The sequence below is a fragment of the Lissotriton vulgaris genome, chromosome 7 (assembly GCF_964263255.1).
Source record: "Lissotriton vulgaris chromosome 7, aLisVul1.2, whole genome shotgun sequence".
NCBI classification, from domain to species: domain Eukaryota; kingdom Metazoa; phylum Chordata; class Amphibia; order Caudata; family Salamandridae; genus Lissotriton; species Lissotriton vulgaris.
The window spans coordinates 1,701,030,720-1,701,292,686 of record NC_141695.1 but is presented as its reverse complement, the minus strand read 5'-3'; the positions used below and the strand labels follow the sequence as shown (position 1 = coordinate 1,701,292,686).

General features: G+C 45.0%; 1 protein-coding gene across 1 annotated transcript; it reads left to right on the top strand.

Annotated features, from left to right (window-relative positions):
* The first annotated feature begins 19,179 nt into the window (after window positions 1-19,179).
* On the top strand, window positions 19,180-203,883 carry LOC147706352 (solute carrier organic anion transporter family member 4A1-like). The gene is made up of 11 exons (XM_086932844.1): window positions 19,180-20,129; window positions 33,279-33,369; window positions 43,800-43,921; window positions 63,804-63,915; window positions 99,107-99,261; window positions 115,636-115,831; window positions 130,714-130,879; window positions 141,824-141,996; window positions 181,068-181,132; window positions 187,679-187,827; window positions 202,953-203,883. The coding sequence occupies exons 1-11, from the start codon at window positions 19,304-19,306 to the stop codon at window positions 203,082-203,084; spliced, it is 2,187 nt and encodes a 728-aa protein (XP_086788970.1). The 5' UTR covers window positions 19,180-19,303; the 3' UTR covers window positions 203,085-203,883.
* Window positions 203,884-261,967: the final 58,084 nt, after the last annotated feature.

The window sequence follows — 261,967 nt, the reverse complement described above, 5'->3', positions numbered from 1 at the left end:
TACTGAGTCCAGATAAGTCAATACTAACTGTGGCCCTCGCAGCCGGCGGGGCTGTGCGCTGCGGTATGTGGAGAGTGCTGCCCCGCTCGCGCCCTGCAGCGCTGTATTCTTGGGCCTCTGGCGACGGGGCGGAACAAGCGCCGGGAAGAAAAGTAAACAATCGCAGGCGAGATCGGACCCATTGGACCCGACTGCTGTACATACTCCCCGGTGAGCGGCGCTGCGAGAATTGTTGCTACGTGCAGCGGAGGCACCCGGTGTGCCTGCCCGAGAGAGACCCGGATCCCCTGCTGTGTTGGGCGATGGGGTTGGTGCTTCCACTGAAGCTACTCTGCCTGTTGGGCCCGTCCTGAAGCCTGCGTTGATATCGGCCTAGCCGGGGGGCAGGTGTGGCTCACACTCGGCCTACTGTAGTCCTGATTGCTAAAACTGTGGCGGCGCGGCCCGCTGCTGAGAGACATTGCTCAAGAGCTGCGTCAAACTGAACTGAGCCCCGCGAACCTCCAGAAGGTAGGCCCATCATAGAAACCCTTGGAGAACCCCTATACGGAGAGAGGAGCTGCCATTTTAGCACTGTTTGGTGTGCGCTGAGTTTCCAGAGGCGGTCACAGCAGTGCAAATCGCGAAACCGCAGGCGCCCTGGCCCTGAACTGTCTGTGTTATCTATTTGGGAGTAGACACAATCTATGTACCACTCGGCTTCCAACGTAGTGAAGAGCCTGAAACACCCTGAGGATCGTGACTGTTGTATTGCCCTATAGTGCCCTGTGCCTTACATCCTCCACTCGTCCTATACTTACCTGAGTCTGCACCGGCCCCGCTCACCCATCACTACCGATGTGCAAATCCTGGGTCATTTAACCTGTGAAGTGTAAATAACCCTAATACCGCTGTAACCGAGAACATATTGACCGTGCCGCATGTCCTGAAGCTCACAGGTGAGAGCCTGCTACTGTCTGTCAGCAGCCCACCCTGACGCTGGATCCGTGTGTTGACCTTGATAAAGCGGGGAGCTGGTAGATGCCCCGTGCCGCAGAATCCTGGGCCTGTGCCATCGCTGCCGTGAGGAGCACCCAGCGCTCAGCTGAACCTTCACCGTCCACAGTGAGTACCTGTTACACCTTTGGATTCCTGGCCCAACGACCTGCTACACCTTGGTAGTTTCTTGTGTGTGTGTGGTGCTCTGTGTGTGTGTGGCACTCTGTGTGTGTGTGGCGCTCTTTGTGTGTGTGGCGCTCTTTGTGTGTGTGGTGCTCGGTGTGTGTGGCGCTCTGTGTGTGTGTGGTGCTCTATGCGTGTGGCGCTCTTTGTGGGTGGCGCTCTGTGCATGTGGTGCTCTGTGTGTGTGGCGCTCTGTGTGTGTGTCGCTCTGTGTGTGTGGCACTCTGTGTGTGTGGCGCTCTGTGTGTGTGTGTGTGGCTCTCTGTGTGTGTGGCACTCTGTGTGTGTGTGTGTGGCACTCTGTGTGTGTGTGGTGCTCTGTGTGTGAGTGTGTGGCACTCTGTGTGTGTGGCGCTCTGTGTGTGTGGTGCTCTGTGTGTGTGGCACTCTGTGTGGCGCTCTGTGTGTGTGTGTGGCGCTGTGTGTGTGTGGCACTCTGTGTGTGTGTGGTGCTCTGTGTGCGAGTGGCGCTCTGTGTGTGTGTGGCACTCTGTGTGTGTGTGGCACTCTGTGTGTGTGGCACTCTGTGTGTGTGTGTGTGGCGCTCTGTGTGTGTGTGGCGCTGTGTGTGTGGGGTGCTCTGTGTGTGTGTGTGTGGTGCTCTGTGTGTGTGTGGCACTCTGTGTGTGTGGCGCTCTGTGTATGTGTGTGTGTGGCGCTCTGTGTGTGTGGAGCTCTGTGTGTGTGGTGCGCTGTGTGTGTGTGGCTGTGTGTGTGTGGCTCTGTCTGTGTGTGTGGCTCTGTCTGTGTGTGTGGCTCTGTCTGTGTGTGTGGCTGTGTGTGTGTGGCTGTGTGTGTGGCTCTGTGTGTGGGTGTTAATGCAATAGGTCTGACATTTGCGAGAGATTAAGCTATTGGCATTGTAAATGACAATGCCATTTATTTATATGTTTTGAAAACAAAAATAATGTCATGAGCAATGTCAATAGCTCTAACTTTCACAAAGACGAGACCATTGCATTGTAAATGCTTGTCTGAGAAGACTTGTTTTGTTTATTTTTCATAAGTATTCTTGAAATGATCCACCACAGAGGTTACATCCTTATTTCTGTACGATATTGTTTCAAAATCACATTGATAAGAACTAACAGCCGACACTTGTTTCGCCCACAAGGTTGAGTAGACCAGGGCTTTTTCGAAGCTTATGTTTTAAAATAGTAGCGCATCACAGGTATTTTTCTCAAGATTTGAGTTTGGTCTGTCTTCGCATGTACAAATGATGTGAATATTTGTGGTTTACGTCAAATGGTCATGGCCCAGGGTCAATCCAGCGTCAGTGCTTCCCACTGATCAAATGTCAGGCTGAGCCTTCTGATAAGTTGCTGCTTATTCTTATATTACGGGATCGGTGTTTACTTTTCTTTCTCTGACTGTAAAGTGAGAGGAGTTTTTAAAGTGAATCGCGTGACAGTCTCAGGTTGTAGTTTGTTTGCGACACACAACATGTAAATGCCAGTAAATGAACAAATGAACATGCATTCAACAGTTAGGAAAGCAAGAAGGAAGTGCATGTCTTTTTGTAATTCGCATTTCCACTTTAGAAAGCTGCTTAAAACATGGCTATTCCAGCAAGCCTACTCCTCCTAAGCCTCCAATCCATAGAGCTCCATCCCAGAAGCGCCAAGAAACCAACCTGTTGAACGTTGCGCTATATAAATATTTTAACATTAACATTAACATTATATGCTGGAAACAGGAATTTTAATAGGATCAAAACAAATAAAGCCCCTTTAATCGGTGAAGTGCAAATGATAAATATTCCCAGAAACCCCATTTCCACACATTTTCATTTGAACGCTGTATGCTATATAGTTAATCATTGGTCCATGTTATTTCATTTGGGTCTACTTCCCATTTGCCAACTCTGGCTATACTCACGCTGCATTACGCAGAGTTTGTCATACATTTATCTTCACCTGGAGCTGGCCCGTTTGTCATTTTCAATATAACTTTATTGAGCTGCTCCTACTGACACTCACGCGGGAATGCACACTAATGGTGATGTAATTTACCTCCGCTCCCGCTGTCTCTGATATGTCCCTTATATTTTCTTTGTTGGGTGTACCTTTCATGATTCATTTACAGCTATTGACTGTTGGAATGCATTTTTGGACATCAGCAGTAAATTGAGGCACATGTTATTTCAGACGTATTTATATTTATGAATACTCGTGTACAGACTGATTATTTGTCTCAACATTTGTCATATTTATGATTAAGCAAGAACGTCTTGATGAATGTAGTCATGATGTTAACATGCTATAACCCTCTTTTTGCATTTTGAAAAGATGAGTCTTATTTCTATGCTTATGCTACCATGCCGTATTTACGTGGTGATTGGTGGGTGATACTTTCACGTGATCAAGCCATTCTCTATGGAGAAGCGCGTTGTGAATTAAACAACACAGACACTTATCGAGTTGCTGTTTTTCTCTTTCCTGAGAGCACACTGATTCAAGAAATTGTGGGACATTAGATTGCCGGTTGACTCCGCCGGTGTGTTTGCCACTCTTCGAGGGTCCAGTGGGGTCCAGAAAGAGTGCTGCTATTTTTGGACACACACACACATATATATATATATATATATATATATATATATATATATATATATATATATATATATATATATATATATATATATATATTCATTCAACAGTATCGAACTACAAATTAAACATTATAAATAAAAAATAAATCGGTGTTTACTGTAGGAGGACATAACTGATAAAAAAATTGAAACCAAAACTAAACAAACAAATAAAATTAAACTATAAACACACTTAACCACTAAACTCACATTAATAATTAACCCCTTCAGTGCTGATGACGAGCCCAGGCTCGTCATGCAGCACGGTGCTCGTGTGCTCATGCCTGGGCTCGTCATGAGCCGTGGAACGCTCACACGCGGGGCTAATTCCCCTGCTGTGCTGAGCGTTCCATTGCGCGGGCGGGTTCATGACGAGCCCAGGCTCGTCATGAGCACACGAGCACCGTGCTGCATGACGAGCCTGGGCTCGTCATCAGCACAGCGGCGCCGTGCGCGGCCCCCCTCCCCCCCACACCGCGGGGAAATTAGCCCCGCAGCGAAGGGGTTAAATCAACAATATAAAAGGCACACAAATGTTATCAACTTAATGCTGCAAAAACAACAAAAGCTGCAAGACGAGGAAACTCTGCCGGATTATCTGACCAGAACCTGAAAAAAGAAATATGTACATCATGACCAATAACTTGCAATTAATGAATACTTATATTTAAACTAAAACTTACTTTTAATTAAAAGTAAAATTGTAAAACAACTAACAAAACACTCTCCAACTTATATCTCTTTACATGTACTTACTAAAAGAAAATACTACAACTTTGAGAAAGTGTTAACTTTGCGAAAAACAATGGCAATCAAAAACTACTAAAAGGTAAGTGTGAGAAGTTGGCCTGATATGCAGTGCTCACTATTCTAGTGATCACTATGTATCAGTCCAAACAACCCTTATTGATGATTGGTTGTAAGTCAACCGATAGACCAGCTATCCTAGTAGCATGGACAAGAGCAGTCTTCGGGCTAAACTCTAGAGGGCGTGTTAAGCCAGCTGTTATACCATCACATATACCCCTTGAACACCAAGTGAAAGGACACCACACAAGTGTTATGAAAATAAACAGTGTATTTATTTAGATCACAACAGCCCTGTACTCTTTATGAGGACAGGGTACTAAGCACACAACAAAACTCTTACGAAAATACTTTAAGTTGCACAATTTACACAAATGTCCGAGGGGCACGAAAAACCATATACTATGAAAGTGGAATGCGAAATTACTAGCAGGTAAGTACTGGACTAATAGGCTTTGGAATCGCTAGGACTACGTTACTGAACCTTCAGATTACTAGTAGGAGGCCTAGGGGACTCGGGTGCAGAGTGTGCACTCTCACGCGGGATGCGGGACAAAGTCTATTGAGGCTAGTAAAAGCAAAGTTAGTGTTCTCGGGCGAACCCGACTAGGTAGGTCAAAAACAAAAGTGGATCTGGACCCTTGGATAGTGAGGCTATGCTGGGGCACCGAAATGCCGAAGTTACCTAGCCCAGGGGCTGCGGCTGCATAGGTCTGAGAAGACATCGGGAATCGTCGTTGACGAACCAGGAGCCTGAAAGAAGGAGTTGCTGGCAGGCGACCAGTGAAGATTGTTCGATGGATCCAAGCCTGGATCGAAGATGGAAGACACCTGTAAGCAGAGGGGACCAAGTCCTGAATCACTAGCCAGTGATCAGATGGGCACCAGGATGGCACCGGATGGAGTCACCTCGACCAGGTGAGTGGGCGACGCTGGGCTCTGCAGTCTCACGGACCAGGAGGCGTTGTCGGCGACCAGGATGGAGGTGCGAGCTGTCCCACGATGGTTGATGCTGTCGACGTCGCTGGACCCAGGATTGGGGCAACAAGTCTTGGCAAATTCAAGCCCACACGGTGGACCTAAACTGGCGTCTGGAGTGGACCAGGAGGGTCCGGGGTGCTCCTCTTTTGGAAGGGAGCAAGGGCCAGTCTGGAGCAACCAGACCAGCAGTGTTGTTGTCGTCGGTCGTCGTCGGGAAGGCCACACAACGCGGTGAGCAGCAAAAAGCAGAAGGGCCCCACGCAGATCTCGTGGATGCTGGGGGGCTGGACTTCGGTGCTGGAGCTGCTCAGGGTCGGGGCTTCTTGGACCCCAAAGCACTCACCAGAGGATCCCTCGGCGGTCGTGCTGGATAGAAGTCGTGCAGTTCTGATGATGGCCGGTCCCTCGAGGTCTCGTCGCACCTACGGTTCTCAGCTTAGCTGTAGAGGTAGGTAGAGGTCAGAGGTGCCAGGGAAGCCGGGTCTCGTCGTGCTGGTCAGTCGGATTCCGGAGGAAGGACGTGTAGCAAACCGCAGTGTTCTTAGATGGTGCCTGCGGATGCAGGGTGACTACTCCTTAGTCACAAGGGAGAAATCTTGAGAAGAAGTCGAGAGTTCCTTTCGTAGAAAGTAGTTTCTTGATTCAAAGATGATCTAATTTGGAAGGGTCCCCGCTCCTGCCTTTATCCTAAAGAAAGGGGTGGGTACGCGACTAGGTCCTGCCCTAGGGGTGGGACCAGGAAGGGGGGTGGTTACACCCCTCTCCCAGGCCGGACTTTCCCCAGCTCAGGGGCTGGTGTGCCCCTAGAACTGGTTCTAGCCGGCAGATGCGTAGTGAGCACCGGAGTGCCACTTGCAGTCACCTTCCTGTAAAGCCCTGCCTACCCAGGATACACAAAACCCTGTCTGGGATGGTGCTAGCACCGCCCCTGACAGGAAACCCTTTGTCCAAGCTCCCCTCGCTGGAAGGACTCCCAGCTGCAGGGGGTCAGACTTGTGTCTGTGGTGGCAGCATCCATTTTGTGATGCTGAGGCTTGAGTTAACTTTAACCGGGGTTCACAGTTACATACATGCCGTGTCCCTCTAGAAGGGTGGAATGCTAACCCCGTCGTCAGAATTGGCGAGGGGTTAGTATTCCAATTTGTATGACACCTTACTCGACATGTTTTGATAAAGCGATACCAAAGATAGCATTTAACCGCGAGGATTATAATGCACTTAAGAGTATATGGTATGCGTTATCATGGAACAGCTATTAGGACTTGGTTCCGCAAGCTGCAAACGGGCTCAGCTCATGCCAGAGCACCATCTCACACGATTCCAAGCACTCTGCTTTCAGGATTGTCAAGGCCTGCCATAGGAGTGACTGATAGGAATCTGTGTGTCCATTTTAGGGTTAGATATAGGTATACTATATCTACAGCAAAAGGTGATTACACCACCTTGCCCCAGCTGTCGTGCAGCCAGTTGTGTCAGATTTAGATGGCCAGCCAGGGGTGGCATAATACATGCTTCAGCCCCTGGTAGGCCCTGGGTACACCTATGCCCTGAGTTACAGGGTCTGATAAGGTGGCCCAGTGCCAATTGGATATGTACCTAGGGTACATGGAATCCATTTTAGAGAGAGAGCAGTAGGCCTGGGGCCCTGAATAGCAGGGTCCCAGGTCAACTAAGTCGGAAAACCAGCAAAACGCCAGGCAAAAAGTTGGGGGCAACCATAGTCCGGTATCCACCTTCCTACACAACCCCCCCCCCCCCAAACGAAAGGAGATAAGGCTATCCTTGGCCAGGTAAGCCTATATTGCCTGAGTGGCCATATGAGGTGGTACATGCACTGGCATGGTTACCCCCTGTATCATGGTCCACTAAGCAACCCCTCACCCTAAGGGTATCTGAGGGTCTCCACCATAGGGAATCACTACCTGTGGTGTGCTTTGGCAAAGTAAAAGGCTGGTGTGGGAATGGAGTACTGAAGTGAGACTCCACTACTGTTGGGCTCAACATCCTCCAATCACTATCCACCATATGTGCCTTTCTTTCCAGTACTGAGTTGCTATGAGCTCTCAGGGTCAACCTCTGGCTACCTAAAGCTGGAGGCTGAGTCCCTCTTTTTGGCTTACTGGAGGGACAGGTCAGGTTTGGGGTTTTTAGGCCCCAGGTTTGGCTGTGCCCAGCAGTGTCCAGCTGTGGGAGGTCCCTAACTACTTTTAAGGGGGATCCCTCAGGAGTCTGTTTTGTTTTCACTTGGTTAGGTCTACTAGCTTCAGTGATCCTAATCTGTTGATTGGGGAGTTCTTTTGGACAGGGGGCCCTTTGGGGTCCACCACTGGCCTCCCTGACCTCTACAGCCCTGGGCTGACTGAGGCAGGGTAGAGAGGTGCAGGCTACCTGCTCCAGACAGGGTCCCACCTGGGAAGGGTCCACTGTCATCAGGGGCTCTGCCAGGCTAGGCCTGACTACCTCTGGGGCAGTTCCTTCACCAGGGGTAGAGTCAGTTCCCTGAGGAGGCTGGCTCTCACCTAGTGTCTGGGAGGGGGGAGACTTTTCTTCCTCCTCAAAGCTCTCAGTTTGGGTGGAGTGATCCATTGTTTCAGGCTTCACAACCCCACTATCTGTTTGAGTAGAGGCTGAGACCATTTCAACCTTGCCAACCTTTTCAGGAGGGCACTCAGTCTGTGTTTGGGCTGTGACTGTCACAGCCCTCCTATCCTATCCTGTTCAGGAAAGTCTGTCTGAGCCTGGGCAGTGGCTACCACTGCTCTTCCAACCTTTTCAGGGAGGAATGGTGCTGGGACTGGGGCTGTAGCTATTACTGCCCCACTAACCTTTCTGGGTAGGCCTATCATCCTGGAGTGAGTTTCTTGCTCCACCTCAGCCCATGCTGAGAGTTCCAGGTCATTCCCCAGTAAGCAATCTACAGGTAGGTTATCTGTCACTGCCACTCTCATGGGCCCTGTGACATTACCCCAACTGAGCTCGACTACTGCCATGGGATGCCTTCTTTTCACTCCATGAACGCCTGTCACCTGATAAAGGAAACCAGGGGTCAGTTGAGCAGAGGGGACCAGATGGTCAATCACCATGGTGATGCTGGCCCCTGTGTCTCTGTATGCCTCAACTTTCTGACCATTGATAAAGGGCTCTTGTCTATACTTTCCCAAAATGTGGGAACCAGTAGTGAAGTTGGCAAACCCCATGCCAGTCTCACAGACAAGAGTGTTGTTAGGGGACCTGGCTAGGCCATAGTCCACCTGGTTTCCCAAAGTAATGCCCACCACATTCTTGGGGGCACTCCCACCACCTGGGGGATTACCACTAGTGGTAACAGGAGGTCTGGGAGTATTACCTGGGGGTATGTTCTCCTTATTGTTGTTGGCCTTGGGACAACTGCTGTCACTTTTATAGTGGCCTACCTGTTTGCAGGTATGACAATAAGGTTTCTTTTGGGTTTTGGGAGAAGTTTGAGACCCACCCTTTTCAGAGGAATTTTGGGGCCCTGTGGTTTGATCAGAAGATTTATTCCCACCCTTCTCTTGAGGCTTGGTTGATTCCTTCTTTTGGTCACCACCCTGGTTCTTAGGCCTGACCCTGGTTCTGACCCATTTGTCTGCCCTCTTACCATTTCTTGTGGAGAGGTCAGATCAGAGTCTGCCAGGTGTTGGTGTAATAACTGGTTCTGACAATTACTTAAGATTTGCTCTCCCATAATTAGATTGTACAATCCTTTAAAATCAGTAACCTTACTTCCCAGTAGCCAGCCTTCAAAAGCCTTAGTGGCACAATCAACAAAGTCAGCCCAATCCTGAGACTGAGTTTTCTGGGTGTCTCTGAACATCAACCTGTACTGTTCAGTGGTTAAACCAAACCCATCAACCAGTGTATTCTTCAGGACTTGGTAATTATTATCATCCTCAGCTCTAGTAGTGAGGAGCTTGTCTCTACCTTTACCTTCAAAGGAGAGCCACAAGATAGCTGCCCACTGACTCTGGGGGACACACTGTACAGTGCAGGCCCTCTCCAAAGCAGTCATCCATTTGTGGATATCATCCCCTTGTTTAAAGGGGGGCACTATCTTACTCAGGTGTCTAGTGTCTAAACTCCTGTCTTTTTCTCTTGGGAGAATGCTGCCACCAGTGAGATCTAACCCACTTAACTTTTGCTCTCTAGCAAAGGCAAGCCTCTCTTTGGCCAGGGCAAGTTCTTCCCTTTCAATCCTCAGAGTGGCTTCCCTCATCTTAGCTTCATGCTCCCTTCTCTTAGGGGATGACATCCCTCTACGAGAAGAGGTCTGAGAGCCATTGGTTCGAATGGATCTGTTAGAGCCTCTAGATAGAGACCTAACTCGTCCATTCCCAATGTTAAGTCTGCCTGAGAGTGGCCCTGGGAGTCCCCCAAATCCATTCTCATGCCTACTTAAGTTGGTCCTAGTGAGTCTACTGACTTCTACCTGACCTTTGTCTGCCTCATCCCCTGACAACTCATCCTCATCCTCCTCCTCAGCATCATCTGCCTCCTGGAGGGGGTGATCATGGTTATCAATGGGACCCTGTAAGGGGGGCATATTCCCATCTGGATGAGTAGGATCTGTGTTGGCAGACCTCCTGGCATCATAAGTCTCTAAGAGACCAATCAGAAAAGGAATGGTAGGGTTTGCACCCTGTTTTAGCTTCCTGGATGTACAGATTTGTCTCATCTCCTGGAAGCTAAGAGCAGCATATCTGGAAGTGACCTGTGGAGGGTCCACAACCACAAGAGGGGTCTCTGAAGACTCTCCGTGGTTAGACATGCTTCTAGTGTGGTGTAAGTGATGCACCTACCTACACTATTTGTTTGCCTACTGATCCCTTGCTAAGAGTTGTAGTAAAGGTGTGCTAAGCCTTGTTAAACTACAACAGCTGGTTCAGTAGAACTCAGAGTATTCTAAGCTAAGTTATATGTACCTTACCTTATGTGATCTTTCACAAAGATATTCTTAGGATACGTGTGGTAAAACAACAGCAAGCTCAAATCCCAACCGCTGCTCACCAATGTGAGAAGTTGGCCTGATAAGCAGTGCTCACTATTCTAGTGATCACTATGTATCAGTCCAAACAACCCTTATTGATGATTGGTTGTAAGTCAACCGATAGACCAGCTATCCTAGTAGCATGGACAAGAGCAGTCTTCGGGCTAAACTCTAGAGGGCGTGTTAAGCCAGCTGTTATACCATCACATATACCCCTTGAACACCAAGTGAAAGGACACCACACAAGTGTTATGAAAATAAACAGTGTATTTATTTAGATCACAACAGCCCTGTACTCTTTATGAGGACAGGGTACTAAGCACACAACAAAACTCTTACGAAAATACTTTAAGTTGCACAATTTACACAAATGCCCGAGGGGCACGAAAAACCATATACTATGAAAGTGGAATGCGAAATTACTAGCAGGTAAGTACTGGACTAATAGGCTTTGGAATCGCTAGGACTACGTTACTGAACCTTCAGATTACTAGTAGGAGGCCTAGGGGACTCGGGTGCAGAGTGTGCACTCTCACGCGGGATGCGGGACAAAGTCTACGGAGGCTAGTAAAAGCAAAAGTTAGTGTTCTCGGGCGAACCCGACTAGGTAGGTCAAAAACGAAAGTGGATCTGGACCCTTGGATAGTGAGGCTATGCTGGGGCACCGAAATGCCGAAGTTACCTAGCCCAGGGGCTGCGGCTGCATAGGTCTGAAAAGACGTCGGGAATCCTCGTTGACGAACCAGGAGCCTGAAAGAAGGAGTTGCTGGCAGGCGACCAGTGAAGATTGTTCGATGGATCCAAGCCTGGATCGAAGATGGAAGACACCTGTAAGCAGAGGGGACCAAGTCCTGAATCACTAGCCAGTGATCAGATGGGCACCAGGATGGCACCGGATGGAGTCACCTCGACCAGGTGAGTGGGCGACGCTGGGCTCTGCAGTCTCACGGACCAGGAGGCGTTGTCGGCGACCAGGATGGAGGTGCGAGCTGTCCCACGATGGTTGATGCTGTCGACGTCGCTGGACCCAGGATTGGGGCAACAAGTCTTGGCAAATTCAAGCCCACGCGGTGGACCTAAAATGGCGTCTGGAGTGGACCAGGAGGGTCCGGGGTGCTCCTCTTTTGGAAGGGAGCAAGGGCCAGTCTAGAGCAACCAGACCAGCAGTGTTGTTGTCATCGGTCGTCGTCGGGAAGGCCACAAGCCAGCGGGCTAGTAGCCAGACAACGCGGTGAGCAGCAAAAAGCAGAAGGGCCCCACGCAGATCTCGTGGATGCTGGGGGGCTGGACTTCGGTGCTGGAGCTGCTCAGGGTCGGGCTTCTCGGACCCCAAAGCACTCACCAGAGGATCCCTCGGCAGTCGTGCTGGATAGAAGTCGTGGAGTTCTGATGATGGCCGGTCCCTCGAGGTCTCGTCGCACCTACGGTTCTCAGCTTAGCTGTAGAGGTAGGTAGAGGTCAGAGGTGCCAGGGAAGCCGGGTCTCGTCGTGCTGGTCAGTCGGATTCCGGAGGAAGGACGTGCAGCAAACCGCAGTGTTCTTAGATGGTGCCTGCGGATGCAGGGTGACTACTCCTTAGTCACAAGGGAGAAATCTTGAGAAGAAGTCGAGAGTTCCTTTCGTAGAAAGTAGTTTCTTGATTCAAAGATGATCTAATTTGGAAGGGTCCCCGCTCCTGCCTTTATCCTAAAGAAAGGGGTGGGTACGCGACTAGGTCCTGCCCTAGGGGTGGGACCAGGAAGGGGGGTGGTTACACCCCTCTCCCAGGCCGGACTTTCCCCAGCTCAGGGGCTGGTGTGCCCCTGGAACTGGTTCTAGCCGGCAGATGCGTAGTGAGCACCGGGGTGCCACTTGCAGTCACCTTCCTGTAAAGCCCTGCCTACCCAGGATACACAAAACCCTGTCTGGGATGGTGCTAGCACCGCCCCTGACAGGAAACCCTTTGTCCAAGCTCCCCTCGCTGGAAGGACTCCCAGCTGCAGGGGGTCAGACTTGTGTCTGTGGTGGCAGCATCCATTTTGTGATGCTGAGGCTTGAGTTAACTTTAACCGGGGTTCACAGTTACATACATGTCGTGTCCCTCTAGAAGGGTGGAATGCTAACCCCGTCACCAGAATTGGCAAAGGGTTAGTATTCCAATTCGTATGACACCTTACTCGACATGTTTTGATAAAGCGATACCAAAGATAGCATTTAACCGCGAGGATTATAATGCACTTAAGAGTATATGGTATGCGTTATCATGGAACAGCTATTAGGACTTGGTTCCGCAAGCTGCAAACGGGCTCAGCTCATGCCAGAGCACCATCTCACACGATTCCAAGCACTCTGCCTTCAGGATTGTCAAGGCCTGCCATAGGAGTGACTGATAGGAATCTGTGTGTCCCTTTTAGGGTTAGATATAGGTATACTATATCTACAGCAAAGGGTGATTACACCACCTTGCCCCAGCTGTCGTGCAGCCAGTTGTGTCAGATTTAGATGGCCAGCCAGGGGTGGCATAATACATGCTTCAGCCCCTGGTAGGCCCTGGGTACACCTGTGCCCTGAGTTACAGGGTCTGATAAGGTGGCCCAGTACCAATTGGATATGTACCTAGGGTACATGGAATCCATTTCAGAGAGAGAGCAGTAGGCCTGGGGCCCTGAATAGCAGGGTCCCAGGTCAACTAAGTCGGAAAACCAGCAAAACGCCAGGCAAAAAGTTGGGGGCAACCATAGTCAGGTATCCACCTTCCTACAGTAAGTATATGTAAATTATTATAAAATAGAAACTTACCCCAAAACTGAATAAAATAAAACTTATCAACCTCAACTTCTACAAACGATCACCAAATAAACATTTAAATTGAGACATTTTGTTTTTTCTTCCCAGAAAAGAAAGCACCTCCATATTACAACAATCCTAACAAAAAAGCTGCAAAAAAGTGTAAAACATCTAAGAAGAATGTACAAGAATAAATAATAAAAGTAGTTGCAAATTTAATAACAAACATATAAACATTTTGTAATTCTTATATAATTCCACAGTGACAGGAAGAGCAAGGTACATAGCATCCAAGTAAGCCAAGCATTTGCTAAATTACATGGGCCAAACCTACAGCCAAGAAAATACATCAATGGAAAATGTGAATTGGAAACGGACCAAATATTATTCTAATGCATTCTACAGGAGGGTCACTTCAAAATATGATGATGTAATTAATGTAAAGGAGCACTATCACCCCCCAAATGTGACAGAAATAGAAGTAAGGGAGGTATTGCGAGATATGGAAGTGAGGCAAGCACTAGCTCCTAGGAGCTGACACCAAAAAGTCTAAAAGTTATATTCCCTAAAGTCCCTGAACCCATCACAAGCAAAACAACTACCTATACCCACTTTAAAATGTTTAATGGCATGAACTAAAAAAGCTAACAGCGACACCCCTCCTGCCTCTAGAAAATACCAAGATATTTAAATACCCGAACACTTAAAAATGTCACATAATGAGGAAACCTTTATATGACAATCTAAACAACTAAAACGAAGCCTCTGTCAAATTTGGGTGATGGGTGGGACCTTCAAAATGTGTCCCAAATCATTCACCCAGATATACATCATAAATAGTGAATATCAAAACCCAAATATCCCTTTTATATATGCCCTATTACCAAATAAACAAAGTAGCACTTACTACAAACTCTTAAACCAAATTAAACATAAAAGAAATAAACTGCTACTCAAAAAGAATAATCATGGACTATAATCCAAACCATTTAAAAAGTTTATCCACACAATCAGAGCATACAAAGATACCTCCAACAGTCTGCGCTAAAGGGCTAATTAAGAGAACTGCGGTCCTGCGACAGCCATACTCTCAGTGGCAGTCTGACTGCTGCTACCCTGGCAGTCCGACTGCCTGATTTGGATGGAGGCGGTGGGACAGCCACAAGACCAACGCCTCCGCTGGGATCTTTGATCCCGCCGTGGCGGTGGTGGGCAAATCTGCGGTCTATGACGGCAGTGCACAGTAACTCGACAGCACAGTTGTTACAACAACCGCGTTGTTTCCACCCCTGCCATTACATCGCAAGTCGTATCAACGACTTGCTTTAGAGGGCTTGCAACACCAGGGAATGTATTGGATTTTTAAATGCAAAAACAACAGTTGATGGACAGAATGCAGAATAATGTCATACGTTCACCCCAGTACAGAGATCTGGGCCTAAATCCATCGATTTTTTGCTCACCATGCCATTCCAGTTTGAACCCAGCCATGGCTTGGCAGTTTGCTTTGTTCACCCTAAGCTGTCAGGGTATGCCCAGATGTAGGTCCCTTGCTCACTTTGCCACTGGATTCAAGATAGCCTGGCTGATGAGGGCTGTGAGCCCGAAACCGGTCCCAGGATGCTTGTTTCCGGTCCAGGGAAGACATAGCTTGGCAGTTCAGGCTGGACTGTTCCCATGAGGCACAGGGTCAGACCGATTTGCATATGGCCATGTCTGAACTGGGGTGGCGGAGTGAGCTAAAGCATGATGATGGATTAAAACCAGATCAGTTGACTGGGGGTGAGTGCTTGCAATGTTCAACACTCTGTCCATCTTCCCCTTTGGTTTTACTTGGATTTTGAATCCAACACCTTCCCTGCTGTTGCACAAACTAGAGTAGGAATAGTAATTAAAACTATTTCTAAGTCCAGTGCGCCACCCACAGCAAGTCGTTGATATGACTTGCGATGTATTGGCACGCGTGGTAACAACCCGATCGTTGTAACCGCTGCGTTGTAAAGGCAAGCGTTGTAAACACATGTGTTGCAACCTCACATTTTCATTAGAAGCCCATCAAAGTCTTTATAGACATCCCTAAGACTCTTTCGGTTTGGTTCTTAAATATTTTGGCACATGCTCATTATTATAAGTTGCAGCGTGCCCTCATGAAGTGTTCGATTTTCTCCTTCCATGTTGCAGCTGGTTTAGGCATCAAGTTTAGTGATCATTAAGGCGCATGGGTCTTTGTAGTGCTGGAGATGTTTTCAATACTGTGTGCTTGGTTTTTCAATTTTTACGTTTTCTCCTGAGGAGAAGCTTTGTTATCCACTTTTAATGGATCCCCACTGCTGGTCCATTTTATTTTGGAGGCTCCATGCACTTCCCCAACAGGTCTTGTCAGAAGATCCAGAACAGCAGCCTGTCTCCATGAATGTGATGGCTCTGGCAGCCCACTTCCTACCTGGAATCTCCCTTATGCATCCAATGCTGATCTCTTCCATCTCAGACAGCCCGCCACCTATAGTTTTATTATTTTCTCCATTGATTATTTGGCTTTTTTCTCTATTTTTGATTCGCCACCAAAAGCCACTCCTATTCTGGCTGGTATAACTCCACATGGAAACGTTCCCAGTCCATGAGCTGCCTCCAATGAGTAAGACCAAGGCAGCATTACACTATGAACTCTACATCAGAGAGCACACACCAATCGGCCAAGCTAGTTTGTAACATATGTCAATAAACACTGCTCATATTCGGCAGAGAAAATCAATTCCGGCATTTAACCAAACATTAAATAGATCGTATAAATGTGATTCTAGTAAATCAATGTATCTCTCTCTGCAGCAATTTCCAAATGTGTGCAATGCGCAATGTGTGCCTGATATTGTAAAACAACAGTACATTGTGCTGTGCCAATTACATATTCATGCTCCCGCGCCTATTCAGAGCGTTTTTTTAATGTAGTTTCAAATGGACTCAACATGTTATGGAGGCATAGAAACTACTACGAGCAATCCTTTCTGTTGTACACACAGAAGAAGTTCCTGTACAACGTGCTTTTTGTGTGTTTTTATGTGTGCTTGTAAAAATTGTGAAAATTATTTATTTTAAAAATATTCTAATTAAGTGTTGGCTGCATGAGCAGAAAAATGCTAAATATTTGTAATAATATTCCTTTGCAGCAGCATGTTGGGTACCTCTTGAGTACAGACAGCCATGCGTTTTGCATGCCCAGCGCTTAATTTGTGGGGAAAAAACGAAAACTGTGTAAGTGTTTACTGTGTTTCTTAGAAGGGTGCCTCCCACTGGCACTCCAGGGGCAGCCCACTGGTGCTGCCACTTGTACAGTGGCACCACCCACTGTATTTGGTATTAACATCAGACCCGTCTGCAAGTAAGCACTGTTGGTGAACTTTTATAGTGGTAGTGCATGACTACCTGCCTCTAATAGGATCATGTGAGCAAGTGAAAATACTGTAGAGGGAGGTTCTCCTCCTTAAAAATTAATGACAATTGAATGCACAATTTTCATATGCATACACTAAAAATGCAGAAGATCTGTAGGTTCACTCATGAAATGTTCCAGTACATTTGTGGTGTGCCAGCCAAGCCTAACTCTCCACAGAAGTTATTGGGGTTCAGCAAAATTCCCTTAACTAATGCTTGATCTCACACAGGCTGAAACAATTATTTTTTTAATATATGCAGATCTTCTACTTTATCAGAAATGAGATAAGTGGTCTGCTTAATGCTCCTAATGCTACACTAACAGCCCTGTATGGAGGAAAGAACAAAGGTATCGGATATTGGTACAAGATGCTTCATTGCTCAGGTCAAAATGTATTAGTAGATAGACATCTTGAGAAAATAAGTCTTTCTACACAATGCAATTTTTCCACAGAGGATTGGGAGGTCCTATGTCTGCTGGGAAATAAATCTTTATGTGCTGCCAACTATAAAAGGATGTCCTTTCTATCTCGCTGGTTAGCATATTATACACCGGAGGCTTTGGAAAAGATGTATCCTGAAGTTGAGAATAAATGCTTCAGATGGATGGCTAGTAGCCAGGGAGGATGGCATCATATTTTCTTTACTTGCCCGCAGTTAGAAACTTTCTGGAAGGGAATATTTGCCGATATCGAACAGGCTATTGGGAAATCTTTTCTAGCAGCAGCAGAAGTAGCCCTGTTCGGTATATGCAAAGATAGGAGCGGGCTTAATAAAGCAGAAGAAGTATTTATATTTATATCTTGTGCAGTTGCTCGTTCCTTAATACTTCAAAATTGGAAGTCCAGCGAGATTCCATCTCTTATCAAATGGTTTAATAAAATGAGGAGAACATGTGTTTTTGATAAAGCTTATGCTGGCAGAGTGGGAGCCATTGAGAGATTTGAGAGGAACTGGAAATATTTTGGGAATCTAGAAGAAATGAAGGGAGGATGATTCGTGAAGAAAAACGTGATTAGATGATTGTTAATAACAGCCTTTTCATCTATAAATGTGATAGCTTTGTTTATTTTTTTCTAGGACATTTGCACTTCATTAGCACTTTTTTCCTACATTAGCTTGCACTATGCACTTTTTAAGACTGTACTTTTTTGTACTCTTTGCACTTTTGCAGTAGCACTTTATTGCAGTTTTGCACGTTTTTTGCAGATGCACTTTATAAATTGCATATTTTGTACATAATGTCCTGAAAATTTTAATGATGTCATTGGCTGTTTCTTCTATCTCGATGAACCTCCCTTTTATCTTTTTTTTTTTAATCTCTTCTCTGTTATTTAAGAAATTTATTGGAAATGTATTGCTATTGAAATCTAAAGTGTAACATGTTTTGTACCTTTGGTTACCCATTGCTCTATTCAATAAAAAAAAAGACATTTCACACGGCCTATCATTTCTCAGACCATATAATACCATGTTTCTTCACTTAATTTCTATAAGTCCCTTTGGTGAGGCAGGGTGGGCAGAAGTTATACAAATCTCACAGTCACATGCCATGTACACCAATGATACATGCTAAGGTCCCTGACAACAGTAATTGGTGATGTACACTCCTGCCCACCGGGTAGTAGCTTACCAAGCTCATGGTTCTGGAACACTGTGAGGGCTCTCATGGGAAGATGTTGCCTCCATTTTGGACACAGGAGAGATATAGGGTGCAATGCTTAGTCATTCTAGACATTTAGACCACACAACAACAGCTTGCCTGCCCCGATCTGCAAGCTCCATTATGTATTTTAGTTTCTGTATCTCAATGTGCAATTGACAAGGATTACAAAGTTAATTTATGTAATACCTTCATGTTTAATGGATAGTGAATTCATTAGCTTCATTAGATTTAGGCTATGATGTAGAGTTCATGTGGTTACTAGTACATAGTTTGAGTTTGTGGTCACATATTTGAATTCCAAAGAGATGGGATTTTCCTTGGTGCATAACCCAATGACCACTCACATGTAAGTAAAAATACAGAGCTTTGCTAAGTAACATATATACGTTTGTTAAAAACAAAATATTCAGAAGGAATTACACAGGTTGTCCTCTGGGTTACTGGAAGTCCTAGAGACTACCATTCAAAAGTTCTAGTGTAGGTGCAGCAACTCTCAGTTCACTGCTTGTGCTGAAACAGACTGTTTGGTCTTTGTCTGTAGCTTGCAGGTTTGATATAAGGAGTAGCCTGGCTTTTCCTACTGATTGTGTTAATCCAACAGCAGAACATTGGCATTTATTCTAGAGAAATAGCAATTGCTGTTATTTCAGTAATGCTAGATGACCAAGGTTGGTTCTTTCAGGCCTAAACTTTTCAGCTTCTTGAAAAACACTTTTCAGCCTATGATTTATAATTTTATATTTTTATGTTTTTTGCAGAATTAATGAAATACATCGTCTCTGAAGATTTTGATTCAGGTCTGCTCCACAAATCTTAAAAGACTGGTGAACGAACACTCCGTGACCGTCACACCTTCTCCAGTAACAAAATCAAGCAGTTTTCAGCCTAGAACTTTCTGTTGATGGCAATGCCACACAATTTGACAATAGAAAATTCTCATCAATCCAAAAAGGATCTTCTGTGTTTCAATGGCTCCTCTCATGGCAATGTGTTTGATTCAGACTCGCCGAGCTTGAACGAAGCGTACAGCACGTCATTGTACAATGAGAGCTTACATTCCAGCTCTTGCAGCCCTTCAGACTCCAATAGTAAACCCCTCTGTCATGGAACACCCAAAAAGAAGGCAGTGTACCACAGTGATGAACCATGTGGAATTGAATCTGTCCCATCTGAGAAGGAGTACTTGTGTGGATGGGGCGCCTTTACTCCTAGTTTCTTACAGTATTTTAATACACCAAAAGGAGTGCTGTTTTTCCTCTGTGTTGCTTCCTTTCTGCAGGGTATGATCGTCAACGGCTTTATCAACACTGTCATCACCTCCATAGAAAGGCGATTTGACCTTCGCAGCTATCACAGTGGGCTGATCGCCAGTTCCTACGACATTGCCGGATGTGTTTGCTTGACATTCGTCAGCTACTTTGGGGGCAACGGACACAAACCTCAGTGGTTAGGTTGGGGGGCTCTGATCATGGGAATTGGCTCTGTAGTCTTTGCACTACCCCATTTTATGACTAGCCAATACGAGGTGCACTCCTCCGAACAGACAGGCATGTGCCATTCCAACCAGACTTTGCCCTGTACGGAGAGTGTGTCCACTCTATCTAACTACAGGTTTCTCTTCATGTTTGGACAGTTCCTTCATGGTGTTGGGTCTACACCACTCTACACTCTCGGAGTGACATATTTAGATGAAAATGTGAAGTCCAACTATTCTCCGGTTTACATTGGTAAGACACATGGTCCTTGGGGGAGGGAAACAGTTTGGATTTGGTAACTGTGATGTTCATTAACACCTTGGCTGCTAGGTGTTTTCCCCCTCCTGTGCTGAAAATTGCCATTTTGCTGGTGTCATGACGAGCTCAGCTCGTCATCAGCACAGCTCAACTGTGCATCATGACGAGCTGAAAGCCAGTGATTGCACACCAGCTGATCAATGCGGCAGGATATTATTACCCTGTAGTTTTTGTGGGATTATAGACAGCAGCGGCTCCTCCGTTATGGGGAAGGAGCGTCGCCCCACGGCCTCAGCCAGTAGATAAAAACATGTGAAATAAAATTATAATAAAGCAGTTTTATTATCATTTGATTTTCCATACTGAGCCGGAACTGAGTCTTAAGGGCGGGGCCATGCTCTGACAGTAGCAGGAGGAGTCGTGGGCACAGGGCACTCCAAGTGCGCATGACGGTTTGCCTGGCTGCCTTAGAACGGCCAAACCGTCATTTACACTTAGATATCTCCAGGCTAGAGCATGGAGAACAGCAGGCACAGGCTCCCAGTCCCTCTGGGAACGTAAAGCCAGCCCGCTCTGTTCAATCCCAGTGCTACTCTCATGCCAGATAATAGTATTACCAGCATGAGAGCAGCATCTGGATTGGCGCAGTGAAGTCATGGAGCCTGTGATGAGGAGCAGAAGAGCACAGAGGCAGCAGATAAGTTTTCATTTTATTGTATTTTTTTATTGCTGCCTCACCACTTTTCCCTGCTGTCAGCCACCACTGATTAGAGATGTGGTCAAAATAACATGGATATGTTGCATGTTTCAACATTTTGATTTTAAAACGTCACCTTCATATAATATAACATTTGAGACATAGTTGTTTATTTTTGTACTTTTACTGGTTTTGCCTATGTGAGGTAGTTCATTCAGAAAATCGGTGTGACTCCTAAGTACGATTCAAATACTTAACACCCTCCTTTAGATTGTAAAGAATGTTTCTGTAGCCATAGAAGAGCAAATTACATTTGTGGATTATTGGACTTCATCTAAAGTCTTCAGTCGACTAAAAGCAGACAGATCTGGATTCCAGTGGTTGTGGACATAATAAGAACCTTTTCATGTGTATCTTCTAAAGGTGGAAATGCAAACATTAGTAGTTTTACAGTGAAGTACACAAGTAGGTACATTTCAAGAGGACGGATGTGCAGTTCAGTTACGGTTCACTATTTTCTAAGCCTGGGCGGAGTTCGCAAAAGTGTAAAAAAACCTCCACCGCTCTAAGCGGAGCTCCGCAAGCGGCGGAGTGCGTTAGAAAGATGCTATTCGCAGTAATTTTAAGCCCTGGATGTTTGTCCTCGCTGTGAAATTATCACGAACAGCACCATGCGCAGCGCAAGTGGACACTGCTTCCTTTCTACCGGTCGAGTAGATTTTCTGCTCGAGCGGCAGCTTTCTCAACACAAACAGATGGTTTCTCAACGCGAGCAGTCATGAGCATATGTGGCCACTCGCATTGAGAAATCTGACCACTCGCATTGAGAAATCATCTTGCCGGGAGGTTGATTTCCCTCTCTCCCGCTCGCAACTTGACGTTGACGAGCGCGAATGAGGAAAAATCTTGCCGGGAGGATGTTGATGATTGCGAGCAAGGAAAAAGCCTAGCGGAGCAGAGTTTTTCGGAACTCCGCGAGCTTTGCGTAACGCGGAGCATGGAAAACTCCGCAAACTCCACGAGTGGAGCAGAGTTCCCCACCCAGGCGTACTATTTTCTTCACCATGGCATATGTCAGGTGTCAATAAACTATAATCTCTGCCGAATTTATAAATAATTTTTTATAATGTTTAACACTTGTTAATTTTGATAGAGCTTAGGGATTAAAATACTTCAAGTGCTGTGCCAAAATAAACTCTGAGGCAGGGACTCGGTAGGTCGGTGATCTCTAAACAATTACTGTACTTAAATATAAATGTGCACAAACATGAGATGAGTTAGTAGAATCAAATTAGTCCTGCAGCTGTATCACGGAGAATATATGTGTGCGCAGGGCTGTAGGTATGCGACTTGTCTATCTCTGCAGCATATCTATGCATATAAAATCTCTATAAAAGATCTGATACCTTCTAAATAAATGATTCCTGATTTTCTTATATGCACCAGAGGCAGAAAGCTGTGTCGTTCAGGGGAGCCACTCTTCGAAGCCCTAACTCTACCTGCAGTCGTTCACAAGTAGATTCGATTTCTCAAAAAGTCTTATGGGCTTATTTACAAGGCCCTTGCTCCACTTTTGCGTCATTTTTAACATGGGAAAAGTGACGCAAAAGTGGCGCAAGGGGCTTGTAAATCTGCCCCTTAATTCATATTCACTCTGTCGCTTTTTAGGCATTTTCTGTTGCGTGCTTTTGTGCAAACTTGCCAGTCCACACCCACAGTCAGATGGAAAGTTTGAACACCAGAGCTATAAAAATACTACTATAGTTACACACAGCAGGAGCGGTGACATTCAGGCCTCTTTTATCATTTGTCCAAGTATCCCACTCAAAGAAAGACGGATTTTGCAAACAGATAGCCTTCTGTTGCCCTGAAGAAAACTCAAGTACGGCCACCAAATGCTGAGCGGAGGAAGTGGGTCGTTATCCACAGAAGCGACTTGTTGTTCATTTCTCGATAATTATCTAAGTCAAATGTCCCTGAGGGGGCTACAATTGTTGTTCCTGCCATCCTCTCATATTGTACTGATATATCCCACATGTTTTGGGAGTCTGTGTTGATTGCTATCTCAAGGCAGCAAAATCCCTGTAGACTCTCATTAAAAGTCTGCTGAGGTTCAGACTTGAGAGAGGAGACATGCTGGCTATAACCCTTCCAAAGATTGCCTCCTATGTTATTCTCATGCCATGCACAGAGAACCAAATAAGGATAAGAGCTACAGCTCCTAGCTTGGAAAGAAGAATATAAATATAAGCATTGATCCAGTTAAGTCCATAAAGCCATTTAATATTACATGAAAAAATTAGGGGTATCATACTTCCAGTGGTACTTCTTCTTTTCAGAACTTTCTGATATATCTAGTACGTATTTCAGAGAGACTAAACGTTAATTAGTATTACCTATTAATTAATATCATTGGCACAGACCTTTAACATGCCATTGGTTTATTTTAAAAAAATGTGGATCTTGAGTTAATGAATAATAAATACAGATTCCGACATGTGCCTTTGCTTATAAAACTAGATGGTGCCGCAGCACTAGAAACTGAATTCACTCGTTACGTAGTAACCATTACCCAGGCAGTTTATCAAATTGATTAGAAAAAGTGTCCATGGAGGCTGGTACTGCTTATCCTTGAGGATAACGATGACAAGAGGTCAGTGAGCCACGCTCGTGTCTCCATCAGAGCTTGAGGCAGATCTTACCAAGTTGGATACCAACTTCCAACCCTCAGGATTTGTGTATTTCACATAAGCATCACCTAGATGATATCACTGGTCCTCTGGTTGCTGCTCAGTAGATAATTGCAGCAGAAAATGAGGTCTACCCTGTGTCACTTGGGATTTCCATTTTCCTAGATGTAGAAAAGGCGTCCTAATACGTTAAGGAAGTCCGCGCTGCTGCAAGAAATCTGTGGAATGGTCGTGTTCCTCACACTATCTGGTAACCTGGCTTAAGAGAAACTTCAAAAATTAGTAGAAAGACGAACCCTGCATGTCTGCACTAATGCATTGGCAAACAGTGAACACAAAAGCGATATTTTTTTCCAAAAAATGCTCATGTTCTTTTGAAACATACTAGTTTACAAGGGTAAAAGGTAGCTATTGGAATGAAGCTTGTAACACTGAAAAGTGATCGTGCGGTACCGGACCACATTCCATACAGCGAGCAATGACTTCCAGAAATTAGCAAGAGACAATAAAGAGCATAGCACTGAGAGTGGGTCCAGGAAGGCACAACCCTTGCCAGTGAGTGACAACTGCAGAAAGACAGCTCACACCAGTGAGAGATGAGTTCACTTGGGCAACTCATGACAATGATAGATGAGTACAGAAAGACTGCCTTTATCGGCCACTGCTGAATACATGGAGGCAAATCAAACCAGTGAAAGATGATAGCCCGAAGGCATGTCATCACAGTGAGGGATTAGTGCTGGACGACAGCTCAAATCAGAGAGAGATTAGTACAGGACGTCAAGTGATGTTAGGGAGAGAGGAAGACAGCTCATAGAAGTGGCACAGATACAGGCATACAACCCATTCAGTAATCGATGAATACCAGAAGGTACTACAATCTAGTAAGAGGAAAACAACAGACAAAGATCATGCAAGTGAGTGGTAAGTGCAGAAGACCCCTTAGACCAGTGTCACATGAGTATAGGAAGACCACTCATGCCATTGAAAGATGAGTACACAATGCCAGCATACCCAAGTGAAAGGTGGGTCCAGGAATGCAGCTCACGCCACTGAGAGATGGACTCTACAATGGAGCGTATATCACTGAGAGATGGACTCTACAATGGAGCGTGTATCACTGAGAGATGTTTACAAGAAGTCAGCTCGCAAACGAAAGAGATGAGTACAAAAAAAGACATTCAAGCCTGTGAAAGATTGATACAGGGACGCAGCAGACACTAGTGAAAGAGGAGTGGAGCAAGCAGTGAGAGATGAGTAAAACAACTAAGCCAACGAAGATGGGCGCAGAAGGAAAGTTCACATCAATGTAGCAAGAGGACGGAATGGCAGCGGAGGCCAGTGAGAGGTGAACACGGGGCGTCAGAGCATGCAAATGAAAGTTGCAAAGAAATCCAGCCCATACAGAAAGCAGTGAATACCGAAAAGTCACAAACTAGAATGACAAGTGGATATTCCAGACACAGATCCTACCAATGAGCAACACCTTAAGGAATAAAGTGCATACTGGATGACAAATGAGCACAGGAAGACAGCTCATGCTACTGAAAGGTGAACATAGAAAGGAGGTGTATCTAATTAAAAGACATGGAGAACACTCTTTTCAGGTGGGAGATGAATAAGGAAAGGCAGTTCATGCCAGTGAAAGATGGGTAAAGAAAGGCAACTCACACATATGAGATGAGTACAGAAAGCTGATTCGTGCCAAGGAAAGTAGGTGCACAAGACAGCTCAAACCAAGAGAGGAGAGTAGAGAAAGATAGCTCTTACCAGTGGATGGTTAATACAGCCAGACAGCTCATGCCAGTGAAAGATGAGTACAAGAAGGTATCTCTAACTAGAGAGAGGTGGGTGGAGGAAACAGGTCACATGAGTGAAACAGGATTGCATGAAAACAGCTCATGTCAGTGAGAGAGGGCTAGGTGAAGGTGGTACATTCCACAGAGGAATGAGCACGGGAACCAACTCATTACAACGAAAGCAGCCAATAACAGTGACATACTAGTTCAGGAAGGCACCTGTAACCAGTGACGAATGAGTAAAAAAAAAGGGCTGATCACACTAGTAAATGTTGACTAAGGGAAGGGCAGCTTAAACCAGTTGAGAATGTGCAGAGGAATAAATAGAATACAGCATGAGACAGTGTGAAGAGTATAGATCTTCCCTAGGACCACCAGAGCCTTACCTTAGAGACTTAGGGGCAGATTTACAAGCCCCTTGCACCACTTTTGCGCCACTTTCCCCTTGTTAAAGTGACGCAAAAGTGGCGCAAGGGGCTTGTAAATCTGCCCCATAAAGACTGCAATATCGCATCTAGAGCCCACGACAAAGATTACAATAACTTCAGCTAGTACCAAACTGTTTCACTAATCATGGTACTATAGAGCTTAGGTTAAGGTTTTTTATTTGGATGCATGGAGGAATATGGAACGGGCAGTACATTCCAAATACCGATATAGATAAATGATGAAGTTTATTCACCTTTTACATAGTAATATAAGTAACCTGTCTCCCCTTTCATGGAGATGCGTGGCTGCAGGGTGAAAGAAAGAAAGAGGGGAAAGCTTGTGGGAAAAATCACTTGTTTTCAAAAGCAGGAAGCACTTCCACAAAGACCAAAGCACTTGTGCCCTGAAAGTAAAGTTTTGTTTTTTTCTGAAAACGTTACTGGCTTGAGTCAGATATCATGTATGTTAAAGAAAAGCTTAAAAAAATACTCCCCTCTGGAATCTATTGCAACGGTGCAAACAAGTAATGATTAGTGAAAATTAAAAAAATGAATGTCTGGTTTCTCCACAGAGCCCTAATTTTAGAACAACAATTGGAAACCTGGGTGTTGATGGCTGGTAAGCTGGTGAAGTCTCGCAGCCAATAGATCGGAATGGGAGACAGCGTTTACAACGCTGGTAATACCATGCGGGTTGATAACAACACGTACGTTACATTGTCCGCTTTGTTATCACGCATGGCATTACATCGCAAGTTGTTGAAACGACTTGTGATGTAATGTCATGCGTGGTAACAATGCGGAAGATGTAACGACTGCGTTGTTAACCTACCGCTTGGTAACACCATGCGTTGTAACATCACATATTCAATAGGAATTCTCCTTACATTTGTGCTGAGGCTAAGTCAGCAGTAATGCCAAGGGCGCGTCAAAGTTCAGATGAAGCCTGATGGGCCCTCCCTCCTATGCTTGAACAGCTTCTTTCAGGAGGAAATACTGCTTTAAGAAAAGGAAACTAATACAAAAATCCAGTGCCTTTGTGAGCCACCACTCATTTCTACAACCATTATGCTAACCATGGTGTCACCCTGTAAATCCTGTGGAGTTGGAGAGGATATCTCACCTATGAGTCAATGCGTCTGTGGCTCGTGTCCAGTGGAGCTGGAAAGAAGTAATTCACAAGCTGTCCAGGAAATCATCTTCTTGATGGAGTGAGCCTCAATCTTTACTCATTTCAAGACCCATGCTCAATCTTACCAGCCCTCCCTGTGACTTATTTATTTTAGGTGGTTAAGAACTCTAGATATCACCTAGATCGGGAGAAGGGTTCTGTAAGATGTATTTCTGTGAACAAGCAATGCCTCTTAAACTACCAGTCCCAGTAGCCATCTTTAAGATCCGCAGGGAATACAGGTAAAGAACAAATTAAGAAAAATGAGGTCAATAATAATTTCCAAGGGCATGAAAGAGAAAGAAGATACACACAAACCACATCATTGTGCCACTTCCTGTCTTTCAAAATCATACTGTCATTAAGATGCTTAGAAATACAGTTCCAGGTTGCAAAGAATGTTAATAGGACACCCAGACTCTAGAAAACTAAGAGGAACTAAAATAGATGCATTCAATATTTCCTCACATTTTTTGAACACGTGTTTTCGATACAAAAGCAAAAATTACGCTGTTACACAGCGACCGGTGACTGATTATTCACAGTTTGACTAAAAATGGCTGAAGCCTACAAGCTCCCCTTTCTTCCAAGCCATTTCTAAGTTGGCTAACTGAGAGATTACATCCTCAATGGCCTACTTGCTCTTTCCATCAGTCATGATCAATTCCCGGTGCCAATCCAAGAGAATCTCATGAAGAAGTCAGACGAAGAATGTCCACATGACCAACAGGTAAAGATCCTGTGCTTTACGATATTAGAGGCTGCCTTCTTCAGTCCATATGGAGCCAGAAGTTGTCATGTGCTCTCTCTAGTCCTAGTCCTCTAGGCATAACCATCTTCCCGCAGTCTCTGAAATGATTATTTCTATTATTTTCTGTTTGTCTGTACCTCGGTGGGCTAAGTGTTCAGCCTAGGTTTGAGAGTGGCCTTCATGTTTCAGTGCCTTCCGAGAAGGGACAGAAATCCTGGCAGTTCATGGAGGCAACATAGAATGCCCTGTGTGTCATAGTAAAAAGGGTCGATCTTCCAAGATAGAAAGAAGTTCATGTTGTTAAATTAAAAAACCTTATAGTTAGGAAATAGAGTAAAAAACCAAACCTTAGACATTCACTGAAAAAACAAAGGTTACAGGGACGTTGTAGTTATATTCATATTTTACACACACAAACCATAGAAATTCAGCAGTTATAGTTATCTCAAGTAACTACGACTCGTGCCCTAAGGTAACTAACTCGCACCCCGCAATGCAGTTTAATCATCAATAATTTCACTGCAAATGTTGCAGTGCTATTATTGATGATGTCATAGAAGATGTCATGAGAGATGTATTATGTGGAATAACCAGTAGTGCATGGCGAGGGCGCACGTTTTAGTTACTTTAGGACCCTCACAGACCCCTTCAGCAGTCCTATGGGGTCAGGGTACCTCTACCATGACCCCTTCTATCACTTTTACATTTTATTTTCTTCCCTTGGAACCATGTACTGATTATCAAAATGGCCAACTTTTCTTTCAAGTTGCGGCCAGCCAGTCACAGCATTGCTGTTGGAGCGTGGATCCACAAATCCTTTGCTGCTGGAGCATGGATCTACAAATCTGCCAAGATCCGCAGAGGATCTGCAGTGGATCCTTGTCTCTAGATATACAGCAATCTCTTAACTTTAATAACTCTAAAACTAGGTTTACACCAAATTACAAAAAGCCAGTGCTTAATTTGTAAAATATGAAGTGCAGGTGCTCAAATCTTTGTCGGAGGCCACACCTACTTTTCTCTGGCTCCACCCACTTCCTCCATTGGCTCCACCCACATCATTAAATGGCTTGATTCCCGATTAGTCTTGACTTGATAGGAATCGAATTTATCAAAACATCAGTTACTCTTTGTACAGAACTCTGGTACTTGTAAACAGAAGTGGTAGGCACTATAACAAAACTAGTAAGTTGCAATACATTGTCACAAACCCTCCATGTTTTATATGGAATGTCAATTTTTTATTTTTCTGTATGGGTTTATAATTCCTAAACTTCAGCCTCAGTGTGGTGATGTCTCCCTGCCCTACATGCCCCAGGCCAGCACCCACTAATTTACTGTATTTGAACTCAACGTTCCAAAGCATAGCAAGACTATAAAAGACATCCCTCGCCCTCCACACCTACACAGGTCTGGGGTCTCATGCGGTGCTGTCGACCCCGGGCCACCCATGTTCTCGCAGTCGCCCCTGTGAGCTATGTTTGGGTCTGGAGCGAGCTGGGGCTGTTGAGGTGGGTGTCCGGTTTGCAATGTTGTTGTGAGGTCAGGTGACAGCAGAACAAAGGTCTGAGACTCTGAGTGAAAAATTAGTTTTACGTGAAGAGTGAGGCCTCCGTATGGATACGTACTATAGGGGTGGAAGGACAGTAAAGAGAGCTAGCTTCAGGCAGGGGCCCGACAACCTATGACCCTGCGGACCTGGGGAAGGGTCAGCTGTTCCCTCACCCCTCACGAGCCGGGCTCCTCCAGACCCTCTCCGGCCTCCTGCCCCTCACTGTGTGTGCTGCTGAGTGACAGGCAGCTGACTGAGAGTGTTACCCGGGCCGGGGTTACCATTACTCAGAGAGCAGGGCCGTTACTATCTCCTTCACTGGGCAAAAGTAAACCGATCAAAAAAGTGTGCGTCGTGCAAGCAATTGTAAAACAATTCATTTCTAGGCTAGCCACAGTAAAACTATACATGCCGCAGCTCAGTACATTGAATTAGACATTTATTTTTACCCAAGCTAAAGATGGACTCCATAACACCCTAGTATCACCCCACCACATGACTCAGAATCCGGTCTGTAATAATGCAAACCTTGCAAATGAGGGCAGGTAACTGTGATGGCCCAGGTTTACAGAGCATTAACTTCATTCCATCAACAGGCGCTCGGCTTTTCACTCTACATATGTCAACAACTACACAACACATACCACAAGATAGAACAAGAACAATGATGAGCCCTCAACGTGCGTGAATCAATTAAAAAAGTAATAGATTGCATTGCATCACACTATCCGTTGCGACAACAACACCACACCAAACCCAAAAAAGAAAGTGAAACCATTACCGGCATCGGGATTGGGTGCCCGCACCAGCCACCATGTTTGGACAAGCAGTCAGCATCAGCGAGCGGCTGGGCGGGTTGGCTACGGCAGCAGGATGAGCAGGGCCTATTTAGTTTCATCTTCTTAACCCGCAGCCTGCGCACTGTGCGCAGCCTCACCGTTTGTCAATACTTCCTTGCACGATTTAATATGGTGTGTGTGCCCGCCGCCCGGAATGGTTCTTCGGCGGAGATGAGATGAGGTGACCCTGCTCTTGGCACCACCTGCCATGCTGGCCTTGTGTGCACTTAGTGGTTTCTTTAACTCAGAGGAAGGTGTAACAAGGAGCCGCGCTAGTTGGCTAATACTGCATGCAATTATAGTGCCCGGTGCCGGTCAATACAGCGATATATTTCTAGCAGAACGTGGCCGTCCCACCCACCTTAACAGTGCTATAAGGTTACAAGGGAAGTGCCCTTCAATTTCAGATGATCTGCGGCAGTTTTAAAATATTTTTCTAGTTGCTTAAATGCATGTAAATTCTGGTATTTATATCATGTTTCCCTCTTCTGCGATGCTTTATTTTGCTTATGCGAGTGTCACTCATGGTCGTTGAAATAAATGTCACTCATATTTGCTGTAATAATGAAAATGTCACACAGCAATCTAAAACCTTAGCAGCCATGTAATGATTGTGTAAGATTAGAACATTTGTGCACGTGACGCTGCTTGCCTGGCACAGCCCCAACCCCCACTGACAGATTTTATGAGCGTGCCTGCCCGGCTTGGCCTGAAAACGAAACTGAATCCTGCCCTGGCTGGGCCTTGCTGCATCCTGTAGTACTGATTCCAGCCCAGGCAGTCCGGCCCGCAACTGCGCAAAAAATAGCCAGTGCAGTCACAGAGTGCTGGCAACAAAACATGATCGTGCCCTGACATGGTGATGATCAAACTAGGGCATTTGAACATTTAAGCAGTGACGTGACCATGATGAACATTAAAAAGTAAATCTGTAGGCCTCACCTGCGCTGATGCGCAGATTTATTACTTAATTGAATTCATGATATGTCTGCCGGCCTACGCCGCCTATCCCAGGCCCCAATCATCATGTCACTTGATAATAATGATAGATAAAAGTAAAACTAAGATAACCAATCACAATGATAATTTAAAAAAAACGTAATCCTGCGCCTGCGGCCCCCGCCGCCCCCAGGCCCTGCCCTCATGATGTGGGAAACAAAGAACAGGAACTGAGTAAATGCGAAAGGAAGAAACAGCGCTCGTCTCATGAATGGAGTTCACCTTGAATTTCTTGACCTCTCATTTCGTACAGTTTCCGAGATTAAAAGCAAGCACTTGCTTCTTTATGCATTATAAATTGCTTGCTACAATGCACCACTGCCAGTGACGACGGCCCGGCTGCCACCACGAGCGAGCTCCTCCATTGTGCATTACACATATGTTGCACAGTGTAATTTGCTTTTTGCTTTCCGCAATGTTTAAGTATTTGGCAGTAAATCCACCGTTAAAGCAGCCTGCCCCTTAATCTGCCCTAATCGTATTCTGGGCATGTAGTAGGAAAGCAGATGCTCCGTCAGGCATTCCCCTCTGCCCACAAATCACATTTATTTCGCCATGCTCAGCCTAATCTATAATTCACGGCAGTGCCCTGCCTCGCCCTCGCCTCACCTGCCTGCCAGCCAGTGCAGCTCATGATGATAATTTCGGCCGCCGGAGACGGCCTACCCGCCCCCGGCCATCTTGTCCAGGCCGCAGCGCTGCTGGTAGACCAATCAGGATCATGATGATTTTAAATACATGACTGACACCAGTAAATTATTCACTAACGCCATGGCCCCTGCCTCGCCCTCACCTGCTGAGCGCTCCCAAGTCCCAACTCCTCCAGCAACTTTGAAAGGCCGGCCCGGCCGGCAGAATCTCCTCGATGCTCGGCGAGGCCAGGGCGAGGGGAGAGGTGCGGGTATGCTGGGGCGGGCAGAGAAAATGCGCGTTACGTGCATTCAAATGCATGCAATCTGCGCACGCGTCGCTTCCTCTGGCGCGCATAGCCCCCAACCCACTGCCCAACCCCCGCAGCAAAGCCCTGCCCAGTGCCTGGCCTGGCCCCTGCAACATGACACAAACAGTGTCCCGCCCACTGGGGCCCTGATCCGCGCCGCGGCCGGGCCGGGAACTCTTGCCTTGAGAGAGTAGGTCGGAAATGGGAGCAGGCACGCGCACGTGACGTCACCACACCGACAGCAGTAAGTAGTACACTGCATGCATTATCGACGACCGGACCTGATCAGTGACAGTGAGCAGTGAGTCTAGCACAGCCACACTCACCAGTGACACACACGCACGAGTCACGACTTCAAAAATAAAATTCTAAGGCAGGAGCACAGGTGCACTTAATGCCGCGTGATAGACCCGGCCCCCATAATTAAGTGCCGGTGCTGAGCACCGGCAAGCTCCGGCTCAAATTAAGCCCTGGCTCTTTCTGAACCAAGATCTAGCTTTCTGCCAAATTTGTTCTTATTACAGATGGGAAGACAGCTGATAGCAGTGAGCAGTGTGGTTAGTGAAAGGCACTTTAACCACTCTAAAATGGGTAGAAGAAAAAAGAACAGACCTATTAGCTTTTCTCGCGGTGTAGTGGAAGGCAGCTCAAGCCAGTGAGGGATTATAGTAAAAGAATAGTCCAGTCAAACGGGAAGGGAAATGCAGCCCTTGAAGTTGAATCTCATTGTAAAGAAAATGGGCCCGATTCACATAACTAATCTGAGATAAAAACTTAAACTTACTACTTTTGATATTCACAGAAGGCATTTAGTAGTAGTAAAATTAGGGCTCCTAACTTTACTACTACTAATTGCCTCCTGTGAATACCAAAAGTAGTAAGTTTAGGATTTTTTTTTCAGTTTAGTAGATGTAAAGTTAGGAGTCCTAACTTTACTACTACTAAATGCCTTCTGTGAATACCAAAAGTAGTAAGTTTAGGATTTATCTCAGATTAGTTCTGTGAATCGGCCCCAATGACTTCGATAGAAAAAATAAGAAAGAAAAACTGTAATATTTTTAATAAGAATAGCTGTAGCGAGTCATTAGGAAGCATCTGTAGCTAACAGGTCAGTGAGCAAGGCAAAAACGTGTAAATGGCCGACTAGGAAAGTCGAAAATAAGATGAAGAGCAGCAAAATAGACGCTGCATTTTTAAGACCAGAATCATTCGCATGATTAGCAATGTGTCTATACGCTAAGAATGTTCTAAAGCATGTTGCTTTTCTTTGCTTTCAGCGATGTTCTTCACTGCAGCCATCATTGGTCCTGCTGCTGGCTACCTGCTTGGAGGGATTTTTCTGAACATGTACACAGAAATTGGCACAGAGTAAGTTACTAGAAATTCATATGAACCCTGTTTTACTACATTCCTGTAATTGTGATTGTTTCTGCCCCCTCTAGATTATCAGGAGTGGGGCTGGGGGAATAAAGGGCAGAAAATCACCGGACTTGTAATGGGCCCCTCAGGCAGATCTATTGTACACAGTGCATCAGGCTTAGGCCTGTCAATGCAGAAGACAGGTAGGACCATCACCAGAGACATATACCTTAGTAACACTTGAAATGGTGGTGTTTTTCTAAGCAGCTATATTAGTAAATTAAACCTGGTATTTTTGCAGTAGTGATGCAGCAACTTCTACAGTGATATGAAAGAGAAAGTACTCTATCCTTCCTATATTTAGTCCTCATCTATTCCAGACAGTAGATAAATTCAACCTGATATAACAATAGCATTTACAATTTTTATTTTGGCATCAATTAACCAGATAATTCAACGAACATTTAAAAGGCATCTGTGAACAAAAATAAGTTCATACAGAGATTCAGTACAGTGTGGAATAAAATGAAGTAAAAGGATCATGTTAGAGTTTTATCAGTTTCAAACATCACTTTGAGGAATTGTGCTCCACTGCCCTTTACAGAACTGCTTATGCTCGGTGATGTCTTAGGCATTTGTTTATGTACAGCTCTCCCTAGGACCCCCCACAGCATTTTAGAAGGGTTGATGTCTGGACCTAGACTTGGCTAGTCCAACATCCCAATTCTTTCCTTTTTCAGCCATTCATTCTTAGGTTTAATAGTGTACTTTGAATCACTGTTCTTTTGCATGATCCACCCTTGGCTAAGCTTTAGCAGTTGTGCAGATGGCCTCATCTTTTCACTAGAATGTACTGGTATAGAGCAGTATTAATGTGGCCTCAAATCCTCACTAATCCACCACCATGGGGTGTGAAGTTTTTGTGGTAATACACAGTAATTGGTGCTCCCCAAAGATGTTATTATTCATTATAACCAAACAACTCCACTTTGGTCTCGTGTCAAGAGGGCACTGTTGCAAATGTATTGTGGTTTATTCAGGCACTGCTTTGCAAACCTAAGCTGCCCTGCAATGTTATTTTTGCAGAGAATGTGTTTTCGTCTGATTACCGTTCTATGAAAGTCTTACATTTTCAGCCTTTTCCTAGTGCTTTACATGAGTACCAGTTACATTACACAAGGACAAATTCATTTTTGGTAGGCACAGGGAGATTAAGTGATTTGCCCAGAATCACAGGATGTTGAGCCAACGCCGAGACTCAAACCTAGTTCCCCAGTTCCAAAGACCAGTCACTCACCAGGAGGGCCAGGCTCTTCTCCTGGGCGTTGGCTTCCAATCTGGCCCCCACTCAGTTCCCGCACACCACGGGCACTCTCTTTACATCCACAGCCATCTGGGGAGCTCCCTAGCTCCTGCAGTGTTTTCCGCTTTATGAGCTGTCTAAGGTCAGGCTGCACGCCTCTAGAAACCACCTTGCCACTGCAGCACCAACCTCCCCAGAGCCGCTTCTCTTTCACTCATTGCTGCCGCCTGAGCTGTGGCACCCCTGTGGGTGGCTCTTATTGAGTTTATAGTGTCTGAACGCTGCAGTTTAACAGGATTCTCTTGTAGGGAATTTCCATGTATAGTCATAAGCATTTGAATAGTTCCACCCACCTGTATCTTCTTAAGTTGTCATCTTTCATCTTTCTTCAGGAAGGCCTGTGTAGACACTTAAGCGATAGAAAGACAATAATGCAGCCTAACTAACTAGGCTACACTGGCCATTATTTCATCTTGACGTGAAAAAGGGTAGCCAATACTTTAAAATTTTTGCAATTTATGGAGTTTAATACCTGTAGAAATCTCCCTTTCACAAAACCCCTTTTTTCATGATTGAGATGAAAAGGTTGGAAAGAGAAGCCACCCATAGGCTGCCATTATATGTCTGAACATGGATACCGTGCCTTTAAGAATCTCCAGAGACCACCAGTATCCCATGATGCACAGCTAGTGGCAGTTACTTCAGTTCTTTTTTCCGGCTTCTGTTAACAGGACCCTGGAGCATTGATCTCTACCTCATTTTGTGTTTTTCATCAAAAATCACTTCAGAATTTACTTTTTTACAACTTCACTGGACGTTTTTAGTTTTTCTCTACTTTTTGCTGTCTTTTTCTGACAGATTTTCCACAGTCTATTAGTCAAAATGCCTTCCCTTTTTTCCTGACTGTGGAAGAAAAAAGGCCAAATCTGATTCACACAGAGTGTGTATTTTGTGTTTACCTGTTTCTCATGTTCCTGAGACATGTTCCATCTATAAATCCTTCTCCAAGCGCACCCTGCGTGACAGGGAGAAGATTTGACTTCAAGGGGCAGAGGAGTGAATGAAAACAGCAAGCAGCATCCACAGGTGAGACCTCTTGGGTAAGGAGAGGGTCAGTCCTCTACCAAAACCCTGTCTTCATCCTCTGGGGGCTCCCCAAGCGAAGAAGAGTGGAAGAACGACGCCGGTCCCGGTCGACGTAGAGGACGAGGTCGTTGAGGGCAGATATGGCGACGATATGTTCACCATCGACTCAGGGCTCTGGGTCGAAGCAGCGTTGACGCTCCACGTAGAGAAGAGTGGCGAGACCTTCTTGTTCTCCCTCACGGCAGAGATCGCTGTCGAAGACGTTGTGTCCTCGGTCAACGTCGACACATCAGCGCTGATCGAAGTTGACTAGCCACCGACGATTGGTGTCGGCACGACACCGCCGATCATCGCCGAAGAGGCACCGACGATCACCGTCGAAGAGGCACCGGCGATCGCCGTCAAAGAGGCACCGACGATCGCCGTCGAAAATCAACCGATGATCGCCATTGAGGAGTCACCGACGGTCGATGTCGAAGAGTCACTGGCATTCTACGCCGAGACGGCACCAATCGCAGATTCGATCAACCATGAGCCTGTCGATGTCGAGGAGGAGTTCCCGGTCAAGACGACGTCAAAGATCGCTGTCGACCAGGGCGAGATCTTGTAATGAATCTTTGGCTCCTCTTCTCTTCAGGCAGCTCGAAAAAGGAGGAGATTGATTTATTCATCAGATTCTGAGTGCTCACGTACATATTCACCTACGAGGACTCCACCCCAGTCTGATCCTCCTGGACCAGCGGATCATCCACCTCCTACGCCTCCTCCTCCGCCTCCTCTGCCACTACCTCCTCCACCTCCACTGCCTCCACCTCCACCTCCTCCGGGGCCTGCTGCTCCTCGGCCCATGACTCCTGCTATGCCTAGAAGACAGAGGTCTAGGTCTCGTGCGAGGGATCGATTTCGCAGCCACCAACGTTCATCCACACGCTCTCATCACAGACATCGTTATGAGAGATCTCGCTCCCGGCACTCCAGAAACACTTCCTCCACAAGTACTGGGAGATAATTGCCCACACTTTCGGGCTCTCCTCCTCAAAGGGTGTCTCCTATTGACGACATTACCACCTTCCAAGAGGTACTACTATGAGGGGTGTCCAAACTAAATATTCCATTGTCCACCCCTGTGCCATCAACTTCAGGCATCTTCGAAACTCTCCAGCAGAGGCAAGCTTCTCGTCCCTTGCTCCCTCTGGTGCCAGGCTTATTGGAATCAACAATGGAAATATTCTTCACACCTTCTTCCATCAAATCCGCTCCTTCCAGGCTTTAGAAAAAATACCGCCTGCCTGAGCAAGATCCCACATTCCTCTGGACGAACCACACACCAGACTCTGTCATTGTTGTGGCAGCTAAGAAACAACAAGCGTCGGCTCCAAGGTCAACCGTACCTCCTGATAAGATAAGCTGTAAATAGACTTAGTAGGGAGGAAGGTATGTAACACGGCAGCCATTACAATGAAGGCAGCTAGTGCTACAGCCCTGCTGGGCAGTTATGACTGTTTCCTTTGGGAATCCCTTCAACAGTTCGCAGACCTCCTGCCAAGGGACAAGAGGGAGGACTTTACAGAGATATTTACTGAAGGACTTATGGTGTCCAACCAAATAATAAGTGCAGCGACAAACACATCTCTCCTGTCGGCACATGGCTATTGTCACATAGTGGCACTCCGAAGACATTCCTGGCCACACCTCACCTCGCTTAAACCCGAGGTTCAACAGCCGATCATGAATTTACCCTTTTCTGGCACTACTCTATTTGGCTCTCATGCGGATGAGGAGATGGTTCGTATGAAGGCGAAAATGGAGACCTTGAAGCCAGGGTCATCAGACAAATCAGCAGCAATCATAGCAGCGATCGTTCCAACCGTTTCAGAAACGTCAACCTAAGGAACGGGGAGGCCAGCAACCTACATAAGGGAATAAGGCGCCTGCTGGTTCTAAGCCCTGAATCCTTTCTTCCCCTGCTTCTGTTACCCACTCCAGTAGAGGAAAGCATTCAAAATTTCCTGGCAGAGTGGCAAAAAATAACTCAGGACAATTGGGTGCTGAATATTGTTCGAAATGTGTACTCGCTACGTTTCACCAGCCCTCCTCCATCGGTCCCTCCAACACACTCACAGTACCAACTACATCAGTTGCAATTTGAGGCCAACATTCTCTTACAAAAAAGGGCAATAGAACCCGTTCCTCTTGTACAGCGGGGAACAGGACTGTATTCCAGGTTCTTTCTGGTCCAAAAGAAAGACAAGAACGAGTTCAGAATCATTCTTGATTTACGACACGCCAACAAGTGGGTTCGGAGAAAGAAATTCCGAATGTTAACGTTGCATCAAATCTACCCTCAAATTCATCAGGGGGATTGGTTATGCGCAATAGATCTGCAAGACGCATACTTTCACGTCCCCATAGTAAAGAAGCATCGCAAGTTCCTGAGATTCATAGTGGGAAACAACCACTATCAATACTGTGGGCTTCCATTTGGCATGAAGTCAGCTCCCAGGACATTCTCAAAATGAATGGCAGTAGTGGCTGCCCATCTGAGGAAGCACAAGGTGTTTGTCTACCCTTACCTAGATGACTGGCTGATCAAGGCGTTCACTTATCAGGGAGCTCGACTACATTTCACTTGGATCTCTGATCTTCTCCTTCATTTGGTTCTCCACATCAACCACCTGAAGTCCGTCTCGGCACCTGTCCAGTGTCTTCAATATCGGGGAGCGACTATCGATACTCGCACGGCAAACGTATATCCTTTGAGGATAGACGCTTATCGATCCTTCGGAAGGCTCAAGTTCCACCACAACAGTGAGGAAGGTCTCCTCTCTTCTGAGCTCCATGGCATCCTGTATCTTTCTCACTCCAAATGCATGACTCCACATGGGACCCTTGTAGGAATACTTGGAGGATCAATGGGATCAGAGAATTGGGGATTTGGAAGACAGGATCCAGCTGTCACAGCATGCCCTTCAGTCTCTCAGATGGTGATGTTCTCCTGGCAATCTCCTGTGGGGGATCCCCTTCCACAAGTAGATACCGAAATAAGCCATAGTAAAGGTTGCGTCTCTCCTCGCCTGGGGTGCACATACAGACCACCTGCAGATACAGGGCAAGTGGTCCACGAAGGAATCCACATACCACAGCAATCTACTGGCGCTAGGAGCAGTCCATTTGGCTCTGAAAGCCTTTCAACCATCACTCCACTCCAGCTCCCTACTTGTTCAGACCGACAATACAACAACAATGTTCTACCTCAACAAGCAGGGTGGCTCGAGGTCACAACCGTTATCTCAGGAAACCCAGATGATCTGGAGATGGCTCTTGGCCAGAAACCTGACCATCACATCAACTCACCTCCCAGGTGTTCAAAATGCTGAGGCCGACGCTCAAGCAGACTCCTTCAGGAAAACCATGAATGGGTCTTAAACGACCAGCAGATGGGGTACTCCAGAGGTTGATTTGTTCGCCACCGCAGAAAACAACAAATGCCAAAATTTCGACTCCAGGTTCTACCAACCGGGAACTCGGGGGAACGCCCTGTGGATGAACTGGTCTGGCAGATTTCTCTACGCCTTTCCTCCGATACCCCTGATCCCGGCAGTCCTCATCAAGCTTTCGCAGTCACGGGGCAAGATGATCCTCATTGCTCCGGAATGGCCACGTCAGTGGTGGTCCACGGACCTTCTCCACCGGTCTCTCCTGCCGCATCTCCGGCTCACATGTCAGCTGGACCTTCTCACGAAGTTCGGAGGACAGATGGTGCACCCCAACCTCTCGTCATTGAATTAGGTGGAATGGGTCCTGAGTTAGTGCAGTGTGGACATTTGAATTTGCATCAGGACTGCATGACGATACTTAAAGAAGCTAAAAGACCACCTACACGCACTTCTTATGCATATAAATGGAAAAGATTCTGCATTTGGTGCGTTTCAAAGAATGCAGATCCTACTTCCTGCCAGGAAGAAGTGATATTCCCATATTTGCTACATTTGGCACAATTGGGCCTTCAATTTACTTCCATTGAAGTGCACTTTGCAGCTCTGACTGCTTATAGGTAATGCCCTCCACAAACTTCCTTTTTCAAAATCCCTGTCATTATGGATTTTCTAGAAGGTTTGAGGAAAGTTTTTCCTCCCTTCAGACGTCCTTCTCCTCCTTGGGAGCTTAGTGTGGTTCTTTCTCGACTGATGCGGGAGCCTTTTGAACCTATTCATAGGGCTTCTCTTAGCATCTGCCTTGGAAGGCAGCTTTCCTTGTAGCCATTACTTCTGCCCGCAGGGTTAGCGAACTCCAAGCACTATGTTGTCAAGAACCATACACAGTTTTTCATTCCTCGAAGGTGGTGATGAGGGCACATCCAAAATTCCTCCCTAAAGTTATTTCGGATTTCCACGTAAATCAAACTATTTCACTACCTACCTTTTTTCAGGGTCCCTCTTCTCCTGCTGACAGGTCACTTCATTCCCTAGATATCAGGAGGTTTTTGAAGTTTTATTTGGACAAAACTAAGGATATTAGCCAAGCAGATCAGTTATTTGTAAACTAGGGCTCTATTCGTGCTTCTCTAGCTACCTCCAAACAATCCATCTCCCGATGGACTGTGTTATGTATTCAGATTTGTTTCCAGAAAGCCAACAAGACTCTTGCTAGTAAGCCTAGGGCTCACTCTACCAGAGGAAAAGTGGCTACTGCGGCTTTACTCCGTAATAAACTTATTACAGAAATCTATAAGGCTGCCACCTAGAAATCAGTCCATACATTCACAAAACACTACTGCGTGGACACTGATGAGAAGGCAGATACTCAGGTTGGACAAGCTTCCCTTCTGAATCTGTTTGCATAAAGGGAAATGTCACTTCTCTGTTTTCTTCCACCGCTTAGAGGGTTTTGGGATGGGCTTGCTAGTCTATTTAAATGCTTATGACTATCAACGGAGTTCCCCTACAAAAGAAGGAATAGTTTCTTACCTGTAACTCCAGTTCTCTTGTAGGGGTATTTCCGTGATAAGTCAGAAGCAACCCTCCATCCTCCCCGGTGAAAGAAGCAGACGTCTCCAGGATCCAGCCTAGGTGGTCATGTCTCTACGCCTTCAAAAAGAACTGAAGTAACTGCCACTAGCTGTGCATCATGGGATACTGGTGGTCTCTGGAGACTCTTAAGGAACTGTATCCATTTTCAGACATATAATGGCAGCCTACGGGGCGCTTTTCTGTCCAACCTTTTCATTTCTGTCATGAAAAAAGGGGTTTTGTGAAGTGGAGTTTTCTATAGGTATTAAGCTCCATAAATTGCAACCTTTTAAAAGTATTGGCTACCTTTTTTCGCTTCAAGATGAAGTAATGGCCAGTGTAGCCTAGTAAGTTAGGCTGCATTATTGTCTTTCCATCTCTTAAGTGTCTACACAGGCCTTCCTGAAGAAAGGCGAAAACTGACAACTTAAGAAGATGCATCTAATTAAGTGCTCCGTGGTCCCCGCACATGGGCGGGACTATTCAAATGCTTATGACTCATCACAGAAATACCCCTACAAGAGGGGTCTTGCAAAGAACTCAGATAGATGTGTATTGCGCGGTCGCCATCTTGGCCTACCACTGATTTACATAATAATAGCACCAACTATTTACAGCGCTAATAAACAAGAAGACGGTGGTAAGAAGAGCTAACTACATTTATAAAAGGAAGTACATATGGGGATATGTTTGCAACAATGTGTGTATGAATTATGTTTGAAAAGGGTGCTGTAAAGGAGTGTGACACTACACATGAAAGGTGCTTAGTGCCCAGATTGTGCTACAAAGAGGAAGGGAAACATGCTGACATGCGAATTCTGACTCCAGTGCTCCACCTCTGGCCCTATTTATATCACTGGCCCCTAGGTAATGTGTGGGGGGGGGGGGGGGTTGATAAAGCTGGATTGTGGAAGGGTTGGGAGAGGGATTTTAGAAATCTCGAGTGACACGTTCACCCTTCTCCTTCGCTCATATTGGTGCCTGTGGATAGCAGCCAAGTGGGGAATAATTGTGTTTTGAGGGTGGGGAGATGTGCATTTTTGAAGAAAAACAAGTATTATACTCCTTTGGCGAACCCAACCAGCTTTGTACACCCCTTTTCAATGCACCTGTCATTTGGAAGCTCGGGTCAGCATCGCAGTCTCATTGAACTGCATAGATAATTTGAAAATTTACAATAGTAAAACGTAATTATTTTTATGAAAACATAACCTGACCAGCATTTTGCGCTTCGTTTTTAAAATGGCCATTTTTACTGCTATGACCCTCCAAGTTATTACTTCAGTTGATTGCGTTTCAGCGTAAGGTTCAATTTCCAGTCCATTAACATCAGAGGAGGAGACTAAAAAAAAAACGGAAAATTTGAGGTCTATAGGGCAGGCAGACTCAGCAGCGGCTCCTCCGCTATGGTGGAGGAGCGTCAGCCCCCCCCAAAAATCGTTCAAAAAGGAAAAAGAAAACAACACTCGTTTTATTTCTCCTTTCCTGTCATCTATGGGGCGGGGCCTGGGGGTTGACAACACTGCACATGATGGTTTGGCCAGCCATCTCCGGCCGGTGAAACGTCATGCTCAGTGAAGTTCTTAGGGCCCGATTCACAGAACTAACTTAAGACAAAATCCTAAACTTACTACTTTTGGTATTCACAGAAGTTAGGATTTTGTCTTAAGTTTATTTTAAGACAGACTTAAGACAAAATCCTAACTTAAGTCTGTCTTAAGTCTGTCTTAAGACAAACTTAAGACAAAATCCTAACTTCTGTGAATACCAAAGGTAGTAAGTTTAGGATTTTGTCTTACGTTAGTTCTGTGAATCAGGCCCTAAGAGAGCAGGCACAGACTCCCAATCTGTCCTGGAGCGCTAATCGGGAGAGCTCAGGCCAATCCTGAAGCTACTTTCATGCAAGGGCAGTTTCAGGATTTGCCGCAGGGAAAGCTGGGAGCCTGTGCCTAAAGAAGAGGAAGGAGCAGAGGAGCGGGACGCGGCCGGCTATAGTAAGGTTTTTATTTTAATTATTCTTTTTTATTTTCCCCCTTCCCTTCACGACCCCTATGCCCCCATCACCCCACCTGCCCTGCCACTCGAATCAAACATCGGCCGCTACTTCAGGCAGTGACGTATGTTATAGGTCAAAGTAAGACATTGTTAGCATACTTTGGTTTGAGTTGCTGTTTTAGTTGATGTTGGCAGGGAGCCTGGCTTATGGGAAAGGTTGTTACCTTGTCCTTGAGATATGTTTGCTATTAAAGAACTAAACATGTAATATTGTTGATTACTTCATTTCAGTTATATTCTGTATATAAGAAGGCTGTGTTTCAACAAATGTTGCTCCATATCTGCTAAATCATTGACAGCTACATAAGGCCATAACTCATATTACAGCTCCATAGTTACTTATTCATCAAAAGGCCATTGACACTAGATCACTTAAATCTTACTTTGTCATTCTCTTGGATCTCCACGTTATCCAAAATTTAAATTGTTTAAAGAAGTTACCTGGAACCGGAAAGGGGTGGTAGAAATCAGAAGAATGATAGAAGTAAAAAAGCATGAATCTACAATATCATAAAAGTACTCACAAAAAATACAACTGAAAAAAAATGTGTTTGGCAGAACTAGTGTCTTCCTGAAGAAAAACATATTAATAAACATTTAACTGCTTGAGTGCTCATGATGGATCCCGGCCGTCATGAGTCACAGTAGGCGTGTGCTCATGACAGCCGGGAGCCATCCGAACATTGCCGCTCCGTCCACGCGGGATTAATTCCCCGCCTGTGCGAGAGAATTAATCAGTGGGCGGAGTTCGGACGGCTTCCAGCCGTCATGAGCACATGCCCAGCGTGATTTATGACGACCGGAAGCCGTCCTTAGTATGCGAGCGCCACGCCCGACCCCGCCCCCCTTCGCACCGCGGTGGAATTTGCCCCGCAGCCAAAGGGGTTCAATTTCAGTCCACCACTAAAGCATCTGTTTGGATTAATGACACTGTTGTAACCTTTTCACACTTTTATGTAAAGGGTGTATTCTCTCATTTCTTTCAGCACTGACCTTACCCCTGAGAATCCCCTCTGGGTAGGGGCCTGGTGGATGGGCTTCCTAGGAGCCGGTGCAGCTGCTTTTCTGATCTCTGTTCCACTCCTGGGGTACCCTCAACAGCTTCCAGGTATGGACTTATGCATCCGCTTTCAATTTTTGAAGGTCTACTGGACAAAAGATGTGTATTTTTTGGTTGGGCTCCAGCATTTTCAGTCCAATTGTGAGCAGCAATTGAGGAATCTGTTTAAGTGAACTACTTGATGGTACGTATGCTGATAAAAAACACAGGATGAGCCACTTAAGGCAAATTTAATACCTACTATAAATTAAAAGAAAGCATCTTTAGAGTTCACCATTTTTGGATTTGTTATCCTCTGGATAATGTCATAGTGTTGGCACAGAAGTGCAGCTCTTCCTTAAAGAAACAAACACACAATTGTGTGACAAGAAAGAGGCACATTTTGCTTAACTATGCAATTACAAAACAACTCCTAATAACACATTTCTGCTTCTGTAAATTAATTTGTGAAGGGCATGGTTTTCTAATTGACTTTACATGCCACCAATCCAGGGCCTAATTTACAAAAACATTCTCACTACACATTGATGGCTTGTACAGTGCTTGTGAAAAGTCATTAAGAGTGTATGTATGTATGTATGTGGTAGAGTGAGACCAGAATATAATTGTCAGAATATCAGCGTCCATAAATATTTTGTTGTAAATAATGTTTACAAAAGTATCTTTCTGTTGGAGCTAATAATACAAAATCTACACCCAGTGGGATAATATTTTGATAAACGCTATTTAGGACAAATCATGTATCTCAGACAATATTTCTGTATACTATATTCTGACATATGACCATATGTTTTTTGCATAGCTCAAAGGCAGGAAAGTGCTTTAAAGAGCGAAAGACAAAGATACAATCAGAGATTGAGTCTAGGCAATGGGCACATGGAAGGGTTCCCAGGGGGGCACAAATGCCTCTGCAAATACATGTAAAGGAAGAAGGTCTGAAAGTGCGGCAATGTTTATTTGCCACATTTCCAGGCTGTCTTCATGTGCTTGAAACTCTTGTAGTGAGAACTGTGATAGGAGTGCTTGGGGGCGGGAGTCAGTGAGTGTGCTGGCAGGGTCAGAGAGGTTGATTAAAAAAAAGTCTTTAAGTGTTTTGTGTTTTCATAGTTATGTTAGTGCATATGAAATAATGCACTAACAGCTTAATTGAAAAATTAATGCAGGTCAAACTAATGGGTGATAAATGTGCTCTTTTAAATTATGAAACCTCAGTTAGTAACTACCATCACTGCAGATGTCTTTATGTGTTAAAGCTCAGTGATAAATAATTGAACCCTAGTCGATGTAGGGTAATAGTGACATTTGTATAATAGTCAAGGCTTCTGGAATTATGCAATTGTGGGGTTGAGGCGTTTCTCGCATAAGTATGGATTTCATAAGCACTGAATAGTCCCGCCCATTCGCGGGGATCCTTGAGCATATACAATAATATATACCAATATATATATGATGACATCTCAAATGTCATCAGTGATGTCATCAGTGATGTCATTTGAGATGTCATCAGTGATGTCATGAGTGAATTCACTGACCATGTCATGAGTGATGTAATATGTGACGTCATCAGCAGTGCATTGCGGGCGCGCGAGTTATAGTTAGCTGAACTAACTATAACGGGGGAATTTCAATGGTTTTGTATGAGTGAACTTTCCAGCTAACTATAACATGTGTGAAACCTATGGTTTTTTCAATGAATTTGCAAGGTTTTTTAAATGCTAATTCTAACTATAACGTGGCTGAAACCTATGTTTCTTTTAGTGAATTTCTAAGGTTTTTTAAATGCTAATTCCTAACTATAACGTGGCTGAAACCTATGGTTTTTTCAGTGAATTTCAAAGGTTTTGTAACTGATAATATTTTAATGTATTAATTGTTATATTTTGTTTATACTGATTTACTACATTGTTTTAAAGTATTTATTTTTAGACATTTTATTTTTTTAATTACATTACATATTTTTAATATAAATTGAAAAAAAAGTTTTTAAAAATATTAAAATTGTAATAATTTTTTCTTTTATATTTTTTTTATTTATATATATTTTATATAGCAAGCAATGATATCCTATGGAAGGAAATTCAAGTTACTGGTAAGTACGGTTAAAATTACTTTTCAGGGACAGTAGTGAGCTGAAAGATGCAGCACTGAGGTCTCTCCTGATAACAGGTGAGTACATCGGAATTCGTTGTTCGACTGATTTAAAAATAATTTTTTTAAATTCCAAAACCCCACACTTAGAAGACTTTCCAAGTGAAACCAGTCAATTTTAGCCTATGGAAGGAAATTCAAGTTACTGTAAGTATGGTTAGAATTACTTTTCAGGATCAGTAGTGAGCTGAAATATGCAGCAGTGAAGTCTCTCCTGATAACAGGTGAGTAAATCGGAATTCGTAGTTCGGCTGATTTTAGAGGAATTTTTTAAAGTTCCAAAACTCCACACTTAAAAGAATTTCCAAGTGAAACCAGTCAACAGGTGTGACGCTCACGCATTTCAGTGCGGTGATCCGCGTCACCGCACTGAAATGCATTGTCACGCATTTTCGACCTGTGCCAGGCGCGGCAGCGGCGCTCCTGTGCCCGGGCTCTCTCTGCTGTTCTGAGAGAGCCGGAGTGCCTAACAGTTAACTGAGACTGCAGCTCTCAGCTCTGTGTAGCTGAGAGCGGCGCGCTACAATGTATCTTAGTCTCTGCCAGGAGCTGCCTGCTGTCCGACTCCTGTTGCCAATGCCATGGAAACAGAATGCGCGAAATCAATGGTGTGGCGCCGGCGGGGCTACTCCCAGACTCCTCACAGTGTCTGCAGGGGGGGGGGGGCTGCTCTCTCGATACTGCAGGCAGCAGCTCAGAGCTGTCAATCATTGTGTGGCACACCAGGGGGGCGGGATTATATCCGGAGGTGCCGGCTGCGGTAGTGGCGTCACGTCCGGAACTAGGAAGTGCAGAAAAGCGGCGGAGGATTAGAAAGTGTAGGCTGAGGTCGGGAGGACAAAAGCTATTGTACAGCAATATCACATTGCGCATATTGGAGCCCTCCTGCTGAAGCCGTGCTGTTTATTGATACTTGGCTGGAAGAGCACGTGGCAGGAGCACGCACCCCCCAAAGCTAGGTTTCGAGACACCACTTATCCCGCACCGCCCCAGGCCTGCAGGGCATCTGCATCACTTCACCAGCAATTAGGCCGCAGCTGTAAAGAGCGCGGCCGCACTCACCTGCCCTCGCAGTCACCAGAGTGAAATGTAATTTCACTCACCGATATGCATCCCGCTCTGGATCGTCACAGTCATCGCCCTCGGCCTCCTTGCTCATTTGTGGGAAATCAGAGCCCAGGCGATAGCTGTGGTCAGCAGCCCCACTCTAGAAACCCTGAGGCTGCAGAGACACAGTCATTCAGTCCCAGGAGGGTGCAGGGGGCAGTAAAACGTAGCACCGCCGGGCCTGCATGGACAGAGTTGGACCCTGGGGAGAAGTCTATAGAGGACACTGGGATTGTAAGCGAGGGACTGCCTGCCAAGTACACTACACTGGCCCAAACCATGTGCCAAGGACGCACAGTGTCATTAACCGTTTCAACGCCACTTTCCAGTCAGGTAAGCCAGAAATCTGACTGCAATAAGATTTACGATTCTCTTTATAAAGTTTTGGGTTATTTCACTGCAGATTACGATATGTACATAAAATAAACAAAGCACACCGAATAGTACTTTTTCAAATTATTGTTATGTGCCCAATTTGTAGTAAGAAGGCTTGCTAGTAAAATTAGTTTGAATGTGATTTCTCCATTTAAAGTCACATTACAGGTTTACTTCTTTATAGATTTTATTGTGAGGAGGAAAGTCGCGCCTCCTTCACCAAATTGCACCTGCTTCACCAAATTGCTCCTCTCGCCTCGCTGCTAAGAACTGTTGCCCACATGCATCAAACTCCCGTTTTGCGTTTCCAAATTTGCGATTTTTACCGAATCGCAAATAAGGAATCGCAAAACGGGATGCATTATTGAAAGTGCATAATATTTGCGATTCGTTAAAAATCGCAATTTTTACCGAATCGCAAATATTATGCGAATTCAAATTTGCGATTTCGCAATTCCCATTGATTCCTATGAGCCAAAAGGCCCATCGGAATCAATGGTAATTGCGAATTCGCAAATTGGAATTTGCAAATGTTGATGCATTCCATGGGTGCAGGGGGGGGTCCAAAGGACCCCCCCCTGCACCCCTGAAATGTATTTTAAAATGGATGTTTCACACACGCATGTCCTAAGGACATGTGTGTCTGTAACATGACAGTGTTTAAAATGCAAATGAGTGCATTTTAAACATTTTTCGCAAATTACCACGAGGTTCTACCTCGTGGTAATTTGCACTTGCAATCTTCAAGATCGCAATTTTTTAAAGAATGATGCATTGCATTTAAGGAATCGCAAAATTGTGATTCCTTAAATGCAATCGCATTTTAGAAAATCGCAAAATTAGCGATTTTCAACTAAAACCAATGATGCATCTCAAAAAACATTTTTGGAATCGCAAACGGCCGATTTTAAGGAATCGCACCGTTTGCGACTCCAAAAATGCTTGATGCATGTGGGCATTTGTGTCTTGCGAGTGTCAACGACTTTTAGTGTCAGTTTCTGCTGGTTATTAATTAATGCATTTGCGCCCGTCACTAAAGTTTAGCAGAGGCGAGCAAGTGGCTGGCTGCTGGTGGCACTGTGCAGCTTGTGTGATCTGGTGCAGTTTAGGCCGGGCCTCTGTGTCTGGCTGACCGCCTGAGCCGTGCAGCCATGAGCTGTAAAACAGGAAACAACTTCGGAGTTTTTGAAATACAGCCAGCCTAAGCTGTGACCTATAATGTAATTTAGTGACGGTGTGTCTTAACCTCGTTGACACGGGCTCTCCGATACTTAATGTCAGGTGCCTTATGCAGCGCTGGGCGGCTCGAGTTACTCATTTGACTTAGTCTGACTCTAATTAGACAGCAGCTGATGATTAGATCAGACCGTGTTCATAGCTGCCAAGGTTCCAGATTGCTGTGTGACATTTTCATAATTTCAGTTTACTTGGGGCCTTTAACATCTTCTTGCAGTGGAAACTCGATTGTCAAGAGAGCGGCCTCGAGTTCAAAGTGCTGTAATGAATTATCATGCCATTATTATTGATTGCCAATGCAAGGGTAGGAGCCAGGGGACCCAGTTGGCGCGGGGTGGCTTCAAGGAAGGATGGTCTGATGCACCGTTATGAATGATCAGATTAATAAAATCATATTCAGACCAGCTGCAGTGCCAACCTGCCCTCTTTAATTTATAACAGCAGTCTGTCTCCAGGCAGTGCACTTCCATTTCTGGTGCTTTTCAGCAGTTTTAAGTTCTTCTTAGACTTTCTAGTTGCTCAAATGGATGCAATTTCTGCTATTTATATGTAACCCTTGTCTTTCTTGCTTGATTTTGCTTGCGATAAAGTGTCACTCATAGTCGTTGAAATGTCACTCATAATTACACTGAAATTATGAAAATGTCACTCACAGCAATCTGAAACCTTGGCAGCTATGGCACTGAGGTCTCTCCTGATAACAGGTGAGTAAATCGGAATTCGTAGTTTGGCTGATTTGAGAGGAAATTTTTTAAGTTCCAAAACTCCACACTTAGAAGAATTTCCAAGTGAAACCAGTCAATGTTAGCCTATGGGTGGACATTCAAGTTACTGTAAGTATGGTTAGAATTACTTTTCAGGATCAGTAGTGGGCTCAAAGATGCAGCACTGACGTCTCTCATGATAACAGGTGAGTAAATCGGAATTCGTGGTTCTGCTGATTTTAGAGGAATATTGTGCTCAATAGTAAAGGAAGGGGGCCTGATGTGACATGTGTGCAAACACGCCCTTTGGCATGTTTTAGATTGGGGAATTAAATACTCTTTAATCCTGAGGTTTAAGTGATGACATTGCACTTTGCTATGGCTTGGCGGGAGCATTACAGCTCCCGCCAAGCCGTAGCAAACTCTGCTCTGCTTCAAGTAAGCAAGAGCATGTAGCATGCTCTCTATTACTCGAAGCAGAGTAGAATTGCTTTTGGACAGATGGAGCTACATTTTTAGCAGCTCCCTCTTTCCAAAAGCATTGCCAGCTCCCAAAGGATGCGGGGTTTCAGCAGGGATGCGGGGGTCTTCAGAAAAGATGTTCTGTTTTAAAAGCCCGCCAACTAGTATACCCCCTCCCCTTTCTCCATCACTCTGCACACACGCCTCCTGGCACGCTAGTGGTTGGGGATGGAGTGCCCTTGGCTCTAGAGGGTCCTTGGGGGCCAACTAGCCCTCTAGTTACCTCCACTAAGTTCCGTACAGGGGGATTGCTGAGAGGGCTTTTGAGGCCATGCCCCCTTTCTCCACCACTCTGCAAACGTGCCTCCTTGCACACTACTCGTTGGGGAATGAATTCCACTTTACTCCTGAGGGTCTCAGGACTAAAGTAGACTTATTCGCTAGAGCATACTCACGCAGGTGAGACCTAAAGATTATCCCCAACCATTTACCACCTGCTTCATGCAAGTGGTAGGCAGTTGCAGATTTTTTCCCATTGTTTCCTCTTAAAGGAGGGAAAACATTCAGAATTTGACTGTGTATTGCTGATTTCACATGTTATTCTCCATTCTGAGGGTAACAACTTTGATCCCCTTTATCGCACTTCGCAATACCAACCGTATCAGAAATTCTGGCCCCAGTATCTCCCCGTGGAAATAATGGTGAACTTGTAATGAAGCCCAGAGTAATCAACCTCCTGTCACCACCAGCAAAGGAAATGGGATTGAGAACATAAAAAACAATTGTCAACAAATAAAGGGATGTTCAGAGCTAGTCAATGGTATCAGCATTACACAAACGACAAAATGCGCTGCTGTCTCTCACACTTCCTTATCCATCACACTGCCAAGCACCATATCCTATAACATGATTACTTCACCTCGGTGGTCATCACTCAAGACATGCACTCAAAGAAACAAGTGTGTTGTGTGCTATCGATGCGGATCAGCACTTCAGTGTCCTACATATGGATAGTAAGGAGTATACAGATGCTTCAATGCAATTACACTACTTCTTTCAACATGCAGTTCTGGATCCTCATTTTGCATGTTAAGAAAACCTAAACTCACAGTATTCTTAAAACCCTACCTAAAAGATTTCCCTTAACTTAAAACAATTGTTTCCCTCTCCTTTCTATCAAATGACCCTCTCCTCACTTTTCATCCTCTCCATGCCTCCTCTCTCTGAGTATAGCCTACTATAGCCTTATAGCCCACCGTAGCACGCTATACTGGCCATTAAAGACCCGCTTCACCGTTAGAAGCCCGAGCCGAAGTCCTTTACCACTACTGGGGCTCTAAGGCTATTAAACATTACGCCACTAGAGAGCAGAATGTTCTAACAAATTAAATAAAGGCCTTGTGGAGTCCAAGGGGACTGAAATCCCATCGGCTCCTCAAGGCCTTTCTTTACAGCAATGGAATGTTGCAGTTCCAGGGTTCTACCGGCCATTAGAAGCACGGAGCACTCCATTGTTTTCAGTCATATTCTTCTTCTTCTCTCTGCCACTTTCTCTCCTCTCCCCTTTCTGTCTCCTACCTCTGATCATCTTTCGTCTGTTCCTTTTTTCCACCTATCTCCCAACTGCATCAGTGCAGTCTCTTTCTCATTTGTATATATCTTCAACAGAAATCTCCCTATCTTTCCAAGGTATCTCGTTCTCTCACCTCTCTCTTTATATCTCATCTGTTTCTCTGTAATGTCCTTTTACTCTGTTCCGCTGGTCAACATCTCTTGCTTGTCTGTCACTCTCTACTCTCTCGGTATCTCACACACACAGTTGTCTCTTTGTTACTTTTGTTTGCATCACACTCATTGGTTGGTCTGTGTTGTCCTCTCATTCTCTTAAGCTCGTCTTTCCGCTTGTTTTCTTTACCCTTTTGCTTTCTCCTCTTTTTCCCACATCTCTGCTTTCTTTCTCTCACTTTCTGTCAGCTCTCACTCTCTCTCTGTCGGTCAGATATTTTGTACTCACCTGGATCTTTCATGCTTGCTTGTCTCTTTTCCGGTATCTCCTTTCCCTGGTATCTCTCTCTTTTGTCTCTGGTCTCTCTTGCTTACCTTTACTCACCTTTCTCTTTTTTTCTACACTCTCCTTCCACTCTGTCTTAGCTGTTCTTTGCTCCCCTTATAGATACTTTATAGCCTGCAACTTTCTCACTTTCTCCCCTCCCTCTACTCTTGACTCTTTGTAGTGTCCTTTTTCTCTTCTGGTACTTTCCCTCTATTTCTCTCTATTCTTTTTACCCCTCACACACTCAGTTACAGGGAGAGACACATGGAGCCTCCACATAGCCAAATCGTAAGTTAATAAATGTAATTTTGTTTCTTTCTGCTCACCGCCTAGCACATCCCACAAAGCAGGCTGTGGCCAGGTGGCAGCAGTTGTTTTCCTTTATTTTGTCAAATACAACTGACTTTGCGTGGGTTGTAACAGTTAATCCAGTATTGGAACTTCCATAGATTCACATGCTTGAATCATTCCCCGTCGTTGAGATGGGAGCCCCCTGTATTATTAAAAGTAATGTCCTATTAGACTTAGAAATATAAGGGCCAATTATTATTTAGTCACATATCACTGTCCTTACTTAAAAAATTACTAAAATTAGAAAACAGCCAATCAGATGACACCACCCTGTCGAACCTTCATGAGAGAAGCTCCAGTCCCTCAGCTTTTCTGCCGCACGTCGTGCTAGGGAGTCTCCATTGAACTCTGCTTAGCTTTTTCCTCACAACTCCTGATAGAAGATTTTCTTCAGGTTTTATCCTTTTCCTTATCTCACAGAAATACTACCTGACCTGTAATCTGTGTTGAGGTGGAGTAAACTGACTCCTATAAAAGGCCTCCTCAGACCCTGTGGCACTTGAAGGCAGAAGAGATTGCATATCGACAATCCTCACTAGGACTGCCTTTACTGCCTTTATCCTTACCACAAACCTAAGGATTATAAGGTATGTTGTAAGTTTTCAATAAAGACTTTGAAAGATCGGAAAGGGAGGCTTCTCTTGTGGCCTCAGAGGCTTAACAGGCACACCGTGGTCTCTGATGAGGAAAGTGATGCCTCTTCCAAAACGCCTCAAATAAGACCTTTGGATGACCCTGCAGGTCCATCTGCACAGCCACCCAAAAAATTATCTAAGAAGTCATCTCAGACCTCCCACAAGCATAGTTTGTCTGTTAAGCCACCTTCCCAGATACAGCAAGAAAAAAGATCATTGTCTTCCAGAAAATCACAAAAACCAGCCTCAGAGCCTTCTACTCCACCTCCGAAGCTTAAACATACTTTTAAGAAGCCTACCTCAGCTCCGCCGATGTAGAGCACATCAACGGCATCCCTGACGACGAGAAAATGCCCTTCAAGTATGGATTCAGTGAGGCTGACGATGTCTATAGCCACCATTGTCACTGTATCATTGTCAACGATTTCCTCGTCGACGACGTCATCATCGAAAGGTCAGATTCCTTTATTGTCTACGATGCAGATCATTTAATCCTCTAAACCGGTGTCGAAAAGCCATCTCTCAATGACAACCCACCCGTCAACGACACAACTCTTGATGACGACGATTTCTCTGACGGCTACCATGTCTTCTTCCTCGTTGACGGTCCTGTCGACGGGGCAAACCTCGTCGACAACGGAGGCAGCATCTATGATTGTGTGTCGACAACACCAACAATATTGTCCTTGCTGAGGAAGCTTCTTTTCACCCACGATTCATTTTTGACGACAGTATTCCATTGACGGATCAGGCATTTCTGGCTGTGAAACGACAAAGAGAGAAAACCTGTTTCACATTACAGTATTAAGCAAAAGACCTTGGGCCAGATGTACGGCCATTTTTGCATGCGCAAACGGGTTTGAGGACCTGTTTGCGCATGCAGAAACAGCATGGGGGAATGTACAAACCCTATTTTGCGAGTTGCAATTTTCTGCAACTCGCAAAATAAGGATTTGCAACTCGCTATTGCGGGCCAAAACACTCGCAAATTACCACGCTCTTCAAGAGGGTGGTAATGCACTCGCAAATGTAGGGAAAAATATTTTTTAAGGGCAGGCAGTGATCCCAAGGACCACTGCCTGCCCTTAAAAAATGAAACAAAATCGTTTCATTATTTTCTTTTTTAAATGCATCCCGTTTTCCTTTAAGGAAAACGGGCTGCATTAAAAAAAACTGCTTTATTGAGCCCAGCAGGCCACCATATCTGGGAGTGCCTGCCATTCCAAATGGCGTCGCAAATTTGCGACCCCATTGGGAATCGCAAACAGTGTGAATACACACTGTTGTACATCCAAAATAGGGCCTTGCAAATTGCGAGTCGCAAAAACTCGCAATTAGCGAGGCGCTATTTTGAGCGTCGTATGTCTGGCTCCCTTGACTCCCGTGTTTAAAGTTTGCCCACTCAAGTGCAATTACTCTTACCCTCACACTTATTGGATGATGATGACGAGGAGGACTCTGAGGATGATAGACTCTTTGAGGAAGCACTGAGTCCATCAGAGCTTAATGTTAAATATTAGGAGAACCGTGATGATGAGGAGGACTATCATGATCAACAATGTTATTATTCACACCAACATCACCAGCAACAGTATTAACAGGATATGGTGTGGCTTCCTTAGTTCCTTCCAATCTCGTAACGGACCTGCTTGAGAGCTGCATGACCAAGTAGGTTATCTCACACTGTGCTGGTAAGAAACACGCTGGGCACACTCTAACCACTGGGCAATTGTGGGAGCATTCCCCTCCAGGGAACCCAAGCACCTTCTTTACACCCCTGCCCATTGGCCCTCCAACAGGCCTTACCGGCTTAGCAGCAAATGCATAGGGATCTCTGAGGCTGGCGCCTAGCCATAGCATCAATAGAAGCTGGTGAAAGCAATCCGGGGCCGGGAACATAGGAGGTTGGTGGGACACAGGAGTGGCTCCCAGCTGATCCGAATCTGCTATGGCAACTGCTGATGAATCCTGTCATAGTCCACTAGAGCCTGAGAGTTGATGAGTCAAGTGACCGTCGTTCGAATGCTTTTTGGCTGCAATTGACCATCAATTCCACTTCGGTCAATACAAAGTAAAAGCTTTACATACAACACCAGTGCTGGTAAACCAATACAGCACCATAAACGTTTCTATCTGTTATAATTGCTGAATTTGTTTCTGTATTTATTTACTGTTTTATATGTTGTTGACTCCACCCAGCTGGGTTTTAGGGTGCTGTCCGACCAAAAAATCGAAAACGGTCTGGCAAATAGTGGTGAACAGGCAACTTAATATATTTACAAAGCACATAGGATAAACAATACAACAAGAAGCATTTACAATGAGACTTCAGGGTAGCAATACTAACATTTGATAATGCCCAGCTTACTTACTGGCAATCTTCATTACTCCAAGTCCAAGGCTTCCTCGCCACCTTCTTTACATATTGAGCTTTAGCTCCCTCCACAGATCCCGCCAAGCAAAACAAACCGTTTTAAGTATTCCTATCCCTCCCCAATATGGCCGACTTCCTCTTCCTTTGCCAATATTCACAAAAGGAAGTCACATCCTTCCCACTTCCTGTCCCTTCCCAAGCCTCAAAGATAAATGAAGCCACCAAAGAAAAGGAAGGCAGGATGGGAAAATAACTGTGGCGAGGAAGACTTGGACTCAAAGTAATCAAGATTACCGGTAAGTAACCCGAGCATTCCCTCCTAGCCAGTCTTCCCCACACCTTCATTACAGAATGAGCTAATACCAAAGCCCTTATCGGCTTCAGAAACACGTATCTCCGCTATAGATTACCTTTTAAAGGATGCCCATGAGACAGAAACCTTCCTTGTTGATCTTCCCTGCATATGACTGTCCAACTCTGCTCCTTGAGACTCACAAGCCAGAAGAATAGTCTGTTTAATTCATCTACTTAAGGTGGAATTAGATCGCTTATGGCCACCCTTCACTGAGCTGAATGTTACAAACAAGCTTTCTGCCTTCAGAAGCGTCTCTGTCCTCTCCAAATTCACCAGCACTTTTCGCTTGACATCCAAAAGATGCAAAGATTGCGCCTCCTCTGATTGAGGATCTATGTGAAACGGCGGTCGCCCCACTTCCCTAGACCTTTTCCACAGAGAATCCATTTTGAGCAAAAACTTTGTATCTGACCTTAAAATTAGCCTGCACAGCAAAATCCTTGGAAATGCTCAGCCCTTAGAAAATACCCACATTTTTCTATTTTTCTTGCTGACACAATTGCTACTAGAAAGGCCACTTTAAAATTTAGAAACTTAAGGCCCACCTAAGCTAAAGGCTCAGAAGGTGGTGCTTATAGAGCTTGTCATACTAGCGGAAGGTTCCAAGATGGAGCCTGACATATCGTTCTTGGTCTATGTAAGAAAAACCAAAGCTTATTGTGTACCGGAGGTGGCGAGGAAGACTGGCAAGGAGGTAATGAAAATAAGCATGTATTCATGGAATTATATAATTTTAGGTGAAAGAAACACATAGAACAGCAACAGAAATGGTAAATGTGGATGCAAACGGATGAGAACAGAAAAGGCTACAGCACAGCTTTCCAAACTTTTCATGTCGGTCGCACGCTTTCTAGACATGCATCATTTCGCGACACGGTAAAGCAGTGTAGCGAGAGTAGCGAACGAGCGTGAAACACCTAAGGGGGTTGGGGGGAGGATTCTCAAAGTACAGATGTTACAGGTGAGGTACAGTCTAGTAAGGACTAAATCAGGTTACCCTTTTAGTCTTCTTTTTTCTAATGCTAACATTTCAGGTAAAAAGCACCAGCCTCCAAGATCAGCACAGACTTCTAGCTGTGCCTCTTACTCTTTTTTGCTTCCAGACATTTCATTTGCATTTTATAAAGGAGAGCCAAAAGTCTAGTACAGAAACGTTAAACAAGTACTGCAGAGGTAAATGGCCAGCAAATTTGCAGAGGCTGCTGAAATGAGACCAACCAGCATACCGACTGGTAAGGCCTCAGACAAGCACGTGTGACGCCACAGCCAGACATAGAAGGAGAAAACAAAAGGTGGGGGAGCCAGAGGTCTATGGACTTGGCAAACGGGACTCGGGCTGCAGACTCTGGGAATTGCCTCCTGCTGTTTAATGACAGCCCTGTAGGTATTTAAACGTCCCGTATTAGCATTTCTAAAGACGAAAAACACGTCTTTAGAAATGCATTTGGAAGCGCAGCAGCATCACCATCAGCCGCACTTCAGAGGCTCCACTGAAGTATTTACTGAATGCAGTGGAATCCTTTGTAGTGCGCGCTGATTGTAGAGGGAACCATGTCGGCAATCTGAAACCTTGGCAGCTATGCATCAGCGCTGGACACACCCACACATGGCAGGCGACACAGTACTGTGTCCCGACACAGAGTTTGGAAAGCTCTGAGCTACAGGATTGTTGAACAGTGAGGGCACAACGCAGTAAAATTTAACGTGCAGGTGATCAGTAGTAGGGACGTTACATTACGTTACGTTACGTTACGTTACGTTAAACGTTACGTTACGTTACGTTACGTTACGTTAAGCACATGCTGGCAATAACAAATATTTGCGAACTGAACAAGCGTAGGAAGAACCTATTTTGGTTAAATGTAAAGTAGATAAGAAAGGAATTTTAATTCATTATAAGACAAACAACACATCTTTGAAGGCAAAAGAATAAATATAGAGTGAGAAAGGAGACAGAGAAGGTGAGAAGAGAGTCAAAAGGCCAGGCACACCAAGAAGTAAGAACAGAGAGGCAGGAGTTGCACTAAGATATTTCGATTAGGGGCCTGATTTACAGTTCGATGGATGGATTGCTCCATCACGAACATTACGGATATCCCGTCCACCATATTACAAGTTCCATTGGTTATAATGCCCTTGAAAATCGGTAGGCAGGATATCCGTTATGTTTGTGACGGAGTAACCCGTCAGCCTAACTCTATATTAAGCCATAAATCTTGGGATTACACTGCACATGCAAATGTTTCTGAAAGAGAATGTTTTTACAAAGGGTAATTTATATGATTTGGTAACCAACAGACAATATGGGCGCTCAACAAGGGGAAAAACAGTAATGATATTAATCAAAGTAAAATGCGGTGCTACCAGAAGAGAGAATGTGGTTACCATACACACCCCCTAGAACCACAGTGTGGGTCCTAGCATGAAAAGATCTCCCCGAGCACTCTCAAATCGCAATATTTCTTGCTGTATATGCAAATATAATCTTCTTGAATGCTCCCAATACCAGTTGGCATAGTTGCAAGAAGTACATAAAGTTCAAATATCAGTCCATAAATCTTGGTGTTTCCAAAGACCTAAAATATCTTGCATAGATTACAGGTTCAAGCAGCCGGAACAGATGTATCCATACAATAGTCCATTTCTCCAATATCAATTTATTGTTCACTCCAGCAAATATATTCATATAGCAGCCAACACGTGTTTCGTCGCGCTTAAGTATGGCAAAGCGACTTCATTAGGGCTGTGTTCCTAAGAGTTCAAAATCCAATATAATGTTCAACCATCACAGTACGTTCGGTATAAATCAACCACAGACAGGGTAAAATCTTCCACTGTCCGAATATTCAAAATTCCTCAAGATCCATTATATTAATCCATTGTATCAATTCATATGCTGGGACATGTATATACAACCTCCACACGGTAGCCGGCGTGTCTTTCGTTTTTACAAAGGGATTGTGAGGAAGCGCGTAACTCCAACGTGGCTGACATCCTCGACCAAGCCCTGGCAATGGAGAGTGCTCCAGCCTTCCCTGGAAAAGGGGTGGATGAGTGACCGTGCCCCTGGGAAGGTTGAAAGAAGCGCGAGGAGGAGGGGAAGCCTCGGAAGCAGGAACCGTGTGAAAACGGCTTCGAGACTGACACACGGAAAAGCGGAGACGCGAACGTTTGGAAGCAGGAGGAAGCGGGCACGATCCCTGCAGGCGAGGTGGCGGAGGAATTCCCAATTGGAGCCCACCCCCATACTGTGAAACTACCTGCTGGAGTATCTGAGTCCCCCGGAGAGGCAGAAGCGAAGAAGAGCTGTTTTGCTTCACCAACTACGGTCCCAGTGGTTCGAGTGACGAAACAGACGCCTCAGCTTCCAGCATCACAACCCAGGAGAAGGGTTGTGGTCAGGGGCACGTATCGAAGAATACACAGTGCTTTTGGTGGAGCACGTGGGATGCCACCAAATAGCGGGCACGTGGGTAGAGAGAGACGCATGTGGGAGGTACATGTGGGTGTTAGGGTGGCCTTATGACCATAAGCTTAGCACCACCAAACATCCTACTGCTCATAAACACCCCTGCATGGTAAAGGTGGCACTTAGGTGAGCGTCCCATAAAGGAATGATCCTTTCTAATCCCTTGTTATGGATTTCTTTTCCTGTTCTGTTTTGTTTTTGGGGTACCCTGAGAGACATAATGCTTCCTGAAGAAAAGGAGACCTGTCACTGTCATCTGAAGCCCTCAAAGGCTAATCTTGAATTTACTCCCATCCTTATTTCATTGTTTTTTTCTGTATCCAATAAATATATACTCACCACGAGACCAAAACAGTGTGTGTAGCGGCTCCATACACTACCACAGGGATTTAAAAACTTGGTGAAGAAAGGGACATTGGTATGACGAATGAGGGCATTTAAAATTCTCAGAACATTGACAGAGAATGATCTGCAAAGCATGGCCTGCTTAAAACAGGGAGTGGAGAGAGTTCTCATGTTTTTGTACTGATGCAGCGCTACTCCGGGAATATTTTCTAAAACCATATCACCTTTCCCTGAAGTACCAAATCATACATTTACTCATCAGTGGGGCCCATAACACTGCGAGTTACTCACAAAACACTTCCATCCTACTTCATGGATCGGTGAGATTCAAAGGGGAGCGCCTGGATCATAGCGGATTTTCTAAATCAAAATTGAATATTCATACTATTTACACCTGCAGTTCAAATGAGTTTTACCATGGTTTTTATTAACAAGACATTTTATTCAGACACACCACCATCATAGCAGATGAATCTGCTAGTAAAAAATTAGGCTTAGGAAAATACAAGACCAGCTTAATTCTCCATTTATCTAATTTTTATTAAAAGTAAAGTTTAGCATGTCTAACAGTTTATTCACTTTATTCATTTCTTTATTAAAAAATAACTTTAAAGGAGTAAAAGTTTTATCTCAAACAGTTATATTCATGTATTTCACAGATTCAGAAACAGACATTATTATTTAGATTTCAGAACACAAATATTAGCAAAGGACAGATAGTTCCTAAAATTCATTTTCTCCTAATTTCCCTAACTAATAACCTCATCTAAAGCTCAGTTCTCACTCAAAGAAATAAAACATGTATTCAAGAATTCTTACATCTCAGGAAAATCAGCATTCCAACAGCATCTCAGGAGGAAATCGAAAAGAGAGTTTTTTCTTAAGAAAAGTCAAGACTTTTTATACCCTTTTCCACTAACTTTATCTATCTGCAAAAGTAACTATCAGTACATACTCAAGTCCTGATTGGAGAATTTGAGGGTGGATGAGCATGAATTTTAAAGAGTCCTTTGTTTGGAAAAGTCGTTGGCCTAGTCACATCCTCCACTAGTTACTACAGGTTCCTTTCCCACGATTAGTAACTCAAATGTTCATTCTTTTTGGCAGTCATCAGGACTTCCAGGGTAAGCCGTCCTTGAACCGCTCTTGCTCAGGCACAGGCAACTCACATTCAATCTTGGCTTTAGCCGCGCGTGCGCAGTATCTTTCTCTGTCACAGTAATCGAAAACCTCAATTTTTAGGTAGGCCTCACAAGCCAGATTGGGAACTATCATAGAAACAAACACAAATAAATGTTAATTGTTGAAATGTAGCCCTTCTGTTTACCTTCCCCCCCATACTAAGGGTGTCCCTGTTAGTTGTTACCTAGCAAATAAGCAACACATGTGCATGATATACTCACCTAACTCCATGTTTAGTTGGCAGACCTCGAGGCGCTCCAGCTGAATCAGCTGGTGGCACAGCCCACCCATTCAGGGGGTCATACCCTTGATCCGTTTTTCACTAATCTTACGGAAGCCTGCGTCACCAGCTACACACCTCTGGCAAGGACTGATCATTATTTGATACAGATCCACTGCCCTATTGTGGCTAGTCAACCTAAGCCAGTGGTGTGCTCGGTTCCAAGACGACGCTGGAACAAACTTAAGCTGGATGAGTTTTTCCACCTCCTATCGGCTGACCCGCTTGACATCTTGGGATCGCCTGATCAGGTCTACGACAGGTTTTGCAACTGGGTCTCCAGGGCTTTGGACACCCTTATTCCCTTGGTAACCTGTAAAACTGGAGCTGGTAAGGCCAGCCCCTGGTACGACGACTCACTGCGGGCTCTGAAGGTCTCTTGCAGGCGCGCAGAGCGGGCGTGGCGTAAAGCCTATAACAACACGAAGAAAGTTCTATATCTGTCGACTGTGAAAGTGTACCATCGGGCGGTATGTAGAACTCGTGCCGCATTCTATGCTGCACAATTCAGGAATAGCTCGAACCCGTCTAAGGCTATTTTCAAGGTACTGAAAGACCTCACTGCCAAAAAAGTCACTACGTCACACCAGAGCTCTGTTGAGCGTTGTGAAAAATTGGCAGAGTTTTTCTTGGAAAAGGTGAATGCCATCTATCGGGCCTTTCCTTCGGTCACTCCCTCGGCTAATCCATCTTCTAAGCCGTTACCATCTGAGGGACTACACTCCTTACCTATGCTAACATCTGATAGCCTAGACACATTGGCCCGCAGAGTGAAGTCTGGGTCCCCAGAGGATCCACTTTGCCCTGATGTGTTCAAGGACCTAGCGGTACACGATATCTCACCGCTATGCGCCTTGATCAATTTGTCACTAACATCTGGCAAAGTCCCACTGAAGTGGAAGCGAGCCATGGTTCGGCCTATTCTTAAGAAACCCAGCCTGGACGGGAGCAAGCCGGAGAGCTATCGGCCGATTTCACTCCTGCCGTGGCCGGCTAAGGTTATGGAGGCGCACGTAAATGCCGTCCTCTCGGAACATCTTTGCCGCGCAGATATCCTCGACGCTACGCAGAATGGGTTTAGGGCTGGTCACAGCACGGAGACGGCTCTGCTTTACATGGTGGAGCATCTGCGCTCCGTGCTTGACGCGGGACAAACGGCAGCGCTTGTGTTATTAGATCTAAGCGCTGCCTTTGACACCGTCTCGCACCCTATCCTTCTGCGGCGCCTAGAGGAGGCTGGTGTCACTGGCACCGCTCTCGAGTGGTTCCGGTCGTTCTTAACCAACCGGGCCTTTAGCGTGACCGTCCCACCTTATCAGTCCAAATTCCATCCGTTAAACCTGGGGGTCCCCCAAGGCTCCTCGCTGAGCCCTACGTTGTTTAATCTGTACGTAAGGCCGCTAGCTGAGGTTGTCAAACAATGGGGTATGACCATGGTGTCATATGCCGATGACACCCAGCTGGCGGTCACGATCAGCGGGGATGCCGAAGTCGATGCCCCCAGGTTTCAACAAGGACTGCGGGCGGTCGCCAGCTGGATGACGTCCAACTGTCTCCAGCTGAACGCTAGCAAGACCGAGGTCATGGTTTTTGGCAGACAGCCGGAACTGTGGGGAGAGAGATGGTGGCCGGGGGATTTGGGTCCTGCTCCCATCCCAGTCGCCGAGCTTAAGAACCTCGGGGTCTGGCTGGACCCCTCCCTCACGTTTGTGTGCCATACCAAACGCACGGCTGCATGCTGCTTTGGCATCCTGCGCGGGCTCCGTCCTGTGCTTAAGTTCTTCGATGCCCCTACCAGGCAACTCATGATCCAAGCTACTGTCATATCCAGGCTGGATTATGCGAGTTCCTTGTTGGCCAGTCTGAATCTGGCAGAGATCGGGCGCTTACAGAGGATTCAGAACGCCGCAGCTAGAGCGGTGGTAGGCCTCCCAAGATTCTGTCCTACTTCCAGTACCCTGCGGTCACTGCATTGGCTTCCGGTGGCCCAGCGGATCCAGTTTAAGGTCCTCTGCGTCGCCTATAAAATTCTGAAGGGGTCCCCAGCAACGATCCTTACGGCCCTCCTGGCCAATTACATCCCAGCGCGACCCTTAAGATCTGCAGACCTTGAACTGGCCGTTGTGCCGCGCTTCAAGCGGAGTAGGGCCGGTGGACGCTCGTTTCGAGTGCGCGCAGCTGCTCTGTGGAACTCCTTGCCCCCGGCAATTCGCGCTATGAGCGATTTGCTTTCCTTTCGCCGTGCGGTGAAAACCTTTTTATTTCCTTAGTCTGTATACATATGTTTGTTTTTTATTGTTTAGTTGTGTTGTGCAGCTGCCTTGTCGGGCGCCAGGACGCTCCTTAGCTGGAGCATCTGTGCGCCAAATAAAAACGCATAACATAACATAACATAACATAACATGTTTTTGCCACAAAATACATAATCAGAAAGCACATTTATGCTGCTTTTGATTAAATGAAAGCCTTGCATTAATAAACAATATGACGACATTACCAAATTAGTCAGTTATAGTTTCCCATGCAAGTAGATTAGTATTCCCACGTGTATTTGTGTGTGCATTCAATACTATACATTGATTAGTTTTTCCAAACCACACAATTAATAAAGGTTACAGTTAGGAGGAAATGACTTTACGAGGGGTATACAACATTTTGTTTCTTCACCTCGCTACATCAGTACCAAAGGGAGCAAGAGACATCAGCTGTAGATTGTTCTTCGGAGGAATAAGAGTGCCCAATATAAAATCCTGATATTACATTTTAGGATCCCATGTACTGATTTGTACGTGGTAGTTCTATCTTTTCCGCTTTGCTCTCTGTGCTCTTATTTCTTATTGGTTTGTCACTGCAGGGTCTCAGCGCTATGTGGTTACGCGGGTGTCTGAAGCCCATCAGTTTAAAGATGGAAGTCACAAAACTGCTTCTGACCCAGACTTTGGAATGACAGTCAAAGACTTACCACGGTAAGTGCCAATGAAAATATAAATTGAGGAAATGTCTAAATCTAATGATGTAGAAACGTATTCATCAGAATCATTAATTCATCTGACTCTTTGCTCATGAGCTCATTGTTACTAACATATTTATTACTTTGGCTTAGGAAGAAATATTTGAAAATACTTCCACATTAAAATCCCTTCCTCATATGAATTCCTAGAGTCAATAAAATTGCTTGGGAGTTCCAGAAGGACAAAATGCTTGTGTCTGCAGGCACATAGTCACCCGAGCTTCTTCAGACTACCATCTATAAAGTAATGTTTTCTGCTAACTTATATTGTGCTTTATTCCTCCTCCTGAAAAAAGGGTGCTGGAAACAGGGAGAATCGAAAGGAGTAGTCATGCCAAAGGAAGGGAGAGAGTTGCTTTGTGGGTTGAGTGGCTTCCTAAAAATGACAGTGTCTTACTGGATACAGCAGTGTTTACCTTGTTACTGTCATGAGTGATGAGAGTGGTGGAGTTAATGGGGAGCAGCAGAAGGTAGGAAGGAGCATCAGAGAGATGAGGGTTAAAATTGGGTTGTACATCAGGGCCTAAAAAAGAGTTAAAGATCATAGAGCACTACTGGAGAGATTCTGAGGCAAACCCTAGAGAGCGCGTGGGAGGCAGTGGCCCCCTTTACAACAGTGTCTGTAAACAGAATCACATACAGCCTCTCCCTATTGGATACATTTATTTGCATACCTTCAGATGAAAAGGGAATCAAATAGAGGAAGAGCTGCAGGGTTACTCCTTTCACTTGATGCTCTTACTTTGAAAAGGACAAACGCATCAGGGTACATGGATGAGACTTCCACAGGATGTTTGAGCCCTGACACTTTCCTTTCCATGTGTGACTTGAACATGGTAAGAGGTGAAAGCCTCCGTGCCCAATTGAAATAACTGCATGCTTTGAGAATAGTTATCAGTGATGTGACCATGAATTTGTGATAATTGTGAAAAAAAATATGATCAAGGTGTTATTCGATCCACTTGGTTTGAATTACATTTAAGTATATAAGATTGTTGTTTCCTGGTGCAAGAAAAAGCCCTTGCCCCATTCCCTCAAATTGGGATGTTCACACTCTGTGCTTGATTCTGATCTCGTAAGGAAAGCATCCCGACGGAATCGGATCTGTGATGCTTTCCGTATGATTCGGAGTGCTGGAGTCCGAGCAAGCGGGTACAATGCAGCTTCATGCTTACGGACTCGGTTTGCTCGGACTCTCATATAATTCTATGAGAGCCTATATACAGGACTCGTACACAGGCGCCCATAACAAAGAGGGGTGGGTGGGGAAAAGCGTACACCCTGTGACTGGCACCCCATGGTGTCCTCCACACTGGGCATGCTTCGATCAGGGAGACCCATGGGCATCCCCACGGGACCGATTAGGAGGGCTCCAGTGATGGGGGGCCTGCTACAGGCCCCCAAAGAACAAATCCGCCAGCCTTTTCGATCCGGATATACCGTATCGTAAAGGCTGTCCGAATCGTTCATCGTACCTGCTCCCTTGTAAACAGAGTCCATTGAACTGTACAAATCTTCTCCATGCAAGTCATACAGACTGAATCGGGTTCATAAACGATTCGCTCAACGTGGACATGATCTACGCATCGTACTTGGTCGTTCCGACCTGTATATGAATCGGTCGTAAAAAAGGGCTACGAATCGGATCCGTTAAAGCCAAATCCAGTTCGGAGGCTTTCCTTACTGGATCGGAATCGGGCCCTATGTTGAAATCATTGTCACATCATTAAATGGATAATGAAAAATGTCCTAGTTATCGTAACGAAAGTTGCAATTTTATTAAGGATGCGGAGATGACGATTATGCTCATCTTTCTTCACTTTAATGAATAGCCACCATTTTAAAACTAACTTCAACAAACTACAATTACACTGAGGCCATGGGAATTTCAACAACAAAAAACAATAGAGGCCAACAAGATGATCGTCTCCTCCTACAACTAATCAGGAGGCTCCAATCAGGGTTATAGTCCATCAGCACTGTCCACCCATCCTCTTTCGGGAGATCTGCCACAGCTGTCCATTCATGCATCCTGTTTATTCGCATCCATCCCTGCAACAAAAGGGCAAAGTAGATCCCTTTCAAGGCATATGTTTAAGCCTGCAATGGAACACAACACAGCACATGTATAGAAACAACCGCCTCAATATTGCAAATAAGCAAAATAAGAAAAACATGTTACTTACTAAGAGTAGGGAGGGTTCCAACCACTTGTGCCTTGGAATTCCTGGGTGGGATAATCCTTGCCTCCGCATCCTTAATAGAATGAAACTTTCTGTTACAATAGCAGGAAATCTTTCATTCTATGTCAGGACAGGAGGCGAGGATTATGCTAATCTAAAGCTTACTTACCACCAGTTGGGCCATGTGTAACACAAGTTTGAAGAAAAAACGTTTAAACATCAAGCTTGAGGGCCAATCTGCAGAGTTAAGAATATCTTCCAATCGAGCCCCCAGCGCGAAACTCTTTGAAGCCTTCCCCTCACGTGTGGAGTGGACTCCAAACAGACCTAGATCAATGCCTGCCTCTGGCATCACCTACCTCACCCAGCGGACGATTGTGGGGGAGGATACTTCTCTGTGCGGTTTGCACAGGGCAATAAGAAGCTGTCTCTGTCAGGTTTGTGTACTCCTCGGGTCCGATTGATGCTTTAAGCGGTCCACCCCTTGACATCCCCAAACTCCAACTGAAAGTTACAGAGTTGTGGGGCGATCAAGTGAGGGAAAGGAAAGGATGGGAACAGCAGGGAGGAGAACCTGTAATACAGAGACACACAGAGTAAATACACATTCACAATATCCTACTTTCAATACGTCTCACTAAATCTGCATAAATACCTTATCCACCGTAGTACTATAGCCAGCCTGTATAGCCAATGAGAACAACCAGTCTCCAGGGGTGGATAAGTCTACAAAACAGAACACAATCACATGAGGTATACACATTTCTCATTTATACTCATGCTTGGTAATGGACCCAGTGCCTAGCACACCCCGTACCGGTTTCTCTTGTGCTCTTGTGCTTGTTTCAAGGAAGTCCACTTGAACACACTAGGACCTTATGCCAGAATTCCAATCCGTGCACCCAATGTCCAAAACCAAAAGGATCTGAATTCCAGAAAAAAATGTCAAAATAAAGAAACTGTTCCCAACTAAAATATCACGAAGTTCGAGTTTCCAGGGAATAAGCCTTGCTGCCAAGCACTGTACTGCAATTGCCACTAGTCCAGCAATACCTTATATCTATACATAGTCCTCTTGGTTAACTCACCGGGGTCTACGATGCAGACTGGCTCCAGGACACAACTGAGCGTCGCGGTAAACTTCATTAGAGCCCCGCCTAGTGCAGCAAAGTCTAAAAATGCGCTCCCTCCGAGCGCTAAGGTACCGGTACACTCACCGGGGTCTTCGATCCTGAAATGACACAAGACCGCAGGTGAGCGTCACGGTTACTTCACCGCCGTCAAACCCAGCGCTGCTATATCCAGATTAGGCTGACGGCCAAGCACTCCAGTTAATACCCGCTTCTTCTTTGACCATTGATTCAGCCATAATCTAGCTTCATCTCACAATATCTCTGAGATGTTAAGCAAGGGAAATCCTTCGAAAGAGGCTCTGATGTCCCTTTGAGTCTAAACAAGTTCGAAATGCAACAGTATTACGCACACTCATCAGCATGCGTCGCGTCTACTTGTAGATGCTGACTCCGCCCCTCCTGCTGCTGGGAAATGTAGTCTTTTCATCAAGGCAGACGCAAAACCCCACAAATCCTGATTGTAGGCTCCTCCCCCTAGCAGCTCCGAGATCCAGGCTTGGAGGGATGTCTTCGGTTGAAAGACCTCACCGCCGTGGGGGCATGCACGTTGTAACACGGATCCCAAGAATCATCTTCCGGGGTATATCCCTTCCATGAGATGAGGTACCACAGCTTGCCCTTCCGATACTGTGAATCCCTGATTCTCTTCCCCTTGTACTCCAAGCCCTGTTGCAAGATATCGGAGGGGGAGTATGCCGACCTGCTCCCAACGCAGGTTTCAGGAGACTGTAATGGAATACCGGATGAATGCGGAGACTGCCCGGCAACCTCAGCTTGTAAGCCACTGGATTGACCTGTTTCACCACTGCGTAAGGACCTATGAATCTGGGGTGGAACACGCTGCGTAGTTTGAACTTGATGTTCCTGGTGGACAACCATACCAGGTCCCCAACCTGATACTGAGGACTGACAGTCCTGTGGCGATCCTCCAATCGTTTGTACTCCTTTTTAGCTAATCACAAATGTTGTCTAGCTTCTCTATGGACGGAGCGTGGGGACTTAAGGTGTGCCTGCACCGAAGGCTGATTTCCCAAATTCACTGGTAAGATGATGGGCAACGTCCTTGCACAGTACCCGTAGTTCGCCAAGAAAGGGGACACCCCGATAGAACAGTGTACAGCATTGTTATACGATAGTTCTGCCATCCATAACAGAGACACCCATGACTCCTGAGCCTCCTGAGCATAACAACTGAGATATTTTTTCAGCGTCTGGTTCACTCTTTCGGTCTGTCCATCAGTTTTTGGGTGAAAACTGGTGGAGACAGCTGACTCGATCTTCAAAGCTCTACACCATGTTTTCCAGAAACTTGCTATGAACTGTGGGTCTCTATCGGACATTATGACCTGCGGTAATCCATGCAATCATATAACATTTTCCATCAGTAGTTGTGCTGTCTGCCCTGCCATGGGTAGATTCTTACACGAAATGAAGAGGCCCATTTTCGTAAGGCTATCTACTACTACCAAAATAGCGGAAAAGCCCTGGTCCACAGGTAACCCTGTGATGAAATCGAGACCGATATTCTGCCATGGCTGTTGAGGAGTCGGCATGGGTATGAGCATTCCTTTTCTCCTGGTATTTTCTCCCTTCCCTTTAGCAAAGTCTTCACATTGCGCAACACATGAGCATACGTCCTTACTTAACGAGTTCCACCAAAAGTAATGTTGGACCAACTGAATAGTTTTACGTATTCCCAGATGACCAGCCAAGGGAGATACATGACACCAGCGGTATGCCTTTTTCCGTAGTTCTTTTGTAGGGAGATACAGCTTATCATTCCGAAATGGCAGGCCTTGTTTGAGGTGGCGATCCACTTCCTCTCCTGCCCAGGCCTCCCACTGACCGACTGATTTATTCTTGATCACTTCTTTGAGGAAATTGTCAGCCCGTAAGACACAAATGACCTTAGCTGGATCGATAATGGCCTCAGAGGCTTGACTAGGGGTTTCGCCTGCTGGTTCCTGCCGGGATAAAGCATCCGCCTTGTAATTTTCCGTACCTGGTCAGAAGGTGATGGTGAAATCGTATTCAGAAAACAACAATGTCCACCTTATCTGTCTCTGTGTGAGATGCCGCTCTGTCTTTAGGTATTGCAGATTTCTGTGATCGGAATACACTGTGATAGTAGGCCAGGCCACCCATAAGTAATGCCACCTTTACTGAAAAGCCTTTTTGATGGACAAAAGTAATTTTTCGGCGATTGTCTAGTTCTTTTCCGCCGTGTTCAATTTTTGGGAGAGATAAGCTACGGAATTTAATTGTCCTGTATCCTTGTCTCTCTGGGAGAGAATGGCTCCAATAGCCTCGTCCGAAGCGTCGGCTTCCACGATTAAAGGTACCTCCAACTGGGGATGTCTGAGCACTGGAGGGGTGGTGAATGCCTGTTTCAAGCAGGCAGAAGCCTTGGATGCCTCCTTGGTCTATTAAAAAGGAACCCCTTTTCGAAGCAGTCTGGTGATGGGGACTGCTTTCTGTGAGAAATTCAGGATAAACCTGCGGTAATAGTTTGCGAACCCCAGAAATCACTGGACGTCCCTCGTGCTCCTTGGTATGGGCCAGTCCTGTACTGCCTTTACCTTGCGTTCTACCATGTTGAAACCTTCAGGACACAGCAAAACCTCTAGAAAGTCATCTTCTCTCACCCCAAATTCTTTGCGCAATTTACAAAACAAATGATACTCTCTCAGTTTCTCCAGTACTGAGATGACATGGTTGTTATGTTCCTCCATTGACACAGAATAAACTAATATATTGTCTATATATACGACCACAAAAGGGTCCACATAGTCTTTCAAAATTTCATTCATGAAATACTGAAATGCTGCCAGGGCGTAGCACAGCCCAAACGGCATCACAGTATATTCGTACAATCGTACAGTCTTAAAAGCAGTTTTCCACTCATCCCCCTCTCTGATGCGTACCAAATGGTACGCTCCTCTCAAGTCTAATATGGTGTAAATCCTGGCTTCTCATACTTGATCCAACAAGACTGAGTTAAGCGGCAAAGGATATCGGTTCCGCACTATATTCTTGTTTAGCATTCTGTAATCACAACACGCTCTGAGCTCGCGACTAGCCTTAGCTATAAAAAAAAGAGGAGAGGCTGCTGGAGAACGCGAGGGCCTGATAAAACCAATTTCCAGAAAATGATCCAGATACTACCTGAGATGGCGAGTCTCAGGTTCTGACAAGGCGTAAACCCTACAAACTGGAATGGTCGCTCCCTCAATCAAATCAATCTGACAATGCATCCTGAAACTGATCATACACTTCAGGCAACACTACTTCCTTTTCTGCTGCTGTTGCTACAGAAAACGGGAAAGCGAGAGCTGTAGCTTGTGACTTATGGTCCTGCATACAGTGCTCTTTGCATTCCTTTGACAGGAACTGTACTGTCTTGGTCTTCCAGTCTATGGTGGGATTGTGGTGCCAGAACCATGGCATTCCCAGCATCACCTCATACTGTGGGGCATCTATGATGTTCAAGGCTATCACTTCTAGATGCTGTTTTGTCCCATCTTCTATAGACTGCCTGACGTATTGCGTTTGCTCAGTGATGAGACCTGACTTTAAGGGTTTACCATCCACAGCCAGAACCTCTTTGGGGGTGTCTCTAGGTACACTACCTACTGCTATTTGTCTTACCAACCCGCTATCAATGAAATTCCCTGTTGCTCCGGAATTCAACATTGCTAGTACTTGATACACTTGGTGTTTGTACTCCAACCCCACTGCCAACACTATCTGTGTTTCAGTATCTTTTACCCTGTTGGTGGACAAGGAGGGTATTTGCCACTCCTTCTCTCCCACTAGTGCCGAAGGAGTGGTACCTGAAGTTCCTGCGTCTATACCCACCACTTACACTGCAGCGTTCTTATTCCTGTAGGAATAACCTTGTGACTTGGGTTTCGATGGACAGTCATGTACAAAATGCCCTCGCTTACCACAGTACATACACAGCTTGTAGTGTAGTTACTATTTTCCCAATAGGCTCTGCGCATTGGAATAACATAAACAGCAGTGTAGACGTAGGACTGAGGTCATCTAGGTCTCTACTGACTATGTTAAACTTAATTTAGGTTTGCGCCAGCTAGCTCAGAGGTCACTGGAAACTTTCTTGAATGAATAGGGGGGGGCAAGCTCCCCTGGTTCAGACAAGAAGGGATTCAGTTTCCGACAACCGCATAAACATGACAACTTTGCTCCCTCAGAATAAGAGTATATCTCTAGAGTCGTGTGAAAACAATAGACAGCTATTTCACTCAGTCAGAAGTGCATACTTAGTTTCACCAGAGTGCAGAGAAATAGAGAGACGGGCGCTTTCAATAAAAAGGTGTTATTTATTGAGCAGTCTTCTTTCTCATGCAAGAGAAATGAATTGCCAAAATTGCAATACTTAAAGTTAAGTAAAGTGCGTACAGTAAAAGTAGTATTATGAAATAATACTGTAAAACCATTGATATGGTTTCTTAGCCATATGATACTTTAAAAAGGATAAAATATATATACATACATAAATACATTGACTAACGTACTCAACTGGTGCTTCTAACTAAGCCTACCCCGGTGTACCTGACCTAAGCCTAATACGTGGGAAGGGATAAGTAAGTAGCAGTTTAAGTTAAGTTTGTTAAGATTATTTTGCCAAGAATCTGCATCAAGAATTCTCTCTATGGTTTAGTCAGCTCCGTACCTTGGTAATAGAATGTGGGAGGTCTGGTATCTCTTTCCTCAGGACTCTATATCCCAGCAACCCGCAAGGGTAGGCTGGAAACACCGGAGCTGAATTTTCTCGGCTGGAGAAAAAGACAGCGTCTCTCTCAGTGCGTCAATCGGGAGGGGCGGCTTCTGTGGGCTCTCGCATCAGCTGGGCTCTCGCATCAGCTGGGCTCTCGAGCAAGTAGATGGCCGCTCTGCTCCAAACCACCGTGTGTTTTCTTAAGGCAACGTTGGTATATTTATACCTGAAAGGTGCCGGGTTTGACGTAAGGTTGGACATAAGACGTCACTAAGAACTAACAGTTCCTTCTGGACTCCAGGAGTTCTTGTTCAAATCAAAACAAAAGCAGGGAGGATTTCCCGGGCTGTTGAAGGCTTGGTTTGTTTAAAGAACGCGTTGTACTTTCTAGGAGTCTAAGGGGAGTAGCCTTGCCGTATTCGGACTGCATGGGCTATTACTAAATAGGGATATGATTCTTATGCCTTTATAAGGATACAGTTTATTATAACCACATAAGGGCATAAATCGGGAATATCGAATTAGGGTCCTAGATAGAAACACAACAAGCTCTTGTGTACGCCGACTCTCTCACTCAGCTCGCGAGAAGGGTGCCCTAATAGCCCCTATCTCCATGGGTTCACTCCCCGTATCAGTGGACCCTGTCTTCTTCCTGACAAACTTGTCCGACCTATAGAATGACCTGTCACGTTTATGTTTTCCTCCACCTCTCTCAGACATGTGACCATCCATTCTCAATGTCAGACTAATTAAATCAGAGCAGGTAGCAGGTTGTGGATCGATCCGAGCTATCACATCCTTCAACACATCGCACAATCCCTTATAATACAGAGACATCCTCTTTTCCTCAGGCCATGCCGCTTCTGCTACCAACCGATTACACTTAGTTAGGTATGTTACTAGTTCCTGTTTCCCATGTCGTAGTTCCAGCAGCTCTCTATCGGCACTATAGGTAGTGGTCCTCCTATCAAACACTCTCTCAAAAGTGGCCCGAAAAGCATCCCAATCAGATAACATAGGGTCATGGTTCCTAATCAATGGAACCGCCCAATTGATGGCATTCCCTATCAATTATGAAATCGCAAAAGCCACGGGAGAGTTTATTCGGAAAAGACGAGGGTTTACAGAAGTGAATCATGATCTGGGTTAAAAACACCTGAATCTTTAAGGGGTCACCCGCATACCTTTCTAGGCGGCCAACAGTATAGGATGAGGGACCGTGACCTGTAGCTGAGGTGTGCTGGAGGCTGATACATCAAAAGGATTTCTATGCAACCTGTCTACCCTTTCACGCAAAGCTGCAGTTTCAAGCCTAGAGGCCGCCAGCTCCTGTTGAACTGCGGCCAATGCTTGAACCACATCATCCATGGACGCCATGTATTGCTGCACCCGGACCAGAAGGAGTAACCTATCTTGGGTGCGTAATTCTGTCAGGTTTGTGTACTCGGGGTCCGGTTGATGCAATGAGGTGTCCACCCCTTGACATCCCCAAACTCCAACTGAAAGTTACGGAGTTGTAGGGCAATAAAGTGATGGAAAGGAAAGGATGGGAACAGCAGGAAGGAGAACCTGTAATACAAAGACACACAGTGTAAATACACATTCACAATATCCTACTTTCAATACGTCTCACTAAATCTGCATAAATACCTTATCCACCTTAGTACTATAGCCAGCCTGTATAGCCAATGAGAACAACCAGTCTCCAGGGGTGGATAAGTCTACAAAACAGAACACAATCAAATGAGGTATACACATTTCTCATTCATACTCATGCTTGGTAATGGACCCTGTGCCTAGCACACCCCAAACCGGTTTCTCTTGCGCTCACCATAACTAAAAAGAATATTGAAAGCTGAACACGACATAAGAACAGTGTCTTGTTTCAAGTCAGTCCACTTGAACACACTAGGACCTTATGCCAGAATACCAATCCGTGCACCCAATGTCCAAAACCAAAAGGATCTGAATTCCAGAAAAAAATTCAAAATAAAGAAACTGTTTCCAACTAAAATATCACGAAGTTCAAGTTTCCAGGGAATAAGCCTTGCTGCCAAGCACTGTACTGCAATTGCCACTAGTCCAGCAATACCGTACATCTATACATAGTCCTCTTGGTTAACTCACCGGGATCTACGATCCAGACTGGCTCCAGGACACAACTGAGCGTCGCAGTAAACTTCACTGGTGCCCCGCCCAGTGCAGCAAAGTCCAAAAATGCCCTCCCTCCGAGCGCTAACGTAGCGGTACACTCACCGGGGTCTTCGATCCCAAAATGACACCAGGACGCAGCTGAGCGTCATGGTTACATCACCGCCGTCAAACCCAGCTCTGCTATTTCCAGATTGCGCTCACGGCCGAGTGCTCCAGTTAATACCCGCTTCTTCTTTGACCATTGATTCAGCAGTAATCTCGCTTTGTCTCACAACATCACTGAGACGTTAAGCAAGGGAAATCCTTCAAAAGAGGCTCTGACGTCTGGTCAAGACTAAATAAGTCCAAAATGCAACAGTATTAGGCACGCTCGTAAACATGCGTTGCATCTGCTTGTAGACGCTGGCTCTGCCCCTCCTGCTGCTGGGAAATGTAGTCTTTTCATCTATGCAGGCGCGAAACCCCACAAATCTTGACAGCCTCTCCCCAGGGGGATGAAACTCCTCCGTCATCTCCTCATTGGCTCTTAAGGCAAGAGACTACGCACAACTTTAGAGATTCCGGGAACGTCGGGTATGAGATTACCCTCGTGCTGCACTTGGTCCATCTCCGGACTGTGAAGGTCCCCCCTGAAGGAGTAAAAATCTAATCATTGATGTCCAGGGCTCTGACATCCAAAACTAGCCTGCAAGATACCAGACAGAGGAGCATGGCTAACTTTGCTGAAAGTTCCTTCCTGGATAGGAATCTACTGGGTTGCCAGGAGAGAAAAAGGTTCAATATCTGGTTCACATCCTAGAGTGCTGAGTACCTGGGCTCTGGGGGAAGGGAAAGCCGGATCCCCCATAAAAGACGACACACACAGGGATGTTCCCCCACCGGGGAGCCGTTCACCACTGTGTGTCCCGCGGAGATAGTGGAGTGGAAGGTATTTATAGATCTATAAGCCAAGCCTTCTTTGACTAGGGAGGCCAGAAAATGCAAAACATGGGTCACATCTGCTGCTACGGGATCAAGGCTCCATTACAGACTCCAACGGGACCATCTTCTCCAAGTAAATTTGTAGCTTTTGACTGTGTTGACTGGCCAGATTTTGGACATTAATTTCTCAGCCGCGTATGAAAGCCCTGGGACCACCCATCATCCTCTGTAATCTGTCACGCTATGAGAGCCAGTGACCCTTGCAATACAAGGGGTTGAGGTTGCTGCACTGGTTTGAGAAGCAACCCTGGAAACAGGGGAGGGATTGGAGAATCCCAAGAAAGTTCCAAAAGAACTGAAAACCAGACTTGCGATTTCCAAATCGGCGTGATCATGATCATTACCACCTCCGACTCTTGCTGGCGGACTTGTGCTGAGGCTCTTGTGATCATGGCGATCTGGGGGAAGACATAACTTCTCTTTCCTCCAGTCTTTGAGAAACGCATCTGTGGCCATAGCCAGGGGATGCGGTCCAACTCAAGAACCTGGGAAGTTGATGGTCCAGGTGAGAGGCAAATAGCTCCACCGAAAAAGACCCCATTTGGCTTGGAGGTCCGATAACACTTCTTTGTGCAGCTTCCATAGGCTCAAGTCCCGGAAGTTGCGACATTGGAAATCTGCTATCTGATAATGCTAACCCGGAAGGTATTCTGCTGTAAGCGAGATCTGGTGATCCAGGCAATATTGCCTGAGATTAGAGGCAAGGTCGGAGAGGACCTTCGACTGGGTACCCCCAGGTGGTTGATGTTACGAACCGTGGGCATGTTGTCCATTCTGAGGAGAACGCAAGACCGGATCGTATCCTTGGTCCCACACTGGATTGCGTAGGAGTCCGCAAGGAGCTCCAAGCAGTTGATATGTAAATGTTGTTCGTGAGGAGACCACAACCTTCCTGTAGCAAAATCGCCACATCTGACACCCCAGCCTCACCTGCTGGTGTCGGACTCTGTGACGATGTCGGGGGCAGAGCCAAAAATCACCTAGTCGTTCCATGCTTCCATTTTGGCCAGCCACCAATTTATCTCCTCTCTGGCTTATCTGGAGAGGGTTACCTGTTGGGAGTATGAGAGTCCCTTGCATAAGTGTGCTTCAAGCGCTGAAGAGCGCGGTAGTGTAGGGGACCTGGGAAGATGGCCTGGATAGAAGAGGAAAGGAGGCCTACAGGCGGGCCACTTGTGTCAGAGAGATCCCAGGTTTGGCCAACGCACGTGGCAGTTTGGGCCGGATTTTCGCTACCTTCTGGGAAAAAAGGCTGAGAGAACTCTTGACTGAGTCAATCAAGAAGCCTAGAAAATCTCCTTTTGGGAGGGATTTGGACTCGTTAATTACAAAATCCACGTTCTGTAAGAGGTCGACTGCTCGCTAAAGCTGTATAGCCAGTTTGATACGGCACTGCGCCATTATCAAAATGTCGTTGAGGTAAACGATGAGTCTCATCCAGCCACGGCCCGTGGAGGGAGTTCCCGTGGGGCAGAAAGGCGGGGCGGGGGAGGGGCAGGATGGGGGGTGCTAAAAACCGGAATATGGACAATTGGAGATAAGTAAACAATTTAATTAATAAAACGAATTTCGTAGCACGCGCTGTATTGCATTTTGCGATGCAGGGCGCGCTACAATTTTTTTAAAATGAATTAAATTGTTTACTTACCTCCAATTATCCATATTCCAGTTTTTAGCATCCCCCATCCTGCCCCTCGCCCGCCCAGCTTTTCTGCCCCACCGGAACTCCCTCCACAGGCCATGGCTAGTCTCATCCCTTGTGAACTTAGGTGTTCCACGACCAGCTTGATGACCTTCGTGAAGCACCAGGGAGCAGATGAGAGGCCAAAGGGAAGGGTGGAAAACTCATAAGTTTCACCCCCCAGAAGAACTGCAGGACTCTCATGTGGGGAGAAAAAATTGGGATAGAGAGGTAAGCATCCTTGAGGTCCAGATGCACCATCCAGTCCCGTGGGCGGAGGATATCCCGTAACAGGTGGAACCCCTCCATTTTAAAGTGGCGGTAGACAATCCACTTGTTGAACTTGCGTTAGTTGATGACTGGCTGCTGACTCCCATTTGCCTTGTCCACCCGGAAGAGGTTGCTGATAAAACCTCTGGGGTGTGGAGTGGTTGGGGATAAAGCGCCCTTGGGCAGGAGCGACCTCACCTCGTCGTCCGCTAGAGTCGACTCTGCCACTGAAAAACGTATGCGACGCGGGACAGCGGCCTGAACAGGAGTATCATAAAACTCTATGCGGAACCCTGGGATTGTCTGAAGGACCCAGGTGTCCCCTGTGATGGAAGTCCAAGCCTGGAAAATACTTGCCAGTTGCTCGCATACTTTTACGAGGGAAGAAGGGAAAACACTCACAGGTGTTGTTGGAGGCACCTGCGCCTCTGGCTCTTCTGCCTCTGCCGCGTCACACTCTGGTGGAGTAGAAGTTACCAAATCTTTCCTGGTCTTGCTACTGGCCATGGTGGGAGCTTTGTCCTCTGGGATGATACTGGCTATTGGGCCGGCAGAGCAGCACCTACCTCGACTGGCCGCACAGAAAACCCGGGAATGAAACACCTTTTTAGGGTTGTAGAAATTTTTATTGTTTTAAGGGAGTGTACAAATTGTTCTACATCCAGTGGTGAAAAACCTTTTTAATGGAGGACTGCGCCTTGTCAAGGAGGTGAAATTGTTCACGGATTTCCCCAGCTCCTTGATAAAGGGTTCCCCAAAAAGGCCGCCCTCTATGACGGGGCTCACCACCAAATCGGCCAAGACTCCCGGCTTGGGGTCTACCTTAATAAGCAATGAGCGATGACACTTTGACCTCTTCCCCCATGTCCAGGATGTCTGTTAGTGGGCCCAAGGTATCCAGCAGGTTGATCAGGCAAGCCCGCCTGGATATGTCCATCCTTTTTTAGGGTCTTTAATAAACTTTTGTAAGAATATGGCCATCCGGGGTCTATATCGGGCGTCATTGCCACCTTGCCCTCCAGGGAGGGTCGGGGACACTCAGCTCACAGGCAATTTCGTGAGTCCTTCTCTAGAGGCTTCCAAATGTAGCCTGCCACGTATTGCGCAACCTTCTCCAACAGGGCCCATTCGGAAGACCTTGGTGAAGGATCTCATTGGGGTCCAACATGTCCGAGCACAACCCGTGGCTGTCCGAGTTGGGGGGGATGGGGTTAGCCGGGGGCTGAGAGAAAGACATCCAGGGGCGGCAGGGCCCTTCATCCTCATCCGTGTTCCCCGCAATCCATTCACAGGCCTGCACTATTTGGCGCGAGAGGCTTTTCTCCAGGGGGTAGACTTCACCCCAGCGCACCTCACAGGTTAAATGCATTTATTTTCTGTGGCAGACGTGGAGTTTACAATTCAACTTACCTGTCCCAGGCAGTTGCTAGAGGCTGCTCTGCTGCTCAGATTCCTCTCAGATAATAATAGGATGTAACTACATCTCTAATTGATAAGGGAAAAGATTCAATTTGTCGGGGGGGAAAAGGATACACTAAAAAATGCCAAACATCAATTGATACACAGAAAGAAAAACAAATAACAGTTGATTTGAAACTAGGAACGTAATTCAAAAATGTGGAATACAAAAGAATTTTTTATTATACTTATCAATCCTTTTAACTTCTTGTTATTAGGCATGGAGCGAGGAGAATGACATACAAATTATGCAATAAACATATAAATCAAATAAACATTGAATAATTAAGTGCATAGACATATATGCAAAATCTCACACCCCACTAAGTTAGAGCTCTGTTAAAATAGAAGAAACAAACACATGGACATATATTTCCAACAGTCAAACCATCTTATACATTCCACATTCTCACATAGCACATAAAACAGATTACACACAGGAATAAAAAATATGCGGCAGAAACCAAACAGAATTATAAGGTATTAGTAGTAAATGGGCAGCCGTGCATCCAATTTGTGCTTTCAGGTGTATGACGCCCTGTGGTTTCTGTCTTACACGGTGCCAACACACGTTTGCTGCTAGGCTAGCTAGTAGCATCCCCTTCCTCAGGGCACTGGTAAATCGGTATTTGGGGGGAGCACTAAGGTGGGGAGGAGAACATGATACAAACAGGGCTCGAGTCGGGGTACCACGCGGGTGGACGCCGTCCCCCCACTTATTTTACCGGGGGGACGCCGTCCCCCCGACCAAACAGCTGGACTTCACTCTTTGGCCTCTCTGGGACGGGGAGCTCGGCACCGTTGTGACATCACATCCTGTTGTGACGTCACTTCCGGTGACAGCATCCCCCCAATTCTTTTTTTTACGACTTGTGCTCTGGATACAAATGCAAAAAATGGGCTGAATGCCAAATGCACACTTCTCACATCAGCAGCTCTGTATCAGTAAGAGTCCAGTCGCACAGATTCTCAAGTTTTCCTATGAGGGTGAACGTGGCAGAACTGGATACCGGGCCCGGGTACTTCTAAAGTTGCACAAAATCAAGAAGGCCCGAAGTGTAGATGCCTTTACCGGAAAAATCTTAATGGAAGTAAAATTCCAGGTAAAAAAGTGTTCGAGGCATATGAGCTGCAGATCCTACATTTAGCAATAGATCACCACCTGGTGTTGGGCTCGGATGATTGCAGGTTGTTGTCTTCTTGGAAGAAGTCTTTGTAGTCACGAGATGGGTGACTCCTCCCTTGGACAATACTGCGCATGGTCATCGACTCCATCCTCAGATCGTATTTTCCGCCACTGGGTTCGAATGGAAGTTTTCCGCTCCGGCTAGAAAATACTGTTTTCTGCTTTTTTTCGGAGCGAGAAACTTCAAACAACCTTCTTTCGACATCGAATAGACTTTCCACATCACCAGCTACATTCCGGTGCTTCGACACGGGCCGTTGGGCCCATCAGCGCCGTGCAGCCTACGCCTCATGGACAGAACTCCATTCAAGAGATGCCCGGTATGTCGAGCAAAATTCCCTCATAGCGACCATCATGAGGTTTGCAACCTCTGTCTCTCGCCAGAACACGACGAGTCAACCTGCACAGCCTGTGCCTCCTTCCGATCGAAGAAGACCACCCGGGATCAGAGGACCCGTCGACACGAAATGAGGAGATCAGCACCAGCACCGGAGGCCATCTTTGAAGAGGAGATCATTGAAGAAGACGTCTCCGAGGACGAATATCCAATCGAAGATATCTCCGAGGACGAGGCTCCACTCGGCGCAGAGGAGGACTCGCCTGATTTCCAGATTATATCGGGGGCAGAGGATTCGGACGATTTGATTCCATCTCGACAACCCGTGAGTACATCTGCCCCTGCACGACAGACATTACCCAAACAAAAGGCGACGGTCAGCACTCCGCCCATGGGGCCCAGTCGAGACCGAAATTTACCCTCTAACCTTCGGGCCCGGCTCCGAGGAAAGAGAATACGCCTTGCGGTGCCTCGGCACCGAAGAAACACCATGTGTCAGTTACACCTCCTCCATTGGCACCGAAACATCCTTCGACACCGAAGGACTCGTCGGCACCGAAAAAAAAACACCCTTCGGTGCCCAAAGACAAGGACACTTCGGCACCCGTACCATCAGTGCCGAAGCCAAAACCTGTACCAGACCCGAAAGCTTTGACTCCGAAACCTTCCGGTTAAAAAAAGAAAGAGGGGAAGCCAGTTTCCGGCGCCACAGGACCAGCAAAACCTGTCTCCACGCCGAAACCTCTAATATCTGTACCAAAGACCCCAGACAAGACTAAACAACCTTCGGCACCGTAAACATTGCCAAAAGACTCAGTTACTACTTCTAAGGCAAAAAACACTAGACAACCTCTATCGGCTCCGAAAAAATCGACGCCGAAGAAGATTATAGAAGAGGAAGAACTGTTTAGACCAGATCCTAGACAGAAAAAAGGTCCATATTAATCCAAAGACTGGACATGTGGAAGCAATTCCTTATAAAAAGAGACCAGCAGACACACCACTTACACCTGTGGTTCCTGCAAAAAAGGACTGTGCAACTTCTCCAATGCACCCTTCCTCTCCTTCACCTTCTTCCTCTCCTATTACTCCATATGTGGAACCTATAACTTCTCCTATTCAATCTCCTGCATCATCACACCACACTGACGAGGAGTATGATTTAGGTGGGGGGGATGATGTTCCTGAGCCACATACATACCCTTTAGATGAGGATATCAACACAGAATATCCCAAGGATGATGATTCATATAATTTTGCTCCAAATAATACATCAGACATCCCTGATCCTCAGTACTACCGAAAAAAAACCTTCCCTACAGAGGATAGTATTGGGTTTAACCATTTATTAAACAGAGCTGCACTTTACCATGGGGTTCCTATGCACTCTGATGCCATTGAAGAGGATTTTTTGTTAGACCCTTTCGAACAGTCACAAATGTCTACCTAAATATTACCAATGATCAAGGGAGTCATTAAACATGCTCCAGACATTTGTAAAGATCCAGTACGGTGTAGGGTGCTAAACCCTAGAATAGAGAAAAACCAAAGGCCAGCACCGGAGTAATCCAGTATACATTAAGGGTCATCTGCCATTAGACCCCTTGGTAGTGTCAAATGCACGAAAAAGGGCCAATTCTCAAACTTCTGGGGATACACCCCGCCTGATAAAGAGTCCAAAATAATTGATACGTCAGGGAAGCGAATTGCTGCACAAGCAACAAACATATGGCGCGTAGGAAACACACAGGCTTTACTATCACGCTACAACAGGGCTCCTTATGATCAACTAAAAAAGTTAATGGAGCACCTACCAGATCAACACAAGGATCTGGCAGCAGAACTTTTACAAGGAGGCAAATTAATATCTAATGCCTCAATTAAATGCGCACTAGATGTAGCTGACACAGCATCCAGAGCAGTGAACACTAGTGTTATTCTCAGGCGTCACGCATGGTTACGCATCTCGGGTTTTAAGCCAGAGGTACAAACTACCATTCTAAACCAGCCCTTTAATCAGAACCAATTGTTCGGGCCGGAAGTAGATAATACATTAGAAAAGATGAAGAAAGACACAACAACCGCTAAGTCTATAGGGGCATTACAATCCACACAAACTAGAGGTTCTTTTCGCCGCTACTCTTATAGAGGAGGCTCCAAGCAGACGGTCGCAGACACATCATCATCTTTTAAAACACACACACACACTTCCTCTAATAAAGGCTATTTTAGAGGAGGATACAGAGGCAATAACAACAAGGGAAGAGGTGGAGGCAGTTTCGATGTTTCCATCCAAAATATCATTTGCTACCTTCTACAATTACAAAGGTCCAATTTGGCTTATTCTTCCATACGCCTGCATCTAGCAGCAATTGCAGCGTATTTACAAAATAGACAGCATCTATCTCTCTTTAGAGTACCTGCAATAAAAGCATTTATGGAAGGATTAAAAAGAATAATCCCACCTAGGTTACCACCTGCTCCAGTATGGAACCTAAATGTAGTCCTTACAGGACTCATGGGACCCCCTTTTGAGCCGTTGCATAAGTGTGAAATGCAATTTCTAACATGGAAAACTGCTTTCCTTGTTGCCATCACTTCTCTCAGAAGAATTAGTGAAATACAAGCATTCACAATAGAAGAACCATTTTTTCAAATACATCCTAACAAAGTGGTTCTTAGACCCAATCCTAAATTCCTACTAAAGTGATTACTCCTTTTCACCTAAACCAATCAGTAGAGTTACCAGTGTTTTTTCAAAAACCGGACTCTGTTGCAGAAAGAGCTTTACACACTTTAGATGTTAGAAGAGCTCTACTATATTACACAGACAGGACTAAATCATTCAGGAAGACAAAACAACTATTTGTATCTTTCTCTCCCCCACACAAAGGCAATCCCATCTCTAAAGGAGGAATTGCTAGATGGATTGTAAAGTGTATTCAAATATGCTATCACAAAGCTAAACGTACACTAACAGTTCCTCCTAGAGCAGACTCCACTCGCAAACTAAAAACCTCTATGGCTTTGTTAGGAAACATACCACTAGAGGACATATGCAAGGCAGCAACATGGTCTACAATACACACCTTCACTAAACAGTATTGTGTTGATGTGCAAGCCAAGCAGCAAGCTGCAGTAGGCCAAGCTGTTCTTAAAACACTATTTCAGTATGCTGCAATGGATACAAGTGACCACCGCTAGGGGAGACACTGCTGCACAATCGTTGCTAAATGTAGGATCTGCAGCTCATATGCCTCGAACGGAAAATGCTACTTACCAGTATGCATCTGTTCTTGGCATGTAGAGCCGCAGAATCCTACATGCCCTGCCGCCTCCCCGGGACTTGTATCCGTTCCAGTACTCATCTTACTTAGATGCGCACGCATGGACATCCTTTCTCCTTACTTCTACTAACTCCATCATTTCCCATCATGGCGAAAAACAATCTGAGGATGGAGTCGATGACCATGCGCAGTATTTTCCAAGGGAGGAGTCACCTATCTCGTGACTACAAAGACTTCTTCCAAGAAGACAACAACCTGCAATCATCCGAGCCCAACACCAGGTGGCGATCTATTGCTAAATGTAGGATTCTGCAGCTCTACATGCCAAGAACAGATGCATACTGGTAAGTAGCATTTTCCCTCTACGTGGACTTCAAGAGGCCGGGGCTGACCGAGGAATAACGGCTGGAGACACTCCAAAGATAATGAGCAGATAACAAAGCGGGATCGGAACTACTAGGAAACTCAAGGAATGAAAAAGTCTCGTAAGAATTCATCTCTTTTCAGAATGCGGAGGAACTGGTCTGTTGTAATGGAAACGAGATTTAAAAGTGATTAGTTTGTAGATTACTCCACGGATGTGACTTTCATGTGAACCTCTATCTGCCATCAGAGTTAGGTAATCATTTTCAGATGAGGCTCGGAGCAGCGACTTCCCTTTCAGCCGCGGATGCACGGTGTGAGGTACAGCATGTTTAGGTCGAGGACTGAAGGCTACGCTTGCACAGTCTACGGGAGGAGATTTAATAATTTTGAGTCATTTTCAGTATGGGGGCTTGAACCCGCCTCTCTCCTCCATTGGCTGGCTTCCTAAACAGAGGCCAGCCATTGGAGGAGACAGGCGTCACTCCAATAAAGCCCTGTCTCTTTCGGATTCGGGGCGTGTTTATTTGCGTTCTTTCTACTGTGACGTCACCCATCACTCGAAACGCCAAAACACGCCCCCGAATCCGAAATCTTTTGGTGCTGTTTTCTTGTATCTGTATGGTTCTGCTCTCTTTATATCCATCTGTACTGTCCATTGTTTTATGTGTTTGTGAACACCAGCATGCCCACATTCCTCTCCATTGTTTTATCTGTTTGTGAACACCGGCGGCATGTCCACTCGAGGCACTGATCTGGTCTTGACGTCTCCAGCATTCATTCATTAAAGATGAGGAGCTGGTTTGTAAAAGCTCATATCTACGTAGATAGGCCGTCGCGTGGCCTTGGAGGGCGCATGGTACTGTCAGATGCAGTGTTCTCGCACCCGGACCCCTGTACCTGGCAGAGGTTTGTGAGCGTGGCTTCAGCACTGAAGAGAAGCAGAGGGCGCAGGGAATCCGGGAGGGAGGCCTAGGGCTAGAGGATCACAGAGGTCTAGGCTAGAGATCACCGGCCTGAGGCAGTTAGAGGGAAGAAACAGTAAAACCCCGCAGGAGATCCCTAGCAAAAGGAGACACAGCACTCTGAGACTGTTCATGTGTGAGGCGTCCGGCAGCTGCAGCCGCGGGAGACATGTTCAGCTACCAGAGACCGGTCCAAGGAGAACCTTATAATAATTGGGACCGAATAGATGGCAGGGACCACATGCGATCTTTCCATCGAGAGGGCATGGATTTAAAATCAATCGAGCCTTTCAACAAGTTACGTGTCATTTGCATAGTTGGAACGAGTGATAGGAAGGACTGATTCTGGGCAGCAGGAGGTCCGCGTAAATGTTAATAAGAGAGGGACTAAGTGCAGAGGAATACAAAGAATACTCCTATATTGGACCAGCACAGATAAGGCGTGTTTGCAGAGCACCGCAGAGAGCCAGCGTAACTGAAACCCCATGTGAGTACTGCACCTAGCAGCACTGGGATGAGAACCACTGCCTCCTCGCCTGCGAGCCGCAAAGTAAGGTGCAGAACATAGATGTCATGCTGTCACGTGGCGCCTCTGTGCCTCTCATGGACTCCTGTCATGTTATTCAGCACCGAGGGTTGAAAGTGAAATTGAAACCCAGTGCATTTGATCCGGAGCTCTGCTTCGAAGCTTTGTAGAGTTGTATGGGGTGGGTGCTTTGTGACGGTGATAGGGTAATTTATTCTCTGAAGGGAACATGTCAACAAAACTCTGATTTTCCGGCACTGGTATTTTGGAAAACCCACACCAATAAATCCTACTCACGTGGTGCTCCCCTGTCTGTGTTCCGGTTTTTGTGCCTCTGTGCTCCCTTGTCTGTGTTCCGGTTTTTGTGCCTCTGTGCTCCCCTGTCCGTGTTCCGGTTTTTGTGCCTCTGTGTTCCCCTGTCTGTGTTCCGTTTTTTGTGCCTCTGTGCTCCCCCGTCTGTGTTACAGTTTTTGTGCCTCTGTGATCCCCTGTCTGTGTTCCGGTTTTTGTGCCTCTGTGCTCCCCTGTCCGTGTTCCGGTTTTTGTGCCTCCGTGCTCCCCTGTCTGTGTTCCGGTTTTTGTGCCTCTGTGCTCCCCTGTCTGTGTTCCGGTTTTTGTGCCTTTGTGCTCCCCTGTCCGTGTTCCAGTTATTGTGCCTCTGTGCTCCCCTGTCCGTGATCCCGTTTTTGTGCTGTGTGGGTAGCTTTGTGTGTGTGGCTCTGTGTGGTTGTAAATGCAATAGGTCATGCATTTGCGAGCGATTATGCTATGGGCATTGTAAATGACAATGCCATTTATTTAACGATTAAGCTATTGGCAATGTAAATGACAATGCCATTTATTTATGATTTTGAAGAAAAAAAAAATGTCATGAGGAATGCCTATAGCTCTACCGTTAATAATGCCAAGACCATTGCATTGTAAATGCTTGTTTTGTGTTGGTGTTTTAAAAAGCGCTAGAGGCCCTCGGTGGTAACCAGGTGCTATGGGATCAGAGGTTGGGTCTAAAACTCACTGATGGCGATGCAAAGTACTAGGCAAAGTGCGATTGTGAGCTTTTTATTCAAACTAACTTGATGCCTCGCTTTATGGAGTTGGTAAATTTACGGGAGTTCGCCCCTGTTACGGGCATTAGCGATTTTGGTTGGGGCTGGTATACGGATTAAAAGATATGTGTGCATATAATGCAGTAACGTTCACTGTTACATAGGAGTTGCTCTCGCTGACTTGCCTTTCGCTTTGCATTGTGGTACTTGCAGGACTGATACATCTTTGTGTTCAGTCGTATAGGTCACTTTGTTCAATGGATGGACATCAAAACTATACTTCCCAGAATGCAACGTAATTTTTTAATGAACGCTGGAGTGGAAACACTGTGTCTCGCAGACCCGGAGCTCGAGAGCGCGAAGAAAGTTTCGTGGGGAAAGGAGGACAGGTGCTGATACCTACACATGTCAAGGCGCTGAAGCGTGTTGCTAATAATAAATGAAAAGCAGTTTATAGGGTTAGAAGAGGGATTCATCCCATACTGCGACCCCTGGGATTAGGGCTGGTGTCTCACTGCGTTTCCAGGATGCTGTGAATCCAGTCCCGGGCTTGTCTGCCACAAGCATATATACAAGGACGTATTAGTTCAAGGACAGCAACAAAAGAAGATGGACTACAGCTCCCAGAATGCTGTAGGCTGTCAAATAAATGTCCACGGTGGAAATATAATGTGCAGATGATCTCCAGGACTCACTCGATCTCCCTGGGCATGGTATGAGTGAGGGGTGTCCTAGTGTGGCTCTCACGCTGTGGTCAGTCCACTGTCATTCACTGCTGCCCCCACCTGATGACGATCACAGATCACACATCACACCGTGGTCTGGACTAAATCTCTCCTAGAGATGGGCTCTCAGCCATGTTAATTCATCCGCTTGCCCCTGTGGCTGAAGTCGGAATCTAAAGAGGCCACTGTTGCTGTTCAATATCACTCTCCAGCCACAGGTTCAGCCACAGATACCACTACTGCTGGTGGGTACCATTTTAGCCACGGAAAGCCACAATCTCACTCTCCAGCCACAGGTGGCTACTATATCGCTCTACAGCCACAGGTTAGTACCATCTCACTTTTCAGCCACAGGTGGCCACCATATCACTCTTCAGCCACGGATGGCCCCATATCACTCTTACCCCATAGATGGCCACCATATTATATCACTCTTCAGCCACAGATGGCCATCATATCACTCTTCAGCCACAGATGACACTCATATCACTCTTCAAGAGCCACCATTTTACTCTTTGGCCTCAGGTGGCCACCGTATCACTCTTTGGTGAACACCATTTCTGTCTTTAGCCACAGGTGGCCACTAAATCACTCTTCAGTTGCAGGTGTCCACATCCCTCTAAAGCTGCAGGCAGCCACCACTTCACTCTTCATCTGAAGGTGGCCAACATAACACACTTTGGTTGCCACCATACCACTTTTCAGCCACAGGTGGCCACCATACCACTTTTCAGCCACAGGTGGCCACCATATCACTTTTCACCCTTAGGGGGTCACCAAATCACTCTTCACCCTTAGGTGGCCACCATATCACTCTTCAACCTCAGGTGGCCACCATATCACTCTTCACCCTTAGGTGGCCACCATATAACTTTTCACCCTTAGGTGGCCACCATATCACTTTCCACCCTTAGGTGACCACCATATCACTCTTCACCCTTTGGTGGCCACCATTCTTGTCTTTGGTTGGGTACCCTTCTTCTCCTCAGGTCAACCCCCCCATCTTCAGCTGGGTTTTGATGGCATGCCACTCCTGCCTAGGGAAGCCCACACTGGGCCCTGGTGGGCGAGTGCATCAAATGCTGTGCACTTTCTTTGGTTATCAGGCCATCCAAAAACTATCCCGGCTTTTCACAATCTGGGCATTTAGAGGAGACGACCCTTGTGTACCAAGGCATTCTCCCACAGACACAGATTGATACATCAGGCCCACTGTATTAAAAAGAGCATTATTAAATCGATTCCATTCTTGCAGCCGCTCCCATCTCAAAACATATTGGGAGTCTGCTTTATTGATCTGCAGATTCAGTTGTATCACAGAAGCATACCAGATCTGATGTTAGTTCACCTGTTCTTAACCCCTTGGGCGCGGCCGCGATTCTGCGCCTGTGCGACAGAATCGCGAATGGGCGGGTTTATGACGGCCCCCAGCCGTCATCAGCACACGCCCACCGTAGTGCATGACGGCTGGGGGCCGTCATCAGCATCGAAGGGGTTAAAGTTCTTTGGAACGAAAACAAGCAAGCTGATACTCTTTAAACCGAAACTTTACAGAGAGCTAACAAAGGGTCATCTGTTACAAAGTTATGCAAATGTTACATCACCGGCGATCGGCGCATAAAGGCATGCACAATGGCTGAAAGTGTAAAACATAATGTACTTCTGATGAACTAGCCACAAATCTCTCTCAATGCATTTTCTTAAGGCCCCTTGATCCAAAAGGTGAGCATAATATTAACACAGGCCAAGATAAGAATGATCTGAATTGCCCTATAAAGGCCTTACCAGTGGTATGTATAGATCTGCCTCCCCTATGAGAGTAACCAAGCAGATGATTGACATGCCAGCTGAACCTTATATCCATGGCTTAAGGTAGTATCATGCATCACAACAACTTATAATTACATAACTTGGTAGCAAGGCTCCAGAATTCTTTATTCTGTCTCCTGATAATGCTCCTGCAGACTATCAATATGACTCCTATGCATGGACCTTTTCAACATCACTCTAAGTTGTCTTACTAGTAGAGCACTGTAGTCTTCCACTGCCCACTGCTAGATCCTCAGTCGTCTTTGAGATGCTACAACATTGTGCTTCATCCAAACCTCTCTTCCCTTTGGTCAAACCAAGGAACAATATCACATCTGACATAAGAACCATAAGCTGTCACACAGCAAGACAAGAGTGGACCAAAGCTAAATTCCATTATTGTATGTGCTGGAGGAGGGACAGTGCTGGACAGAATTGTGTTTGGCATGACTACCATAGCCATGAAGACTCAGCAACTCCTCCAAATTAGGCCATATCTTTAGGTCTTTGTGGAAGTTTGTGGAGAGGTTCTTTTTTTTTAACAGATTTTATTAAACATTTCTTCTACAAGTCCATACATTTCAGATTATACATTGGAGCATTATAAAAAGAACCGTTTTACGATACAATCTCTAGGTATTAACGGTAGACATACACAGTACCTCACAATGAGTAATGGTTGCAACTCAGTATATCATTAATGCGTTATATACCCCAACCCGTCTGTCAGGTAGATTCTGTTGTCCTTATGACACAACTTTTATTCAGCTAGCTCCTATTTCTGCTGATATATCTTCATGTACTAATAAACACAGTTAGGTACCCAACTCCCATCCCTCCCACCCCCCACCCTCCCTCTAGGCATGCCTGGATGTGATAAGTTTCTTTTGTTGTCACCCTATCTAATTTCGCTCCTTTGTTTTGGGCTCTTTGTCTCCTGCTAGGCATTATGAGAAGGTGTATTTTTGATCACCCTTGAACTCCCTCCTCAATGGGCTCGACCCGGGCTCCTTCATCCTCTGCGTTCGGTGGTTGTCTTAGTAGCGTCACTAATGCTTCCCGCGCTCTGGGTGTTTCCAAGGAACCCCTGCCTCACCTGGCTTCGTTCAGTCTTACTTCTTCCTCGTATGTCGCCCATTTTGTAAAGTCCTTTTTCCATTGTTCCATTGAGGGACCCCCATGGCACTTCCAGTTTTTAGTGATCTCTTTTTTGGCAATCAGGAGCGCCAAGTCCTGGTACCGGTTTGTGACCTTAACTTTGGATGTGTGTGGGATCCAGTATAAAAGACAGTAACCTGGTGTAGCTTGGACCTCTTTCTCAGTTAATTCTGCTAATGTTGCTGTCACTTAACTCCAGAAAGACCCTATCCTTGGGCAGTCCCAGAACATATGCAGGTATGCTGAATCTATCTCCCCGCATCTTGGGCACTGGGCTGATCCTATCCCAAAGTATTTGTTGATGCGTGCTGGTGTAGAGTAGGCTCTGTGTAACACATAAAAATTGATTAATTTGAATCTAGCATTCCTAGTGACTTTTGTTGATCTCTCTACCAATGTGTCCCATGCTTTCTCCTCAATAGTGGTTCCCAGGTCTTCTTCCCAGGTTTCCCTGAGTTGGGTAAGGGCGGGCAGTGTTTCATTTCTGAGACGTCCATAGAGATAAGTCACTGCTTTAAAAGTTCCGGAGGCTGACACCACGTATTGGCACCCTCCTGATGTGGGCGGTCCCCCTCCCCAGTGTTTTTGTATTGCTTTCATAGGGGCAGTATATCGCAAAAAATGGCCTCTGGGTACGTCGTATCGTTCTCTGAATTCATGAAACTGGAGTACGTTTCCATCCTCATACAACATGCCCATGGTGGTTACTCCCGCCTCTGCCCAGGCCTCCAGCCCTCACCAGCTCCATCCGTGGGGAAATGCCATACAGATGGCAAGTGGAATCTGCGGGCATATGTTTTTTTCTAGTTTTAGTTCTCTGGTGAGTCCTACTCCAGCATGCGCGTATTACCCTGAGTTTCATTATTTTCATCACCCCTGCAGGCGGGCAGGCAGAGCTCTATATTGGACAATACCGTTAGACTGGGAGCTGCATCATTTCACTGGTCCGTGTCTCTCCCTCTCCCAGCCACCCATTTCGTGTACCACTGAAGTGCAAGGTCTCCTGTCCCCTTTGGTCTTGTTAGTGTAACCCACACCACTCTACGGCTACCCATACCCCATACAAAGGAAATCACAAAACATTCCTGCTGGGATCCAAATAGTCAGGACCTCAAACAGATACAACAACCTTGGCAGTGTCACCATTTTCAACAAGGATATCCTCCCCATAACCGATAGGGATAGTGGTCCACAAAAGGCGAATGACGCATTTGCTCCACTAAATGCCTTTGCTCCATTTCCCTCCAATAAGTCTGCCTTCTCATGATAGATAGTAACACGCAAGTAGGGAAGACACCTGCCCTCCCAATTCACTTCCACTGCCTTATGTGGTTTCTCACGTCTTGCTTTTGTGGGGAAAAGGCACGATTTCCGCTAATTGACTCTGAGGCCGGATACTCTAGCTAGTGATGCAAGAAGTTCCCCCGCTCTCTCCAGTTCTGCACTCGCATCTCTGAGGAATAACAAGAAGTCATCAGCGTATAATGCAATGTGTTGTGTTGTGAAGAGATTCATTTATAATTTTCTCAAAAATCAGAAAAGACTTTCGCGAGTTATGTAATGAGAGTCTCTTTGACATGTAATTGCTGAGGTTGAATCCGAAATTTCCAACAAGGAAGCCCAGTGCTACTGCTCCAGAATCTCAAGCACACGATTTTTCTATGCCTAATTTCCCTGCACACAGTGACACACCTAACGAGTGAGACTATACTCTAACGGGTGATCCTCGCAACCTGGCAGAGAAACTGTGCATCAAAGGGTGGGGCTAACAGCAAATGAGCATGCTGTGCAGCAAGAAGTGAGACTTTCAAACAATGAATGAAACTATTTAGCAAAAAGTGAAACTGGCACCCCATGAATGATCCTGTGCTTTAACACTTGAAATTCGCATCCAATGAGAAATGCTGTGCCGAAATGTTTAGGATTTGCAAACAATAAGAGAAACTTTACTACAAGGTTTGAGATTCAAACCTTAAGTGAGACTGTGCACCATGGTATAAGACTCAATGACAGAAACTTGCACCTTGGTGTGCAACTCACACCCAGTGAGTGAGATTGCACTAGAGGATGTGGAGCTCGCACCAAGTGAGTGATTCTGTTCACCAAATTGTGGAACTTGCATAAAATTAGTAAGTCTGTTATCCAGTACTGGGGTATCTTTCATAGATTCACAGGCTTGAATCATCCCCGTTGTCGAGGTGAGAATCATCCCCACCGTCGAGGTGGGAGTCTAACGGCACAAATAAAATATATACATAACAGTAATAAAATATCATACAATAGGCTATAATGGACAATAAAGTCTCTAAACTAGCCTATCCTTGTCCTTTTGTAAAAAAGAACCAAATCATGAACATCCAATCAGGCTCCAGCACCCTCTAGAACACTCCACAGAGAGGCAAGTCCCTCAGATTTTCTACTACACGTCGTGTACCAGGGAGTCTCCCTGAGCTCTGCTCATTTTTCTCAACATTTTGCTGAATACTGTGATTACAGGATGTCTGAATCTATTAAGAAAAGGATTACTCTTGCTGAGTGGTTTCTGTTGGAAAAAGAGGTTACATTTTGAGTATCCCTACAAGGAGTGTATATATTGTTTGTGTCCTTCTCATAAGGTCAAGGACTGCAGAATTTGTAGAACTTTTTCTTCAAAGACCTTAAAGGATAGAGAAGGCATGTTGTTGATCTGGCTGGAGAAATTGAAAGTGAGATCTGAGGTGGTGTCTGAAGAGGATGATAGTGAGAGCCTCCCAGCATCTGAGAAGAGGGAGAGATCTGAAGATCCACCTGAAAGAGCTGGCAAGGCATCTAAAAAGTTTCACCATGAGGCTAGCCACTCTGCTTATAAAAAAAAAGAAGCTTTCTTTCTCTACTGAAGGAAGATCTGTGGAAACATCAAAAATGCCACTTAAAACAGCATTGAAACAGTCCAGGACTCAGTCAGAGTCTGTCAGATCTTCGTCGTCGTCAAAAAAGATTTAGTCGGAGACGAAGCCCCTCAGAGTTTGTTGATGCAATCTTCGCCGACGTAACAACTGGTAAGATCTGTACCTTCGACGACGACGATCAACTCTCCTCCTCCGACGACACCGTCAACGATATCTCCGACGGTTAGTTTCTCCTCCATCGACGTCCCTCTCGTCGACAGCACCACTGATGACGGTCCCTTTCTCGTTGACGCTCCCACCGTCAATGACGACCTCCACTTCGACGACGACATCGTCTACGCCGGGTCTTCCATCGACGACTACAACGTCGACACTAACAACAGTGATGGCAACTTCCGCTGTCCTTATGCCTCCTTCCATGTTCATCTCGTCGATGATCATGCGGAAAAGGCCTACTTCATTACAGGTAACTCCTATTTTATCATCTAAATTATTGTGTATGCTCCCATCTGCGAGGGGCTACTACCACGACCCTTCATACATTTCTCCCTTGCCTCAAAGCAATTTTTTTGAGGAGTCAGAGGATGATGGGCTGTCAGTCCTGCACGCAGCCCCTCTCAGCTTCATTCGGAATACAAAGAAGATGATGAAGAAGAATAGTATTATGAGCCTTATCAAACCGTGCAAAGGCCTCAAGTTTTATTGCCTCGTCAGGAACCTGTGGTCCAGATGGCCGTGACTTTGGTACAGGACTTGGCAGCTATGCTGCAAGATTACCATACTAGTTTCCCAACTGCGGCTACTCCAGTTCAAAGTCAGCCTTCTCCTCCATCTATCTTGCATACTTCAAGTTCATCTGTTCCTGCTGCTGGCTCTCAGGATATTTTACCCATACCACAAGATCAAGGGATCCAAGATGATTATGAGAATGCAGTCGCCGAAGAGGGCAAACTCCCTTAATCACCAACAACCATAGATGAATGGGAGGATTATGTAATCCCTACACCATCATCACCAGTTCCTCAGGCAATTGATTCCCCTCCGGAGGACATTGGAGGTTTTCACACCATCATGGAGAGGGCAGCGACACGTTTTCCCCTCCCTATGCCTGTTAAGCAGCCCAACTGCTTTCTCTATGATTTTAAAGAGCAGAGCAGAGAATCGGTCCGCTCCATTGCCATAATGGACCATATTTGGGAAGAGGGCGTCAAGATTATGAGGAACCTCTGTACCTACAATTCTTCCCAGGATTGATAAAAAGTATAAGGCCCCGGATGATGCCCCTGCATTCCTGTCCAGTCATCCTAGGCCTGACTCTGTCATCTCTCAGGCTGCTCAGCGCAGATCGAGAAATCCATCTATACCGATTACTGCACCTCCTGACAAAGATGGTAGGAGGCGCAATAATATAGGAAAGAGGTTCACCACCATGGCAGGTACTTCAGTTCGGGCTTCTAACTCCTTGGCAATCCTAGGGTGACATGACCACCAAATGTGGTCAGATATTTCTCCAAATCTCGGGCCCGATTCACAGAACTAACTTAAGACAAAATCCTAAACTTACTACTTTTGGTATTCACAGAAGTTGGGATTTTGTCTTAAGTTTGTCTTAAGACAGACTTAAGTTAGGATTTTGTCTTAAGTCTGTCTTAAGTCTGTCTTAAGACAGACTTAAGAAAAAATCCTAACTTCTGTGAATACGCAAAGTAGTAAGTTTAGGATTTTGTCTTAAGTTAGTTCTGTGAATCGGGTCCCTCGAGTTTTGGCCAGATGATAAGAAGAGGGAGGCGAGAAAAATTCTCCTGGAGGGGGAAAGAGCAGCATTGGAAACAATCGACATTTCCATGGATCTAGCCTCCCTAGGGTTCTGACAACTGTCTGGAGCAGCGGTCCTCCGTTACCAGGGTTGGCTCAAATCTACCACTTTCCGCCCAGAGATTCAAAGCAAAATCCTCGATATGCCATTTGATGGGAATGCGCTGTTTGGCAAGCACGTCGATGATGCCCTGCAAGAGATTAAAAAGGATACCAACACGGCCAAAGCCCTGGGTACGCTTCAGTATAGGAGGATTCTTTTCGAGGTGCCCGGGGCTGAGGGTCTTTTTCCTTTCGTGGAGGTTACCAAAAGTACCAACCCCGATCTTACCAGGGCAGATATGGTTTTCAGCAGCAACAAAAATCTTAGAGTCCCCACTGTTGCTGCTTATAGACAACAGAACAGGAGGAGACAGCCCCAACAGGCCAGAAATAATGGTAGGAAACATTGACGTCTCCCCAGCACCTGCAACAGTTCGGCCAAGCTTCAACCTCAAAACGCCGAACATTTCTTGTCATTTCAGCCAACAGGAAAAACTGACCTCGGACAAGTGGGGTTTAAACATAATCAAATTCGGACACACACTAGAATTTGTAAACCTTCCTCTGCCCCATCCACCTTTAAAGTCGCATACACCACATCTATCTCTTCCCAAGAAAGAGGCAAGGAGCTATAGAGTGCCTCGCTCTCAGGTGGGAAGAGCTTTTTACTCCTGTTTCTTTTTTGTCAAGAAAAAGTCGGGAGAATGGAGACCAATCATGGATCTGAGGAAGCTGAACACATACCTGCAAAATAAATCCTTTTGCATGGTTACTCTTCAAGAGATCCTACAACTCCTGTACCATGCAGACTTCATGACAACATTAGATCTGCAGGATGCATACTTTCACATCCTGATCCACCCCAAAAATCGAAAGTTCCTCTGTTTTCCTGTGGCAGGTGCGCATTTTTAATTCAGGGTTCTCCCTTTTGGCCTGCGTTCAGCTCCAAGAGTGTTAACAAAATGCCTTGCTCCGGTTGCGGCTCATCTCAGGCTGCAGGCTTGCAGATTTTCCCATATCTGGATGATTGGCTAATAAAATATTCTTCTTTCTGACAGGCCTCAGAAGCAACGCACACCTGCCTTCGCATGTTTCAATCTCTGGGGCTGTCTCTGAACTCCCAAAAGTCAATTCTTCTTCCTTCTCAAAGGATTCAGTTACGGGGAGCAGTTGTGGACTCTATCCAGGACAAAGCATCCTTGTCCACAGAAAGACAATCACATCTGGTTTCTCTAGCAACAGACCTACGAAAAAGAAGGTTCGCTTCTGTGAGGAAGATAAAATCCTTTCTCAGGATATTGTCCTCTGCAATCCTGTTGGTTCCTCACTCCAGTCTCAGAATGAGACCTATCCAAGAAGAACTTGACAGTCAACGGCTTCAAATAACAGGGTCGTTCGATGACCTGGTGAGGATAATCCCGGCTATGCGAGTGGCTCTGCTTTGGTGGCAGCACTCCAGCAATGTCTCAACCAGGCTTACCGTTCTTTCTCCCACACCGGAATTCATCTTGACTACAGACGCGTCTCTTGAAGGATGGGGTGCGCACTTCCTGGATCTCTGCATTAGAGGGAAAGGGTCCAAAGTATTGTCAAGAATGCACATTAACTTCCTGGAGCTTCGAGCTATATTTCTGGCTTTGCAGTGTTTTCTCCCAAGACTCCAAGCGTCCTCAGTTCTCATAAGAACCGACCACCACTTGCGTGCATTACCTAAACAAGCGAAGGGGTACTCGCTCTCACATCGTATCTCAAGAAGCTCGAAATATATGGAAGTGGCTCCATTCACACTACATTACTATAAAGGTGGAACACCTGCCAGGAGTAAACAACACTCTGGCGGACACTTTGAGTAGAACATCAAATTCTTGCCACACTTGGGAGCTGGACCAATCAGTCATGGATCACATTTTCCAGATGTGGGGCAGACCCAACTTGGATCTCTTTGCCTCCAAGACATGCCCATTCTATGCCAGTTGGGAACCAGAGAAGGGCTCTTGGGGAAACGCCTTTATCATGAGATGAGATGGACGGGGATTTTCACTTACGCTTCCCCCCTTTCCTTTACCCCAGAGGCTTCTAAGAAAACTAAAACTGGAACCGTGCTGAATGATTCTCATTGCCCCACAATGGTCACGTCAGCACTGGTTCACAGAGCTTCTCCTACACTCAAAATGCATCCCATTTTGCCTCTCAGTGCCTCCAACTCTATTGACAATGAGCAAGGGCCCGATTCTCCAGCCACATCCAGCCCCTCTGCAGCTTCATGCCTGGCTTCTGAACTCAGTGAATTCAAGGAGCTAGATTTACCGCAAGACTGTAGGGACATGCATGCAAAAGCAAAAGTTCCTTCTACTCTAAAAACCTGTTCTCTGAAATGGAATAGTTTCTGTTCTAGGTGCCGTGATAATAATACATATCCCCTGGATTGGTCTCCGGAAATTATTCTCCCTTATCTTCTTTCACTAGCTAAGTCTGGACTCATGTTCACATGGGTTAAGCTGCTTCTGGCCGCAATCTGGACTTACAGGCGCTCTACTGACGGCACATCTCTCTGCTCTGGTCAAGACATTTTTGAAAGGTCTCTTAAGAGCTTTTCTACCCATCAGAGCTCCTCCCCCTGAATGGAAGCTTAACCTGGTTCTATCACAGCTCATGAAACACCCATTCAGCACAAAGCTAAGCTTAAATATCTCTCCTGGAAAACTGCTCTCTTGTTGGCGCTTACCTCGGCTAGGAAAGTCAGCGAAATTCAGGAATTTACTACTAAACAACCATACCTAAGATTTACCAATGACTATGTTCTCCTAAGAACGAATCCTACCTTCATTCCAAAGGTTCCATCTTCTTTCCATCTTAATGAACCCATTAGTCTATGTACTTTCTTTCCCAGTCCTTCCTCTCCAACTGAGAAGGTCCTACACACTTTGGGTATTAAAAGGTGTCTCAAATTCTATTTATCACAAACTGTATCTTTCCGGAAGTCGGATCAATTGTTTGTATCTAATGGTGGTCAGAAACCAGGTACAGCTGTATCGAAATCAACAATTGCAAGATGAATTGCATCAGCGATTCAATTTTGCCATTCTAAAGCTGGAAATCCTCTGTCCGTGCAGCCTAAAGCTCATTCCACAAGGACAGTGGCATCATCAGCAGCTCTTTTTGCCGGAGTGCCATTGGAAAAGATTTGCTGTGCTGCGACCTGGTAGAATGTGCACATATTTACACGGTATTACTGTTTGGATCTGGCTACGGAAGCTAAATCAGCACTTGGTCAAGCGGTGTTACGCAACCTTTTCAAATAAGGTAAGCCTCCGTTGAGAGGTGAATATGCTATTTCATGATTTTGAATGCTATCTCTTTTAATAGTTAATGTTATTGTTGTTTCTCATATATGCCTAAATGTCTCTCTCATGTGGTATGGCATATATGTTATAAGTATTTTTACATATATATTTTACGAGGTATCTAATGTGGTCTGTATGATAACCACCATCCGCTTAGGAACCAGAGCTTTACTGCTAGCTACTCTGATTCAAGCATGTGACTCTATGAAAGTTACCCCAATACTGGATAAGAAAACGAGTTACTCACCTGTAACTTCAGTTATCCAGTATTGATATATTTAATAGATTCACATGCAACACACCCTCCTCCCCGGAGAGGCTTCCCTTATTAATATGTTATACTTACTAGCACTTGTGCTACGAAAATCCGAGGGACTTGCCTCTCTGTGGAGTGTTCTAGAGGGTGCTGGAGCCTGATTGGCTGTGTTCCAAATGTTGTTCTTTTTTACAAAAGGACAAGGCTAGGCTAGTGTAGTGACTTTATTGTCCATTATAGCCTATTGTAGAGATATTTTATTACTGTTATGTATATATTTTATTTGTACTGTGAGACTCCCACCTCAACGGCGGGGATGATTCCCATCTCAACGGCGGGTATGATTCAAGCATGTGAATCTATGAACAATACCAATACTGGATAACTGAAGTTACAGGTAAGTAACTCGTTTTCTTTTCCAAGAAGTGAGATTTCAAAACAGTTCTGCTCCAGGAAGCGGGTGTTACACACAGTGAGCGAGACAGAGCTTCAGGGCATGCCACATGCATTGAGATACTGACTGTCATTTTCTCATTTGCTGTGTCCTTTATTTACTGCTCTTACACTCTCCTGATTGTGTGCTTTCCTTTAGTGTGTGTTGTTTTGCTATGTGCACTCTTGCCCATCAAACTCTTCTCTGTGTGCTCCTGCTTCACTAGCGAAGTTTCTGTCTTGTTGACTAGATCTTCTGTATGCAAGACTTTGAAGCACTGAAAAACAATATCTTGCACCTGATGATTAATGTAACAGATATAAATTCACTAAAAACGTTTCCTCTTTTATCATTTGTCTTTCCCAGATCAGTACTCTTGCTGCTGAAAAACCCAACATTTGTCTTCCTATGCCTAGCTGGTGCAACTGAAGCAACACTCATTGTTGGAATGTCAACATTCGGACCGAAGATTCTTGAATCACAGTTTAGCCTCAGTGCCTCAGAAGCGGCTACATTATTTGGTGAGTGATGGGATCATGGTTCTCTAACTTAGATTAGCTTTGAACAGGAGGTTTATCTCAGATGGATACATTTACCTGTGGATTCCTCCACTTTTGAATATCGCAATGTGCCAGTATTCCACATAATGTTTTGTTTACAGCTCTCCCATGTCGACGAGAACGTCATAATGCCACAGCTCCGCATGCTTCCCTGCGTGATGTCTTCGGAGCCATAAGAAGCCCTCATCAGTGTGCTGACGTCAGTTCCTTTTTTTCTGTGCCTTTAACGCTTGATGTTTTTTTCCCAGGCTTTCCATAGTACTAGAAGCTCTTGCGACATTTTTTCCAGAAAATAGCAATGTTGTTGCAAAGGAAGAATGTCACCTCAGAGGAAGCCTAGTTTGCAGCCTTGCAGGAAATGTGTGGTTCAAATGTCAATCATAGACCCTCATGACGACTGTCTATGGTGCTTAAGATGACTCGCTGAGGTTGGTGTCCCTGAGTTCGAAAGCTCATGAAGACGGAGGTGAGATGTACCTGACTCCATCTCCTGAGGTCGCTTCGACTCCAAGAGCCTTGACTCCACCTAAACGCCCTGATTTGGAGTCTGTTCCGGATCCAGTTTTGCCACTGTCGCAGCCTATGCCTCCTAGATAGGAGCAGTAGTATCTATAGTTTCAGACTCTGAGGTCTGACCTGTCAAGTTTTCTGAATGCTATGTATAGCATTTTCAGTAGGGCAACGGCTCCATCTGTTGCGCCTGTGGGCCCCATGGGTCCACTATCTTACTCCTTAGGTGGTTTTCCAGCACACTATTAGCAGGTACCGTTCCTGCCATTTATTGTGATTGCTCAGGTGTGCTGGCCTCCTCCAACACCAGGAAGAACTATGCCATCACCACTGGAAGAGGTTCGTTGAGAGTCTCCGCTGCTGGTTGAGCCTCTGGCATCAGCTGGATCAATGCCCGCATCACACCACTCCACTCAGGGGACAATGACATCTGCTGATAGGTGGATGTGTCACTGGCATCATTGCCGACGTCGCCAGTATTACCTTCAATGATGCCGAAGGTCAAGCATAGGTCTTGGTTACCTTCTACCAAACTTAAAAGTAATTTGTTTACAGAGGTATTGCCTTCTTTGTCATCCTCTACAGAGCTCTTGCTGCCTTTCAGTGAAGCTCTCACTGAGCCGATTCTTGAAATCTGGCAGAAACCAGTGACATCGGCAGCAATGTCTTGGTCTGTTTCAAGAAGGTATAAGCCTGCCACTGGTGATGCGACATTCTTGTCTTCTCATCCTACACCTGAGAGTTTGGTGGTACAAGCTTCCCGTTCCTCTAAGCTAATGCCGGGATCCTTTACTACGACTCCTACAGATAGGGAGTCCATGAGAATGGCGCAGTCTGTAAAGAAAGTGTTTTCTTCTGGTAGCATGGCTTTGAAGTCGACTAATGCAACCTGTTGTTGGGGCGATATAACCAGGCGTTAATGGGCTCGTCCAAGACAGTAGTCCCTAAGTTGCCTGATGATGTTCAGGGACCTTCCTTAGAGTTACTGAACGGCAGTCAGGTGGCTGCCTGCCAAGTCCTTCAGTCGGGTTTGGAGGCCGCTGATTTAGTTGCCAGGGCGATGGTCTCTTCATTTGCTACAAGGAGACACACTTGCTTAGGGGTATGGCTTCTTGCTGGATGTACAAGCAGCTTTAATGGAGTTGCCATTCAATGGTTCAAGGCTGTTTGGCGCCAAGGCGGATTCTGCATTGCAGAGACTCAAAGACAGCAAAGCAACGGCCTTCAGTCGCAGCCTAAAGATTATATGCAATTTTGTAAGTTTCTGGGGTTTGGCCTGAACTTTTCCTTGCGAGGCAGAAGTTAAAATCAGCTACAGCAGCAGTCATCCAATCCCCTCTACAGAAGTTAAAGGGGGGGACAGAGGCAGGCAACGTGTATCTGCCATCAGCCTACTTCCTCTTCTCCCAGGCCAATGTGACAAGAGAGCAGCCATAGTTCCACCATCTTGGAGCATGCTTGTCCAGGGGGAGGATGATTGGTCTATTTTCCTCCTCAATGGAGATCTATGACAACAGATCTTTAGGTTTTAGACACTGTGGACAATGAGTACTCCCTATGCTTCCAACACCTTTTCCTCCCCAACAGGGTTCTTATTCAGAAGAGCATCTTCTGCTCCAACACGAAGTTCAAATTCTGCTTCAGAAGGGTGCAGTAGAGTTGGTTCCAGAGCAGGAATGGGGTCAGGGATGATATTCCCAGTATTTCCTGATTCCCAAAAAGTGCAGCTGTTTTCGACCAATTCTCGGGCTTAGGATTTTGAACTGGTTCCTCAAGCAGGAAAAGTTCAAGATGCACAAGTGCTTCTACTGCTGGAAAAGGAAGACTAGATGGTTTCAATCGATTTGCAGTATGCCTATTTTCTCATGCCCATTCTGAAATCGCAGAGGAAGTACCTCTATTTTACGGTGGCGTCTCAGCATTATCAGTCTTACTTCTGTACCTCGAGTCTTCATGAAGGTGATAGCAGTGGTCGCAGTGCATCTCAGAAGGTGGGGAAGCCAAGTATTCACTTACCTGGATGATTGGTTGATCAAAGCTAAGACTCCAGAGTTGGTGTTGCATCATTTGTAGTTAATTACGCAGTTGTTGTTCAACCTTGGTTTTACTTTCAACATACCCAAATCTCACCTAGAGCCCTTCCAGTGCACACTGTTCATAGGGGCAGTACTGGATACTACATTAGCGGGTGGCCCTGGGTGACCAAGTAAATTACAGTGTGGTCCTCACAGAGGAGGTGCCCACAAAATATAGAAATGTCCACTAGCCCAGCCGACATGCCTATCATTGACAGGATCCCCTGTCACAGTTGCTTAATCTTCCCAGCGGCCCCCAGCGCCTTGAGACCCTTAGGGGTGATTAGTTTGCCCTTTACAATTACTGGGTTGTTATTATTATTATATGTAGAGCAATGCTAGTGGAAGCTTTGTCCACTTGATCTGAGATAGTGGCAAACTATAGGAGGCCAACAATTGCAGAATCACATGCGTCCTCCAAAAGGCACCACAAATAGTTTTGGGAATAATGGTAGTGAACATAACATCACCCTTTACCATGGCAAACGTTGTTAGAGATTCTGCATGCCATTATTAAGGTTCGGACAAACAGTTCAAAACAACTCCCTGCCCAGATCCTCCAAAGCTGCAGAAGCACCAGTCACAGAGGAGGGATTCTGAGAAAAAATCTTCCTCACCATTGTTAGGAACATGACCATGCACATAACACTGAGAAAAGCAGAAGTGCTTTGTTAAACCACTGTAGCAGCAAAGTACTTACAGTCCTCTTGATTGTCAATGAAAGTGCAGAGAAACAGACCCTCCAAACAATGTGGCTCTTCGAGAAATAAAATGTCAGGCTTGTTTAAAGAAGAAGTGTCACTGGAAGAGCCAACACCAGAGGAGACAATTGAGAAGACAGATTGTACTGTCAGGGAGTCCCACAAAATTCATAGTGACCCTGATGTGTTTTTATCTAGGAACCCGATCAATATTGTGACCTTATGCCCCTATACGGCTATAATCAATAAATATTCCTATAATGGCATAATAATCAGAGCCATATTTCAGTAACTCGCCTCTGCAGTCCATGACACAGCAGAAGCTACTTCCTTAGATTCCTAGAGAGCACACCGAGTTCTTTCGACACACCAAACCTCCATCAACCTGGGAAAGCCCCGCTTGCTTTGTTTTGATTAGTAATAGAACTCCTGCGAGCACAGTAAGAACGACCAGTTCTTAGTGACATCTTTATTGACGTCTTATGTTGATGTTGAGGTATTTGTATAGCGCGCTATCACTCCAAGGAGCATTATGTCCAAAAACTTACGTCAAACATGGTACCTTTCAGGCATAAATATACCAATGTTGCCTTAAGCAAACACACGGTGGTGAATACTGGAGCACGACAGCAGATGCGGAAGCCCACGGACGCTGCCCCTCCTCTTTGACGCGTTGAGAAAGACGCTGTCTTTTCTCCTGCCGAGAAAATCCAGCTCCGGCGTTTCCAGCGTACCCTTGCGGGTGACTGGGATATCGAGTCCTGAGAGGGAGATACCAGACCTCCTACATTCTATTCCTGAGGTACGGTGCTGACTAAACCCTTAGAGAGAATTCTTGAATCAAACTCTTGGCAAAACCAACTTAACTTAAACTGCTACTCACTTACTCCCTCCCACGTGTTAGGCTTAGGTCAGGCAAAAGAGGTTGGGGGGTGCACAACTGTGGAGGTTGGTACGTTAAAGGAAAATTTCCAAAAAGTTCTGGGTGCTCTCAAAGGGTGGTGTTATCCGTCTGAACACCTATAAATATCAGTGAAGTTGTGTATGCGGAGAACCGCAAGTACATCCCCAAGGAGGCACACCGGTATGGATCACAAAATGTGGTTCAAAGTTCAATTGAAAATGGTATTTATTTTCTTCAGTACGCTTTTCTCATATTTTCATACTTGTTTTCATTCTTAGTCTGATATTAACAGCATATCAGAAGACAACGTGTACTCGTTAAGGTTAACATATGAACTTTTAGCTCCAATGCATTTCGGGCTAGGGTGCCCTTGGTCACGGAGAGCTGAGGAGGAAGAACACAGAAACGAGTGTCAGGGAACGGGTGGTTTGTGAGAGGATGGGGAAGTTTACTGGTGCTAATGGTGTGTGGGCTGGGTCGTTTATAAAAGTAAGTAAAGTGCACGATGCTAAAGTGAGGGTCTGGGGCAAGTGCAGAGAATATTACCGCCTGTGCAACATTAAATTACAGATAGTATGCGAGCGCGTCAATAGTTACTCCATGATGGATGAAATCTTACTTCATAGTTGCTGGTAGCGCAGAAAAACGCTATCCGCCGGTCATCCGCTCGTTGTCTCAAGTGCTCGTGTGAAAGGCTACAGCATATATGGGTAAAAAGCGACGGCGGACTCATACTAAGGGTTACTCATGTGTGAGAGGATGGTTAGTGAAGGGAATACAGCGGCCATTTTAGAGTGGAGGGTTAGCTAGAGATTAGAGTGTAAAGAAGGAAACGGTGAGTTAAAGAAAGCTGAAAAAGGTACAGGAGTACAGTGGAACAGTTAGATAGTTGTACTATATCATAAATACATCAAAGGAAACAGCCAAATTCAGTGCGATCGTTGAGCCCGTGGGGCTTCAATGTCTGTAATAAATAGATCCATTCAAGTTCTCTCATTAGTAAAAGTTTGGTGTTATCAGTGCCTTCTTTCTTAGATACAGTCTCTAAGATTATGAATTTCAGTTGGGCGATGGTGTGGCGTGCATCAATAAAGTGCATGGCAATAGTAGATTTTTCCAATCTCAATCTGATGTTGGACTTATGCTCGTTAAGGCGGGTTTTTATTTTCCGTTCAGTCTTACCAACATATAGTTTGCCACAAGGACATTTAAGAGCATAAATTAAGTTGGAGGAGTCACAGGTTGCATCGACTTGAAGTTTGATGTTGTGTCCTTTCATAGGATGCTGTATAGTGTTACCTTTGATAACGTTATTGCAATGATTGCAGTTCAAGCAAGGTTGGGTGCCACAATGGTGTTTGGGTTTGTCGGTGGGCCTGGCGAGAATTTCTTTAATGTTTCTACTCCGAGTGTGAGCAAATATGGGAGGTTTGTCAAAGATTCCCTGAAAATCAGGTTCATTTTGTAAAATGGGCCAATGTTTCCATATAATCTTTTTATAAGCTGGGCTTGCTGTGGAAAATTTGGAAACTAGCACCATACGTTGTTCTGTGCTTTTTTGGGTCTTGGTCAGGCTGTTGGACCTGGAGATATTGGCCACACGAGATCGTGCTTGTTGCAGGACACTGTCGGGATAACCCACCAAGTAATGAACAGGCCAGTGCGCCCAGTACCAGCCAAGAACAAAGCACATCCGAATCCACACGCTCTTTTTTAGAGGTCAGCCCAGACCAACCCGAAGACTCAGGCGGAGCAAGGCCAAAAGACAAAGACAAGAGTCCACCCGCGACAAGGAGTACGGTTGCCAAAAAGGACCTAAAACCAAAGAAAACAGTCTCGTAATCAACATCTCTGAGACAGAAATCTCCAGTCATCAAATGAATCTCCTTGAAAAAGGTACTTCGTTCATCCCCACTACACCGACCAACCTTTTGGAACTCGAAATCAGTACTTTTAAGTTCACCCGCAAGTTGAGACTAAGACATTTCTTTGACAATATACTACCTCCTTCAACAACCATCAAGGATGATGAACTCAAAGGCCTACGACCCCCCAGTACGTATCAAGCACCCACCAGCCATAAGTGCATTGATTTGTTTGAGACACTAGTCCGGAAAGACCTAGCTAATATCAACTTTAAAGTGCCTAGGAGAACCCAAAATCTGACCAACAAAGATCGTGACACACTTAAATCGCTCGCTAACAATCCGAATATCAAACTTACTAAAGCTGATAAAGGCGGTGCCTTAGTAATACTCAACAGTGAGATGTATACACGCAAACTTCATGAACACATTCAAGACACCTCGACATATATGGCATTGAATTATAATCCCACTAATGAGTACCAAGACCTGCTCAAAGATCTTGTCAATAAAGCACACCAAGCTGGTGTGATTGAAGAACGAACTAAGAAGTATTTGATACTCGACCATCCCAAAAGCCCGACGATGTACATGTGTCCTAAAATTCATAAGAACCTCATGGACCCTCCATTCAGGCCCATAGTCTCTACCAAACGATCAATTCACGAAATGACTGGCAAATTTGTTGATAAGTATCTGCAACCCCTAGTCACCCAATCAGTGAGTTATATCAAAGACACCACGGATTTCCTCACGAAATTATTCAGTGCTCAAAGTTTGAACAATGAGTCGTTTGTCCTTTGCACAGCTGATGTGAGTTCGTTATATACTTCAATACCCTATTTAGGGGGAATTGAAGCCATTGAACAGATCTTACTTAAAAGTGACATTGACCCACAAATGCAAACGTTCCTAATGGAATTGATAATATTCATCCTGTACCACAGCTACTTCAAAGTTGATGACCAATGGTTCTTACAACTCTCCGGAATGGCAATGGGAAACTGTGCTGCCCCGTCATATGTGAATACATACATGGAGAACTTTGAAAGACACTACATATACACCAATTCAAGCTTCCAAAATCATTCCAAACTGTACGTGCGGTACATTGATGATCTATTTTTTCTATGGTCTGACACTAAGGAATCACTACATGATTTACTGATAGAAATCAACAGTAAAGACCCACGCATCAAGTTAACTTGGCAAATTAGTGAAACTGACATTGCTTTTCTGGATGTCCATATCAAAAACACCCCAGAAGGATTAGTCACGGATCTCCACAGAAAGAGCACTGATCGCAACAACTCTCTCCACTATGCCAGCTTCCATCAAGGCTCTTTGAAGAAACACCTCCCGTTTTCTCAAATGTTGCGTGTCAAACGCATCGTATCTGATGATACTATTGTCGACAGACACATCATGGAAATGCATAACAGGTTCCTTGAACGAGGTTATCCCGACAGTGTCCTGCAACAAGCACGATCTCGTGTGGCCAATATGTCCAGGTCCAACAGCCTGACCAAGACCCAAAAAAGCACAGAACAACGTATGGTGCTAGTTTCCAAATTTTCCACAGCAAGCCCAGCTTATAAAAAGATTATATGGAAACATTGGCCCATTTTACAAAATGAACCTGATTTTCAGGGAATCTTTGACAAACCTCCCATATTTGCTCACACTCGGAGTAGAAACATTAAAGAAATTCTCGCCAGGCCCACCGACAAACCCAAACATCATCGTGGCACCCAACCTTGCTTGAACTGCAATCATTGCAATAACGTTATCAAAGGTAACACTATACAGCATCCTATGAAAGGACACAACATCAAACTTCAAGTCGATGCAACCTGTGACTCCTCCAACTTAATTTATGCTCTTAAATGTCCTTGTGGCAAACTATATGTTGGTAAGACTGAACGGAAAATAAAAGCCCGCCTTAACGAGCATAAGTCCAACATCAGATTGAGATTGGAAAAATCTAATATTGCCATGCACTTTATTGATGCACGCCACACCATCGCCCAACTGAAATTCATAATCTTAGAGACTGTATCTAAGAAAGAAGGCACTGATAACACCAAACTGTTACTAATGAGAGAACTTGAATGGATCTATTTATTACAGACATTGAAGCCCCACGGGCTCAACGATCGCACTGAATTTGGCTGTTTCCTTTGATGTATTTATGATATAGTACAACTATCTAACTGTTCCACTGTACTCCTGTACCTTTTTCAGCTTTCTTTAACTCACCGTTTCCTTCTTTACACTCTAATCTCTAGCTAACCCTCCACTCTAAAATGGCAGCTGTATTCCCTTCACTAACCATCCTCTCACACATGAGTAACCCTTAGTATGAGTCCGCCGTCGCTTTTTACCCATATATGCTGTAGCCTTTCACACGAGCACTTGAGACAACGAGCGGATGACCGGCGGATAGCGTTTTTCTGCGCTACCAGCAACTATGAAGTAAGATTTCATCCATCATGGAGTAACTATTGACGCGCTCGCATACTATCTGTAATTTAATGTTGCACAGGCGGTAATATTCTCTGCACTTGCCCCAGACCCTCACTTTAGCATTGTGCACTTCACTTACTTTTATAAACGACCCAGCCCACACACCATTAGCACCAGTAAACTTCCCCATCCTCTCACAAACCACCCGTTCCCTGACACTCGTTTCTGTGTTCTTCCTCCTCAGCTCTCCGTGACCAAGGGCACCCTAGCCCGAAATGCATTGGAGCTAAAAGTTCATATGTTAACCTTAACGAGTACACGTTGTCTTCTGATATGCTGTTAATATCAGACTAAGAATGAAAACAAGTATGAAAATATGAGAAAAGCGTACTGAAGAAAATAAATACCATTTTCAATTGAACTTTGAACCACATTTTGTGATCCATACCGGTGTGCCTCCTTGGGGATGTACTTGTGGTTCTCCGCATACACAACTTCACTGAGGCTTAGGTCAGGTACACCGGGGTAGGCGTAGTTAAAAGCACCAGTTGAGGTCGTTAGCCAATGTATATATGAATGTATATATTGTATATATTTTATTCATTTAACCATCTTATGGCTAAGAAACCATATCAATGCTTTTACAGTATTATTTCATAATACTCCTTTTACTGTACGGACTTTACTTTATATTAAGTATTGCAATTGTGGCAATCCATTTCTCTTGCATGAGAAGAAAGACTGTTCAATAAATCATACCTTTTATTGAAAACGCCCGTCTCTCTATTCTCTGCACCCTGGTGAAAGTAAATCTGCACAACTGACTGAGTGAAATAGCTGTCTATTGTTTCACACGACTCTAGAGATTGACTCTTATTCTGGGGAGCAAAGTTGTCATGTTTATGCTGTTGTCGGAAGCTGAATCCCTTCTTGTCTGAGCCAGGGAAGCTGATCACTTCCTATTCAGTCAAGAAAGTTTCCAGTGACCTCTGAGCTAGCTGGCGCAAACCTAACTTAAGTCTAACATAGTCAGTAGAGACCTAGAAGACCTCAGTCCTACGTCTACACTGCTGTTTTAGTTATTCCAATGCGCAGGGCCTATAGGGAAAATAGGAATTACACTACAACCCCAGCTCTGCTTGCAGCTTACATTGATCCCACAAAAGAACCAGGGAACTTTCATTGAAGGTCTAAACTTTAACTGCATTGACATAAGTGTTGCAAACTGAGGAAATCAAAAAGGAATGAAGGATGTAAATCCATAGTACCAGCACATCCAGTGAGGATTTGGGTGTGTCAAATGAGGATGAATGGGCCTATTTACAGTGTCTGCACAGGGACTACTGATGCCCCAGTGTTCACTTCGTAGATTGTCCATTCAGCTAATTGGCAACAAAGTCCTTACTGAATTTGACCAAAGGATGAGGAGTCAGAAAGTGTAGTCACCGGAAAGGCTGTTCTCTATGGAAGAGGACCTCTATCTCATAATTAACATTGGGTGGGAGGAGGAGTATTTTAGTGCTGTGGCTGTGTTTGAACCAATACAGAATTCAGTATTCAGAAGCCCTTGCACTCCACATCACTGAACATTGGTCTAAAAGACACCTGGTTGGGTAAAATACATAAGGCCCAAAAGAAAAACTAAATCCCAAAAATACCATAGTACGTGACACTCCACAGAAACCTGCAAAGGGTTTAGTTTCCATCTGCCCTGTGGCAGATTTCTTTCTACAGTCAAGGCGGAAGGGGAACATCTTCCAAATTTAAGGTACTCTGCCAAAGTGGTAGTGATTTTTCATTGTAACCGGTTCCCTTCACCACAGGAGGTACCACTTTAGTTGAGAAACATTGCAGTAGAAATCCGCTAATATCTGCCAATTTTGCACATTAGTTTCTCAAAGACTCAGAGCATCCCCAAGGATATTCTGTCTGCAGGACATTCACCCTTCCAGCTCATCTTAAGGGCGAATATGCTGCCAGAGTCGTTGGTTAGCTGTGTTTTTGGTTACCAGCCTCTTCTGAATCCGGCTTCAGCTCTGAAATAATACATGCACATTAGTATGCTCTTCTGTGAAGTTGTGATTTCAAAGGGCATGCAAAGAGAGTGTAAGTTTCTCACTCAGGGAATCTCCATTGATAATCATAAGCACTGAATAGTCCCGACCATGTGCGTGGATCTCCAAGTATTTCTTTAAAACACATCTTTTTAAGAAAAGATGTTTGTCTTGCTTCAGGAAAGCCAAGACTAGAATGTATTTTGTTACAAAATGCTTTGCAGCCTATAAAGAAGGTTATATTGGTCAAATAATTACATTTTTGTACAAAAAGGCCAAAATATCATTAGTAAAATAGGAAAGAATTCCAAGAGTTGAATAATTTTTTCTTATCAATATTGTTTATAAGCCTTTTGTTAAAGGAAATGGAGAAGAAGGAATGGGTCAAGGTAGACCACAGTACTGTAGCCATAAAAACTGACACCGCACCTTGAAACGCTCACAGCCCTCCAGTGTCCCATCAAACCCAGAAGGTGCCAGTTATCTTAGTTCTTATTTTTATCTCCTGGTGACAGGATTTTGGAGCACTGAGATCAGCCTTTTTTGGCTTTTTCTCAATAAAATCTTTCTCAAACTATTTGCAACAACTTTATGGGATGTCTTTGAACATTTAAAGTGTTTTTCTGTCATTTTCTGACAGGAAAATGAATCTTCCAGACAAAATGTCACCTTTGTTTGTCAAATGTTCTACTTGTGGCAGAAAGAAGGCCAAATCAGATCCTCGTGATCTCTGTATTCTGAGCCTTCCGGACAGTCACAATCCTGACCGTTATCAGCACTGCCTTACCTTCTCCAAACGTACCCTGAAGGACAGGGGGAAGATTTGCCTTAATTGAGCTAAGAGCGGCGCAGGAAAGAGGCGGAATCTGAAGGTGGACCTTAACATGAGAAAGGAGAAGGTGAGTCCTCTACCATGGCTTCTCCCCTTCCCTCTGAGAACTCCATGAGAGGGAGATCCGAAATGAGGAAAACTCCACAAAAACAATGCCGTTCCTCTTCCAGAGCTGGGTCGATGTCAAGGAGGAGAAGACGTTCAGCATCGAAACACAAAATGTCAATGTTGAAAGATTCCATGTGGTTGAGACACAGGAGGCGTTCAACATCAAGAGAATTCATTACGTCGAGACATAGAAGACACTCAAATTCGAAACATACCAGATCAGCGTAAAGGATCAGAAAAATGAGAGCAAAAAGTTTGCCATCAACTTCTAAGTCAGAATACTCCAGGGCGTACACTCCTCATTTGAGATTCCCCGCAACCTCCTCCTTTGCATGGTCCAGCTCCTTCAGTGCCTGCTTGCTTCACCTCTACCTCTCTCTCAGGCAGAGGGACCTTTAGAAGCTCCTTCACCACTGAGGCTCCAGCGCTCCATGGGGATCTAAATCTCCTTGGTCAAAATCTAGATTTCACCACAGATCTCGATCAACAGGAAGTTCCAGATGTTGCTGTCACAGTTCTCAACACTCCTTGTCTCAACGCTCATCTAGACACAGACACCGATATCGTCCTAGGTCCAGGTCTATGTCAAGAACCAGAAGAAGGTCCTTTTATTCAACCTCGCATTCTAACACCGGACGATACTCACCAAATCTGACAAACCCCCCTCAGCTAAGAGTCTCACCTATTGATGACATAAATGCTTTTCAGGAAATACTCATACAAGGAGCTACAAAACGAAAAATTCCATTGCCTGCACCCTCAACAGCTACGTCAGTGATATTTTTGACTCTTCACCAACGTTCTGCTTCTATACCTTTTCTGACTCTGGTTTCAGGCTCGTTAGAATCAGATATGGAACTTTTTCACATGCCAGCTTCAGCCAAAACTGCTCCATCAAGGCTTCAGAAAAAATATATGCCTCCGGAATAGGACCCATTATTCCTGTAGTCAGATCCTCCTCCTGATTCAGTTGTTACCTTGGCTGCAAAAAATATTTCTTCGACAACTTCTTCACCCACGGTTCCATGAGACAAAGAAAGTAGGGAACTAGACTCGGTGGGGGGCAAGGTATTGACCCAGCGGCTATGAACATGAAAGCTGCGAGCTCATCTGCCCTTCTCTACAGATATGATAGACGTGTATGAGACTCCCTACAACAATTTACAGAGGATCTCCCAATATACTGTAGGGAGAAATTCATAGAAATTTTAAATGAAGGCATGATGGTCTCTAGCCAAGTATCAGCACTGCTGCTGACTCATCTTTGCTAGCAACCCATGGATATTGCCACGGATTAGCTCTCAGGTGACATTCTTGGCTGCTCTGAAGCAGGAATTTCAACACAGGATTCTCATCCTTCCTTTCTCTGGTACACTCTATTTTGAAGTCATACAGGTAAAGAGATGTCTGGTATAAAACACAAATTTGAGACCTAAAAAACAGTTGGTCTAGAAAAATTGAAGAAACAGAGAAAACACCCTTACAAGCCTTACAAGAAAATTTTTCGTCCACAGAAGTTTCAAACCCCTCAGTGGTTTCAAGGACACCACCAACAACAGTAACAGAGTCCTTGTCAACAGCATCAAAGGCACCAATCAAAGGCAAGAGATTGCCATCAATCTGCTCAAGCAGGAAATCCTCCTGCAGGTTCCAAACGTCTTCCTTTACCCACTCTGGTTGGGGAAAGTATTTCCAAAATATTCAACAGAATGGAAATCTATCACAAATGACACCTGGGTACTGAACATTGTACAGAATGGTTATTGTCTCAGATTCACCAAGTTTGCACCAAATATTCCACCAAAATCATCCAATCAATAGCTACAGGTGCTGCAATCAGAAATAAACATTCTTCTGCTGAAGGTTGGTTACCTCTCAACCAAGGAGGAACAGGGGTTAATTCTCCTTATTTCTTGGTGAAAAAGAAAGGTCAGAAAAACTAATTCAGACCCATACTAGGTCTAAAAGCACAACATAATGGATATGTAGAAAACATTTCAGAATACTAGCTTTACATCAAATTCATCCTTAAATCCATCAAATAGACTGGCTCTGTTTCATAGATCTTCAGGATGCATATTTTCAGGCCCCAATTGCCAGAAACACAGCAAATTCCTGAGTTTTGTAATGGGCCACAATCACTACCAGTACAAAGTACTTCCTTTTGGCTTCAAATCAGTCAGCCCCTAGAACTTTTTGAACTGCATGGCAGTGGTAGCTGCACATCTCAGAAAATTCAAAATATTCGTCTGTGTGTATTTAAACAACTGATTTATCAAGGTGTCCATGCGACAACAAGTACAACATCATTATCAAATCAGTGTTTCAACTCTCAGTCGACTTGGCCTGTATATGAATCGCTAGACAGCAACCTCATCGCCAGTTCAGTCTCTTCATTCTGTAGAAGCTACAGCATTAAAGTGTTTACTTTGAAGGAGAGACTTTTATCCATACGTCTGAAATGTCAATCTCTCATGAAAGTCTTTCATCCAACGGTGAGGAAAGTGTCATCCCTTGTCGTCTCAATGGCATCTTGTATATTTCTGATGCGAAAAGTCCATCTCCACATGAGCCCACTACTAGACTGTCTGGAGGCCAAGAGTCAATACCCAGGCATTTGGAAAGACAAGATCACACTTTATCTCAAACAGAAGCAATCCCTCAAGTGGTGGTGTCAACCGAAAAATCTCCTACAAAGGATGCCTTTTCATCAGGATGTTCCCTCTCAAACAATAGTGACCAATGCTTTCTGTTAGGTTAGGGAGCACACACGGATCACATTCAAACTAAGGGACTGTGGTCTGCGAAGAAAATTACTTACCATATCAACCTTCTGTAACTAAGAGCTGTCCATTTGGCCCTGAAGTCTTTCATACCATCCTTCAAGATAGAATCACTCCTTGTAAAGGCAGACAACAGAACAATGTACTTTCTGAACAAGCAAGGAGGAATAAAGTCCAGAGCCTAATCAATGGAAGCCCAAACAAAGTCCAGAGCTTTATCACTGGAAGCCCAAACAATATGGAATTGGTTGCTAGTCAGAAACATGAGGTTCACTGCACCCCATTTGATGGGTGTCCAGAATATATAAGCAGACTCCCTAAGCAGGATTTTTCAAAAATCATGAGTGGGTGCTAAATTACGCCATTGTTCACAACATCTTCTGCACCTGGGGTTTTCCTCACATATATGTATTTGCATCTACAGAAAAAAACCGCCCAAACCTAGCCCAAAGGGTTACCATCCAGGGACATTGTTAAATACCCTATGGATCGACTAGTCCAACAAATTTCTCTACGCTTTTCCTCCGATACTTCTGAATCCATCAGTAATCATCTACCCCTGATTCCATCAGTAATCATCGAACTGTCTTACTCCAAGGCCTGAATGATATTGATAGCTCTGGAGTGGCCATGATAATGATGGATCAAAGACCTACTCCACATGGGAAGAAGATGTGGCCTAACAGATAGGGCGGTCGACCTCGAAGTTGGGCAACTGGGTTCCAGTCTCGGCAGGGATGTTCAATCATCCTGTGATTCTGGGCAAATCTCCCTGTGCCTAACAAACAAAAAAAAATTAATGTGTCCATATGTAACACAACTGGTGCTCATGTAAAGTGCTCTGATACCTTCGGGTCTAGTTTGCACTATATATAAAAAAAACTCCACATGTCGGAAAGTCCACACATGAGGCTGCTTTGTAGACCGGATCTCATGAAATTCGAAGGCCAGATGAACCATCTGAATCTCTCCTCTGAGTTTATCAGCATGGCTCCTTAAGGCGTGCAGTATGGACATTTGAATTTACCTCAAGAATGCATGAACATTCTAAAAGAAGTTATAGGTCCATCAAGGCCTACACCTTACTCTTTTAAATGAAAGAGATTCTGGTGTTCTGATAAGAACATTAATCCAACAACATGCCAAGAAGAATCTCTACTCCCAGACTTACTTCATTTGGCCATTTCTAGGATACAATTCTCGTCTGTTAAGGTCCTTTTGGCAGCTATTACAGCCTCCAGAATATGTCCTTCACAAAGCTATTTTTTCTTACTCAGTTATTAAAGACTTCTCAGAGGGTAGCAAAAAGGTTTTTCCTCCACTAAGCCATCCTTCCCCTCCTTCACCCAATTTCAAACCTAATCATAAAACCTCATTACAACACGATTCTTGGAAAACGGCTTTCCTAGGTGCCATTGCATCAACAAGTAGAGTTTGTGTCATTCAAGCTTTATGTTCTGATAAACCATATACAATATTTCATAGCAATACGTTGGTTATTAGAACTCATCAAAATTATTGCCTAAAGTTGTTTTGGATGTTCACATTAATCAAACCATTGTGAGAAGTTTCTTAAAATATTATCTAGATAAAACAAAAGATATACGTAAGACAGATCAATTGTTTATAAATTATGGTTGTGTATGTAAAGGTTAGTGTCTTTCCTTTTAAAAAGGTTTATGAATGATATTGATAAGAAAACATTACTCAACTCTTGGACATTTTTCTTATTTTAGTTATGATATTTGGAACCTTTCTAAATAAACATTAAAGTAATTGGCCAATATAGACTTCTTTATAGGCTGAAAAATATTTTTTTTAACAAAATCATGTCCTAATCTTGGCCTTCCTGAAGAAAGTCGAACGTCTATACTTAAGAAGATGTATTTTAAAGAAGTGCTCCAACATGGGCGGGACTACTCAGTGCTTATGATTTCAATAGAAATTCCCCTGAGGTACAACTAGGATTACAGTTAATAAGAAAGCATTCCTTCTTATACATCCTTGTAATGCTCCTGTCCTTTTTTTGTCACACAGGTTATCTTGTGGTCCCGGCTGGAGGAGGGGGCACATTCCTTGGAGGATTCATTATAAATAAGATGAAACTTCATTGTTCCGGAATCATCAAATTCAGTTTATTGTGTGCACTGATCAGTCTAATGGCTATGTTTGTATTCCTCATTCACTGCCCAAACATGCCTGTGGCTGGCATTACAGCGCCTTACGGCGGAAGGTAAGCATTATTGTGTTGTTCAAAGGTTGTTCTTGATGTTAGATTGCCCTGATGGGATCCATTCCATTTAATTCAGCCGCAGGGGGACTGCAGAGATTCTATGGGAAATACAATCACTGTTTGTTTGGCCCAGACACCACTTCTTTTTAAGACAAAAATAGTGTAACACTGCTACCTTGAAAACTTGGCCTGTTGAATTTATTTATTTATTTATTTGAACTTATAAGGCGCACAGCTACCCGCAGTGGGTTTCCCGGCGCCAAGGGATAGACTGGAGAAGAAAAACTACAAGGCTTCAAAAGAGCAGGACAACTAAAAAGACTGTTCTGAGGTATTATTGCTGGAAAAGCCAAGTTTTTAAACCCTTGCGAAACCTGACAAGATCAGTTTCCAACTTCAGCCCAACAGGCAGAGCATTCCAAGATTTGGTGGCCAGGTGAGAGAATGAGTGGCCGCCCATCTTCACCAGCCTAAATCTAGGAATTGTCAGCCCTGCCCTTTTCCAGAGCTGTTCAACACCTAAGGGCTTGCAAGTATCTCCTCAATTTGTGAAGACTTTCTGCAGAGCAGGCAAAACAGACATCCCTCTCCAAATTACCTGGGGACAATCGGTGCAGTCTGGAGGCTATGCAGACCTGCCGGAGACCATAAGAGGTTAAATATTTCTCCATGGATCCCCCCTTAGTTCTGAGAAGTCATAAAACACAACAATAATGTACCTGCAGATTTTTATTCCACATTATTCTCGTATAGCATAAATGGCAAGTAATTATTGTAATAATAATGTGGGCAAAATGCATAACAGTGTATAATAAATGTAGCCCGATATAATTCATATATAAAAAAAGAGAGAGACCCCTTGTGTTAACCAAGGGAATAGGGTATTATTAGAAAGTAAAGATCAAGTAATCCCTTGGATTATACCACAAACCAGTGGCAAAAAAACTCCACTCACTTCGGAGTCATACCCTTAGGTAAGTAAAGTTCTCCAGCCTGTACAATAGATTCCCACAACCATTTTTACCGTATAAGTTCTGACACTCAAGATCTATCATAAAACCTCTTTTTATTTAAAAAAATCTTTTTTATCAATTTCCAATATTTTTCAAAAATCATCACACATATTATATATCACCAAATTCATATAAAACAATACAAGTTTAAAAACTACACATTACATGTGATACAATCATATAACAGATAACAAAACATAACATTTAAGGAGGGAGAGCGAGTTAGACAATACACTTTGGGGCATATTCACAACAACGCTCTTGTGTATATACCCCACAGTCATTTCATAAAACATATCCAATAGAGCAATTTAATACCTTGGCCTAGATACTCTATTTCTTTTTATATCTACAGATCAAATTATTTCCATGGATTATGTCAGAAGATGCGTCATCCTGTTTCGATGGCTTTTGTTAATGTTCCATCGTTTTCAAGACAACAAATTTGCAATGAACAAAGGTCTATACTAAAGGAATCTCTAGACGGTGGAATTATCACATGTACACAGAAGTCTGCTTTTTAATAAGAAGGTGTTTAAACAGGGGCTATATTACAAGGTTTTACAGAGAGACTTACAAATGTGTTGTCTTGGATAGTTATTAAATTGCTCCATTGGATATGTTTTATGAAATGAGAAAGTGTATTGTCTAACTCTCCCTCCCTCCTTATATGCTATGTTTTGTTATCTGCTATTTGATTGTATCACATGTAATGTGTGGTTTTTAAACTTGTATTGTTTTATATGAATTTGAGGATATATATAAAATGTGTGATGATTTTTGAAAAATATTGTAAAGTGATAAAAAGTTTTTTTTTATAAAAAGAGGTTTTATGATAAATCTTGAGTGTCAGAACTTAAACAGTAAAAACAGTTGTGGGAGTCTATTGTACAGGCTGGAGTACTTTACTTACCTAAGGGTATGACTCAGAAGTGAGTGGAGTTGTGTGCCACTGGTTTGTGGTATAATCCAAGGGATTACTGGTTCTTTACTTACGCCCTATAGCATTAGAAATGTAACCAAGCCTTCCTACTGCTTCATTAGCTGTCTACCGCAAGCACATCTTGTACCTTGTTAGCAGTCCAAGTCCACGATGTCTCATCAAAATGTCTCTCTAAACGCAAATTCCCCTCTCTCCTTCACTAATCAAAATAGCCTTTGTACACTGTTAAAAGCAATTACAATATGTGCTAACAGACATATGAGAAGAGAAAATGCTTGTTTCTCATTATGTTTTGTGATAGCAGGACCATAGAATTGCACACATTTAACGCACAATGGGCCAGATGTTGGTGAATTCAATTTAGGGAGTCCTTAATAGGGATTTTTACTTAATCGCTATTAAGGACTCACAAAATTGAATGTAGGTAGGAATCGCAAAAATAGTTGCTATTTCTTAATATTCTTTAATTGCGAATCGCAAATTGAGATTCGCAATCAATGAATACCATCCCATTCATTCCTATAGGCCTAGAGGACCATAGGAATGAATAGGATTTGTGCCCGCAATTTGCGAGTAACAAGAGGTACTCGCAAATTGCGGGCGTAATTTCAATGGTGCAAGGGTTCCAAAAGAACACCCTGTGGCACCCCTGAAATGTGCATGTGTGCACATGTGGCGCACATACATGCCCTAAGGGCATGTATGTGTGCCACATGGCACTCTGTAAAAAGCCAAAAAGTGCTTTTTGAAATGAAATCGCAAAATACCACCAACTTGAAGATAGTGGTATTTTGCAATTCCTTAAGGCAAAATTGCAATTTGCTATGCCTACCAGCATAGCATTTAGGGAATTGCAAATTGCGATTCTCTAAATGCTTGCGAAAAATCAGGAATCCCAATTTTTGCGATTCCTTATTTTGCGTGCGTGTATTTGCCTACCTACATTGCTCACAGCTAAATTGCGATCACAAATGCAGAAATTCTGCAACTTTCAGTGTTTGCAATCTCTATTTGGCTTCCTACATCTGGCCCAATATTTGCAATGAGACTTTCCTAAGCCTATAATGCTTACTACTAAGAAAAGCATAAAGGACAATAAAAATGCGTACACATGTTTTGTGTACTGCTGCCTTCTAGTTTTTGGCCCAGATGTTTGCAACTTTTTTTAAGTCGAGGTAGTCAGAGTCACAAGACCTGTGACTCAATTCTTGATCCACAATGCACCAGCACACTGGCTTCACGTCAGCTTGTTTTCTTCTGCCATCAGGCTCAGACAATTGGGAAGGCTGCCCTGGGATCGTCGTGATAAAACACAGATTCTTTCTTCTCAGTTCCAGCAGTTCACCCTTCGACTGTGATGAAAACAACCTTATTGCGGGAATTTAGCCCTCTGTGATTCTGGGACTTTGGATTTTATGGTCACCAGCCTTTACGCCTAGACGTACCATAGCTTCAAGATGCCATTGTCGACTAGTCATTAGTGCTCCCTGTAGCGTCCTGGAGGATGCACCTAAGGGTATGCAAATTACTCCCTTCCAGTTCTGCCCTAGGTGTAACACGAAATACCCCTGAAGCTATGTTCACGAGGTCTGCATCCTCTGCCTCTCTGAAGATCATGAGGAAACTTCCTTCAAAATCTGCCTCTCTGCAAATAAACCTTAAATGCAGGAGGTGAAGGAGGTGGGCCCATCACAGAATGCAAATACAGGCGTCTTTGGAGACAGCTGACATTTCTGGAGCAGAAAATATGCCAGGTGTGGAGGAAGAGGAAGCAAGTCCCTCCCGCATTCTGGTGGGTCAAGCAGAGGAGAGCCTGGAGGCTGTATTTTCCGAGGCCCTGGCATTGAGAAGAAGGTTGAGTTCCACGATCCAGTGGTGCAACACAAGCCAGCCTTGGGGACTAAGACCAAGTCAACACCACACACCTCTACAGCGCCTCAAGATCAATATTGAACCCCAAAACACAGATCAATGGCGAGAGAGCATAAACCCTGCTGGAGTCAGGCATCAAGCCCCAAGTCAAGCCAGAAATGGACCGAAACTTCAGGTTCTGTCTCTCCAACTGAGACACCCTAGACTCAAGAGGCTTGGTCAGTGTCTGTGAAGACCCGATCAAAGGGCACCAATCTGCACTGTGCTTCCATGCCGTCTCGGCACTGAGAAACTGAAAAGGCACACTCTGTGCTGAAAGCACTACCACATTGGCCCGGGGCTCCGAAAAGGAGCTGAAATCCAAAACTACCTCAGCAACCAGGATCAAGGCCAGCACCAAAGCTCCCCTCAATGCTGAGGTAGGACACCACATGAGCTACCAGTATTTTTTCCTCAACCAGACTCTGTGGCAGAATGTGCGCTTCAAACATTAGATGTAAAAATAGCAACAATATATTACATCGAAAGAACTAAATATTTTCAAAAAACAAAACAACTCTTCGTTGCTTTTTCACCACCACATAAAGGCAATCCCATATCAAAATCAGGTATTGCACGTTGGATCGTTAAATGCATACAAATGTGCTATATTAAAGCTAAACGCACATTGACAGTTAGTTCCCCCTAGGGCGCACGCTATTCCCAAACTAGGGGCGTCTATGGAATTCTTAGGGAACATACCCTTAGATGACATCTGCAAAGCAGCAACATGGTCTATGCCACAAGCATTCACAAAGCACTACTGTGCTGATGTGTTAGCCAAACAACAAGCTAGTGTGGGTCAGGCCATTTTAAGAATAATATATCAAACAACTGCAACAGGCACAGGTCAGCCACCACTTGGGAGATAACTGCTGTATATTCTATGCTAAAGCATATGGTCTACAGCTCATATGCCTCTAACGGAGAATGCTAGTTACCCACCATGCATCTGTTCTTGGCATATAGAGCTGTAGAGTCATGTGTGCCCACCAGCCTCCCCAGGTACCTTTGTCTGTTGCAGTATCATCTTACTTAGATACAAGATACATGGACATCTCTTTTACTCTTGCTGACTTCATCATCACCCTTACGGCAAAACAATCTGGGATGGAGCTGCCCATGCGTACTATCAACGTAAAGAGGAGTCACCTACCTTGTGACTGCAAAGACTTCTTCGAACAAAAACAAAGTGCAAACATCCGGACCCAACACCAGATGGCGATCTATGCTAAAGCATATGACTCTACAGCTCTATATGCCAAGAACAGATGCATACTGAATAAGTAGCATTTTCCTTTCAGTTCTTAAGTACTTTTTTTCCTCAAGATTCGCATGTTGAACACGGCCCGCTACAGTGGAGCTCCACGCCTCCACGTAGCACCTGTGCACCTGGCTTCCTCACCCCTCCCCCTTCCCTGAATGAGGCTGATGGCGGCGGCAGCTAGTGGACGCATTTCAGGAGCGTTTTGATGGTTCTGCTTGCTCTGTGCTCTGGCTCTCTAAGGCGGCAGCTTTACGGCCCTTGCTGCGGAATCGGCCTCGGTATTTGGAGCATTTGTTTGGCTGGCGGAAGGTGAGCTTTTTCTCTCACTCCTGACACCCGACTTCGTGAGTGTTGTAACGGCAGCTGGGAACTGGGAAGCTGCAAAAGCCACTGGAGTTAACGGTTCTCGGCTACGGCCTTGTCATCTTCGGAGCCCTGCTGCTGAGACACAGTGGGGAGAGTTGGAGATTACCACGGATGGCAGATGGACAGAGCGGATGAATGGACAACGGATTGAGTGTTCTTGCTGCTCTTGCTACTTAACGCTGATTTTCAAGTGTTAGGATCAGCAAAACTTCGAGAGTAAATCACCCTACACTTAACGAAAAAACGTTTTCTGTGACGAATTTTAGAGCTTCAAGCTGCAAAATTACAAAGGCGGTAAGTGAGGCTTCGAAGTGTACTTTTGAACTACAGTACCCAGAAATCCTGGCTTGTTTTTTTTAGTCAGGTGCCTTTAGACTTACACTGGTAGCTGATAATTCCAGAGTGAGCTATTTGGACTACAGTACAATTTCCCACTCCCCCACTGTATATTTAGGAAGGAGAAGAAGGGGAAAGCTCATAAGATGGGTAAACTCACTAACGCTAGGAATAAAGCCAAAGCACGGAGACAAGCGAAAGAAGCTGCAGCAAAAGCTGTCGATCAAGAGAACGATAAGGAGGGGTCCTCCCTTGTGAGCTCTGGCGATGATGAGGGGGATTCACCTATAAACTTGTCTAATTTAACCAGTCCAAACGACCATACGATATTAGTCGAGTCTGCAGATGGGGGTGCAGAAAGGAAGCTCGATAGTTTGGCAGTTGCCCCAGCAGTTGTCCCAGCAGAGCAATTATTAGTCTCAAAGACTCCAAGGCAATTCCCCCTGTTTGAGAAAAATCTTGCATTGACCTCAGTGCCTAAATCAGCTCCGCTAGAGGTTTCGTCCAAGTCTTCGACCATCGGGCCTCGTGTATCAGAGGTATCAAGCCATTCTCTGGAAATGTCTACTGTTGCTGACGCCGTTACGGGCTTGGCTACAAATAAGACTAGTATTAAGACTACCAATATAATATTAGAGACTGATCTGGGCTCTCCCTCTATACATGAGGTAAAAAGTCTTCCCCTGCGCTGCCATCAAGACGTTCCGGGCAATATTGTACCTTCCTTGGATGGGTTGAGTAACACCTGCCCTCCGGGTCCTTCAGACCTTCTTAGCCCAGCTCTGAGTATGGACACTGAGACTTTGGGTGAGCACCAGATGACAGTCAAGGATATGCTCAATCTGATTCTTGATGAAATACGTGAAATGAAAAGGTTTCAAAGGGAGGAACTGAGTGCTATACATCAGCGATTGGATAAGATCGAGGATTCTGTGTCTTCTTTTCCTACTCGTCTTCAAGAGGCAGAGAGCAGAATATCCTCTTTGGAAGACAACATGACTGGGGTCACAAAAAATGTTCAAATTGCTTTTAAAACTTCCAAAGCACTGGAGATGAAATTGGACGAGTTAGAGAATTATAATCGAAGGTCTAACCTTAGAATAGTGGGGGTTCCAGAGGGGATGGAGGGATCCAATATGATAAACTGGGTCACTACCTTCCTGCAACAGAGGGTGGTACCTGAGTTTAAAGGCGATTTAACGATTACTCGTGCTCACAGGGTCCCTGCGCAGCCGTTTCCTAGTTCTACGCTCCCCCGCACTATTCTCCTAAATTTTTCTGATGTTAGAGTTAAGGAAACAATCTTGTCCAAAGCTATCCAACAAAGACAGTTCTTACTCGATGGAACTAATAAATGCAGGATATTTTCGGACATGTCCGCTGCAGCTGCCCGGAGGCGAAAAGAATTTGTGAAACTACTACAACTTTTTAAGGCTAAGGGGGCTCAAGCGCAGATAGCACAACAGTCAAAGCTAAAAGTTTTAGTCAAAGGGAAATTCTACATGCTCTCCGATGTTGAAGAGGCACAGGAGTTGCTAAAGGGAATATCGCCGACCGAAAAGTGCCACAAGAGCTAATGCCATTATTGCCTATAATTTTTTATTTTTTGAAATTCTTCTTTGCCCTGGGAGGGGAGGTGGGATGGAGTGGGGATATAGGTTCACAGATGGGCTAGGGGGTGTACAACATAACACCCTAGGGTAGTGGGTATGGAGCTGTGGCTAGCGTGGGGTAGTGAGGTGGGAGTAGTGCCACAGGTGGGGTGGGGGTTTGGTGCACAAAAAACGAAGTCTTGGATGTTTTTAGTCAATGATATGCGCAATACTATGAACGCTAGGAATTTTGAACTGATGCATTGGAAAGTATATGTTGTTTATAAAAAAGTTTAGAATATTGTTTAGAAGGTGGACCTCTAAGGGCCCTGTAATGTTTCGTTTGCAGCTCTATATGCTTTTTTAGTATGGGTCTGAAAATTATCTCTCTCAATGTAAATGGACTAAATAATAGGAAAAAAATGCGTGCAATAGAATTATGGGCCAAATCTGAACAACCAGACGTGATTCTGCTACAAGAGACCCATATCCAAATGTCAAAAATTGAGGAGTTTTCCATGCTCAAAGCCTGGTCGTCTTATCGAGGATTCTCCTCATTTTCGGAGTCAAAGAGGGGCGTGGCGCTCTTTTTTAGTAAGAAGTTAAATGTCCAGATTGTCCACACAGAACAAGGGGGATTAGGCCGTTGGTGTTGGGCTACATGTGTTATTCCAAATAGAGTAAGCCCTGTGACTTTGGTTAGTTTTTATGCCCCAGTAGAGGATAGATCAGACATCTACGAGGAATTGTTTCAATCTCTTTTAATGGTTAAAGGTGAGATCATTATAGGTGGGGATTTCAACATAACCATGAATGCAAAATTGGACTCCTCTAGTCACTTGAAGAAACAATTCAAACCTAAATCCTTGAGATCAATTAATAATAATATGTCTTTATTTGATCTCGTTGACCCCTGGCGTACTCAGAATCCTTCTAAAAAAGAATTCACCTGCTGGTCTGGCAGGTATAAATCCTCTTCTCGGATTGATTTTTTTCTCATTTCACGTCAAATAAAATTCCTTAGGCAAACGATGCTCCATAATGGTTTCTCGGACCACGCAATGATAATTTTGGAACTGGCATTTGTTGATAAGGTTAGACCTTCAAAACACTGGATGTTTAACAAAAAATACTTGAGCGACGATACATGGGTGGTAGGTATTAAAAATGAGATCTCGGAGTTCATCATTCGTAATATGGGAACTGCTCCTCTTAACTGTGTGTGGGATTCTCTTAAGGCCTATATTCGGGGATTAGTGATTGGAAGAGACGCTGCAGACTCTTTAGCAGCCAAAAATAAGAATAAATCTCTGCAGCAAAAAATTCAGGCCTTGACTGTTCTTAGGCAACAAAACTCAGCTAGTATTATTCAGGAACAATTAAATAAGGCAAAAAGAGAACTTTGCCAACATTTCTATTCCCTTAGTGAAGAGATATTTTTTAAGAGTTCGCAAAAGATATACGAGGAGAGTAATTTTACCGGCAAATTCCTGGCGTGGCAGGCCAGAGAGCAAACCGCTTCTAATCTCATTCATTCCTTAAAGTCTCCGGGTACCCTAATAGATACATCTGTTCCTGAAGAAATCGGAGAGATAATGGTTGCACACTATAGTAAGATCTATAATACTCAATCCACTATAGATCGGCAAAAGTTATTAAATTATCTGGCTAAAATTTCCCTGCCTGTTCTTTCTCCTTTAGAACAATTTACTATGGTTAATCCATTTACAAGAGAAGAAGTAGAGCGTGTTGTGCAAGATCTACCAATAGGTAAGGCATGTGGGCCTGATGGGCTTCCAACAGAATTTTTTAAGATTTTTTTCAGCTCCTTTGCTGAACTCTTTGTACAGTTAGTAAACTTTATGTTGGATGGTGGCTCAGTCCCTGATTCTTTCCGGGAAGGAACCGTAGTTAGCTTTCTAAAAAAGGGCAAGCCGCCTAATGATCCAAATTCATACAGACCTATTACGTTATTGAACACGGATTATAAAATCATCACTAAATTATTATCTATTCGTTTCAATTCCCTTTCTTCAGATTTGATTCATACAGATCAAAACGGCTTTATTGCCGGCCGACAATTATTATCTAACACTCACTTTTTAATTGAGGCTTTAGATTATTTTGAAACACGACGGGTTCCTGCGTTAGTTTTACTATTTGACGCTGAAAAAGCTTTTGATTTGGTGGTTTGGGAAACACTTTTTATTATTTTAGATCACTTTGGGATTCCAGTAGCTATTATAAATTTGATTCAGAACCTTTACTCAAAGGCTCAAGCCAATATTATTATTAACGCAGAGTCAGTGGGCCTGGTGCCGGTTAAACGCGGTACCAGACAAGGATGCCCGCTCTCTCCCGTTTTATTTGCATTTTTTATTGAACCCTTAGCAACTGCAATTAGGAAATCTGCTTATATTCTTCCCCCTATTACCTCGATGCCTAAAATTAAATTATACGCAGACGATATAATTTTGTTAATTAAACCTGAATTGCAATGCCAAACTTATGCTCTGCAAATATTTGAAGAGTTTGAAGCTTTTGGCGGATATCGTATCAATAAAAAAAAAACTGAAATCCTGGTTTGTGGTGGTTCCGATCCTGAACTCCATCCTGATCTAAGACTTTGTATTAATAATAAACCGAAAAGATATTTAGGGGTTCTTTTCTCTTCTTCTGTCTCAGACCTTTACAGGCTAAATTTTGTGCCCCTTCTTCATAGAGTACGTTCAATGTTGGAAAGATGGAACCCTCTACCATTATCTATTTTAGGACGGGTGGCACTAATTAAAATGTCAGTTCTTCCTTTATTTAATTTTCTGTTCGCAACCATTTCCTGCTTTTTACCCGGATCGTTTTTCGCTAAAACAGAATCTTTGTTCTCATCTTTTATTTGGGCCAAAAAGACCCCACGAATAGCTTTAAATACATTATATGAGGATAAGGAGCAAGGAGGGCTTGCTCTTCCAAATCTGAAAGATTATTACAATGCGTATTTAGCCCAATTCCTAGCGAGATTTAAAGACAGTAACCAGAAACTCTTTATCAACTTTTTTTTTAATTTAATTAGCCGAGAGACCCAGATTCCCTCTCCTCTTCAAATATTTAAATCACCCAAACTGGTTCGTTACAAGGTCTTAAACTGGTTTTTCAAGAAGCGTTCTGCAATGCTTAAAAGATATTCCCTCCCTTTTCTTAATCTAACTTCCTCTTTATATAGCGCATTTTCTTTTTTAGGGACGGATATAAGTTTGGAAATAGTAGAAAATTGGTATAAGACAGTGTTTACAATGTTAAAAAACTTTATGAAAGACGGAGCCTGGATTACCCCTTCAGATATGGCTCCTCTGGTTCAAGGCAACTTTTTAATGTTGGGTTCATATAAACTGATTTACAGTGTATTGCGTCAACTGGATCCTACACTTCTTTCTCCTCCTGTCCAGCTATTTAGTGAACTGTTTATTTTTATACATGAGAAGAAACCAGGGGAGTGGAAACGCTCTTTAACACAGAATAAGGCCCCGGATCTTTATCTTAAAGCAGTTCATAAATGGCAAGGGCAGGAAAATTTAGCATTAACTTCTACTGCGTGGCAGAAAATTAATAGACTGAACTTCTCTGTACTAAGAGGCGCTAATTGGCGCAGAATGCTGTTTTTTAGTAAGTGGCTCCTGTATTATACCCCGGCGATTGTATCTAAAATGTATCCCAATAGCTCATCTAACTGCTTCCGATGTTTGAATTATAATCCCGCCAATTGGTCTCATGTTATTGCTTTCTGTCCCAAAATAGCATCCTTTTGGGAGGATATCTTTGCATTTCTTCAAAATCAACAGAAAATTATGATTTCACAGAATGTTAAATTGATTTTGTTTGGCTTTGATTTAGAGCTGATGTTAACTGGGCAACTAGTCAAACTATTGTATATAGCTATGGCCGTGGCTAGATCATTATTACTTCAGAACTGGCGTTCACATTATTGCCCTACGGTACAAGAATGGCGCCATAAAATGGAGAGAGTTAGAAAATGTGAACAAAGTTATGCTCAAAGAATTGGGGTGGTTCGGAAATTTGAGAAAATCTGGGAATCGTATTTTGTTTAACGAATATTGGGAATGTTACGGAATGTATTTTTATTTATATTCTCTATCGAATACGTTTGGTTCCGAACTCATTCGGCATATGTTAGTATATTTCTGTGTTGTGGTGCATCCAAGACTTCAATAAAAAAAAAAAAAAAAAAAAAGAAAAGCGAATCCTTGAGACGCATCTCCTTGAATAGTAAATGCATTAATTCAATGTATCCGCCTCCTGAGAAAAAGCCACGAACTAGAAACTTAAGAATGAAGCTATTTTAGGTTATATGAAGTACTCAGAAGAGGTGGGTGAAAAACTGTTTGGAAGAAGAAGCACAGACTTGCTCATAGGTATCAATGGAAAGATCATTGGGTGTTCAGTGGGAATGAAGGAAAGTTACTCTCGCCAACAGAGTACTGCGGACCTGGGTGGACCAGGGGGTTCCTGACTCGGTGGTTCGCCTCCAACTATATCCCACATCATCACTCGAGAGATGCTGCACTACAAGCGGGAGGATCACTGCCTGCCTGCTAACATTCATTAGTTATCTTATAATATGGCATTTGTATGTAGCTTACTACAATTTGGATGCGGCACCAGCACTTTGAGTGACAATTTCATTTCATTCACTGTAAAATGTGTAGCTAGTCTGTTTCTCTTTCAAAGTGCTCTACAAATGCGCTCCGTCCAAGTTCGTGGTTTATAAAAATAAAAAAAGTTAAGCTAGGTCAAAGATTATAGCTGGGATGGTAGTAGTGTTCTTTTTCAAGATGATTCTTAGAACCAATTACAAAAAGAGAAAGTTTAATTAAAAATACATACTATTTTCAACTGAACTGGGTTTAATCAACCAGATGACTTTAAATTCTACATTTCAACGTGTGCTATGACTTTTTCCTTGAGATAATTTTTTGAAAAAATGTCTCTGAAAATGAAATTCTCTATAATGTATTGATATTAAATTACGAAGATCCATGTCGAGTAAAATGTACTGCAAAAAAAAAGATTCGCATGTTATTTTGCATGCGTTGGAATGCTAATATGAATAGTAGATTTCTGTACACACAATAAAGATATGTGTGTTCAGAATTATTGCAGCAGAATAAAGGGGAGAGCAATGAGTCTTGCTTTACCTCATCCAGTGGGGAACAAGCCTGTTAATTTCTTATGGGACATTAAACTAAGTCGTTTTCCTTGAAGTAGTGAGAGCGCTAAGCAGCAATGAATGTACCCTATATTTTTGCTATATAATTGATGAAAAATAAATTCAACTTGATAGGGAAACAGAAATAATGAACAAAACATGCACATTCGTCCAATTGATCAAATAGTCTTACTTGTTCTTTTGTATTGTATTCTTTTTTGTGACCATGTATTTAAGTAGACCTCAAAGACTGGGTATAAATATTTTTCAAAATCTTGATAGAAATACAATGCACTATTAACGTTCAGCATCTGCATTAGGGAAGCATTCTGGTTTCTACTCATTTGAAAGGTCATACATAAGGATGAGTTAGTTCATTGTGATTAAGCATGGGCGGAAAATCCGTTACGCTCGCAGATTTTGCGGATTTTCGGTAAATTCGCAATCCGCGAGATTCGCGAATTTCCCGCAAAATCCGCAAATTCGCACGCAGCGGATTTTTTTCTTTGCGGTGTAAGTCCGCAATTGCGAACATGTACGTGCGGCGGGCAGCAACAATCTCGCACTTGCGAAATTACAAAAATTGCAATTCCGCACAAGAAATCTACTAGCAAACAGCATAGACCTTCTGAAAATGATTATTTTTATCAGAATAACTCCTCAGGTTGACATTTGCTTGCACTTTTTTAGATTTGAGGCCTTTTGATTTTCTTTGGATAACTTTTGGATTAGAAATCAACTTTCTCATATAAGCTTGGTGGGGCATTAAAGTTGCTGTAATGCTGCTCTGCAGAAAAACGAGTTTTGCAAAAGTGAAAGCAGGTTCAAAAGTTCAAACTCATCATTAGTAACCGTTCCCTGTAGTGCTTCCTGACAAGGGCCCCTCCAGAGTACAGTTGCTAGTTGCAACAATTGTATGACCCAGCTCTGACCCTCACAGCAGGCTCATAGAATAGCTACAAGTAGGCCACAAAGGTCCTGGAAAAAAAAGTGCACTGCAACAGAAAGCAAATTACAGATAAGGATGCAGGTGCCAGACTGGAATTTTAAAACAGTGACACATTAATAAATCAACCCCAAATGAATTCATGTCAGTTGAAGCAGGCAGGTGTGCTTGCTTTCCCCCCCCCCCATAATCTACAGTGATGATGAACCAGAGGGTGGCATAAGGCATTGAGAAGTGTGGCTCACTGGTTAGAGCAGGCAGACCCTGAAGCAGAGGTCAGACCCAGGACCAGGGTTTGATTCCCGACGCGGCAGGGTGTTGAGCTCAAATGTCCACGGACTCGATAATTCTCGCTTCGGTGCCTGACCTAATCATGGGTTCACACTCTGCAACTCTGGGCATTAAGCTTGCTTAATCTCCACAACGGCCCCCCCGCGGCGGGATGCCTGGCTTTCACCTTGGGGATGCCCTGTAGGGGCTATCTCACAGGGAAAAACCAGGACGGGTACCCAAGGCAAGCGCGGAGATAACCCTTCGGGGGTCGATTCTGGCGCTATATAAGAAATATAATAATAATTGATGTACCAGAGGGTGGCATGGGTGAAACAGAGGGTGCTGGGAACCTATGATGATGAACCAGATGTAGAAACAACATAATCGTGACCGTTGCGAGCCGACATGTAAGTTCGCGATTGCGAACTGTTACAAAACCCTCGCGAACTGTCAGAAATCCTTGCGAACTGGCAGAAATCCTTGCGAACACAAAAAAAAAAATTCGCGAGAATTCGCGGATTTTGCGGATTGCGAGTTCGCAAATTCGCAAAATTCGCGAACGCCAGATTCGCAAAATTCGCCCATGCTTAATTGTGATTCTGTTGAGGCACAGGTTATATTGGAAGAGAATCTGCTTCTCACAATTATAGAGGGAGAGGCAGGGCAGCTTAAACACATAGAGGCAGTGTTGTTGTGAAAAGACAAGCCTGAGGAGTTGAAGTTAGTGAGTAGCATTTTGGCCCAACAAAGGTGCTACAAAGGGGTAAGTCTCACCCTAATGTGACTATTTTAAAGAGGTGTAGCCCTGTTAGTGTGCCTTTTGTACCCAGTGCACCATGCTGAACTTTACCACCTTACATTCTTCTTCAACACACCCCTGAGCAGGAGGACAGTAACAAAGGTTTCTTTTTGTTTCATGTGACATACAACTCTTCCTAACATGTGGAAGAGGCTGATTGTATTGTGAGTTTGTTGAAGTGCAGATAACATTGCTTTTCATTCTGTTTTCTGCAGTGTTCTGACTGAAGGCAGCCTCCAGCTTACAGCATCATGCAATGCAGGGTGCAACTGTTCAAAGGAGATCTACAGCCCTGTTTGTGGAACTGACAACATTATGTACTACTCACCCTGCCATGCAGGCTGCTCAGGGGTCCACATCAACCCTGCTGGTGAACTCAAGGTACCCATAATATTGCACTAACCAAACATGCCATGTGATCACAAGAGAATGTGTTATGTATTGAAACTACTCCTGAGCTTAAAGTTGCATATATGAAGAGCTACAGAAAAATATGAAGTTAAATGCTTGTGTTTGCTTGAAGTTCTAAATTAAATGTTCGAGGCATTTGAGCTGTAGATCATATGCTTTAGCAATAGATCGCCATCTAGTGTTGGGCCCGGATGTTTGCACTTTGTTTTTCTTCGAAGAAGTCTTTGTAGTCACGAGGTAGGTGACTCCTCCTTTTGCTGATAGTGTGCATGGGCATCGGCTCCATCCTCAGATTGTTTTTTTCCGCCATTGGGTTTGGATGTGTATTGCTGCGCTGCGGTTTGGTATCATTTTTGAACTTCTTCGATGCGCAATCCTCTACACTCGACGGTATTATCTTGGATCTTGGTTCCCCATTTGATGCGCATCGTTTTAACTGAGAAAACCGTTGATCAAGAAACTCGGGGCAGGCCGTTGGGCCTGCTTATGCCGACTGCGCTAGCAGTCAATGCAACAGAATCCATTTAAACTATGTCCCGGGTGTCAGGCTAAGTTTCCATGCACCCATTTGCATAAAGTCTACAGCCTCTGCTTATCCTCGGAACACAACGAAAAGGACTGTGAAGCGTGTTAATCGTTCTGATCGAAGAAAACTATTTGTGATCGTCTGGCTCAATACCAGGGCCAAGTTCTGCACCCGGACCCACGCTCTCCAATTATGTGCATGGCTCCTGAATTACATGAGTTTCATAACCTAAGCATTCCCCAGGATTGTAAAGACATTTTGAAAAGTGCTGGGGCACACTCCACCAATGAATCATACAGACTAAAGTGGAAAAGGTTCCGTTTATGGTGCCAACAACACAACTTACACCCGCTGGAGGCACCTCCAGAGCAAATCTGCCCATATCTTCTCTGTCAGGCTGGTTCAGTACTGGTGAATACATCTGTTAGGGTGCATCTTGCAGCAATATCTAGATATAGACGGACCCCTCAGGTTCCATCCTTGTGCTCCAGAAAGATACTAAAACAATTCATGAAAAAGCCTTTTACGAGTCTTTCCTCCGGTGCAACCTGCTCCAACTGAGTAGCATCTTAATATTGTGTTTTCTGAACTCATTAAACCACTGCTTGAACCGATTCATAAGGTGGACCTCAAATTCTTCACCTGGAAGGTAGCCACCCTTCTAGTTTTGATATCCGCTTGAGGGTAAGTGAAATTTAAGCATTTACTATCCAGGAGCCTTTTCTCCGATTTACATAGGACACAGTCATCCTTAGGACTAACTCAAAGTTCATACCAAAGTTGCCCACATTGTTTCATCTGAATGAACCAATTATTCTTTGCACCTTTCTTCCCAATCCAACTACTCCAGAAGAGCAGTCTCTGCAAAGTTTGGACATAAAGAGGGGTTTAAAGTTTTATGTACATCGCACCAAACAATTCCGTAAATCACAACAACATTTTGTGGCCTATGGCCAAACTCTGCTAGGCAGAGCTGTGACTAAAGCGACCATTGCCAGGTGGATTTCTACCACTATTCAGTTCTGCCATTCCAAGACGAGCAAGCCACTTTCTTCAACTCCGAGGGCGCACTATACAAGGGCAGTTTCCACTTCAACAGCCCTGTTCAGAGGCAATCCTATAGGGATCTGTTGTGCTGCAACGTGGACCAGCATACCTATTATTATACAGCATTATTGCGTTTAGTCAGCACACAGCAGTGATTAAGCGGTTGGACAGGACGTATTACAACATCTGTTCCAATGAGGTGAGCCTCTGTTATTTCTCAATTTCCTTCTTCTTAGTATACATAATATTTACACTTTGTGCTTTTCCTAATTTAGCTATTGTTATATTCACATAATTATCAAAATTGGGATCATTATTTTATTATTAAAGTTACAATTCCTCTAATGCATATATATATATATATATATATATATATATATATATATATATATATATATATATATATACCACCAGTAGATAGTTATAGTTAGGACCTATTACCCATAGGAAATACGCAACATTCTATTTGGAATAATTTTGGCGTCGATTGACGAATCTCCGCACAAGTTTGCACACATATCACCTTAGATTAGACCCCGCCCCCACCTTCACCACTGCAATGAGTAGAACAAGTAGCATAATTAGAGTCAGAATTTCACGGGCGAAAATTACAGTATGCTACTTTACATCAGAAGGAAAATGTCAATACAAAAGTACATGGCTGATATCTTGCCGAAAGTAGTAGAGCATATATCTTATAAATAACATTTTTGTCACAGTCATTTTACTCAAACAACATTTTACTCATCCAAAAAGAAAAAAAAAAACATGATAAATAATACAATGATGGGAGTCTGCAAACACATGGTAATGGATCGTGGACGGTGTGGGACCAGTTTAGGGTGGCTTATGTGTCGTGAAATAGTTGTCAAGAGTTGACCACAGTTTTCTCGTGGGAGGGCGCCACAGTGTCTGTTGGAGTGCTACATTAACTGCACCACGTAAGCTGATTATCCAATTCAGCCACCCTGCGAAGTTGGCTTTGCTGGTATCTTTCCAGTTACTAAGGACTGTCTTGACCGGATCACTGAAATTATATCGACCTCAAAAATATCGAGTTGCCATAATATTGTTGATAAAATATCGATGGACAAAATATCGACTGACTATCTTTAAACAGGTAAGTACAAAAATATTGACTCTAAAATATCGAGTTACTAAAATATAGACTGTAAAAATATCGTTTTTTTTAAATGTCTTTAAATTAAGTTAAAACTAATGTAGTAATAAATATATTTATTATAAACTTACTTTAAATTAATAAATTAATGTTATATTAATACATATTTATTGTAAATTAAAAAATATATAAAAAAAATAATACATATATATTTATATAATTTCTTTTTATTAAATAAACATATATAATTTTTTTACCGTAGCATAGCAAAATAGTTAACATTTATTGTAACAACTGTAGTGAATTCTACAATAGCTAAAGCGTTGGATAGCGTAGGGGTAAAATTTACTATTCCCACTCCAGTGGGTGCAACAGTAGGGAAAGCGTTGGATAGCGTAGGGGTAAAATTTACTATTCCCACTCCAGTGGGTGCAACAGTAGGGAAAGCGTTGGATAGCGTAGGGGTAAAATTTACTATTCCCACTCCAGTGGGTGCAACAGTAGGGAAAGCGTTGGATAGCGAAGGGGTAAAATTTACTATTCCCACTCCAGTGGGTGCAACAGTAGGGAAAGCGCTGGATAGCGTAGGGGTAAAAATTACTATTCCCACTCCAGTGGGTGCAACAGTAGGGAAAGCGTTGGATAGCGTAGGGGTAAAAATTACTATTCCCACTCCAGTGGATGCTACAGTAGGGAAAGCGTTGGATAGCGTAGGGGTAAAAATTACTATTCCCACTCCAGTGGGTGCAACTGTAGGGAAAGCGTTGGATAGCGTAGGGGTTACAATTACTATTCCCACTCCAGTGGGTGCTACAGTAGGGAAAGCATTGGATAGCGTAGGGGTTAAAATTACTATTCCCACTCCAGTGGGTGCAACAGTAGGGAAAGCGCTGGATAGCGTAGGGGTAAAGATTACTAGTCCCACTCCAGTGGGTGCTACAGTAGGGAAAGCGTTGGATAGCGTAGGGGTTAAAATTACTATTCCCACTCCAGTGGGTGCTACAGTAGGGAAAGCGTTGGATAGCGTAGGGGTTAAAATTACTATTCCCACTCCAGTGGGTGCAACAGTAGGGAAAGCGTTGGATAGCGTAGGGGTAAAATTTACTATTCCCACTCCAGTGGGTGCAACAGTAGGGAAAGCGTTGGATGGCGTAGGGGTTACAATTACTATTCCCACTCCAGTGGGTGCTACAGTAGGGAAAGCATTGGATAGCGTAGGGGTTAAAATTACTATTCCCACTCCAGAGGGTGCAACAGTAGGCAAAGCGCTGGTTAGCGTAGGGGTTAATATTACTATTCCCACTCCAGTGGGTGCTACAGTAGGGAAAGCGTTGGATAGCATAGTGGTTCAAATTACTATTCCCACTCCAGTGGGTGCTACAGTAGGGAAAGCGTTGGATAGCCTAGGGGTTAAAATGACTATTAATTAATTAACAATTAACAATTTTATTTAATTTACATAATTAATTAATTATTATTAAATTACTTCCCACCCTATCCCCCTATAAACTCACAACCCACTACAGAAAATAATTTACTAAATATTAATTATTTATCAATTAAATATTTATAATTAATTACCAATTATTTTTTAATTAATTACCAATTAATAATTAATTAAAAATTATTATTATTTTACATAATTAATTATTTATTATTAAATTACTTCCCACCCTATCCCCCTATAAACCCACAACCCGCTACAGAAAATAATTTACTAAATATTAATTATTTATCAATTAAATATTTATAATTAATTACCATTTATATTTTAATTAATTACCAATTAATAATTAATTAACAATTATTATTAATGTACATAATTAATTAATTATAATAAAATTACTTCCCACCCTATTCCCCTATAAACCCACAACCCGCTACAGAAAATAATTTACTAAAAATTAATTATTAATCAATTATTATTTTTTACCAATTATACTTTAATTATTTACCAATTAATAATTAATTAACAATTATTATTAATTTACATAATTAATTAATTATAATTAAATTACTTCCCACCCTATTCCCCTATAAACCCACAACCCGCTACAGATTTATATTACACAATTATTAAAAAATATTAAAAACTACCTTATTTTCGATTTTTTTTTGTCTATATTCTATCTAGTCGATATTATGTCTAGTCTATATTTTTGATTCGATATTTTGGCTATTATTATCGATATTACTCGATATTTTGGTAGTCTATATTATGTCTGGTCGATATTTTGGCTAGTCCCTATTTTTTACTCGATATTTTGTCCAAACGATATTTTGGATTCGATATTATGTCTGTTTACCGTCTTGACCGCCGCTGTGAGTAGGAGATCAAGTAACGCTTTATCTTCTGCGTCAATGGAAGGGTCCTGGGTGAATCCGAAAACTGAGTAAGGGAGCTCTTTAGCTGGTGTAATGTGGAATAGTTTTGAGAGAAACTCGAATATCTTCTCCCAAAAATGTGCTACACAGTCGCATTCTAGGATAATGTGTGATAAATCACCTTCCGCATGTTTGCAATTCCAGCAAAAGGCGTATGGGCTGATGTTGTGTGCAAATAATCGCGCCGGAGTCCAGAAGGCCTTATGAAGGAGCCAGTATTTTGTCTGAGATAGTGTAGGGCTGATTTTGTGTCTCGTGCAAGATACCCATGTACTGGTCCATTCTATTTCTGTGATTGGTCTGGACGAAAGATTGTTCCAGAATTGTGTGATTGGGATAGTGAGGCTAGATTGTTGGGGACGACTGAGTATACAATTTAATTCTTCATAAAAAATTTATGAAGAATTAAATTGTATATCATGTGTAAAAACAGTGTTTGATTATTATTTATGTGGTGTTCATCACCATTCATGTGCTAGTAGGTTGTTAGAATTTGCCTGGGTGTTTTATTTACATATATTGTTTACCCTGACCCAGGAAGTCTATTCTTACCAGGGGGTCCTTGTTACTCTACATATTACCAAACCCGAATTTAGCCAGTACCGCCCACAAATACGGCCATTCCACAGTATCGAACGCCATAGTGGCGTCCAAAGATGCCAAAATGGCCGGCTCACGCAGCGTCGCGGCCCTTGCGAGGACTACGTGCAGAAGCCGAAGGTTCAAAGCTGTGTTTTTATGCGGGATAAAACCAGACTGATCCGGATGGATTACAGCACTAATGGTTTTGATCAGTCTATTAGCCAGTAGCTTGGCAAGAATTTTAGGCTCGGCATTTAACAGAGAGATTGGTCTGTATGAGGCACACCTATTCCTCGGTTCCCTTCCTTGTGTATTACAACTATCGTCGCCAATCTTTGGTCACGGGGGAGAAAACCACGGTCCCGGGACTCTAGGAACATGTCCCTTAAATATGGAGCAATCTTGTCAGGCCGGAGCTTGTACAATTCAATCGGCAGACCATTGGGACCCATCGCTTTACCGGAACGCAGGGAACGCATAGCTAACGCCACCTCATCAGCAGTTATTGTACTATCCATAAGTTCCCTGTCTTCCACAGAGAGACACGGCAGGGCAATATCTCGTAATAATAAACACGAGTCCTCCTCCGGCCTATCAGACACGGAAGAGTACACAGTACAAAAATGATCCGCAAAACACGCCACTATCTCTTGTGGGTCTGTCACAACAGCTCCTCTCACTGTCGCACTCTCCGGTACCACCAACTCGCTCTATCCTTTCTATCTAACCATGCTATCAGCTTGCCTGCCTTGTTTCCAACATCATAGAGACGCCCCTGTTGTTCCCAACTAATAGCCTTCGCAGCCTCCATCACCAACATCTTATATTTCAGTTGCTTCAATTGCAGAACATGCAATCCAGAACGGGTCACCTCCCGCTCTAGCGGTAATTCCAAGTCAGCGATCTCAGTCTCTATCTTTGCCACTTCTTCCTCTTTCTGCTTCTTGACTCCAGCAATCAATGATAGAACTTGACCCCTGATAACAGCCTTAAACGCTTCCCACAAGGAGACCTCGGAGGAAACCGAACCTTCGTTCTCCCTAAAATAGTGATGCAAAGCCTTTACAAGTTCACTGCGGGTCTTGGGATTGCGAAGATACCAAGGGTTGATCGGGGCTACCCGTCCCTCGGCACCCGATGTTAAATCCAACCGAAGCCACAGTGGGGAGTGATCGGAAATACCCCGGGCCATATGCTTGATCGCTTTACTACAAAACGCCTGTGCAGCCGGCACTAACACATAATCAATCCTAGAGAGGCTACCATGGTCGCCCGAGTGAAACGTATACTGCCGCTGATCAGAGTGAAGCAATCTCCAACAGTCGACCAGGCCCAGAGTGTCCATGAAGTCAGGCAGCCATCCAATCGCCCTTGGTAGATCCCTAGTGGGGTGTCTATCGAGCAAACCGGAAACCACAGCGTTGAAATCCCCACCAATTATCAGAGACCCCCCGGGGAGATCTAGCAGAACCCGTCCCAAATCAGCAAAGGTATTGGATTGTAGGCCAGGAGGGACATACACATAGACCAGGGAAAGAGTGCGGCCCTCCCACCGTCCCGAAATAGCAGCATAGCGTCCCCTATCATCAAGGACCGTGGAGTCTATTTCAAGTGGGAAAGCGTACTTAACAAGAATTCCAACACCCCTAGATCCAGAGGCGAACCCGGCATGGGCAACTAGACGATACCCCTTCCTGTTCATGGCATGGCATGTGTCACCTACCAAGTGGGTCTCCTGCAATAGAACAACATCAGGAGAGTGACGTTTCAGGAGCTGCAGTACCACCCCACGCTTAATCTTGTCCCCCAGCCCGTTAACATTCCAACTCATCAACCTCCACCCCCTACCCCCCATCATGAAAGAGAAAGAGGATCCAGCCCCAAGCAGAGTCCAGCACATCGATTAGAAAGTCCAGCAATAGAGCGCCTTGCGAAAACAGTAACCAGAAAATCAAACACCCACCCCCACTCAAACAACCCATTACAACACCACCCACCCTGCACGCCTGCATACGACTAAAGAGCCACCCCAGTGTGCCTGTCGCCCCCACATCTAAACTAAACTACAAGAAGTAAAGCTGAGGAGAAAGACCCACCGATATTCCTGCACCCCCCCCGTTCAACCCACAATCAGATACATATCATTAATTGGATCCATCACAGTTGCAATCCCACAAATGAGGTGCTGGATGGTGGTAAGTATAATTTTATATTCCAACTCCAGTCCCCGTGGATACTAGGGAAGGTGTTGGATATAAAATTAAACTTATTCCCTATCCTAGAGCGCCCCCCAGCGCAATGCGTTGTAATGGTATGCGTGGTAATGCCTGCGTTGTAAGTGTAGTGCATGGTAAAAAATGCGTGGTAAACGTTGTATACCGGGGTGCAGGGATGAACTGCACCACTGCTCTTTTCAATGAGACCATGCATTCCGTTCGGAATGCATGCTGCCAATGAAAAGAATAAGCATGTGACCGAACAGGGTTCAGTCCCATCCTACTTCCATCGCTGGAACTGACTACAGGAGGTCGTTCGGTTCCAGTTCCTTACCGATATCGGACGGACTCTTTTCCGTCCGACATCGGAATCGGACCCTAAGTGATTATTTGATGCAATTGAATATACAGCCAGAGAAAATTGAATTACTGTAAGTACTTAGTATGTCCAGAACAGCAACTATTAAGAATGTTTATACCATTTTTGCCTATACATTTTTGAATTATTGTTAGGGCTCCCGATTTTATGGTATTTATATTTGTTAACATTTCAGTCTGTATTTATCCATATATATTTTTTGGCCATTTTATCTGGATTTATCCATATTTATTTTATGTTTTGTGTATAAATAATGTACACGTACTCATCCTTAGATCGTTGTCATGATTTAGCTATTTGAGCTGCCAAATAATACATAACAATACAGCCACAAAATATTAGCATTATACCACAAATGTATGCTGCCATATGCCATTATTTAAAGAAATGTTATCCTGCTTTTTAATTTCTCATGCTGTCCATCTGCTCAGCTGTTGGGCTGCAATTCATGAAATATAGTACGGAGAGCCACTTAAAAGAAGCACAATTTTATGTATCTATCCACTTTTAAAAATAAATGCAGACAGAAAACACATTGTTTTCTGTCTGTATTTATCTGTAAAAACGAAAAACAAAGAGCCTTCATTATAATACACAACTGGGAAAAGCCTAGGCTTGCGTACTGAATGTACATCACAGTTGAGATGACTGAGCATAGCTTTGTTTTGAGTAACAAGTATCTCCACAGTGCCAACCTTTGAGCTCAGAGATGGTCGATTAAGATGCCATTCGGAAGGGCTCCAATGGGATTTGGGTTTTCCACATCAGATTCGGAAGGCTTGTTTCCGACGGATTCGGAAACCTTTCCGAACGAGCAATTGAAGATGTTCGGACTTTCCGAATCCAAACCGAACGGCATTTGGAAAGTCTAAGTCCTTCTGACTGAGCTGAAACGTGTGTGTCTACGGGGCGTGTTTCAAAACTACTCGAAAGCTTTCCGAACTAGTAGTTACGATGGCAGATTCGGAAGCCCTTCTGAATCTGTTGTTCCGACGGATCGGCTGTCGGAATCTGACTTTGGGGCCCCATACCAGGCCGCCCTTCACCCAGGGCCTTCAGAATCGGGGCCGTTGGGATAACGAAGGGATCCCCCTTTCCTACTATGCACAGTGTGGCAGGCACCAAATGTGCCCGCCACAGGGTGCACGATTTTCCCCAGCCACCCCATTCTTCAATGGGAGCCTGTGTATTTGCTCGGAACACAGGCTCCCATTGAAGTCAATGGGATTCTGATCCAATCGCATCCAGATGCATCGTAATCAGTTGCACAGACTCCCTGGATCAGAGTCGGTCAGAAACATCCCAAGATCGATTCGGTTGGAATGCTTTCTGACCGAGATCGTAATCGACCCCAAAATGTGAAGTTCATGCACAGGCTGTATTATACACCACCTATATTATATGCGTGCGAGCGTAGATCAAATTCGAACAGCTCTAGAAGTCTCATGGATAATGCAGATGATGTCCATATGTTTCCTACTTGCAGCACGCTTCAAGACTTTTGGCACGCTGTTGCATGAAACTATCCGAAATTTTGGCCACCAATATCATACTTTCTGTGCCTTCATATTGATACATCAAGATATAAAACCCATCCAATTGCGATGTTATTTATTGCCAAGCGCTGGCAAGACAGTAAACCACCTGCATTCTCATATTGGTGGCAGAGTATGTGTGATATTCAGGAGATCGAGACGGCAATATATAAACTCAAAAGAGAGAAAATGGAAGGAAATAGGAAATGAAGTTTGGACCAAATTCCACTGACAAACTAATTGAATGCCAAGATGTATTGAGGATATATTGACTAAAATAAATGATAGAAGCTATTTTCTCGTTGTTCATATGTGTAAATTGTTTATCCTAGCCAAGGTGTGCGCTGGTGGATATTCTGTATAGTCCTATATTTTTTTATTTAATTTGTTACTTGGTTCTCATTCAAATTTAAAAAGGACGTATCTCTTCAGAAGAGATAGTGTGTCCTACGTAGACAGCACTAGAAGTAAACATTTTACATTCTCTAACTGTCTTTTTCCTATACTTCAGTATTTGGAACACTGCAACACCGGGGTAAAAATTGTAAATTGATACTTGTACAGCGCACTACTCACCCGCAAGGGTCTCAAGGCGCTTGTACGAATACCGCTGTGGAACCCATCCTGGCTTTCCCTGTGAGGCATCCACTCCTGGGCACCCCCAAGGTGGAGGCCAGGCATCCTTAGCGTTGTGGGGGCTGTTGTGGAGATTAAGCAAGCTATTGCCCAGAGTTGCAGAGTGGGACTCCATGATTGGAATAGGCCCCGAGGCGAGAATTATCAGGTCCGTGGAATTTTTGAGCCCAAGACCCGCCGAGGCAGGGAATTGAACCATGGTCCCGGGCTAGACCTCTGCATCCGGGTCTGCGGCTCTAACCATTGAGCCACACTTCTCCACCTAGCATCATGGAATGCTTGCACTCCCACAATTCTAAAGCAATGCGTAACGAAAACACAGTAAGCTTACAAAAGACAAAGATAGTAATAATGTATAGAAACCTATGTACATCCTGGGCTCTCCTCTTCCTCATAGATACTTAAAGTGTTTAAGATTTACTTGAAGTAGTATGGCTGTGCCTCCTTTTATAAACCATGGCTCTTAATGACAATTGTTTTTTTCCCAGACTTACCATAACTGCAGCTGTATCGGTGGCAATGTGTCCATGGATGTCAACCAGGCCGATAATGGGAAATGCTCATCTTCCTGCCAGAAAATGTCTGTTCTCCTCATTTTCATCTTTGTCATCATTCTGTTCACCTTCCTCTGCAGTATGCCTGCTCTGACAGCAACACTAAGGTAAGATGGGCTGGTGTGGGCCGAATGTATGACGATACTACGCGATCATGTTGATTGCGGTATCTTACAACGCGGGTTTTACAACGCAAGTCGTTTCAACAACTTGCGCTGGAGAGCGCTGGACTTAGATATAGTACTATTTACTATTCCAACACCAGTCTACGTACAGTAGGGAAGGTGTTGGAATAGAAAATCGCACTATTCCTTAGCTTACAGCGCCCTCCAGCGCAAGTCGTTGAAACAACTTGCGTTGTAAAACCTGCGTTGTAAACCTACCACAATGAAACTCCTGCATAGTAAAGGTGGTCTCCCGTGTGGGGCATCAGCATTCAAATGTCAGGCAGTGAGATACAGGGAACATACTCACCCCATTTCCGTCTTTTGCAGCAGTTTCATCTGCATGTGCTAGCAGGATCATTCACAGCAAAGGGCCATACACTGTTGAACCTTGTCAAGAGGTTTGTGATCTGATGCTGAAACCATTGTGCAGAAACCATTGCAAAAATCCCTTCTCTGGAGACTTGATTGTTGGACCAAAGAGAATGTCAGACACCATCAGACACAATCCTCGAAAACAGGAATGCACATGGGGCATTATCAGAGAGTCTAGACTTCGATTATGAGAGTGACTCAATATGATTGTTTAGGCATTGCAAATACAAGTATTGGGATGTTTATGGCACCAGGTAATTATCGAGTACGATAAAGACTCTGGGCCATATTATCAAGAACGGCGATAATGGGCTTGATAATATGCCCTTGTGAATTCCCATAGAAGCCCAGGTTCACACCAGAACATGGTCTTCTATGGGAATTCACAAGGGCATATTATCAAGCCCATTATCGCCGCTTTAGTGGCAGTTTCCTGCCGCTAAAGCGGTGATAATGTTATCGCCGTTCTTGATAATATGGCCCATCATCTTCAGATTTTTCTCCTGATAAATTTTGGCTGGCCAAACCTGCCGAATTTTAACAGGGGAAAAGGGTCAGTAAATGTTGGGTCATGCTGCTTTTGGTGAAAAAGGCACCAAACATCTGCGGAATTTTGCAGGACTTAACTCGTAACAGCCAATATTTATATTCCCCAATACATTCATACTCCTTGTATCGGGTTTTCTCAATGCAATACATATCTTCTACCCCTCTAGGACACTCATACCTGTGTATTACATTAGCCTTTATAGGAATTTTGCAATGTGACTGTGTTTAGTACATGAATCGAATCACAAAAGCAGGACGCAGACCTGTTGCTGTGCAAAAAACCTATTGCATTCCAACATTGACTATATACATCAGGCCGGTACCCCCTAAATTACTGAATTTCAAGGGTTCTTTAATTGTCCTCTCTCGCAGCTTGCTGTCAAACCAAGCTTAAAAACTTCTGTTTGACAAAACAAAAACAAAGACATTTAGCTACAAATTGCATGCTGGATGAGGTATAAAAGTCTGGGTTTACCCGCTCTCTTCTCAGAAAGGCCAGCCAACCTTGTCACTATAAAAAAAAGACATTTTATGTTTACAAAATTGTTATCAGACTTAAGGTTCTTACACACAATGACCATTTAAAATATACCTACAGGGTCTGATTTATGATGCTCTACTGGCTCTATTGCGCCACCGGGAACGTCCCTTTTTTGACGTTCCGGTGGCGCAATGTGCCACTGGCATACTTATAAGGGTGGGTAAAGCCACGTGAAAGGGGCTTTCCATGGGTGTTGATGAGGGCGTTCCCAGCAACATCCATGGCTTTTTGACACTGCCCCAGATTTATGAGAAATCCTAATTCTGAAGTAGCACCAGAAACGTACGCCTCCCCAGGCACAACAAGGAGAAATATCTTTTATTTCTCCTTGTTTTTCCTCTTTCTATGTGTGCTGTATCCTTCAGCACACATAGAAAGAGGAAAACGTGTCTTCTGATTGTTTTTGTGCATGAAGGAATCCCTCAATGCAAAAGGGCCTGCGTTGGCGCACAACAGCCCAGTGTGAGATTTCACTGCTTCACTTTTAGGTCGCCGTTGCGTCAAAATCTTGCGACTGCTTCACAGCAGGCGTAAGACTGACGCAGGCCCTTTCACATGGGGCTTTCCCCACGTGAAAGGACGCATTGCTGGAGTTGCGTCACTTTTGTGACACAGTCCATCAATGCGTCACTTTTGCGCTTACAGATACGTCAGAAATACTGACGTATCTGTAACTCCTTGCGACATGATGCGTCATACATTAAATATGACGCATCAGGAATTTCACAAGGAGTGCCTACTGAGAAGTGACGCATCGCTGCTTTCACGCAGCAATGCGTCATTTCTCATAAATGAGGCCCCTACAGTTTAAGGATATCGCAAGTCACCGACCACCAGAAGAGCTATGGCACGTTCCGTCTTGAGAGTGCTTCCCAAACTGGTTCATTAGGACACATAGGCTTTTGTTTCAGGCAGGAGTATAATTGCACGCCTGCGGAGACTGGCATATATCCATCACTGTTGACCAAGTGTTATAATCGCTAGAAAAATATGTTTACTTCCGTGTGTTTAATTTAGCATATCCAGGCCGCAAAATTAATATACTGGGGCTTTGGCTTGTTCGCACTGACAGATGAAGAAAATGAGGTTTTCAAGGTTGCATGAACAAGTTTCCTACGTGCATGATTTTTTCATCTTCTGTATTTTTCGTTTTGAAGTAGATTCATTTCATGTTGATGTTTTAATGGACTCTGTGTCTTAGGAGTAAGTTATGTAGAGATGTACTTGTAACTTGCAATAATCAAGGTTGTTTCTACATGATGCCACAACTGTATTTCTACTCATTTTAAAATGGCTTATTAATTATTTTGCTTCATTAGTGCAAAGTAATTTCCCTTGTTTGTTGGGTAAGGGGGATCATTATCTATTAATAATTTAGGCGGTCCCAAAAGTAACCTGTTATATGTGGCACAATTTCTGCGATGCAGATTGGTTCATGTCTTTTATCTTGGTTAGTACAGCCTTATATCACGCTATGTCGAGAGCGTTGTTTCCCATTTCTCTGAAAATATAAAATGTGCCTTTTGTTGTATGTTTGCCAGACCTTTTCCTTGCTTTCAAGTCGAGCTGTTACCATGTCGGATGGTTACCTGGCTGTATAATTAGACTTTTGCATTGATCTGACATCTCCATGTAAGACAGTTGGCGGATTTGTCTCTTTTCCTTACCAACTGAGCAGAATTATGATAGTTCATTACTGAACTTTATTTTGATTATAACTAATTTCTTTATGTTACGACCTCTTGCAGTTTGCCTTATTTGTGTGCATTATTGATGATGATTTGAATCTAACTATGTTTTGTCTATTGTAATGATTCCTAATCTGAATAAACCTTTATGGTTATGAAATTGAATATTTTCCTGCAAGGGTCGTCTTTATTTGTACTAGTGCCCCATCCTTTGGATGCCTCAATCTTGTGCATCGGTCCTTTTAATTTATTGGTGCAAATCACCAAAACTGTCTAAAAACGAGTAGCGATGATTATGAGGTGGCACCGCTCAATATCGAGAGGGTGATTGAGTTAGTGATCTGGGTGCCTTTAAACAAGATGTTGAAGGAGTATGGATTCATCCTAGACTGCTAAGGCGATTCAGTGTGCTGGTTATACCTACGAAAGAGCTACAGTCAAAACTAATGGTGCTTCTGTTTATTGGGTTTTGAGGCGTGGTACTATGCAAGGTTGTCAAAAATAACGAAAAGTGTACCTTCTCAAGAGAAGAGCAGGCATCAAGAATCAAACTTGATTCTTTCGAAAGCCCTCACTCAACCTAGTTGGTGACATGCTTCATCACCTGGCCCCACCAGGAGAGGCCGAGTGCCTCCCTCGTGTGCTTCAACGCCAGAATTAATCAGGAGCAGGTTTTTTTGGTTTAAGTGACAAGTGATGGTGAGAGTGTAGTGAATAAAAAATGCCTAGATTGTGTCCAAAAATTATTTATTAGTTGGCCAATAAGACACAATTAAAAACAAGGTTTGGGATGTGTAAACTGGATTATATCCCATTGTGAGTGGTCAACATGTTTCTGCCTATATGATGATATTAACCAGGCATTCTTCAGGACCACAGTGTGAACCTCGGCCGTATGAGCGCGCTAAGGCCAACCCTAACCTGAGGTCATAAATGTGAAAACGTTTTTGTTAAAAGACCTATTAGTTAAGTGTTCCTCATATTTAGAGAAACCAGATTGAGGCTGTAGCAAAAGACAGCAAATGACAAACACACAAACAAAAAACAAACAATGATTATTCCAGTTGCTACAGTCATGCGTTTGTCATTTGAAACTTCTCATGCACTGGTGCTCCTCAAAATGCACTGTAACCGTAACTCTAAGAGCAAGCGTGTACTATAGTGAATAGTAACGTGCACTTGTTTTCACTTTATCGATAAAGCCAGCTTATATTGTGGAGGTACCATGCAAGGTTTCCCACTTTTGCCACTCCTGTTCGCCCTCGATGCCAATTATTCTCCAACTTGAATTGAGGGGCCGTGGAGGATTGGGGTTTTCAATATAACACACATGGCACTCGCTTTATTCTGACAACACTCTAGTATACCCATCCCACGCTGTAAGGGTGATCCAATGCCTCCCCTGCTTATCGGAGGAGTTCCATGAAATGTTGGGTCTAAAAGCAAAATGTAGGACAAGTTAGCACTTTTACCCTAAGGAGCGCTGGCGTGGTGTGGGGACAGTGCAACACCTGACCGTAGGATGACATGCCAATCTCGGAATTAGGGTGCCTGGGGATCTATTTTATTTAGTTATTTATAAAGTTTTATATAGCGCGAACAAGATCAGAAGAATGATAAGGGGGGTAGACACTGGGGGACACTGGACGGAAGACTAGTGGTGTTAGGATCCATCTATGCCCCTAATTTCGACCAGGACAAATACTGAGATATTATCAGCGGAGCACTTGCAGGCTGGGATACCTGTCCTTGGATACTTGGTGGGGACTACAGTACGGTAGTGGATGTCAACCTAGATAGATCTCACCTGCCACTGCGTGGCGCAGGGGTATTTAAACAAACTGAGGCGCTAGTGCGCTGGATGACGGGATGGAGGTTATGTGAAGTATGGAGGATGAAACACCAAGGCCATCGAGAATACTCATTTTATTCAGCAGTACACGCCTTACACACTAGGATAGACAGGGTCCTATGCTCAGATGATATTGCAGGGCAGGTCCTTAGTTCTACATACCTCCCCAAAACATTCTCCGACCACAACCCACAAGAGATCAATATTACATGGGGCAGGGTACCTACACCGGTCCCCACGTGGCACCTCTGGCCACAGTTGATGGAAGACACGGTGTTTCGCGCAGATATAGTACACACAATAGAACGATACTTCACCAAGAATAGCGGCACAGCGACCAGTAGGTTGATAGAATGGGATGCATTCAAGGCGGTGTTGCGGGGAAGAGCGATTAGCGCGACAGTGGGTGCACGACAGGAGTTACATAAGTCACTGATAGACACTGAATCACAAATGGGCAGATTAGAACAGCTGGTGGCGACTGACGACATACACTCGGACGCGCTCCAGGAAGGGCGGATTAAACATGCTGAACTGTTAGAGTCACTTAGAACCATAGATTACCAAGAATACACCAAAAAGACGCATGTGGATGCAGATAAGGCAGGCACATTGTTAGCTAGGCTGCTCCGGGGCGCTCCTCCCGCAATTGTGATCAATGAAATCAAGACGGCAGATGACACAAGAGTCTGTACGCAGGGAGAGATTATTGAAGCCTTCAAAACATATTATGCTTCTTTATATGACAAACCAGTGGAGATACCCCCCGAGCGTACAGATGCTTTCCTTTCCTCATTGACCATCGCCGCACTATCGGCCACGGCGCAAAAGGAGCTCTCAGGGCCTGTAACCTCACAAGAAATCAAAACCGCTATGAAGGGCCTTCCTCGTAACAAAACCCCTGGTATGGATGGCCTGCCCATCGAATTTTACACTACGTACGCAGAGACGCTTGTACCCAAACTGACGGAATTATATAAGACGATCTGGGAGGAGGGTGTTCTACCTCACACTACCGCACAAGCTCTGGTCATCTCATTACCTAAACCAGGCAGAGATCATGCTGACATGGCTAATTATCAGCCGCTGTCGCTCTTACCCACGGAATACAAAATATTGAGTAAGGTGCTAGCTAACAGACTACAGCCCTACTTAACCCAACTGATACATATCGACCAGACGGGGTTCATACCAGCGCGAAGCACCTCCCTGAATATTAGGAAGCTACACCACTTAATGTCGGAAGTGCCGCAGCACTTTTCTCACATTGGATGTCTTTCTTTAGACCTCAAACAGGCGTTCGATTCGATCCACTGGGATTATATGTTTTGGGCGCTGTCACGTTTCGGGATACCTGAAAGCTATCTAACATGGCTACGTCTGCTTTACACAGAGCCGACAGCAAGAGCAAGAACGGGCAGACACATTTCGGGGGAGTATAAGATATCCAGGGGGACGCGACAGGGCTGCCCATTGTTGCCTCTGATGTTTGTTCTAGCCCTAGAACCCCTGGCGATTGCAATGAGACAGAACTTAACGGATATGGGAATACCACTCAGAAGCACCACCCACCTTTTTTCGGCATATGCAGATGACATACTTGTCTATCTCCACGACCTCCGTCAGCCCTCAGCTCCAATCTGTGACTTGTTTCGGATCTTTGAAACCATATCCGGTCTTGCCGTGAATGCTGCCAAATCACACGCCTTTTTCTTTACGGACCACGCTGACGTCACGGAGGTGGAATTCGGGGATGCTCCACTACTGATTGCCCCCACTACATTTAAATACTTGGGTATCCAAGTGTATAGAACACCTGCCGATCTGTTGGAGGGCAATCTCAGTAGAACAATACGGTCCCTGAGATCCAGTGTGGTTTTTTGGACTTTGCTGCCATGATCCGTTAAAGGGAAGGGCGGGAATAACGAAGATGGTAGTTCTGCCACGACTACTTTACTACTTCACGAATTTGCCTCTAATAGGTCCAATATCCAACTTTCAGAAGTTGAACACATTGCTGATAGACCTAGTCTGGGGTATAGGGAGACGGAGAACTAGCTTGAAGAAACTACAAATAAGCGCTAGTATGGGGGGGGGCTGGGAGTCCCGGACTTTAGGGCGTATTACTACGCCTGCCAATTACAGTGGTTGTCCTACTGGACGGCTGGACGTAATCTCCATGAAATAGGATTCACAAAAACTGATTTGGAGAATGGCACACTACACACCCTGAAGCTGCCAAGTTTCAAAATGCGAAAAGACTTACCTACACTGCTAACCACTGCATTGACATGCTGGAAGGTGGCGCTCAAATACGCCAAAATGCCCTTCACGTACGCTGGCAACATACCCCTGCTGGGCATTCCGCTTGCTGCTGGTACCCTCACTAACCATACATACACTAACACCCTGGACAGAGTCTGGTGTGACTGCGGTGGCGGACCTCTTTGGCCATGAGCTCCTAATGGATCACGACACGTTCGTGCACGAGACAGGTGCCCCGCAACATTTATTTTTAACCCATGCTGCTCTGATACGATACATTAAAAAAACATTGGGCACCACAAGGTCGTGAACCCGACCAAAACAAACTAGTAAAGATGGTGCATTATATGGGGAGGGGGCGGCACCTGATCCGCTGAATATATAATGGGATCAGTAACCACACCAAGATACGCCTGGATTCCCTGCGAGTTATATGGACGTATGAGATAGGTAGGGTGCTATCGGACACCGAATGGGCAAAGATTCTGGAACACCCCAAAAAGGTATCCCGAAACTCGAGGTTCAAATTCATTCAAACTATGATACTACACTGCGCCTATCTGGCTCCTGACCGATTGGATATAAGGTTTCCTCAGACACAACACTCATGCCCAAGATGTCACGCCCCTGGAGTGGGATTATTACATATGTCGTGGACAGGCCCCAATCTGCTCAGCTACTGGGTTAGAATTAGAGAGATCACGGGAACAGAGATGCACCTTCAGTTGCACGACACAGTGGAGGAATGCCTGCTAGGATTACACAAACACAGGTCTAAACACAAAGTACAATTTAGATTCATCGACCTGGCACTACTTCTGGCCCGTAGGAACATGCGGCGGAAATCAAGCAAGCCCCCTGAGATACGCAGCTGGCACGCAGAAATGGTGAAATGGAGTAGTACGGAAGGTGCAGCGCTGCGCAGAGAAGAGGCAAGGGGATTACGGAAAACACTGATAGCCTTAGCCTGGGAGACTATGTTAGAAGCGTTCATGTCAAGGGAGCCTGATGTGTTCATATGACATTTGCCCTGAATGTGCATTCGACACTACGAATTGCCCATACCCGGGCATCTACGGAAACGTGAGGCTAGGCTCTGTATATGTATGTAGATTGAGCGTTGGACAGGGTGCAAATGTAATGATACGGATGATGGTTTTGTAGGGTGACCACAGTTCTCAGGGGTGGGGGGGGTTTACTGAGGGTTGTTTCTTTATGATTGCCTATCATGGACCACCGATATGTACTTTCATGTTATATATGTAGCACTGTTTACATTTATGACTTGTAGTAAACTTTATGAGAACATTTTACAGGACTGTAAACGAACATTAAAAATCAATAAAATATGTTTTAAAAAAAATGCTGGACCACTGAAACTGCTACCTCACACATCATGCTCTCTTGGCCACAGTTAAAGAAGACCAGTGCCTCATGATATGGCTGGACCTTTCAGCTGCCTTCAACACTGTTGACAATCCCACCCTCACACACAGTTCAGAGTCTCAAATGGGATTCAGCAGCAATGTTCTTCACTGAATCTCCTCCTACCTTTCTAACCAATACCACTTTGCAGACATTGGGAACCTGTAGGTGTCAAATGATTCCTATCCTGCATCTTCGCTAAGGGTTTCATACAGTCTCCTGTCAACTGCAACCTCTACATAGAACCAAATCCAACCAAAGGTTTTCCTTTCTCTTTCTCTTCTAAGAAACTCCTAGACCCCCATTCTGTCTGTGATTTCCAATTTTTTCCTGTCTGTGGTTGACAGAAAAAAAGTAATCAGGCTATCCGCTCCGAATAGGAAGGTACGTGTGATGTCCTTACTCTGTCCACTACTCAGAAGATAAGAGGTAGAAAGGGAAAGACATTTTGTGTGAGGGAGACTGGGCCTCTGCAGCTACGATAGCCTCTGTAGTGTTTCACCATTTGACTGGTGAACAGTTTTAAGGCACCAGGGTTGGCTACTATACACTTCATTTCAACATGACTTGTTTCAGTGCATTTTAGATAACAGCAACAAAAGTCATATTTCAGCAAATCAGCTACCCTCCTCAGCAGTGTTTTACCCCTATCATAGCTTATCTCAAGAAGCCAACTAAAAGAAAGGCATCAGGCCACCTAAGCAGCAGTATCCATCAAGACTGCATTGACAAACTGCAGCCCCTGTTACTACCACACCCTCCGCTCCAGGTCCTATAGGTCCAAAGTCAGAGTTTTCTCCCAGGGTGTGGGGATCATTCATTTTTTTCTGTTTGTGATTGTCAGCTTTTTTCCTGGAGGTGATGGACAGAAAAAAAGACATCAGACCGTCCACCCAAAATAGGATGGGTAGTCTGATCTCCTTACTCCACCGCTGCTCCGCAGAGTTATCTGGGGCACTGCAGTTGGAAAACTGATGGCCATGGAACACCATCACATCTGTGATGGAGAACCCTGTCTGCCAAACTCTAAATTCGGACCCCTGGCCCTTTTGCAACTTTATGTAAAGTATCAAGAGTAAGATGAAGAGGGGGATAATGAATGTGATTGTGCTTTAGATGCAACTCACCACTCTGGTCATGGCTACAGAAGAGATGATGAAGTGTACAGACAGGGGATATGGTCATCGTCACTAAGACAGATCTTATGACAAATGTTATGTGGAATCCAGTTACCAAGTAGAACCAATGTTGAGAGTTCTAGTGAGTAAACAAGTTACATCACATGATGTCTGTCTATTAGGCACAGATTGTGCCTTCTGTGGAACCTTTGAGACTGGTACACCCTCTCCAAGTTCCTTCCATTCCACTTTCAGTGGGCCCTCTGCAGCTTCAAATCTAATTTCATGAATGCTTTCTTCTGTGACACCTACTCCTCTTTTATCAGTATCATCTTATATGAACCCAGATTCACCTAAAGAATATCATGCAGCCAAAGAAGAATCCTTTGGAAGGCACTTCAAATGGGTGTGATGATTATATCGCCCCAACATGCAGTGCCTACACCTCCTCATGCGGATTCACCACCCTACAATATTGTTCGATTTCATTCTTTAATGAAGAAACCTTCAAAGCATTTTAATCTTCCAGTGTCTTTGATGGAAATCAACAGTTTTTTGTACGACTTTAAAGAAGCTCCAAGAAATCTATCAATGCCATCATAGACTTACATGACAACGAATAGTCCAGATAATGGAGGGGCTAGATCCCATTTTTATATGTACTTCATTCAGGTAAAAAATACAGTTTGCCCAATAAATGGCCAGCATGTCTCACCGTTCATCCTCATGCTGATTCTGTTGTCATGCCAACAACTCAGAGCCATGCACAGATTCCCTATTCCCCCTGTACAGCTCATCTAGATAGGAAGAACAGAAAGATGGACAGCTTCGGAAAGTGAGTAGCCACATTTGCAGCTAGTTTCATGAAGGCTGATAATGCCTTAGTTATTGTCACGAGCTACTTATAGGTACATGCAGGTGTAAACCAGAAGCTAAGAGGTACAAAACTAAAGCCATTTTGTGTGAGGCTGAGAAGGCCTCTACAGCTGTGATAGTCTCTAAAGATTTTTGGCAGATGACTAGTGAACAGTTTTAATGCTCCAGGCTTGGCTATGATACACTTGATTCCGACGCAAAGTGCAGCATTGCATCTTGTATATGTCTTTTTATGGAGAGAATTATTCGGAAGGCACTTGTTTTTTCATCCACCACACTCTCCCCTCAAAGTCCATCAGGTACAAGAATTTCAGCATTTTCTCATAAAAGCTGCAGACAAGTTGGTACTGGATATCAAGGGAGTAGGTTTTAATAACACTCAAGTTAAATTAGCCGCCTATGCGAATGATATCCTAATAATAACAGAAGATCCGGGTCCCTCAATTAATGCTTTGATGCTAACGGTAGGCAAATACTCTATACACTCGTGGTACAAACTAAATAGAGACAAATATGAGGTAAAACCCTTGAATGTTCACTGCACCAGAGATATCCTAGGCAACTCAGGTCTCACTTGGCAACCAGGGATATATAAAATACTTTAGTATAGAATTTGGGGGCAATATCATTAACACACTACATCACAATGAAAATACCACACTGGAGAAAATTAAGAAACTTCTAGACAACTGGTCTCCAAAATCTATCACTTGGTGGCACAGAATTGAAACAATAAAGATGATGATTACTCCCCTAATCAATTATCTAATCAACATGCTCCCTCTCACCTTAACAGAAGAATTCCACCTTAAACTCGATCTCCTCTTATCAAAATTTTTATGGCAAGGCAAGAAAGCTAGAATAGGACTTAAAAAACTAACACTGGACACATCCCTAGGAGGAGTTAATCTAGCCGATTTTAAAACCTACCAAACAGCCTTCTTAGCAAAACAGGGCCCCAACTGTCTCTCGCCTCCCATCAATTACACTCCAGGATGGCTAGAAGTCGAAAAATCTATCCTTAATAACCGTAACCCTTTTGCCCTGCTCACATCTAGCCACGTAAATCTACTTAGATCAAAGTCCAAAAAATACAAAAGCAGCATTGCTAAAATTAGATAAGAAACTCAACTCAAGCATAAAAAACTCCAAGATGGAATCCGTATGGAACAACCGTAACATTCTATACAAGGGTAAAACTTTACACTATGATGCTTGGATTAACAAAGGGGTTTTCTTCCCCCAACAGCTAGAAAGCTCCTCATACCCAATTACCTTTAATGAACTCCAATCTAATTATAATTTAGACAATATGGGGTTTTACAATTTCCTAAAGGTCAGTGCAGCATTATCAAAAGCCAAAATACATAACTCACCTCCATCACTACCAAACTTTGTAACAAAGATCAACAAGCTAGTATCCCTTATATACTCTGCCCTAAAAACTTGACTCTCAATAAAAACATTATTACTTTCTGGGAGCTACTTTCCTCTATTCCTCTAAGCGAGACTAAATGGCCTCAAGTATGGAGCTCGACTACCCGTAATAAAATATCCCCGGTCTTATCCCCCAAAAAATTATGGTTCCTTCATAAAGCCTTCTGGACACCTGCTCGACTGCACTCACAACATCTCCGCGGTGATCATATCTGCTGGAACTGTAAGGAAGAAACAGGCGATCTAGCTCACCTTATCTTACACTGCAAAGATGTTTCAGCATTTTGGGACAACATATTTAGTTTTCTATAAAAACTATTCAATTGCTACTTAAAAAAAGAACTCTCCACTTTAACAACTGGCTTCCTTGATGCTGATACATTAAACAATACAGAGAAGGCCCTCTTGGACCTCGTATTCACATCTGCAATAAAAATTGTCCTGAATAACTGGAAAAAAACGCACAAGGCATCATTGAAATGCTGGATGAATTGGGTTACACACCTCAGGGGTGCTGACAATATTGATCTTCAAAACTCTCCCTGGAAAACCTCTCCCAGACACATATGGGACAAACTAGATGTATACTTCACCATACACAAACCACTGTGATTATTCAACAGTTACTTTTCGTAGGTTACTTCCCTTTCACATATCCTCCTAACCATAAACAATAGTTAAGGATGGGTAAAATGCATCAGGGAACCTCAGACGTACTGAACCTAGAAAACCCTACCTCCAAAGGGCTCTTTTGCCAAGACACGAACTTTGACACAATACCCAACATAAGCAAGGGTAGGTCCTTTTAATATTATTTCTTTTTGTCTCTTATATCTTATTTCTTTCTTCTCTTTATTTCATAGATTATTTGAAGATTATTCGTTAGTGTACAGTGTTTTACATAATCCAATACATTGTAATCCACGCTTCCCGTGTACCGCTTGTAAAAATATTTTCTGTGCATCCTACTGCGGAAGCTGTTACGTATACTTTTGTACATCGTATACCATTCCTATGTTCTTTTCTATTGAAAATACCTAATAAAATCATTTGAAATCGGAAATCAGCAGAAAAAAAGGCTTTGTACATCTGGCCACAGAATAGAATAAGAACAGCCAGTACTTAGCAAGCAAACAGTGGTACAGGGATGAAGGAGTCAAGTCTTTTCAACCTTATATTCCAGGTCCTTTGCTTACCCTTTTCCACCACATCCCCCTTGTTCCGCAGTTGCTTAGCAAGATCAAGAGGAACTCTCAGTTAATCAGCATGGCCCCTGAAAGCTTGGCGTTCTCAAGTTTAGATATTTCACCAGATGTCTGTGCAATTCCTCTTCAAGCCTGAGCTCCATTAACAGTGAAAATATATCAGACAAAATAAAAAAGGTTCTGTATTTGGTGTCAATTTAGAGGTCTCCTCCCTGTTACTTCTGAGCCACATTTGCTTCTTCCTTATCTTTTGAGCTAGCCCTTTCAGACTAGATTCAGTCTTCAATTAGGGGTTCGCTTGACAGTAATATCAAGACATCTGGGATCTTCGGTTTCTATTTTCCTTTACTTACCAGGATCAGCCCTCTTCTGTGATTGGTCTGTATGACTGTCATTTGCACTCTGCTTCCATCAAATACAGCATAGGTCAGCCAACTTGAGTCATTGGCTCTGTTGCCGCGTGAGTGACAGCATTAGCCTTGTCAAATATGCACATCTGCTTTCAAACGAGTGCCAAAGCTGGTGGGCAAGTCTTTTAGTTTTCCATTTTCTCCTTTTAAATATCCTCTTTTATTTCTTTATTCTCTTCTTATTATTTTCCTATTTTGGTGCATACTGCAGCTTATCCAGTATTGGGGTATATTTCATAGATTCACATGCCTGAATCATTCCCTGTCGTGATGGGAGTCCCACGTTAAAATATTCAAGCAGTGCCTTAAATACTTCATAGGCTAAAATGGCCCAAGGCCAGCCAACAGGAGCCTATCTATGTCCTTTTTAAAAAGGACCATATGTTGACCTCCTGCCAATCAGCTGTTAGCACCCTCTAGAAAACCTCCAGCAGAGGCAAGTACTCCTCAGATTTTCACGGCACGTTGAGTGGAAGAGAGTCTCCCTGAGTGCTACTCCGTTTCTTTTCTTCAGCAAATCTGGACATCCTCTCAGACAAAAAAGGTCTTTTCTGCCCTTGTAAAACCTGTGGGAAGAAAAGTGTCCATGTGGATGATCCACACAAGGAATGTATTTATTGCCTATATCCTAGGCATGAGGTGAGAGATTGTAAAAACTGTCACACTTTCTCTAACAAGACCCTCAAGGACGGAGAGGAAAGATTATTCTTGTGGCTCCAAACCACAAAACAGCAATCTCATTCTTCGGATGTAGAAGAGGGAAGAGCTTCAACATCCCTCAAGAGGGCTAGATCTAAGGACAATTCCTCAGGTGAGGGAAGAAAACATTTTAACCCTTCCCAGGAAAAGGCTTCAAGTAAGGAAAAGGATGCTAAACACACCTCTGAACCAGTGTTATACGTGTCCTCTACACCTGTCAGGAAGGAAAGAGATCTCCCTAGAGCCTCCTCTTCTGATCCTGTGAGTAGGGAAACCGTAAAAAGTTATCACCGGCTACAATCTATCTCTCATCGACGACAATCTGTATAACATCGTCGACGCCATCGTCAACCACAACGGTGATGACGACGGCGATCCAGTCTCCTATTCTCTCTATCAGAGTCTCCACGTCGACGATGAGAGCTTCATCGTCTGAGAAGATCGCCGACGCTCCTCTGTCGGCTGCAATGCCGTCGATGAGGATCCCTTTGGCGAAAGACTCGTTCAGAGTTTGTCCTTCGACAAAGATGCCGTCGACGGCAGAGACATCGTCGATGAAGACACAGTCGACCAAGGTACAGTCGAAGAAGACTCAGTCGACAAAGATATCGTTAATAACAGTACCGTCAACGACTGCACCACCGACAAAGGAATTACCATTTCATATAATTTCTGCACCATCGACGGCTCCGTCTATGAGGATTACTCGGGTCACTAGAGTGACAAAGAAAATCTTACACCTGTCTATGTACGACTATAGCAAGGTATTGCCTTTGCTTCCATCACATCTATTGGAATGGTATGTAGAGGCAGAGGATGATGATGATGATGATGGCCTCTTTGGGGTAGCTCACAGCCCATCTGAGTTTCATGTGAAGTGCCAGGAGGATGACGAGGAGAATGAAGATTATCAGGAAGAGGTTCAGTATTACCAGCAAGGGTATATGCCACGTCATAGTTATCATTTCAAATTCTAACCGGAAACACACCCCAGGGACCTGGTCCATTTACCACCATCATTAATCGAGGATCTTCAAGCACTGTTGGCAGATTATAGACAAAGATTCCCTCCTCCCCAACATCAATCAGAGAATCAGGTATCTCAAGTGGATGAACCTGCAGGAACACCAGGTCCTCAATTGCCTAGCACTGGAAACACTACTATTACAACGCTGTTGTTACAAAGACCACGTTGATAGTACTCAATGCATTTATGTCGCAAGTCGTTACAACGACTTGCACTAGGGGGCACTGAAGTATTGGAAATGAATTCCAACACCTTCCTTACTATTGCGCAAACTGGAATCGGAAAAGTAATGAATACTATTCCTAAGTCCAGTGTGCCCCTGAGTGCAAGTTGTTGTAATGACTTGCAATGTAAATGCATTGCATACTAACAAAGCAGTCGTTGTAACAACAGCGTTGTAAAAGCACGCAATGTAATATATTGCGATGTAATGAGCCATATTCACCGAGCACACCTGTGAATTTGTCGGGCTCGGGGGCTGTCGACCCCGGAGCACAGAACACTTCCTCCTCGGAAGAAGAGGTAGAAGAAGGTGAACTGCAAGATCCAATATCTGCTCCTGACCCTTGGGATGACTATGTAATTCCAACACCATCCCCTCCTCCGCACTTTCCGTCAGACTCCCTTCCAGAGGATATCGGGGGGTTTCACAACTTAATAGGTAGGGAGACGGTGGCAGTGTCTCCCGGACCCGCTGCTGCACCCGTGAGTTGCTTGTGATTTTTGCCATCTATGCGTGGGCTGCGAGAACTAATAGCGGACTATTTTTAAAATTCTGAATATCATTTTTAATTAGGACAGCCTTCATTTGTCCCCCTTATACCAGGATTTTTTCCCCGCATTTGACCGCCTGGGCTCGATATTGGAGCCTGCCCGCCTCGTTCCGACTCGGCAACCAGTGCCGTTGTGCGGAGGGCGGACAGGTAAGAGCCAGGCAGCACTTCCGGTTCTGCCGGAGCCGAGGTTAGCGCTCTAGTGGCTACCTCACTCCGGGCTATTTAGACCGGCCTGACTCTCGGGCACGCGCGGTAGGGAGACGGTGGCAGTGTCTCCCGGACCCGCTGCTGCACCCGTGAGTTGCTTGTGATTTTTGCCATCTATGCGTGGGCTGCGAGAACTAATAGCGGACTATTTTTAAAATTCTAAATATCATTTTTAATTAGGACAGCCTTCATTTGTGGCCAGACTGTCTGGGACCGGTACCCCCCCCCCAAGCAGGAGATCAAGAGCTTGGGGGTGTGACCGGAGCAGGATCTTTCGTTTAAAACTCATGCCAAAAAGACCGCTGGCGTCTGTTTTGGCCTGCTCCGCTCTGCCCAGAAGATTCTGCCTCTGCTCCCAGTGGCTACTCGAAGGCTTCTCATCCAGGGACTTATTATCTCGCGGCTGGATTTCAGCAATGCGCTTTTCCTGGGCGCGCCCGAATCCACCCTGAACAAACTGCAGCAAGTGCAGAACGCGGCGGCCAGGCTCTTGACGGGTCTCCCCAGGCGTCAATCTGCTCGCCCGGCGCTGAGGGCATTGCATTGGCTCCCTGTGAGGGACTGGGTGAAATTCAAGTCCCTTTGCATTGCCCACAAAGTTTTGCACGGGGTAGGCCCCCCTATTCTTGAGGAGATGGTCCAGCCTTACAAGGCCTCTTGTTCTCTTCGCTCTGACCATCAACATCTCCTCCAGGTTGGCAGTGTGAAAAAGGCCAGAACGGGTGGCAGAAGGTTCTCAATAAATGTGGCCTCCTTGTGGAACTCATTGCCCCTTCAATTGCGATCGGAATCTAGCCTGCTTCGGTTCCGTAAACTTTTAAAAACTTTTTTGTTCTCCGTTTAATCCCTTCATTTTCTCAGTAGTGTTATGTTCTGGAAGCGCTGGGATGCCTATTGGTAACCAAGCGCTATACAAAACTCAGAATAATAATAATAATTTGTCCCCCTTATACCGGCATTCTCTCCCCGCATTTGACCGCCTGGGCTTGATATTGGAGCCTGCCCGCCTCGTTCCGACTCGGCAACCAGTGCCGTTGTGCGGAGGGCGGACAGGTAAGAGCCAGGCAGCAATTCCGGTTCTGCCGGAGCCGAGGTTAGCGCTCTAGTGGCTACCTCACTCCGGGCTATTTAGACACGCCCTTCCTTTAAGCGCGCAGCGGTTGCGCGCAGGGGGCGCCTTTGTGCGCGCCTAAGAAGCGCCGAAGAAAAGCCCGTCTGCGCCCGTCCGCGACAGGACGGGGCGAGGGGCGATGGACCCTGACACTGCTCAACGTGCCTCCACTGGTAAGGGTAACCACATTATTACTTACACTGGCCAAATGCTACTGAGCCTCAGACCATCTACGCATTGTAGCACCAAAATTCAATGGCACCGTATAGAGGGAGGTTTCTCCTGTCTGCAATGTCGGCGTCTCTCCGACAACAGCACACTTCCACCCGACCAAAATACCCTCCCACAGGGCCTGAAGAGCTTCCTTTTAAATGTGCGATCGCTACCCAAACACCAACACCAGGTCTGGGATTTAATTAACACCACTCAGCCGGGCATATGTTTTCTCACCGAAACATGGATGAAACCCCATACAATTACAGCTATAGCAATGGGGATCCCATCCGGATATAAGATCAAACATTTAGATAGAGAAATTAAAACAGGGGGTGGCCTGGCAATAATACATAAGGACTACATAAAAATCACAATAATAGAACAACATCCACACTCACAGTTAGAAATTATGATTTTTAAAATCACTTTAACCAGCCACATCACCTGGAAAGGTGCTTTGGTTTACCGGCCCCCCGGACCAAACCCTAATTTTGCGCTTACCCTCCAGGAAATCTTAGCTCCCCATCTCAAATCCAAAGAAGATTTTATTCTCCTGGGAGATTTTAACATGCATGTAGATCTGCCAACACTGTCTGAATCCACTGCTTTGATCACTGACCTTTTTAACCTAGGTCTAGAACTACAAAACCATGGATCCACCCATAAAGGAGGACATATGCTTGATCTACTCTTTTGCAACTGCGCCAAAGTAATCTGCTCCCCGGCAAAGGAGATATCATGGACAGATCACTCCATGTTAGAATTTTTATTACTGACTCCAACAAGACCTGTTAAAAGTGCTCCTCTCCCCTCTATCTGGCGACGACAATGGCACAAAGTGACTGCCAATAAAGTACAGGAAGTCTGGACACGTCCTGATATTCTGGCAACAGACACAGCAGACATGGCATTAGCTAAGCTTAATGTCTCCATTAAGCAAGCCATTGACATTTTAGCTCCTTTAAAGCGGCATAAGCAGTATCCTGCATCTAAGAATGAAAGTTGGTATACCCACGAACTGAGAGCAGGAAAACAAAAATGCAGACGAGCTGAGAAGGCATGGAGGAAAAGGAAAACTGAGGATAGCCGTGCAGTTTTCCTAGACGCCCAATCAGAGTACTATAAAAATATAAAGCTAGCTAGGAAACAACACCTAACGCAACAGATAGCAGAAGCGGGTAATTGCTCTAAGGAGCTCTTCAAAATTTTGCAGAATTTTATAAAACCAACTGCATGTGAGAGCTCCGACGATTTCTCGCAGACCCTATGCGATGAAGTCTCACTATTCTTTGAGGACAAAATAAATACTATCTACGAAAGAATAGTAGCAGCTAATAATATCACAAATAAGACCAACAAATGCCCTCCTCAGACCCCGCCAATATACAATAAACTTCCTCTGATATCCTTCCCTCCGATTGACAATACAGAGCTCCTCTCCCTCTGCAGTCATATTAAATCAGGGTCTCCCAACGACCTCATTCCTGCCAAAATGGTTGGCCCTCTGATTTCTCTCCTGGGATCCCCCATACTGGAAGTGATTAACACCTCCCTTATGAAAGGCCAGGTCCAAGCAAGAGGAAAAAGGCGGTGGTGAACCCGATAAGAAAAAAAGCGGCATCCCCATGGACAGACTTCTCTAACTTACGACCTATCTCTCTCCTACCCTACATCGGCAAGGTTGCGGAGAGGCACGTGAACGCCCATCTTTCCCAGCATCTTGAAGCGACGGAAGGCCTGGACTACTCACAATCTGGGTTCAGGCCAAACCACAGCACAGAATCAGCCCTTCAGACAGTGACCAATAACATCAAAATGGCACTGGATGACGGCAGCTCTATGATTCTGGTGCTGTTGGATCTTTCCGCCGCTTTTGATATGGTGTCTCACACAGTGCTTCTCAACCGCCTAAGGGAGGTAGGGTTGGAGGGAGGGGCTCTGGCGTGGATGGAGAGCTTTCTATCTGGCCGATCCCAAGAAGTTAGGCTGGGCTCCCATAAATCCATCCACAGGGAGCTCAACAAGGGAGTGCCACAAGGCTCTTGTTTAAGCCCCACACTTTTCAACGTGTATGTGGCCCCCCTAGCCAACTTAGCAAGATCTTTCGGGTTCACCCCGGTGTCGTACGCTGACGACACCCAACTCCTTTTTCCCTTCAAAAACCTTACACCTGAAATAAAAAGATCTTTTGCAGATGGCATGAGAGCCATTGCAGAATGGATGTCATCAAATTGTCTGCAGTGTAACGTCTGCAGTGTAACGTAGGGAAAACTGAGGTCATGCTGTTCGGGCAAGCGGCAACACACTGGTCATCTGACTGGTGGCCCTTAGAGTTAGGCCCTGTCCCCATCCCCAAGAGTATGGTTAGGAACTTGGGAGTGCTACTTGATCAGCAACTCACATTTAAAGATCATGTAAATCAAGTTGCCGGTACCTGCTTTCGGGCTATTGGGATGTTAAGACGAGTCTTCCCCTACTTACCGGACCATCACAGGAAAACGCTTGTGCAGGCTCTTGTCATCAGCAGGGTGGATTACTGTAACGGTTTGCTCCTTGGAGCAAACGAGGGACAACTTAACAAACTACAGGTAATCCAAAATACAGCAGCAAGGATTGTCCTGAACGCTCCACCGAGGACTCCCTCCTGTCCCCTGCTGATTAGACTCCACTGGCTCCCAGTGAGGAAACGAGTCCAGTTTAAAACCCTATGCACCATCCACAAGAGTATGATAGGGGAAGGCCCTAAATATCTGACTGAAATCTTCCAGCCCTATATCCCCGGGCGTTCTCTACGCTCCAGTAACCAGCAGTTACTGCAGGTCCCTAGAGTAAAGAAGACCAGACAAGGTGGCCGTGCGCTGGCCCGTGCTGGGCCAGTACTCTGGAATTCTTTGCCCCCCGAACTAAGATCACTTACCAGTCACCTGATCTTTCGGAAAACCTTAAAAACATACCTGTATCCCAGTAATTAATGCCTCTCTTGCTTGCGTACCACCATCGTAACATACCTATCCAGAACACTCCCTTTGCAGGAATAGCGCGGAGATACCCCTTTGGGGGTCTATTCAGGCGCTTTACAAGAACATAAAATAAAAAATAAAATAAATAATGCAGAGGGCAGCCAAAAGGTTTCATTTGCCCATGACAGTGAAGCAAACCAAATGTTTCCTATACGACTTCAAGGAGGACACAAGGAAAGTGGTACGCTCCACACCTCTCATTGACCATATATGGTAGGAGGGCATAAGGATTATGAAAACACCAGCACCCATTCCACTGGTACTGGCTCGTGTGGAGAAGAAGTATAGGGCCCCGGATAATTCTCCGGAGATCCTATGGCAGGTTCAGTCATCTCCCAGGCTGCGCAAAGGCAATCTAAAAACCCGGCTACCCCGATTACTACTTCTCCGGATAAGGGAAGGCATGGAATGGACATTCTTGTTAAAAGATTTTCTTCAATGGCAGCTGTGACAATCAGAGCAGTGAATGCTCTAGCCATTATTGGCCGCTATGACCGCCAGATGTGGTCCGACATGGCAGGGCTATAGGACCTCATCCCGGAAGAAAGCAGACAGAATGCACGCAAGGTACTGTTGGAGGTTGAGCTTGCAGCTTCAGAGACAATTGACTGTTCCCTCCGGGACGCCACGAAAAGCAGGATTATGGGATACAAGCACCCTATTACAGGTGCTCGGTGGTTATTGCCACGAACACCGTACTACATTACGGATTGGTGGCGGTTACGCCTACACACTTGGCCCTTCCCGGAGAATGAAGTCACGAGGAATATAGGGAAATTCCCCACGGGAACCACTAGACCTCCTGTGGAGCTATAATTCAACTACACACATCATCTGATTGTATATTTGACACCAGTCAACCTTGGCGAACTTGGAAGACAACTTTAGAATTCAACTGGACCTATTCTACCTAGTGAGGACACCGTTTCTACAGGTCATAAGACTTTGACCCACAATTGGTAGCTGGTTGTTTGATCCTAATATTTCTGTCCAATATTGGCCAATGAATACTACTAAATAAAGAAGAAGATATTTAATACACTACTGCTTTTTTGACTCTAATTGTGTGCACCTTCCATTTTATGTTTGCATATTTCTGATTTATACACCTATTGGTAGCAGGTGTAGGAAGTAGTTTGCACCACCTCAAATTTGGAACTATAGGATCCTGAGTGCTTGACCTGGTCTGCTGCCTTGGTCTTTTTGGAATTTTGCTGATTGGCTGCTCAAAGCGGCAACAACACAGGAGGCCAATTGAGCAACGAAAGCTTGCCTTTATTTGTTCAATACGTTGGGATTAACCCTAAACAGGGAAAAATCGGTTTTACATCCAACTCAAGAAATATCTTTCCTGGGAGCATCACTTGACACCATTCAATGCAAAGCGTTCTTGCCTCAGGAAAAACGGATACATCTGCAAATGCTTGCAAAGACCATAGCAAGAAAAGGTCAGTTTCTGAATGGATGACAAGTCGCTCCTGGGAATTTGCTCTTCAGTGATAAATCTGGTACCTCTGGTGCCAGACTGAAGATGAGGCTTCTTCAGGAGGCACTGCAGAAATAGTGGCAACAAGCTGTGGGGTACATCGAAGATGTAATTCAAACAACCGCACGGATGGTGAAAGCACTACAGTGGTGGTTTTCAGGCAACAAATGTTGTTCAGGGCCTGACTTTCTTACAGAGCACACCAGATTTCATTCTAACAAAGAACGCCTCCATGGAGGGCTGAGGTCATCTTCAGGACTTGCAAGTCCAGGGCAAATGGTCTTCGGTGCAGAGGAAGCAGCACATCAACAACTTGGAGCTCAAAGCAATATTCCTACCTCTTCAAGCTTTCCTGCCAAGGATAGCAGGCTCCTCCGCGTTGGTTCGTACAGACAATACAACTAGCATGTAATATGTCAACAGCAAGGAGGAACACGATCCTTTACACTATCTTTGGAGGGCAAGAATGGGAATGGACAACACACCATGGAATCTCATTAAAGGCCGAGCATGTCAGATGTCTGCACAATACCCTAGCAGACACGTTAAGCAGGTCTCAAACCAGTTGTCACGAGTGGGAGCTTGAGCAAATCCAGCTGAACAAGGTATTTAAAAAATGGGGGAAACAAGTGTTGGACCTCTTCGCAATGGAGGAGAATGCCAAATGCCAGTACTATGCCAGCTGATTCCCTCTACCAGGGTCAAGGGGGAATGCCCTTTTAATGCGATGGTCAGGGATTTATGCCTATGCTTTCCCCTCCCCATTGCGTTAATTCCCAGGGTGCTAACCAAGTTGAAATCGCAAGGCTGTCATCTGATCCTGATAGCACCACGTTGGCCCAGACAATATTGGTTCCCGGCACTGCTTCTACTGTCAGAGTCGAAACCCATTTGCCTGTTGCCATCCTCTACGATGTTATTGAGAGTCAAGGCCCAAGTGAACCATCCAGACCCACTCTCGCTTCATTTGCATGCTTGGCTCCTGAATTCCTTGAATTCAAGGACCTAAATATATGGCGAGAATGTAGGGTGACCATTGCTAAATCCCGTGCTGAAAGCACTATCAAAACATATCGTTTGAATGGAGACAAATGTTTTTCTGGTGCGAAAAGGAATAACGATACCCACTCCAAGCTCCTGCTGAACAGATTTTGCTGTATCTCCTCTCTCTGGCTAAATGAGGTCTCACTTTCTCTTCAGTAAAGGTTTCCCTGGCTGCAATTTTCCTTTATAGGAAATCGCCTCAAATTCCTTCTCTCTGTACATCTAGTCTTATAAAGCAGTTCATGAGAGGTCTTTTCCATGCATTTCCCCCAGTGCGTGCGCCTCCTCCGGCGTGGAAGCTCAATGTGGTCCTAGCGCAGTTGATGACACAACCGTTTGAACCGATTCACAAGGCAAAACTTACATTTCTTACATGGAAGGTATCCATCTTGCTAGCTCTTACTTCTGCAAGGAGAGTGAGTGAAATACAAGCCTTTCCAGTCAGAGAACCTTTTCTACATTTTACTGAAAACTATGCAACTCTACAGACAAACCTAAAGTTCATTCCAAAGGTACCCTCAAAGTTTCACCTCAACGAGCCGGTGATATTACAATTTTTCTTTCCAAACCCATCTAGTCGAGCAGAATTGGCATTGCATACGTTGGATATCACGAGATGCTTAAAGTTCTACCTACACAAGACGAAGGAAATAAGGAAAACAGATCAGCTCCTGGTAGCTTAATGACAAGGAAAACAAGGAACGGCAGTAACGAAGGCCACGATCGCCAGATGGGTCGCCTTAGTGATCCAATTCTTTCATGAAAAGGCTAACAAGTCTGACGGCAAGAACTAAAGCACACTCCACAAGAACAGTTTCTGCATCTGCAGCTTTGTTTGCCCGAGTGACATTAGACAGGATATGCTGTGCTGCGACATGGAAGAATGTCCACACGTTTAGAAAGCATTACTGCCTGCAATCTACGCAACAAGAGGATGTAGCTGTTGGCCAAGCAGTGATGCGTCATCTCTTCAATTAAGGTCAGCCTCTTTGTTTTACGTAAGAGGAACTCTTTCTTTAATTTAATCAAGGTAAATGATTATGTAACTGTATTTGACAATTTTACTATAATGTGGATTGTTGTGTATCTTTGAAGATTTACCTCAGTGTTACTGGTTTTAATATTTAATTATGCTGGGACATTTAGTGCATTTATTGTATATATGTATAAAGGTTTGTGGATAAATATTAGAAACATTGCTGGTATGTCTCTTTACCACTGGGAGTTTAAAGTTACATGTCTCCCACCTTCCGCTAACGACAGTACAGTTTTCTGCTTTCTATTCTGATTCAGGCATGTGAATCTATGAAAGATACCCCAATACTGGATAAGAACAGCAGCGGTGCGTCCATTGGGGCGTAGGGGCGTAGCCCTACCAGCCACAATGGACCCGCATCGCGGCCGCCGGCCGCAATCCTTTCTATTCATTTTTTATTAAATACATTGCAACAATCCCTCCGCCCTCAGCCCACCGCCGGGAATTGTGCAGGGGGGAGGGGGGGGGGTGGCCTGCAGCTTGAGTGACACTCAGGCAGACCGTAGTGCACTGTGCGCATGCTTGGGATTGTTGGTTACTGTCTCAAGCATGCGCACTAAGTTCCCCAGCGGGACCCAGGGGGGTACTTGTTCGCCTGCTGCCAGTGCCACAGCCCGGGTTTTCAAAGGGCGACAGGGCGAGCAGCAAATGTGCCCCCCCCAGCGCCAGGATTGGCTGGTCCACCAGCATGCAGCAGCCATTGGATGCCGCGCGGGGGGTGGCACACACACTGTTGACGCACACGCTGCGAGGAGGAACAGGATGTCGGCGGACGGCGGTAAGAAAACTTCGGCAAGTTTTGTAATGTATGTCTATCTATGTAGTTGCATTCCCCGACCCCTTTGCAGAACGGAATTAGCCACCAGGGTCCGGTTAATTGCTTGAGAGTGGAACGCAGAGGAGAATATGAAAAGTCATTATTTCCGGGGGGGGACTTAATTCTTCTGAGCGTTTACATTCTCATCATCCGAGTTCCAGGGGCTTGTTGAAAATCTATCTTAGTCAATGATGTGTGCCAAAGAACTGAAAATAATGAAATCCGTGAAAGGGGCTCCACCTGCGCAGTTGAAGCCCGGTTGCGTAATATATAACCTTCCATTTCAAAAGTCCTTTTTTTTCATTAGCCAAGAAATCAAAAATGCCACGGGGCATTATTGGGATTCTCGGGTGTCCGGTGTTCATATTAGCTCTGAAAAGTCAACTTTCCAGACGAATGACAAAGTATTAATACAGCTCTGAAAGGGCTTTCTACGGGAAAGTGAGGTGAATATAAACCAGAAACCTTATTCTGCTCTGTCCTCCTCTGGGCCCATCACTAGCTTTGCTTCTCTCTCGATGTACATAATAAATGATGGCTATTGTTATCGTAAAGACCCGTATACACAGACATTGCCATAACTGCGAGTTATAGGTTACCATTGACAAGCTGAATTGCATTACATAAAACCTCTATTGGTGATAATTGTTATATCTGTGCTGCACAATGTATAAATAATAAGCACTATTCACTAATCACTTGTTTTCCTTAGCACATCCGTCCTTCCTTTATTTATTCAAGTAGCTCTGTGACTGGAGCTGGTTAAAAAGCATGTTTAGGTGCCATGAGGCGTCGTTGTTTAAAACTTTGTTGTAAAGTGCAGCAAACTGAAACACAAAGCACAGTCTATTCTGCTACTTGCTCCTGTAGGACCGAAAGAAGCCCCTGTAGGAATACCCTTCCATTTTCCTTCAGCTTTGAGCTGTGCAGATGAGCTGTGCAGACCTATGAACACCATCTATTCTTCATGGAAGTATTATCCAATTTCGCGAGAGGCAGGAAGTCATTTTATGAGGATACTAAACAGGTCTTCAATGCTTCTGCCAGAAAATTTGGATAATAATCGCTACACGAAAGATGACCGACATCCGTAGCTTACACTGAGAGGAGCACAATAATGTCTGAAATTACGTCAATTGGATAATGAGCTTCTTGACTATGTTAAACCAAGAGGACACAAGATAATAAGGGGTGCAGCCAGGAAAGGGGGGCAAGCAGTGGGGGTGGGGTGTGGGGAGGGCTGTACTGCAGACCGAGGGGTACAGCCAGGACAGGGGGTGTAAGCAGGGGGGTCGGAGGGTAGAGGGGAGAGGTGTGCTATAGTCCGAAGAGTATACCAGCACAGGGGGCAAGCAGGGGGGGCGGGGGTGAAGGGGAGAGCTGTGCTTCAGTCCGAGGGGTGCAGCAGGACTGGGGTGCAAGCAGGGGGCGGGGTAGAGGGGAGAGCTGTGCTGCAGTCAGAGGTGTACAGCCAGGGCAGGGGGTGTAAGCAGGGGGCAGGTGTGGGTCACAGGGGTGCAACCAGGGCAGGGAGGGCAATTAGGGGGACGGGGTGGAGGGGAGAGCTGTGCTTCAGTCCGAGGGGTGCAGCAGGACAGGGGTGCAAGCAGGGGGCGGGGTAGAGGGGAGAGCTGTGCTGCAGTCAGAGGTGTACAGCCAGGGCAGGGGGTGTAAGCAGGGGGCAGGTGTGGGTCACAGGGGTGCAGCCAGGGCAGGGAGGGCAATTAGGGGGACGGGATGGAGGGGAGAGCTGTGCTTCAGTCCGAGGGTTGCAGCAGGACAGGGGTGCAAGCAGGGGGCGGGATAGAGGGGAGAGCTGTGCTGCAGTCAGAGGTGTACAGCCAGGGCAGGGGGTGTAAGCAGGGGGCAGGTGTGGGTCTCAGGGGTGCAACCAGGGCAGGGAGGGCAATTAGGGGGAAGGGGTGGAGGGGAGAGCTGTGCTTCAGTCCGAGGGGTGCAGCAGGACAGGGGTGCAAGCAGGGGGCGGGGTAGAGGGGAGAGCTGTGCTGCAGTCAGAGGTGTACAGCCAGGGCAGGGGGTGTAAGCAGGGGGCAGGTGTGGGTCAGAGGGGTGCAGCCAGGGCAGGGAGGAAAATACACAGAGGCAGGATATTTAGCCATCAGTGAAGATTGAGACATGCTGCAACTCTTTAAATGAAAATTTAGGGCAACATAAAGTGATTGTCTGTGCTCTCATTATATGTGTTCCGTGGAAATGTGGACAACAACACTCCCTACGTAAATTCGTTCACACCTCCAGTAGAAGCGCAGTACGTACGGCTGTTTCCACAGGTGTGCAGAAGACATTGCACTTTAAGGATGAAGCTACTGGGATGCGAATTGTCAGGTCAGCCTATAACTTTATGATATTAATTTGGAATGGATTGAAAAGACTATATGTGCATATTGCTATAGTATATACAAATGTGCAGAGTGTCGTATGGCATTTACTACTATTCAGAGGGTGGGAAAGGGCTATGACTCTTAAGAGCCGAAGCCTCTTGCCGAACTCAGAATCTCTTGAGTCCACTCACGCCGCAGGTTCTTCCAGGTAATAATGACGCTTTCAGGCAACAGGGGCGTTAATGGTGAGAGAGAAGCATCAGGGCGATTAATGGTGAGAGAGAGAAGCAGCAGGGCGATTAATGGTGAGAGAGAAGTAGCAGGGCGATTAATGGTGAGAGAGAAGCAGCAGGGCCATTAGTGGTGGTGAGAGAGAGGCATCAGGGCAGTTATGGGGAGCAAGAAGCAGGCAGGGCGTGACTAGTGAGTGGGAAAGGTGTTAACAGTAGGAGGGAGACGGGAGAGTTAATGGTAGAAGGAAGACAGGACGTCAGCGGAGAGAGAAGGCGACGGGGGCACTGTAAGAGGGAGACGGGCATTAATAGAGAAAGGAAGACTGGGGCGTCAGGCAGGCCCCTGCTACGCTTCATGGAGTGCGGGGCTTCCTGCCCGAGGCCACTGAATATATTTGGAGACATGGGAGACTCGGCGGCTCCTCATTGTGTTCCGGGAGGGGAGTGGGCACCGTTTTTATCACGCCTCTGAGGAGCATTCGTGGTGAGATGGAGACATGGGCCTTAACGGAGAGGGCAGTGGTTTTAGTGATGAGATGGATAGAATGGTCCATGGAAAGGAGACCTTGTGTCAATGGCAAAGGGAGACGGGCATCAGTTATGGTTATAGGGAGAGCATGCGTTCATTATGCTTTAGGGGAAAAAGGCAGAGGTAACCCTGAAAGTAAGGGGTGACATGGAGGGCTTGGCTTCACAAAGAGTTGAGGAAGGCAGCCAGTAGAGCAATAGGAAGGAAAATCGAGACCTCGCCATAATAAAACCTAAATAAATGTACGAAGAGGAAAACGAGAAAAGAAAAAGGAGCTGGGCTTTTTGGGGTGTGTGGAGAAAAGGGACAGGGCAATGTGGGAGAACGCAGACGAAGCAGTCAGCCACGTTTGTCTTATATAACATGTCCCATACACTGTTTTACACACCTATGATTGCTAGTCTCTGTGTAATGTGTGCGTTATGTACAGTGCTGTTATGTACAGTGGTGTTCATTCGACTTACTATGTTGCTGGAGTGCATTTGTTTTTTTTGCAACTGATTCTATGACTTTTAGGGGTGTATCCTCGAAAGTCTCCTGTTAATGTGGCTGACCTGCTTGCTGAAGTGCACTTTATACTTGCTTTTGAGTGACACCAAGTATTGCTGGTTTAATTCGATTCCGTTTGCTGACTTGTGATGCACGGCTTGATGGGTGCATGCGTTTATTTCCCTGTGACTAGTTTGTTCTGATATAATTGTCTTATTTGCAATCGTTTTCAGTACACAGTTTGCTCAATCAGTTATGATTTTGTGTGACTACCTGGATTCCTGGAGTGCCTCTGACTTCATTCTGTTTCTTTACTTTTTGTGACTGTTGGTCCTGCGGGGAAACATTTTCAATTTATGTTGTCTTGTTTACTGGGAGCATTGCTTTTATTTTCCTTTAGTGTAATAGGCTGGCTGGTGAAGTGCACTTCCCATAGTGTGCAGTCACTTCAATTTGCCTTTAGGTGACTACCTGGCTTGATGGTGGTTTTCTATTTGATTTCATGTAACTCCTTGTCTTGATGAGTGCATTGGTTTTAGTTTGTTTGAGGTAACTGCTTCACATGCTGGTTTCATCACACAGCTGACACCCACCCTGAGAAAAGCCAGAGCTGCCCTGTAAGTGGTATGAACACCAGTACGCTTAGGTTCCTTACAGCTCCTTCACTTGAAGTGGGTTACCACCTACCCGTTACTTTTTGTATCCTGCTCGTACCAAGTCTGATCCGGACCCAGACCAGTCCCCACAGTTGCTCCAGATTAAGGGACATTGTCATGTGATCTCAGGCGCGATGTAAAGATTACCAGTGAGCTGAGGACTCTTTTGGCTCAAGAACAAACTAGCTGGAGACCCTTGCGGTTGTTTAAAGATTTAAGATCAGCCTGTAACTCAGTCTTGAGCTGGGTGGGTGACCTCGATTACAAAGTGGCTGTGCCAGATGTCCCATTATGACCCCTTTTGCCTGTCTCCCCTTCAGACGCAGAGGGCGTAAAACTGGGGGGCGCTCAACCCTGCCAAAAAACTGAGGGGTGACCCTAAGAGCACAGCTGCCATCCAATCAGGGGTGGGATGCTTTGGTGTGCTGGTCTGGTTTTCTGACTTACGACTGCGCATTCCTTTCAGTCTGCACTTGCTTCAGTTTACTTTTTGAGTCACTGTCTAGTTTGCTGGATGTATTGCTTTCATTTTTTGACTTGCTTGGTGCTTTTATGTTGGTGCCTGCATGCTGAAGTGTACTCTTCTTCAGTTTAAATGTATGTGACTGGCCTGTTGACTAACACCCTGCTTTCAAAGTGAAGGTTCACAGGTTCACTCTTGCTTTAGTTTACTTTTGTATGGTTGACTGCATGCACTGTTTTGCTGGATGCATTGCTTTAAGTTACTACTTGATGCATTTCTTTCAGTTTGCTTTCAAGTAATTGCCTCTCATTTTCCTAATGCTTTGTGAAGGCTGTTTCCCAACTGCTGTGCAACTTCTTCTACTCTTAGAGCTGAGATTTTCATGAAAGTCTTATAGTCTGAATTCAGCACATGAGCGTAATAGGACTGAATGTATGAAGCTCTGTGGTTATACTGAATAAGCAGCTACCTATGTTATGACATCTACTAATGTAATAACTGCACTTTCACAATTGCTTTATTAACCTTCCTGCTTTCTCAAATTTGCTTGAAAATAGACGATTTTTCTTCTTTTTTTTCAAAATTTTCTTGGGGGGGTTATCCCCCCAAACCCCCCTTTGGGGGTTCGGGCTCGCTCGCTGCGCTCGCTCGCTACGGTGCAGTATGCAAATCACTTTGCGCCCCACCACTTTGAAATGTCACCCACCGCTACTGGATAAGAAAATACGTTACTTACCTGTAACTACGGTTATCCAGTATTGGTATCTTTCATAGATTCACATGCTACCCACTCTCCTCCCCGTGGAGTCAGTTCTCATTAATTGTGGGATCCTTACTTCCCACTTGTGCTTAGAACATCGGAGGAGAACTTGCTTCTGCTGGGAGTGTTCTAGAGGGTGCTAATAGCTGATTGGCTGGAGGTCAACATTTGGTCCTTTTTAAAAAGGACATAGATAGGCTACTGTTAAATGCTCTTGGGCCATTTTAGCCTATGAAGTATTGAAGGCACTCCTTGAATATTCTACTGTGGGACTCCGATCTTGGCGATGGGGAATGATTCAGACATGTGAATCTATGAAAGATTGGTGTGGTTTTGTAAGTGGGAGAATACAGAATGAGTCCTTAGGTGGTTGACTGGCTGCTGAGTGCAAGGGTGAGTGACAGAGCTCTTGTTTATATGCCAGACCTGTTTGCATTACCACTGCTTGTATTTATGTTTGCGCATTAACATCAGTTTAATAACATTGTTTTATTATGAAGTTACTTTTTGTTAGCCTCTAGATGGCAATGTTGCTCTATATACAAGCATGTATTCCCTTCTTTAATTTTATCCTTCATATATATATATGACAAGGAGACGGGGTCACTGGATTGCTGTCTCGTGGTTCAGCAGGCGCACACACACCGCGAGGTTGTAACGTTCAAAGGGGACTGGAGGAAGATCAACTTTCATTTGGTGCAAAATCTCCTAATTTGACACTTCGCACCTTTCCAGAATTCAAAGCCTTCAACTATGAGGATTGATTTATTCAGCAACTGCCTACTAACACTTACCCAGTCGTACAGCACTCTGGGAGCTGTAGTTGTGAGAGAGCTGCAGTCGAGTTACATTCATGTGACCTGTGGCCAGCGGACTTCCGCCAATGGCAGTGCTTCTTGGCACTCAAAGGTGAGGGTGGAGTCACTCTTTGCTAAGGCAGCAGCATCTGAAGAAGGCCAATGAGCTGAAATGCATTATGCGTAAGCTGCATTTGAATAAAGATCTTCCAAAGCTACCCCCTGTGTGGCCTCTCCCTGTTCTTCACGGAGCAGGATTCCTTTGGATATATATATATATTTCACTGACTTACCCCTTTGTTGGTCGGCACACCCAGGACTACTCCATTTCACAAGGTAGGTATGCAGGCACTATTTCCCATTTGGCCAACGCGTTTCGGGCGGTAAACGCCCTTCATCTTGGGCAGGGTGAGACAAATGACGGCAAAGAAGCACTGACCAGTATAATCCCTCTTTTTATTTCCATTATTGTACCTGTTGATTACACCCAAGGCATTCTGGGACTGGTAGTGCTCCAATCAAAATCCAAGTATGGGCGCCATCACAAAGTCACTCCCTCAAACAATCATAGGGAAAACCATGTCCTGCAACCCCCCAGTGTCATTACCCGGCATCTCCTGTTCAACACCAGCTGCACGTTTAGACAGCCGGCGGACCCACGAGGCTGCGAAGGTGGAACTCCTCGTAGCTGACGCTACATGGAATCCCTGCTCCATGTGGCCAAGTCATACAGAGGCACACAGACCGCCAAAGCACAAGTGGTGGTGCTAGACCATGACCAAGGGCTGGTCGCTATTTTATTTCACTGAGTTACCCCTTTGTTGGTCGGCACACCCAGGACTTCTCCATTTCACAAGGTAGGTATGCAGGCACTATTTCCCATTTGGCCGACGCATTTCGGGCGGGAAACGCCCTTCATCTTGGGCAGGGTGAGACAAATGACAGCAAAGAAGCACTGACCAGTATAATCCCTCTTTTTATTTCCATTATTGTACCTGTTGATTACACCCAAGGCATTCTGGGACTGGTAGTGCTCCAATCAAAATCCAAGTATGGGCGCCATCACAAAGTCACTCCCTCAAACAATCATAGGGAAACCATGTCCTGCAACCCCCCACTGTCATTACCCGGCATCTCCTGTTCAACACCAGCTGCACGTTTAGACATCCGGTGGACCCACGAGGCTGCGAAGGTGGAACTCCTCGTAGCTGACGCTCCATGGAATCCCTGCTCCGTGTGGCCAATTCATCCAGAGGCACATGGACCTCCGAAGCACAAGTGGTGGTGCCAGACCGTGACCAAGGGCTGGTCACTATTTTATTTCACTGAGTTACCCCTTTGTTGGTCGGCACACCCAGGACTACTCCATTTCACAAGGTAGGTATGCAGGCACTATTTCCCATTTGGCCGACGCGCTTCGGGCGGTAAACACCCTTCATGTTGGGCAGGGTGAGACAAATGACGGCAAAGAAGCACTGACCAGTATAATCCCTCTTTTTATTTCCATTATTGTACCTGTTGATTACACCCAAGGCATTCTGGGACTGGTAGTGCTCCAATCAAAATGCAAGTATGGGTGCCATCACAAAGTCACTCCCTCAAACAATCATAGGGAAAACCATGTCCTGCAACCCCCCAGTGTCATTACCCGGCATCTCCTGTTCAACACCAGCTGCACGTTTAGACAGCCGGCAGACCCACAAGGCTGCGAAGGTGGAACTCCTCGTAGCTGACGCTCCATGAAATCCCTGCTCCGTGTGGCCAATTCATCCAGAGGCACACGGACCTCCGAAGCACAAGTGGTGGCGCCGGACCGTGACCAAGGGCTGGTCACTATTTTATTTCACTGAGTTACCCCTTTGTTGGTCGGCACACCCAGGACTACTCCATTTCACAAGGTAGGTATGCAGGCACTATTTCCCATTTGGCCGACTCGTTTCGGGCGGTAACGCCCTTCATCTTGGGCAGGGTGAGACAAATGGCAGCAAAGAAGCACTGACCAGTATAATCCCTCTTTTTATTTCCATTATTGTACCTGTTCATTACACCCAAGGCATTCTGGGACTGGTAGTGCTCCAATCAAAATCCAAGTATGGGCGCCATCACAAAGTCACTCCCTCAAACAATCATAGGGAAACCATGTCCTGCAACCCCCCAGTGTCATTACCCGGCATCTCCTGTTCAACACCAGCTGCACGTTTAGACAGCCGGCGGACCCACGAGGCTGCGAAGGTGGAACTCCTCGTAGCTGACGCTCCATGGAATCCCTGCTCCGTGTGGCCAATTCATCCAGAGGCACACGGACCTCCGAAGCACAAGTGGTGGTGCCAGACCGTGACCAAGGGCTGGTCACTATTTTATTTCACTGAGTTACCCCTTTGTTGGTCGGCACACCCAGGACTACTCCATTTCACAAGGTAGGTATGCAGGCACTATTTCCCATTTGGCCGACGCGTTTCGGGCGGTAACGCCCTTCATGTTGGGCAGGGTGAGACAAATGACGGCAAAGAAGCACTGACCAGTAAAATCCCTCTTTTTATTTCCATTATTGTACCTGCTGATTACACCCAAGGCATTCTGGGACTGGTAGTGCTCCAATCAAAATGCAAGTATGGGTGCCATCACAAAGTCACTCCCTCAAACAATCATAGGGAAAACCATGTCCTGCAACCCCCCAGTGTCATTACCCGGCATCTCCTGTTCAACACCAGCTGCACGTTTAGACAGCCGGCGGAACCACGAGGCTGCGAAGGTGGAACTCCTCGTAGCTGACGCTCCATGAAATCCCTGCTCCATGTGGCCAATTCATCCAGAGGCACACGGACCTCTGAAGCACAAGTGGTGGCGCCAGACCATGACCAAGGGCTGGTCACTATTTTATTTCACTGAGTTACCCCTTTGTTGGTCGGCACACCCAGGACTACTCCATTTCACAAGGTAGGTATGCAGGCACTATTTCCCATTTGGCCGACGCGTTTCGGGCGGTAAACGCCCTTCATCTTGGGCAGGGTGAGACAAATGACGGCAAAGAAGCACTGACCAGTATAATCCCTCTTTTTATTTCCATTATTGTACCTGTTGATTACACCCAAGGCATTCTGGGACTGGTAGTGCTCCAATCAAAACCAAGTATGCGCGCCATCACAAAGTCACTCCCTCAAACAATAATAGGGAAAACCATGTCCTGCAACCCCCCAGTGTCATTACCCGGCATCTCCTGTTCAATACCAGCTGCACGTTTAGACAGCTGGCGGACCCACGAGGCTGCGAAGGTGGAACTCCTCGTAGCTGATGCTCCATGGAATCCCTGCTCCGTGTGGCCAATTCATCCAGAGGCACACGGACCTCCGAAGCACAAGTGGTGGCGCCAGACTGTGACCAAGGGCTGGTCACTATTTTATTTCACTGAGTTACCCCTTTGTTGGTCGGCACACCCAGGACTACTCCATTTCACAAGGTAGGTATGCAGGCACTATTTCTCATTTGGCCGACGCGTTTCGGGCGGTAAAGGCCCTTCATCTGGGCAGGGTGAAACAAATGACGGCAAAGAAGCACTGACCAGTATAATCCCTCTTTTTATTTCCATTATTATACCTGTTGATTACACCCAAGGCATTCTGGGACTGGTAGTGCTCAAATCAAAATCCAAGTATGGGGGCCATCACAAAGTCACTCCCTCAAACAATCATAGGGAAAACCATGTCCTGCAACCACCCTGTGTCATTACCCGGCATCTCCTGTTCAACACCAGCTGCACGTTTAGACAGCCGGCGGACCCACAAGGCTGCGAAGGTGGAACTCCTCGTCGCTGACGCTCCATGGAATCCCTGCACCGTGTGGCCAAATCATCCAGAGGCACACGGACCTCCGAAGCACAAGTGGTGGCGCCAGACTGTGACCATAATTTATATAATATTCAGAGGTAATGAAATTGAAAATAGCTAAAGTTTCCTTTGAAGGATCCCACTTCCTTGCTGGAAAAGATAGTCTTCCAGTGCCATGGCAGAACCAGCTTGAGAGCCCCTCGAGATTTGTAGAATTGCCCCTGCACAACCATTCCTTTCACAGTGCAACACCAAGTATCTGTGGGCTGATCAGCATGGTGTTTGCAGCCTTTGCCTCTCCCTAGCCATAATAAGTCTGCCTATGACTTCTGCTTCGCCTTTTGTTGGAGAAAAAACTTTGAGGTACCTAAGAGAAAAGCACTGGGCGCAATTGAAGATACAGCAGAGGTAGTCCTATGAGACGCCAGTCATCCTATGAGAAGCCCAACATAGTAATCGAAATGCCCGCTTGCATCGAGCAGAAAGAGGCAGGCCCTTCCAGGCATTGGCCGTGAACGCCATTGAGGGAGATCAAGAGGGCTTGCCTTCAATGTTTGAAGCAACTGCACCACGCATGAAGAGGCTTTGAGAACTACACCAACACTGAGCTGTGGTGAGCCAACCGGCCGCTACAATACAATTTTTGCATGCACCTCCCTGGGCCGGGCGCGGACCAGGGAGTATTTAATAAAGGTTGACGTCAGCGCTTGTGGCTGACGGCACGGACCGAGTATCAGTGTGGACATTCCTTGTGTGTGCTCAAGGTCAGAAGGATCAGAGGCATCAATCCTCAAGAGACTAGCAGAGGAACCCAATTCCAGGCAAAAGAGGCTGTTCATGTACCCAGAGACTGGCAAGATTTTTGTATAATCCACCACCTGGGAAACCATCTACCAACCTGCCTCTGATTCTAAAGAAGCGGAGACTAGCTTTCTATGAGGATCTTGCCTTTTAAGCATCTCTGTACACAGTGCCAATAAGGCATTTAGACAAGGCTACAAACTCACCGCCTCAGTCCCCAAACCTAGGCATCGACCACCACTGCCTCTTCACCACCACAGCCATATTCACTACCGTCTGCACCTCCACTAAACTCTCCTGAAAGGTCAATCCACACATTCTCTGATCCGGGTAGCCTATTTCGGGAGGGGGACCCCTATGACCAGCCTGGTGGGGTAGGAAATGGGGGTGGCCTCTGAAACTGCTACAACAATGACCTGGCAGATGAACCATTCCTGGAGCCTTATCCAGCACACCATCTCCCCCTGGTGATATCACTGGATATCACAAAGTTGTCCAAAGGAAGCCTCCCACCGTATATTTGACATGTATATCCTACAATATGAGAATGACTTTTTGTAGAGACCCTTGCCAAGGCGGAACACACTGTCCAGTTCCTCCCAGTGCCCAAGGGCATGCTCAAGGCAGCCTCTGACTATTGTAAGCATCTGGTCCGAGCCAAGGTGGTCACGCCACGGGTAGTAAAAAAACATTTAAAGCCTCTCCTAGCTATTCTCTGTAAACCAGAGGACTGGTCCCACCGGACTCCTTCGTGATCTCTACTGCAGGTAAGTGGGTCTCCTCCCACGAAACAGGATACGCATTCCATACCCCGGATATAGAAAGTAAGCATCTTGAAGCTTCTGGCAAGTTTATAGCAGTTGGCTCATGCATCCAATGACGAATTGCCACTTTGGTGGGGTTAGAGTTGAGATACAACTGGTACCATTGGGAGGACATGGAAGTCCTACTACAGTACCTCCCAAAGACCTCCTGTAAGAGGGATGAGCAGCAAGTTGCGGAAGTGTAGATCATTTCCAACTTGAAAATCCATTGCACATTGGATGCCGCAGATACCGCTTATCGCAGTGTCAACGCCGACATCCTGCACAGCCGGCACGCGTGGCTGTGCAACTTAGAGTTTAAATCGGAGGTAAAACAATACCTTCTTAACATCTCATTTGATGTGGAACTTCTCTGTGGTTCCCAAGTGAATGAGATGTTTCAGAAGATTAAGAAGAACACCAAGATTGCAATATCCAAGGGCACGCTGCAGCCTGCTACTCCCAGGGGAACCTTTTACATGATGCATGTAGGTGCATGAGCAGGACCACACCCTCCGGCCTGGTGCAATCCTACCAGTGCCAACAACATGCCAGCAGCAAAATCTCAAGGGACGCTTGAGGGGAGGTTGCACAGGCAGCAAAGGCAGAGGCAGAGGCAGCTGTAGTCTCTCCTTTTGGTGTTTGGGTCCCTCCCATGGAGCTGGGCCCTATTAAATGTAGTTGGTCCCTCCTGTCTATTTATGTTAATTTCCGCTCTCTAATTATTTTTCTTTGTTTGTTCTCGGCTCATGTTTTCAGTATGTTGTGTTTTTGGGCTTTCAATGTAAACGCGCTCAGGTGATGGCATTTTCATTTTCCATCCACACACATACAAGAACCTGACGCATCTCTGCATTGTAGCAGAGATGCATCAGCTTACTTGCCTCACACAAATAAAACTTGCGCCCCCATGGATGCGTCACATTTATAATGTGACGCACCATGGCACAAGGATTGACAGATGCGTCCCACATTTGTTGGCGCAAATGTCACGAATTGCTGGAGTCGTGCCACAAGCACAACACAACTCCATCAATGCTCAGGAAGGCATATACCTATTGTGATGCGTCACTCCTTACGCTTGCTCCTAGCAGGCGTAAGGTTTTGACGCAGGGGCGTTGTAGACGAGGCGCAGTGAAATCTTGTAGATTTCACTGCGTCCCTTTTATGAGGCTTACTTGCGTCGGAACGCCCACCGTGCATAAATTATACCGGACGCAGGTATAATGTGTCAGAGGGCTCTACATCGCGACGCATTCTCCCTAGATGCGTCACGATGTAAATGTGTTGCAACGTAGCGCATTGTTTACCCTGCGACTGCATCACAAAAGTGACGCAGTGGCGACGCAATAGTGTCGCACGGGGGTTGTAAATCTGTCCCGTTATTTATGTTTTTGAGATTAGCAAGTCTTGTTTTTATTGTTCTTACAACGCGGAGAGCACTCTGAGACAGTTCCAAAGTTGTCACCTCTGGATGTTATGCTACATTCTGTCTCTCAAATAATCGGCATATTTTGCATTTTCAACTTGTTCCATCAACGGGAGATGTGCAACTACTACAATTTGATGCCGTCTACAACTAGAACTAGGTACATTTGGAGCCTCTGTAGGTCCTGCCTTCACCGTGGTGAAGTGGATAATCCTCAGGTTCCTTCTGAGGAAACAACCGAATGGCTACTTTGCCTATACATTGTCTCTTATTGTTCTCGATGTATGCCCTATTATCTTTACTTGATAACTGTGTCTCTCGGTTTATCAGCGCGCCTCTCCTTTTCACTTTCTATTTCATTTCTATGCTCAGTATGCACTGCTGTGCTAATCTGCTCAAATGCAGGGCTATATTCTTGCACTGCCATGCACATAGGAATACTCATTATGTATTATTAATAATACTTATTCTTCTTTTTTAGAATGTATCTATCCGACCTTTCTATTGCATGATCACTAATACTGTTTATACATGATTGTACTTGCTATGTTGAAATTGAAATAAAAATTGTAAAAAAAAAAAAAAGTCGATTGCAGAAAGGTAATTGAATGGATGCAGGAAAACATCATTTTTTTACAGCAATGTTATGTTGTTAAGTTGACTCTTCAATGTTATCGTTCACACGTCTGACATTATTTTGTTTTCCAGGTGTGTCCCGGCCAGGCAGGGCTCCTTTGCATTAGGAATCCAGTGGATTGTCGTTAAAACTCTTGGTAAGTGTCGCCTGTAAGTAAAACTCACATCCCATCTAGTAATGTGTCTGTGTTGTTATATTCTGAGAAAAAATTGCATTTGATAAATATAACATCACATTTTAGAAACTATTTAGTACTGTCAGTATTTGCCATAGCCTTCCCCCTGGGGTTTTTTACTATGGGGGGCTCGACGAATTAGGCACAGCACATACAAGAGCATAGCTTTATGTCTGTGGTGACAGCTATGAATCTCAGAGTGTCCACTCCGCCCCTAATCTTGTCAAGGTCCTTAAAAAGGCATCACCAAGTTGAGTAAAAGAAAGCATCTTTTATCGGCAAAGTAGACTGGTAAACTAGAAAAGACTTTTTGACTCATTGATTAACTTCCATGTGTCTCAGGAAGTCCTGTAGCTGGACCAGGGCAGAAAGGAAAGCATTGAGCTTGCCACATGACTCACCCCGGTGCAACTGGGTTTTGGTAGCCTTGGTTTGTGGGTTGAGTTACCCTACGCGGAACTCGGAAAGCGCAAAAAAAACTCTGCTGTGCTACGCAGAGCTCCACAAGTTGCGGAGTGCGTTGAATAAATGCTGTTCACTGATATTTTCAGTGCCAGATGCTTGTCCGTACTGTGCAATCATCGGGAAGAGCACCATTGCACAGACTAAGCAGGCGCTGTCTTTGCTTTCTGCCACTAAGGTACATTTTTACTCGAGCTGCAGCTTTCTCAACGCAAATGGACAGTTTCTCAGCGCAAGCGGTCGCGAGCATATGCGACCACTCGCAATGAGAAATCTAACCCCCGCTTTGAGAAATCTCTCCGATAAATTGATTTTCCACACTTGCGCACGCCGACTTGATGTTAATGATGGCGAACAACGGAAAATATTGCTAGGAGGTAGATTTTCATCGCTTACGTTCACTAACTTGATGTTGACGAACAAGAGCGAGGAAAAATCTCCACTACGCGGAGCAGAGTTTTTAGGAACACCACGTGCCCCGCGTAACGCGGACTGCAGAAAACTCTGCAAACTCCGCGAGCAGAGCGGAGTTCAATGCAGGGTTAGTAAACAGTCCCAAGTCAACTTTGCTCAAGAATGACATTTTACTTTGTCTGAGAAGTGGAAGCACCTTGTCTAATAATCTGCCTCGAGAGACATTTGCCCAAAAAAAACTGTTTAGCAAAGAAATTGCTAGACTTACAGACATGCAACTGGGCTTGTCAAAATGTATTTGAAACAAATAATTGTTAGTTAAAAGTGAACAGTGGCACCTGTTACTATCCTTCTATTTTGGAGTTAAAATGGAAGTGAGCAAGAAGATGCACAGGTACACACATGGAACAACAGAGCCAGAGTGTATGCCCAGTTTCTGACCCCTCTTTTGGTTCTGGACTCTCAATGGTTGATAATGAGTAGAAACACATGGACTAAAAGTATTAAGGGGTTTGCAATGTTATGCATGAAAGTCTACAAGAGCTGCCATCACATGTGGCAATAAGAAATTCCTTGCTACCCTAGTGATTCTTCTATAGTCCTTCTAAGCCAGTTTTTTTCCAGTGCTTTGTTTGGACTGCGTTGAAACCAGTGTAATGTGTTCATCTGCAGGGCAGTTCGGATGTAAAATTACCAGTGAATTTCCGTTGTTTGATCGTAATGGAGGACAACAGCAACATTTTCGATGGTTTGAGTAATGTGGAGATCAGATGTCCAGATAGATAATGTGTGACATCAGCCCTTAATCCCTCAGAACGCGTGTCGCTGAGTGGTATTCCTGTGGGGGCATTGCTTCGGTCCATCCTGAGTAGCCAGTCGTTTCTGGACTTGGGATTATCTGGTTTAAAAATAGCAGACCTGGTAATCCTGGATACACGGAACAGGAATGTCTAGTAAACGTGTGAGCAGCTTCCATGTGACTGCCTTACATATGTCAGTAGCCATCTTTCCTTGTGTAGAATGTGCTCTTGTAGGACGGCTTATAAGCCAACTGGAAGCAAGCGACTATGCAAGAAACTCAAAATCAAGATATATACGCGCAGTCCTAGCCACTCCTCTCTAATTCCCACAAAATCCTTGTGGTCCCTCAAAAGAACTGCAATTACCAAGAAGACGGGTGCTTCTCAGTGGCTGGATCTTGCCTGTGGAACATCCTTCCTCTATGTTTGTGTAACACCATCAGCCTGCTAGCACTCTAAAAATATTGGACAATTTCTTTATTCTAATATCTATCCCACTATGTCCACATCACTTCTGAACGTCCTGCTAGTGCCTAAAGACAATTAAGTCATGTCATGTGGGCTACACAAAATATATAAATAATTAATTTGTTTAATCTCCAGGGGGCATATTACCAAGCAATAGCGATAATTATCGCTATTGCTTGGTTAGAGACAAAAAAGTATCGCCGACCTGCGGCGATTTTTATCGCAGATAAACCTTGGTATTACCAAGATTTATCGCAAATGCGATAAAAATCGGCCGCAATGCATGAATATCGCTGAAAAGTCAGCGATATTCAGGCATTACCGAGCTAATGCTCTTAGCCATGTTATCCACCTCCCATTAGATAACATGGCTAAGAACTGCTCAGGGCATGTGTTAGCTTTTGGAGATATTCGCGCTTAGCGCGAATATCTCCAAAAGTTGGTAATAGGGGATAGCGATGTTAGCGACTGTTTCCAGTCGCTAAGATCTTGGCACGCTCACTTTGCATGTCATTTGTTAGCGACTGTTTCCAGTCGCTAACATCTTGGCACGCCCACTTTGCATGTCATTAGTGATAAATTTCTCTGACATGCAAAGTGGGGCCCAAGATGGTCGCTATCTCCTACTAGCTGTCGCTAACTGGTGTTAGCGACAGCTAGGTAATAGGGAGATCATTTTATCTCCGCTTTCTTGGCTTTGAAAGCCAAAAAAGCGCAGATAAACCCGCTTGATAATATGCCCCCATATTTGTGAGGGGGCTCACTTCAAATCCACCCAGGGAAAATGGAGGTCTCGGTCATGTTTTGAGCCCTTACAAATGGGACTTTAAAGAAGTGCCATCCATGGCCGCTAGCTGTTAATAAAATTAGCTATTAGTAATTACATAGCTCTGTATTGTAGTCCAACCCCTTGCAAAGCAGCATTGGTCATGCCCCAATATAAACAGTCCAGCCTGAAACTTTGCTGCTCTCTGAATGTGAAAAGAAACCAACCCTAGACCGGTTCCAGTCTTGTGACCCTGATCAGTGTGGTGCAGCTTGAATTTTATAGCGCTGTAAGCAGAGGACTCATGTCTGAGCATACCCGTGGCACCTATAGAATAATTTTTTTTTATAATCTTTATTTTTCATTTTACAATAAGAAAAACATATTGTCAACGATACAGCATACAGGCTCATACCGTCTTTTGTGTTGTTGATTACATGGTACAGGTTGCAGCATTAGAGATAGACAATCACAATAGGGCTCATAATTATTCTTGTATATAATACAGTGAGGAACAGGGCATGGGGTAAACCAAATACATATGGGCTGTACACTTATAGCATTAATTCTCCTGGCCTCCATTATCAAGGTGGTCTTCCTTATCCGACCCACTCTCCCCGCTCTCTGGAGTGTTGTGAGCAGGTTCGTCCCCCTCCGTTAACCCTGAATTACACAGCTCTCGCCATTCCATCAGATCAGTTTGTACGTTTTCGTCCCTATGTGTAAGTTTCATATGGGCTTCTTCGGCTAGTGTCCATTCACGTACATCCTTGAGCCAGACCGGCAACTCCGGACCTCTCTATCCCATCCATGTTATGGCCACCCTACGTCTAGCTAAAGCATAATTGTAGTAATTTAAGGGACAGTTTCCGTTTCTTAGACTTCCGTACGTATGCTGATAGGCAGTGCAATGGTTCTGGCCTCAACTGAAGGCCTGTGGCTTCACTTATCCTGGAGATCACTCCTGTCCAGAACTGCCGGACCTATGAACACTCCCATGCCAAGGGAAGAAAATCTGCGTTCTCTGCAGCGCACCTCGGGCATCTACTATCCCTGTCATGTGGGCACCTACAGAATCTTAGTGAGAAAAACTGAAAAGTGATGAATGGAATAATTGATTTAGCACTCTAGGCCACATTCCAATCCCTTGTTTTTTGTCCACTATATCACTCAGGAAATGGACTAACTTTAGGCAAAACTGCCTTGGGCCAGCCACAATAGGAACAGTGCAGCCCGAATTGACAGGCTATGATCCATCTGAACGGGAACAAACACAACCTCAGAACTGTTTCAGCTTTCTTGGAGTTCATTAGGGAGGTGTAGTTTGAGTTCAGTCGCACCGCGAACACATGTTCAAGATATGCCTCCTTGGGAATTGCATTTCTTTCTAGGGACCACAAGGATTTTGTAGTTATTAGAGAGGAGTGGCCTGGCACCCACTGTGCGTCTTGCTGAGAAAAAAGTGGTGTCCTTTCCTGCATAAAAACAATCCTGGCTACAGCGCAGGCATCCTTACAATCTGACGCAAGGGAGCCTGCATTGGCGCTAGGCAGCCAAGGGTTCACCAGCCCTAGGAAATGACAGGAATGCGCCATATAATAGTAAACAAGGCACATTCCTGCTCTTTCTCATTCGCGCAGTGCAGCAAGGTAGCTTGCTGAGTTCCGCTGCGTTAAAAATGGATAAATGAATATATGATGATTCAACGAATTCCGTTGCAACGCATGTCTTTACCACGCATGCGTTACAACGGAATTCGTTTAGCACGCATAAACCTTTCACCGACTATTTGCGTGGTGACGTCATACGTCGTTAAAAAAAACGGCATCTTTTTACCGATTTCTCTTAATCGACTCTGATGCCGACGTGACTTATGGTGAGTTGGTTTATTTGGGGGGGAGACCCCCCCCAAGCCCCCACTTTTTTTTTTTTACTTTTACCACATATGCCTTTACTACAAACATCGTAGTAAAGGCATGCGTGGTAAAGGCATTAGTTGTAACCACGCATGCGTTGTACTGCATGCGTGGTTAAAGATTTCGTGGAAACGGCTTAGTTGTAAAAGCCGTTTCCCTGGATAAATATGCCCCAAAGTGACTGCAGCATTTGTCATGGAAGACAGCAGTGAAATCTATGCCATATGTTCACAAGAGCCTTTTACAGTTTTTCATTCAAAACAGAGTGGTAATGATTACTCGCCCTGCCTTTCTTCCGAAGGTAGTGTTGTATTTTAATGTGAATTAAACCATTTCCTCCTCATCCTTCCCAAACCCTTCAAATCTGGCCAAAAGATGTCTTCACTCACTAATTTTAAAGGGGTTGTGACATTTTATCTACACAAAACAAAAGAGATCAGTCAATTTGACTTTCAATTTGTAAACTAGGCCCAAAGAGGACTCGTCTTGCCACATCAAAACAGTTCATTTCAAATGGATAATTGTTTGCATCACATTTAGTCACAAGCTATCAAATTAACCCCTGCCTGGTAAGCCTAAGGTGTATTTAACTAGGAGAAAATCAGCTTCAGTGGCTCAATTAAGAAATTTGCCAATTTCGGAGATTTGTAAAGCTGCTATGTGGATATCAATATACACCTTTCCCAGACATTAGGGCTTGGATTCAGATTCGAGAGCGGATGCTCAAGTGGGCCAGGCCTCTTTGAAAAACGTTTATTGGGTGGTATTTAAAGCTGTTTTGTTTTTTCTTCTTGCCTGGAATTTATTGGGGCGAGTTTGCTTTTCTATTCAGTGCTTATAATTATTAATGAGGATCCCCTGGAAGAGAAGGAAACATTTCTAACCTGTAATCCTACTTTTCTTCCAGGGGAATCCTCAACATGCTCATAAGCAACCTTCCCTCCTCCCTAGACAAGAGGTTAAAATAGAGTTTCTTACGTTCACCCTGAATCGTATTATCTTTGTAAAATTAACTGACCTAAACGTCACCTCTGGGGCACGATGTGGCACTGGAGGAAGGGTGAGTCCTTTAAAGGCACAATTCCAATTGTAACGTTTTGCTTGTGCAACCTACTTGCTTCCATTGACCTGAATTCCCTCCATTTTTCAAAAGATGTTTGAGAACGATTTTTCTAGTCACTTTAGATGTAGTGACGATTTTAGTATAATTAAAGATATTTCTAAAACGAAAACAATCTATAAAATGTGCCCATTTATAGTCTTCTTTAGGCTGCAAAAGCTATTATTTTTATGTCTATAAGAAAAGCTTACAAAGTACTCCTCCTGCATCCCCCACGTGGGTGGGACAAATCAGTGCTAATGACTTATGAGGACTCCCTCCGAAGAGAACTAGGATTACAGGTAAGAAACATTTCTTTACTTAGAAAAAATATCAGAAACTGTGGTTCAGGTAATGATTTTCTAGTCGTTTTCAGGAGCCCAGGTAGCACAATGTCTTCTGTTTTGCATGCAGGATGTAGAAATAGAAAAGTTTATTGTTTCAGTTAATTAAAACCATAACAATACATTTTGTAAAATCAAGTACTGGGATCAAGGCTCTTAATGTTTAACCACATTCTCTTTCGTTTAATCCTAAAACATTCTGAGTCTAGTGCAAACATTTTTTTTTTTAAATATGCAGGATGTATTCCAGGACCTATTGCCTTTGGTTCCTTGATTGACATCTCTTGCTTACTGTGGCAGCACCAATGTGGGGAACAAGGCTCCTGCTACATTTATGAAAACTCAGCCATGAGTCAGTATACACTGATTGTGGGACTTGCTTACAAGGTATGTTATTGTGAGTTGCATGGCACAGCCAGTTTCGATGTACCATAGGATACAAGCTCCTATCTTGTCTCTTCTTTATCCCCCTCATCCAGTCCTAATTAAATAATTACCTCTCTTAATTAATGGTGCTGCCATGCTAATCCTCTTCTGTTCTCTTATTTGCTCCTCAGTTGTTGAGGAGCAGTCTCTGTGTTAGACTGCACTGTGTTTGGCATTTTCTTTTTTACATGTACCTACCAGATCGCTCTCCAGGCATAGATGGTGCTGCTGTTTTAATTGACAATTCTTTGAAGAACATGGCTCTGGTGGTGCCATAAGGGGAGCAAGAAAGACCAAGGAGAGAGAGGAAGAAGAATGTGAGAGGGGGTGAAAAAAAGCAGAAGAAGAATAGTAGGAGTAGGAGTGGGATAAAGAAGATGGGGAACATAGCAAAGCTGATAAGTGAAGCGCTAAAAATTATCAAAGACCAAAAAAGCAAACAAGACAAAAAAGGGTGTTAAGAAGAGAGCAGAAAGAGCCAAGGAAAAAGGGAAGAAAGGGAGAGCAGAGGCTGAAGGCTAGAGAGGAGGATGGCAAAAGAGGGAAGAAGGGGAGAGTGGTAGAAAGGAAGAAGCAGAAGAGGAACATGGTTGAAAGAAGTAGCAAAGGGGATGACAGAGGATGTCATAAAATAAGATAGAGGGAATAAGAAGAAGAGATTAGGGGAGAAGTGCAATTAACAGAGATACGATATAGAATAAGAAAGGTATGACAAATGGGAGGGAAGTTGGACAAAGGAGCGAAGGAGAGTGATAAAAGATCCATTGGTGAAACATAAGATCAAGTGGAAATATAACAGAGAATAATAAGAGAGTTAGGGTAACAGTGGTCAACCACCAAGTGGTGTATGTTCATAATGGGACAAATATTGCATAAGAACATTATCCCATTTTCATAAAGTTTCAAGAATCCTATTACAGATATTGTTGGGAGGAGTTTGCTTCTGTGCATTCTAGTGCAGCAGAAGTATTGGCCTATGTACAATAGGTAGGGGGGAAATCATTTACTGGGAGATTCCCTCTTGGTTCATCTCCTGCCGTAGGAAGGCCACATGATTTTTACTTTGTCTCCAGAAATTGGATGAATGCTGTGGCAAAATATGTTTTTGCCTTGGTCGATGGCTCTGAGGTCAGTAAATACTTCTAGGTGTGGTCCGCAATCCGTGCAATTAATGGAGTGGGTGCCTCTATGTACTAGTTGGTCATTTGCCTGATGAACAGGCTGTGTTGGTGGTGTGGACTCAGTAGCGTTTTCTCCAGCCCAGGGGCATGCAGTTGAATTAAATCACATGAGAGCTGTGGTCAAACATTACTTTTTTCTTCAGCATAAATTCACGCACTGCGCATTGCATCATACTTCACAATTAACCACACCCTAAGACCTCCTTGCATATTACGTATTTCCTCAGCAGAGTCCACCCAGAGCCACAGGGGTTGTCAGCAGCATCATAGGCTCAGCACCCTTGAGCCAGACCTGCTGACAGGGTCACCTCATTTGTGGTTTCAGGACTCGACAAGTATTGCAGTAGGTGTTTAAAATGTGATGTGTCCTGAGTGATGGATTTCCAGGACGATGGGTGTCACCATATGTCCCTTGCACGCCATGACCTGCAAAGGGAGGGTCTATTTTCCATCTTCATTTCTGCTTAACAACTACCCAGTCTCATTTGCCAAAGGCTGTCTCCTGGGCATGGCGATGCTGATCTGCATACGTTTTCCTTTTCCTTTTCTGAGTCGCGTTGGTGTCTGATTGATCTGGGGTCCATTGAGGCAGTTTTGTTGTGATGGCTCTCCCAAATAGCAAGGTGGCTGCACTCTCACCAGTTGTGGAGTGAGGAGTTGAATGATAGGCCAGGAGGGCCGGGCACATGGCTGGGTTCAGACTGATTCCATCCATGGGATGCTTGTTGAATGACCCTCTTGAGGGTGCCCATGAATCATGCAACTACACCATTGTCTTGGGGCTAGAGGGATGTACTCTTTTAGTGTTTGACATTGAGTCGGACAAGAAATTCTTGGATGTGAAAGGGCGGACCATTGTCAGATTTGAGGATATTGAGGATACCCTATGTTGCAAAGATGTCATCAAGCCATTCTATGACTTTGTCATGGGTTGTCGAAGATAGGTCTACCACCAGGGGAAAACATGACTATTTATCTATGACTACCGTGAGATGATGTCTATTTACTAAAGGCCTAAAAAAGTAAACGGCAACCCGCTCCCAAGCATGGGCAGGACGGTCAGACATTGTCACTGTGTGTTGCGGCACCTTGGGGGACAACAATTGCAAATGTGGCATACTTTCAGCTCCTTTTCGACTCACCCATCAATCTCGTAGGGCCCTTTAGGTGGCTAGGATACCATGGTAGTGGCCAGCTCGATGACCCGCTGTCTTAGGCTTTCTATGACGATTCTTTAGCCTTGCAGTATTATGCCTTCTTGGGGACCTGCTAACTCATCCTGCAAATTTTTTTACTTTGGGAATTCAACATCATTGGTAAGGGGCCAGGTATTTCTCCTCCATGATTGCGTGGTAATATGTTGTTTGATTATGGTCATGTATTTATGTGCATTGGTGGCAGCAATGATGTGTTCCACAGTCAGAGATGGTGTGCTGGATCTCACAATAAAATTGAGATGTGCTTCAGCTGTCTTGGATGTCAAAATATGATGATGTAGCAGAACTTGTAAAAAGTAACCTAAGGGTTTTGATGCTTCCCCGGTTTATGCATGATCTCATAGTCGTACTCTTGCAGTCTTAGCCCACACCTCTCGATGCGAGGGGTCATACTAACCTTTGGGATTCCAGAAAATGGAAGCAATGGCTGGTGATTTGTGATGACAGTAAATCGTTTTTCGTAGGGGAATACATGAAAATGTTTGCAAGCCCACACCACAGCCAGACTCTCCATCTCTGGCTGAGAGTATGCACATTCTGCTTCAGACAAACTTCGACTGGCATAGGCCACAGTGTGTCTCTGAGCATTCGGATACCCATTGTGTTGAGCAAGTATTGCCCCTAGCCCTACTGGGCTTACATCAACTGTTATTTTGGTATGTAACTTGGGGTCAAAATAGACCATTTCAATTGCATTCTCAATTACATGTTTAATGTCTTTGAAACTCTGGTTGCATTTTGGAGCCCACTGAAAAGATACATTGCGCTTTGTCAAGTCTCTTAATGGGGCGCAAACTGTAGCAAAGTTGCAAATGTATCTTGAGCAATAACGGCCCATGCTTATAAAGGATCGCAGCATGGTAACTTCCTGGCGGAGTGCAAGTGGATGACATTGCTTGCACCTTGTCTAGATCTGGAGTTCTTCCCCATCAGAGAATATGTGCCCAAAAAATGTGAGTTTGGTTATGTGAATCTCACATTTTGCAGCGTTACGAGAGAGACCTGCATCAGCAAGTGACTGGCACACTTGGGTAAGGGCTTTGTCGTGTTCTTTCTGTGTTCGCCTAAAAATTAGTATGGCGTTACTGTAATTGAAAGCATGCGCAACAGGTTGGAATACTCACAAAATGACATTCTGAAATATTTCAGCAACTGAAAATACTCCAAAACTCAATCTCTTATAGCTGAACAAACCAATATGAGTCGAAAAGTTAATAATGTACCTGCAGTTCTCCTCCAACTTGAGTTAATGGTATCCTTTATTCGGGTCAAGACGGAACACTTTGGCTCCGTTCAATTCCATGATCTTGTCCGCTATGTGCGAACCAGGGTGTCCCTCCCTCTCAATGGCTTTGTTTGTCTGACGTATATCAAGACAAATACGCACTGTTCTGATACTGTCCTTTTTTGGTACTTCTACTTCTGGGGAATCCCAAGGCGAGGGTGTTCAATGATGTCATGTTTTAAGAGAGCTTTCAACTCTTTCTCTACAGCTTCTTGTAGATGAAAATCAACTCTACAGTGCTGCTGAGCAACAGGGTGAATCCACTGGCATGATATTACTCGCGCACCACAGTCTATGATGAAAGTTATTGGGTGAGCGTTGGCTTCAATGTGATATTTTGTCCAAATGAAGTTTGGTAAGCTTTCTTTGAACTGTGATCTTCTTTACCGGTAGCCAACCCCACATGTGTACACCGTCTTTTGGTAGGTATCATCAGCACACAGCCATCTTCTTCGCTGGGACTCATTAGTGACATTGAAGAACCTTAGTACGATGAGGTTGACGACAATTGATTTTGCCTGATTTCTACTTGTCGTAGCTGATATTGCTTTTTGGTTTTAGGGGTGTGGCAAGAATGCTTCTGGATCGTTCTCTCATCCATCTTTTCTTTCTGTCATGATGTACTTGATTCTTCTTTAGATCAGCACACAGATATGTAATGGTTCTCTAACCCACATCCTTTGCAGATTTGTCCTGCGGCAGGACATTTACCTTCATGAGAAAACAAAAATGCACATCGGAAGCATAGCTTTCTTTTCTTTGAAGACGCCGACTTACGTCTGTCATGTTTATGCTTGTGTTCGCTTTTCACGGTCAATGCCGATTCATCATCTGCCGTTCCTGCTTCTACATCAGAAGCTTGTCGGTCAGTTTGTTCTTCTGCTCTCGCAACCATCAGCATTTTCTCTAGACTGTTTATCTTTGCATGCGCCTTCTAAATGAATCTGAAAAGCAGCCATCAATGACTGAGGTGCATGACTTCATCGTAGCTGAAGTCTCAGAACTTGCAATGTTTAATGAGTGCATCAAGTCATTCAACAAACTCGTCAATTGCTTCACTAACCTGTTGTTGTTCTTGGTTGAAGTCATAGCTTTCATAGTCAACATTCGGCATTGGATTGAACTTGGCCTCCAACGCTTCATTTACCTTTTGGTACGATTTTATATCAGTCTGTTCTGTGAGATTTTCATTAGCACTTCCTTCACACCATCACCGGCAAGGTTTTTCAGATGTTTGATGATCTTCTTGTCATCTTCTTCCTCTAGTTCATCTGTGAAGTCTCTGAATATTTCGATCCACACAGCCCACCTGGCACCAATGTTCTGTTTCATAGAACTATCGGAAGGCAATGTTGTCTTCATGAACACAGTTGCATTATATTTCGCACTCCCCTCTGCCGACATTGTGTTGGCTCATGCCGTTCAGGCAATTGCAGTGTAGGATGGCATCCACCGACAACTTCTGCAAACAGAATTTGCTGGAGAAGTTTGCATTTCAGTATGCTTCAGTTGTCCTTGACGGTGAGTAAGTTCTCTGTTCCTCATTGGTATTATTGTTATTTCTTGCTTCGTCTGGCTAATGGCTCTGTCTTTGGAGCGCAGTGTCTCTGTCAACCTCCTCACCGGCGTTTTTGGTGGGTGTTCTGAATATGTTTTTCTGCAGTGTCTTCGATTGCTTCTGCGGCTGCGTATGGGTTGAAGCTGGGCTTTGACTTCACATGTGCCAGTCGCAGACCGCTCTGCATTGATTCTGAGCACACGTGGCACTCACAAGCAGTTTTCTGTATAGTCGCAAACTCTCAGTGAGAGTAGTTTTGCCCTCTCTGGCATATATCCCATCCTCGTCACCAGTTTTAGCGTCTTTCCCAGCCCAGGAGCATGCAGATGAATTACACCACATTGGAGCTGGGATCAAACATTACTTTTTTTCAGCTTACACTCACACACTGCGTCCTCAAAGGCGGACCTGGTAGCTCTCGCGGAGAGAACGGAGTTCTTTATTTACGCGGCCTATCATAGCCCACGACTTACATCCTACAATTGAAAATACTTCCAATATCAATCGGTCTCAATGAATAAACACATATGACACGAACAACGATTTTGAGGACGCTACCTTGGGCACCAAAAGAGAAATTAGGCCATACTGAAAAAGTATTAGTGTGCTCCAAGGATAATGAAACCTGAGGGATAAATAAATTTGGGAAAACAGACTTGAGATTCCCGTATATTACGGTGGCCTTCTTCCGTTTGTCGATAAATACACTGATATTTCTTGTGTTATCTTTGGACTTGGTCTGTTGAGGAAGACACGTTGATGCGACACTATTCGTGGGTCTGACACACGAACTGCAGTAAATAGGAGCATAAAAAACATTTGGACAAAATCATTTGTTACTAATTCCTTAACTGTGGAAATCAACGAGAAGAATACAGACTCAGACATCAACCTTCGCTTTAAAATATCTAGAAGCCTTGAGGAAGGTACATGACGTGACGAAACACTTGTCGGCTGTTGTCTCTTGTGGATCAGGAAGAGGAGGACATATAAATATCAATTGTCCCTTACTTTATTTACCATCCTCTCCTGGCCAGATTTCACCAGTGAAATTTGTATTATTTTTTGTCTGCCTTATAAATTATTCTGATTGTGCTCACTGATGCGTGTTAATAAAATACCTTTTTTTGTAAGAACCCAAATTGTTGCTTGTGGATGAATGCTTAGATCTATGCATAGAGTAAGTCCTATTTTGAACAAATATTGACCTAAATTGTCACAATTGAGTGCCGGGATATTGGATTATAAAGCTTGGATCACTTAGGGATTGTCTTTGATATTTCCTTTGTTTTTGTGCACCTAGGTAGTAGGGTGCTTTTTTCCCGAGAGGCACCAACCCCAAATGTAAATGTGAAAACGATAAATATTTTTGCATTCCCCAAATGTATAGTCCGATCTGATTGTACTGTTAAATGAGGTGCGCCTCCGTAGCATTACTACCAGTGAAATTGCATAAAAAGTCATCTCGATGTAGTTTAGGCTACAGGAACACGTTGTCAGGTACACCGCTCTTTGTGTAATACAGTTTGTGAAATTCCTTAGTTGCCAGGTCATTTGATTGTTAAAGACCACTGTTTTTGTTGGTTTAGGCAGGTAGCAGACACTACAGTTACCACACAAGAAATGGCCCATTGTTGGTGCTATGGTACCCTGTAAACCCACTGTAAAGTTCTGCTTGCTGTGAGGGTGTGTATGGACCAACATATCTTTAAGACTCTTTCCCTTCTTGTGGGAAAACATAGGGCGTGTTATTGACAAGGATCCAGTGTTCAACATTCGCCAATGCTTGTTGATGAATGTTGTTACTAAATTAGATGCTATACTGAAAGTGGTGATGCATATTGGTCTTTCCTCCTTGTCTATCTGTACCGGAGGCTCCATAAGGGCTTCCCTGTTGTTATTTTGTGCCCTTTTTCTGGCCCGAGACACCATCTTTTTATAGTACTTCCTAGCCTCCAGTTTGCAGGCGAGATGGCCCGCTTGGATTTTAGAATCCTTTGGCTCAGAGCAGTTCCTCCTCAGTCGTAACAACTGTCCAAACTGCAAGTTCTCTGTTAGGTGTCTAGGATGTAAACTGTCGTAGAGTTGAAGGCTGTTTTTAGCAGTGGGCTTCTCATGTGTAGTGGTCCACAACTATGTTTAGATCTAGGAACACCAATGATTTTTTACTCATGGTGCTGGTGAATTTCAGGAACTCATTCTGTGTATTTGCCAAGTCAAAAATGTTGTTGCTGTAACTTTGTTTCCCTCACAAATCACCAATACATCATTGATGTATCTTTTCCATAACTCTATATGTTTCAAAGAAGAGTTATGGGGAACAAGGATTCTGTGTGTTTCTAAATTGTGCACATAGAAACCAGCTGCACTTGGAACAAAGGTGCTTCCCATACTGGCCCCGTGCCAGATATAATGTGTCCTCGAAATTGAACACATTCTGGGTTAAAGCCCTCTTACAACAGTCCATCACCACATTCCTGGGTGTCTGAAAACCCTATTCTTCTTCGAAGAGTACTCCTTCGATTATGTTCAGGGTTTCTCCCTGTGGGAGACTTGTGTAAAGGCTTTCAATATATAAACCCCTAAGGATGTGTATGTCTGGGTTGTATTGTGTCTCCCTTAGAAGACTGAGTACTGCCTTCGTGTCTTTCAGGTATTTGTCGGTCTTTTGGACCATAGGTCTTAGGAAAGCGTCCGCAAACCTGGAAAGAGGTTCCAGGATTTAACCTATCCATGACATTTTTGATCGCCTGGGTGGATTCTCCAACGTTTTGTGGATTTTGGGGATAGTATGAAAATAAGGGGTGACTCAGTTCTTATTATTTAGAAATTCCCCATCCTTCCATGTGATCCAGTCATGTGCCAGGGCCTGTTCAGTCAAACAAAGCAGTTGGCTGGTTCGTTCCCCACCACTGAGTGGTATAGGGACTCAAAAAAACTAGATCAATCTGCCAAGAAGGTTTTCTCCTCTACGAGCATGGCCTTGAAGTCTACAAATCCCACGTGCCTGTTGGGAAGGTAAATCCATGCCTTAATGAATTCTGCTAAACAGGTGGTTCCTCACCTGACAGAGGATAACCGTGGTCACTTCTTGGAGGTGTTGGCAGATACACAAGCAGCAGAACGTCAGGTGATCCAGTCTGGGCTAGTTACGGAGGACTCCGTTGCCAGAGTCATGGGTTCCTCTGTGGCTACCAGGAGGCATGCCTGGCTCAGGTCTTCAGGGTTCTTTCCGAATGTGCAGGTCTCTTTTCTCGATCTGCCTTTCAATGGGTCCAGGCTTTTTAAAACGAAAGTGGACTCAGCTATACAAGGTTTCAAGGACAGTAGGGCTACTGTGAGATCCTGGGGCTTGCAGTCCAGCCTAGAGGTTATGGATTCAGGAGGTTTTGAGGTTTTGGAAAGGCGGCTTACTTTCGAGGCCATCAACAGCCTCAGCAGCAGTAGAACCCTTTGTACAAGTCGTACAGAGAAAAGGGTAGAGGCTGCCTGCAGGAGCCTCCTGGCAACAGTTGTCCTCCTCCTCTCCTGGCCCCACCACTGGTAATGTAGGAAATCAGCTCTCGATCCCCCATCTTGGAGCATGCTGGTCCCGTAGGAGGCCGGGTGTCCCATTTTCTACAAAATTGGAAATTTGTTATATCATATCTTTGGGTTTTGACTCTTGTAGGAAATGGGTACGTCCTTCCTTTCCTAGAGTTTCCACCTCCTTGTCCTCTTCGTCAGGGCTGGTGTTCAGAGGACCATCTTCTGCTCCTGTAGCAGGAGGTTCTGGCTTTGTTACAGAAAGGTGCGATAGAGGTGGTTCCAGAACAGGAGCTGGGTCAGGGTTACTACTCCCGGTATTTCCTGATCCCCAAGAAGAACAGTCGTTTGAGGGCGTTCCTTGACCTCAAGATTTTGAACTTTTATCACAGGCAGGAAATGTTGATGATGCTGACCATAGCTCAGGTTCTTCTGGCGCTGCAACAGGAAGACTGGATGGTGTTGGTCGATTTGCAGGATGCGTATTTTCGTCTTCCCATCCTGAAGTCGCATTGGAAGTATCTTCGTTTTACGGTGGGGTGTTGTTTGACTTGAGTTTCTCGAAACATGTACCCAAATCTCACCTGGTGCCCTCTCAGCGCAACCAGTTCATAGGGACAGTACTGGACACTACTATGTGTCGAGCTTTCCCGCCTCCACAGAGGATTCTCGACATTCAGGAAATTATTCCTTTGTTTCACGATGGAGCAGTTGTTCCAGTCCTGAAGGGCCTATGCCTGCTTCACTTCCTGCATACTGTTGGTCACCCATGCACACTGGCACATGTGGGTACTCCAGTGGTGCCTCCGGAGGCAGTGGTATCAGCACAATGGAGATCTCGGGGAGATGGTCAGAATCTCCAGAAACACTTCAGTGGAGCTGTCTTGGTGGAGTGTTTCGGACAACCTGTCTCAAGGGAAGCCTTTTCAGCCTCCTCCGCCGGTGGCCACAGTGATCCCGGATGTCTCCACTCTAGGGTGGGGAGCCCATCCGGGGGATTTGGAGGTCAAGGGTCTTTGGTCTCCAGAGGAAAGGTTGCTCTCCATCAACCTTCAGGAATTGAGGACAATACGTTTGTCCCTCAAGGCCTTCCCTCCCTTCACGGTCAGTCAGTTCAATTCCTGACGGACAGCACTACAGCGATGTGGTATATCAACAAGAAGGGAGGGGTAGAGTTGTATCGTCTCTGCAGACAGGCTCTGCGGCTCTGGTCCTGGGTTCAGGCACACCACATTTGCGTAGTTACAAATCATCTGGCCGGAGTGTTGAACGTGTGTGCGGACAGACTCAGTCGGCAATACTCAGCCGACCTCGAGTGGAGGCTTCACCTGGAGATGATTTGCTGCACCATCACGTTGTGGTGGTCTCCTCAGGTGGACCTATTTGCCACTCATGAGAACATGCACTGCCTGTTGTTCTGCAGTTTTCAGTATCCGATGTGGGGAGCATTGGGGGACATGCTTCAACTGGATTGGAGCTTTCTGCTTCTTTACGCGTTTCCTCCCATACCCTTGATTCCTCAGGTTCTGAGGGAGAGACGCCAAGACCGGGCCCAAGTTATATTGATTGCCCCGAATTGGCCAAGAAGGGTGTGATTCACAGATCTTCTTTACCTTCATCACACCCTCCACTCCATCTCCCTCTCAGGGCAAACCTCCTCTCACAGTCGTAGGGGCAGGTTTTACACCCCCACCTCCAGAGCCTGCACCATCATGCCTGGAGATTAAATGGGGCAACCTGAGCTCTTTCTCTCTCCCACTGATGTGGTGAATGTTATTTTAGCGTCCAGGAGACACTCCACCAAATCTAGCTATTCCTCTAGATGGGCCAGGTTTGTGAAGTGGTGTGGAGAGAGGTTCATTGATCCTTTGAAGGCCCATTTATCTGATGTATTCAGTTTTTCATTTTCCTTGGCCCAGCAAGGTTGTGCTGTGGTGACGGTTAAGGGCTACTTGTTGGCCTTGTCGGCCTTCCTTTGTTTGCCACCAGCCATCTTTATTTAAGTCCGCCATTGTTATGAGGTTTATTAAGGGCCTCACCAATAGGTTTCCTCCCACTCCTTTCATAATGCATTGGTGGGATTTGAATTTAGTTCTTACATTTTTGATGGGTTCTCCTTTTGAGCCTCTTCATAGTTGCCCTTTGATGCTGCTTTCTTTTAAGACTATTTTTCTGGTGGCCATCACCTCAACTTGGAGAGTAAGTGAGCTGCAGGCTCTTAGTTCTAAGCCTCCTTTAGTATTATCCAAGCAGATAAGATAGTTCTTAGGACCAGGGCTGCTTTCCTGCCTAAGGTGGTTTTATTTTCCACCTGGGACAGTCTTTCACATTGCCTACCTTCTATCCTCCCCCTCACCCTTCCAAGGAGGAGAAGAGACTTCACCGCCAGGATCCACAGAAGCGGTCAGCTTTTATCTGAACAGAACCAGAGACTCAAGGTTGGACGACCAGCTCTTCGTTGGCTTTGTGGGGAAGATGAAGGGCAAAGTCATCCATTAGAGAACCCTGTCTAGGTAGATCATCTTGTGTATCAAGATATGCTACGCTCTGGCCAAGAAGGAGCCTTCTGTATCAGTGCTCATTCTACTAGAGCAAAGTCTTCCGCATCTGCTTTGGCTAGATGAGTCCCTGTAGTGGACATTTGTAAGGCTGCAACAAGGGCCTCCCTCCACACTTTCATGAAGCATTATTGCTTGGATTCTGAGGTGAGGGAGATCACCATCTGTGCTGCAGGACTTTTTGGTATGAGTAGGTGGACACCCTCCTCCGGAAGCTAAACTGCTGTGGGATTCAATTCAAAAGGTGAAGAATCTACAGGCAGATGTATCCATCAGAAGAAGAAGTTACTTACCTCGGGAACCATTTTTCTGGTGAATACAGTATCTGCCTGGGGATTGTTCACTGACCCACCCTCCTCCCCGTTGTCCACCTTCATAAACCAAATTTTCTTTTATTGTTTGACATGGTTGTTTTCCTATGTCTTTTGTTTGCCATACTGTTGGTTCTTAGGAAATGATTTGTTTCTTTAGCTTTTCCTCTTTATCTATATACTGTGTGTATTTGTGTATATATTGTTTACTGTGTATACTCCAATTAGTCAAGTCAAGTCAAGTCAGAGAATTTATATAGCGCACTACATACCCAGAGGGTCTCAAGGCGCTTAAGGAGGGTGGGGAATTACTTGTCAAATATCCACGTTTTAAGTTGCTTTCTGAATGCTAGGTGGTTCTGGGTAAGGCGAAGGTAAGTGGGAAGTGAGTTCCAGGTTTTAGCTGCCAGGTAGGAGAAGGATCTACCTCCCATGGTGATTTTGTTGATGCGAGGTACAGTGGCAAGGGCTTGGTTGGAAGATCGAAGCTGGCGGGAGGGGGTGTAGAAGGACAGTCGTGTGTTGAGGCATTATGGTCCGGTTTCGTAGAGTGCTTTGTGTGCGTGGGTTAGGAGCCGGAAAGTGATCCTCTTATTGACGGGAAGCCAGTGGAGGTTTTTCAGGTGACCAGAGATATGATCTTTAGGCGGGATGTCTAATATGAGCCTGGCTGAGGCGTTTTGGATTCGTTGGAGTTTTTTCTGGAGTTTAGCGGTAGTCCCGGCGTAGAGGGTGTTTCCATAGTCCAGTCGGCTCGTGACCAGAGCGTGGGTGACCGTTTTCCTAGTTTCGGTGGGGATCCAACGAAATGTTTTTTTGAGCATGCGAAGAATGTTGAAGCAGGATGAGGAGACGGCGTTGACTTGTCTGTTCATTGAAAGTGAGGAATCCAGGATGACGCCCAGGTTCCGTGCGTGGTCTGTCGGGATGGGTGCTTTTCCAAGGGCTTCTGGCCACCAAGAGTCGTCCCATGCGGAGGGGGCGGTACCTAAGATGAGGGCTTCTGTTTTATCTGAGTTCAGTTTCAGACGGCTGTGTTTCATCCATTCGGCTACTTCTTTCATTCCTTCGTGTAGGTTAGTTTTGGCGGTGCTAGGGTCATTGGTGAGTGATAGGATCAGTTGAGTGTCATCCGCGTAGGAGATGATGTTGAGGTTGTGTTGGCGGGCGATGTCCGCGAGGGGGCTCATGTATACGTTGAAAAGGGTGGGGCTGAGTGAAGATCCTTGTGGTATGCCGCAGATGACTTCAGTGGCCTCTGACTTGAATGGTGGAAGGCGGACTCTCTGGGTTCTTCCGGTGAGGAACGAGGTGATCCAATCTAGTGCTTTTCCTTGGATTCCGATGTTTCTGAGGCGCTGTAGAAGGGTGCTATGGCAGACTGTGTCGAAGGCTGCGGAGAGGTCGAGGAGGATGAGGGCGACTGTGTCTCCATTGTCCAGTAGAGTTCGAATGTCGTCTGTTGCTGCGATGAGGGTGGTCTCAGTGCTGTGTTTTGCTCGGAAGCCGGACTGTGAGGAGTCGAGGGATTTGTTGGCTTTGAGGAAGGCGGCAAGCTGGATGTTGACAGCTTTCTCGATGACTTTGGCCGGGTCGGTCCTCCCGTTCATCTCGAAGGCACAGAAAAAATAGGTGGAACTGACGTCAGCACGCCTACGAGGTCTTCTTATGGCTCTAGTGATGTCATACGGGGTCACGAGCTGAGCAATTGTGACGTCCTCATCAACGTGGGAGAGCTAAGAAAAGATTTCCATGGAATGCTGGTGCAAGGGGTAATTCAAAAGGTGAGGAATCCACAGGCAGATACTGTATCCACCAGAAAAAAAGTTACCAAAGGTAAGTAACTTGTTCTTTAGATTGCTCATGTGGTTAAGGGTGGGAAGATGAAGGCCCCTTTTGAAGTGCCTGCCGCTGTGGATATCATCCAAGAATGTACGAACCCCTTGTGGGAATATGGGAAAACGTTGAGCGTTTTTAAAGGTCGTCAGTTCAATTGAAGGAAGATTTGTTCATTTCTATCCTCTGAATGAATGTGTCTTTCCCCAACCAAATCTAATCCAACAAAATGAGTATGTAGTTCCTAACAGGCAAGACAGAAAAGTGAAAGATTGGCTAAGTGTGAGGCAGTGTTCACTAAGTGCTGGGAGGAAAAAGGGGAGTTCCTTCTTGCAGGATAAGGGCCCTCACACACCCGGCCAGCTAGGTGTCATGCTTCATCATGGGGCTTGCTCCTCGTCAGGTCGGCGCTGAAATACCTAACGGGCTCCCTCCGAGGGGCTCTTTGGTGGAGATCTTTTATTCCAAGCTGTTTGGTGCAGTGGGTGTGAGGGACCTAAAGGGTGTCGATATGTGGAATGTGGGTTACTAGACCATGTAAGGATTAAAACAGGAATTAGAAGTTCCGGTCCCGGCAGCGTTTGTGGTAGGACCACCGACAGTCGTGCAGTGAGAGCACAACACTGTACTACAAGGTGTCTTTACATGCCGGTAGTCGACGTTATGAGCCACCAACCTAACTAGGGTTGGCTGACCATATCTACAGGTACCACACTTAGGGTGCTGTTTGTGGTCTATCATCATTACCTAACTAGACTACCACAAGTAGTGTAGATAAACTGTTTTTTTGGTCCTGAAGAATTGCTTTCAAATTGACACGTCAAGAAACATGTCGACCACTTTTTAGAGCGCGATATCCTGTAGCATTATAACAGGGGCGCACTACATCTTTATTTTTAATCAGGTTAGAAGCCATTTTCATTAAAATTGTCTTGATTGGACTTCTAATTCCTGTTTTAATCCTTATACGGTCTAGTGACCCACATTCCCCCATCTACATCCTTTAGGTCCCTCACACCCACTGCGCGAAATGGCATGGAATAAAATATCTCCGCCAAAGAGCCCCTCATAGGCTGCCCGTCAGGTATTGCATCAACGAACTGCCGAGGAGCAAGCCCTATGATGAAGCATGACACCTAGCTGGCGGGGTATGTGAGGGCCCTTATTCCGCAAGGAGGGATTCCCCCTTTTCCTACCACCACTTAGTGAACACTGCCTCACACTTAGCCAACGTTTCCCTTTTCCATCTTCCGTGTTAGGAACTGCCTACTCATTTTGTTGGATTACTTTTGGACATGTATGCTGGACCTGTGTAAAAGCCCAGAGTCCCCCTCTTTAGGTTATATTCCCAAACAAATGTCAGGAAATGGCATATTTATTGAGAGGATATGACTGAGGAAATCTTCCATTTCTATTTTATGTGATGTCATTTACTATAACGTGTACTCAAGAAGCCACTTGAGAGTTTTTGAACCTTTACAAGGATTCTCCAGTCTCCCTTCTTTTACCAACCTAAAGTCTCTGCTATTGTTTTGAGTTCTTTGTTTTTATATTTTGGATGAGCCATTACGTATCATTCAAAATTGTCGTATTTTTTTCTCGTTCCTTTCTGCAGGTCATGGGATCGTTGTTCTTTCTCCTAGCCTGTATTCTTTACAAGCCACCGCCAGAAACCCCTCTGAGCAGCTCGGGTACATCAGATGAATCGCCCTCACCGGTCAAGAGCGACACAGATTGCGCCATTTGACATCCCCAGGCCCGTGCTTTGTGGGTCACGTTACTGTAAACTGGTGCAGTTGTTCGCCACATCCGTGCTTGAGAAGCTGAGATATCTTTAACGTGGTACCCACATTCCCAAGGGTCCAGGTGGGCTCTTCCTTACATGGATCACTTCACAACCGTTGCTGCTGCTTTTCACCAGTAAAACAAGGGCTTTCCATAACACATGATTTCAGTATGTGTCAAAACAGGAAAACAAGCTTCGTATTTCAATACAGGACACACCTGGAACAACCAGGAATAGCACAAACATGTGTCAGTTTTTACACACCTTCAGCTTGTATTGTTTTTGATCTCTTTTTTTTACTTAGGAACTGCTTGCACGAGTAATACCAAGAAGGATGTTCAGAACTGTGCGCTTCGGTAGTAAGAAGCAAAAGGGAAGTAGATCTTGGTTGCGCTGTCTCCGTTTAACTGATCTTATTTGTGAATCTGATCCCCCCATACAATCAACAATGAGTTCGTAGACCTAAAGAGTTTATTTCGAGGACAGGTGCCAGCCTTGCCCAAACACAAGGAGGTGTGTACATTCTTGGATGACGTCCACAGCAGCGGGCACTTCAACCGGTGGGTCAGAAGGGGCCTTCATCTTCCCACCTGTACATCCTTACTGCTCCCTACCAGGGAGGCCAAGATGCAGTGTGCACAAGGCCTTCTGGGCACGAATTTTAAAATGTGTTTTTCATACAATTTGGAGACCACTTTCTGTAAACATTGCTTGTTTGAGTGACACATACATTCAAGTTCTGGTTGTCTTATGGAGTCAGTAGGTAGCATTATTGCCATTTGTGGCTTTTTATATTATTCATTTGATTTTAAATATCAATATCCTTAAGTGGCATTAGTAATAGTTTAAACAGGAAGCCACTATATTTTTTTATTTTATTCCTTTTTCAGTTTTATTTATTCTTTGAGGCGCCTTTTTGTAATCACGTTAGACGTAGATGTGTATTTTTTATATGCATAGACCGGTATTTAACGTACTGATGTCAACAGCTTTGGGGCAGCGACTGGAAAATACTGTGAGTGAGGTGTCAGGCCAGTCTCCTGCTCATCAACTTCCTTCTCAAAAGCACACGTTTTACACACTCACAGTCTGTGTTGACTTTTAGTAAGTGTTCATTGTCTTCTTTGTGCACAGATATTCTGGTTCCACAACCAAGATTCAAACAGTTTACCACAAATAAGGTGTCAGTAAGGTTCTCCTCTTTATGATTTTACACACCCAGTGCTTCTCTCTTTCTAAACCAACAGGTTTCTGCTCTGCTGTGTCCTTTGGCAACAGTTTAAATGTGAAAATAGGCTGTCCTAGAGACTCACTGTACCAGGTATATAGTCAAGTCTCACTGGGCCTGTTAAACACACGTCTGTTGGTGCAGCCCCCGCAAATTCCACGTATGTATTCCAGATTCTTTCTCACACCATTGGTCTCAGCTGCTCCCTCTTTATTTTCTCACATTTTATCTTGCTTTCTATCTCCATCTCTATTTCCTTCTCAATCTCAACCAATCTCTTTCTCCCTCTCTCTCACTTGCACACAGCAGTGCCACATACTCTTTACAAAGCTCCAAGTAAACGCTAGCTACCAGCACTGCGGTGAATGAATCCAATAGGTTCTCCACAAAGGGCGATAAAGTAGGCAACAGTGTAGTGGCAGTAATGAGTAGTGGAGGGAAATTGACCGAAACAGACAGGTGCATACGGTGTAAACAGCCAGGCACCTATCTTGCAGAAGTAAAAAGCACTAATTTGGATGTGTTAAAAAAGAAACCATGACTATATCTAGTAATTAAAGAGGAGTTTGCTCCACTTTGAGGTGACCATGAACACAGACTCGAGACATTCAGAATGTTCACAAAAAGCCTTTACCGTTTGCTCCATTTTTCCTAAGAAAAATTCAGGGCATCGTTTGTGTAGGTGACTGAAATGCTGAGGCGTTTGTAGAGTTTGCAAGCTTTTTCATTCTTTCTGCAGAAGAGGTAGAGCTGTTATACAATGTTAGGTAAATTCACTAGAATATTCTGTGATACAAGTTATCTATCAACAGATCCTTTAAAAACCTTTGTGGCATAGCAAGGCTATATTCTCACAGAGCTTCCTAACTGAATTTAGCTGATAGTACAGGAAATAGTCAGTGAGCGATGGGGTCTGTGCCTAGCACACACTGCAACCCCAAAGTCATCAGCCGCTTGAGAGAAATCCAGATATGGCTTTGGGGAGAGGCACTTGATTGAGGTCACAGGGGTCTGAGCCCTCCAGAGTAGTGACAGTTTCTCATATAGAGGCAAAGGCCAGAGGTTGGCATAGTCAGCTACAGTCACTGCCTTTTCACAGTTCTGTAGGAAACGAGATAAAAATGGGGAATGCATATCTGTAAAGTGTAGTGCAGTTGCTTGATTGGTGCTATTCTTGACCAATCAGACATCTCATTAAAAAAAAACACTGGCTTGGCTATGGCTGTTGTGGTTTTAAAAGATAGAACTACGGTTTGGTCATGCTTGTAAAGCGCGTGTGCGTTTCAAATTTGTTATTTCTGTTTATTTTTTGTTGTTTTTTTAATGTTTGTTTGCTTTTCTTTTTTCCTTCTCTTTCCTTATTACATGTTCTAGAACTACTATTTTTCATGTTCCTTCTCAACTTTTTCTCCTCTTTCTAATTCCTTTTTCCTCTCTATTTTACTATGGCTAATGTTCATAATGCTAAAATAATCTCTTTAAATGTCAAGGGTTTGAGACATCCTGTAAAACGTACAAAGATTTTGGATTATTTGGGAAGTTATAAAGCTGATATTTGCTTCATACAGGAAATACATATTGACGACAAAGTCTTAGAGTATATGAAAAAATGTGGGTTGATACTATTATTTCTTCTCCTGCGAAAGGTAGAAAAAATGGGACTGCTATTCTTTTTGCAAAAAAACGACATTGTCAAATTTGAAGTAAATCATCAAATCAGAAGGTAGATATGTAGTAGCTAAAACTAAAATTAATGATTTAGTTATGTTTTTACTCAATATATATGGTCCAACTGCTGATGAGCCTATGTGTTGGTCTAATCTAAATACTGAAGTACTAAAGTTAGGTGACGTTCCTCTTATAGTTGGAGGAGATTTTAACCTTATATATGATCCTTTACTAGATAGATCTTCTCTTACTAAATATCGTCCTCCTAAAGCTTTTTTTTACTTTTAAATCTTTTCCTAAAACTACAAAATAGGTGGATAGTTGGCGATTATATTTTCCTACAGAAAAAATGTTTACCTTTTTCTCTAACCTACATAACTCACACTCTAGACTTAATTATTTATTAATTTCCAGACAACTAATAAATTCTGTAGGTACTCCTACTATTGTTAATATTGATATTTCGGATCATGCCTTAATATCCTTTGTTCTACAATTTAACTACAATTTTAAAACACAATCCAGATGGTGAATGAATACTAGTATTGTTCTTAAGGAACACAACAAATTGAAACTCTTACATGCTCTTCAAGAATACTTTCAGCTTAACCCAGAAGGTTCTACATCCATGGTGAATAGATGGGACGCTGTTAAAGCTTACATTAGGGGTATTTCCACTTCTCTCATGGCACATGAAAATACATCTTTTAATTCAAGAATTAAGGAACTGGATAATCAGATTGCAAAATTTGAAAGACTTTTTCTTACTTTCAATGACCCCCAATATAGGTTGAATTTGCAAAAACGTAGATATGAATTTAATTCAATCCTTAGCAGAGTAGCTGATTTTCAACTCTCCAATTCTAAAGCCAAATTCTGCTTTAATGCTAACAGGTCTGGATGGCTTTAACCAACTATCTACGTATTGAAAAAGATGAAATACAAATAAATTCAATTCATGGCCCCAATGGAAAAATCGCCCTATCGCAAAATTATATTGTTAATGGATTTCTAAATGATTACGCTACTCTATATAATAAACCAAACTTTGATTATTCTTTTTTCATTGACTCCTTTTTATCTAAATGTGGTCTACCCAAGATTTCCCCATTAACAAAAAATGTATTAATTTTGCCCATTACTGAAGATGAAATTCTATTAGCCATTAAATCTCTTAAACAAAATAAATCCTCAGGACCAGACGGCATACCGGCGGAATTTTATCAAGAATTTCAACTACAGCTTATTCCTCATTTATTTAAACTATCTACCTTTTTTATTTCTACAGGGCTACAACAGGTTCTTTTACTGAAGCTTTAATTGTTGTACTGCCTAAACCTAAAAAGAACCCTACACTTGTATCAAATTATCGTCCTATTTCATTAATAAATAAAGATTGTAAGCTTTATGCCAAAATACTTGCAACTAGGTTATCCTCTGTTTTATATTCTGTTATTCATTCAGGTCAGTTTGGGTTTATGAGAAATACATATTCGGCAAATAATACAAGAACATTACTACATGTTATAGAACAAGGGTCCAATTTAGCTTTACCATCAGGAGTACTAGCATTAGATGCTGAAATAGCTTTCAGTAAAGTTCATTGGCAATTTTAATTTTGTATTTTACAAGCATTTAATTTTGGTGATTTATTTATCCCTTTGATATCTGCTCTTTATTCTACTCCTACAGCTCATTTATTTATTAATGGCAAACCTCAAACCAATTTTCTCTTTTCAGAGGTACCAGACAGGGATGTCCTCTTTCCCTGCTCCTATTTCTTCTTGTTATTGAACCTTTTCTTGTTTCCATCAGGAAATGTAGGATATTTCTGGAATTAATATTAAGGGGGTTACTTTCAAAATGTTAGCATATGCAGATGATGTACTTTTATTTATTAGCAATCCTTTATCCTCATTCCCTCCTTTATTTGAGATTATATCATCTTATTCTAAGATTTCTGGTTATAAGTTAAATGCTAATAAAACAGAGGGGCAGATTTTCGGACTTGCGGTACTTTTGTGCCGCCGTTACATCACTTCTGTGACGCAGTGGCGACGTAAACCCTGCGCCATGTTGCGACCTACTTACATTGTGACGCATCTATGGAGATGCGTCACGGTGTAAAGCCCTGCGCCACATGAAACCTGCGTCAGGTTTCATGTGGGCGTTTCCTGCCAGAGGGTGGGGGGGGGCGTTCCATCGCAGGAACGCCCCTGAAAAGTGACTCAGTGAAATCTACAAGATTTCACTGAGTCACTTTACCAACGCTGATGCGTCAAAACCCTGCGCCTGCTTGTAGCAGGCGTAAGGCTTGACGCACCACGTTACAGATAGGGCAAAGTTGGAATAGTGCTGGAGTTGCGTACCGCACGCAACACAACTTCAGCACTGCGCCAACCTCATGCCCTAGATACGACACGCATTTGTTTATTCCTGCGCCATGGTGCGCCGCATTGTAAATGCGGCGCATCATGGGTGGCGCAAGGATAAACGTGCGTGCCGTATCTTTCCTGGCGCATCTCTGCTGATTGGCAGAAATACGTCAGGCAACATAAATCTGCACCAGAATGTTTTCCCATAAATATTTACTGCACCCCAGATAAGTTACCCATGAAGGATATAATTTGGCAAATTGATATATTTAAATATCTAGGCATTTTGTTTTCCTCTTCTCTATAAACTACAATATCATTCAATTGTGTTTCTATTTTAAGTTACATCAAGGATAAAATATCCAAATGGTCTTCACTTCATCTTTCATGGTGGTGAAAATTGGACTCCATAAAAATGACTATAGCACCAAAAAATGTTTATTCCCTACCTGTGATTCCTACTCAATTTCCTATGAAGTTTTACAAAATTGGAGATTAACTTCTCTCTAAATTTCTTTGGCCCAATAAAGTACCTTGTATTGGTTATAAAAACGAAAATTACCTAAATGTAATAGAGGTTTTAGTGTACCGGACTTTTTTTGTTATCATAAAGCTTTTATATTAAAACAAAGTTCTCCTTGGTTTAATCATTCTCATTTGTTTAATTTACCCACATGGCTTCCTATAGAAAAGAGTTTAATACAACCGTTTCCTTTACCTACTTTGTTAACTATGTCCAATAAATCAATATTTGTTAATAAATCTGTTATTTTATAATCCACTAAGTTAATGTTATATGATTTCGATTCAATTTTCCAATCACCCATGTCCATTACTCAAGATATGTCATTATGGTATAATCCGAGCATAATATTTACTAAAAATGTTAGATTTTGGCACTCGTGAATTAAAGCTGGTATTTTTTACCTCGAAAATGTTTACTAAAATAACGCTTTTATTTCTTTTGATGTTTTACGGACAAAGTTTCATTTAACTTCCTCTGATTTCCTCAAATATGACATGTTATGCAATTATATATTTGATTCAGTTCCTCATAATATACCTTCTAATGCTAAATCAGATTTGTTATATTCAAACTGTATCCACTTTATCTCATGGCATTTCAATATTGTATAAAAAGATGATTGCATATCAAGGTAACAACATTAATGTGACTTTAACATTCTGGAATAATGAGATTTCAATCTCATTATCTCATGAAACATGGAAATCTATTTGGCTTAGAAATATTTCAGGACGGTTACCTGTTTCGCTTTATCAAACAAATTCATAAATTTGATATAATTGTTTATGGTCCCCATTGAGATTGTTTCAAGCTAAACTTCTTCCGACTTCAAATTGTTGGCAATGTAATTGGCATACTGGTTTTTTAAAACACATGCTTTTTGAATGTCCTTCTGTTTTTAAATTATGGTCTGAAGTATGGGAGGCTATAAAAAAACGTAATATTCATGATGATTTATCATTTAATTTGTTAATTTGTACATCTATTGTTCTTTCTAAAAACTTACTTGACTTAGAAGGTAAACATTTTAATTTCCTGTTGTCTGCAGCTTTAAAATCCATTAGTGCATGCTAGAAAGATGTTTCATTATTATCTGTTCATGTTTGGTTTTCATGGGTTATTTTCACTAGAAGAGGAGCCCATTTATCTTTGAACGGTATTCATCATAAGTGTAACTCTTATAATTTATTTTGGAAACCTATTGATAATTACTTATCTTCTTAAAATGTATTTTCCTCTAATTATTTATTGATATTATAACCTAGTTTCTATTTGTTAGTAGCTCTATTTTAATGAGTATTAATAACATATGTATACCTGTTTCCTCTCATTCCCTTTTAATGTTCTGTAATACTATATTATAGTACATTGTACCTGTTGAATTTTATTGAGATTGACAATTTCCATATGTTTTTATTGGGTATTTTCATGGTGCTATTTTTTGTATTGTTGGTTGTTTAATATAAAGTGTAATAAACTATTTAGAATACAAAAAAAGATAGAACTAGAGCTATGCTAGATATTTCTCTCAAGTCAAGATCGAGGATTCACCAGCCCTGTGTCACACTTCCAACCAGCTTACATCAAATCTCTTGCATAAGGGAAGGGAGAGATCATCCCCTTGCTTTGTGGAAACCATGTAAATGGCAACATTTAGTAACATCAAAGAAAAATATGACAATTGTGAGTCTCAAATGTAGGTTCTGCCTACCCTAGGGCTAACATGCAGGTATTATTGACCATTCATAGACCAATAAACAGCCACTGTGTGATCTCTTGTACCAACCTGCTCTGAACTGTTTTAATCTTAGGGAAGTCTGGGATAAAGAGATCATGTCTCAAACACGCCTTCAGAAAGTGTGGAGCGAAAAGTTGTCACAGAGCAGCATTGACCGGTAATGGGATAAGCGTATATCACAAATGGTTGACACTATAAATTGCTGTCATCTCATTCAAATTGAAATCCCTCTCTTCCTGGAGTGGAGAAAGACACTAGAATCTTGGGTGATTCTGTACTCTGTTGAAATATTGCCTTTAGCAACTAAGGGCTCCCAGCTGTGCATTTTGACTTACCTGTCCTTACACCAGCACACCTAACACACTTCTGCAATGCCCTTTTAGGCTCCTTCTCATGAGCTCCTGTATCACTATATACTGGGGATCTAAACCTTTGTTGTAAATCATGGTCTTGGATGTCACCAGTGGCTGCCTCTTACTGATTCTCAGATTCCATATGTTGACACCGACATACAATATGTTCGTTTTATGTTCAAGTGTAAAATGCTGTGGTGTACTTGTTTTCTTACTAAATAATGCATTATGTCAAAACGATTTACATTAATTTAGAAAACAGAAAAGGCCCAGATTGGTACAGTTGAACCTCCAGCTTGGCTTTACTGACACTATTATTAGAGCTTAGCTCAGCAGGCATTAGTGACTAGCGCAAGCTCAAGTTTGCAAAATTAAGGTGTTCTCTTCAAGGGCCCGGTTCACATCGCCAATACCGAACCCAAGTGGCACTTAGGTGACCACATACAATATTTAGGAGTTCAAGGACAACATTGTTATTTGCAAAGTATAAATTTGGATTGGTGAATGGATGTATTCCCTGAGTGCCCTGACCTTCTGGCCTGTGAAACACTCTCCCTCCGCACAATTCTACCTGGCTGTCACCGCCGCTGACCAAGAAGAGCAGGGTTCGATACGCTCTCAACCTGCTCTCTGTGCCTGCCCTGTTTTTGCCTGCCTTGGTGTCTGGTTTGGCATTTATTTAGTTTAATTTAGATTTGGCATTGGTTTTGTTTTTTATTCTGTTTGCCTCTCTTATTAACCTCTTTTTTGCCTTCTCTGGCGTTTCTCCGGCGATTGAAGACCACGCCAACTTGCTGCTTCCCGCCCTTCCCACCTCCCAGCTGCGCTTTCCCTCCCCCTCCCCTATTTGATGGAGGCCGCTGCGCTGCCCTGTGCAGTGGTTGCGCCGATGAAAGGCAAGCCCATCTGCATCAGACCGTGACCCGACCGTGACCAGTGCCAGGAACCCAGGATCTGCACCCACCCACCGCTATGACGCAGCCACCCTCATCGCCCTCAACCCTGGAAGGAACAACAACTGCCAACTGTCCACGCCTAGCACCACTCACGGACAGTTCTCCTGCCTCCACTGCAGCAAGACCTTCAACACCATCATCACTCCAGCACAACGCCAACACCCCCGAAACCCTGAAGTGCATCCTTCTCAATGTGCGCTCCCTGCACAGACACGCCATTGAAATCTGGGACCTCCTCAACACCCTCTTACCGGACATCACTTTCTTCACTGAGACCTGGACCAACGCCACCTCCGCACTTGACAGCTTCACCGCCATCCCTGACAGATACAAGATCCAGAGGAAAGACCGCCCCATAGGAGGACTTGCCTTCGCACCCTCGCCTACTCACCCCCCGGACCTCGCGCCTCGTCGCTGAAACCATTGCCGACCTCATCGCACCCCATTCCATCGCCTCCATGGACTACATATTCATTGGAGACCTGAGCTTCCCCTTCGACAACTCCACTGACCCCAACTCCACCACCCTCCTGGACAACCTCCCCAACATTGGCCTGAAACAGCTCATCAACATGCCCACCGACAAGGCAGAGCACACCCTCAGCCCCATCTTTGCAGGAGGCAACAACATCCACATCAGTCACACCACGCAACCCCCCTGGATGGACCACCACTGCATTTACTTCAGGGCGACAAACCCACTGCCCCCAAACCAGCAACACGCCCTCAGCAAAGAAACTGGAGCACCATCATCGAGCGGCACCCCCACCTTCTCGACCGACGCCAACCTCGCAGCCAAAGAACTCCACACATGGATCTCCAACTGCGCAGCACCCCTAAGCAACACCAACAGACAGAGCCCCAGAAAAGCCACCTGGTTCACCACCGACCTTCCAGAGTCCAGACGCACCTTCAGATGTCTCGAGAAAAACCCCAGAAGATCACACCACCTACAAGACAGCCATGACAGAATACTACTAACTCATCAGATCCAACATAGAACCTTCATCCGAAACAAGATCATCACCAACTCCAGCAATGCAAAAGAACTTTTCAACGTCATCCAGGAATTCACCAAGCCACCCAGCGAAACAACAGACATCAACCCCTCCCAGGACCTCTGCGACTAGCTTGGATCCTACTTCCACCTGAAAATCAAGGGCCTCTATGACCACTTCAATGACCAATCACTGGACACCAAAACCACTGCCCTCTCCAGCAACGCCAATGGGTCTACCCTCTCCTCCTGGACCCCAGCCACCACTGAGGACATCACCTCGACCATAAAAAGCATTCACTCAGGAGCCCCCACGGACCTCTGCCCACCGCACATCTACCACAGAGCAGCCACCGCCATCGCTCCCAAACTACGAGGCACCATCAACACCACTTTCAAGACGGCACCTTCCCCGACGACTGGAAACATGCAGAAGTGAGACCCCTGCTCAAGAAACTGTCAGCAGACCCCACAGACCTCCTGAGCAATTACCTACCCATCTCCCTCCTCCCTTTTATGGCCAAAGTCACAGAGAAGATTGTCAATGCCCAGCTAACAACTTTCATCGAAGAAAACTCACTCCTCGACCCCTCCCAATCCGGATTCCGAAGCAACCACAGCACCGAGACTGCCCTACTCGCCGCCACAGATGGCATCCGCACCCTCCTCGACCAAGGACAAACCGCGGCCCTGATCCTACTCGATCTCTCAGCAGCATTCAACACTGTCTCACACGGCACACTCACCGCCAGACTCCATGACGCCGGCATACAGGGAACCTCCCTCAAATGGATCAACTCCTTCCTCACCGGCAGAACCCAAAGAATCAGACTGCCACTCTTCCTCTCCGAACCCACAGACATCAACTGTGGAGTACCCCAAGGATCGTCACTCAGCCCCACACTCTTCAACATCTACATGGCCCCCCTCGCCGCCAGACACCACTGACTCAGCATAGTATCCTACGCCACCCAACTCATCCTCTCCCTCACCAAGGACCCTGTCACCACCAGGCTCAACTTCCAGGAAGCAATAAAGGACGTTGCATCATGGATGAGCACCAGCTGCCTGAAGCTCAACCCGGAGATGACAGAAGTCCTCATCCTTGGACCCTCCCCTCCGCATGGGACAACACCTGGTGGCCCACTGCCCTCAGCAGCCCTCCCACACCCACGGACCACGCCTGAAACCTTGGCATCGTCCTCGACTCCTCCGTCTCCATAACTCGACAGGTCAACGCTGTCACCTGCAGCTGCTTCAACAACCTTCGCATCCTTCGAACAACCTTAAAATGGATCCCACCCCAAGTCAAGGAAGAAGGTCACCCACGCACTCATAACCACCAGACTGAACTACGAAAAAAACACCCTCTAAGCTGGGATCAACAAGTCTCTCATCCGCAAACTAAAGACCATACAGAACACCGTAGCAAGGCTCGTCCTCAGAATCCCCCGACAGGAACACATCACCCAACACCTACGCTACCTCCACTGGCTCCCCATAGAGAAAATAAGTAACTTTCAAGGTACTCACACACGCGTATAAATGCTTCCACAACATTGGACCCCAATACCTCAACGAGAAAGTCTCCTTCCACGTACCCAAGAGAAACCTCCGCTCCGCCGTCCTCACCCTCGCCAAATACCAGTGCATCTGAAAAGCCAGGACAGGAGGAAGAACGTTCTCTCACATAGCGACAAAGATCTGGATCGAGCTCCCGGTCGACATCAGATGTGCCCCCTCCCTGAACATTTTCAGGAAGTCACTCAAGACCAGGGTATTCGACTGATCAAGCTGCCAAATCCTCTACTGCCCCCTCCCCCCCCCCAAGCGCCTTGAGACCCTCTTGGGTGAGTAGCGTGCTTTACAATTCCCTGATCGATTGATTGATTGACATTCCCATGAAAAACAACACAGTAGTTTATGTGTGAACCTTCATGGAGTGGTTTCTAAGGCATTCATTTATATTTTGAAGTTAGTGTCACAGTCAGAGATATACTTAATAATAGCAAGAGTAGTGGGAGTGTGGCAGGAACACTCAGAGAATGTTTTTACTATGAAGGAAAAAAATGTTAGGTTCAAAAGCACAAATGCATCACATTTGCCTGTTTAGAAATGCAACATTTCCGAAAGCGTAAATGTTCATTCATTGTCAAGCCACTAAGTCTCAGCTTCACAAGAGTACTGCTCTAATGAGGTGTAAATTCGAAGAAAGTCAGACATTTTCTCCAGATGGCCACTGTCTGGGTGAAGTGTGTAACAAGCAAGTTAAAGCGCTGCATAATGTATTCTTATGAGCTGCTCATCAGCATTGCATGCCATTGGGTCTGTTCCCTATGGATAAATTGCTACTTATTTTACAGCAGATATAAAGTAGGTTGTAGTATATAGGGCGGAAGAACAATTAGTGAAGCGTAAGCCCGCCCATTGACTTCTAAGAGGAATTAGCAGCTGAGTTTATTTAGCATTTACAAAATAGTATTCAAATTAGTGTAGTTACTATATCTTCTTTGAAAATATGCACAAGCTTTTCAGGAGAAAATATAATATTGAACATTATTTTGTAATGTTTTCCATTCATTTTGAGAAGTTTGTTGACCAATGAAGTACACAGGTATAAGCTAAAACTCAGTGGTATTGCTTCTGTCCAAAGACGAGCAGTGTTTTCATATTTTTGACAAGTGCATGCACAGAAAAGGTAGGGAGAACTTTTAATATTTTCTGAGAGATAAAAAGGGCGTCCAGTTTGTAAAGGTGAATGGCAATTATTTTAGTCTTGCTTACAGCAAAGAGACAATTAATGTTCACAGTACTTAGAACGCATAGCAGCACCAGTTTCTCCATCCTCTGTTGCAACAAGGCTATATGCTAGATATAATTTGAATTGGTTTTAATAGAATGAACCTATAAGATTTCACTGTCCTCTGTGAATATAGGAACCTCCTTCTTCAAAACCATATTTTGAATCCTGCCTATTCAGTGACACGAGAATGTATCCCTCTGACCTAAGTGGCGCCACTAGAATAGCATTCTGAAGCACTTCATCAAGAGCTTTAAGACATCAATAAAATGCTAAACGGCAAAAAAGGAACCTTCTATAAGCACCTTATTTACTCCTAAGTTGTAGAGAACTTGCAGCTTCCTTGTGCACACAGGCTCCTTTAAGCCAAATTACCTATCTTGTAACCTAGTTCTGCTATTCCCTCGTGCAAGTGGCGTGCGAGGTGTCAATCCATCTCTCCTGCGCGAGAGCACCCATTGTTCCCCCACCACTCCTTTTGGTTCCCCAACATTCCACTCTCCCTCTGGTCCCTTCCCATACCACTAACTGTCATTCCTGAAACTTCCTAACTGACCTACGCACCGCACTTGGTGTGGGACTGATTATACTAAACTTATACTTAATTCTTCACTCCAGTCTCCTTCTTCGACTTGCTACAAGTGGCGACGAGCGGAACTTCAGCCCCTCACTGCGGATACTTCATATTCCAGCTGATTTAAGGCATAATTCAACAAGAACAAGAAAGGCGTTGTACCAGTGTCACAGGAGAACTGGCTTCCTACCTGGTTTAAATTCATGTGCTTATCTGCTGATTTGAACGCTGGTTCGTATCCTGACTCCTGTTTGCGGACGTGTGCCATCTAGTGCGTCCTCTCGGTCTGTGGTGCATTCGATTCAGCTACTCAGCTCCACCGCGAGGTATCCCGCAACTGCCGGCCTCACGAGTATAAGGTACTGTGCATCGGCTCATCTCCCTGGGGCTTACAGCTGAGTTGCACATTTGCTTCGTTGAAATCCTGTCAGCGGGATTTCGTGCCCACAGACGCCTTCCTATTTGCATCGTCTGCGCATGCCCAGTGCGCGCTACGCCCCTGTAACGCAGCGTCAGGCGCCATATTTGAGGAAATTGATCGGGATTTTGAGGAGTTCGATTCCGACCCTTGCACATTCACGGTGATGTGCACACCGTAATACAAAATATTATCAAAACTAAAAACGTTTTCTTCTGCAATGTTCTAACAATTATAAACAAGCTGAATGGAAAACCTTCGTGGGTGCATTCTAGAGTCAATATCTGGATAACTTAGGTGATGAAAAAAAAAACGTTGCCTTCTGCAATTGAAAGTAATCTTGCTTGGGAAGGTAGTTTACAGCCTGGGCAAGTCAGGCATTATTTCCATGTTGTTGACCACTGTATTAATCAGCGTTGCAATGTTAAATATAGATGTACATCAGTGTTAGTTTTGCTGCAACTGCAACACTTATCTTCACCTTTGCATGCACAGCAGGAAGTTTGCTTCAATTTCTTATTTGACTACAACTCACCATGTGTGCTCTAAGTTCTTTGAATCTTACGCAGCCTCAAGCGTTTCTGCCCCTCAAAGGTGCTCCATGCATGCCTTGGAAGGAGTGGAAAGAGTACTTTATAAATTATATTGAAACGGTGGAGGATGAGGACTTCACAGCTGAGAAGAAAAAGAATGTGCTTTTGTACTGTTTAGGTCCTGGTGGTGTGAAAACCTACAACAACATAGAGAAAAAAGTGAGAGAAGGCAACAATGTTTATCAACATGCCTTATCCTGACAACTGGTTGTGGTGAGAATTTGCTAGGTCTGGATTTGTTGAAAAGACTGCATGCAACATTGTATTGTTCCCCTTCTGGTGTGCATCTACGTTGGGAAAAAAATCTCTCCCGAGACCAGTTTCCACCCGAGTTGCTTTCTCTCCCAGGAAGTCTTTGGGCCACTGGCCCAAATGAAGTGGGTCGTCTTGCGATCCCACCGTACGTTGTCACAGTTAAAGATAATGTTAGAATGCCACGCATTCCCCAATATCGCATTTCTAGTGATGGAGAGAGAGCACTATTGGCTATTGTTGATGATTTTATTCAGAAAGGTGTGGTCGAAGAAACGAGAGGCAATGTTTGTAACAGTCCTGTTCTTCCGATCTTTAAGAGAACGGATCCTTCACAGCCTCCTGTCTATCGATTTGTTATTGACCTGAGAGAAGTCAATAAAATAGTGGTGCCACAGTTCCCTGTTGTTCCGAACATTATAGCTTTGTTAACAATGATTCCTGCTTCGGCAGTTTGGTTTTCAGTGATTGATTTGAAAAATGCTTTCTTTAGTATTCCTATTGCTGAAGAAAGTAGGGACATCTTTGGTTTCTCTCTGGGTGGCAGAAGTTTCCGATTTAAAAGAGCTCCTCAAGGCTATCGTGAGAGTCCCTCAATTTATAGTAAAGCTCTTAAGTCACAACTTGATGCTTTTTCTTTGCCTCCAGGTGCTACGCTTATTCAGTATGTGGATGATTTACTGGTGGCTGCTGATACGGAAGATGTGTGCAAGAGTGTGACTGTTGCGTTGTTGCATCAATTGTCTGCTTTAAATCATAAGGTGTCACCCTCTAAGCTGCAATATGCCCGCCAAGAAGTGACCTATTTAGGTCATCTCTTGTCGAAGGAGGGAAGGTGATTGACCCCAGAACGTATTCATGCTATTTCACAGATGTCTGTACCTACCACACAGAGAGAAGTGCACGCCTTTTTGGGTATCACTTCCTACTGTAGACAATGGATTCCCAATTTTTCACTTTTGGCGAAACCATTGGTGGCACTAACTTTGAAAGATACGCCCCATCCGCTCCCTTGGACGGATGAATGTCAGAAAAGTTTTGTTGACTTACGTACTGCCCTGTGTTCTGCCCCAGTGTTGGGTACCCCAGATTATAGCAAGTCCTTTACATTGTACGTTCACAAAATAGAAGGTTGCGCGTTGTCAGTTTTCACACAGCAATTCGGAGATAAGCAAAGGCCATGTGCCTATTTCTCCGCTACATTAGACCCAGTAGCTAAAGCTTTGCCTAGTTGTCTCAGAGCTACGTCAGCTGCCGCAATTTCTATTAGACAGTCTGACAGATTAGTGTTGGATAACACACTTATTGTTATGGTTCCACATGCAGTGGATACCTTGCTGAATAGAACCAAGACACAGCATCTCACGAGTGCTCGTTTGTCTGGTTACGAGCTGACACTTCTAGCGAGCCATGTACATATCAAAAGATGTAACACGTTAAATCCAGCTACACTGTTGCCGCTCCCAGATGAGAAAGACGATCAGGAAAAGCATGATTGTTTTCTCCGAACAGAAGAAGAAACGAAGGGTAGGATTGATTTAAAAGACACTCCGCTCAAGGACCCTGATGGGATACTTTGGGTGGACGGTTCTTGTTTTACGCTTCCAAATGGAGAAACTACTTCTGCCTACGCTGTCACCACCTTATGCACAATTGTTGAAACAGCACGTATTGGACATAATTCAGCCCAAGCAGCTGAATTGATAGCCTTGACTAGAGCGTGTGTGTTGTCGAAGGAAAAGAGAGTGAATCTGTATACAGATAGTCAGTACGCTTTCGGTGTTGCACATAGTTTTGGTAAATTGTGGAGGGAAAGAGGATTTTTTACCTCCCACGGGACAAAGATTCAGCATGGTCAGTTAGTGACTGATCTTCTTGAGTCACTTACCTTACCTACACAAATAGCGATCATAAAGTGCAGCACACATAAGAAAGTTACAGGTGATGTGGGTTGTGGAAATGCGTTTGCAGACGAAGTAGCGAAAACTACAGCTAGAAACACCACTAGCCGAATGTATGTGGCAGGTCCTGCAAATTGGGTTAGGGAAATTGGAATGTGTGAAGACATGGTTGAAAGTGTGAAAACGATTCAGGGAGAGGCTACTGAGAAGGAATTGAGTACGTGGAAAGAAAGTACGGGAATGTTAGATTCGATGGGTTGTTGGACGGAGTTGTCGGAACATCAGCGATGGTTGTTACCGGACGCCTATGTGTTACCGGTCGTAACTATGGCTCATGGTCCAACTCACATTGGTGCAAAAGGCATATGTAAGCTCTTGGCCCCGGTATGGCAGAATAAAGGAATTCCGAAATGTAAAGAAAATGTGGTTAAGTATTGTATTGTTTGTCTAATGCATAACCCAGGAAAGGGTACCCCAACTCCGGCAGGTCATTTTGCTCCCCCGTCATACCCTTTTGAAGTGTTGCAGATTGATTACATTCATATGGATTGCTACAACAACCTCAAGTATGTTCTGGTGGTGGTATGTGCCTTTTCCCACTGGATAGAGTCCTACCCCTTGAAAGATAACACTGCTCTGTCGACTGCTAAAGTATTGATTAAGGAGTTCTTCCCCAGATTCGGTTTGCCGCGCATTGTCTGGAGTGACAATGGAAGTGAATTTGTGGGCCAGATTATGCAGAAAGTATGTTCTGGTCTTGGTATTAGACAGAAATTCCTTGCGGCAAACCATCCACAGTCAGCGGGTTTGGTTGAGTGTTACAATGGTACACTCACACTTAAGCTGGCCAAGATTCAAGCCAGTACGGGTCTTGCTTGGCCTGATGCTTTGCCCCTAGCTCTTTTGTCAACCAGAACTACTGTGCACTCTTGTATGGGACTTAGCCCATATGAAGTGGTATTTGGACACCCAGCTAATTTTTGGGGCGTCCCCCGCCCCAAAAGATATTCAGACGTACCATATCCTTTGTTAATTGACTATTTGCATGATTTGACTACTAAATTAAGTGTTATTCGCCAACAGGTACAAAGTGTTTTGCGGGAGGCCTCCACAGAACCAGGTCACACCATCCTGCCCGGTGACTGGGTCTGTATAAAGAATTTTCAATGGACTAAGAATCTGGAGTCTCGCTGGTCTGCGCCTACTCAAGTTTTGCTCGTTACCCGCACGACCGTGAAAGTGGTTGGCAAGCGTAACTGGGTGCATGGCGTGCACTGTAAAAAGGTGCCACTGCCATTACCCTTCGGCCAGTGGATTCGTAGTGGTGTAAGGGAATCGGACACTGCAGCGGTTCCTTGTTTTGTTCCTTTCAGTGATGCACAAATTTATGGGACTCAGTCTGAAAAAGCAGATGATGATATTCTTCAAGCCGCTGTGCCTGTGCATCGTCGAATAGACACTTTATTCAAGGATCAGACCGTGCCGAGCAAAACACGTTACAACTTAAGACCGAAAACTAATAAAGAGAACTGAACATTTTTTGAACATTTCTTTTTATTACTTAAAGACATTCCTTTTTGGGTCCTTTTTGCTTCCTTTTTTTGGTATGATATTAGTATTAGATGCGCCATCTGTCTCCGTCGCAGGGTCACGGTAGGAGACTCAGACTGTAACCTGATTTTTGTTCTTTTAGTAAGTGGCGAGTGCCTCAGGATATACAGAAGTGAGTAGCTGAGTGATTAAGGAAGATTGCCGTGAGTTAGATAAAGATGGATGGTACAACAATCGTAGGTAGGGAAAATAGGAAGCAGGAAATGAGATCAAAGTATTGTAAATTATTGCGTAGTCGATTTGGCGTAACTTTGTGTGTTCTTATGTTTTTCTGTATTTTATTAGCCTGCACAGGTTGGATCATACATGTTTTGCAATCAAGAAATGTTGCTAATTCTACAACTTCTTTGCCTTCTCGTCTTTCTGTCTTTTCACACAAAATGCATACTCTACCCCCTCATGAACAGATAAGGAGAGCCGAATATATGAATAATACGTTTATTCAGTTGTTGCACCAATATCAGTTGGCTATTAATATGACTGACTGTTGGGTGTGCGGACTTATGCCACACAATACACAAAAGGGAATGCCATATCTGGTTCTTCCTTTCTCATACGAAGGTTCAGCTTGGGCTTATCTGACAATGTTTTCAGCCGCATACCACAACAGACTTAGAAGCCCTGTAAGAACTTCTGGGAATAGACTAGATTTCAGTCACAGCTCTTTGATTAAAGGTATAGTGGTAATGGCTAAGATTATATAAAAGAATAAGATTCCATTAGATGAGAAGAGAGCTTATGATGGATGAAATGTTACCCACTATGTCTCTATCCTTGGTGACAAAACTAAGAAGGATGAGTCTTCTCCAGTATGGACTGTATCCCATCAAGGTAATTTTTGTCTCCAAGTCAACAGCAAGAAAGCTGACATCAAGCAGAAATGTTTATACACGTACAGCTTTTCGTCCCGTGATTTCCCTCCGTTGGTCCTGTCTCAAGGAACATATTTTGTCTGTAATGACCGAGCTTATACTTGGCTCCCTTCCAACTTTTCTGGAACTTGTTACATAGCTTTCCTCCTTCCCCCTACATATACGGCTCCGTCAGACCATCACAGAGTTAGACATAGCAGAGGTGTATTTGATGCCAAAGACACGGCAGAACAAGAGGGAGGAGATTTCCTTAAAGGATTCCTTCCCTTTTGGGGCCCGATGATTAACAGCAGACACATCAGGCAACTGGTTCGAGTGGTTGAGACCACTATTAATGTTACTGCAGGTGCGATAGGTAACATTACAGCAGAGCTTCAGGCTGACCGTCTTATGACGTTGCAAAATCGAATTGCGTTAGACGTGATCTTAGCAGACCGAGGAGGTGTCTGTAGATTGATCGGATCTAGTTGCTGCATTTATATTCCAGATGATGACCCGGCAGTATACCAAGCCATTTCCAAATTGCACACGGTCTCCGAGTCGATTCATCAGGACGAAGGAGATTGGTCTTTTATGGGATGGTTTGGGGGAATATTGTCAGCTTGGGGATGAAAGATCTTAACGTTCCTTGGAGCAATCTTGGCTATCATATTCTCCTGTTGCCTATGCGTTCAATGTGGTTCTGCAGTTTGAGGCCTGTTGGCTACTTTATGTGTTCCACAACCTGCTACTCAGAAGACAGAGAATATTAGAATGATGGTGCAGCAACAGCTTGAGGATGTCATGAACATCAGTATTGATTCCGACTCAGATTAGCATGAGTTGGTTTGTTTTTGCCTGAGTAATGGCAAAAGGAGGGTCTGAGGTTCTGTAAATTACGAATTTGTTCGTGCTCAGCCTCCATTTTGCGATCGCCACCATTTTATGTTGCCCTCACTCAGGCAGCTCGGCGAACGCGATGTTTTTGTCGTCTCTGCCTTTGCGTGTCAGGTGGCTTCTTTGCTTATGTTTACTAACGAATGTCAGGGTCTGGCCGAGTACACTAATTCCTGTCTGAGCTGATTAATCCCCGTCCGGACTACATGTTGGTTCATACCATTGTTTCCTTTAAGTTATCTTATCTGCTGTCCTTCGCTACATGTCTCATGCATTCTCCTGTTTCATGACTGTCCTTTTACAACAGGCAGATGTGTTTTCTCTACTTGTAAATTTAATTGTGTGGATTCATTTGTAATTTACTTAAGGGGTCAAGTGACAAACGGAACCGGGAATTTGAGTTGCCTTAGTCTTAAAACATTTTCTATAACGTTTGCCTATAGCTCATGCTCTTGTGTGATTGCATTTTTGCATTGTATTGTATCGTATATAAACCTGTGCGTCACGGAGTTAAGTGGCAGTCTCTTTTGAACCTCGTTGTACTGACGACTTCTAAGACCACTGTACTAGCTGCAGCTAATAAATACCACCTTCTACGCCAGACGAAGAGTCCGTGTCTCTGTTTTTGACAAGGCAGGTGAATCCTGGGGATTTTAGGCGTACCCTGCACCGCCGGACCTTAAGGCTGCGGTTCTCCAGACCCGTGCCATACATTTTAATGCTTTGGTAGCAAGAACTGTCGTAAAGCACCTCACACAATTTACAAGGTCACTACAGCAACCGTTTCCCTAACCCTATTTTTGCTGTCATTATTTATTGAATTTAATTTAATGTTTGAATCAATTATTTATTAACAATGAATACAATACATATGCAATTATATATAAATTAAAAATGACACACTGTTGACAGAATAAGAATGAAAATCACTGTTACATAGGCTTCATTGCTTATTTATTCAGGGTGGGTTTGTATAAAGGAACTTTTCAGTTACCTCAGAGCGCGTGAATGATGTGTGATAGCAGTGTGGTGAGTTAGAGAGGTTAGAGTCCATACATAAATGTAATTTCGCATCTCTGATATTCAGGAACAGCAATCCTCTTCTGTGCTGAGTTCAGTTAAAGCAAAATATGACTAGTTTGACTTTCAGATATTTCTTTATTAGAGTGGCTCTGGAAGAAGTCAAGCCTACCAGTCAGTCAGTCAGTCAGTCAAAAAACTATATTTCGGCCATAGGCCATAAAAGCGATACAAAGATAAAAGAACATTAGACTGATCTAACATACAGAACTAAAGCAGACATTGTTAAGATAAGACATTGTAGTTAAAACTAGCAGCCAGATTCATGAAGGTGCCATTCTGCGATTAGCAAATGGCGAAAATTAGCGATACGCATTTTGAAAATCGCAGAATGGCATTCATGTAGAAATGCGATGCAAAAAAGCGAATCGCAATCGATCGCAATTGCCGATTGCAATCTAGCCACAATCGCTTAATAATCGCAGAATCAGCATTTTTCCATGTAGAAATTGCGACCTCGCAATTAGCAAAATCGCATTTTGCGATCTCGCTAACTGCGAGATCACAAAAATGGGAAGTCGCATTTCGAGCCCACTGATGACATCACAACCAGGAAGTAGGCTTTCCCCACCCACAAACAGAACACAGAGCCAGAGAGTGGAAGCAGGATACTGAAGAGCTCCAAACCTTTGACTGTGCAGTACCCCAGCAGGACAAAAATCACCAACAGGGGGGGGCGGAGCTTGCCAGCAATGATGGCGGACGCCTAAAGTGAGGGATCCACGCCGTCACTCCAAATAATCCTGCAACTATCCTGATCTAGCCGAGTACTGAGGGCTGCAACGCTGTTGCCTGGCCCCCGGGACCCCTGGCAGTTGGAGCGAAGCCGCGGAACATATCCGAGCCGCCGGGGTGAAGTTCGAGCGAGGACAGGGGCTGCGGCGGACTAGGCGGCAAAGCCGGGCTCTCGCCTAGTTCCCGCCCCGGAGGACATCGCACGACGTGCGGCCGGCTGGACGATCCATACCGCGGTGAGTTCGGACACTGGGACTGGACCGCAAGAGAGAGAAGCGGATCGTAGTAGGTGCTGTTAACCTCACCCCCCCCCCCTCCACGCACGAGAGCGTTAGGGACTGCTGACGCCTGCCTGCTCCCCGCTGCGTTACAATAACCTGCGGGGGAAAGTGACTGATGGCGGTGCGGTGCCATTTCAACCTTCCCTAAGGAGGGTATTCTCTGAGGATACTGGTAGACTGGAGGGACGAGGCGGCGGCCTCAGAGAGCTTGCAGATAACTGATGCCTGAACCCCACAGAATAAGCCTTGGACATTAAGGTGTGGGAGGGCGTTGCGTAGCGCCGGAATAGCAAACGGGGCCTGGTACGGGGCAGGGGCGACCTGGCGCCATACATGCACATGAAGGAGGGGACAGCTGAGTGCACTACGCATCCGGAATCCGAACTAGACAGTTGGTGAAGCTGCACCACATCTGCGAGAAGGCCTCGAACTCATCTGCGGCATACACTTGGCGAGATTGAGTGAGCCCGGGAATCACTGGGGAGCGTGACTGTGGATGTTATCTGCCGGCCCGAGGGCCACTGAAGAGCTCAGAGCGGGGACGCGGCATGGGGCCCCTCTGGGTGGACGGGCAGCTGCACAGATCGAGAGATGCGGAGGTGCGGGTGTCCCTTCTGTTCCCTGTGATCCAGCTCTGGAGCCTGCGCAGGAGCTGCGCACAATCTACGGACTTGGCGGGGATCTGATCCGCCCCCCCCTCACCCGCCGACTAGACCTGCGGCCTGGAGGGATTGCTCCGGTACCCTGGATTGTGTGCCCTGGGTGGCAGCAGACAGTGGACGCTGGCTGTGGACCCTTGAGGAGCGTGAGAGACTCGGAGAATTGGGAAGGGGGGAGTCCGGTTGAAGAGGTAGCAGAGTGTGAACGGAAGGCCGGCTGTGCAGGACCAGGGCTGGACGTGGCGACTAAAAAGCTCATGACGAAAACCCGTGCTGCAGTCGCTGAAAAGGTCAACATGGGCAAAGGAGATAAAACGCAGTCCGAACTTGCGTTCGAGCAGCGGAAAACGAGACCCCCGGAAACACAGGAATCCTCACCTTCACAGCAGAGCAGAGGTCTGGATAACTCGCTCTAGCGGACATTAAGGGGCTCCTAGTCACCATGGAGAAGGGCCTTCAGGACAGCATGGCGGCGATAGGTACGAAAATTGACGCCCTCACTTATCGTATGGACCGGATGTCTGAGAGAGTGGACAAGCATGCGGAGAGACTAGAAATGTCTGAGAGGCGCCTGACTGAAGTGGAAGAGGCCCAAATGGACCTAGACAAAGATCGCAAACAGATGGGGAAGCTCCTCCAGGTCATTCAAGATAAATCAGAGGATTTGGAGGCCCGCTCTCGACACTCTAATATACGCATTGCGGGCGTATCGGAAACAACGCAAGTGGGAAAAATGGAGCTGTTCGTAGAGAAATTACTCACCACGCTGCTGGGAGACGATGTTTTCTCAACTATGTTTATAGTGGAAAGGGCGCATCGCACGCTGGGCCCATGACCACGTCTGGGCGCCCCCCCGGCGAGACCAATCATTGCAAAGCTCCTGAATTACAGGGACAGGGACACTGCCCTTCGACTAGCCAGAGAAAAGGGGAAACTGCAATACGAGGGATCGTCCTTCTCGTTATACCCGGGCTTCACGGCACGGGTACAGGAGGAGCGCCATCATTTTGCCCCATATAAACAGCAAATCCGAGACCTAGGTTTGGACTATGCTATGCTGTATCCGGCAAAGCTGCGTATCAACCGACAGGGGCATTCTCATTTTTTCACTGATCCAAAGGAACTGCAGAAGGTGCTGAAAACATGGTCTAAGGAACGGAGGAGCAGTCCTAGAAGCCAGGATGGAGAACAAGAACCAGCCAGCGGGCTGGAAGACCAGGAATATGGCCTTTGAAACGTGCTACTGCCCGGCGGTCTCCTGTCATCAGCCGGGAGCGGGCATTCGAGGGAGAAAAGAATAGTGTCGGATACACCCCCTGGCGGGCTGGGGTCCGGATGATGCCTGCTCCCTACAGGAATATGAGGGCTGCGATGCCGCTGAGTCCTGGTGAGATCACTCCAAGTTAATTCTTTGTTGTCTTAATGCGAATGCACTCTGAAATGTTTGGACAATGGGTCGGCTTGCAGCCTATGGTCGTGTGCGGCCAAAACATATTGACACTGGGGCGGGGGGGAGGGAGGTACTGCATTGCTGTTGTTGGGGATTTCCTGGGTGGCAGGCGATAGCTCGGGGTCGGGGGCTTGAGCGCAAAGACACTAATGGGGTGACGGAGCTAAGAGGATCTCAATGCTAAGATGTAGTATGCAATTGCTACCTGTACTGATATTGGCGACCTCTGCCCTCGCACTGTTCGCTCAAATAAGTCCCGATGGGGATTACCTGGGTTGGGGGGGGGCGACGTTATTCTCATGCTAGGCCGTGTTGTTGGGGCTGGTCTGCTGTGGGTGGAGGAGGGGGGGTTTCAAGGGCAACGGGGAATGTTATGGTTTGATTGTTGATTCACGGTATATCTTCCCTCAAAGGTCTAAAAGTGCTTGCTATACTCTGCCATATGTTCAACCCGCACCTGACTCGTGGATGTGTCACGTTGTCACTGCTAACCCATGTACACTGAGCCACACTACATGACACACCTTTATGGCTGAAGTAACAAGTATACAGTCAAATACACAGCCCACCTCGCTCATCGGCCTTACCTGGAATGTCAGAGGGTTGAACGACTACAGGAAGCTCAGAAAGGTGTTAAGCTACCTCAAACGTCATAGCATCAACATAGCACTTTTGCAGGAAACGCACTTACCACTCACGAGTGGGATGCTACACAATAGAGGCCTAGACGATCATGTAGCAGTAGCTGGGTTCACCACTCATGCAAGGGGAGTTATTACATGGGTAAACCAGAAAACAAACATTCAAATACAGACGCTTAGGGCGGACTCGGAAGGCAGATATGTTATAGCGTCCTGTAGGGGTCTGGAGTTGGACCTGCAAGTTGTCAATTCATACGGCCCCAACTATGACTCCCCTGAGTTCTACGACACACTGGCTAGTGAGATTGGTGGACACGATCATCCGCACATACTATGGGGAGGGGACCTCAATTTAACGCTTAACCCGGATAAGGACAGATCCTCGGGTCCTCCTCAAAGGCCTTCGGCGGCCGCACAGTCACTCACTGCGAAGCTAATAGTGTTAGATATGGAGGATGTGTGGAGCAGTAGGAATGCTGGACGTGACGGTTTCACACACTACTCTGCTTATCACGAGATACATACTAGAATCGACTACTGGTTTGCTACTGGGGGGATCAATCGAACTATTAAGAAATGCAAAATACTCCCACGCACACTGACTGATCATTCCCCCATACTAATAGTCATTGAGACCCCGGCTAGAAGGATCACTCCTTTCACATGGCGCTTCCCACCGTACTCGCTTCTAGACCCAATCTTCCGCGGGGAATTAGCGGAGTCGATTGAAGTATTCTTTGAAAAGAATGTAGGGTCGGTGAAGGACTTCCAGACGGTATGGGAGGCTTTTAAAGTCTACATACAGGGTATTGCGATGTATTAACACTCCAGTGTTCTGAAGGCGACGAGGAGTAGGCTGGCAGAGCTGGAACATCAACTACAAGCTCTTGAGGAGCAGAAACGTACCAGACCGGACGACGCCACTGAGGAGGAGATCAAGAGCCTCCTGGTGGAATTCCATGAAGTGGCAGACAGAAAGGTTCAGCACCTGGGCAAATATGCAACGGCCCGTACATACGGTGAGGGGGAGAGGCCTGGCTCGGCATTAGCTAACATCCTCAAGGGCAGAAGGGGGAAGTCGCTGGTCTCAGAGCTGAGAAAGGTAGACGGTGAAAGAGTTACAGACGAGGCAGATATTGCCTCTGTCTTTAGAGACTACTATTCGGAGCTGTACTCTTCCAAAAGTGGGGACATGTCGGCTGAAATATTGGACTACCTGGAACACATAAAGCTCCCGTTCCTTCCAAACTGTCAGAGGGAATTCCTCATGTGCCCCATACAGCTTGATGAAATCAGAGATGCCCTAGTCTCAATACGTTCGGGCAGTGCGCCGGGTATAGACAGACTGACAGTTGACTTCTATAAAACTTTTCAAGAACAGCTACTGCCACATATACATATGCTTCTGGAGGACTTCTGCGTCCAGGGCAGCATGCCTAGTTCTATGAGAGAAGCTATGATTGTTACCATTCTAAAGCCGGGTCAAAACACACGACGACTGCGGTTCATACCGACCACTGTCACTGCTAAACTTTGACGCTAAGCTATATGCCAAAGTCCTGGCTACTAGACTGGCGCTGCTGGCCCCTGATTTAGTGGCCCCGGAACAAGCGGGGTTCATACCAACCAGAAACCTGACACTACATCAGAACGGTGTTAGGAACCATCCAACATGTAAAGCCGGATGTACCGGCTGTGGCGCTCTTTCTAGATATGGAGAAGGCGTTCGACTCGGTGGAATGGCCGTTCCTCCTTCAGGTGCTGTGACATATGGGACTGGGTGAGCCCTTCCTACAAATGGTGGACGCTCTCTACGAGGGTTCCTCAGCTAGAGTGCGAGTGGGCAACGCGATCTCAACACCTCTTTACATAGGCAGGGGCACCCGACAGGGATGCCCCTTATCCCCCCTGCTATACGCACTAGCCGCAGAGCCACTGGCCTGTGCACGGAGAGAATATCACAGCCACGAGGGTATACGTTTCCCGACGTACAAAATAGTGGTATCAATGTATGCGGATGTTACGCTGTTGTATGCGCACGACCCAGCTACTACACTCCCCCCACTTCTGAGAGGTGGTACGATTTGGTGCGCTATCCGATCTTAAAGTTAACTGGGCAAAATCGATGGTGCTGCCCTTGACCCCGGTGACAACGCAGGTAGAGACTGAGTTTCCTCGACAGTGGACTGAAGACCCAATCAGGTACTTGGGGATACAAATTCATGTGAACCTAGACCTGCTCATTAACCAGAACTACTGCAGAGCGGTCAGCAAACTAGAAGACGATCTAGAGGTCTGGAGCAAACTGCCACTTACACTCATGGGCCGCATAGCCATTATGAAGATGGTAGTGCTACCGAGGTTTTTGTTCCTTTTCAACGCTCTGCCAATCATGCTCACTAGAGCCTTCTTCCATCGTCTGACTAGCCTCATGATAAACCTGGCGTGGGCAGGGAAACAGCCAAGAGTCAAATGGACGACACTCACTCCGCCTTATAGTATGGGGGGTTTAGCAGCTCCGGACCTTGAATTGTACTACAGGGCGGCCCAGGCATTGCACCTCCATACCTGGATACATTGAGACAGGCTGATCCCACATGTCCGTATGGAGCGACTATTTACGCATCTGTTGCCACTCCCGGCAACGATTTGCAAGCCGCAGGATCGTCGAACAGGAATTTTAGACTCCATCACATCTACCAACAACGCTTGGCACTCTCTCCTGCTTCGACAGGGCGGGGCTACACTATATTCACCGGAGATGCCGCTAGAATGGATGCTTTGGCTTCCACCCATGGCTGAAAGGGCGGTCACAAGCGAACTGGCGAAGCTTGGGCTCAGCAAAGCAGGCGACCTATTCCAGGAAGGCGTAGTCAAAACCTGGGAACAGGTACGAGGGGATGGTAGTGAACCCCCACTTCTTCGACACTTTCACTTTCACAGGACACGGAGTGCTCTCATGGAGATACTGGGTCCGGACATGGCGGAACCCCCGGGCATCCCTGAATTGACATATGTAATTAAACATAAGGAGCCTCAGAAGCTCCTCACGAACCTCTACAAAGTGGCCAGGTCGCACGGTGAGCACCAACTCATGAAAGCTAGACTAGCATGGCAGCGAGACCTATATGCCACGATAGATGACGTGACATGGCGGTATTGCTGTGAGAACACGAAGCGAATCTCCCTCAACGGAAACCATCGGCTAATCCATTACAAGTTTCTACAAAGGGTGTACCACACACCGGAGAGGCTTCACAGGTACGGCCTGCGGCCTGCGGCCGGCGGCGAACTTTGAACGCTGCCATGTGGCTGATGCGGACTTCATGAACTTAGCTTGGAATTGCCCAGGCATACAGGCATTCTGGTGCAAAGTCTTTGCGGAAATGAGCAAAATTCTGGAGGTGGACATGGCCCCGGATCCAGGCATGGCTCTCATTGGGAATTCGAGGGGGCTCCCAGTCGCGCTCCGAAGGCTCACGGACATGGGATTGTTAATGGCCAGGAGAGTAGTAGCCCAATGTTGGATGAGAGGCCCGTTACCAACCAAGACTAGATGGGCGCGAGATATGCTGTACTGTAGTACACAGGCAGAAACGTACAGCGAATTGCTACCCCCTAAAAGCCGCCCAAAGAATTTCTGGGCTCTATACCAATCTTATTTACAGGAGCAGCAGCATGAGCACCCTAACAACTCAGACAATGAGTCTCTGGGACAGGAGGAGAATGGACCCACGACTCTACAACATGCTGACGCAAAAAACTGACTGTGCGAGTGCAGGAGTGAGGGCATCTCTATTGGAGAGGGGGGTAAAGGGGAGCAGGCCGAGTGAAGTGTGGGGAAATGGGGTGACAACACTGGGAACATAATGCACGGACAGCCAGGTTGAGACACTCACATGGACACAGACAGATGGGCAAGCTGATCAAAGGAGGGACACGTTCACTGCTGAGGGGCACACGAGTAGTGGAAGTGGCAAAGCAACAAGACAGGTTGGCACAACTTCGGACTCAGAGGCGAAGCACAGGTTGACTGCTTGAGGGAAGGGGGTGGGGGGGGAGTTGGGATGTTGATTGCACGAAGAACTGAAGTAAGTTTGCTTGGACAAGGTTTTACAGGTCTAGCTGCTCGACTGGTAAGATATGGCGCCAGAGAATTGTGGGAAGTACGGAGGGTGAAAAAGCTAGAAAATGCACACGAGGAATGCATCTGACACGACTGGGGAATACTTCTTGATATTGAATAACTGCCACTTGGAAAACGCCGCCAGACCCCTGGGTTGTCAGTTGACGGCCTGTGTAGCACAGAGTCTAAGACCTGTCTGGTATGCATATGTTGCGGCCGGCCCGTGAGGTTGTAGGCCTGAAGCTGTGTGATTTGAGTTTGTGCAATAACATTTTTTTTTTTTTTAAATCACCAACATGTCCCAGGATGCAGCAGGGAGCAGTGGGCAGGAGAGGAAGCGAAAACTCAAGTTTTCAGAACTTGAACTGGAGTATCTGATTGAGGGGGTCACCAAGGACCATGCACGCCTCTTTGGCAAAGACTTGCGGAGGGTGCCAGAGGCAGACAAGCGCAGGATCTGGCAGCGCATCCGCGCTAAAGTTAATTCGGTTGGGGTGACCCAGCGGTCAATTGATGACCTTAAAAAGCGCTGGCACGACCTGAGAGGTCGTTCTAAGAGGCGTATTGCCAAGAGGCTTGGGGAGCGACTGGCCACCGCTGGAGGGGAACCTGTAGCCACACTAAACACCCCATTGGAGGACCTGATAGAGGACACCATTGCACCAGAAGCCTGCGTGGGGGTCATCCAGCTGGACTCATCCCGACCCAGCCAACAATCTGAAGGTAAGTGCCATGCGACTGCGACCCTGTCATCAACAATGCCCATGACTCCTGAGCTAGCAATATGACATCTCCAACAATGCAGCCCATGCACACCTGAAATTCCCCATTGCATTGTGGTAGTTGTAGTGAAATCATATACCCCCAGTTAGCTGAACACAGCCAGAGCTGTAAAATCAAAGTTAATCCAAAAGCCAGTCAGGGAAAGCAAGCCTGCATGCAGCAAGATACATAACATTAATCATGCACCCTTTCACATTACAGGTGCAGTTGAGAAACCCAGCACAGATAGCGAGGCCCTGCACATCGCTGAGACCCAGGAGGACACTGAGGGTGAGGGCCAGTCCAACCAATGACCCGGTCCATCACAGCCACCAGCAGTTCTTCCACCACCACCCCGTGCGGACAGAGCCACCTCTGCAGCCACAGGTGTGCAGCCAATACCCCAACAAACAGCCACAGCAGTGGTACAGGACCCACCACCAGCACCTAGGAGGCAGACGAGGCGCACAGCTGGAGCCAGATCACACACCAGCGCACTGAGGCGCCAGCAGCGTCAGGGCTCAGCAGGCACGGGCAGGGCACTCCTACGACCTGATCCTGGCCTGGCCATTGAACGCCGCATGCTGGCGGTGCACCGTACACAGGCGCGTCACCTGGCAGCAATTCACACCCAGCTGCAGGCGACAGGCCAAAATATCGCCCAGATGACCGCTGCTGTCAGAGAGAACAGCCAGCTGCTGGTAGCCCCGCAGGACATGACCCGCCGCCGCCGCCACCGCCAACTACTGGCCCGCCTATCGGCCTACACCAGGTCAAACCACATAGTTGGGAATGCAACGTCACAGCTGGCACGCAGGTCGCTTGCCATGCAGGGCCAGATGGTGCAGTTTTGCCAGGATGTGGCCAGGTCACTAGATCTGCTTACAGCAGCAGTGCTCAGCAGCCAGTCCACTGCCCATGGAGAACCAGAGGGGCCTGACGACGTGAGCGAGGTAGCGTCAACTAACAGCAGCGCATCCTTGCCACCTGTGCCTGTACGTCGCCGCAGCAGCAGGCCAACAGCATCAACTAAGGCCAACACTGTCCCTAAGGACACAGATAGACGACTTGGGGCGTCTCGTCGTAACCGACAGTGAGAACTCAGACACTCTCAGGGAGGCCATGCAGTACACCCCTGCAAGCCCACTACCCCAGCATGGGGAGGTATGAAGTAATACTCTCTTCATGAGACACCAAAATAAGTAAAGGCCAATTTATTGTGCATGAACAATAAAGATTAATGGTTTGACTTGATTCACACTCATGTCATTATTACATTTGTCATGCATGAGTGCAGTGTTTTGTGAAGGGAATGGGTGCACTAGAAACAGTTAATAGTGATGTGGTTGCGACGCCTGTATCCTTCAGCAGGATTTTCTCCTCGTGCATGACGCACATGTGGAGGCGGGCGGTTGTCCCCTTCCGACTCACTGCCAGATATCTCCACTGGTATCCTGCGCTTGGTAGCAATGTTGTGGAGTATTGCCCACACGGCCACGATGCGGCAGCAGACCTCAGGTGTGTATTTGATGGCCCCACATGTCTTGTGCAGTATGCGGAAACGGCTCTTCAATAGGCCAAATGTCCTCTCAATGCAATTTCTTGTGCGTATGTGTGCAGCATTGTAACGCCGTTGCTGTGGTGTGGCAGGGTTGAGGTATGGGGTGAGGAGGTACTCACGTAGACCGTAGGTGCTGTCACCTGAGGGTAAGAAGCACAGGGTGAGTGCCTGTTCTGCGCAGATACATGATCACAGTGTACTATTTGGGGCATGTGTACTTACCTAGTAGGTGTCCTACGCCAAAGTCTCCCCTGGCCAGTCGTGTGTGAATGCCGATGTGCCGGAAGATGAAAGAGTCATGTGTGCTGCCCGGATATTGTGCCACTATGTCCGTGATGTAATTCTTTGCGTTGCACACGATCTGGATATTGAGGGAGTGGTAGGACTTGCGGTTGCGGAACATGTATTCCGTTTGTGCTGGTGGGCAGATCTAGATGTGGGTACAGTCAATGCATCCAATTACATGCGGGAATTAAGCAATGTTGTAGAATTTCAGCTTGGTGGCATTCAAGTCCTGTTGGGTGGTGGGGAATGATATGAAGTGGTGTAGCCGGGTCAGCATTGCATCCAGGAAACTCCTTAGGCAGCGGGACATGGTGGGCTGGGATATCCCCCCTGCAACAGCGACTATCCCCTGGAAGCTTCCGGAGGCCAGTAGGTGCAGGCTGCACAATACCTGCACATGGGTGGGAACGGCATTGGTCCTCCTTGTTGGGTGCTGCATCAGGGGGTCTAGGTCCCAGATCTGCTTAATGATCATTGCCCCATTTAGGCGGTACTTAGCATAGATTTGCTCCCTGGTTTGGCCCAGTAGGGTGACCCGCTGATGGAATATCCGCGCCTGGATCCTACGTCTGTTCCGTGCTGCTCGCTGTAGCCATGTAGAGTCCTGGCATTGTGAGAGTCCTCAGGCTCCAGCTGCATGTCCTTAAGTGTGTTTGGTCAGGCCTGCATCTGTTTGTAGTTAGCTAAAGTTTTTTTTTCCCATACTGGTTACCACCTGGTTTGGGTTCTCCTTAAATTGCGCGTCGCAAATAGTGATTATCGGGTTTTTCACAATCAGCGACTTTTCTTGAATGGCGATTGCGGGTTCGCTAATAATTTCGCAGAATCCATGGTTTGTCGCTATTTCATAATCGCTAATGGGCTTGTTCCAGGATTCTGCGATTTTATTTGCAAACTCGCAATTTTTATTACGCGATTTCGCTTTTTTGCTATTTTCACTATCATGAATTCCTTTTACTCAAATTGGGATCGCAATTGCTAAATCGCAGCTATTGCGATCGCAATTTGGCTTCATGAATCTATCTGTAGGTGATATCAGGTAAAATCTCTAAAAATGTAGTTAAAATATTAATAATAATTGATCACAAGCAGTTCCATTACTTGAGTTAGAATGTTCAATACTAAGCAGATAGGCTGAACTAGTGGGTTTGGTCGCTTGCCGACCCCCTTCATTATTTGCATCGAATAGGAACCTCTTCGGCGCTAGGAGCAATATCGAGTGCCTTAAGCTTGGCCCTTCTATGGCACCACATGGAAAATAGGAATCTGGATGTCACAAATACTAGTAAGGGGGAGGAATCGTATTTTAGGATGCGATACACTTCCTGGTAATTCCTAATGCCTAAGTTTTTACAAAGTTGGATAATCCATTTAGATCTTGCATTGGCATAAGAAGGACAGAAAAGTAAGACATGTAGGTCAGATTCTACACTGGCGTTACAACCAGGGCAGCCCTTAGGTGGAAAGTTTGCTCCTGCCCACTTGTTCGTGAAGTCCCTTACTGGGAGTGTTCCATGTCTAAATTGCACATAAAGTTTTTTTGCAAGAGGTGGTTGGATAATGTCCAAAAATTGTTCAAAACGATATGTGCACTTAACTTCTAAAAATCTTTAGCTTAACACCCCTATGGCACTATTCTGTAGTATATTGGCCAGATGGTATTCCTTGAGTGCTAGTGCAAGAGATTTTTGGGAGATACGGGGACATGTCTGTTCAGGAGTAAGTCATAAATCATCCCTTCCCAGTGAGTGACATAGATGTTTGATGTGCATGAGCCAGGGGATCTTCCCTGCGCCCTGAGAGAGTAGGAAGTCCTTCAGTTCCTCCCTGTAGTAGATGAGCTCGGGGTGCTCCAGAGATGTCTCCAATAAAATAAAGGTTGATTAGAAATTATATCCCTGATTGGGGTCAAGCCAACATCTAGTTGTAATGGGAGCAGAGGGGTGCTCTGGGGAAGACGTAATAAACATCTTAGAAAACCATTCTCAGTCACTTCCAAAGAGGTAGCGTTGGCATGTCCCCAGAGTTCAACTCCATACAGCGCTCCACCCCTTGCTTGGGCCTTGTATATTTCTAATGGGGGACCTAGGATTTTTAGAGAGCAATCATTATATACCTTCAAGATACCCCCAGAAACTTGTGCAAGTTTTAGGTTTGCTTTGGCCACATGGGTACGCCAATCCATACGATTATTCAGGGTGATCCCAAGGTACTCATATGTGGAAGTTCTTTCCAAGGCCAGACCATTCATATGAGGGTGGGGACAATTTACCGTTCTGGCATGATAAACCATATATTTGGTTTTGGAGAGATTAATCTCTAGGTTCCTTAATAAGCAGAAGTTACAAAATGCTTCTAATATTCGGTGGATACCGATGGATGATTTGAATAGGAGTAACGCATCGTCAGCGAACATTGGAGCTGGTACGAGACGATCTGCCTAGCGAGGAGAATCTAAATCCTTCGCTCCTTGCAGGTGATCATCCAGGCCGTTGAGAAATAGGGAGAACAGTGTGGGGGCCGGGACGCACCCCTCCCTGACCCCCTTTTCGACTCTAAAGGGAGCCGAAAGCTCCCCCATTTTCCCGTAGCGCACCCAAGCATAATTGCCTTGGTGCAGACTTTGTAACATATGGCATAGGTAAGGGGGAATGCCCATTTTTTGCAGCCAAGCCTACCTCCCCAGTAGGTCAAAGATGTCCATCAGAGAGACAAAGGGACATATTAGCAAGGGCCTGCGATAATTATCGCTCAGGACTCTTAGCGCAAGGAGAATTATCGCAGGCGAACGCTGGATTCTATCACAGAGATAGCGTGCTATCCGCAACGCTTATCTCCCAAATGATAGAAATCCATGCGTTAGCCACAAAACAGTTCGATTATCGCTGGAAATCCATTGATAATTGCACTGTGACAAGCGATACCTTGATGATAGAGCTGAGTAGACTTAGCCAAGTAATACACCTCCCATTGGATTATATGGCTAAGTCAGATCCGCAGCAGGCGTAAAGAAACCTGCGTTAAGCGCGGTTATCGCTTCTTTTCCAATCGCTAAGCAGGTTAGCGATTCCCTTGATAATTGGAGAAATGTCGGTTAGCGACATTTCTCCAGTTATTTTGGGACGGAACGCCCACTTTGCATCTCATTAGAGATGCAAAGGTGGGCGTTGCGGGAAAGGGCGCTAAGGCAAGGATTCCCGCGATCGCATGACCTTGCTGATAAGGCGATAAAATTATCGCTGCTTTTCGTCCGAAAACGAATGCAAAAGCAGCGATAATTTTATAGCGCCGTCTTGCTGATATGCCCCGTAGTTATTCCATGTTACATGGTCATTCATGATAATAGACCTCCATTCCAAGAACCCTGATGGAGAAAACTCATCTACCATTAACTTTATCACTTAGACTAATGTTATTGGAATAATGAAGGAGGAGGGTTACCCCAAGTGCATGAGACCACTAATAGGTTGCCTTACTGCCAAAAGAAAGATCTTTAGATATTGGATGTCACCAATAACATGGCAATAAGGCGTGGACAATTGTGCCACACTAGAGAAACCAGTATACTTGGCAACAGGTTGTCCACAGAAGCTTGCCAAGATCTAGGAACCATGGATTTAATATTTTGGCCTTAATATTTGAACTTAGGGGCAGATTTACGAGCCCCTTGCGCCATGTTTACGCCGCTTTTGCGTCACACAAGGCGGCGTAAACGTGGCGCATCCCTACGAGGCATGTACAACGTGACGCATCTATGGAGATGCGTCACGGTGTAAGGCCCTGCGCCACATGAAACCTGCGTCAGGTTTCATGTAGGCGTTCCGGTGCGGGGGGGGGTGTTCCTTCGCAGGAACGCCCCTGGAAAGTGACTTAGTGAAATCTACAAGATTTCACGGAGTCACTTTCCCAAAGCTGCTACGTCAATTCCTTACGCCTGCTTGAAGCAGGCGTAAGGAGTGACGCACCATGCAATGTATGGGTGGCCCCTGTGCATTGCAGGAGTTGCGTCGCCAGCAATGCGCCGCCCTTATGCCAAAAGATGCGTCACGCATCTGCCCTTCCTTGCCCCATGGTGCGCCGGATTGTAAATGCGGCGCAACATGGGTGGCAGAGCTGTGGCGCACAATAACTGGCGCATCCCTGGGGATGCGCCAGTTATTGTAAATCTGCCCCTTAGTGTTTCCTGTTTGGAGCCTGAATAAATGCTAGATAACTCCATCTTTTTTATTTATAATTGGTAACAATCTTTGCATAATGAGTTTATTTATTGATTGTTCGTTATTGCTACATTTTTGATGCCTCAATAATGAATGAAAATAGTTATTAAAAAAAATCCTGAAAAGAATGTCATTGGGTTTGGATCTTAGGCTCTCTCTGATGACACTCATGAGTGTAGGCCCTTGAATGCCCAATGATTTTCCTCCGATCTCCATCCTCTGCAAGGATCCTCATTGGCTGCTGGCATGAGCGGACATTGAGTGAAGTGTTCTGGTTGGAGAGTAGTCAGGTACCATTTTCTGCAGGTGTGCAGGTCTTCTCTCAATACTCTTTGAAGACCGTGAACAAAACTTTAAATTTGATCGCGATGTTGACAAGGAGCTAGCGGAGTGCTTTAAGGCAGTGTTTTATGCGGTTCTTTGCTAAGCTACTGCCTTGATGCCTGCTTCTGAATTTACTGGATGTTGGCGAAGGGGATTAGAGATACTATGATACATGACTCTATAGTACTCAAGGGACTCATGGCCTTTCTCTTCTAAGGTCCATGGGGAGGAGTTGGAGGACTTTCCTTGAGGAGAAGCTGAGGGTAAGGTAACAGAAGCCACAAGATTGCTATTATCTGAATGATTGTTTTGCTAATAGCAAAACTGTTTGTCAGCTTGTTAGTATTTTATCAGTATTGTCAAATTGTTTATATTATTTTGTCCATTATTGCTTTACCAGGATTTATTTGTGGGGACATCATGTAGCTAGTACATGATCTTATGGGGCTACAGGCACTAGGACATCATCCCTCATGGAGAGACTCGGACCTCAGTTTTCGGGGTTTCTGTGTCAAGTGTCTGAGAGAACTCACGCCTTGCTGCTTCAAATAGTAGGGTACCACTCTGGCCAGATATTAAAATCTTCTGTTATACTGATCTTTGTACAGGCTGGACTAGGCAAGGACATACCAAGCACATACATGAAATTACCATGGTGAAGGCAGAAATTCAAGGAACAAGAACCCCTTACCTCAGAAATCCCCCCAAAAAATCAATAAATTAAAACTCTCTACCACTCCTTCCTTTGTGCTGCACAAGGAATCAGAGACTGAACTCCGAACACAAGTGCCTGGTTCATTAGATAGCCTTCAAGAAAGGGAAGAAATAAATACTGTTAAAATGCCAATTTCACTGAGGGCCATATGTATCAAGCTATTTAGCATTCGCAAAGGCCGAAATTCTGCGAATTTCGGCCTTTGCGAATGCTAAATACCTAAATGGTATGTATGAAACATTTTGCATCAAAATAAGGAATCGCAAAAATTGCTATTCCTTATTTTGCGATTGCACTTAAGGAATCGCAAATTTTGCGATTCCTTAAATGCAATGTATCAAAGAATTTTTTTTTAAAAATGCCATTAAGGAATCGCAAATTACCACCAACTTCTAGTTGGTGGTAAGTTGCGAATTCTTTTAATAATGCTTTTTTTAAACAAACCAAAGGTGCCATATGACGCCCATACATGCCCTTAGGGCATGTATGTGCGCCATATGCCCCCAAATGTCTTTTTCAGGGGTGCAGCAGGGTGTTCTTGAGACACCCCTGCACCCTTGAAAAAATTCCTAATTTGCGATTAGCTAATTTCTAATCGCAAATTGCCCCTTCATTCCTATGGGCCTCCTGGCCCTTAGAAATAAATGGGTAATTTGCGATTAGCAATTTGCTAATCGCAAATTAGGAATGGTAAGGAATCGCTATAAAAAAGCGATTTTGTACATACATATCGTTTTGCGAATTCCAAATAGCGATTCCTTAAAATTAGCTATTTGGAATTCACAAAACGGAACTATGATACATATGGCCCTGAGAGAGGAGCTGCCCTCTAGGACTAGCTTTGTCTAAATCCAACTAGAATTACAAGTAGCTTTCTGGAGAACCCTGATGTTCAAATGTGACTATAATTTACTATAATTATTATGTGTTTCCCCTGCACTTAAGTGTTGTTTTAATGTTACTATCATTAAAGATGTTTTATCTGTATTTGGTCAAATACATTTGCTTAATGCTTGCTAATTATGTTTGCTACTGTGTAAAACACTCATGTCAGCAACGAGATTGTCCACATTGTACAATACATCAAATATAAATCTACAAATTCGGTAAGAAAAACTGGGGTAGTGCCTTGGGATGGATATATGACTGGCAATGGCGATTGTTGAGCGGTTGATTTATTAGTAGAGATGTAACTAGTCTTGGAACACCTTGACTGCAGCAATGGACTAGGACGCTGTGTACATTTGGGCTACTTTAGCTACTTGGGTCTAGCTGACTCATGTGCCTCACTGTTGTATGAGGGCAGATCCTATTGGGGAACCTGCCAGAAGAGTCTGTACAGCCAAAGTCACAAGTCCTAGCACTTCCATTGTACACACTTTAAGTGTTGGCTCAGCGCAGTACATCACATATTGGTCGATTACGGCGTTTCTTTACATGAAGGGCTGTGAGCCAGTTAGCCCATCTCTTTCCTTCTTCCTCCCCTTATTTTGAGGCAGAACTATTTCCAAAGCTGGTCCATGCTATCTCCCGTCCTCCACCAGGCTGGTTGGATGTCAGTTTGTGGGGTGATTTTTGGGAGGTTTGTCGGCCTGTTTTGCGATCTTGTCAGCCGGGTTTTACTGTTGAGTTCCCTGATATTACCACAAACGTTGCCTGTAGCAAGCACAATACCTCCCTTACCTTGCAAAACACCTACACAGCGTGTCTTTACATGTTAAAAACTGCCCTATTTGCGGGGGCGTGGCTAAGGCGGCTGACATGGCGGACGCAGCTTAGAGTAGCTCTGTCCCGCCGTTCCTTTCTTTAGACACTTATCCTGCCTCCCCCCTCACCAGTGCCAGTCCCGTGGTAGTGAGGAGTGGCGGAGGGTGTCTGGCAGGTGTGGCGTGAATTTTGGCCGCTCCGGTGACTCGGAGCGGGTGCAATCGGCCCCGGAGGCGGCGCGGCCTACACTGGAAAGTGACGCCGGGACCTCAATTTCGAGGGCGCCCGGAGAGGAAGCAGTCTGACGGCGGACGGCGGAGCGAGGCTACGCAGCGGCCCGGCCCTACCTGGGACACAGATACTGGCGAGCGACCGCTGACGATACTCTGCATTGGGCTGGACGCTGCACCGGGGGGGCCCAACGGCTGCTGGGAGGCCGCGGCTAGCACGTCATTGTCCAACTGGCCGGAGGTGGGGGCGAGGACCCCGGGAGAGGCCTTAGCCCTACGAAGTGACCTCTGTGGTGGGTGTGCACTGGGGCACGCGACAGCAGCTCGAGAAGCAGAGGAGTGACAGAGAGACTGTGGGGGACCCGGCGGTCAGATCGGACCGCAGTGGACCTAGACCTTGAGACGTGAGTGCGCCGAAATTGAGGCGGGTGGCGTTAGTTGGCGCCCACTCTGTGTGGTCTGACATTTTGACGGCCGGGACGGGCTGTGGACGGCAGGCCTTCGCATCAATGTGTGAGCCTCATCTGGTGGCGGGAGACAGTGGCAGGCGCCTAGGGTCGGGCCCCTGAGACGGCCATCTTGCAGAAAAAGTGGTGTAGAGGCAGCAGGAGGAGCGGAGGCCCGGAGGAACACAACAAACCTGTGGCGGCCTGTGCCCGCGTACCCACGAAGCCTTAGATACACGAATCCGGATCCTAACAGTCAGTCACAGAGGGGCCCTTGGTGGGTGGGCACTCTTCATCGGGAATTTTGGCGAGTCCAGAGGGAGGACGCCAAGGACAGATTCTGAGGCCGCAATTGGCGGGCGTGGCCCGGATTCCCTGCTGACTACTATCGGAGCCTGTGGAGGAGCTGCAGGGGGTGACCTGACGACTTCCCTCTCAATCGTTAACCATGACCAGAGGCGGGAGTGGTGGTGGGGCCTCGAAACAGGGGACTATTGATAAATTCATGAGCCCGAGTGGAAACTCTGGGGCTTCGGGAGGACACCAGGCCACTGGGCCGGACAATGCCGCTCTCCTGGCGGCAATCACCCAATCCCGAGACACATTAGATGCAAAAATTGGGGTAGTTGGGGCTGATGTTACCTTGCTGCGACAGGATTTGCGGAATGCGGTGGCCCACATCACAGAGGCAGAAACCCGGATTACAGGAGTGGAGGGCGAAATGGCGGCCTTGAAGAAAAGAGTGACCAACATGGAGGGCATACAAAAGGGCCTAGCTCTCCGAGCTGCGGATGCCGAAGGACGGTCTCGACGCAACAACCTGCGATTTGTCTGCTTTCCAGAGGACTGTGAAAAGGGAAACATGGAAGCCTTTCTCACTGAGTGGTTGGAGGGCTGGCTCCCGCCGGAGTCCCTCTCCCACTGCTTCATCATCGAACGGGCCCATAGAGCGCTCACTCAGAAGCCGCCAGTTGGTGAACGACCACGGCCGGTGATAGCCAAACTACTTAACTATCATGATCGAGACACGATCCTGAAGCAAGCCCGGTTGAAAGAGCCCCTCCTGTGGAATAATCAGCGGATTATGATCTTCCCGGACTACACACGATTAGTGCAGCAACAACGGCAGTCCTTCACGGCTGCTAAAGCCCGCCTGCGTGGCTTCAAGATCCAATACGCTCTACTTTATCCGGCTCGGCTATGGGTGGTCTGTCAGTCCCGCACCCTCTTCTTTAATTCCCCTGAAGAAGTATTTGCATGGACGGACGAAACAGTACGTGTCCAACCACATACGCCGCCGGCTAGAGACTCAGATTCGTCCTCTTCGGCAGCACCACCGCGGACGCCCCGACGCTCGCGCAGCAGAAGCAACTGGAGATCTCGCTCAACGAAATGCTCTCCAGCCAAAAAGGGGACTGCGGAGGAGACTAAACCCCCAGACTCTCCGACAGTGGATCTGTCAGGGGTGGAAAGACGGGGGTACCTGTTTGATTTGTTTATCACAGTACAGGCCGCATGGCGGATGTTGCAGGCCTGGTTGGAGATGATCTACGCTTATGGTAACACTAACACTGGCAGACAATTGTAGATTTACAGACACAGGATGCGGGTTGGGTGGGGGTTTGGACTAAAAGGCGGCAACCCCTCAATTTAGAGGAGTTTTGTTGGGGGGGGGGAGAGTTGGAACGGAGTGGGAAGTTCATGGGGCTCCATTGGGATAGTGGATCTCTGGCCTCCCGTTGGGGGCCGGAGTTGACCTATACCGCGACAGGTACTTCAATGTTTTTGAGGTATGGGGTGGGGGGGAGTGGGGTCGTTGCTGGTGGGACTTGGGAGGGGGTGGGGGTTGGGGGGTTTGTTGAAGGGGGGTAAGGGAGGGTGGGAGGCATTGAATTGCACAGTGCTCTTTCATGTTCTATTGAAGCGAAATGTGTGTGTGTGGTCTCGGATGCTCAGACTATCCATCTCTCTACCCTTAGATGGCGGTTGATACTCCTGAATTGGGCCTACAGAGGGCATTGATGCGTGTTGTGAGCTGGAATGTGCGGGGGATGCTGGACAGGATTAAGAGAGGGGCGGTCCTAAGACAGGGGAAGAGAGATAAGGCGGATGTATTACTGTTGCAGGAGACTCACCTCATGGGTACTAAGACCCTTAGCCTACAGCGCTACGGCTTTCAACAGGTATATCATGCTGGGTTTGCAAGGGGATCCCGTGGAGTGGCAATCTTGGTACACTGTAGGCTGTCCTATGTTCATGAGACTCAATGGCTTGATGCACAAAGCAGATATGTGTTTGTCCAGGGTAAGATAGGCACTGAACCAATAGTTTTTGGGAGTGTGTATGCCCCGCCTCCACTGCAAGGAGCTCTTATTGAAAAACTTTTCGGTGTATGGACTGAGATACCTGATGTTATGGCAGTGGTCGGCGGTGACTGGAACAATGTAATGAATGTACGGATGGATAGACACAGGCTGGGAGGAGAGTTGCCCCCGGACACACCTACTAAACTGAACGGCATGGTGAGAGGGATGGGATGGGTAGACCGTGTGGTGACACCAACACGCCCAAAGTCGTGAGTACACCTATGTCTCGGCGGTGCATAAGTCCTTCTCCAGGATCGACTACCTGTTTGTCCCTCATGCCTGGGTTGGGCGGGTGGATTTCACATCTATACTGCCACGAGGTCTGTCTGATCACTCCCCGATAGCGATAGACCTACTTCTAGACAGACGACGACAGACGTTCAGAAGGCGTCTCTCCACGTGGCATCTGCAGCAAGAAACCTATCAAACACACATGAGGGAGGCTATTGCTCACTACTGAAACGAAAATGATAAACCTGACACAGATGCCATGACTCTCTGGGAGGCTCTGAAGCCCACACTCCAATGGGTAGACATCGCTTGGTGTGCGGCTGCCCGTAAGGCACGTAGGGAGGATATCGTAAGTGCTGCAGACCGGGTCAGTGACCAGGAAGAAAGTTGCAGCGCGGGTGGGAGTGAGGGGGATGTGGGTCAACTGCTGCTGTCGCAGCAGTCGTACACCTCCCTGCTGTTAGATGAGGCTACCGTAACCAAAACTGGGTCTGGGCTCACGGGCAATAAGGACAAGCCTCACTAACAACTGAAAAACCAAAACGAGCACCAATATTGCCACTTACTTTTTTGTGGGACTGCTAGTGACCACTCGATCTACTGAACTAAACAGTAAACCTCAGGACGCTTTTTTAGTCCAGAATGAATCAATTTAATCTTCAAATTTCAACAAAACATATTTCGAAAAGATTTCATAAAATTCGAAAACATTGCCTACCTCACTCAAATTTCTCTCATACAAAGACTCAGTCATTCACTCAACCATACAACCTATACACAACATGAAAAAAAGCTATACATCAGTTGATACAAAAAAGTTATTTACAATTCAAATTAGTACCACACAGCATAGGAACAACTTAAAATGTTTACAATATTTAGTTTTTTGTAACGATCCTAATGCTGTAGAAAGGAGGACCTCCTTTCTACAGCATTAGGAGGTAGGCAATGTTTCCGAATTTTATGAAATCTTTTCGAAATATGTTTTGTTGAAATTTGAAGATTAAATTGATTCTTTCTGGACTAAAAAAGCGTCCTGAGGTTTACTGTTTAGTTCAGTAGATCGAGTGGTCACTAGCAGTCCCACAAAAAAGTAAGTGGCAATATTGGTGCTCGTTAGATGAGGCTAGGCAGCTGTGGCTGGCGACTCAGAGTAGGATCTACCAATGGGGCGATAAATCCAGCTCGATGCTATACAGGCTCTGCCAGAGCACTTTCCACGCACAGTCCATACCGTGTCTTCGCGACGAGGCGGGAACGCCCATGACTGCCCCAGCGGCCCTGGCGGCCACCTTTAAACGGTATTATGCGGCCCAATATGCCCCCCGGGAATTCCTCCCGGCGGAAGATGTGGACAAATTCCTCGCTGACCTCCCGCCACAAGCAATTTCAGATGAAGGGCGTGCTCCACTTGAACTCCCGTTGTCGGCGGAAGAGCTGGGTACAGCCCTCGGAGAATTAAATGTAGGCAAGGCCCCTGGACCCAATGGTTTCCCCTGTGAATTTTTTCAAAAAATTCCATCTCCAGCTAGGAACATACTATGGTAGAGCTCTGGAGGCAGCCAGGGAGAGTGGCCGGGTCCCGAGAGACTGGCGGCATGCTCAGATTGTGGTCTTTTGCAAACCAGGTAGGCCCCCTGATCTGCCCGAGTCCTATAGACCAATATCGCTATTGAACACCGAAGCGAAAATACTGGCGAAGGCGCTAGCCAATCGCCTCCTCCCATACATTACCGATCTTGTTCACCCCGATCAGGCCGGGTTTATGCCCCATAGAGCAACACGACACAATATTAGATGCGTGCAGGTGGTGGTGGAGGCGGCCCGAGCAGCGGGGATTCCTGCGGCACTCTTGCTGGCCGACATAGATAGGGCTTTCGACTCAGTGAGCTGGGTCTACCTCCGCGCACTTCTGTTCCGCCTGAATCTCGGGCCCCGCTTTCTGTCATACCTACATCTACTGTACACAGACCTAACTGCGTCGGTGAGAGTGGCTGGGGCAGTGTCCGATTCCTTCCCTATAGGTCGGGGCACCAGGCAGGGATGCCCTCTGTCGCCCTATTTATTCGCCCTGGCCATGGAGCCGTTGGCGGCATGGGTGCGAGTCGACGCTCAGATGCGGGGTGTCGAGTGGCAGGCGGGACCCTCCGATAGAATCGCACTCTATGCGGACGACGTCCTATTCTTCCTCACAGACTTGAACAAATCTGGGCCGCGGGTCCTTGACATAATGCGGATATTTGGGGAAGCGTCGGGCCTCCGCCTGAACCAACGTAAATCTGTGCTGTGGATGCTGGGAGAACGCCGTGGCCTAGGGTCCTGGGAGGCGGCATTGCAAGAAGCGACGGGAGGTCTTAAATACCTTGGTGTATTTCTGACAGATTTGTGTGGAGTCTCCTGGTCGCGCAATGTTGTGCCAGTGTGGGAGCGTGTCGGCTCGGACATGACCACTTGGTCCCGCATGCCCCTGAATGTGTACGGCCGCTCAGCCATATTTAAGATGGTAGCCCTCCAGCGCCTATTGTACCAACTACAAAACCACCCATATCCCATTTCACCGCAGTGGTTCAAACAAGTCAACTCGACACTCAGTCAGTTTCTTTGGGCCGGGGGAGTGGCGAGAGTGGCACTACGCACATGCTTCCTCTCCACATATTGTGGCGGCCTAGCGACGTCGGACATTCTGTCCTATTATCAGGCTTCCCATCTGTTAATATTGAATGAGTGGTGGTATGGGGACCGGGGTGACCCGGCCTATGCCCTAAAGAGGCACCTGATGGACCCAGACACGCTACATACCATACTTTACTCAGCAAGTAAGAGAAAGAGGCTCCCAGTAGTCACTCAAATAGTGTATGGTATATGGCGCGGAGCACTCCGCCGCATGGGGTGGTGGAACAAGCTAACAAGGGAAACGCCTCTATGGCAGAATGGGCTACTACCGGCGTTGGCATCCCTGCCGGGGTTTCGGGGCTGGGACGTGATTGGAATATCAGCCTTAGGACACGTTGTCAGGGGCACGACCCTCAAGTCGTTCCAGGAGCTACGCGAGGAATATGATATGCCCCAAGCCCAGTTCTTTAGATATTTGCAGTTTAGGCACGCCATTGCACCCACCCTAAGGGGACTAGACTCCTTGCTGGAGTTTAGCCCACTGGAGGCTAAGGTATTCATGGGGGAATTGGAAAGTAAAAAGATATCTACTATCTACCAAACACTACTAACACATTGCTCAACTTCCCTAGATGGCCTGAGGAATAAATGGGAGAGGGATGTTGGTGCATTTGAGGAGGAGGACTGGAAGGAAGCGCTTGAGGCCCCGAGAGGAGCGGCCATTGCGGTACGTCTGCGATTTATTCAATTCAAGTATCTCCACAGGGCCTATTATACAAGGGAACGGTTGTGGAAAGCAGGCCTGATTGTGTCCCCAAATTGTTTGAGATGTGGCAGAGAGGTGGGCACATTTATACATACAGTGTGGTCGTGTGCCGGGCTGCAGAGATTTTGGTCTGGAGTGTGGGACTACCTGTCTGGGGTGTTGGGCTGGGAGCTCCCCCGTTCGCCACAGTTAGGTCTTCTCCATGTCATGGAACAGGTTGGGGGAAATATCTACAAACAACATCTGCTGCTGTTGGGCCTTACTGTGGCCAAGAGAGACGTGGCCCGAGCCTGGAAAGACCCCAGGGCCCCTCTGGTGGGAGTGTGGAAAAGAGGATTGGACTTTTACATGGGACTGGAACGCTCGATCTTTGCAGCCAGGGGCTGCCCTCGGAAACATTATAAAATTTGGAAGGGATGGGCGGATTATCGAGGACTGTGGCTGGAACCGCCAGCACCTGATAGACCTGAGGAAGGACACTTGGACGTTGATACCGGGTCATGAGACATACACACTGTACGCTTCTTGATGTGTTTGTGTTTGTGAACTGCTTAGACGCTGTGCAGGGGGCGGGAGGGGGGGGGATCGGGGTTGGGGGAGTTGGAGGGTGGAGGGAGGGGGGTCGTAGTTGCATTACTTTCCCTTGAACTGTTGATTGAATTGCTTGACTGTGATTTCTACTGTAATGCTCACAGCTCCTTAGGTTCCCAGGGTGCTGTGCTTGTTATGCAATTTATCAACACCATAATCTTGTTCTGGAAAAAAAAACTGCCCTATTTACAAAGGTGGGTCACTTCTTTAGATGTCTGATTTGCTAATGGGGGCCAGTTTTATTTTGGAGTCCGGGCCTATTTAATGGCCCAGTCCAACCCTACTGAGAGGATATGGCTATACAGCATGAAGTGACCCTTATTCCTGATGCTGCAGCATCCCTCACAGAGGCAGCAGGGTTGCAAGACCTGGGACTTGCCTCCACCAATGAGCATGCGCGGTTCCCTCGCCTCTCTATTGGCTCCTTATCTGAAATACAGACACAAACACTTGGCACGTGAAGAATGGCCTTGCAGTGACACTTATTTCCTCAAGCACACACCTGCCACCTCTGGGAGTTCTTTAAGAGACATAAGGACGGTCAAGCTCTTATCGTGCCTGGTGCTTGGCACCTTTATTGACCCGGCTACCCGGCTGAGGTCTAACAAGTAACATGGATGTTGTTATCTAGGCCTAAGGAGCTGCAACAGGTATATAATGTCTGTGCCTGGGCATAGGAGGCAACTGTTGGTACATGATGTCAATACTTGGGAATATGAAGCTCTACCTGGTGAATGATGGCATTCCACTGCAGGTGAGACTGTATTTGGGCATTCTTTTGCCTTACCTGGAGGAACAATGGCTTTAACCGGGCATGTGAGGCTTTCTATGGACATATAAATCTATACCCATGCCTATGTGACTACACTGTGCCCATATGCATGAAGCTGCATAGGCATATTATGGCTGCATCTGGGCAGATCTACCCTATTACCGTGTACCTGGGCAAATGATGGATATACATGGGTAGCTCTGAATATGAAGTTGCATCTTGTATTTGATGGCAGTACCCGGGCCACTGACTCATTAGCCAATATGAGCATGAGGCACCTAGGCATGTGTGCCTGTATCTGGCTCATACAATCTGTAGATCAACATAGTAGTCGTCGTATATACTGACCTACACCTTGTGTAAGATGGTAAGGCCTCTATAGAGGAGCGGTGGCTTTCATGTAAAGCCTGCAGCAGTCTCAAGATGACCGTCCATTGCATAGGAGTTCTGTTCCTCGATTCTGAGCTGGCTCCATCGAAAGATGGGGATACAGAGACCACGGAGTAAAAAAAATAGTGGCACGCCAATGGCACCATGGACCCAAATTTAAGCAAGTAAAATGTGACACTAGACCATGGATGGGTTGTAAAAGACTGCCATAAGGGGAGAGGAGGGTGCCTAACAACCCTTGGGCCCCGGTGCCACTGCGCCTGCTTGAACCGCACGATAGCCTCGCCTAGATATGGGCGAGCAAGGGTGGAACTAGCCTTTGTTGGTCTGGCCCGTCCCTTCCTCAAGGGACTGCAAGCTGAGCCAACCATCACAAGTCCCCTCACTTCCACCCCCTGCATGAACTTATTAACAGATAAAAAACATGCTAAACAAAGGACAGGTGAGTGCATGCTTACATTCTAAAAGTGTGATTTTCATTGTGAGCTTTTTCCATGGAATGAAAGGCTGAAAAGCAGAAAAGGTACATCAATGCCTGCCTACAGCAGAGCAGAACTTCATCTGTTCTCACTGAAGACCTCAAACCCAAGAGCAACCTCTGTGGGAGCTCCAAGACCTTTGTTCCACTAACTAAAGTAATTATCGCCAATGAGGTGCTGAATCCCTTAGAAATCCCTTAAATTCGCTCTTTTGGCTAAGTCAGGGAAAACCAGCGATCTTGAAATAAAATACTGTCCCGCAGATCTTCTACTTTTTTTAGAAATGATTTGTATGTGTATATTGGCAATTATTTAACCTGCTAGAAGTATTTATAGACCACAGTGTGCTAATTTTGTTCTTGAAAGAACTGAACATGAAGTCTTAAGGTGTTCCAGGAAAGTGAGAAGGAGAATTCCATTTAGTGACTCGATTGTACAAAGAGTAACTGGGAAACCACTCACGTTTCAGATCCTCCTCCTGACCAAATTTTGAGATTCTAGGCAAATAACTTCACTCCCTTGAACTTCATTTTCTTTGACCCCATCTGTTTGAAAGAACCTTGCAGTAATTCAGTTCAAGGTGTGTGCCAATGTAAACCCTTACTGAGATGTGGTTCAATGACAATAATATTGTTAAATGTAAATGTACAGGAATTTATATAGCGCAAATCACCAAGCGGTTTCTAAGCGCTTGTTTAGGGAACCCGTCCTGGTATTCCCCTGTGAGATAACCCCGGCAGGGTATCCGCAAGGTGAAAGCCAGGCATCCCACCGCGAGGGGCCGTTGTGGAGATTAAGCAAGCTATTGCCCAGAGTCGCAGAGTGTGAACCCGTGAATCGAGTAGGCACCGGAGCGAGAATTGTCGAGTCCATGGTCATTTTATGACTCAAGACCCCACCGAGCTGGGAATTGAACCCTGGTCCCGGGCTGACCTCTGCTTCCAGGTCTGCCTCCTCTAACCAGTGAGCCACACTTCTCCATGTTTCACATATATTAACAATAATGGCCAAATATCTAGTGCACATGGAAAGCCTCTCTTGGTTCACTCATGGCAAGATCATTATGGGTTTGGGGATATCCTTCATTCTCTGCCTCAAGCACAAAAATACATTGCAAGTTGCGCGCATACCCACCTCCCTTTTCTCATGGACACCAACCCACCCTATGCCAGGTCATCTCCTAGCATGTACTTGAGCACCAGGCAGTAAACAGGACCTGCCTCCAGTGATATGATTCTTGACCCATAAGGCCCTGAAAGTGCAGGAACAGGGAAGCATGTGTGCATATTGCCTGCAGGGCTGAGTGTTGTGATGTATGACAAGGAGCCGAGGAGTAACTTTGTAGAGTATGTATTAGTCTTAGTTGCATGATGGTATCTAAGAACAGCAGCCCTACCAGGAACAGCCTGCCTTCTGCTCAGCCCATACTCCAACTGTTGCATCTCACCACACAGGTACCCAACATTCCACTCATCATCACCACACCAACATTCAACTCAGAAAACTCACACTGGCTGAGGAACTAGGAACCAAGGTAACAGGGGAGATGCATGAATACATAAGCAAGATATAATAGAGAGTAGAGTGGGATTTTAATGGCACATTGGGGGCAAGACAGAAAATTAGGCTGAGATGGGCAAAAGGGTACCAAAACTTAAATACTGCTTTCTAATTAAAGCACCAGTGACGTTCATGGACCACCAGTCTCCAGCTGTGCTATGGCATTCACACCTATGTGCATTGGTGTACTACAAGACCTGACATGCCCAGACCAAGAACAGTGTCGTAAAGTAGATAGAAACTGATCGGTGGTAGCAATTCTCCTTTTGTCATTTTTTTGCATGCATTATCTTTCGCTAAAACCAAATCTGAGCATTATGAGTCAAATCAAATGCTTTAAATGGGGAAGCAAATGAATGGGCTAAGTAAAATTTGAACCCAAGGTCACACACCTGCTTCAGTGGAATACTATACAATCCCAGCTACTTTGGCCTCAACCGAGTTTCCAAGAGGGCTTGACCATCACTCACCATCATATCTCCCATCTTGTTGGAGTTAAGCTTTAGTCGATAGGTTGCCATGCAGTTGCACAGGGCCACCGTGCATTTCTGTAACTTACGGGAAGATACCCCTGTTGATCCTCCAAAGTAGATGATAACCAGGGCAGCCAGTGGCTGAAATTTGATGTTAAACATGGCAAGGGATAAAAAGGGAAGCACGCAGTACACTGCTGAGAAGTTGCAGGAAATAGGAGGTTAGCCCAACAAGACAGGGTGGCCATGGTCTAAAAAATGCAATGAGCTTTAGGTCACCCGGAACAAAAATAAGCACCTAGCCGGCCTGAAAGCTACTCAGTAAGGTTTTTTTTTTAATAAAAGATTCACTACCAACTCCTTTACTTGCATTGGTAGCAGAAGCGAATAAATGTATGAATGAAATTTGTAAAGTGCACTACTACCCGTATGGGTTTTGCGGCACTAAGGTGAAATGGTAAACAGACAAAATATCGACTCCAAAATATCGACTGGACATAATATCGAGTTTTAAATATAGACTGGACAAAATATCGACTGGACATAATATCGACTACAAAAATATCGTTTTTCAGGTAAGTGAAGTAATATCGACTGTTTAAAATATAGATAGCAAAAATATCGAATTTTTAATAATATATAATATTTTATAGTGTATTTTTATGTAATAATATGTGTGAAAAGTGTGTATTAATGTTATAAAATATTTTATTAAATGGAATTTGTTTTTTTAATAATTGCGTTATGTAATTCTGTAGCGGGTTGTGGGTTTATAGGGGAATAGGGTGGGAAGTAATTTAATAATAATTAATTAATTAATATATGTTTGTAAATATTTATAATTAATACTTAATTGATAATTAATAATAATTAGTTAATTAATTAATATAATTTTGTACATATTTTGAATTAGTAATTAATTGGTAATTGATTAATTGTAATTAGTTAATTACATTAATTAGAGTACATTTTAATATATATAATTTTGTGTTATTCTTAAGTAATTAATTGGGAAAAAATAATATTAATTATTAAAATAATTACAGCTAATGTGCTAATATATTTACTTTATTGTTATTGTTAATTAATAATTAATTGGTAATTAAATAATATTGATACATTTTGGGTAAAGGAGTATTTTTAGGGTTCAGGGTCAGTTTTTAGTTTTTGGGTAAAGGGGCATTTTTAGGGTTCCGGGTCAGTTTTCAGTTTTTGGGTAAAGGGGCATTTTTAGGGTTCAGGGTCAGTTTTCAGTTTTTGGGTAAAGGGGTATTTTTAGGGTTCAGGGTCAGTTTTCAGTTTTTGGGTAAAGGGGCATTTTTAGGGTTCAGGGTCAGTTTTCAGTTTTTGGGTAAAGGGGCATTTTTATGGTCAGGGTCAGTTTTCAGTTTTTGGGTAAAGGGGCATTTTTAGGGTTCAGGGTCAGTTTTCAGTTTTTGGGTAAAGGGGCATTTTTAGGGTTCAGGGTCAGTTTTTAGTTTTTGGGTAAAGGGGTATTTTTAGGGTTCAGGGTCAGTTTTCAGTTTTTGGGTAAAGGGGCATTTTTAGGGTTCAGGGTCAGTTTTTAGTTTTTGGGTAAAGGGGTATTTTTAGGGTTCAGGGTCAGTTTTGGGTTTTTGGGTAAAGGGGTATATTTTAGGGTTCAGGGTCAACAAATAAGATTGTAATTTTTTTTTTATTATTTTCATTTATTATTTAATTATTATAATTTAATTTAAGTATTTTTAAGTATATTTTAGTCATTTAAATTTAATATTAATTTAATTTAACACTGTTTTTAATAAAGTCGATATTTTTTACATCTATATTATTGTTAACGATATTTTGTACTCGATATTTTTGTACTTACCTGTTTGTAGATAGAAAGTCGATATTTTGTCTGTCGATATTTTGGCAACGATATTTTTGCAGGTCGATATTTTGGCAGTCTATATTATTTCAGTGATCCAGGTGAAATAGATCCCCTTGAGAATTGAGCACGTAAAATTAGCATTACTGGAAAAGCCAACTCTTAAGCTGTTTCCAGAAGGTTGAGAAGAATGATGCTGCACCTATGGTAAGAGAAACATATTTAACAGTAAGAAAGGAAAAGGAACTGCAACCATGGTGGCTTTTTCTAACCAAAGGTGTGTATAGCAGTAGGACAAGGGTCGATATTAAGCTGTGAAAAGAAGTTTAGGGCTTCAACCTCCAACTAATTTATCTAGCACCTGTGGCATCGTGGTTCTCTGTGTCCTTCATGACATAGCTGCGCTGATGTCATGGAGCACTGGAACCTCATATAGAATGTTATGCTTTAACCTTGAAGCAGTTGCTGTCATACCTTGATGCTGGCTGGATGCTCACCTGTGGCTGGGATCTTTCTTCCAATAAACCACTACTACTTTCATCTACAATTTGTTGGTTCCTATTTTACATTTGGCGACGCAGGATGGGAAGAAGATAAGATCTCAACAAGTATCTCAAAATTTTTTTTTTTTCCTCTCTGCTAAAAACTATTATTTCCTTGGAAATTTGTGGACTAAACATTTTAAATGAGATTAAAGGAGATACTACGTGGCATTCAACTTTGAAGATATGGAAATACTTCTCTGGTTCTAAACTTCAAAAGACTTCGTTTTCGTCTTTCCAGGGTAAGAAGAAACAATTTTTTTTCAATTTATAAAAAGGGAACAGAACTTTCGTTTGCAATTTTAGCGGTTTAATGCTGTTCTTGTTGCACCTTTTACCATCGCTGTGTCAAACGTTGTGCGTTTATTTCACCATTGGAGTAAATGCACTCGATCTACCAAGCGATCGGCATCTTTTAAAAAAGAGCCCTACCTGCCGACTCTTCGCGAGCTGCATCCTTTAAACAGCGCTGACGCCATTGCCTAGCAGCGTTTTGGAACCTCGAAGCCTGGAATCACACCGCTTCGGACGTCTTCACTGCTTCGCAAAGCTTGCTGGGAAACACGCAAACGTGCCGCAAGGTACGCTGGGAGTCACGCTGACGTAGGCGCCATTTTGAATAGGTCAACTTCCTTGTTTTCAGCTCGGAGTCCGTTTTCATTGCGTCTAACTACTCCGATTACCGCTATTCATCGGAAATTCTTCTTTATCACCCTGAGGTTTCTTCTTTTTGTAAGCCTTGCCACATTTTCGACGAACAATACAAAGGTACTGTGTTTAATCAATTTTTTTTACTTTTTGGAGACTCTCACTTGGATCTGTTTTGTGTGTCCAGCTTCTGTGACACACACACTAGACTTTGCACCTACGATTTTTTTTTTTGGTGTTTGTTTTGTGTGCACCCACTGTGACACACACACATTTGACATTCAATCTTCTTTTCCTGTATTATTTTTCTTACTTATTGTTATCTTATCTCTTGGTATCTGCTTGTTAGTAACAACAACATGCAAAATGTAACTGCCCCCCCCTTCTTCTTATCCTCACCTGGAGATCCACCTATCAGATGGAAAAAATGGCGTAAAGTGTTTGAAAGGTATGCCAGAGTGTGTGGGTCTAGTTTGAGTGCTGAAAGAAAGACTGCTTTACTCTTACACTGTTTGGGGGCAGAAGGGCAAGAAGTATTCGATCATTTGCCTGACCTTGATGATGGTACTTTAAATGAATATGAAATTTGTATTGCTAAATTAGATGAGCATTATCTTCCTAGAGTCAGTACGATTTTAGAAAGATATCATTTTGGTCGGAGGACACAATTGGAAGAAGAGACAATTGAGAATTATATTACAGCTTTGAGAAAGCTAGCTTCGTCTTGTAAATTTGGTGCAAGTCTTGATGAACACATAAGAGATCAGTTCATGCTTGGATGCTATATTGAGAAGGTGAGGGAGGAATTGTGGCAAAAGGACGAACCCTCTTTAGAGGAGGTTCTTACTATTGCTAAGAGGATAGAACATTCTATCAAGTGTGTAGAAGTTATTAAAAAAAATGGGGAGAACAAAATTACTAAAGACACAGTAAGTGTTGTAAAATCTACTCCTAGAGTAGGCGGAAATCACCAGAAAGAGTCTACAGATGGAAATGCTACAAGCAAAATTCCCTATAAAAAGAAGGAGAACAGCTTTGACCTCTCCCAAGTAAGATGTTATAGATGTGGTAAAATGGGACATTTTGCTACGGATAGACAATGTCAAGGTTGGAGAGCATATTGTGGTAAATGTAAAAGGAAGGGACATGTTACTTCATGCTGTAGAGGAGGAAACTACAAAAGTAGAGTGAGTGAGATATTCTATGACTATGGAAATGAATGTAATTCTGATGAAAATCTAGATTGTGGTCAAATTTGTATACAGACTGTAAGTGCTGAAGAAGCAAAGAATTCACCTTCTGACGAAATTTTAATAGAAGGTTTCCCCACAAAGGTTTTGTTCGATTCTGGAGCGAAAATTACTATTGTTGCAAAAGATTTTTTCTTGAATAAGTTAAGCCATAAACTTGAGTTGTCTCGCCCTGACATAAGACCTTTTGGCTATGCGGGACAACCCATTAAGCTACTTGGGGTGTGTGAAGGAGTGATCAATTATAAGAATAGGTTGATCAGAGCAAAAATTTATGTTTCTCAAAAGGGAGATAGCATAATAAGTTGGTTTGCTCTCAAGGATTTGGGAGTTATGCTTGATCCAAATTCAACTCCTCCTATTGTGTTAAAAGAACCTTTTCCCTCTACCTCTCTTACTATATCTCTAGTTTCTCAAGATTTCACCTCTGAGTTGAAAACGAGGTTTCCAAAAGTATTTTCTGAAGATTTGGGGTGCCTGAATGATTATTGTCATCGCATCATTTTGAAAAAAGGTACCGTACCTGTTTGCTGCAAAGTACGTAATGTACCTGTGGCTGTCAGGGAGCAAGTTAAAGCCGAACTTGAGAAGCTTGTCAAAGGAGGTATTATTGAAACAGTAGAGGGGACGGAATGGGTTGCCCCGATTGTTGCCGCTAAAAAATCGGACAACTCTCTTCGTCTCTGTGTTGATTTAAGAGAACTCAACAAGTGTGTAGTCACTGATCATTACCCTTTACCCAAGATTGCTGACATGCTTATGTTACTCAAGGGTGCTAAGGTCTTTAGCACCATTGATCTACGGTCCGCATACCACCAGATTAGGTTGGAGGAAGATTCGAAAGACTTAACCTCTTTTGTGACACCTTATGGCACTTTTAGGTTTGTCAGACTACCATTCGGTTTAGTGTCAGCCGCATCGGTTTTCCAAAGGGCATTGGAAAAGGTCTTAAAGGGTCTACAAGGTGTCAGAGTATACCAAGATGATATTCTTGTGTTTGGCGTGGATAATTCACAGCATGATTTGAGGCTTTTTGCAGTCTTAGAAAGACTATGTACTGCAGGTTTAACTGTTAAAATTGAAAAGTGCAAGTTTAGGAAGACTTCCATTGATTATTTAGGTCACACAATTACTCAAGGAGGAATTTTACCTAAGGAAAACTTGATCTCTACCATTTCCAAGTTGTCTTCCCCTCAAAATAAGGAAGAATTGATGAGTTTTTTAGGACTTGCTGAATATTATAGTAAGTTTGTGAAAGACTTTGCCTCTTTGTGCGTCAACATGAGGTATTTGTTGAAGAAGGGAGTGGACTTTGTTTGGGAAGAAAAGTGTCAACATGAATTTGAAACTATCAAGGAAAAGTTAGCTTCTGCCCCTAAACTGAGTAGTTTTGACCCCTCTGAGAGATCTATTTTGATTACCGATGCTAGTTTGAAGGGTTTAGGTGCGGTACTGGTACAGAAGTTTGAGGGCACCGAGAGGGTCATTCTTTTCTTGTCAAGAAGTTTAAAAGGACCTGAAACTCGATACTCAGTTGTTGAGCGTGAAGCTCTCGCTGTTTACTGGTCAATCAAGAAGCTTAAAAATCTATTATGGGGAACCACTTTTGAGGTTAGGACGGATCACAAGCCGCTTTGTGAAATTCTGAAAAAGAAAGGAATCGATGCTGTGTCTGGAAGGATCACTAAATGGGTTGTTGGTTTACAAGATTATGATTTTGACGTAAAATATCTACCTGGAGTGGAAAACAAGGTAGCAGATGCCTTGTCTCGCCTTGTTCCCACTTCTGAGGCTAAGGATGAGGAAGATGGTGATGAAGACGATGAGATGGTTTGTGTTGTGGAGGAGGCTGTCATTGATAAGGAAAGGTGGTTGAAGATGGTTCAGGAGGATTTGGTTCTCGTGGAGGTTCTTAAACTGTTGACGACAGGATGGAGGGTCAAACCCAAATCTAATGATGGCCTCGAAAAGTTTTGGCATGTCAAAGATCAACTTTCAGAACAGGATGGCTTACTTTTTAGGGGAACTAGATTGGTTCCACCTCTGGCTCTTCGGGATGAGCTTATGTCTTTAGCACATATTGGTCATTTAGGAGTCTCTAAAACCAAAGAGATATTGAGGAGGTCGTATTGGTGGCCTAATATGGATTTAGAAGTGGAACGTAGGGTCAGAGATTGTATTGACTGTGCCCTTAGTGAGAAAGTAGCGAAACCCAAAGTTCAACCTATGGTGATCAGAGACAGACCGAATGCACCCTGGAAAGAAGTTGGTTTGGATATTTTGGGGCCTATTGTATCTGCTGGTTGTGAGTGGTATGTTCTTGTCCTTGTTGACTTCTTTTCCAGATGGCCTGAGATTGCCATTACTCGTGGCATCGAGACTAAACATGTGGTGGCCTTTTTAACTAAACTTTTTGCAAGGGAGGGCATTCCTAACATCATTCTCACAGATAATGGTCCCCAATTAGTATCCAAAGAGATGGAGCATTTTCTGTTAGAACAAGGTGTAAAACACAAAAAGTCCTCTTTGTACCACCCAGAAACAAACGGTATGGTTGAGAGATTCAACCGTGTTCTTAAAGAAACTATCAGAATGTCCAAGTCTGCTGGTACCGATTGGAGAACTGATGTCTTTAAAAAGGTCAAGGTTTACAGGATATCCCCCCATGCTGTTACTGGGAAAACTCCGTTTGAACTTTTTAGGTCACGCATTCCCAACACTCTTGTGGTACCTGCATGGGTCAATGACCTACAACCTTCTACTCTTGATGTTCAGGATGACTGGGTGCAGCGTGAATCTTCTAGAGTTGAGAATAGAAAAAGGATTTTTGATGCAAGGAATTCTGTAAAGGTCACGCCAGTTAAAGTGGGAGATTGGGTACTCATTAAAAATCCCTGTAAGAGCAATAAGGCTACCTTTAAGAAGCCCATTCGGGTCATTAAAGTTTTTAAGAATGCCATCAAGACTGCAGACCATCGTGTTTGGAATTTGAACAGGGTGGTGGTGGTTAGTAATGATCTTGTGGAGGCTTCTTGCAGCTCTCATTGCCAAACTCCTAGTGGCCAACCCTCTTCACTTCTTCGCAAGTCTGCAAGGGTGTCTCATTCTCCTGAGTATTTAAGAGACTATGTGACTGTGTGATTTATGCTTTTATGTTAACCTTTTTTCTCCTCCAGTTTCGTTTATGATTTATGCCTTAACGTTAACTCATTTTCCTTTTGTAATTTTGTTACTGTTGTTAAGAAGGGAGATGTGTGGCATCGTGGTTCTCTGTGTCCTTCATGACATAGCTGCGCTGATGTCATGGAGCACTGGAACCTCATATAGAATGTTATGCTTTAACCTTGAAGCAGTTGCTGTCATACCTTGATGCTGGCTGGATGCTCACCTGTGGCTGGGATCTTTCTTCCAATAAACCACTACTACTTTCATCTACAATTTGTTGGTTCCTATTTTACAGCACCTTCTTGGTGTTAAGCTATAGAAGTGAGGTAAAATGCTATGAAGATCACTCCTTATTTTAAGAGGAAATCTATGGAGATTTTTGAAAAACAGGTGACCGACAAACGCTGTGGAATGTAGTCACTCCTTGTCTGATGGATGTATCAGAGCATGTAAGTTGTACATGGTACATGATACTTGTAGTCATATAATGCTTGTACCCTGCCATATGGTGCTGCACCTCATTTATGATTGACATAAGGACAAATATTGTCTTACAGACATTCTCAAAGCATAAGATATTACCCATTCTTTAACTTTGTTCCTATGTAACAATACTGCTCCAAATGTGTTCTGTCAGGAGGGTCTTCCAGAGGAACTGATATCAGATAATGATCCCCAATTTGTGAGTAAAGTGTTTGAAGATTACCTTGTATGCTGTGGTGTTAGGCATATTACAGTCCAATAGGCAGGTGGAAAGGTTTAGCCGGGTTGTGAGGGAAGCTCTACTATTGGCTATTAATGGTGCTTTAGTTCGGAAGGTGGTGTTGCAGACTACATCGTTGACTTATAGGACCACACCAGATGTGACCCTTGGTTGTTTGCTATTTGAGTTGCTTAGAGGAAGTAAACCAGGATCAAAATTAGTTCCACAGTGGCTTAAAAATATTTTACATTTGGTAAGGATGTTGATTAAAAGCAGGTGGACATTTGCCCAGAGAAAATGAAATCTTCAGTGAAACGGAACAGTGGTAATCCCACCAATTTTGTATCCACCTGGGTCACTTGGTTCTTTTAAACAACCCTGTTGTTGCAGGAAAGGAATTTCCCTGATAGTCTGATCTTGTTAAAGTGGGCAAGGAGTTTCGAAAGTGAGTGAAAGTGACAGGAGATAATATTTGGAACTGGAGTAGAGTTTCAGTTTGTAGAAGCTATAGTTGTGAGATGTGCGAGGAGAATGGTTCACATCAATAAATCAGGGATTTATTAAGTGTTGTTAATCACCAGCCAGGGTATCCAAGCACTCAGGGCCTTGCTGCTTTGGGATGGGCCAGCTAGGTCTTTAGCCCATTCCTGAATGCCAGAAGAGAGGGTGAAGTCTGGAGGTGAAGGGGAGGTCGTGCCAGGATTTATCATCAAGGTAGGAGAATGAGCGCCCTCCACTGCTGCTTCAGGGGGTTCAGGGGGTGTGAGCGAGGGAGAGGGAGGCAGCGTGTAGGTGTCTGAAGAGTTGGTGGAATTTTGTGCGGTGGTGGATGTAAACAGGTCCTTGATTGTGAAGGGATCTGTAGGAGTGGATCAACACCTTGAATTGACATCTCTTCTGAATGGGAAACCAGTGGAGCTTCGTAAGGTGGGATGTGATGTGGGTCTGCTTGGTTGGTCGAGGATGAGTCTGGCTACGCAGTTCTGTATGGTCTGCAGGAGGCTAGTGGTGATTTGTATGTAAAGTGCTTTGCTGTAGTCCAGCCAGCTGGTGACTAGGGCTTGAGTGATGGTACATCTGGTTTAGATGGCGAACCATTGTAAGATTTTCCAGAGCATGCGAAGAGTGGAGAAGCAAGCTGATGAGACTGCATTCATCCGGCTTTTCTTAGCAAGCTTGCTGTCCAGGGTAATGCCAAGGTTTCAGGCATTGTTTGTCTGAATGGCTGAGGGTCTTAGTTCGGGAGGCCACCAGGAGTCGTTGCCAAAGATCAGAACTTCAGTTTTGTCCATGTTGAGTTTCAAGCAGTTATTATTCATCCAGTTTGCGATGCTCATCAAGCACCTGCGGAACTTGGCCCTTGAGGTGGAGGGGTCTTCTGATAGTGAGAGGATGAGATGGTGTTGTCTGCGTAGCATATGATGCTTAAACCATGGGTTCTAATGATGCCGGCCAAGGGGGTCATGTAGGTATTGAACAGTGTGGGGCT

Coding starts and splice junctions, on each gene's coding strand:
- LOC147706352 (XM_086932844.1), top strand. CDS start 19,304: ATGGCAATGCCACACAATTTGACAATAGAAAATTCTCATCAATCCAAA. Junction 115,832..130,713: donor ACAGCGCCTTACGGCGGAAG/GTAAGCATTATT, acceptor TGTTTTCTGCAG/TGTTCTGACTGAAGGCAGCC. Junction 130,880..141,823: donor ACCCTGCTGGTGAACTCAAG/GTACCCATAATA, acceptor TTTTTTTCCCAG/ACTTACCATAACTGCAGCTG.